This window comes from Anguilla rostrata, chromosome 1 (genome assembly GCF_018555375.3).
Source record: "Anguilla rostrata isolate EN2019 chromosome 1, ASM1855537v3, whole genome shotgun sequence".
In the NCBI taxonomy this organism is placed as follows: domain Eukaryota; kingdom Metazoa; phylum Chordata; class Actinopteri; order Anguilliformes; family Anguillidae; genus Anguilla; species Anguilla rostrata.
Genome location: NC_057933.1, coordinates 82,557,864 through 82,796,224, shown reverse-complemented (window position 1 = coordinate 82,796,224; position 238,361 = coordinate 82,557,864). Strand labels below are relative to the sequence as shown.

Genomic DNA, 238,361 nt, shown 5'->3' with positions numbered 1-238,361 from the left:
ACAAAACACAAGTAAATTAGTTAAGTTCAAAAGAATCTGACAACCCTCTCTGTCCCACAGGTAAATAACGAGGTACAGAACCTCCCCGTGGAAATGGGATCGAATCTGGTGACGGTGATCTACTCCAATAACATGGCGGTGCTGCAGACGAACTTCGGCCTGCGCGTTTCCTATGACTGGAACTCCAGGCTGCTCATCCAGCTTCCCAGCAGTTACTATGGCAGCGTGTGTGGGCTGTGCGGCGACTTCAATGGCAATTCCAAGGACGAGCTCCGCAACCCCGCCGGGAAAGCCGTCCCCTCCATCCTCGACTGGACCAAGAGCTGGAGGGTGCCGGACCCCCAGGACCCCAACTGCTCTGACGACTGTCAGGAGGGCTGCCCCACCTGCGATGGTAAACTCAGGAAGCAGTACGAGACGGAGGACTACTGCGGGGCCCTCACCAAGGCGGACAGCGTCTTCCAGCAGTGCCACGACAAGGTGGACCCAAAGGCCTTCATGGAGAATTGCGCCTATGACATGTGCCTCCTCAAGGGCGACAAGCAGATGCTGTGCCAGGCACTCAGCTCTTACAGCGAGATGTGCCTGAAGGAGGGCATCGTCCTGAAGGGCTGGAGGAACAAGTTTGGCTGCCGTAAGTGTTGGGGGGGGAGGGGGGGCGCATCTGATGAGATAAGTATTTATGTGGGAACTGCAGAAAGACTGTTGCACCTCCAGTTTGAATATTTATGATACAAATTCAACTGAAAGCTTCAGCATCAGAATGAGAACCGGTTGTTTTTATTGCTCGATTCAATGGAGAAGTCAAATGTAGGATGGCCATTTTCCTTTTTCATGTTTATTCATGAAATGGTACAATAAAACACCCAGAAATGGCCCAATGCCTTTATTTAGCCAAATGGTATAGGCCTAACTTTTAGTTACTCCTGATTTGGTGCTCAGGTGAAATATTATGAGATTTTGTTAATGTTCACATTTATCTCTGATCGGTGGCATGTATACCTCAGCTTTGACATGTCCTATCATAGTCAAGGGGTCAATTCCTCTTAATTTCATATGCCTATAATGATTTATTAGCATTTTTGGTTTTTATTTTTTTTCCTGAACTGGCAGAATTAAAGTGGAATTGACCCCACCCCAGGTCCTAATTCAGGCCTTTTCTTTGTCCCTGGTTCCCACAGCTATGAGTTGCCAGCCCCACAGTCATTACGAGGCCTGTGCCAGCCCCTGCCCCTTAACCTGCCCGATCACGGAGCAGGACCGTCCGGTCTGCTTGGCGGTATGCTCCGAGGGCTGTGTGTGCGACAAAGGCTACGCCCTGAGCGCTGGCAAGTGCGTGCCCGCCAAGGAGTGCGGCTGCTCCTACCAAGGGCGCTACTATGAACCCGGTCAGAGCTTCTGGGGCGATGAGGGCTGCCAACAGCTGTGCATGTGTGACCAGGACCTGGGCATGGTGGTGTGCCGCCCGGCGGGCTGCAAGGCCACCGAACGCTGCACGGTGGAGGACGGAGTTCGCGCCTGCCGCCCACTCAGCTACTCCACCTGCATTGCCTCCGGAGATCCCCATTACCGCACCTTCGATGGCCGACGCTTCAACTTCCAGGGCACCTGCGTCTACCAGCTGGTGGCGCTGTGCTCCAAAGACCCAAGCCTCACAGCCTTTGAGGTGACGGTGCAGAACGACCACCGGAAGAGCAAGGCAGTATCCTTCACCAAGGTGGTGACGGTGCAGGTGTACGGCATTACCATCACGATCAGCAGGGATTACCGTTTCCAGATCATGGTGAGGGCCAGGGAGCGGTGGCAGCGTTTGTGTGTCTGTGGTACCAATTAACCTCTTCTAATTGATCACAGATTTTTCCATTTGCTTCTAATTTGAAAACCGCTGTGGCTACACTTGCTTTCCAAGACTCCTTTGAAGGCACTCGAGGCTGAGTTTCTTTAGCTAATTATTTAAATGGGATCTTCGGGGGTCTGGCCAAATGGAAACAGCTGCTAAAACATTAAAATTATTAAATTGCACCTTTACGAGCAGAACTCCCTTCTGTGCTCTGTGCAGACTTTTGAAAAGAGAGTATTGAAACATTTAAACATTTTTAGCCCTATTTTATAGGTCTTTTTTAATCTGCCATCATCTCTTAATGCATCAACTCCAGCAGTTCTGCTTCCAAGTGAAGGATTGTGTTTTAGGGGGCGAAAGGCTGTCTGGTTTGTAAAGCATATAGTGACTAATGTAGTAGTCACTTAGTCTAGTACATATCATACAGTCCTGCAGATCCCTGAGAATTACGAACGATGTTGTTCACCAAACGTGCCTCACTTGAAAGGGGAATTTTGTTTGGACTGTTTGTGAGAATACAGTTTTTGTTTCCACCTGGCTGTAACGTTTTCTGGATTCAAAAAATGTGTTGTAGTGAGTCTAGCGATAGCTATTTTTCCCCTGATTGGTTCTCTCTCTCTCTCTCTCTCTCTCTGACCAGGTGGATGGCCAGTTCACCTCCATGCCATTCCAGTATGAAGACAAGTTGGTGGTGTTCCGCAGCTGCCGGACAGCTGTGGTGGAGACGGCGTTCGGCATGCGGGTGACCTTCAACTGGAACAGCGTGGTGACCGTCACCCTCCCCAACACCTACCAAGGTGCCGTCTGCGGCCTCTGTGGCAACTACAACCAGAACCCTAGCGACGATGGAATGCTGCGCGATGGGAAGGCAGCAGCGAGCGGGTCCCAGCTTGGGGAGAGCTGGAGGGTGGACGTGGTCCCTGGATGCACCTCCGGCTGCACGGGGCCCGAGTGCAAGGACTGCTCCGCCTCCCAAATCGACGCCTACCGGGCCCAACGCTACTGCGGAATCATCGCCGACAAGACTGGGCCCTTCCGTGACTGCCACGCTCGAGTGGACCCCGCCCCTTACCTGGAGGACTGCGCGTTCGACGCCTGCCATTTTGAGGAACGCGATGATGTTATCTGCGAGGCTGTTGCTGCTTACGTGTCCGCCTGTCAGAATGAGGGTGTGGCCATCCAGTCCTGGAGGAGTAGCTCTTTCTGCCGTGAGTCTTGTCTAACCCTCTGACCAGTAGGGCTTCTACACTGCAGAAAACCATTTTCTTTAAAGAAATTAGAAGAAGTTTCTTATACACAAGTAATAATGAATACGAGGAATATTCATTTGCTCATAGTGTTTTAAATAATTCTTATTGTGAGATAACCTTGTCAAAAGAATAGTTTTCCAGAGTGTATTTCCTATTTAAATTATCCCAAGTGGACACTTTTACATGTTTTCTAATGCTCAAGAGCTGTTGTAATGTCAGTGTTGAACATGCCAGAATGACCTTGACATGTGAAATTTCATTCACTTCAATGTCAATAATTTAAAAAAATGCAATGCAAAGGGTTAACATCAAGGGCAGTGCTGAACACAGAATGACCTTTGACCCTTTGTGTTGCTTCCCCCTCCCTCCTGTAGCGGTCTCCTGCCCCAAAAACAGCCACTACGAGCTCTGCTCCTCGGGCTGCCCCGCCACCTGCGCCAGCACGTCCGCGGCTGCCCGCTGCCACCTGCCCTGTCGGGAGGGCTGCCAGTGCGACGAGGGGCACCTGCTGAGCGGGGATGCCTGTGTTCCCGTGGCCGAGTGTGGCTGCTCATACGGCGGGCGCTATTACAAGAAGTGCGAGGTGTTCTACCCCCTCGGCCAGTGCCAGGAGCAGTGCAAGTGCGGCGAGAACGGGGCCATCGAATGCCAGAAGTTCAAGTGCGGCCCCGGTGAGGCCTGCAAGGTGGTGGGCGGAGTCAACGGGTGTCACCCAGTGAGTGAGAGAAAGTGCGTGGCCTCCGGTGACCCTCACTACATCTCATTTGACGGGCGGCGCTTCGACTTCCAGGTAGGGTTGGGGAGGTTTTCCTGCCTCATTACATTGGCTGCCAGTTACTTTGGGAATAGACTTCATTTATGACACTGAAAGCACTGTGTGGCCAAGCCTCTGAGCACATGTAGAACTGCTGACTCCTACTCCGCCTGATCAGAATCTCCAGTCCTCATATAAAAGACATTATTTTTGTACATCTGATATGAGCCATTTAAAAAGGAACGGTGACAAAGCCTTCGCTGTGCAGCCTCCTGCAATGTAGAGCTGCCTAAAACTGAACACGATCATCTGCTTCCTTTAAGTCTCGCAGATTGCATTATTATTGATTATTGACAGCATTTGCGATGCACAGTATCCATATTGAAACCTAATCGTGATTGGGTCACCTGCTTTGTTTTTTTAGTGTGTGTCCCAGTAATTAAGTGAAGGCAGAAAAAATGTAGGATGTTGCTTGGGAATTACGAGACAATGGCTGTTCTGTATGGGACACAAGCCATTATTTTAATTTGGTCCCCCTACTTCCAGGGCACCTGTGTCTACACTCTGGCCAAGGTGTGTGACATGGGTGAGAAGCGGCTGGTCTCCTTTACTGTGGAAGAGAGCAACGAGAAATACGGCAATGGCAAGGTTGCTGTTACCAAGGCGGTGGCGGTGGTGGTCTATGGCTATGTTATCACCATTGAGCAGGGCATGCGATGGAGAGTGATCGTGAGTTAACCGCCATTTTGTTTTGTTTGTTTATTTTAAATTAAAAATAAGAATTTTCGGTATGTTCTATCTTACCGGAAAATAAAGTAATGTGACCTGTAAGTTGTGTGTCAAAATCAACTTATAAGAAAAATATATTAATCTGTGTCTGCAGTAAGTAAATTGAACTGATGTTTCTGGATGCAACTCTTCCTCTTAATGCCGGCCATCTTATAAATTGGAGAATACTGTGTAATGGCAGCTAATCAATTTTGTTCCACAATGTTACTCTCTGTTGACTTTCTAATACAAAATTTGGTGATAGCGCGATTGACCAAATATTGTAAGTGACCAAAATTTACAGTCACTATCTTGTCAATGTATAGGCTAAAGTTTTACATGTGATACACATTAGAAATGAGAGAGAAAACACTTTAGGGTGAGGATCAACGTATGAATAACTGAAGTTCCCCTTAAACCAAATAATACACGAATATATTCACTTCTCAATTCAAGAAATGCAATTAATTTTTAATGAAACTAGTACAAGCCTAATTCGAGAAGAAAACGTGACTGTCATCAAATACAAATTGCTTTACACAAGAACCATCAGAACAGTTTTATGGTGATTGTAATGAATTTCCTTCTCAAATGAATTTTTGAAACCCTGTACACATCAGGCATATGCAAGATCTGACCATCAGATCAAAATAACTCCTCTGTATTTTTTTCCGTTTGTTAATTAAATGAATAATTAGTTCCCTACCATTGGCCAGACTTCTTCACACCTGAAATAATGATGAACCATCCATTCTGGACCCTCTGTCACACATTTGAGGGACCATAAATATGACATCCTTTCTGAGTGCATTCCTTTAATGGAATTGCAGACACCAGATCCCCGACTAAAAAATAAGTTTTAGCTACGACTTTCCATGTGAGAGATGAATTGACCAAGTGAGTGATATGTGAGATTAACCAAACATTTGCTTATGATACAAGTGATATGTGATTTTCACCTAACATTTGAACAACAGATACCGTTAGACCAACAGATCTTCACCAAAACACCATTAAATAATTTGACACCCTTACTCATATAATGGTACCTTTAGAGCTACAGACTACATTTCATGCACTGATGTTTCAATGACTGCCATGGCTTCTTTAGATTCAGGCTTGAACAGCTTTCCTCATTCTTAGTAGGATAGTCTTTATTTTCTGTTGAGTGTTATTTTTGTCTTGTAAATGATTGTCTTGTCTGTGCACTTAGCCATTCCAACAGCTAGGCTGAAGTGTCTATTGTAGAGTGGAGGCAGTGCTTCTATATGGATCTGCGTGCCTTATTGCATGCATTCAGACCCTTGTTGACCTGTCCGGTGTGCTGAATGACGCAGTGTCGCCTCTGTCAGTTTCCTCCGCGAGTCGTTACTTATTTATTTTCTCTTTTCGCGGACCAGGTCAATAACACGAAGAAGAGCCTGCCACTGTCTCTGGACGAGGGCCGCATCACCGTGAACAAGGACCGCAGCAACATCATCGTGAGCACAGACTTTGGGCTGCGGGTGCTGTACAACGCCATGTACTATGTGGAGGTGGTGGTGCCCTCCGCCTACGAAGGAAAGATGTGCGGCCTCTGCGGCAACTACAACGACGACCTCATGGACGACTTCCTGTTGCCGAGCGGCGAGGAGACGGGCGACGTGGACGATTTTGGCAATGCCTGGACCATTTCATCTGAATGCAGTCAAGCTGGAAAAAAGTGAGAAATATGAACATTCGATAGGCATTTTAACATCTTCATGCAGTACACATTTATTTAGTCAAAGCATACAGGAAAAAGATTAAAATGCTTGCCAATTTTATGTCAGACTCGTGACGAAAAGTGTGCCTAAAATATAGATACGTACCCAAATATGGATTCAGTAAACTTTTAAACTTTTTGCTGTGCTTCCCTTTGCACTTGCAAAACAAAATTATTTTTATCCTCATGAGCCAATCTGCTGCCTGTCTTAACCAGCTCAGCAAACACACCATTACATCCTCTCAATAGATGTGCAGTCCTTCCTCTGTCTTTCATCACTTGTGCAACACATCTCATGTACAGCAGCCTACAGCAGTGGCTCACAGACTCTGTCCTGGAAACCCAGTATGTGTTCTGTTTCCTGAGATTGGTTGCGGCAGACCTAGGCATGTCCACTGGACTGAGTTTCAGAACCACTACAGTACAGCTTACAGTATTGCACAGATGAGCACCATGCAAAAGGTCCCTTCAAAGCAAGCATATCGTGATCATCGTTATTCTTCTCCTTTGTTCCAGGGGCAAGTGAGACCAACATGGATAACCCGGCTTTCAGAACCACCCACATCTGACATCACCGACTAAGCCGCCTCCCCTTTATAATATTGCTTTCCTAATTAATTTTTTCTTGCAAAGCAGTAGCCTTGTCACCTTTTCAGTCTACTTTGGTCCCCCCCCACCCCCACCCCCACCCCCCCACACCCGAAACTTGTTTCAGAACTCTTCTCATTTATCACTATGTAAGGAGTGGGTAGGGCAGGGATTGGATGGAGTTTTATTGTACATCGTTTTTAACTAGGTTTTCTAATTGTATGGGGGTAGTGGACCTGAATTTTTCATTTTCTGTCTTCAGTTTATAGAAGTAGTAATTTCTTGTACTGTTTACTGGAACCAACAAATAAAGAGATACATGCCATTGAACCAGCTCCTTTTTTAAAGACATCACCGTTATAAAATCTGAACTTGTAGGTTTAAACAGGATTCCAGCATGTCAGATCTCCAGATGTGAGAAGTATGTTTGTGTTTTCATGTCTTTATAGCCTACTTCATTTAAAAAAATGATCTGGAATCAGAAATAAGCATGTTAACGACGATGTCTTTTACACACACTTATAAATTATTTTTTAAATGAAGACTGAACTTTTTATATACTGTACCTGTAGTTTGATCATGGCCTTGGGTAATATAGTCATAGATTTTTGTTTAACATAGATCTTCTATTTAAATTCCCATTCAACAGATTTTGTTACCCTAACAGAACAAACTGAAACGTGGATGATGCTTCCACCTAGTGGACATACTAACAATTACAACAACATATGAGACAACCACCAGACAAATCCGTGCTGTGTATTTGCTCTCAAGTTCCTAAAAACAGTTCACAAGTTGTATCAATCATTTCATTATAGCCGTACCACTTTTGAGCCATTATGAATGGTCTATTAACAGACTCTGAGGTGATTGTTTCATTCTGGGGAAGAAAAATGGGCCACCAGGCTCGGCCAGGACACTCAAACAGTCATGGAGACCAGGAGTCTCTGCTTTTTTGTGATTTCCTTCTGACCAGTAGCCAATTTATACCCTGGAAACAGCGTTAAATTTACTGAAGGTTAGTCATATTTAATCTCTGATCAGAGTGTTCATGCACATATTCCCTCAGCAACAATTTCTTGGGTTCAAGTTCTGTAAGGTTATGGAATTCCTTGTCTTGCGCTATAGGCAAGAAAACTGCAAACATTTATCATTTTATCTCTTAGAAAACATTGACCTACTTGCATATTTTCATTTCAAGACCTGACAGTGTAAATAAAGTCACGAAGGCTCAGCTCAGTCTTCGAAGGCAACTGGAAGATCTGAGCACCAACAGGAAGAGTCTGAGCTGACAGAAATTTCGCCATTTTTTTCCCCCTCTTGGAGGTCCGCCGGCCTTATCGCTTTAAAATCTCTCTAGAATGTTCCCCGGGGTCATTCTGGCATGACAGGACAACGGATTATTATCAAACACGATAACTGCAGACGTTTCACCACTGGACAGCCCCACACCCCCTTTCTCCCAGTTTGGGATGCCAATTCCAGATGAGTGTGCCAAGTCAAGTCAAGTCACTTTTATTTATATAGCACATCTAAAAACAACAGGAGTTGCACCAAAGTGCTTTCCAGTCACTACAATACAACACAACAAACCACAACAAAATTACATCACAACACAATACATGTATTAACAATACAACACAATAAAATAAATGGAATAAGGAGTAAGAGGATAAAAGTACAGGATAAAATCAATTTAAGAAAGACTGAATAAGACCAACAACAGATTAAAAACGCAGTGAGAGGATGTGAAAAACAACTAAATAAATTAAGAGTGGAGAAAACCGTAGGGAAACCTCAAACTGCACTAAAAGCAAGAGAAAAAAAGTGGGTCTTTAAATGTGATGATGGGACAGGACTTAATGTGGAACGGGAGACTGATCCAGAGCCTGATCCCCTTTATGTGTGTATGTACATATCCCCTTGCCTTAGAGGATTACATTTTATGCACAGCTTGCGCACACAGACTGCAGGCTCCCATTTGACCAGTAGGGGGTGCTGGTACACAATGAAAACCCCAGCGGTGACACTGTAACCCTCACCCTGTCCCTCAGGCATGGTTACTTTTGATTTCTTTATTTGAAGAGATTCTACAGCAGAATCTTAGGTTGTCCACAGACTACCATTATGAGGGTTTGTGGAGCCTTTTTTATGGACTTATACATGTATTTTGACCCAAAAAATGTCAGTTCTCCACAAGGTCATTTTGTAGATTTTATAAGAAAATGGTGAATTATGCATTTAAGCAGAATGAGCCACCCAGCAGCCCCTGGACCTTTCAAAGGCATTGGATTATAAATCATCTCCCACAAAGTTACAGGTCAGCAGGGCTTGCACACACTGTACTTAGGCACTTTACAGGATTACCTACAGAAATGATCGTGATGACTAATTTTACCCAATTTTATCACATCACCACCATAACCTGCTGTCAGTCCAGCAGTCCGCTTCATACTGCACCTCAAGGAGAACTCAAGGTCATGCACAAACAGCACCACAAATTCTGATTGCAGATTTCAGAGTCACACCCTCCTAACCATACAGAATCCCAAATAAAGGTGTAACTTGTTCCTCAAGAAGCTTTCTCCCGGTTCCTGCATCTCCACACACCCAGCCTTAGTGCAAAAATTGTTTTTTGCTACAGCTTATTTTCACTCACTTTCAGTTCATTCAGTTCAATCACTGCTTTAATTAAACATAAGCAGTGTATAATGCCCCCTCTGTAAGCTCACATACAGTGGCAATATGTACAGGCTACCTGTACAGCCAACACATGCTACAAGAGCAAAAAACTTACAAAATACATTACATTACATTACATTACATTACAGGCATTTAGCAGACGCTCTTATCCAGAGCGACTTACACAACTTTTGTACACATTGTTTACATTGTATCCATTTATACAGCTGGACATATACTGAAGCAATGCAGGTTAAGTACCTTGCTCAAGGGTACAACGGCAGTGTCCTTACCCGGGAATCGAACCTACGACCTTTCGGTTACAAGCGCAGTTCCTTACCCACTGTGCCACACTCCGTCCTGCTAACTGTAGATGTACAGGTAGTCTGCTTTTATTAAGAGACCATTTAAATATTTACTATGTAATCGGACTATGAATTATAGCCTCAATAACAAAAATAATTGCGAGTGTATCCTTGGCTGAAAATTCAATATTAAACCAGCCTAATCTGGTATAAACTGCGTTTTCGAAACTTTTAGCTGGTCAACCAGCTGACCAATGTATGTAGTCAGTTAGACCATCAGTTGACCACCATGTTACTCTACCATCTTTGACCAGCTATGACCAGCTATACAGTTGGTGTCGAAAACACAGCTTAAACCGTCTTAAACCATTGTAGAATTCCATCTGGTTTTAGCTGCAATTTTCAGCAGGATCTCTTGTCTATTAAAAACATTTTCAGTATAAAAACGAGCTTGCAGCTATACATTTTTTTCCTTCCCTTTTGGTTTTTTTTTTTTGTCCTCACCAGCACACCAAGCAAATAAATCTATGAACAGGGCACCTTTTCAAAGTGAGTAATGGCATCGCTGAACTGAATGGCCATTTCATCTATATGGGGACATTTCAAATGCACGGGGGAAGGCGCAGTGCACATGGGTGCACTTGCAAGGAACACAGTTCGGCCTGTTGAGAAGGTAATATACATTATAATTCTATTTGTATTGGTTTCATAGTGAGAGAGCAGGACAGGGCCCACTGGGGGCTAAAGCCTTTCTTAAGGTCAGCATTGGCTACTACTCACACATTGTCTGATTAAACTTACAGGTGTAACTGCACTAAGAGCTTAAAGCTTTTTATTCAAGAAATTGATTTTTGAAAGAAATATGTGATTATCGCAACTAAACAATCATTCTTTTTTCCCTTTTCCAATCCAAACTTTTGAGGACAAGGGCAAATTCTCACAGTATTTAGATTATTCCCTTTTTGTGGGCAGGGGTTTGTTTTAATTTTAATTATTAAATTATCCGAGTTTAAGTAGGTTTTAAAATGTGTGGCCTGTTTTGGTTCTGCCCTCCAACTTCAGAGACCAGTGCTCATTGACCCCCACCCCATTTTAAGACCTGTCTAACGATGGCAAAATTGCGGTATACCACTTCCATTTCACATAGTTTTTTCTATGGAACTTTTAAATTGTCCTATTTTGATTTTTGCATTGTCAAAGGGGAAAAAAGAATTATGTTTTACCTTAAATTGATAAATATATGTATCAATCTGATCAAAACATGTCAAAAGGCGCACATGCTAATGTTTAGTAAAAGCTCACTCCTTCTGGTCTGGTATCGAATCTAGACTATACATTCTGGCCTGGTGTTCTGTCAGGTGGTGCATGATTGGCGCTATCTCACTCACCGCACACCAGTGACCCCTGCTGGTTGATTGGGTGCTGGCAGTTTTCTGTGCTGCTCATGAAGCACCATCCTCCAGAAGAATAATGCTTTTTGAAGTGTGAGTTCACTCCAGGTGACTAATTCATGTTCTTCCAGAGCTTCCAGTTTATCCAGTACATGGGCGATAAGCCACTCAGCATGCAACAAGAGCCCATGCAAACTATATCCAAAACACATCATTATTTTATGAAAAACAATAATTTTATGATCATTGGTGCACTCTTGTAATTAGGTCATCACGGGTTCTCAGTGTACACTATTTTGTGCCACACACACACAAACACACACGTACACACGCACACACACAGACACACACACACACACACACACACACAACAGTGGATTTCAGAGGATTAGAATTTAGAGGTAACCATAGTTTAATTAGCTACATTCCTTGTACCCTACATCTGGGAACAATTGAGTGATTTTAATTTGGAGCCCCCGTTGGATTTCGGAAGGGATCAGTTGACCCCTCCCCCACCAATCACCCAAATGTTCAGTGCTCTGTGCGGGACTTGAACAGGCAGCTCTGGTGCTCCCGCCACCATGTCCTCTGATATCGCCCACAGAATTCAGGCACTTTCTTTCATTCATCATTATGTTTTTTTATTCTCTTTATTATACTTGCTCCTTTACTGAATCGCTTGAGACATCCATGCGGTCAATGAGCAAACACAGTATATGGCTCTCATGAAATGGGGCCTCTTCCGTTGCCTTTATTGGAAATGGAAGAAGTTGGCTAAAATGAGGACAGCAGACTACCATCGAATGTACACGGTCATTATATCCGTCATGTCGCCTCGAACTCTACTTGGAATGTTCAGTAACCTCAGTAACCTCCGTTGCCACCCAGCGTTCCTCAGGTGCGATATGTGGTCTAGAATCTTGCAGGGCAGTGTAACCGTGCACGGAAATGCGTGTAGACAGAACGCTCTTTCGGTTCAGTTAAGTCCACCCCTTCCAAGATTCTAAGAACCCCGATTGAAATAACAAGCAGAATTACACTTACATGGATCGTGTTTTGAAAACTGGCGGTGCTTAAAAATATCCCGAAATGGACCGAATTTGATCAGTTGTCATGTCCAGTCTTGTTTTTTTTTTTTTTGTTGTTGTTGTTTTTGTTTTCAAAATTTAGTGTAAACTGTTAATATTTGGGCATGGCAGTTGATCAAACTGTAAATACATTTGACTCGCCATATGGAAGCCCTCGCAATGATCTGCAACACTCCAATAATCAAGGAAATATAATTAAAAGCCAGCGGGGGATTGCCAAGGAAGTTCTCTCGTAAACAACTGCAGTTTATCAGCGACCGCGCAGGGGTAATCGAGGTGGGTCTGGAGATTTTTGACCATCCCCCTCGTTCCTCGTTCCCCTCCCCTCCCTTGGCAATACTTACCCCAGTCCCTAAACATCGTTGGAAGTTGGAAAGAGTCCATTTCAGAGGCGGGATTACAGTTAAGTTCAGCTGTCCGTGTGTTTCACGGGCGTACGCTCCCCTTGGATCTCAAAACCAGTCATTGCCCGTTTAAATGGTAGGCCTATAGTGACTGGGAATAAAGACGAGGAATACTACACCGGAATTTAACCGGTTTGTGTGAAAATCATCGGAGCTGAAGTACTTTTTTTTGTACTATATTTTCTAACCCCAATCTGTGAAACGTCGTACTGTTTCAGTTTTGAAAGACGCGCATTAATCAGGTACGTTTTAACTTTTTTAAGAAATAATTTCCGAAATATTTCCCAGCAGTGCCTTTGGTCATGTGAACATACTGTATTTTTCCTTTAATTGCGGCTACCTCTTGTACATTTATAGAGCAGACAATGCAGTTTATTTTAACAATGCCGTGTATGTATTCGGAACAGCGCAAAGATGCATTTTGCAATGCGATCAGCTCAGTTTCGTGCCAGAAATGAGTTCTGTATTTGCGATGCTGTATGATAAGAAAACTCGTACTGCGTTTATTTTCTTCCTCTGGAGCTGGTGGCTAGCTAACTTCGTTTTATCACAGAGCCGCTTTGAAAGACCGAGACACGTGACTGCCAATGCGCTCACTAAACCCCTGGGGCTTATTGCTGGAGTCCCGCTCCCCGTGTTCATTTTTTGATTATCTCCGAGTGCTTGTTTCGTTTAAACTCCATGCCTCGCGCACCTGTCGCTTAGGAAGATGCAAGTGCCTCCGAGTGTGAAGATATTGCACCATTTTGGCGTGTGTGGATTTAAATGCGCGGCGGCTGAGAAGAACATTTACTTGAAAGGTGTAAACTTTGGTAGAAACCATAGGACCCTACCCAACCAGAGCTTTAAAAGAAGAAATAATTGATAAAAGAAAATTCTGATTTTGGCCAAATTTTCTTCCTCCTCTTCACTAATATTAACAATTTATTTTAAAATGGTATTTATTCAAAATGGTAAATTTACAGTGTATCCGAATGTCGAGTGTTTCGTTCCTTGAATGGAGTTTTGTGGATATTTATTCTGTATTATTTTGGTATGTTAGTGCCATGGTGGGGGAGGGGACGGGTAAAGAAAACAAGTTTTTTGCGCCTGTGGAAACCACCCCTATTTGATGACGTATCTGAACGACGTCAGATGGACCAGTACCCAAACATAGGCCGTGCAGCAATTAATATTATAATTCATAATAAATTATGCGTCCATCTGCACGTTTTGGAAATGAAAAACGTACACACACACCTCGAACGTCAATGTGTAGTATTGAGTTTATTCAAGCCATAAATATGTTAATCTGCATAGTTTACCTAGCAAATATTTTCAAAAGAAAACAATGAATCCTTGCTTCCTTTTGCAATTTTGTTTTGATTTGTAACCGTTATATACGCCCCAAGGTCAGTCTTTTGAGTTTGCAAGCTCAGTCTACAGTCCATTGTTCTCTGGACCCACTGTGTCTGCTGGCTGAGTTTTTAACAGGGTTCATAAACCAGTACCAAATAAGCTGTCTGCTTAAGTGGTTTTGTGTTGTTGCTGGTGTTTGTGAAAGGGAAGACTGTGAATTAACTGAATGGCGTTTCGCAACTTTAGAATTAGAATTTTCAATATTGTGTTTTGTGTGTTAAAGGATTCTATGATACATATTCAAATTAAATCAAATTGTACAGTTCTGTTTCCAAGTGGCTGGTTTTTCAAGCTTCCAGAGAGCAGCAGTATATGCTGGCTTGTGTGGCCTCTTTCCAAACAGCCGAAAGTGTAGGCCTTGGAAAAGAGGCAAGTGGAGTTGTTAAATTAAGCATTTCAGTGCTGAAACACCCCAATGACCAGCAGATGCTGCAGCCCTCCAAGACTTTGAGGGCCTCGAAGTTTTGCTTTTTGGACCTGTTCCCACTTGTGGCCAGCAGGTGGCAGACGTCTGGGAAATGAGCGACAAATTAGATTGTTCAACACACACTAAAATGAACAAAATTTATTTTGAAACTGCATTGTGCGAAACAAGTGTTCGACTCTCTCGGAAGCAGAGGTCTGGCATCTGCGCGTAAACCACCGAGTTGCGTCTGTAACCTGCTGACCACACATCGGGCGGGGCCCATCTTCGGCCCACCCTGTCACCCTGCCCTGGGCGGACCTCTGCTCCCGGGTGCGAGGCCTGAAATAGCTCCTCGGTCCTTTCTGGGTGTCAGGAGTCATAGACCTCCTGATCCTTGCATAAGCCATCTGAACTGGATGATTCCAGATCCGACTGGGATCTTGGAAGCCGACCAGTGCTGACAGAAATGGCTGTCCCACTTGGCTTGGAGGTTCCCAAGCGCTGTGATGAGAGACGCGCTTAGCGTCCCTGGATTCGGAGGCTAACCTTTAAACGAGCGGTATTTTGGTTTGCGCCAGCGATAAATCTTATTAGCACCGTGAACTTCTCCTTCTTTTTGAGAACGGGGTCAATAGCTTGTCTTGATGTTGCTTGGCGTGTACAAATATGCCTGCCCGGCTTTCACCTGTGACTGCTTCCAGTTCAGAAAAACGTGTGCCCAGCAGTGTGTTGACTGTGTAACCCAGTAGTGCTCACTCTCGGTTTGGCACGCAGATTCTCTAAATCAGGGCTCCCCGGCCCAGTTCCTGGCGAGGCTGTGAATCTGCTGGGTTTTTCTTGTTTGGCTGAGTGAGTTTAGTTGATCGATTAAAGCAAGTGTTCACACACGTCACCGCAGATGGCTTATTTGGTCTGGCTGGACTGGACATTGATTTTTAAGCTGGAGACGAAAATAAAACGCACCCTCGAAAACACCGATTTTAATTTTAACATGCTAAAAACCAAAGTTGGTCCCTCGCTTGCCATTTGTGGTATGTCATTATGGGATGTCTTTGAGAGCCCTGCCCGATACTGAATGCCTTGTACTGCGGTGTAATGGAGTTGAGGTGGAGCAGTGAGGACCAGGTGGGTGAGTAAAGAGCTCTGTTTCTCTCGCTTCGTTTCCAGGGAGGATGTATTTTCCAGCAGTGTTGATGCTCTGTGCTCACGTGGCGCCAGCTTTGGGTGAGTGGTTCTACGTTCTCCTCCCTGCTTCTTTCATCTAATTGGCTGGTGCCATGGTTCCAAAACTTTTTTGGTCAGTCCCCCGAACCCCCCCCCCGCCCCCATTCACACACGCACACACACACACACCTGCTCTGTGCCTTTTTACTTCAACCGTCCCCCATCCCCCGTCCCCCCAATGGTCTCTCTGCTCCCCCCCCCCCCCCCCCCCCCCACGGTTTGGAACCACTGGGCTAACTCATGTTTTAAATGAGTGGAGTCATCTGGTGTGAGGAGCGTTTTCCTAAAACGCGGGCCACGAGGGAAAGGAAACGACTTTGATGCTGTCGATCGCGTTGCACGCGCTGCAGGAGCTGTTCTCTCTGCGATGAGAACGGCCGACCGATCAGTCAATCGATTTAATGAAAACTTAATTAAAAAAAAGATTTTTTAATAAGCGTGGCGCCTCTGTGGAGCGCCACTCAAACCGAACTAGCACCAAATGGTGGCGCGGATGTTAAAACCGCAAAGCACTTCGTCTTTCGGCGTGGGACACTGTTAGGGTTGCCAGATTTAGACCTTGTGAAAACCGGACGGCATGCGCAGCTGGAAGGGTAATCGCGAATGATGGGGGGGGGAGCTGTCGGAACTGACGACAGACGAGAGTAGGGGGTGCTGGGGGTTCTGTCGCCTTAGCTTTTGCCGTCGGGACCTTGTTGCGTGGAAGGGTCGGGGTGGGAGGGGGGTTGCTATCGGATCAAGGGCCAGGCTCGGGGGCGGTTGAGATGCGACTTCATTACAAACCAACTGTACATTTTTTTTCAAACAATTACCCTGGCTGGGCGTTATATTGTTTGTCTCGAGACGACAAACCAGACCAGTGCAAATAATGCAAAAACCAGGCTTCTGGCAGCCCTAGGCACTGTACTCAACAAAGGCTTGTGGTTTACCCCCTCCCTCAGTGTACGTACTGCGCCAGACTACTGACCCAAGCCCATTATTCAACTTTTTTATTTATTTATTTATTTATTTATTTATTTATTTATTTATTTATTTATTTATTTTTAATCCAAGAAGCGCGCTAAGTATGTGTGCAGAGGCTGTTTTGCGCTCCCTGTCACCAGCGGTCAGTTACAGCGGCGGCGCCGCCGCGTGTGTCTGTGTCCGCAGGGTCGGCTTTCGGCCGGGAGATGCCAGGTGAGTGGCCGCCGTGGCGGGCGTGGCGGGCGTGGCTGTGGCATGGCGGGCGTGGCGGGCGTGGGTGTGGTGTGGTGTGGTGGGGATGCGGAGGCGCTGCCTCGCCGAACGCCAGGCTGAACCCCCGGGGGGGGTGTGGGGGTGGGGGGGGGGGGGGGGGGCGGTCTGACCCAGTCTGGTCTGCCATTCTGACCAGTGTTTGTGCGGTCGTCCCGCTGGCGTGCGGTGCTTGAAACACGGCCTCTCTCTGCTGCTTGTGGTGCTGCTTGGAAAGCGAAACCCCTCATGCTCCTCCCCGCGGCCGATGCCCGCCCCTTTGCTCAAATGATCTGGAATGGATATGCCCCCCCCCCCCCCCCCCCACACACACGCACACACACACACACACCCAGCAATAACTTTGTGACTGCCACCCTGTTTATATTTTTGCTGCTCGGGAGGAGGGTGGAGGGTTTAAGTGGTGTTGTACTGCAGCATTCCGTCATTTTCAGCACCTGGAAGTTCAGTCTTAATGCGGACTCTAACTCCCAACGTGTGCTGAAAATGTTGCAGGATATGCTGCCCTCTCCTGGTTGTTTTGGAGTTGTTTCTTTCTTGTTTTCTTCTGAGATTTTTGACCTGCTTCCGAGCTTGGTTGATAACACCATTTTCTGGTTTCTTTTAACTAATGGAATGACTTGGAGCGTTTGTCTTGTCTTGCTGTGTTTGGGCACGTGCCACTTCTTGATCAGCACTCTCTCAGCGATTTTAGGAGTTAGCAGTTCCTCTGGGATGGAAACGGAGAGACATTTTTGAACAGGAAATAAGCCCTGTTGAGATAAGGTTGTGATCAACTGCAAAAGCAGAAACGTTTGTCAAGGAGGAGTATTATCTGCGGTGATATATTACAGTTCTGTTTCTGCAGTACATTTTTCAGAGGAAATAAAGGATCTGAATGAGGTGAAAGAAAGCCATGAATTTTAGCCCAATGATAAAAAATAGTGAGAGAAAGATTATTTATTTTACTGATAAAACAATATGCAATCTTTGGTTACACACAATCCCCCATTGGCAAAGTGACAAATAGAATATTGGTGAGAATGTAAGAATGTCTGATGTATTTTTCTTATATTTTATTTATTTATGTTTTCTAATTTTTCAACATACCTTCCACAATTTTAGTTTTTAGTGTATGGCCCTGGGAATATTATTGTGTGATGTATTCTTTTGCTGATACTCAACCTGCTGCTTACTGACTCAATTGCCTGCGAACACACACACACACACACACACACAAACACACAACCAGACACACACACACACAGGCACACACACACACGCTTGGGAGAGATGCAAGTTTTGCGCACTTTCTGTTCTTTCCTGCAAGTGTCTTAAATATCCCCATCAGATTTTAAACGGTTCCTGCAGTTCACTATAATGGTGAAAATACAGAGTGGGGTGTGACTGCCTGTTTGGATGCAGTGTGCAGTGTTAAAATGTTGTGTGTGTCTTAGTGAGACACAGTGTGTAGCGTGTCTCACTAAACTCACATGTGTGTGGCAGTGTAGTGTAATGGGTAAGGAGCTGGTCTTGTAACCTAAAGGTCACAGGTTTGAATCCCTCTGCCGTTGTACCCTTGAGCAAGGTACTTGCAGTGCTTTAGTATATATCCAGCTGTATAAATGGATTCCATATGGATACTTTATGCTACATGAAAGTTGTGTGAGTCACTCTGGCATTGTCTTCTAAATGCCTGTAATGTAATGTGTGCGTGTGTGTATCATAGTAAGACACAGTGTGTAGTGTTGTGGAGTGTGTGCGTGTGTGTATCATAGTAAGACACCGTGTGTAGTGTTGTGGAGTGTGTGTGTGTGTATCATAGTAAGACACCGTGTGTAGTGTTGTGGAGTGTGTGTGAGTGTGTGTTATAGTAAGTTACACTGCTGTACATGTGTGCTGTGGAGTGAACAGTTTGTGCATCTCTCTGTAGAAAGAACTATGGCCCCTCAAACGGGAAACATTTTTTTTCCAGATCATTCTTGCTATTATGTTTACTGCTGAAAGCTATTGCATTTTGCAAAATGTTTTCTACCAAAAAATATCTTATGGTAGAAAATACAGTTTTTTTCAGTTTGCTTCTTTCCTGTAATATTTACTAAAAATATGTATGTTTGTTTAAAATAAAGTTGTGCGTATTTTGTTTTATGGTAAATTTGGTTCTCTGTTTTTCTCCACAGCGTCCACTATTGATGACACGAAAGGTAATGTTCTTCATCCAGCTCATTATTCTCTTTCTGAATTTGAACAGTTGTTGGCCACTGGCAACAATAACATGCATTGGTTTGGTGCGCAACATGTGTAAATGCAATGCAAGCATGCATTTGCTCTGAAATTAGTGGACGAATAAGATTTGACACACACAGTATTACCAAAACATCTTCAAACATCCTGTCAGGTCAGCTGCTAGGGTTGAGCCATGCTTTGTGTTAGCATATGCAGTCCATTGTCCAGGGCTCTGAAATGGCCAAATAGGGAATGACTGAGGATTACAGTCAGAGCTTGCGTGGGGTGGGGTGGGGGGGTGGGGGGCGGGGGGAGGACTGCATGGTACGAGTCCTGTTCCTAATGGCTTTGGGTGCTTTTATGTTAGTGGGGCCTATTTAAAGGTTTTATTTTTATGCAAAGCACTTTCATTTGAATTTTGAGTAGTCTTCTGCAGGTCTCTATTTGGTTGCTCTAATTTTTCTTCTTCCAGATTTGACTTGTAAATGCCCCTTTCCCCCACTCTTATAGATGCAGACAGTCCGTTTCACTATGGTAAGTGGAAAAACTGAATTCCCTAACTCCCAGGAGCTCCTGGGTCTTGCTCTGCAAAAGCAGATTGGGGGGGGGGGGGGGGGGGGGGTCAGTCTGGGATGTTCATCCCTCCCCTCCCTGTGATCTTCAGCTGGTGGTAAATTCTGACCCCAGAGGCCAAGAAAAATTGGCTCACTTTAGCACTGTAAACAGAGTGCAGTCCCCTCCCATTCCATGGTTACGTGACCTAATTTGTCAGTCCATCCAGACATCCATCAATTGACCAATCAACTAACTGTCCAATCAATTAATAACATTTATTTACAAAGAGAATTTCGTTGCCATCAAGATTGTTGCAAAACATTGCCCCAGAGAATAAGTCCATACTAAGAAAATATTAGTTAAATGACCTATAATAAAATTATTTTGAAGTCAAGACTCCTGAATTCAAAATTACTGTAAATTATGTGACGCTTTGTTTTTGTGTCCTGTGCTCAAATGAGCATACATAAAGGATTATTAACGAGTTTGAGGAATATGTTTTTTTGAGAGCTGTATCGTCAGTCGTAGTCAGACTCTAAAGCTCTTAATCTTCTAATTCTTTACTGTGAACAGGTGATGTCATACCAGTGAGCTGGGTCTGAATGATCGCGTGACCTATGTTACCTTTACAGATTATGAGTCTCTTCGAATCGGAGGCCTGATCTTTGCCGTGGTGCTCTTCATCATGGGAATCCTGCTCGTCATCAGTGAGTCTATGTGCTGATGTTTTAGCCCTTAGACCATTTTTTTTTGGAACGTTATTATTTATTTTCATTTTTATTTCAAAATTTTTATTCACAGTTTTAGAACTATATAGCTTTCAATTAAATCAGCATTAGAATGTTTACTTCAAACTAGAAAATACACATATTTGTGATATTACATATTAAAGGTGCTAAAGGTTTTACAGCTCCCCAGTCAACCTGCTGAGTACTACAGTGGGGAGGTAGGGAAGGGGTGGGTTTGGGTGGGGGTGCTTCGACATATTCATAGGAGAGACGTATTTGAATTTTCCAAAACAAACTGAGATCCCCGTGTATGCTGGCTTTCAGTCCATCCATAACTGCAGCTGCTGAATTATAACAAGCTGCTAATAGTTCTTAATGAGGCCCTTTAAATGCCTGTTGAAGGATGACTTCGCCTCTTGAGGCCACGTTATGATTATGTATGGCTATGCATACCAATAAAAATGAACACTAAAACTGTTCTCAGACAAGTAAATGCTTTCATTTTCTGTAATCTGCTAAATGCAAAAGATTCCTTGCAAAGGAGGCTACATCTTTAAATGATTAAAATAATGGACTAAATGACACACATTTATAGGTCTTAAATGCTGAAAGTGTGGGCTTCTGTTATCTGAAACTGGACCATTTCTGGAGTTCAGACACAAGGTGCATGGCTTTGAGCTTAGCCTGCATTGTGTTAAAATAAGTTTAACCCTTTGAAGAGTAGGTTTTTTGGAATGTTTGTATTTATGTATTAGCGTTCTAGAACTTCATTGCTTTCAGTTACAGTAGTGATTGTTGCATTAGAATGTTCACTTAAGAACTGAACATTCAAGAAATCATTCCAAAAAAATATACTCTTCAAAGGGTAAAGGAATTTTAGAGGGACTCTTATAATAACTGGTCAACAATTACACGATGGTGTGAGATAAGTGTATTGCACGTGAGTGATAAATCGATAAATAGATCTATCTGAGGTTGACCTGTCCATTTAAGCAAAGCTAGCCTACTGCTGGCTATGCTTACATTCACTATCCTGCCAGCCAAAGTGAAGTGGAATCGTCAGTAGCTGTGAAACGATTTCACTCAAACTGCTACAATCTGAAGCGCAGTTCGTGTGATGCAGTCCTAGGATGTATGGGTGGAACATGTGGTGTTTACAAGCCCAGCGTCCTGGCTCTGCTAGCACGGTCGCCGTCTCTGGCCTGATTTACAGAGAGGAGGAAATGTGATTCCCAGCGCGCTAAAATAATCACAGAGGCTACGGGCCTGCGAAGTGATCGCCAGAGATCTGCTCGGGTTTCGTACGCCACCGGTCCGAATTTAATAAGCCGTTCATTATAAGCATTGGTCTGAAGTTTACCCCCCCCCCCTTGCCATTTCAACTAGGCAGAAAGGCATCTATTTACTCACCTAGCCTATAAAAAAAAGACAGTGAAAAAAAAAAAAAAAACCCCTGAGTATCCAAATCCACTCTGAAAGTAGGGAAAGCGAGGATCCGATTACCTTGTTCATTCTTTTTTTTTATCATCAGTACATATTCATCTGAGTTAAGAGTCTGCAGCCCTGACTTGGGGAGGACCACAGGGGGCTTCCGTTTCAAACGCAGTTCCACAAAAATAAACCGGTGATGCAAATGAACTTGTTTGTGCCGACAAACAAACAAGGAAAAAAAAAAAAAACGTTTCAAGAAGCAGCAGGAGGCCCTGAGGTTCTACGGGTCAGGGGCGGAGAATCCCGCTCTGCATCGCCACCCTGTGGTGGTAAAGCGGAACTGGAAGCTTCGCCAGGCCGAGCGCCGGCTGTGCTAATTCTGCTCTTTAAGAAACCCGATCCCCGCGTCTGCAGCGCTGTCCTCGCGGAGCTCAGGCAACGCTGCCCGAGGAATCTTTCTGACTCTCGCCCTGTCATCCACACCCGGCAATAAATTTGCGACAGGCTCCAGGCCTCCCGAAAAGAGAGAGGCTCGTCCCCCCAGGTCTCTGTTTCGGCCGAGCGTTCCGTACCCCCGAGACGTTCCTCCGTTCGTTCTCCTGGCGCGACTCCGTCCGCCGCGTCGGACGAGCTTCCGTCAACCGCCGTATTCCCGCCGTATTCACGCCATATTCCCGCGGTATTCCCGCCATATTCCCGCCGTATTCCCGCCGTATTCCCGCCATATTCCCGCCATATTCCCGCCGTATTCCCGCGGTATTCCCGCCATATTCCCGCCATATTCCCGCCGTATTCCCGCGGTCATCGTTGAGGCTGTTGAGGATTTCACGTGAGGCGCGCGTGTGTGACACGGGCGTGCGGATACTGCCGGGCGTGCACATGATACAGGCAGCCATGGCTCTGCCGGGCTCCATTTCCAAGTATGGGGATATTTCTGGTGCTCAAAAATTCAATATGTGCTGCTGAACACGTTGCGATGCACACACAGACACACACACACACACTCTCTCTCTCTCTCTCTCATGCACACACACACACACACACACACTCTCTCTCTCTCTCTCTCTCTCACATGCACACACACAAAATCACATACACACATAGATACTGTATCATTTCTTTCTCTTATGAAAAACACACACAAAACAAATAGACTTGCGTATCTCTTTCTCGCACACAAACCAAAATGCACTGGCATAGTATATTGCGCACACACGCACCACACATAGAAAAATATACAAATATAAAATAACTGACTTAAAATAAAATATGCGCACAAATACTGTACGTAAAAGTAATACCAGCATTACACACAAATATGCACACAAATACTGTACATAAAGTAATACCAGCATTACACACAAATATGCACACAAATACTGAACATAAAGTAATACCAGCATTACACACAAATATGCGCACAAATACTGTACGTAAAGTAATACCAGCATTACACACAAATATGCACACAAATACTGTACATAAAGTAATACCAGCATTACACACAAATATGCACACAAATACTGTACATAAAGTAATACCAGCATTACACACAAATATGCGCACAAATACTGTACGTAAAGTAATACCAGCATTACACACAAATATGCGCACAAATACTGAACATAAAGTAATACCAGCATTACACACAAATATGCACACAAATACTGTACATAAAGTAATACCAGCATTACACACAAATATGCACACAAATACTGTACATAAAGTAATACCAGCATTACACACAAATATGCGCACAAATACTGAACATAAGGTAATACCAGCATTACACACAAATATGCACACAAATACTGTACATAAAGTAATACCAGCATTACACACAAATATGCACACAAATACTGTACATAAAGTAATACCAGCATTACACACAAATATGCACACAAATACTGTACATAAAGTAATACCAGCATTACACACAAATATGCGCACAAATACTGTACATAAAGTAATACCAGCATTACACACAAATATGCACACAAATACTGTACATAAAGTAATACCAGCATTACACACAAATATGCACACAAATACTGTACATAAAGTAATACCAGCATTACACACAAATATGCACACAAATACTGTACATAAAGTAATACCAGCATTACACACAAATATGCACACAAATACTGTACATAAAGTAATACCAGCATTACACACAAATATGCGCACAAATACTGTACATAAAGTAATACCAGCATTACACACAAATATGCACACAAATACTGTACTCTGAAACCTCCCTGAGCGTTGAGCTGTGATTCAGTGTAATGAGAGCCCTTGTAAAGGAGGCCCGTGACAGTATTTCACAATAAGAAAAGGAAAAAGGGCCGATAGAGCAAGCTTGTAAAATCAGTACGAAAATAAAATTAAAAAATGGTCCAATTTGTCCAAAGCTGAAGATTTATATATGTGTGTCTTTCTTTTTTTAGAGGCATGTGTACAGATGAACTCACGAGCATGCATACATGTATATGTAATTCACACACATGCTCCCATGCATGCATGCACACACACACACACACACACACACACACACCCATACACACACACCCATACACACGCACACACACACACACACCACACACCAACACAAACACACACACACACACCACACACACACACACAACACCCATACACACACACACACCACACACACACACACACCACACACACACACACCACCATACACACACACAACACACACCCATACACACACACACCACCCCATCAACGCACACATCACACACACCACACCAGCACACACACCCATACACGCACACACACACACATACACACACACCCATACACGCGCACACACGCACACACGCACACACACACGCACACGCACACACACACGCACACACACACACTTATTTCCTGCTTGCTCTCTCTCTCTGCAGGTCGAAAGTGCCGCTGCAGGTTCAATCAGCAGCGGTGAGTCTGACACTGCCGCTCGCAAAGCGCCCTGCGAGGATCACAGAACATTTCTGCTTTTTTATTACTGCGTTGCTATTGCAGTTTTTGGCACAGAATTTGAATCTTTTGCTAGAGCTTTTAACAGCCACTCTCAACTGCCGTACCTTCCCCCTTAGGCCCAGGCCAGAGGGAGAGGCAGGATCCATCAGACGTGAGTGTCGTTCGTCGAACATGCTTTACGTTTCGATTCACGCTTTTCTGTTGTACACTGTGCAACCGGGTGAACCCCCATATCTTATACTGACATATACTGTACAGGACATGCCAAAAGTATTTGGCCACCTGTGGTTTTTATTTATTTATTTATTTATTTTTTTAAACTTTGGTTAGAGAACAATTTTGTTAATTTATGTGTATTTATTGAATAGCAAACCAAAGTACAGAATTTTGTTTTCAGTTTATACCCTCAATTTCTTAGACTACCTGTGGTTTTATAAAAAAAAAAAACCTTTTTTTTGGGTAGATAAGATTTCACTCAATTTTATTATACCCCCTCCACCTACCACTTTCCAAAATGATTGGATAGCCTTACACTAATTTCATTGTAATTAAAGCCAATGGAGGGTATTTCGAGGATGGTTTTTTATGTAAAACTAATCTTTTCGTGTTATTCTTGGTGTAAATTGAAAAAGTTTTTAATTTGGTTTGTTATTAAATTAATGTGCATATAATGTGCTACTTTTGATTCTTTTGTACCTTTTCAAAAACTGCATGCAGCCTGTATGTACAGTGCAGTCTGTAAGTATTTGGACAGTGACATAATTGTTGTTGTTTTGACTCTGTACTCCAGCACACTGGATTTGAACTGAAACAATGAATGTGGGGTTAACGTGCAAACTGCCAACTTTAATTTGATTAGTTAGTTTGTCAGCCCATTTTACGCTGAGCCCCCCATTTCAAAGGACCAGAAGAAACTGGGCAAATGGCTGCTTGGCTGTTTCTTGGCCAGCTGTGTATCGTCGCAGTATTAGTTAATGCGCAAGAAAGTTAGCAAAAGGTCTGGAGTTAATTTTAGGTGTGGCATTTGCATTTGGCATCTGTTGCTGCTGTCCGAACACGAGGACCAAAGAAGTGTCAAAGCAAAACACCAAGTCATCAAATGAAGACACAAACATAACAAAACAGCACATCAATGATCCTGCTGGCACGATCCCTGTAAGCCTGTGAATCCACCGGTTTAACCTATGTAGCTGGCTGGGTGCTGACCCATGGGTGTCAAGGTCCTTAGTCAGCACCCCACCAGCCAAAGACACCAAATTTTCCCCCATGACATCGGCTTTCAAACAATACAAAACACGGTTCCACTGTATTGTGGAGGTTCATCTCAGGCTCACATAATGCAGATCCAGTAGAATGTTTTGTAACTGAGCGCAGTCTCTTTATCGCACCCTGCTGACTCCCTGTCAGCACAGTAAACAGTTGGTTTCCCTTTGGGGGCACAGTTGTGTAAACCGACCTACACAGGGTTTTTTAAAACACATTTAGTTTTCATCATGTTGAAATGACAGCGCCAATGAAAGGCAAGGAAACCATTATGAGGCTGAGAAATAAGAAAAAAAAACAAACAAAAAAAAACAATCAGAAACAAAGGCCAAACCTTAGCCTTACTAAAATCAACTGTTTGGAACATCATTAAGTAGAAAGGGTGCACTGGTGAGCTCAGTAATCACAAAAGGCTCAGTAGGTCTAGGAAGACCTCTACAGTTGATGACTGAAGAATTCTCGTCATAATGAAGAAAAACCCCTAAACACCTGTCCGACAGATAGGAAACAATCTTCAGGAGGCAGGCGTGGATGTGCCAGTGACTACTGTCAACAGAAGACTTTAGGGCTACTACAGAGCCTCCACTGCAAGATGCAGATCACTAGTGAGATTCACTTGTATCAGAGTGATAACAAGAGCAAAGTGTGGAAGACAAAAGGAACTGCCCCAAGATCCAAAGCACCCCCCCCCCCCTCCCCTCGCCTCTTCTGTGAAACATGGTGATGGGGGTGTTATGGTTTGGGCCTGTATGGCTGCCACGGAGACTGGCAGCAGCAGCAGAATGATTTCTGAAATGTACGGAAGCATCTTATCTGCTCAAGTTCATCCAAGCGCCTCCAAAATCCTATAGCAAGACCATGATCCCAAACATACTGCTGAAGCAAGGAGTTTTTCAAAGCCAAAAACTGAAACGTTGTGTACTGGCCACGTCCTTCATTTCATATCAGAATCCAATTGAACATGCATTTCATTTGCTGAATAAAAAGTGCTGTAATTTATGCACAGTAAAACAAAATTCGATTAAAAAAAAAAAAAAAAAAAAACACTCTTTAATAGAAGCGGAGAATCTGCTCTTTAACCAGATGACCACGTGTGAATTGTTTGATTGCAAATCTAAAATTGTCGAGTACAGAGCCAAATCAAGAAAGAATATGTCTTTGTCCCAAATATCATGGAGCTCACTCTATATACATTCATGTGTGATATTTCGATTCTTGTTTTTGTTTCTATTTTTTATGGTGTTTTTAACATTCGATATGAATTTAATTTTGAACAAACGTTTTTAATAATTAAAAAAACAAAAGTTTAACAAAGAATATAAATTTTCACAATTGTTTTTTTACCGCAGGTCAGAAGTAAATGCAGCAGACGGGTATCTGGTGAGTTCAGAATAAATAAAAACAGTAACACTTTCAAAAGTTTGTTTAAGTTTGTTTAGTTTTGTAACAGTACTATGAGACATATTAAGCTACAGATCCTATAAACCCTTGGATGGTCTATTTTCCATTGTCTTATTTGACGTAACATCCGGTTCGCATAATAAATGCACATCAATTCTTGTCCGAATTCTTATTTCATCTCTGTCCTTGTCCTCCTGCAATCCCAGACCTTGCCATCAGGGGGCAGTCCGAGGCCAAAACCCGAGGAGGACTTCCCTGACGGAGATTAACCCTTCGGGCGCAGGAAGCTTCTGTAAATTCCTTCCTGTTCCAGCGTTCTCTCTCTATTTGTATATCGTATTCTATTTTTCTTCTTCCTTTTCTCCCTTTTTTCTATACGATTAACTATTTTGAAATGGTTTTGAGAAAGATGTTAATTGAATGTGTTGTCTTTTGAGAAAAACACCTTTCTGATGTTCCTAAGGTAATAAACTGGTTTAATTGTTAATTTTCTCTGTATATTATTGCAAAGATCTGATGTTTTTGCACTCCATAACTGAAATTCTACCTCTGGACGATTACATGCAATTCTATGACATAAGTGATATGCACTCACACTTCACACTTCCATGAAAAACATTTTTTTGTTGCTAGCCGAGACCTATATGACTGGTTTATCTACAGTACATGTCTTGATATAATTCTTATATTATTGTAATTGTATTCACAACAATCTTTTGTATAATTTTAGCGTTTTGGTCACGAACACATTTAGATAAGATAAGATATACTTTTTATTGAACCCCGTGGAGTAATTTGTCCTCTGCATTTGACCCATCCTTAGTTACCTAGGAGCAGTGGGCAGCCACAGTGCAGCACCCGGGGACCAACTCCAGTGGGCAACTGCAGGAGCGCACCTAACGTGCATGTCTTTGAGTGTGGGAGTACCCGGAGTAAACCCACGCGAACACGGGGGAGAACATGCAAACTCCACGCAGAGAGGATTCGGGCGGACTCGGGTTCTAACCACAAACCTCCTTCTTGCGAGCCAACAGTGCTAACCACTATGCCACCATGCCCGCCCATTTATACGATCTACAATTTTGCTGGAACTGAATGTGTGTTTTCAAATTACATCAGCATGTGTGATTATGTATTAGATACACTGAAATCATTTGGGTACTCGTAAGTTTTTCAAGCGAGAATGCACAAATAAATTATGTAGGCTATTGCTGGTTAGGGGCACGATTTTATGTACCTATAGGCTTCCTTCCGTGTGTCATACATTTGTACCGCTTTAGGCTCATTTACATACCCCCTTCTTTGAGAGTGTACGTACAGATTCTGTTTTTTTGTCACTGCATCTCGAGCCTGAGCGACATGGCAATGTGAGATGTACAACATTTGACTAATCGAATGCGGTAATCCCGCTGTCGCTGACGCGGCGTTTCTTTCCTTTGTACCGCTACACGCTGGGGACGCATCAAACTGCACAGTAAGCGATAACGCACTGAAACACGCGCAGTTGTTTCACGAGGATTGGGAAATAGTAACGGATCGTCTTCCATTTTTTTCTTCACCATTCAGGCGGACAGTAGCCTATTTTCGTATTATAGCATCTATTGTGAGTTGTAAACGCGTTCAGTTTAATTTCAGAGTAGAATCGACCAAAAAGCTACCCTCCTAGAAACTAGAGCAATGTGGAATGTGGGGTGTTGAAAACTAATAGTAAACACTGCTACTTGTATTGTACAAGTAGCACCCGGGTTGATTCCTGATAAAATGTGATACATCCATCTTTTTGTTCATCCGAAATGAACGCTTGTGTTTTAAAGTAGCAGTTATTAAATGCCTGGCCTGCTGTACCAAGCACTGCAATGTAGTTTGAATAGTGAAATCGCTTCCAATTAAAGAACGCAAGCACTGCAATCCCGAAACAGTGGTTTAAGTTACAAATATAGGCAGAAGCGGAATGTCGTCCCTAAAATCAATTAACGTGTGAAAAAAATACCTGAAACGACAGTTGAATAATTGGTAGCCTAATTAAACTGCTAAAGTCCAATCACATAAGTAAATCTTAAGTCAGTCGTTCTCCCCATCGCCGCACAACCGCAGTTTCTGGTTGCCTTGTTGCCAGGAGAGCAATGCAGCTGAAGAACTGCATTGGAGAACCGACAAACCGTGTTAACGGATGAAGCAAATAGAACCTGTTGTCGCAGCCCCGCTGGATTCAGCGCGGTCCGAAGTCAGCAAGTATGAAGAGCTTAAGCGGAGAAAGAAGTAGCCTATTGCATCCACCGCATTGGCTGGCACGCGCATCAAGGTACCCTGAGGGACTATCCTCTTCCATTGGTAAGGCGCCGGTAGCAATGGCGGCTCACCGCCACCGGGGGGCCACCTACACCTATCTATATTCGCTTCATAAAACTGCAGTTCTGCCTCCACCCCTTTCAACCGCTACACACCCTCCCTGTCAATTCTTCCAATTCACATTCTTGCAGCCCTGCAGCGGAGAACGAGCGAGATCGAAGTAGCCTAACCGACCTCCGAGAATACTGCAGTCATGGCAACTACTGGAGGTTAGTCATGCCATTTCACTATTTGAGTTAATAATGCACACCTTGGTTTTTCTGTCATCTTTATTTATCATGCCCTTTTCGTCCAGAAATATTTAGGGACTTTTTGTTGCACAAAAATTGTATCACCTCGCATTTTTTCAAAGGAACGGTATTCACTTTATTTCGCTCCCTCGTTGATTCATAAACTGTATCGTTTTTGAAAAACTAGCACTGCTGATGTTGTGGTAGGCTACCTGGAAATTAACTATTTATTTAATTTAATACACACTGTATTTCGTAAGAATGCAGTTCAACTATCTGAAGTTCTACTAATATAGGCGATTTGCCGGTTTGCTAGCTAAGATGTGTATTTCTCAGCTGTTGAACGGAATTATGTTCAACGATTTAAAACCGGTGAGGTGGCCGGTTTGTTGGGGGTGGGGTGGGGTGGGGGTGTGGGGTGGGTTGGGGTGGGGTGGGTCGGGTTGGGTAGAATCCAAAGCGCTAAATATTCCAGTGTAAAAAAAAAAAAAAAAAAAAAAAACTGAGTTCAGCATCATAAAGCCGCATTACCAGCGGCGCTCTCGTGCAGTCCCTGAACATCCAATCCATGTCTCCTGCTCTAGCACTTACCATATTTCTTTCTCTCTCCAAAAAAAGTTTTTTTTTTTTTTGTGGGAATCGGCTTCAGTCCTGCCTTAAATGCGGTAGTTTTATGCAAATCGCCCGTTCACAATCTCCTTGAATCCTTTAGCCGTAGCGGGGCATACTTGTGGTCTGTGGTGCCTATGCGTACACAGCAGCCGCTTACATCCAATCAGCAAGGATAACACGGCTACCGTGCATTCGCTCCGCCGAGGCGGTGAGCTCAGAAAGTGCCGAGCTGTGATTCTTGCCTCCCTTCTTATGTGCTGAGCTCAGATTCTCTGCATTGGGGCTCAGCATCAGTAGCCCGACGGATCATTTGAATTAATCTACAGCTAGGAGAAATCGGAACGAAAAGCGAAGAAAACGACACCTTCCCCTTTAAACGCTGACACAGATAGCAGCCCTGTTTCTGACAAGAATCTGGATCTACGGAGCAATCTTCGGTTTTATCCACCGCTCAATTCTGTATTTTTTTTTTTTTTTTTTTTGGAATTTGTGTCTTTCTGTGCGCGGATTGGGACGTTCAATAAAATAAAAAATTATGTGTATGCCTTTTCCCTTTAAGGAGAAGCTATTTCATATAAAGCCACAGTTAGTGTGGTTGGCAGTGGAAGTATTTACAAGCTGGAAGCATTCCAAAATTTAAAGGAATGAATTAATTCATAATTTAGACAGAAAAGTTCTAGAGACAGATATACCCAATTAAACGGTTTTCCTGGCGTGCTTCTGTCCGTGGTTACTGAAAGGATGGAAAAGAAGGTTATAAAAGCACGGAAGTCGTTTTTTTACCGTTTCAAGCACTTTTACTTTTCCAAACATTGTCTATATTGTTTAAATAAAGGCTTCTGTCGTGTTGTTGAAGTTACACGAGTTTAAAGCGGCAATCCGTGTTAATCTTTCTTGTGGTCAAACGTTTTTTCCCCTTCAGCACCAATGTTTGTGGATCAAAGTGACTTTGATTATGGTAAGTGTCCAACAACACCGTTTTAAGCCTTCAAGAATGTCGCTGTAATTTTTTTAAATTTAATTTAATTTTTTTCCAGCATAATGATTCGGTTCCAAGCACATTTTTTCTAAAACAACCAGGCCACATGACTTGCGTTCGGAGGCCAACTGCTTTGTATAGCTACTGTGCAAACAAGTAACGAGTAACAAATTAAATATTATCATTCCTCAAGCAGCTCAGAAATATAGAAAGCAAGGAGCTTAAAAATCTTTGCTATTTCCCTCAGACTACGAAACCCTCAGAACCACGGGGGTGATCCTGGCCGTGGTCATGTTTGTAAGCGGGATCCTGATTGCGTTGAGTGAGTACAGAGCGACCGCCAGGTTACTGTAAATCGATCAGATCAACCAACCGAATGTTCGTTTGGAATTGGTCGGGTTACTGACGAATTCAGAGGGCACCACGCCTACAATTCAATCAGTACGGTCCGTTTTGGACTCACACGGACTATGTTAGCGTTGCATTTACACTAGACACTCTACCGTGCCCCATTTTTAGCAACTTTACATCATATCCATTAACGCTTGCCTTCTTACTGGACCTGTTGTGTGTGTGTTTTTTTTTTTTTTATTCAACTGAAATGGCCTTATTCGACTAGCAGATGCTCTTATCATTAACGGCTCTCAATGTAACATGTTAAATTAAAATGTGACCGTGTCTTTTGAGCTAGCAGTAGATTTTAGCTGCCTTTCATACAACTAAATATATTACATCTGGTCTGCATCATAGTGTTCCTCTGGAAGTGAAGACATTCTTTGAAATTTTTTACCTAGAAACCTAACTCAAAAAGGGTCATACAGAGTGCTGTCAATTGAATATCTTTACTATTAACTCTAGGTTCATGTCTATCTCTTACTTTTTCACAATTGCCACTGAGAGTAGCATGTTGGACAGATTTTCTTTTTTTTTCTTTCTTTCTTTCTTTCTTTCTTTTTATTTTAAATTTGAATATCTGATCTGTATCAGCCTTCCTCTCTCCACACTTCTCCCCTCCTTTTCTATCTTCTTCCCTTACCTCCCATTACCTACATAATAACGATTTTTTCTGTCCAACAGGTAAAAAATTCAAATGTGCAAAATCGTCATCCAAGTAAGAGTCTGCACACGGCCTGGAAGTCGCCAGATGTGCATGTGGAATGTTCTGGACTTGAATATGAGGGGGGAAATCCAGTAATTAACAGAATGTAATGACGGATTGTGCGGGTTTGTTTCTGCCTCTCCCGCCTTTTGCCGTACTAATTTCTTCTCAGAATGCTGCCCCTGGAGGATGATATGAGAATTGCAGCCCAGCCCCCCCCCCACATCCAGTGGCGAGCAGTTATCCACTGGGGACACTGCCTACCCAAAAGCAAACTTGTTTCTTTTTCAGCCAATCACAACAGCGTGAATGCGTGAAAAGGAAAGCTATCACAGGGTCTAAGTGTCTCATTTACTGGCAACTGTAACACAGTTCACTCTGAGGCCAAATAGTTGTGTGCTTTTATGCAAGCCAAGCTAAATTCAAAACAAGGCCACATTAAATGTATCCTGTGGATAGTGGTGTGCAGGGTACTATAATGGTCAGGGAACCATTAACCCAAAGGTCATGGGTTCAATTCTCAGTTAGGGTGCTGCAGATCTGCCTTCAAACAATGTACTTAACCTGCATTGCTGCAGTAAAATATCCAGCTGTATAAATAAATCGTATGTAAAAGAAGAAAAAAAATGTATAAGTTACTCAGGATAGCCGTGCCTGCTAAGTACTGAAGTAAGTGGAAGTACGATTTGAAGAAAGAACCTTCAAATAGCATTTGTCTAGACATGAGAGATTGGACGGAGTGTAGCACAGTTGGTAAGGAACTGGACTTGTAACTAAAAGGTCGTAGGTTTGATTCCCGGGTAAGGACATTGCCGTTTTACCCTTGAGCAAGGTACTTAACCGAAATTTCTTCAGTATATATCCAGCTGCATAAATGGATACAATGTAAAATGCTATGTAAAAAAAGTTACGTAAGTCGCTCTGGATAAGAGTGTCTGCTAAATGCCTGTAATGTAATGGATTATCAGTGACCACCATTAAAAATAATTTTATGTACGCAAGTCCAAGCCCGGGCGCCCACTGTATATGTAAATGGACTGCATTTATATAGCGCTTTTATCCAAAGTGCTTTACAATTGATGCCTCTCATTCGCCAGAGCAGTTAGGAGTTAGGGGTTAGGTGTCTTGCTCAAGGACACTTCGACACACCCAGGGCGGGGTTTGAACCGGCAACCCTCCGACTGCCAGACAATCGGTCTTACCTCCTGAGCTATGTCACCCCCGTGGATTTATATTCCAGCCATAACTGTAGCCCATGAATTGAAATGAGCTATTAATGGGTCTTAGAGACACCCTTGATGTCTTCTGAGGGATAATATGCCCTTATAGCTCACCTCATATCAGAAACAGCCAAGCGTGCCACGAAGGATAAATTTGCACATATTCAAATCCCAGGCTTGTTGGATCACCTGCCTCTCATTCTCTAATTCAGTTGTGAGATGGCAGGTGAAGTCAGAGGGCCATGATCCCTGATAGTGTGAACACCCTGTGAGTGAAACTGGGCATGTGGTAGAGTGCACACTTTTCAGCAACCTTAATTGACCAAGAGATTGTAGGAAAGAGCCGGAGAATACAGCCGGCCCCCGGTGCTGAGTTTGGGCAGTACTGCTGTAGTCAAGGCCCTCAGCACTGGATGTATGTTATTTAAGAGGCACACAGGCTGCTCGTGGGCTATCCATTGTCAGCCTGTAACGTGGGTTTGGCAGCATTTAGGATGAGCACTTATGCAGAGCAATTTATGAGTACTGCACATTGCCGAGTGACGAATACTGAAGCAACTCAGGATCAAGCGCCTTGTTTAAGGGTGCGGTGGTCGTTGCCTGGGAGTTGAACTCGCAACCTCTGAGTTACTAATCCAGTTCCCTGACACACTCACGCCACATCGCTGCCTGTTGTGCTCGTCATTTGGGTAGGCAGTGTGCGGGAGCGGGTCCGCTGTGTCCGTCCAGCGTTGGCGGCATGCTGCTTTGCGTGGCACAGTGGCCCGTCAGTCTCCCGTCACCTACACCACCCCCCCCCCCACTTCCTGTTCCGGAACGCATCCTGGAGTTCCGGGGGCACAGCGGCCCCAAAGGACTTCTGCACACGGCGGTCTGCAGATAAATGAACGCGGAGGCTCAAAGCATTATGACCACGGCCTTTCACTCCCACAGAGTAAATATGTTCGGTGTTAAATTAACTCTTGCAGAGTGCATGTGGTCCCCATTGGGCTCTTACGCACTCCGTTAGACTTGAATTAACACTTGGCATTTTAGTGTGCGGAAAAAAAAGGCACCACAAGCACACAAAAATATTTTTATGGTACTCCCTGTAAAGCCGGTGTGGCCGAGGTTACCTAAAATGGTGTGAGTGCATAAAAAAACAGAATCGATTAATGCACCGCGGTCTTCAGTCCAAGCCTTTGATTTATTCAATAGAAAATGTGCACTGGGACAGGGAGAAGAATCTACACTCTCATTGGTCCCTTCTCACGTCAGTCTCAAATGGGCTAGCCGAGGACATAACATGAGAGGGCGTGGCCACAAAGCTTTGATCTCCTTGCACCGAGCGCCCCGTTCTCCTGCTTGACCCGCTGAAGAGCGGCGCTCCTGGCTCCCTCGCCGGTAACTGCCTAACGATGTGTTGCTTTCCAGCTCGAGTCCGGTCGAAGGCTCACAGCTACCAAAGACAGAAGGTGAGGCCCCGTCGTCGAAGGGCAGGGGCGGCTCATGGCCGGATTGAAAGCTCTGTGATGGACGATAAATAACCTGGGGGCCTGATTTACTAAAAACCCTTTGGCACTTACGAAACCGCTCAGCGCACGCAAAACCAACAACGTGACCAGTCATTGGTCACGGTGTTTGTTTCGCACCAGTCATTGGTTGTGCGTTATTAGCTTTACGCGTTGCTAAAAGGCTTTGCATGTGCTAATGGCCTTGGTAAATCAGGCCCCTCGTGTCTCGACTAACGTTTTCTGTCTCTCCTGTGTCACAGTGCCTCCACAGACTGTATAAGGAGACAGGCGCATGGGCGGGGGCGGGGGAGGGGGGGGTGGGGTGGTCGGCTGCCTGGCTGTTCTTGGATTCACACCTGAGAAAGCAGCCCCCCCCCCCCACCCCCCCACCCCCGCAGGCCCAATTCACAGACTGAGTGGCAAACCCACAAGATGCTGACCGGTGCTTTCTCTTTGTACGAGACGTCTGTTCCGCCCAAGCTGCTCTCTCCCTGCTGGTTGCGTCCGCCTGCTGGTGCTATGTGCAAGCATCCGATAATGCTCTCTAATGCATAACCCCACTTTATTACTACAGGGTAACTGATAAGTGACTTACGATTACATTTTGCAATAAATAGATCCATTTAAGCTGCACTGTATTGATCTGCGCAGTTGAAAGTAATCACATCACAACGTCCCACATTTAAACTAACTGTCAGGAACCATCCATGTCATATCTCTGGCCTGTGAGCACTGAGCATGTTTCCGATTCTCGCGAATCTCTATTTTCATTGATGGCAGCTTTCCTCTGGCGCCCTCATGTGGATGTGACAGGAACAGGACTGATAGCAGAGTTGTGATTGGATGAGAAGCTGTCTGCATTCTCTTCCTCAAATTTTACAGGGGTTCCTGCTGCAACCACTGCATGAACTAGCTTATTACAATCGCAATATCTTTAAACATACCAAATAAAATAAAGTATGTACTTATTTTAGTGAATATAGGGGAAGAATGTGGAATTTAATTTGGTGGAGTTAATAAGAGAGAGGAGGGAGACAACTAAGGTATCATAATATTAGCCTGCTAGTTTCTTTGACATTAGAGATATTTTTCCCTTTGCAGAAAATGCCTGAACCTGAGCCATTATGTAGCCAAACAACTAACAAGTGTTTTTCAGTGATGCATAAAACTTAGGCAATGTTGATGAGATAAATATGTATTTCAATAAACACATCCCTGCTTCTATTTTCTGCTTGAGTACGTGTATTCACATTAACCGATTTGAGGCTGATAGCTTTGTGGTCTGTGCCACATAATTATCAGCAGTGACTAATGTCTTGCTTTAGACCTTTTTGTGTGAGTGTATAAAGTGTGTATTCAAAGATGTTTCCTTCTCCATATCTTAAAGCACCCATTACCAGTGTGGGTATGTGTGGTGTTCCTGTATGTCAGTTGCAAAAATAAAATTTCTCTTAGTGTAACTGAAGATACAGTAACCTCTTGTATCTGATGTAGTGCTTATATTCACAGAACATTATGAAATGCATTTCATATGTATGAAAGATGTACTATATGTGTGGAACATCTGATAAGCATTGAAAAACACGAAATTAAAACCCGACCAATCGTACAGACTTAAATACTTACATCACATCCGTCAACCTAGACCTAGGAAGCTATGGTAATTTGTCATTCATGTATTATGGAAATATTTACTGGTCGTCTTAAAGAGATTTTGGTAAAAAATACTCAAAGACAAATGTAAGGTTACAGATCATAACTCTTTTTTTTTCACAACGAAGACTGCCCCATCTTCTTCATTACTAGTAAGAGGCCTCGTCCCCTTGCATGGAAAAAAATACTTTATATGTTACCTGATCAATGGTTACTTTTTTGGGCAATTGTTCCAATGGGTTCCAACGATAGCAAAAAAAAAAAAAAACATGAACATCACCAGACAGAGGACTATGGAAGAGTATTAGGGCCACATGTAAAAAAGTTCTGAGTTCTGACTTTAATCTCAGAATTCTGACTTTAAAGTCAGAACTCAAAATTTTTTTTCACATGTGGCCCTAATCCTCTTCCGTAGAGCACATGGCTGGCTATGCCAATGTAACACTGTAATGTAAGATGGACCCCCCCCCCCCCCCCAGGTGGCACCAATTAACCAGAGGAAGCAAAGCAGATAAAAACCAAACAATTTAAAGAACAGGTTTTATTGACAGAGACCGGGAGAAAGCAATGCAGCAACCCCATGTATTACATTCAGTATAAAAGAGCATTATGGCACATGTCCCTCTGACAAAGACAGCAAGTTTTGGTCATTCACTCCCCTGAAACGAAATAAAACCAACAGCACCTACATTCACGATTCCAGGGTTTAAAACGTACGTGCAGGCTTTCTCTGACCTTATGATTCAAAAGAAATCCCCATTAATGAAGCCAATCAAACAATTAGCAGCTGTTCTGCTAGTTTATTATTATTATTATTATTATTATTTATTAATAATAATAATAATAATAATAAACTTTATTTATATAGCACCTTTCATATCATAAAATGCAGCTCAACGTGCTTTACAAGAGAAATAATAGAAATCAGTACCACCGGTATTAAGATAAGATAAAAATAGAAATAAAATAAACTGATAATGATAATAGCAGAAATGATGTAAATAAAAAATAAAAAATAATAAAGAAAAAAAAATTATAATACTAATAAAAATAAATAAATAAAATAATCATAATAAAATAAATTGATAATGATAAAACAATCCTAAGATATAAAAAGCATAAAACAAGTATAAGAAATATAAAAGAAATATAAAATAATAACAATGGTGTTAAAATAAAAAGGTGAAATGAATTGAAAGCAAGATCATAAAAATGGGTTTTGAGCTGTTTCTTAAAACTATCAACAGAGGTTGCTTGTCTTATTTGTAATGGGAGTTTGTTCCAAACCTTGGGTGCATAAAAACAGAAAGCTGCTTCACCATATATTTGTATGTAATTCGATCTAAGGGAACGGTTAGGAACATCCTTAGATAAGCAACCACAGAGGTAAGAAGGTGCTAAACCATTTAGGGACCTATAAACAAGTAAAATAATTTAAAAATCAATCCTAAATGTTATAGGGAGCCAGTGCAATGAGGCTAGAACTGGTGTAATATGGTCTCTTTTTTCTGGTTTTTGTTAAAATTCTGGCTGCTGCATTTTGTACATTTAAACACAATGTTAAAACAAAGCAATAACAGTAATGCTTACACGTACCACAAAATACTTCAACGTTACATATCTACTGTAAATGTAGATAGGTACACTGTAAAGTAAATATGGCCCTTAAATAATTGTTTATACCTCTGTGCCCCCCCCCCCATTCATAACCAGTAAATTGTATTTTCCACATCAGGATAAAACTGATGCTTTCGATGCTTATTTGCCATGTGCCTCTATGGTTCACTACGTGACCAGTACATTCACTTCATTAATGATAATGCATGACTCAAAATATGACAAAATGTCACATGACACACACACTGCATTACAGCTAAATGGGAGGGCACCTTTGAGTCAAAAATATCCCAGTGTCTTTCTTCTCATATACATTCATGCATGTTAGAGGTAATTAACAAAGAGAACAACTATGCCATAACATTATAGAGTAACAGTTTTAGTCAAGGAAAAGAAAACTCATACAGAATATGAGTGACTGAAATTAAAACTTAAAAGTTAAGAATGATTGGCCTTCTGAGATGAAGGTTCAGCTCGCGGATCGCAAGCAGAGTAAATTGTTAATACGTCTTCTTTACACGGTAAAATGTTAGAGAACTTTCATTTCAGTTTTTGCACAATAAATAAAGTCTCAATGCAAGCGATGCACATTTGCTGTAAGTGGAACAGAGGTCAAAGGGCGAATAAATAATGATTAAGCGTTAAAAAATACAAAACACAAACGCACTGATGCAGTGCGATTCGTGCTTATTGAAATTGCAGCCACGTGTCAACGAACCAATATGGTTTCTGACAGAGGGGGGGAAGTTTCCTTCAGTAAGGGGGGGGGGGCTTAAGGGTCATGGGCTGTCCCTAGTTCACGATTTCACAGAAATCACATTTCTATAGAGCAGGAGAGAGAGAGAGAGAGAGAGACGGACAGAGAGAGAGAGAGAGAGTGAGAGAGAGAGAGGGAGAGAGACAGAGAGAGAGAGAGAGAGGGAGAGACAGAGAGAGAGAGGAGAGAACGAGAGAGATGAGAGACAGAGGAGAAGAGAGAGGGGGGGAGAGCAGGGAGAGACAGAGAATGAGATAGAGAGGAGAGAGAGAGAGAGAGAGAGAGAGAGAGAGAGAGAGAGAGAGAGAGAGGGAGAGAGAGAGAGAGAGAGAGAGAGAGAGAGAGAGAGAGAGAGGGAGAGAGAGTGAATGTGGGGAAACGGTCACTGGACCGAAACGTCAGCCCCTCGTTTAGCTTTAATCACGTCCAGTGCACTTCTCTGAGGCTGGGAAGGTGATGCAACGCCCACGTGCCAGAGGCACTGCGTTAGCTGAACCGCTGATGCTGCTAACCGGGTTTACATGTCACGCACACTAAGGTGCCCAACCTTATGAGCCTCATTTTTGAGTTATTTTTAATTGATCATTTTTGCCAAAATCTATGGACTCAGTAGCTCATGCTTGCTGCTTACTAACAGAGCAAGCACGTTGAAATATTTCGTTACACAGAATTTGTCTTCAACTTGTATAATTTGAACCTCTTGTGCTTGTCTGCTTTCGGCATGAGCATGAGTATCAGCATGAGTATTGCCCAGTATGGGCAATAAAATCTTTTCTAGTTAATGATATAAACCCCAGGATCTCCATATTGCATACCACCAAAATCTTTTAGATTATGTGGTGTATATAGAGCCTGTGAATAGACCCTGTTTTTTAGACACAAAATCTCTAAAGATGTTTCATATCCTTCAGTAGTCCTGCACTTGTCAATCGCACAGCGACACAAAACAGACAAACGATGACCAAAATGGTGAGATTCTGGTGAAAGGCAGCCTCATGCATGTCTCTAGTGCTTTTAAAGCTGGCTAATCTATATATATATATATATATATATATATATATAAAAATATATATATATATATATATATAGGTCCACAGTGTCTGCTATCAGAGGTCCACAGTGTCTGCCTGTTTCTGGGGTGTTTCCACACTTACGCCATTAAACTTAAGTCTCTGATTGGCTCAGAGTCGCACACCTTGTTCTCCGGTGTGTGCCCTGCTGACTTATGGGAAATGACGAAACTCTGCAGACACTACAGCCCTCTAGGATACAGTATGAGCCTGCCCACTGAAACGCTGGATGCCCACGTGCAACTAACTGCAGTCTTATTGGCCAAGGCGGGAGCCACTGGGCCTTATGCACCAATGGCCTTGGACAGCGGATATACTCATCCATCACAGAACTGTGCACATGTCCAACTGACTGAAAGTACAAAAACAACAATACAAAACTAATTTGCTTTGATTCCAAAAAAGGAATGTTAATAAATTATAGGATGTTCCCCCACAAAAGAAAACGTAATCCACGGGTAAAACGTGCGATCGATTAGACAGCGTGAAATAATCTGCTCTAGAATAAATTAGAGGTGCTTTTCTATGGCCACTTCCTCATAAGAAGATACGGTGGATGTCCCTCCCCGTGGAGGTGGAGGGATACGCTGGGACTAGAAAGTAGTCCAAGTCACTCTTGGTCCTGTAAGGATGTAATACGTCTACGAGAGGAAGCAGGTCGCTTTTTCAGGATGAGTTTGAGCTGATGGGGGAGAACAGGGAGGGAGAGAGGAGAAAGTGAGATCACGAAGGCCTTGGTTGGGAACAGGCTCTGAATGTCTAGCTTTAGGACATGAATGATGACTCACTGTACATTAGTCACTTTTGAACACTTTCAGTAAAACCCCTTTTTGGTTTTGCCATGCGAATTTGACGATGTAAAGGATGTAAAATGGGATGGAACGGAATGGATTTTGGAATGTGAATTGGATGGAATGGAATGGATTTTGGAATGGGAATTGGATGGAATGGAATGGATTTTGGAATGGGAATTGGATGGAATGGGGTGGAGCGGAAGGCAGTGCGCAGCGATCGATGCGGCCTCACCTGCTCTCCCCTCTCCCCGCTCTGCAGCAGGTGCGCCGGCTGGTCGTTCTCCAGGTTGCGGACGCTCGGGTCCGCCCCGCGGCTCAGGAGCAGGCGGATCATCTCCTCCTGGCAGCAGCTGCTGTGGAGGCCCGCCGCCATGTGCAGCGCAGTGTTGCCGTGTGCCTGCAGGGGGAGACAGAGAGCACGGTGACTACATTTAACCAACAACCAACTGGAAAAGTGTAATCACACCCCTGCTTGGTCTCGCTATAAGTGGTAAGTTGCTATGTGAAACACACTCACTGCTTTCGGTTTTGTTTCTGCTGGTGTGGAACTAGACGAAGTGGATGACTAATGCAGGCAGGGTTAGTCACTCACCTTCATGTTAACAAAGGCTTGCATGTCTGTCAGGGTCAGTCTCAGCAGGTAATGCACCAGCTGGATGTTCCCCTCCTTCACTGCCAGGTGTAGGACAGTCTTATTGCTCTTGATGTCCTGTGAACAGGAATTTTTTTGTCATCATTAGTCTAATTTGTAACGGTAGGACACGCAGACTTCATTCACCCCAAAATAGAAGAAGTTATCATACAGTATGTCATCAGTTACTCAGATTAGAACCAATCAACCAGCATTTTGCTCTGGAGGGCAGTGTTTTGTGATTGGTTTATATACTGCAAGTCAGCAATTCACTCACATTAGCACATATTAAATTTAACATATTATTATTATTATTATTATTATTATTATTATTATAGTCATAGCAGCACTAGCAGCAGCAGTAGTAGCAGTAGCAATAGCAGTAGCAGTACTAGCAGTAGTAGTAGCAGTAGCAGTAGCGGTAGCAGGAGCAACAGTAATAGCAGCAGCAGTACCACTAGCAGCAGTAGTAGCAGTAGCAGTAGTAGCAGCAGTAATAGTAGTACTAGCAGCAGCAGCAGTAGTAGCAGCAGCATTAGCACTAGCACTAGCAGCACTAGTAGCAGTAGCAGTAGTAGTAGCGGCAGTAGCAGTAGCAGCAGGAGTAGTAGTAGTAGTAGCAGCAGTAGCTGTAGCAGTAGCACTAGCAGCAGCAGTAGTAGCAGTAGCGATAGCAGTAGTAGCAGTAGCAGTAGCAGTACTAGCAGTAGTAGTAGCAGTAGTAGCAGTAGCGGTAGCAGCAGTAGCAGTAGTAGCAGCAGCAGTAGCAGTAGCACTAGCAGCAGCAGTAGTAGCAGTAGCACTAGCAGCAGCAGTAGTAGCAGTAGTGATAGCAGCATCAGTAGTAGCAGTAGCAGTAGTAGCAGCAGCAGTAGCAGTAGCACTAGCAGCAGCAGTAGTAGCAGTAGCAATAGCAGTAGCAGTACTAGCAGTAGCAGCAGCAGCAGTAGCAGTAGCGATAGCAGCAGTAGTAGCAGTAGCAGTAGCAGCAGTAGTAGCAGTAGCAGTAGTAGTAGCGATAGCAGCAGTAGTAGCAGTAGCGATAGCAGTAGCAGTAATAGCAGCAGTAATAGTAGTACTAGCAGCAGCAGCAGCAGTAGTAGCAGCAGCAGTAGCACTAGCACTAGCACTAGCAGCAGTAGTAGCAGTAGCAGTAGTAGTAGAGATAGTAGCGATAGCAGCAGTAGTAGCAGTAGCGATAGCAGTAGCAGTACTAGCAGTAGCAGCAGCAGCAGTAGCATTAGCAATAGCAGCAGTAGTAGCAGTAGCAGTAGTAGTACTAGCAGTAGTAGCAGCAGATGAATAAGAACAGAAAGTAACTGTGATGGTTAAGATGCGGTACCTGGCTGAGCAGAGAGGCCCCACAGCTGATGAGCAGCTGCAGGCAGGAGAGCTTGTCTTCGGCCTGGGCCTGCAGGACGGGGTCCCCCATGGCGGGCGGCGCGGAGCCCAGTGCCTTCACCGTGCCGCTGTGGGAGATGGCCGCGCAGTGTAGAGGAGTCTGCCCTGAGGAGGGAAACAACCGCACAACACACAGCGGCTTCAGCACGGATTTACCGCCACACTGTCACCTACAGAGACCCATTCAACACAGGCAGCATGGAAGAGGTATGTCTCTCTCTCTATCTCACTCTCTATCTCCCTCTCTCTCTCTGTCCCTCTTTCTCTCTCTCTATCTCTATCTGTCCCTCTCTCTCTCACTCTCTCTCTCTTTATCTGTCCCTCTCTCTCTCTCTCTCTCTCTATCTGTCCCTCTCTCTCACTCTCTCTCTATCTGTCCCTCTCTCTCTCACTCTCTCTCTGTCTATCTCTCTCTCTCTCTCTTTATCTGTCCCTCTCTCTCTCTCTCTCTCTCTCTCTCTATCTGTCCCTCTCTCTCTCTCCTCATCTGTCCCTCTCTCTCCTCCCCCCCCCCCCCTCCTCCTCTCTCTCTCTCTCTCTCTCACACACACACACATGCACACACATGCACAAATGTGGCAGAAAGTGAATCTCACCACTAGGGAAGTGAGTGAATGTCACTGACAGGGAAGGCAAGACTATGGTTATGTGTTTTTCTATTGTTAATATTATACATGGTTATGTGTTTTCTATTGTTAATATTATACATGGTCATGTGATTTTATTGTTAATATTATACATGGTCATGTGATTTTATTGTTAATATTATACATGGTTATGTATTTTCTATTGTTAATATTATACATGGTCATGTGATTTTATTGTTAATATTATACATGGTTATGTGTTTTCAATTGTTAATATTATACATGGTCATGTGTTTTCTATTGTTAATATTATACATGGTCATGTGTTTATTGATAATATTATACATAGTCATGTGTTTTTTTTATTGCTATTATTATACATGGTCGTGTGTTGAAGCACACCTTCAAAATTACGAGCCTCCAGATCCACAGGCCCAAACGACAGAACGGTCTGAAAGACACATTAAACAGAGTACATGCATTAACTAAAGCAAAGCCTTGTTTGTGAACACGTAGACATGTCAGTCTTGCAATCTAAATGCAAAATAGTTAAATCAGGAGATGAACATAAAGAAGAGCTCATAATTCAGGCGGCCATTTTGGAATGTGAACACCTTAGTCAAACCATTGTCAAAAGTTGTATATAAGTAAGACTGTCCTGGATATAAATGGCACGGTGATCCTTCCTTCTGCGATCAATCGAGGTAGCTGCTGTTGTATGTGACTTAACAAACTCTGAACTGAATGTAATAAACGTACACCTGTAACTTAACAAACTCTGAACTGAATGTAATTAAGTTATACCTGTGACTTAACGAACTCTGAACTGAATGTAATTAAGTTATACCTGTGACTTAACAAACCGTAAACTGAATGTAATTAAGCTATGCCTGTGACTTAAATTCTGAACTGAATGTAATTAAGTTATACCTGTGACTTAACGAACTCTGAACTGAATGTAATTAAGTTATACCTGTGACTTAACAAACCGTAAACTGAATGTAATTAAGTTATACCTGTGACTTAAACTCTGAACTGAATGTAATTAACTTACACCTGTAACTTAACAAACTCTGAACTGAATGTAATTAAGTTATACCTGTGACTTAACAAACTCTGAACTGAATGTAATTAAGTTATACCTGTGATTTAACAAACTCTGAACTGAATGTAATTAAGTTATACCTGTGACTTAAACTCTGAACTGAATGTAATTAAGTTATACCTGTGACTTAACAAACTCTGAACTGAATGTAATTAAGTTATTGTGACTTAAACTTGAATGATCATAGTTAACCTGTGACTTAACAAACTCTGAACTGAATGTAATTAAGTTATACCTGTGACTTAATGGACTCTGAGCTGAATGTAATTAAGTTATACCTGTGACTTAACAACTCTGAACTGTTGAACTGTGAATTAAGGACTCTGGACTTAAGACGCTGACGAAGTGTATTCCGTTCTTCACCTGCTACTTGAATCCGTGACGTCTAGCACGGCCAGGAGAGCTGTTCCCTTCTCACGCACAGGCTGTTGATCCGACGAGCACACAAAGGCAGAGGTCTGGGCAATTCTGACTGGTTGTGTCCGCGCAACAAAGGCAGTCATGGAAATTCGGGCGGCCACGGCAATAGAGGCAGTCGGGTAACGATGAAGTTTCATCTGAAGGAAATTTTACCTCCCAAAAGTCTAACTACCAAAGTCGTAAAGTGTGTTACTTCTGTTTGCTCATGGATAAATTAGTATGATTTTTCACAATACCAAACAAAAATACCATAATCTTCAGTTAGAGGAGTATGTGTTCAGAGTTTCCAGGGTGGAGCCCCAAATCAGCACACTTGCTACTATTGAGTATACACATCATATACATGTTGTTTACTAGCTGTACACAACTTACATACTTCATAGTAGGCAAGTGCACTGATTGGGACATGGCCCTGACATTTGTCAACTTGTCTTACTTAACTTGTTTCTCTGATTGAGTGCAATACACTTTCTATCATAGAGGGGGAGATGGACACCTATTTTAATTTCACACACATTTTTTTTCCCACTCAGTTTCAACCACCAAGTTTAGCCAGGCACTGGCCATTCTAAAAATAAAAACTACAAGCTATATAAACTACATAAAACCTACATTAACCTTACGTTTTTTTGTGTGAATAAAAGCTACTATCAACTTTGGAAATGCATTAACATTCGGCCAATAGGCAGATCACAAGAGGCCCTGACTGGACTAAATCTACCCACTTCCCCCTTGTGGTCCCCTACCTTCCCCTTGTGCTCCCCTACATTCCCCTTGTGCTCCCCTACCTTCCCCCTTGTGGTCCCCTACCTTCCCCTTGTGCTCCTTGGAATCCAGCCTCCCCAGTGCTTGGAGGTTCTCTGCAGCCGCTAGGGCGTACTCCCGCAGCCCCTTGGCGGTGTAGATGTGCAGGATCCTGCGTGACAACGTTTCATAGAGGGTCACAAATGCTACACGGAAAAATGTGCAGTGTTGAATTAACTCTTACAGGGTACATACTGGACTCATATAAAAACTCAGGAGCAGAACTGTTAAGGCTGAAGCAACACTGGACATTTTACTATGTACTATCCCCGCCCCCCCCAGTCTTCCCAGTATCTTTTTATGTCTTTTTATTTTTGTTTTTTGCTGAGTGCCTCAATGTTTTTCCCTGTGACCTCATTGACCTCATGCCGGCAGTTTCGCCTTACTTCCTGCTTGGTATTTTGAGCGGAGTTCACCACGTTCCATTTTTGGTGACAACATGATGCAATGCCACATGCAAAACCAGGGAGAGCTCAGAGATGGTGCGATCCCTTGGCTCAGAGACGAAAGGCATTCCACTTCTGGCATTAAGTCCACCAGAGTACACAGACCTTGGGTTTCTACCCCAGGACTTCCCAAGTTAGGCCCCAAGTTTCACCATTTTGGACTTTTGTAAAACTGACCATTTTAAATTAAACTTGGGGGGGGGGGGGGGGGGGACAGATTCGACAGATTTGAATTAACACCATGAACACTGTACTGCACAATGTGATTTTTCCAGTCAATAAACCAAACAGTCCACTAATCAATCATGTTTTTGTGATGTAGCCCCCTTTACAGACTACAACTGAATTACCAGCTCGTTGGCTGTTGGAAATGGCTATTTCAGCAGGAGTAAAAAGCAGCTTACACAGGGGTTCCTGCCACCAAGTTCATCTAACCCTGCTAACCCTCTGTGATTCTTACAGAGCACTCCAACTGAGTCTAGCTCAAAACATCCAGTCATCGGTCAGCATCCAACAATCCAGTCATCTGTCTGTCAGTTCCAGTGCTCTTTTCAATCCTATCTGAGAAGGGCCAGTTCTGGGCAATGAGGCTAAAATAAAACTGGCTTTGTTCTAGTTCACCACTTCAGCCAATCAGAGTCTTGCACAAAGGTCACGATTAGTTGATTTGGTTAATCGGGTGCTTATGTGCCACTCCTGAATAAAAGCTCCACTTGCACTCCGGGCATTTTTGGATAAGATCTAACAGCTCGGTTTTGACACAAATGCTAAACCTCTCTGGGCAGTGCAGTCCCTCTAAGAGTATCTCGTGCGGTCCCCTCTAAGGGTGTCCAGTGCGGTCTCCTTTAAGGATGTCCCATGCAGTCCCCTCTAAGGGTGTCCAGTGCGGTCTCCTCTAAGGATGTCCCATGCGGTCCCCTCTAAGGGTGTCCCATGCAGTCCCCTCTAAGGGTGTCCCATGAGGTCCCCTCTAAGGGTGTCCCATGCAGTCCCCTCTAAGGGTGTCCCATGCAGTCCCCTCTAAGGGTGTCCTGTGCGGTCTCCTTTAAGGGTGTCCCATGCAGTCCCCTCTAAGGGTGTCCCATGCGGTCCCCTCTAAGGGTGTCCCGTGGAGTCCCCTCTAAGGGTGTCCCGTGTGGTCCCCTCTAAGGGTGTCCCATGCGGTCCCCTCTAAGGGTGTCCCGTGCGGTCCCCTCTAAGGGTGTCCCGTGGAGTCCCCTCTAAGGGTGTCCCGTGCGGTCCCCTCTAAGGGTGTCCTGTGCGGTCCCCTCTAAGGGTGTCCCATGCAGTCCCCTCTAAGGGTGTCCCGTGCGGTCCCCTCTAAGGGTGTCCCGTGCGGTCCCCGCGACTCACGTGTCCCCGTCCTCGTCCTGCCAGGTCTTCTTGCTGTTGTCCATTCCCCGCAGGAACATCCTGGCCTCGTCCAGGGTCTCCAGGTTCAAGTGTCCCGCCGCGCCGGGGTTGGCCTGGGCCTGGAGGCCGCTTGCCAGGGCCCAGGAGTAAGCGGGCGGCTGCAGGGCAGGCGAGTGCACCGCGTCCGGCAGAGACGATGTCACCGCTCCGCCCGGCTGAGGGAAGATGACGTCAGGGCAAACCACCGACGTTACTACTGCGCGGAAGACTCGAGGGTCCAAAATACACTGCATTTGAGGTCTACACTGTGCGGATATATATATATATATATATATCATTTGATTAGTCATTAATTATTTTTGTCCAGGGACTTAAACGGATGTCTATAACCTCAGTAAATATGCAAACTCATGTCGATAACCTCAGACTGAAGACCCACTTCTTCAAAACTGCCATCTTGGCTCCTGTTGCATTCCCACTCCCAAGCATGTCTCATTTAATACAAAGAGTTCAGGTTTTTATGGTTATTGCACGTACCACTGCATGCACGTATGATTTGTGTCATGGTTCTACACCCTAACTTACACATAGCATCTTAGTGATGCTGAGCATATGCTAGCTGGTCTGGGAGTGTTGTTACAAACCTTCAGGTTGATTTGAATGACCCGTAAATCTTTTCAGTTGAGAAAACATTACAACATACTGTAGGTGTAACAAATTTAAGTAAAATCTTTCTGGTTCATCCAGTGAGGGATTCTTTTTCTGTGTAAGGTGACGTAACGTCGGTCGTCCGCGGGAGAAAGCGGTTCCTTACGTAGGCGTGGATGCTCATGGCGCCGCTGTAGTCCTGTGCGGGCTGCGTGGGGAAGCTGGAGGTGAGGGCCGGGCTGTAGGCCTGGCCCTGGGAGTTGTAGTCCTGCGCGCCGGACAGGGGGAAATAGCTCGTCGCCATGGGGGAGAAGGGGCAGTCCTGCTGCAGGGGCTGATGGGAGCCGGCCACGCTCCATCTGCTGTACCCCGAAGGCGGCAGGGGTGCCATCGCGCCCATGGTGTTGGAATAGCTGCCGGAGGCGTCTGGAGGTCGACAGGAAGAGGTTACGAAGGGGTCGCCGGGTTCGGGTCACGTGCTTTCATCAGCCAACACGCATCCATGTCCCTAACATGCATCTCTTTCCCCTTGCGGTATTTTTTTCAGTATGCAAGTATATATAACATGTTCTTTTAAAAGAGGAAATGCAAACTTTATTCTTATTGGTCATGTGGTCATTTTGGAGGCAAGTTGTAAGGTCAGACATTTTCTGCTGGTACTATTTTCACGCGACATCCAAAAGTACAACAGGATTTTCCAAAATTTCTATAGTTAGAGATCTTAACTACAGATGAACCAGACACTCTATAATAGACAGATGCTCTTTGCAGTCACCTGGTGTAGGGAACTAGATTTATTTGTTTGTTGTATGTGTGGAGACATAGCAGGATAAGTACTTTCGATGTCAATGATTTGAAAATGAATGAAATTAAATGAAAAACAAGGTTTTTGCGTCATGACATGGATTCATTTATGTTGCCAATTTTGAACACCGAGGTTTTACTTGCCTGTTACAGTAGCTTGGGGTGGTGTTGACACCTGCAATCAAAACACAGGACTGAGTAAGACACACAGTGGTGCTCCTCACGATACAATTTACAAAGCATCTACAACATGTGTATAGACAATTAATGAGCAATGGCTCATTAATTATCTAAACTTGATAACGTATGTCAGGGATCATCAACTCTGGCCCTCGAATCCAAATCCAGCCCTGGTTTTCTTTTCTCCCGGGTAATTAGTGCTACTGATTGGCCAGAATGTCTTCACATCTGACTCCCAGGCAAAGGGAGGGTGGAAAACCAGCAGTTCTCGGCCCTCGAGTTGCTGACCCCTGCTGTATGCCATAATGCAGATGTTACACTGTCGTAAGTGTGGCACAATGCCTGTCATAAGCCTGTCATGACAGTGTACCGCAGCTAGTGATATCACAGTCATCACACGTGATCACTTCTTAACAGATGGTTGTGAAATTTGCTCAGTAAAAATCCCTGCACACACTACGACAGTGGTGTGGCGACTGTTATGAGCTACAATATGCAAATGTAACTGGTTATGACATTCAGTAGCGTAAAATATAGGGTTTATGGCACACAGTTCCACACTGAGGGACTGTGACCTGGCTCACCGGGAGAGCTGAGGCACCCGCGCCGGTCTCTGCCGAAGAGGAGGAGGAGGAAGATGCAGATGAAGTGTCTCGCTTTCGCTTCTGCTCCAAGAGCTTCTTCACAGTGGGCAAGGAGTAACACGGCTTCTCCTTCGGCGCTGTGGAACACAGAGGATTTTCAAACCATTCAACCGTTTGAAAAAATAAAGCAGAGATCTGGCGGTCGGTGTTAAAAACGAAAGCTTTTCCCCGGTGTCATTTTCGTTTTCAGAACAGCACCATCAGACTTCATAAGATGCAGACACCACAGAAATCTCACCAGCACGGCTCTGGTTGCTTAATTGTGAATACCTGCTTGTTCTGTGGTGCAGAGGCACAGTGGTGGATAGCTTCTGGCTGATTTACGGCTTAATTCTGAAAAGGCTATTTGTGTCAAATTTACTAATTACCTTCACAGCGCAGATCATTTTGCCAGCGTTATCAAAGGAAAACAGTCATAAAGCTTCCTAGTAAAACAATGAACACAGACTTAAGTGCGCTGAAAAAACCTAACATATGTTAATAAAAACTGTGTCAAGAACTAAGAAATACCGGTAACTTCAACAATAAAAGGCGCACCAACAATGGTATCTCTCTCTGTTAAGTTCCTGATGGACTGTTCTTGATTAAACTTCCAGCTGCCAGCTAACACTCAGCTGTGATGTTTTTAGTCAACTGGTTGAGAGCTGCCCGCCCCATTTTTCCTTGCATCTCGCACCAACGTACGGACATCACGGTCGAGGAGTACGTGTTTTCAACCACAGTTACTTTCCCTGAGACGTCCATGCCAACACCACCGTAGCCATTGTTCCCAGTGAAACAGCAGCAGGTTCGGCAGTCGTTGTCACTAAAGATCCTGCCAAAAGTGCCTCAACAACCAGACTTCTTCCAAAGTCTCTGAGATCTCTTCGTCTAACCCTGGGAGGCAAAATAATGGCCAATGCGCTACCGTGTCAACACACAGTACTTCAGTACACTACCGTGAGCATGCTAGGACTTTAACTGCTTACCTAACTCTAACCTGTGCGAAAAAAACTGCTTTCAACATACGTTGTATCTCGTTTACAGTCGCCTGTAAGTACATCAACAGTTCTGTTAAACCATTCATAAACACTTAGCGTAGCGCAGAGACGTTGAAACACCAATCCGAAAAAGAAAGCTATCATAACTGAACAAAAAACGAAATAGCATACGCTCACCTGCCAGTCACACAACCCCGTCCCTTCAGAAGTGAAATGACACCTGTCACTGACTCTTTCTCAAATGTTCATCCCATTTCAAAAAAAACAAGAACCACCTGTTTCCCCAGGTCTGTGATTTCCCCTTATCCTTCTGATTCATTGTGTGTATGGTGTTTTCTTTTAATTTTGTTTCCACTCTGTGAAAAAAAACAAAAACACAACAGAAGCTCTGATACAAACAAGAGCTTCGGAGATTTCCAGACGCCGACCTGGCAAGGTTGCGCCGGCAAGGTAACATTTCTCTGAAAACTTGACCCCAGCGAAGGGAGATAAGAGAAATTTCCGCTGAAGATGAAACAACATGCTTGCGCAGAAACGTGTGAGGGATGTATTCCACTAGGGAAAGCAATGGAAAGGTCCACCTATACTTCAGAAGATAGTAAAACCTCGAACCCGTCACACCGTACGGAGAGTGTTCTAACTCACAGTTTCCTGTGACGCGGCCCCTGTCTCCTTTCGAGCCGTCGAGCTCCGTTACGCTGGTTGCGGTTTTGCGAACCGCAGTCGTCTTCCTGCCTGTTGCCGTGGTGACGGCGCATGCGCTGCGGCCCCGGGCGCCCCGACCCGACGCGGGGCCCCCTCTGAGCAGCTGGGGCGCTGTGCGCAGTCTCGCCCCGTCACGCTCGATTCGGCCGCCACGCTCCGCCGAAGCCTCGCCCACCTCCCCGGGCAGCCGTGGCAACGGAGAACCGAGCAAGGTGATTCCCACGCAGGGTGGAGCAAGACTTGTTCTTTTTTTTTTTTTTTTTTTTTTTTACCGCTCTCTGTTTCCCCTTTTGTTTGCTGTGACAGGTGGCGAGAATACCCCCTCGCTAACCAAATTCTCAAGGGGGTCCCTGCTCTCCGGTTTTTTAGTGTGAACCACTGTTTTTCGTTTTGTCAAAAAACTTCTTTCGTGTTACTAATACTCTCTTGTGTGAATGCACTCAGACTCTAAACAGGTGTGAATACGTGCCTCCCCAGCTAAATGCTAAACCAGCTAGCTGCCTTTGAAATCTAGGTGTTTTATTGGACGGGAACTGAAGCGGTCTCAGTCAAGGCTTGAGAGAGAGGTCTTTGTTTGTAAGCTGCAAAGGTCACTGTTGGGGAAAGTAATTTTGCTTTTGCTTTTATTTTCTCCTACCGTCTAATGTAAAGTCCAGTATTGCTTTGCTTCCTGAAGCTTTAAAAGAGGAAACAGGGTCTAGTTCTGCAAATAAGGAAATTTATAGCCCCAGGATGGTCTCCCAGACAACTTCCCTCTCCTGTTTTCTCTTTTTTTAAACCTAAATTTAACAAAATGTAATTTCTGCAACTGTCTGGATTTCCAAAAGTTTATTTCAACTGGCAGCCAATTTTGGTTACGAAAATGAGGCACAGGGGCTTTTTAACCAACCAGTAACTTAAATCAAGAAACACAAGGAAAACCAGTCAAATCTGTGGATATTCCAGTTTAAGATCCCTGGTTTTATATACCATATAACTAAATAACTATAACTATTTTAGGATACTTCTATTTGCTGGCTGTCCATTGAAAGCCAAAGTGTCCAGTCACTGGCCTCAAGGAATTGTGGGGCCACACACAGTTTAAAATTACGTCTCACACTCTCCCCTTCTGAAACACAGTCACACAGCAGATAGTTATTTTAATAGTGCTAATACGGCAATGAGACTCCGTAATAAGGTTGTGCGGGTTGTTTGGTGAACTACCGCAAAACTCAAACACTGCTGCCAGCCGTTCGAACAGGTGGAGACCTTCGGATTCAAAATCAGCGTTAAGTATGTTCAGTGACAAACGGCAGCTTAAGGTATTAGAAGAGCACATTGCTTTTTTATTGTTGACAAAGAATTTTCTTCCGCATCTTTCTCTGTCTGGAAGGTGCGCTTTGCACAGGGAAATCCTGAGGGACAGAGATTTACAGCAAATCAGATGTGTCCACCGGGTGCGCCTACTTGAAAGTTCTCTCGTGCAATTGTATGCACGGTAGGGCAGACGTGCTGAAGATGAGACTCACGGCTAGACAGAGTTAAAGTCCACATCAAGATGGCCTCCTTCTTTCTCTAGAGCTCCATCCTCAGTACTTACAGGAGGTGGAATTAAGCCGCTTCTCCACCGCACGGTACCGGCTCAACTCGACTCCACTCCACTCGACTTTTTTGGCTTTCCATCGGGCAAAAGTTGTGGATAGTACCTGGTACCTGCCACCTTTTTTGGTATCACCTCCCGTCGAGGTTCCAAGCAAGCTGAGGCGATACCAAAAGGTGACGTGAGAACACTGCAGACCACTGATTGGTCAGAGCAACGCGTTTCATGCGGCGTCTCTAATAGCGACCAGCTACATTGACGGGGGTACTATCTGCAGTGGGAAACGAGGTATCCTACCTGGTACCAAAAGCGAGCAGAGTCGAGTCGAGTCGAATTGAGCCGGTACCATGCGGTGGAAAAGCGGCTTTAGACTTCATCTACAGTGTAACATATAAAGGGCATGCGCACTGCTTCTCCCGGAGGTCAAAGCATGGATCCTTATGCAACCTGAAGTGCGCATGAGAATATTAATTTTTCAAACTGCAGCACCTACCCAACCTTCTAATCGTGTTTCTAGAATATACTTTTTGTATATATTTTTTAAAAATGCACACAAACATGAATAATGGCATATACACAGTCTCCGTTCCACAACTCATTGCTGAGAAAAACATGTATGTGTTTATGTGACCATAAATGTTAAAAGTTTATGAGAATTGAGATAGTCACATGGATGCTAACAAATGATTATACAATTGTAGGTGTATTAGGTGTATAGGTGATTATACAATATGATGTGCTGTATATGTAAATGGACAAAATCATAATTATGACACGGCTGGGTGTTCAGTAAATATATTATTGATTGTTATTATTATTAATTTAAAAAAGAATTTGCTGTGTAGGTCAAGGGGCAGGAAGTATCTGCTTTTTTTGTTTGTTCGTTAAACCACTTTTCAAAGAAGGCTTGATCAATCGATTCCCGCGTTAAAACAATTCATATGGAATTACGTGTGTATCTTGTTTATTTATTTATTTATTTTTAGCAGAAACTGTAAATCTCACCACAGGTTGACAAATTGGCACAGGCTTCATTTATACAATTTTCTTGTTAAATTTCACCCAAAGTGAGACAGCTTTTACATCACAAACAATGCCCCCATTAGTGATCACAAAGGATTCATGTTTCCCAAACAACTTTACATTTTTATGAAATATTAAACAATCTCTCTATACTTATATGTGAGAATTATGTTTTTTTATTGCGCATACCCTATGTAAATGTCGTTTTTGACCATATGTGCTTTAAGAAATGTAAATATAAAACGATAGTCTTTCAAATAGTTATGTAATTCTTTTGAAAAAATTTTTATGTATCTAAAAGCGCCACACCCCGGCTTCTGGGAACACTTGTTCAAAACAATAACACGATTTTACAATGAAGTGACCACGGCCCAGAACTTCGTGACATTTAGCCTCGGCTAAGTGCATAACCCTGTGGGTAGGCCCAGTTCTCTGAAGTGTTACGTGGGCGAGGCGGTCTGGGGATAGCCTGTCCACACGAAAAAGCGCTCTCTTTCTGTCGTTCTAATATTCAAACAATGACGGAAATCCCTGCGCACTGAGTCATACGAGAGTGGGTGGGTAGACAGGGGATTCCAGCGACAGACCTTCCAGCGCTTCTGATCGATTGCAGCAGATTACAAAAAGGGAACCTGTAGCGCGCATGCGCGCCTTGCTCGAGGAGAAAGACAGAGGGAGAGAGAGAGACGCCACAGCCCCCAACGAATGCTCACTTTTCTACGGATAGTTCAATTTAATTTAAAGGAGAACCGAAATTAAATATTTCTGTCAGAGGGGGAGAAGAACAGGAAGTGTTAAAGGGTTTCCCCAAAACGCTAATTTGTTTACGGACTCGTCATTTTGCTTTATAGGCATTGGAGACAAAACACCACAGATTAATGGGGTATTTACAAGAAACCAAAAGCGCAATTAATCGATGTATTCCCCGACAGCTCAACGCTAGTGAGTTACATCGAATAGGCCTACTTTTTCGATGTGTTCGACAAGAATATTAAATATATTTGATATTCGTGATAAACAGACAGACATTAGCCTACCTATGTTACTTTAACCCTTTAATGTGCAAGATCACAAATCTCTAATGTTGATGTAACAATCACCATTGGTAATTGAAAGCAGTGGAGTACTTGACCACTGACCTAGTCTTATATTGGTTGTCCTCAAATAAAATATCGTCTATGTATATTCCATACAGTGAACAATTATTAAGTTTGATTACACCGTCAACAGAAACGAGCGAAATGTGGGACAGGCTACTGCGCCGGAATGAGATGCACAAGCTTCTGTACCAAAGCCAATTGCGAAACTTGAGAACTTCAGGTCACTTATGACATAGCCTACTTCCAAGTCGCTCAACATTATACACTAAACACATTGTGTTATGTGCTTTTAAAACAGTTAATAGTCCATATACAAGATAATAATAATAGTACTCACATTTCGGCCAGTGCATGTCAAAATCCCGTTTGCGCTGTTGGTCTGTCGGACGGCTGTTCTTGTTAGTTATTTACAATATCTTTAAATTCTTGGATTTTTTCTTGCCCCTGTCCTTACAACAAGCTATTGAATTCACAGCGGGCTCCTGTCCTCGCCGTGCGCTCCCAAATTTAAATGACCTCACCGCGATGTTTCTGTCACGTTCTGCTACGCTGTCTCATATTCGCTTACTATGTACACAGACAACACGTTGGTTTAGGAGACGCCCATTCAACACGCCCACATTGCTCTAGCTTTCGGACACGCGCTTTACTCGCTCCTGTCAATAACCGCGCAGCACCGCGAACTATGTTTGCTTGCTTAAATCACCCGTTCATTGGAACATTTTTACACAATGGATAAAGAAGAAAGGGGATTCATTTGAACCGTGTAGTGCACTAGGAACGACGGATGCATTTAATCTTGGGCTATGAGTCAACACCTGGCCGTAGAACAAGATTGTTTACGGAGTGTGGACGGAGTGTAGCACAGTGGGTAAGGAACTGGGCTTGTAACCGAAAAGGTCGCAGGTTCGAGTTCCGGGTAGGACACTGCCGTTGTACCCTTGAGCAAGGTACTTAACCGAAATTGCTTCAGTATATATCCAGCTGTATAAATGGATACAATGTGAAATGCTATGTAAAAGTTGTGTAAGTCGCTCTGGATAAGAGCGTCTGCTAAATGCCTGTAATGTAAATGTAATGTTTACAGGGCGAGAGGAGACAAAGTAAAACACAGGAGTAACGATTTATGCAAGATCGTGTTTTGCATTGATATCACCATTAGACGTGTCGTTCTGCGTATAACGGCTCTTCGGATATCAGGCTCAACATTCACATTTTCGTTATTTCCAGTTCAGGTGTGTGGTCCCATTTGTAAAACACCATATATACGCTGTATATTTCGAAGATTTCCATCTCAAAACCATACCCGATATCCACAGAATGCGCTATATTTTTTTGGGTCAGGTTCCTATTTAAGATTCGGAACATAAGGTCCGTAGGAGGAACGCTAATATGCGTATAAGATAGTTTCTACTGGATGACAAAGGGATCCTCTAAGCGAACTGAACACAAGCAGCAACAGTCAGGATTGCAAACATAAACTGTGGATACAGTATGATTTTCTTAATTGAAGAAATTGATCGTCCTACTTTTATTTTTTTACGGTAGCTAGAAACCAACATTGCGGAAAATGCTCCCCTTTCAATTGCTGTAACGTTATGGCTATCGGTAATGTATTGCATTGCCTGCCTCACCATTAGTCAGATTTCTCTTATAAGTTCATGTTAAGAAAACAAAATATTTTGAGTAGAACGACGTTGTGTTCACTGCCAGGCAACAGAGGGCCCACACAATTTAGCCCCTTGTCGCAATATGTATTCCTAAATACATTTCGAAAAGGAAACTTCCAGTGCCTTCGCAGTACTTTCAAGATTTTCCTTCCGCAGCCGACAGCGGTGCGTCGTAGCAAGAGGCAGCTTTTCTTTCACATGGGTTGTTACGTTTGCGCGTAGCAGCCAATTAGGAGAGCGCAAATCGACATGCAGTTACCCTTTCTCTCCTTAGTAAGGTGGTACAGCTATCTGTCTTGCTCTTGAGAGAAGCACATGATAATGGAATAACATCGTTAAATCCTAATTCATTACAACTGCACACATTATTTTACTTAAGATACAGGAAATAGGGCTACAACGGTATTTCTGGTATTACATAGGAAGAGGTAAGTAAGAGCAAACGTGGTCATCCTGTTTTTCATTCTTTAAAGCAAAACTTTCCTCCACATCAAAGTCTCCAGTTTAGTCATAAAAGTGCATCCTATGCTATTCTATACATGTTCAATGCAGGATCATGGTTTAAAGACATCTTGGTCATGATTTTTATAATTTATATAATCAGATCTATAGAAATACTATAATTATAACTCCATTACTGTCTACTTTGTACCAGAAGATACATCGATTTCTCCACATACAATGAAGATACAGTACAATGTTCAGTGTTAAATCAACTCTTACAGAGTTCATATATCCACTATGACCAGAGTGGACTCTAATTTTACTGTGTATTCAATGCGCTAAACAGGAGATTTAAAAATAAATTATTATTAATAATAATAATAATAATAATAATAATAATAATAATAATAATAATTATTATAATTATTATTAATAATAATTTATTTTTTTGCAAAATGCAATTACTAGGCAGTACCATTTGCTGCTTGCATAATTAGCTGCAGCCTGAGTAAATAAGATGTTAGTTTCAGGCAGAAAGCGAAGGCACACATATACCCTTGTCAGTCAGCCCACAATTTGCACTATGAGTTTTATGTACATAAATCCGGCCGCGGGTATTATTACACAGTCACCTCTCGAAGCAGCTCCACTGCAGTTTGTTTTTAAGTTACTGGAACATTCCCAGGAGCAGAACATGTACACAATGCTGAAAGCCAGGTCACAGACACCCTCCTGCCTTTCTGAACATGTACACAATGCTGAAAGCCAGGTCACAGACACCCTCCTGCCTGTCTGAATATGAACGAGCCAGGGTTCGACAACTGAATGGTAAATGGACTGCATTTATATAGCGCTTTACAACTGATGCCTCTCATTCACCCATTCACACACACACTCACTCACACACACACACACACACACACACACACCAGCGGTGAGAGGCTGCCATGCAATGTACCAATCAGCTCGTTGGGAGCAATTAGGGGTTAGGTGTCTTGCTCAGGGACACTTCGACACGCCCAGGGCGGGGGATCGAACCGGCAACCCTCTGACTGCCAGACAAACGCTCTTACCCCTGAGCTATGTCGCCATTCTGAGCTAATGGACCACATGCTCGCTTTCATGAGCGACCGTAACCGTTTCCTATTAGGAGAGCTAAATGGTAAATGGACTGCATTTATATAGCGCTTTTATCCAAAGCGCTTTACAATTGATGCCTCTCATTCGCCAGAGCAGTTAGGGGTTAGGTGTCTTGCTCAAGGACACTTCGAGACGCCCAGGGCGAGGTTTGAACCGGCAACCCTCCGACTGCCAGACAATCGGTCTTACCTCCTGAGCTATGTCGCCCCATAGCATTCAACAGCACCCGTTAGCAGGTTAATCCCCGGCCAATTCTGTCATCGTCGATTTCCGCCAGCTGGCCAAAGGCTGATACATTTTTCTTAGCAGGAAGAAGATGCTTCACAGCCTTTAAGAACACCATTCTTAGTGGACCTGGTAGCCTCGGTGTCGGCAAGCTCTATCTTGACTGCCACTGTGGCCCAACAACGAAGCTGTAAGACCAGTTTTTCTGAAGTGGACCTGGTTTTGAGGCTACCACCCAGTGCCTGTTCAGCCTCAGGACATCCCCAAAATGATGAGGATCGCCCCGTTTGGGATGATAAAGCCATTTGGGCTCCAAAACACTGCAGCTTATGTACACTGCGCTGTCATTCCGGTTCATTTACCTGGATGACAGCCTTGTCACCTGCACGTCCGAGGCAGAGCTCCTGTCTCACCTCACATGGCTTCTCCTTGGCTGCCTCAGACAACATGGACTGGTCGTCATCCCAGCGAAAATGCCGATTTCACACTGCCTTCCATTGAATGAATTAATTTATTTGACAATTTAAAAGTGATTATTCACGGGACTGCATAGCAGGCGGTAATCCTAAAACAAATTGTCGAGAATAGAAACAGAAGAAAGCCAACAGGCTTATTTCCATTGTGGTTCTGATAACATTTAAACACAGACATAACAAAAATTTCAACACAATACAGTTAAGGCAAATTCCCTAATTGCTGTTTCTACCCTCTTCCCCACGCTGCCGGCGGGGCTCTTGCCCCAACCCTCGAGAGTACTTCGAGAGTCGTCTGGTCTCCCCCACCTCTGCAGTCCAGCCCCTCCTTCGTCATTGCCTCCACCCTGCCCACATCTGTCGCCACCCGCTGTTCCCCATCACCGCCACCCGGCCCCACCCATCATCTGAGCCACACCACATATCTTATAAAACTGGCTGACATGCTGGTCACCAGTCGGCACCCTCAGCCGACCAGAGGAGGATGGGTTTCCCCCTTGTTCCTTCCAAGGTTTCTTCCCATCTGCCACAGGGAGTTTTTCCTTGCCACTGTTGCCTTAGGCTTGCTCCTGTGGGGGTTTAGGCCAGGGTTGTCTGTAAAGCGTATTGTGACAACTGCTGTAAAATACGCTATACAAATAAAATTTGATTGATTGAATTTGATTAAGACGATACAGATGGATATGACAGGGCACCGCATTCGTCACAGAACAGACAGCATACTGGCAGATTGGCAGATTATATTTTTTAAAAACTGGGTTACTCAGTATTTAACATCCATCTTTTTAAGGATAATTTAAAAATCGTTCTCTTATACACATTATTTCAATACAGAGGGGAGTCTATTCCACTGGATCACAGCCTTGTGCAAAAAGATACTCTTCCCCATTAAGCTGTTGAATGTGCAGGGGACAAAATCAGTGAGACTACCTCTGGTTGCATAATTATGGCTGTCTCTTTGGCAAGTAAAATAATTTACCAAATAACTTTGAACAGAGTTTATTACAGTTTTGTATGTAAGCCTGATAGTAACAGTAGTTTTTCGACCAAGAAATGTAGTCTGATTTATTTTAGACACAGTTTTGTGAAACATTGACTACCTTAGACATCACATCACAAAAGATGGGGCAGTTCCACTGTCGTCAAAGGTAGAGACAGTCACAAATGTTTTGTGTGTGCAATGTAAACATTGTGGGCCCCCTTCCCCCCTCCTGTGGGTTCACCCACCTTCTCAATATGGCTGACAGGACCACCCATTGGCCAGAGGCCATTTTGTTTGGCATTGACAATGACTGCTGATGTTACCCACACGCTCATGAGCACATGGATTACCCAGTTTGGTTCTCCCTCCGATCTCTCCTCCACTCCTGGGCCTCAGAACTCCTTACTTCAAAGCTCAGGAATGCTGTTGCCCACAACCTCAGCATCAAACGCCAGGACACTGCCGCCTATCACCCACAAGCCAGTGGGCTGTGTGAAGGCTTCCATTGGTTCATGTAGGCCACCCTCAGGGCCAGTCCCCGAGAGACAACTGGGTCAACAGAGTCCCTTGGGTGTCAACAGAGTCCCTTGGGCGACAACAAAGTCCCTTGCGTGATGTTGGCCATCAGAACTGTCTCTGAGCAAGACCTCTCATCTTCTTCAGTTCAGCTGCTTTACAGCGGACTCCCTGCGATTTTGTCCCTGATTCCACAGCCCCTTGGTCCGCATCGGAACAGCAGAGCACTCTCCGGGACTGTGCCAGAGCTTTCATGCCCGTCCCTACCTCGCATCGCAGCACGGTTTGGTTTGCCCCGTGCCCAAAATATGTCTTCTTTCACCATGATGGCGATCGTGGCCCATTCTAGCCTCTGTACGATGGGACTTTCCACATTCTGAAGACCGGGACCGAGACTTCTGTCCGCGGTAAGGTGTTGCGATGTTTCTCTCCTTGCTGTTCATACAGTGTCCTGTTGGCGTACTTGGAGAGAGAGTGCCATTGTTTTTTTTTGTGTATCCTGTGTGGTGTAATTAGGGGTCCTATGAAGTAGGAACCCTATTATTTTTGTTGGTATTATTATTAGGGGTCCTACGAAGTAGGAACCTTATTGTTTTTGTTGGTACTATTATTATTATTATTATTATTATTATTATTATTATTATTATTATTTTCCTGGACTTGGTCAAATAACTCAAAAAGTCCTTGACCAAAAATGGTATAAATTAGCAGGTCAAAACTAGAGACCACGAGTAACTATGCCAGAAAGAATGACCATGATTCGTCCATAGGTGGTGCTACAGGGGCGACATAGCTCAGGAGGTAAGGAGGTAAGACCGATTGTCTGGCAGTCGGAGGGTTGCCGGTTCAAACCCCGCCCTGGGCTTGTCGAAGTGTCCTTGAGCAAGACACTTAACCCCTAACCCCTAACTGCTCTGGCGAATGAGAGGCATCAATTGTAAAGCGCTTTGGATAAAAGCGCTATATAAATGCAGTCCATTTACCATTTACCATTTACATAACTGATTCAAACTGCAAATTTCTAAATGCTGGCATTTCCACCCCATTTGATGAAAATTTATGAAACCAGGTGTACTTGTGTCATTCCTCATGAGGAACAAATATGCCTCAAGAACCCATAAAGTCCGCCATGATGGATTTTTCTGCAAATTGAAAATTTGGTAAAACCTATAAAAAGTTTTTTCTAATAAACCGTAAGTCAAATTGGTCCAAAATTGCCCATGTACGTGTATGGTGCATGTCTCCCTATAGGGTGTTAACAGCTAAGAGGTCCATTCCAAGATGGCGGAGAAACTGGTATTTAAAAAAAACAAAATTTGGTCACAAATTTCAAGTGCTTATAACTTTTTACAACAATAATCTAGGGACTTGAAACAGACTGGGCATGAAGAGAGCACTACCATGTTGTACCATGTCGGTGCAGTTGCGGGTATCTAAAAAAAACAAGGGAATTACAGGCACTTGAAATTTTGGCGGGAAGCTAATGCTAATATAATGCAAATTTCAAGTGCTCATAAATTTTTACAACAATAACCTAGGGACTTGAAACGGCCTGGGCTTGAAGAGGGCACTACCATGTTGTACTATGTTGGCACAGTTGCAGATATCTCAACAAACAATGAAATTACAGGCATTTGAAATTTTGGCGGGAAGCTAATGCTATTGCTAATATAACGTAAATTTCAAGTGCTTATAACTTTTTACAACAATTATCGAGGGACTTGAAACGGCCCGCGCATGAAGAGGGCACTACCATGTTGTACCATGTCGGCGAAGTTGCAGATATCTCAAAGAACAAGGAAATTACAGGCATTTGAATGTTTGGTGGGAAGCTAATGCTAATGCTAATCTAAAGCTTTAAAACTCATCTTCTCATGAATGCTTTACCTGATTCCGTCACCATCGCACATGTATACTCTTGGGTGTTCTCGCCATCAAGGGTGATAAGGACAAGTCGTTTCATTAAAAATTGCGTGATTTGTGGCGTGACAAAGTTAGCACTTCATGCTAATGCACGTTCATATTTCAAAGTAATGTTTCTCATGAACTGGAAGTTGAATCGTCTCACGCACAGGTATGTAGATTGTCCAAAATCCTGAAATCTATGCTGCATTTCTCCTTTGCCTAGTATTTACCCGGCTTGGACATGTTCGTAGGGCCCCGCATTGCTGCTTGCAGCTATATTTAAGTTTGTTTTTTGTTGTGGAATAAATTGAGGTTTTTCTTGCTCTCTGTGGTCTCATATCTCTCCACTTCCACAAAGCAGTTAATTTTAAAATCACCTTCACATGCCATTGTGGAATCTGCTAGGACAGTAAAGGAATAGTAATCTGTTTATATAATCAGACTGATAGAAATACAGTATACTTATAACTCCATTACTGTCTACAATTTTTTTTATCAGTGAGCTTTGTTAAAGTAAACCATTACTGTGCAAAAGCATGTCATCTCTCCATTACAGTTCATCAAGAAACTTTTTATAGATATATGACTGTCACATGAAACACATTAATGAGGTCCAGTCCCTGCTGTCCCATACTTTTTTCAGCAGCTGTGATCGTTCACTATCGGACTAACTGCTGTTTATCTCTGTGATGATAGCCTGCCACCTAGTGGCAATACAGAATGATAGCACTTAGAACAAGCATTAGTACCTAATTGTTAAGAATGTGCTAATTAATCAATCTATTACTTGCACCCATTTCTATTAACCCCAGTAAACTTATATCTTATAAAAAATACGTTTTCAACGTACAAAAATGCCAAGTTACTCACACATACAAGACATACACCGTCTATAACTCATTCATTCAGACTGCCAAAATCCAGGCCTGCCATTAAAAGTATTGATATCAAAATGACGTCAAATTACGGTACTACAAACAATATAGGCTATCTTGCCTCGCCAAAATTAAATAAAATGTATTCCAAAGCAATGCTACCCAATATTTCCTCCATTCTTTGAAATCTGTCTGTTGAAATGGGGTCAGAATGTACAGAACTTAATGTTTTTAAGGGCTGAGTGTCTGTGGCTGTTGTGGTTATTTCTGTGGGGAACCCTGAAAAGTGCCAAACTCTCGGTGCTGTATAGGTATGGGGCATGCCCCCGCCAAGGCGTAACTTGGCGGGATGGCATACCTGCCATCCCAACATGCCCCCGCCAAGACGTAACTTGGCGGGATGGCATACCTGCCATCCCAATTAATTATTTATTCTGAAACTTGGTAGCCAATGTAGGAACTGGGAGTGATGTGTGGTCTCTTTCTGGTTCATATAATATTTAATATTTTTTATTAATAAATTGAAATTGAGCTGTAACAATTCTAAAAGCTTGGAGAAAATGTTAATGCTTAATTTTCCTAGCAGTGAAAGAGAGGTGGCTTTTGATCTGCAACTCTCCAGCTGTCTCCACATAGCGACACAACTTGGCAGTTAGATTCCAAATTTGGCTGCAACATTAAAGTATGATGACAGTGTATTGTGAAGTGTGATTCATCCTTCCAGAGAACTGGTTTCCAGTGTCCAACGGCGGTGCGCTTTGTACCACTCCAGCTGAGACTTGGCACTTGTGCATGGTGATCTTAGGCTTGTGTACGGCTACACAACCATAGAAATCCATCTCATGAAGCTCTTAACGAGCAGTTCTTGTGCTGACCTTGTTTACAGAGCTCGTTTTGGAAGTGTGTAGTGAGGGTTGCGACTGAGGACAGATGATCTTTACGTGCTGCATGGCTCAGCGCTCGGCAGTCCCGTTCTGTGAGCTTATGTGGCCTACCGCTTCACAGCTGAGCTGCTGTTGCTCCTATACATTTCCACTGCACACTAACAGCACTTATTGTTGCCTGGGGCGGCTCTAGCAGGGCAGAAATTTGACAAACTGACCTGGAAAGGTGACATCCTATGAAGTCACCGAGCTCTTCAGCACAGCCCATTCTACTGCCAATGTTTGTCAGTGGAGATTGCAAGGCTGTACGCTTGATTTTGTGCAGGTGTTAGCAATAGACGTGGCTGAACTAGCTGAAGCCACTAATTAGAAGAGGTGACCACATACTTATGGAAATGTAGTGTACCTTTCATATACCATTTCTATAAAATAAACCTGAATAACCATCTGCAATGCAGATTTGTTGTAAACATGATTATTACATGAAAACATGGCATGAGTACACTTCTAAGACTTTTCCACCATTGTTCCTTTTAAAAAGTGATTTTAGCCTTCAAGTGACACCCAGTATACACACACACACACACACACACATATATATATATATATATATAAATATATATATAAATATAAACAGAATGCATGTATAACATTACATTACATTTATTTGGCAGACGCTTTTATCCAAAGCGACGTACAAAAAGTGCATTGTTAAACAGTGCAACTGCTAAACACAGGTTCAGTAAGGTACAATACTTATTTTGTACAGCTATTTCTAGCCAAGAACACAGTTTAGTTCACACAGTGAACACTATTCACACCTAACCTCTGCAAAGCCAACTAGGCAGAAGAATAAGCTACAGTATTAGGACAAATACAAATTACCAAAAAAACATACAAACATCCAATCGGTTAGTACTTGGTTACGCTCTGGGGAAACTAAGTTGATGCTTGCAGAGGTGTAGATTGGTCAGTAGGGGGCACTCTTCCCTCTGGAGTAAATATGAAACCCCCATGTCCCAGCGCTGCGATGGAGGCACTGTGGCGTTGAAGGCACCCTCCTTCAGACGAAATGTTAAACTAAGGTCTGGACTCACGCTGGTCATTAAAGACCTCGTGGTGGTCCTGGAGTGTTCCGGGAAAATTTCCACAGATGTTGGACTATCAAATCAACCCCTTCCTCTGATCTGCAACACAATCGCCTTCCCTACCCACACTGATTACTCCGGCCATCACTGTCTTCAGGTGATTTATCACTGGTTAAATGAAGATCCGACAAACAAACAAACAAACAAACAATAAATAAATAAATAAACGAATAAATAGCAGGTGCAGATAGGTACCTTATCAGGCTTTTAGAACCTTGAGTATGCACTCACCAGTAGACCACTTAACTGGCTTCAGCAATGCTAAAACTTTCTGAACTGAATTATTTTATTTTTTATTTTAAGCATGATGCGCTGTAGCGAGTGGCCCGGATCTTCCCATCGGATCCGGCCCACGCCCATGGACTGCCACTCATTTCCATATTCAGGCTGAGTGAAAGTGGGTTATGTGGGCCGGCACTGGGCCCGTTCAGGCTAGCTTTATGGGTGCGTGGTGCACCCATAAACCATAAGTCTCATTACCAAATTCAGTGCGAACAAATTGTCAGTTGGTGTTGCAGAGGGATGTTGCTGACAGATGGAAAGCATTTCTGAGTGAAATGTCTTGCCTGTAAAAAGCGGGGGAAATAAAGTGAGTCAGAGGCAAATTGCGTGTTATTGACAGCTGTTCAACTGATTCTGTTTCAGATTTTTCGCATTTATTCTGTTTATGGACATAATAGCTACTTCTTTGTGGTTTGTACCAAGAGGAACAGTGCAGTTGTTATCCCACATTCACCCTGCTCACCCTTCATTGAGCCTGCTTTTTGGTTTTGCTTCGCCTCACAGCCCAAGGAAGTTAAAAAGAGCGCATAACAACAACGTGAAGTTGAATGTCGTTGGTTAAAAAATAGGCTATAGCCATCGGGTCTCAGTTCTGTTTTTTTTTTCTCCTGGTTTTTCTGTGCTGCAGTAATCTAAAATCAATTAGAATCGTTCTAGAGAATAACTGGCTGGCTTCAAGATTTGAGTCCGGGTAACGGTTCAAAGTAGGTGTATGTGTGTAGGTGGAAGAACGTCACAGAGTTATAAGAGAGCTGTAGCTACAGAACGGGAAAACTGAGTCAGTGCCGCAATTTCTTTCGTACCGTTACTTGGCAGAAGTAAACTCGTAAGGTAATTTTCGCTACTTCATTTTAGGTTCATTTTCACCTGTCAGTTTTATTGGTACACTGCTCATGTAATAGACTATATTTCAATCTGAAAATGAATTACATCAGCGTAATATCGCATTGACAATTTGTCATTTGCCTACGGCATTGACCAGGCATCTCAACTGATTTCATATTCACTTTGTTATATCTCAAATAATCTTATTTGATTATAATATTAGTTTTATAATTTGTGGATTTGTCTATTTCTTGGCTGTGTAATCCAGCCTGCATGCCCTGCATCCATTTAGATTAAAATTTAAAAAAATATTTAGAGAAATATGATTTTGTTCCTCTGTAGACCAATATAACGACTGAATAGTGTGTGATAACCAGCGATTTAACTTTCTTGGTTGGTATTGACTATCTGTCATTCTTGTTTGACCTTTTTCTGTACTGCCACAGGAAACATAAAATTAGTTATAATTTCCGTTGACGCGATTGTAAATATGTTACATAAAATATATCTGAACAGATGAAGTTCAAGTTGAATGCTTTTTTTTCCTGGGACCTGGAGTGACGTTATAGCGGTATCGTTTTAAAATCGAATCTATATGCGAATTAATTTGATTGATTTTGTAAAATGATCTGCATAAGTACATATTTTGCACAATATATAAGTAGCACGCACGTATTTGTTCCAAAATTACTTTGGAACGAATAACTTTTGGGACCGCAAGTCCAGATTATTTACTGAACTGCTAATGATTTTTCAGAATTATTCTATAGCAGTTTGATCTGAAACCATTGTGACTTGCTGGATTTAGTTATGGAATTAGGATTGATACACACCGCTCTTAGAAGAGGAAAATATGAATTAACTTTACATTTAGTTTGATAGTGTAACACAAGATGGATATTTTCTTCTGGAGACAAAAACAACATCAAATGTAATAGTAGCCTACAAATAGTGCGATGTTTTCAGCCATCTGTTTGCTGTCATTAGTTCTGTGAATATTATTTTTCTCAAACACTTACACACCTACAGCAACGGAAATATTACCAGACAGATGGCATGGTGACCTTTTGTTTGAGGTGCTTTTTTGCCGAGTAAAAAAAAAAGAAAGAAAAAAAAGGCTCCCCAAATCTTCTAAATCTAAATCTAAAGTCCGATGTAGACTTTCACAGAAAAGCCAGAGCTGAAGAGTGCTTTTTTATTTATTTATTTATTTTTTTTGCATTTTACGGTCGTTCAACTAAAAGCTGGGGGGTGGTAAGACCATGTTCAGGCTACCCTTTGTTCTTTTTTTGTTCATTTATGTCACGATAATTTCCAAAAGCAGCTATTTCCTGTTACAGACAATGACACTATTTGTTATGCAGTGTAAGTTATTTTATATAGAAAGGAACCACTGTTTTTTTCATTCTGACAGATTGTGAAAACAGTTTCCACCATGCAATAATAATGTTACATAAGTATGAACAGTGGTATAGCACATTTTTAAAATTTCTGTTTCCTTTTGTTTGTTTTATGTTTGGCAGATTTCAATCAAGGATCTACACAGAAAATGGATGCCAGCACACTGTTGACATTTCTGTTCCTTTGTTTCTGTAGTAAGTCTGGTAACACCTACTTCCTACATTCACTCTTCTTACTCCATAGGAGAACCTCTGGGTCCTGTGTGTGGAAGGCACAAATTGATACATTTTGCTTATCTCTTCCAAACAGTTGTGCATGTGGTACCAAACATTAAATTGATGGAAGAGCATATATTTAAATATATTGATTTCCATGACCTGTTAATACCACAGTCTCAGAAATGTATTGACGTATAGTATTATGCTCTTAGGCTAAGCCATACAATGAATTACCATAGAGCTAAATGCAGGTGGGCCAGTAAATTTGAGCAGGTGGACCAGTAATTTATCCCATAAAATTAAGCTTTTGTCCTCGAATGTAATATGTGTACTACCACATTGTTAGACACCACTGAAGGGTAGGGGGCCTGTACGTAGTACAATGTTCAGTGTTAGATGAAGGCTGATATTTGAGAATTGTTTTAACACCTGATTCCTATAGTACCGTACTCATTTTGTCAGAGTGGAATGAACACAGGGCATTTTACTGTGTAGCCTGCTACAGAGTACCTCGAAACATGCACGCTTAGTGCACAGAAGATTACCTCTATATGAAGCTTTTTTCAAGTAAAACAATGGCACTTTTCTGTTTACAGATGTGTCACAAATCATAAAAAAAAATTAACGGTATCAGTCACGGAAGGTGATGCATAAATCTGTTGGCACGTTACATAAAACATATGCCATTTCGATGGGATTTAACATGAGAGAGTGATAAGAAAGCAAAATGTCAAATTGTCGAAAACAGAAAAGAAGGCAGTTGGGTGGGTTGAAGGTGTGAAAGCACAGGGCTAGGGGGAGAAGGAAGACATTGTTGTGTATAGGCGTTGTTTCAGAGGAAGTCTCCTTGTGTGTGTGCGAACATGTGGGGGGGGGGGGGGGTGGGAGGGGGGAGCTTGGGGGGTTTGTGGTGGGGTTGATTCTTCAGTGGTCCCACAAAGGAAAGACATGCTCACCGGAAACCAGCACAAAACTGCAACAACGAAATTGGCACTTGGGCCTCTGTGCAAACAGAGAACAAACTCGATTTGGATTGCGTCTTGCCACTGCTTAGAACCAACCTGGAATGCAACAGTAAAAAGTCATAGCCTGTCTGGTCTTTAGACTTCTATATCATATATGTTTGTATTTATATGCCTTGTGTGTCTGACTTGTCTAAACTGTGTTATTTGGAAGACTAGGAAGAGCAACATTCTTGGAGCTGGTTCCACTGATCCTGGAAGTATGCTTAGGAAAATGTTGGTAGCACAGCTATGAATAGAATTTGCACATAGGATTTTAATTAATTAATGATATACCGGGGTTCTGTGCATGGTTTGTGTGTGTATGTGTATGTGTTGGCATGGGGTCGGGGTGGGGGGGGGGATGTCAGGTTGGTGATGACGGGCAGTTGAGTTTTAATTTTTAATGATTATTTTTATTTGTAATGTTCATGCAATGCTTATGATTTAATGCTTGTTGTGTAAAATGGCTGTGATGTATTGACTGGGTCTCTCTCTCTCTTTCTCTCTCTTTTCCTATCTCTCTCAACACTCTCCTTGGCAGAAATGGTTTTAGCCACAGAAAACCATGGTATGTGTTCTATATATTCATCTTCTTCTTCTAATAATAATAATAATAATAATAATAATAACAATCACTTTCATGTCTATGTTATGATAAACATTTCACTTGAAAGAGAGTGCTTTTGCTGATGTACTGTATTCATTAATTTTCCGCCTTTCATCATTGTCTCCATTCCCCCATCTCTACCTTCATTTGTTCACCTCCCCCGCCCCCCGCCCCACCCCCCCCCTTCAGGGTCTGATTACTGCTACAAAATCGAACCGGCCACCATGACCGGCATCATCATTGGAGACGTTGCCCTGACTGTGCTGGTAGTCATTGTAGTGTACCACTGTGCCAGCCAACGGAGGAAACGAAGAGAGGAGGGTGGGTTACATTTGTGCTCAAGATGTACCGTGCAGGCGGTACATGCATGCTGGGATAGGCTCCAGCACCCCCCGCGACCCTGCTCAGGATAAACGGGTATAGATAATGGATGGACCCTGCTCAGGATAAACGGGTATAGATAATGGATGGACCCTGCTCAGGATAAACGGGTATAGATAATGGATGGACCCTGCTCAGGATAAACGGGTATAGATAATGGATGGACCCTGCTCAGGATAAACGGGTATAGATAATGGATGGACCCTGCTCAAGATAAGCGGGTATAGAGAATGGATGGACCCTGCTCAGGATAAACGGGTATAGATAATGGATGGACCCTGCTCAAGATAAGCGGGTATAGAGAATGGATGGACCCTGCTCAGGATAAACGGGTATAGATAATGGATGGACCCTGCTCAAGATAAGCGGGTATAGATAATGGATGGACCCTGCTCAAGATAAGTGGGTATAGATAATGGATGGATGTACCGGAAAGAGTTGGCCGTGGCGGACGCGCGGATATAAACGCTGTTAGAGTTGAATTAACACTGGACCTTTTTTTTTTTTTTTTTTTACTGTGATGGCGTCACGACGGTCTGGAGTCAAAATGTACAATGCAAGAGAGACGTAAGAAGTGCTGCCTTCCCCTGATTTGTTTGCCGACCTGGTGAACAACCTTCCCAGAAAATCGAGTGTGCCAGTGCAAATCAGCTATGCTAAGGAAGAACAAAAACACTAATCCCAAATTCAAAGAAATTACATCCATGACAACTCCTGAGAACAAAAACACAAAACCATAGAAATACACTGTGCGTGTGTGTGTGTGTGTGTGGGGGGGGGGGGTTTGTAGGATTTGAAGATTGAGACACTAGTCTGTCGCCACTGGTTATTTAGTCAACATTTGTCCTGTAACTTTAATTTACAAATGAACGTAACTGTTGCCTGTCTCTGATGATGCCCACAATTGCGAAACTGAGTTTGAAAAGAAAGTAACTCCGTTGAGATCTCCATTGATTTTAAGTTGTGCACCCAAACAACGCTGTTGTCTTAGCAGTTTTAGGAGTAAAAAACAACAAGAAAAAAAAAACACCATCTCTGGCACCTCAAAAAACAGAGAGTCTGCTTCACTGATATTGACTGTAATATTCATTCGGTGGCTTTCTTTGTAGTCAGAGCTGAAGAGAGCTGTTACCACTTCTGAAGCGATACCGACCGAATGTACCGTGATTGGTCCAGTTGTCAGTGGTGCCTTTGTTAGCGGAGTGAGTTCAGTGGCAGTGCAGCCTGCTCTTAGTTCCTTATGAGGAACTTTCATTTCTTTAGGGGGTTTTCTGGCATTAATTATAGGAAATACCTTGAATGGTACCGCATGTGTTCAACTTAATGTTGTTCCCTTGAAAACGAATCTGAAAACGTATGCTGCACAAGCCATTAAAAAAATGTAATTATTTATATTTTTAAAATGATCACAAGTAAATTAATTGTGCGGTTTTGACTTCAAGTGCATCAAGCTACATTTGTAGGGAATATTTTATAAAAATTTCATTTGCAAGGCATGGTGGGAAATGTGGTTTTGTGTGGGTTTGTTTATGAGGCCTTATGAGGATCTTTATGACTAAACCTATAAAGAATAACCATTGCTGCAGTGCCGCCTGTGACGTGTATCTGTATTGACCAATTACTGTTTGGCCTGTATTGTCCCTTTATTGCTCTCTCTTTTAAGAATACAGTGCTGATGCAATTATGATATGGTGATTCGGATTGTTATCTTTTGTGACCACTGCAATGACCAGGCACCAGTTCTTTGGTATGCTCATGTTTTTAATGGGTTATTTTCAGGCCTGTGTAAAAGCATGTTTTCCTCCTTCGCCGCTCACAAAGTCATGAGTGAACGTCCTAATTGATGTCTTTCTTTCTTCCTTCAGCTGAAAAAGTCTACATGAATGTTAGGGCCAATTGCAAGGCCTGAAAAACCATGATGTCTCTCACCTTGTGCACGCTCAACGCATATTTAACTGAAGAAACAGAATGAAAGAGCACCAGCACAACATTACGCCTTCAGAGATGAAAAGATAGGCCTCTTTGCTGAACGAAGTTTCCAGGTATTGGTGTGGAGTAGTGGTAAGGCTACTGGACGTGGTTACTGCAAAGCTTGAGACGAGATGTAATCAGAACCTGGTTGAAACTTTCCTGTGACACAAATAAAAACAAATGCTTCAACTAGCTTTGCAAACCTATCACTTGTGTCAGACTGTAAACTGTGTACATTGCTTGGGTCAGACTGTAAACTGTGTACATTGCTTGGGTCAGAATGTAAATTTACAGGTTGTTTCATTGACTGCTGTCATTGTAAATTGTATAAATTCACTGAATTCAAAGACTGTCTTTGGTTGCTTTGGTTGAATATTCTTATTGTGGAAATTTATCTGATGAAAATTATGAAATAAAATTTTATATTCTTACCAAAGTCTTCACCCACTTTAATAGACCACATCTACAATATACTGAACAAGAAGGGTAGTTCGAGCCACTGCTTACAGTATCTTAATGTGTGTGCACGCACGTGCACGTGTGTGTGTGTGTGTGTGTGTCTGTGTGAACTTGGCTTTGTGCTGGAAGATGTTTTCCAGTGGGAGCTTGGTGTCCTTGAAATTGAACACAGACCTGACTTGGATTTGCCTTGAGGGAAAATAGGCATTGGATCACTTTTCAATATCTTGAACTGTGACCCAATATTATTCCAGAAAGATGCATCACTGGCTGTGCTGTCTAATCAGTCTGAAGTAGACTGAGAGGCATCTGGCTGCAGGAGGGCAGGGCTTGATGTCAAGGGCAACTTGTAGACATCCTACACCCACGTCCAGTGGTTCAAAAGCTGGAATTGTTCTTAACCAATTGCGGGCATTGATTGGTGGGCTTGGACGTCAATCCTCACCCACTGACATCCAACTCTGGCCCTCCCAGATCCTGGAGTCAGATACACTTAGGTAAACCGGCTCCAACATGTAATGTAAACTTAAGAACTTGCTGTCATCCATCTATCAGATATTAGTTACAGCAGGGCAGCTCGACCCTGTTCCTGGTGATCTAGCATCCTGTAGGTTTTCACTCCAACCCTTACAAAGCACACCTCATTCAACAGGAAGAGATTGCCTTGAACTGCTAATTACTAGAATCAGGTGCATCAAATTAGTTGAAATGGAAAGCTACAGGACAGTAGGTCTCCAGGAACAGGGTTGGGCAGCCTTGCGTTGCAGTATTGACCAACCTGTAGCTTACTGTATCAGGCGTTGGATCTGAAAATCAGTGTTACCTGGTTGTGAATCACATCTGAAATTTAACCAAGCTAGTTGTGATTTTGTGAAATCCTTAATATTCCATATTCATATGTTTTGTTGGACTCGTTCAGCCTTGATCTGAGATTTTTTAAATTAAAGATTTATTTTTAAAATAAAAAACCTTGATTTCAGAAACCCAAAGGATGTTTGAAAGTTTTCATGTTTTCATCGTCTCCATTGCTCAGTTTTATCCAAGACAGCTAAAGTTTGAAGCAGGGTTTGAATTACAGGGGGGATTGGGGGGGGGTCTGACCCCCCTAATTAAGATTGGACCCCCCCAAAAGAGGTAAAAACAACAAGTCGGGGGTGTCGAAACATTTATATATCCTTCTTACAAATATTACTATATATTTCCCGTCAGTGGTGTCACTAGGGTTGCACGCAATGGCATCTAAAGTAAAAGGGAAATGTATCATATCGGCGCATACAGTGACTCTAATGAAAGAAAAAGCAAAGGATTTCACCCTTTTGTAAGCAGAGGAACACTGCCACCTTGAGGTTAACAGACAAGTATTTTGGAAACATAATTAGGTTTATACAATAAATTACTGATGCTCTATTGAGACACAGTCCAGACAGGTTAAACAGCTCGTGTAGCTGTTTTGACTCAAAACGTTTTTTTTTTTTTTGGATTTGACTCGAAATGTTTTGACTCGAAACGCTGAAAAGCGGAGGCAGGGTTTCTGCCGGTGATGGCAGATGATTATCAGCTGAATTACTGCCGCTGTGAAGGTTAAAGAGTGACAGAGATAAAAAAAAGAAAAAAAGTCCAGACAAAAAGACAGTCAGAGTACACCCACCTGCCTGCCGTGCACTGATCTGCCTTTCATACTTTGACGGGGTGACAATATCTTGTGCTGTGAAACTAACAAAACGATATGAGAAAGTTGCACCTGAACCACATGGGAAAGAGCTATTTTAGGTTTCACATGCGACATGTTTAAACTCTCTCGTTGTGCTTTTATACGAGATATACAAGACATTTCATTCTGCGATCCTCGGTAAAGGTCACTACGGAAGTTCCCCCAACTGGGAATTGAGCCGGCAACCCCTTGAGCGCTATGTGACAATGGCAAGCCTGCCGACGTGGCTCAGCGTTCTGAAACACAGCCCAGCAGCCCGGCCGCTGCGCCGCGCGTTGCTCTTGTGATGGGGTTAAAGATGGTGACTGGATGGCAGGGATGGACATAAGAGAATCAGGAACCTGGGCAATGTGTGTGTATAGAGGAAGGAAGCTTGGGCCGTCTGTGTATGAGTGTGCAGGCTTTGGAATCCCCCTGGTGGGTTTGAGGCTAAAATGAGAACAAGCCGCTTTTGGCCAATCCAGCTCAAATTTTTTTTTTTTTTTTTGCGCTGTCTGCACCTTTTTTTCATCAACCCCATTGTTAAATCTATTTGAAAGCAGCACTTCCCAGCTCTGATACATCCCTTCAGCCTCTGCCTCAACTTACACTAGCACTATCTGTCTCTGCAGGGCTATCTCGAGTCTCGTAGCATTCTCATGGAACTCCGGTATCTTGTATCTTTACCTCCTGGCGCTTTCATGTAGCACTTGTATTCTCACTTCGACATCGTAATTCTTTTATCGTATCTCTTGTAATCATGCCTCACTTCTAGCTTAAGACTTAGCCACACCTTTACTGGCTTAGCCTTAAAGCTTAGCCAAAGCTTTACTCTGTGAACGAGACTTGATGTTCATGGCTATAGATAACTGTTACTTAATGACAAGATTGTAATTTATCTGACCTGTGTTTGTGGTTGTTCCAATGAACATTCAGTATGCACTTATTGTACGTAGCTTTGGATAAAAGTGTCCACCTAATAAAATGTAATGTAATGATGCATCTTGTATCCAGACTGGTTGTTCCTTTGCTGTTCCTGGGGAGTGTAAGTCTCAGGAAACTGGCTTGTCTAACAGAGGTTGCAGGTTCAGATCACCGGAGGGGCACTGCCATAGTAACTTCGTTATTTCTTCGATAAACAATATCTATCAGTATAAATGGACGTTGTGTTAAAACAATCTAGCTCTGTACCTCCATAATAATGTCTGAAAAACAAGTCAATATTAAATTCCATCACATTTTGAAAATTAACAACTGAAACAAGCCACTCAGTCTGTGGGAAGGTCAGGTTTTTACCACACCTACATTGCCCATATTTTACAATATTATTGCTTTTGTATCTTAAGTACAGTCAATTTTGATTATGCTTAAGACACAAAAGCAATAATATTTTTTTCCCATTGCAGCACTTAAAGGAGGGCTAATGAGGACCATGGCTGAAAGATCACGTTTTCAGCGTGAGCAGAACAAAAATATTTTTCTCCTTGATTGTTAGTCCTCCTCTGACATCTCACACAGAGTTTGTGAAGCATCCCTTTTTCATTTGAATACACTTCCTACCTTCTAATAATGAGTGGCGGGTGAGAAGGTATCAAGGCTTAGGTGAGGGATTATTCCTCAAGCAACACTACAGTCAGTCATGGCAAAAAAAACCCCAAGCAAAATAAACAAAACACATGCTATGAAAGACAGTCCATGTTCATTGATGACAGAGAGACAGACAGCAGTACTCAAGTCAACTACTATTCCCTGAGGTCACACTGGCTGATGTGGTAGGAAATGATGTGAATTGAAAGACTTAAAGCTATGGTTCTTTGCTTTTTATACACGCAGCCAAAAAGGGTGCACTCCTTAAACAAGACCAGGTTAAAACCTAGTATATGGCTGGGCTGAACCGGCTGATGTCACAGACATGCGCGGTGTAACTTTATCACTCAGTCAGTCAGTCACAGACATTCACGTTTGTAGGGCTGGCCCCACTGTTGCAGTCCAGCCAAAAAAATGTAATAAAAAAATAAATAAATAAAAATTCTACTTTCAAAAGTGGATACCACCACACACAAACATTTCAATACAGTTTGCCTTCAGTGGGCTGCTGGAATGTACCGGTCACATGGTACAAGCTCTATCACCCATGGCTTCTTCCACCGTGTGATCCCTGGTAGAATCCACCATGGCACTGTGCTGTGCGTGCCTTCAGACACACTTTATGTGTATTGCTTTTCTTTTGATGTTATTTTTAAAATCACATTTCAGGAAAATTGATGGACAAGTTAACGTGTTCGTGCAACTTATCAGGAATATTTTTGGCCAGTTCTCGCTGACAATCTCCACTGTGGACCACTTCTTTTCTTTAGTTACAAGATTGTGAGATTGTGAGAAAAAATAATGGTAATAATAATAATAATAATAATAAAAGAAAAGAAAGCGTGTTTGGTCAGAGCACTGGAAAAGAGCTTTCTGATGCTTTGGTAACCACGATAACATCTAATCACAGGTAAATCAGCAGTTATACTTCACAGTTATATTCAAACATACCAGTGAAAATTGTGTGGGTGCTATTGTATCAAGACCTTTAGAATCCCCTGATAAGAAACATGTCTTCATAGCATAACTGCTTCAGTAATGTACATTTATGAAACGCAGTCTAGCCCCAGCTAAAAAAAAAAAAGTAACTATTAATAGTTTTAAAATATATATTGTATTTTTTAACTTGGGGAAAATAGCTTAGATATTTATATCTATAGATAGAATATAGAATATTCATCTTTTTAATATTTATTGTAAAAACGAACACTCTCCCAAACAGTTGACCTAATTTATGGTGGACTTAAATGTGTGCATGTGGGACTGGTCTATCAGGTGGTTTCCTTGTCTTTATTTCTAGTTCTGGCCACAGTATACAGGCCAACCTACTCACATAAACGGAAAACCACTGGGGTGAAAAAACTGGGGTGAAATTTTGATTAGACCCCCCAATGTATCATTACCATTCACTGGGACTTTACTGAGAAGGTTGGAAAAATTTTTATACTGCAGTATTCTTTTAAAAATGTATGCTTCTGTGGTGTCGTCCATACATCACCTATACCAGGGAAGGAAGTGCACTTATTACTGAGCGAGGTGGCTCTGACTCGTGAAAAGCAAGCCGCAGAGTGCCCATCTGAGTGTTTTTTTTTTAGAGAGCGAGAGAGAGAGAGAGAGAGAGCGAGCGTGCGTGCGTGTGTGTGTGTGTGTGCGGGGGGGGTGTGTGTGTGGGTGGGTCAGTGTGACAACACAATGAGGAAACAGAAACACACAGGCACACTTCCTCTGCCAGATTACTCTGTACCCTGGCAGACATCCCAGCAGTGCACAGCTGACCGGACCGGTGACTCTACCTGAGACAGAAGCAGCTAAGGACCCTGCGAAGAAGCTCCAGTTCTCCTCCGCACTCCCCTCAGGAAGAGGTCTGAAAACCGAGACCCGCCTCGTCGCGTCTCCCCCAGAGTGGAGAAGAGCCTTCCGCCTCCCTCCCTCCCTCTCGCCTCGCCGCTCGCGCTGGCAGAAGGATGACCAGGTCTCTGTGCATCGCCACTCCTTTTGCAGGGCTGTTCGGTGAGTGCACCACCAAGCCATATGAGCAAGCATGAGATGGTGTGTGTGTGTGTGTGTGTGTGCGCGCATGCATGTGTGTGTGTGCGAGCATGTTTACGTGTATGTGTGCTATGTGTACGTGCAGTGCTCTGGTTGCGCAAACATTTCATAAACATGTTCCATCTGCATGTGTGACATTTCAACTCAAATTACATACTGTGTGCGTGTTCAGTTGTGCAGTGAGACGAATACTTTTAAAAATGTAAATCAGTGCGTTTTTAATTTAACCTCTTCCGGGCCCATTTCAATACCAACACATGAGTGCAGCTGTGTTTTGTTGTAATCCAACTGTCAAAACATATGGCCAAGACCTATACACCATATTGACTGCAATATATATTTTTTTGTGATGCATTGAACTATGTTGACATTTACCAACACACGTTCAGCCCATACCACACAAAATGTTTTGTTGCCCTCCTCCGAGTTACCCACCAGTATTTGTGAATAATGTAAAGCAGTGGAACATTGGGGCTCGAGTTCCTTTTAACACTGACAGTCTCAAAAACAGTTAATTGTACATTAGCACTGCTGATTTCATGATGGCTCAAATTTAAAGTGTTAAAAAGGACAAAACAAACCCGTAACTGACCACTTACAACTCTGCTAAAACTCCGATATACGAATTGCTATATTTCTTAAAGGAAAATAAAATAACATGCGACTATCACACAGTTTTTATGAATTTTCTATATATTTTCCAAACCCATTTGCGTCATGAAAAGTGACAATTTCTTGTGTACCTTCCAGGCATTTTTTTTAAATATTTCTAATATACTTGTAATATATTTCTCCCCACACCCAAACACGCAGAGCTAAACAAAAAGGCCATTGCACACATGGCAAGCTCAACAGAACAGGACATCACATGCCCACTCAATCACCACCTTACCCTACTGCCCCCCGGGTGCAGGTACAGAGCACTGAGGTGCAGAAGGGCTCACTTTGGGAAAAGCCTGATCCCCACAACCATAGCCGCTTTGCACAATAGGCCTCGTTGATCAGGCCTAAGTGTGTACTGCTGTCTGTCATTGTATGTTGTTACTGTGTGCTGCTTGTATGTACTGTTGTCTGATGGGTACAGTGCTGTGGAAAGGAATTTCCCCTTGGGGACAATAAAGTCTAAAGTCTACTTCTTTTCCACATATTCTAGGTGAGTAATATATTTTGTTTACATTTTAAAAAAAATATGAAGTATAAGTTGTGTAAGTACCTGGCCAGGCTGTTAGCACAAGAAGAGAAGTGATCGGTCTCCTTTCGACACGTGTGGCTTTCAGTAGATTAAAAAACCCCCCAAAAAAACAACTGAATCCCTGTAAAAGAGGAAGTGAATGATTTAGATTCTCGTGTGAATGACTTCCCCATGGAACACCCAGTGATAAACACGTGCATTGGCAGGGGCCCAACATGGGGCCCAACATGTGCGTGGGCCCCCAGCTGACAAGAACCAAACCTCCCCATCCCAAAACTTTGGTCCCCACTCCCCATTTCCACAGATGCCTTGCCTGGACCAAACCCCGCCACCCCAAAACCTTTCTCCTCCCCGTTTCCACAGATACCTGGCCAGGCCAAACCCCGCCACCCCAAAACCTTTCTCCTCCCCGTTTCCACAGATACCTGGCCAGGCCAAACCCCGCCACCCCAAAACCTTTCTCCTCCCCATTTCCACAGATACCTGGCCAGGCCAAACCCCAACACCCCAAAACCTTGGTCCCCTCCCCCTGTTTTCACAGGTGCCCGGCTGTCTTGGCTGTTGGTCTGTGTGAACGATCTTAGTCTAAAATTCCAGCCTTCTCTAAAATGTGCCTTTTCTGTGACCCACCAATGGGCGGGCATGCTTGCCTCTGTCTGACTGACTGACCCAGGCAAAACTCATGTCCTAGGTGAGTGCATATCAGGGGTGTTCAGTCTCACCCGAAAAAGATCCGTGTGGGTGCAGGTTATTGCCTCAGCCCAACACTACCCCACCGGATTCAAATAATGAACTACACCCTGAGCCGACCAGAGGAGGATGGGTTTCCCCCTTGAGCCTGGTTCCTTCCGAGGTTTCTTCCCGTCTGCCACAGGGAGTTTTTCCTTGCCACTGTTGCCTTAGGCTTGCTCCTGTGGGGGCTTAGGCCAGGGTTGCCTGTGAAGCGTATTGTGACGACTGCTGTGAAATACGCTACACAAATAAAATTTGATTGATCGCTTGATTGATCTATTGATAATCACAGTCTTCAGTGATGAGCAGAATCAGGTGTCTTACTGTAGCACTGGGCTAATGCAACACCCTGTACCCACACCGGCCATTTTCCGATAGCACTGCACACCGGAGACAGGAAGAACACTGCGTAGGGAGTGCCGTTGGAAGGAACTATGCGTCAGATCTATATTCGTATCTGTTGAAGCAGAGGACGCACAGTCAAGTGTCCTCATGGAAAACATGCCGATTTACTCGGCTAGAAATAGCTGTACAAAATAAGTAATTGTACCTTACTGAACCCGTGTTCAGCAGTTGTCTACGACCGCGAAATGCACTTTTTTTGTACGTCGCTTTGGATAAAAGCATCTGCCAAATGAATGTAATGCAATGTAACATGCTGGATTATTTCATGGTCGTCGCGCTGGCACCCCGTGATTTTGTTCCTTATGAAGGAGGCGCGAAGCTCTCGCTCTGTGGTGAGGTTGGAACTCTGGCCCCTCACTGACCCGAAGGCTCCCGGAGGTGAAGGTCTCACCGGGCAAACTGGATGGACTGCATTTATATATATAGCGCTTTTATCCAAAGCGCTTTACAATTGATGCCTCTCATTCGCCAGAGCAGTTAGGGGTTAGGGGTCTTGCTCAAGGACACTTCGACACGCCGAGGGCGGGGTTTGAACCGGCAACCCTCCGACTGCCAGACAATCGGTCTTACCTCCTGAGCTATGTCGCCCCTAGCTGAGGGCATTTTGAGCCCGAGGGTAATTGTGTCAGAGAGTGTCGTCATGGTAACCCGCTAGAAGGCCCCTTCTCTCGCTTCACTGCCGCTCGCCGTGGCTGCTGGCGAAGTGGCCGAGCTGCACCCGCTACACTTACATACGCTAAAATCAAGACTCCACAATATATGCGAAAATAAACAAATTTCAAACCCATTTCTACTATATATATATAATATATATATATATATACACAGTATACAGTACTGTGCAAAAGTCTTAGGCATCCTAGATTTTTAAATATAATATATAGTATATATTTGGTCTTAGATTTAGTATTTTTTGTTCTTATTCATTAGTGTGTCAGTAGAAAAGGGCAAATTTGAGATTTCAAACCATGAATTTTCCAAAAAATGAAATTTTACAGATACATTTTTGTATTTTGTTAAATAAAGTAATATTTTAAGTAATAGACTACGTTTCAGATAAAAACTTGATCAAGGGTCTGTGGGATTACCTGGAGAGCCAGAAGCAAGCGAAACAGCCAAAATCTGCAGAAGAACTGTGGCAAGTTCTTCAAAATGTTTGGAACAACCTGACAGCCGATTTTCTTATAATACTGCCGGACAGTGTACCTAATAGAATTGATGTAGTTTTAAAGGGGAAGGGTGGTCACACCAAACATTTATTTTATTTAGTTTTTAACTATTTACTGCTCTTTATATTATTTTTTCGATATTTATAACCTTTCATTTCATTATTTTTGAAAGCATCTTAGCTGTACAGCATTTTTTTTTTTACAAGTGGCTTTTGCACAGTCCTGTATATAGGAATGACAGGAAATGCGCTGGACAAGCATTTACAGGTAAAACTTTTAATGGCCAAAGTCATGTGTTTCCTCAGGAACCAGACCAGAGCAAATGCTGCTTTGTGGTCTGCCATTCATCCGGTCCCCACCAAGCCATACCGCGAGCAAATGTCACTGTTAAGGAGGTTTATTTTAAGTTTCATTTTCATTTATGAACATCGGGTCGGCCTCAGCTTGCGCCAGTAAAGTAAAGGTAAAATAATGAGACATAGCCAGTTTATTTCCACTGCCTCCTATTGTTTGTGAGAGAGTTTGCTAGAGGTGTTCTGCCTGATTACAGTCAAATTTACCGTCTTGCTTTCTTCATATTTATTTCAAATCTTAATTTTTTTTCAGGTCCTGTGGTGGGGCAACAGGGTGCGTATGCATTTTTCTAAAAATGTTACAAAGATCATGCAACTTGCATGCCACATGGAAAATACTCAAGGAAATCGGTCCAATCACGTGTGAGGATCTTTGCCCTCAAACAGGGCTATTTACATGGTGATCCAGGAGTCAAAGGCAGCTTGATATGAACGCACTTCTGGCCATTTAATCATTGAGAAGAAAATAAGATGTATTCAGATTAATAAAAACCATCGAAGTCTGCTTATACCGTGTAAGGGTCTCTCTCACTCCAGCCACACCCCTTTGAAAAGCAGGTTTTTCTCAATGTTTTTATTTTTTTTTTTTAAATTCAGCAGTCAGTGTTCTAGAACTCCATTGCTTTCAATCACCAGTTGTGATTGTTACATCAACGTTAGAATGTTCAGTTAAGAACATTCTAATCACGTGTTTGTGATCTTAGACCTTAAAGGGTCAAGAGGGAATCTGTTACGTTTACACACAGCACATTTCATTGCTAATTCAATACAGTCAGACATCATAAAAATGTGAATTTATATCTCTAGATAGCATTTCTTTCTAAGCTTTATTCATTTATAAAAGATACTGCCATAGAGATAAGAAAACTGTGATGTCACTTTGCTAGTAGAAAACCTATAAGAGCTCCTCCAACCACAGAGTACATTTGTGACCATCAATAGAACAATAGCAACAGTGATTTGTGGATTCAACTGGCTGTATACATAGAGGGCTCCAAAACTGGTAGCCAGAAAACATCAACCAATCACAATTGACATTGGCCCTACTAACAATATAGTCTGAGATCGGTGGATTTCCTCTGGGTTTTCTTAAGATCATGCCATGATCGTCCCACTCCTATTGTAAGCCAAAATACTTCAATTTAAAAAAATGAATCGAATGGATGAGCAAGATGGCCTCCTACCCAACGTGAGGGTAGCCCTGAATGTTAGACATTACCTGGGAAAACCGATGAGAAATAGCGGAGAGTTTACCTGATGAAAGCTCTATGCTTGTGTCCCGGACTCCTGGTGCTTTTGTGTTAGTTAGTTTGTGTGCATATCACATTAGAGTGGGGTTTGTAATGTTTTATTTACGCCCGGTTCCCTCTCTTTCCACATTTTCTTTTTGCAGACTGCCGATCTTGCATACACCTGGAAATAGGCACGGTGGTGGGCATCATCGTGGCTGACGTTGTCCTAACCCTCCTCATTGCACTGTCTGTGTTTTTCTTTGTGTCCCGTCTGAGGAAGAGGACTCGTCTGGAAGCCCTGGAAAGTGAGTAACACAACACACACACGCACGCGTACGCACACACACACGCGTACGCACACAGACACATGCACACACGCGCGCGCACGCGCACACACACACGCGCGCACGCACACAGACACATGCACACACACGCGTACGCACACAGACACATGCACACACACGCGTACGCACACAGACACATGCACACACACGCGCGCGCACACACACACACACACACACACACGCGTACGCACACAGACACATGCACACACACGCGTACGCACACAGACACATGCACACACGCGGGCGCCTGCGCATACACACACACACATTGTTTTTTTTCCTCCGTAATTTTAAGCCCTTGGGCTCCCTGTTCTCTGCTCCTTGTGATCGTGCCCAATGTGTTCCAAGTAAGCCCAGCCGTCCTCATTTCTGAACCCATTACCTGCCAGTGTGTGTGTGTGTGTGTGTGAAACTAGCCCGGTGTGGACTCATTCAGATATTTGAACCTTTCGTCAAGAAAGAAACATTTATAATGATTCATGGGAGAGAAAATGCATGCATAGAACAAGCATGTCTTTTCAATGTGATTTGCTTCCGCGAGGTGATTTTTGCATGAGCCTGCACAGCCGTGTCTGGCGCGAAGATGAACCGGTTTTTAAAGCGAATGACGAGCAACGCCTGAATCAGCAAGCATTTACATGACCACTCCTCCTTCCTCTCTTGTCTCCCAACGCCTGTCTTTGCCAGTTAAAGGGAAAACGCAGACAGTGTCTATGAGAAAGAAGCCAGAAACAGAGTCTCCCTATCAGGTATAGTCACCTCCCTGATGACTTCACATCACAGATTTAACGGTTAACTTCCAGCATGCGTTTGCCTGGGGGGGGGGAGCAGATCATGCATTTTGGCTACAGGCACTCAGAGTTAAAAAGCCCTCCTTTTGACACGTGTGTGTTTTGTGTTTGTTTGCATGTTTGTTTTGTGTGTGTATTTGTGTGCACATCTGTGTGTGTTTTGTGTTGTGTGTGCGTTTGTGTTTATGTACGTGCGTTTTATGTGCGTATGTACATGTGTATTTTGTATGTGTGTGTGTGTGTGGTCGTGTGTGTGTGTGTGGTTGTGCCTAATAGGAGCTTCAGGGGGTGCAGGAGGATGTCTACAACGACCTGAGACAGTTCCAAAAATGAGGCACCCTTCAGACTGACAGTCACAGGACCCTGAAGCTCCCCTGATTGGCCCCTCCTCCACCCGGCATGGCTGCATGTGATGCACGCACACTCCAGCTGTCTGACACTGTCTGCCAACACTGGGCACGTGCAGCCTTCGCAAAGTATTGTAATATGTGTGCCGTGGTGAACCTATGAGCCTATAAGGTATGTTCTCAGACCAGATGTTTCATAAGCTCCAGTGAGGTCTGATTTAACCCCCGGAAGAGTAGGTCCTTTAGAATGTTTTTTTTCTTCTTCTGAATTCTAAGTCGATGTTCTAGAATGCAATTGCTTTCAATTGTCTGTAGTGATTGTTACATCAGCATTAGAACGTTCAGTACATATTTGTGATTTTCACCTTAAAGGGTTAAATATATAAAAATTAAACTTAGTGATTACTGTTCACTGTCATTGCATCAAACCTAATAAATTTAATAAGAGAAAAATTCTAATTAATTATCACAGGAAATGTAATATACTTATTTCATTATCTTGCAAAGTACTCATTACAATCTTTGTACTTTAATTCACATTTTTATATATGCTTATATGTTTCATTATAAAAGATAGCAATAATTTCTTTAAATTAAGTTTAATAGCTGTATAGATTTATATAAACTTATTACATGTTGTTTATTTATTGTCTCTTCATCTGATTGCATCAACTAATCTTGATGTAATAAATATAATAAAATATGTTCATGAAACCATTTTTCCTTGACATGTTTGGAGGCAAGTGTAAACCTGAGATCCTGAGATTTTTGCCTTAGTTCCTATTCCTTTGTGAAATGGTCTGATTTTCATGAACCGGGGGGGGGGGGGGGGGATGCACTAAGGGCCCATTCCTTCCTTGAGACACGCATAGGTGTAATGAGCCCAAGAGTATTCTGTCCCATGGACCGGCTGCCACTTGAAGGATGGATGCTTGTCATCAAATTGCTCTTCTTTAATGTCTTGGCAACGATAAGGGCACTGTTACTGCTGAAGCATTCATCTTCTTAGGATCATGGCCTGGCAGAACTTGTCAGTGGGTACAATACTCATGATAAAGGGGTCACATACAGAGCCATCACTAAATTTGCCACCAGTGCAGTAGTAGAGGACTTGAATGGGCTGTGTGGAAGAGATGACTAATGGTGTATCCTTACCCATTGGAAGCTCTTTCCACTGACCAGCACTGAGATCAATGACTTGAGCTTTGGCACCAAACTGGTAAGTGACATCAGTGGGCTTGGAAGCAAAGACATACACAGAGTCCTCCAGGACCTGATACTCTAGAGGTGGGACAGTGCAAGATGTGCCCCAATGCTCTACAGGCAACAGCTGTTCAAATGTATGGAGACCTCATATGCACAAGTAGTTCGATTCCCCACTAGGACACTGCCATCGTACCCTTGTGCAAGGTACCAAAGCTGCATTACTTCAGTGTAAATCCAGCTGCATAATTGGATAAGGTGTGAATGCAAAAAGTTGTATAAGTGCGTCTTCTAAAAATTCTAAACAACCGTTCTAAGTCATGGTTGCAAGATTTGTCTCTGATCGCAAAAAGTACGTCTCCAACTGTCCTTCATTCAGAGACAGATACCACTGCGTCGGGCTTTTCAGAGTCGTCATCTCTACACGTGAGTACATCTGTGAGGACAGCCATGACTGATGAATCCCGTAGCGCACTGGTTATCATGTCAGAAACAAAACGCACCTGGGATTGATCATAATTCTTGCACTCCTCACGCCATAAAAATTCTATGTGCTGGTGGAAATACACTTCTCTCTAATGCACGGCTATGGCTTGAATTTTGGTTTTGGGCTAAGAATAGGTGAATCATTCATGGTATGCTGTACTGATTTGTTTTGGCTAGAGCTAAACACAAAAGCCACAAACCCTGCCTCCTTTTAGATTCACCATTTTAAAAAAAATTCATATCTGCATTCCCAGCTTCCTCATCCAACAGAAAAAAAGGGGAAAAAATGAAATAGAAGAACATATCCTTCTGAGACTGGAACTGAACAGTCCAGGTTCAGGAAGGAAAAGTCTTCTCCAGGACTTTGTTCCAATCACCTGGATTTGCTAATTAGCACTTCAGCCGTGAGGTAGAGTTACTGCCATGAAACCAGTCGGTTTACGTCAAAAACATCTTTCAACATTGTATTTACAAATTTTAAGTAATTTTTCTAAACCATGAAACCATGTCCTATTAGGGCATTTCTTTACATATAGCTCATTTAGCAATCTCATAAAGCGGATCATTATGAAAATGTGAATAAAGCTAGCGGCTAGTTCAGCTATTCGTCTGTGGGCAAAATTTGGTTGTACGAAGCTACATCATTTGTCTTTTCTGAACCGAAATGGAAATATTTGCCAAGGGAAATGCAGTATGCTCTCTCAAAATGTCTAAGAGGTTTGGAAGTATGAAATGAAGCATAAAAATGTAGACGTGGTAAACATATACCTTCATCACATGGAAGAACAAAAGAACTTTATAAAAAATTGAGAAAAGAACAGATAATGGACGAGAAGATAGACTGTATACCTGCACTGAGGCCTATGGTGGATTGCAAATCCAGCTGCACTAGTTCAGCGAAGGGGGGTTCACTCTTAGATTAGGTCACAGTAAAATATTTAATATAGGGGCACAGTAACAGTCTTCCGCTGCCAGGAATGCTTTTCAAGAAATGTAGTTAAAATGTCATGCCTGTGTAGCCCACCTCTGCATTAGACTGAGTTAGCGCGGAGTAGCGCACATTCCTGTTACATGTGCTGTTATTTATGTGAAATGTTGTGAACAGCACACCTGCATTCTTGCACCTGCTTAAAATGAGCACAGGCAGTAATCATGCAAACAACGTGCCGTTGCGCCAACTCTGTTGCCACGCACGGTCTACTTAATGCAAAAGGTAAAATATGACGGTACCCCTTTAAATGCAACTAGGTTTGGTGGAGGGTGGAGTTCTGAGCGGAGGGACAGAAAACTAAAGGCTGAGTTTGAGTTCGATCAGATGTCAGACGGAGCTATTCCAAAATAGGATGTGTTCATGGTGCACTGTGATTAGCAGGCATAGAGACAGGAGACATCATTCATAGAGACGGGTGACATTTTTCCAGATGAGGAAGAGGGGGGGGAGTTAGGGGAAAGAAGGAGGGGACAATACATAGCTTGGGGTTGGAATATTTAAAGAATATTTTGCCCAGGTGAGGAACAAGAGTGTAAAGCAGGGAAGGCCAGGTGAGTGGTGGTCACGATGACTTCAGGGACATGGGACCAGAACAGATGCATTTGTGTAAATGTTTACAAATATTTACAGAATCTACTTAATAAATCTTGTTTCTCTCTGGTGATTTTTAATAGTGTTTCTTTTCTTTTAAGGCAAGTTTTACTTTATCAAATTAAAGCATTACCTTCACTGGCATACTTCTTTTTTTTTTTCTTACTTGTCAGCTTTGGACATTGCACAATATTGGAGATGAAATGACAGTATTTCATTACAATATGCACTTGCACTTGGAAATTGAGCTCTTGGACTCATTTTACCTGGATTACTTGAATCAAGTACTAATCATGCAAACCCTGTATTGTGAACCTGCTATGCATTTAAAGCACACACCAAAGAAAAATCTACAGTAGTTGATAAAATACGTGTGGAGTTGTACACTCAATGGTAGAGTTGTACACTGGATGTCAAATAAAGATCAAGCAAACATTTGTTCATCAATATACCTGATATCAAGCAACCATAGTAATCCTGAAACCACACTTATTCTGGACAGATACATTTGACATCTTGCAAGGTTCTGATATCCTAACCAATGACAAGCATTCACACTCTTCTTCCTCTCATTTATTCATAGAAAATGGCAAACAGTATATGGATATTTATTCTATTGGCAGTATTAGCTGGTAAGTAAAAATCTCTTTTTCGTCAGTGCATTTAACTGTCAGAAAGATTACTTGCACTGCTTTGATATCGAGATATATCTCTAAGGTTAAATAAATCTGTGGATATAAAATGGTGGGCTTGTCATAGAATGTGCATCAATAAAAAAGGTAGGCAAGCTCGAGTGTTGGTCATTCACTCAATTGTTCAAAATTTTTTCTGAGCTTGTACCGACCCAAACTTCATCTGCACTTTTATTATATTGAAAATGATTATGTTTTAAAAATCTTTTTTTCTTCTTTCTTTTTCCAGGGCCATATGAATGTTCTTCCAAAGGTATGTTACCACACATTTTTTACCTCATTACTGGTCAGTCTGCAGTCCATTCATGAATTTGGACAGATAAAATTGAGGCCTCATGCTTTTACAACTGAAGACTTGTATTGCATTCTTCACCAACATGATGACATGCAGACTGACAACTCAAGTGTACCTAGAAACTTCACTGGGAATTGTCGGAAGCCGTTCGCTGTTGTACTGTACGTTTTGAGCGCAGGGTACATCTGCATAAACAGTCAGCATGCTAAAGTGAATGTTTAACACCTGTACATCACATATTAAAAACCTTGACTTCCAATAGCAACGTTGCAGAGTAATCTGGCTGAGCACACCTGCACTATATGATGTAAGATGAACTGCAGTGCTGTTTCCATGGAGTCCATAGAGACGCTGCGCTGTTTTACACTGAAACGGTTTCTTTCTCACAGTGATGGTGTAATAACATGTCACGTAGTGTGTTTTGTGCTATTTATGTAGCATTCAAGTGGGAGACATCGGGTTGTGTCACGATGGCCTATAGCAGACACAGCATATTTTGTGCGTTTTATACACATAACTTACCGATACCTAGCAGACATGTTGGCTTTATCAATTTTAGGTGCAATTTATTGGTTAAAACAAATATGCATAAAATATATATCAGAATATATCTAAATATAACTGCCAATGCCACCACATCTAAGACAACATTTTGGTAAATGTATTGTGATCATATTTTATCATTATGGTACTTTTGAAGCATAACATAATGTTGCTATGCACTACTTTGAAGAAATTGCTGTTAGGGTTAAAGATAGAATTGTTTTATTCTGTTTTAAGGTATGAAACCCAAATGTGTGAGAGAATATACATATCATAGTCATATTAAATAAACGTGTCAATGTCCAGGCTGAATACAGAAGGTTACAATGAATTAACATCACTTGTATGGATATGCACAAATACCGGCCATGTACAATATAAGTATGCGGTTCATTTTTCTCTTCTAATACTGACATCTTGTGCCAGTTGTGTGTAACTGCATTGATTATGGAATATGTTTTCGCATGAAATTAACCCTAGTATGTTTATCATATTTTGTATTTACAGTGCATTTATTGTATTTATGCTACATTTCTGAAAAAATAATATTACAACACTGTAGCTTCAAATAAATAACTTAGATCTCAAAGAAACTAGTTCTAGTATGCTTTAAGATATTGATGACAAATCTGTGTACATTATTGTAATTGTGTATGGATATTACAGAAGTTAGCATACAATATTACTAGGTTATAGTCTGCATTTGGTTATTAGTCACACGGAACTCAGGTCACACGCATTGTGATTTTCTAACTGTATCTTTCACTTTTCACAAAAGTCAGACAGTGATCATCAGGAAGGGCCCAAATTTGACTATGTTTTCATTGTATATTTTTCAATCGGCAACTATAGCTACTTAAGCTAACTAAGGTTACAGTAATGCATATGAATGCAGTACACTGATGCATTTGTCGTACGCTGCTACCAACTGTGTGTTGATTATAACAATAAGTAGAGAGGATATATTAACAACTCAACTTTGAATAGAATGTTTCATTTTATCTGGAATGTTAGCCAGAATGCATTTCATAAAGAGTGAAATAATTACTTTTTGTAAATAATCATAAATAATTTAGTTTCCCTTTGTCTAATATTACAGTTTGTCAAAAGATCTGAAATCATTCAACGTGACAAATGTGCAATAAAAGAGGACATCAGGAAGGGCAACTACTTTTTCACAGCACTATTTATTTCCATATTTATTTATTTCTTGATGAATTCATTATTCACATTCAGGCATAGCAATCAAGCCCAGAGGGCTAGAGCAGGAGGTTGGCACAGGCAGGTGTGGAGCGAGATGCGCTGTTCCAAGATAAGATATCTGATCGACCACTACGATGGTTTGTGGCCCAAACTTGAGCTGTGCACCATAAAAGAGTAGCCAGTTAAGACGCACTCGTACATCTAAGCAAACTTTACTCGATGGATGAAGGCTTGCTTCCCTCCCTGAGATCTCAGACGCACCATGCCATGCTCTGCCATTCGACAGTGAGCTGTTCGACAAGCTGTTCTCTCAAGTGATCAATGGAACTAATAATAATAATAATAATACGGTATGCAGTATGGTGGTGTAGTGGGTAGCACTGTTGCCTCACAGCAAGAAAGTTGTGGGTTCGAATCCGGGCTTGGGGCCTTTCTGTGTGGAGTTTGCATGTTCTCCCCGTGTCCGCTTGGGTTTCCTCCAGGTACTTCGGTTTCCTCCCACAGTCCAAAGACATGCAGTTAGGCTAATTGGAGACCCTAAATTGCCCATAGGGATGAGTGTGTGAGTGAATGGTGTGTGTCCGTGCGATAGATCGGCAGCCTGTCCAGGGTGTATTCCTGCCTCTCGCCCAATGCACGGTGGGATAGGTTCCAGCACCCCCTGCGACCCTGCTCAGGATAAGCGGGTATAGATAACGGATGGATAATAATAACACCAGTGCGAGTATGACACGAAACCACCTTTTTCCTGGGTGGATTTAAAATAATACTGTGCCTGACAAGCAAATGACTGAGATCCAGTCACACCCATGCAAAGCGAGCAGAGAGGAATATAGCAGCCTTGACAGTAGCACACCTCCAGCACATTTACTCTTTTGGGGTCAAAAATAGAAATATTGAACTGTTAGTCATGTATTGTGTGCTACAAGTTCCATACGGGCAATTTTCTGCGCAAGGCCCGTTGTTCTGAACTTGACCCCACGGGCACAAGACAAGCATCTTTGTATTTTACCGGGAAAAATCTTTGGAGCTGACACATGAAAGCAGTTATGAAAACAGTTTCACGATGACAGGCCACACAAACGAGTGACGGCAATTTATAATGGTTAAGGATAAAAGCGCTCGTCAGTGACAGTATTAAGAATTAAACATTTTACATCAGAGAACGGTGCACAGTAATTAAAATTCAACTTCCAAGCCCAAGTTGGAGGGTGCAGGGAGGAGGTATTTTAAATTCCAGTGAAATAGATAACTCAAGCAAGAAGGAATGTTTCCGACGATAACTTTATAATTGAAGCAATACAAGTGAATAGACGTATGTGGATTTATTGAAGTTAAGCCACACTACTCATACAGAAGACATTGGTCGGTCAGTGATTTTACATTTTTGATGACAGGCAATGCACAATGATACACTCTGTCCAAGGCCTGTAAAGAAGCCAAGAGTGCGTATCTCCAATTGGTATTGGAGGGAAAAGAAAGAGAGGTGGTATTCGGACAAAGGTTTGGAAAAAAAATATTTTACGGCAAAAATTAGTTGGTAGTTCCTGTAGATATCTACACCACAAAATTATTATTATTTTTTAAGAAGAAAAAAAATCAATTACTACGGCCACTGCACAAAATTCAATGTATTTGAACTACCAGCAACATATGATGAATCTAAATGTAGTTAAACCAGTTCAGTTGGTGAAAGCTGACTCACTGACTTGCTTACCAGAGAACCAGCATAGACACCGGAGTTTACCCACGCGTACTAACTAGCTAGCTAACAAACCCGTGTAGGGGAACTGATTCTGTTTTTAACTCTCCGCCCCAAAGTTCGCGGTACGCCTAGAGGAAGCGAGGGAAATTAGTGTCTTTTTAGAAGCGTATATATTTCAAATGCGTATCTGTTTCCGGTGTGTTTGTTGGTTAAAGTTGTATGGGAAATCGTCAGTATACATCAAAACAAAAACAATCCATAATCTCTACAGGTTTACATTTTAAAAATGGAAACCTTACATTTGAATATTAATCATTGTGACGGGTTTATATGCATTTTAACGCGTGCACAAGTTAATTTGTTTCTCCAGTACGCTATGTTAAATCGGGGTTATACTCACGGCGAATCGTTTCTGCTGCATTTAGGCCAAGGGTGTTCTTCTTCTGTGGGATTAGTTGGCGGAGGGCAACAACGCGGGGGTTGCACTTTTTGTGCCTTGTGGGTAGTGTAGTTCACAGCGGCTAATTGCAGAGGGGGTTTTAATGTTCTATGTAATTGTGATGTATAACAATAACAGTGGGTTAAGCATATTTGCTGAATGTGTGTTTGTGTATTTTCACGTTTTATAGGCTACGTGGGATAGCAAATTACACGTTTTATGATTTCTGTTTCATTAATTGAGTTTAATGGTAAGAATGGTTCGGTCTGAGGGGGGTTAACTTATTTCAGGCCTCCATTTTGGATAAGTTGAGAGAGCTTGTGCTTGAGTGAGGAACCTACTTAATCCTACCAAAGGAAACATTTGGGTAGTGATGGCCTGGTTTCTTTATTTTGCTTATTTAGTTTTGTCATTATTTTGCTTGTTTTTTTTTTTTTCTTCTGCACTTTAAGAAAATAATTTTCACCATTCACCCTATTTCTCCTGTTTGACTGCTGGTCATCTTCACAAAACCTATCAACAGAAACCAAAGATTGGTAATGCTAACCCTAGCCAAACATGCCTTTGAATCCATAAGGAAAAAACTGTACTAGACACTCCAGAATGCAAAAAAAGAAAGAAAACAGTTTAGCACGCAATCAGTTCAGAGTGTTTTTTCACTCTTTCAGCTCTGTAAAATAAACATCTATAGTTAGCAGCTAATGTTAGCAGTTTTTTTTGCAAAGCAACACACAAAACATGTCCTTGCACTAGAAAAATATTAAAAGTACCTGACTAGCTAGCAACAATAACTCCAAATGAATTTTTAAAAGTGTGTGCCTAACTTAGGCAAAATGGGCAACACATGATAACGCTGATAAATTTGCTTAACCTTCTGTTTACTAAACTAGATTTTTCAAACACAGTTTAAAAGGGAGATAACAGGGCAAGTAAAATGGAAGTTGAATGTGACTTAGATGCATGCGTAGGCTGTGAGAGGACTGAAAATAGGCACTTTCAGATGTAAGTTGCCAAGGCGGTAAAACAGTTTGGGCTCAATGGCGAATTTTCTGAGACATCAAAGCGATGGACAATATTTGATGACAATTTCTTTTGTTTCTGTTCCCTTTTAGATACACTGCCCTTCAAATATGTTACAGTTTTCATGTTCAATTCAAATGCAAAGGAGACGGGCAAGAATCAGCTCTACATCACCTCTTATCTATCAGACACAAATGTGCTTGTCACTGTCAACAGGTCCCCATTCAAAAAAGCACTGTCCTTGAAAGGTGGAGAGTCTGTAACAGTGGAGGTACCTTCTGACACGGAATTGAGAGGCACCGGCAAATATTTCAAAACGGTCATGATACGTTCCAGCAAGTTCATCACCGTTGTGTCCTCCAATCAGAAGAAGAATTCAGTTGAAACCTCACTGGTGTACCCAGTGACTCAGTTGGGCCAAGAATACTATGTCTTCACCCCATCAGCCTCAGGGTACCCAAAAGAGTTGGCTGTTTTTGGCTTGCACCGGTCTACATCGGTGACTGTGGAGTTGAAGTGCACTGTCACCTTTGAAGGTAAAACTTATAAGCCAAATGAAAAGCTTACTGCTCGTATTTGTGCATCAGAGGTCCTCTATCTGGAGTCCAATGAAGACTGCACCGGGTCAAGAGTGGTGTCAGACAAGCCTGTAGGTATCATCTCAGGACATGCTTGTGCTTGGAAGAACTCCAAATGCCAGCACACCTTTGAACAGCTGTTACCTGTAGAGCATTGGGGCACATCCTACATTGTCCCACCTCTAGAGTATCAGGTCCTGGAGGACTCTGTGTATATATTTGCTTCAAAGCCCACTGATGTCACTTACCAGTTTGGTGCCAAATCTCAGGTCATTAATCTCAGTGCTGGTCAGTGGAAAGAGCTTCCAATGGGTAAGAATACACCATTAGTCATCTCTTCCACACAGCCCATTCAAGTCCTCTACTACTGCACTGGTGGCAAATTTAGTGATGGCTCTGTATTTGACCCCTTTATCATGAATATTGTACCCACTGACAAGTTCTGTGAATTGCACACCTTAGAGGGTATGGAAGACTTTAGTAACTATGCACTTATCATTGCCAAGACCACGGACATTAACAAAGTGCAATTTGATGACAAACGTCCATCCTTCAAGTGGCAGGAAGTTCATGGGACAGAATATTCTTGGGTTCATTACACCTATGAGAAAGGGAGAGGTCACCACACAGTGAAGAGTCCTTGTGCCCCCATTGGGGTTTATAGTGTTGGCACAGTGGATCAGAACAGCTACGGAGCTCCTGCAGCCTGTGGACGTGAGTAGAAAACAAATAACGTTGTAGATAATGTGCAACTTAATTCACTTTTAAGGATGACTGGGGAAAGACAGTTCAGTTCTTTGATTGTCCTGTTTCTTTTTCAGGACTGATGTGCACCCACAATGGTCAGTACCATCCTCCAGGGAAACCCTTCTGGGATGGTTCTGGTTGTACAGAGCTTTGCGAGTGCAACCCTTCCACAGGTTTAGTCACCTGTCAGAAATCTCAATGCGAACCCGAAGAAGAATGTAAAGTTGTAAAGGGTGTGAGTGAATGTGTGGCAAAAACCATTCCTGCACCTGTTAAACCACTGAATGGTAAGACATAATCATTGAAATAAATATTTTTCTGACAAAAACTCTCAAGAGAAATCTTACACTATACCAAGTGTCAGAAATGTTCTTATGATCGACCATTTTTGTTTTCAAAGTGGACATGAAACAAGTCTAAAACAGACATCTGTTCTAACATCTTAACAGAGATCATTGGGTCCATAACTGCAAATCATAAGTAACTTTCTGTGCATTGTGCTGTCTTTCTTTTTCAGTACTGCCTTGTACACACAAGGGTCAGTCCCATCCTCCAGGGAAACCCTTCTGGGATGGTTCTGGTTGTACAGAGCTTTGCGAGTGCAACCCTTCCACAGGTTTAGTCACCTGTCAGAAATCTCAATGCAAACCTGAAGAAGAATGTAAAGTTGTAAAGGGTGTGAGTGAATGTGTGGCAAAAACCATTCCTGCACCTGTTAAACCACTGAAAGGTAAGACATAATCATTGAAATAAATATTTTTCTGACAAAAACTCTCAAGAGAAATCTTATACCAAGTGTCAGAAATGTTCTTATGATCAACCAGTTTTATATTCAGAGTGGACATGATACAAGCCTAAAACAGACCTCTGTTTTAACATCTTAAAGTAATAATCTCGAAGATTTTCATTTAAATAAATGCCTGTTAAGTCACTATCTATCACCAAATTAGGTAAAACAATGGCGATTAAGCGTATTATTATATTGATTTATATTATTATTATTATTATTATTATTATAATTATAATTTATGATTAAAGAACTGGGTGTCTGTGGCGACATTCCCGGGAAAAAATCACAAGCGGCGCATAGTTAGTGATGCGTTTTCCATAACCCATCAGTGGTTGGCCCGCCAGAGAGGGTAGGCGGAGCTAACGCTACAGGCTCGCTCCTCAACTCACTTATGTGTGAGCGGCGTACTGTTTTTTCCAGTGTCTGCTAGGGTTACAATAACAGAAGGGGCGGGGGTTATGGAACCCTAAAAAGTTTTTGTGTAACATGAGAGGTCATATTATTTGTTGATGTAGATTTCGTATTACATTTGATGATAATGTAACGTTACTAAATTACATAGCTATTTGCACAGCTAACGCTAGCTACCGGACCATGTGAACAAAGGCAACATTAGTTTAGACAACGTTGCGCACAGTATCCATCTCTCATATCAGGTAACGTTGCGTTAGCTAGCTAGCTAATGTAAATAACACAATCTAATGTCAGCTAACAATAATAAAAAACGTTTGCTAACGCTACCGACCGGTACCGACCTCGCAAACCATCTCTCGAATGCAATGCTACCTTGTACAACATTGCAGTGTAGCTAACTACAGGCCAGTTCAGATCAATGATTTGCAACGAGACTGGATGCAACTTGAAAAATTCCAAGATGTCTGATTGTAAACGTTCTAAAACTGCACTTGGCGATTTGACAAGGTGGGTCTTTTGAGACCCCATGCAACAGCTTCAGATGCTCTGCAACTAACCAGTTCACACCGCTGCAATTTTCTCTGCAACATTCTGAAACCGTTTAGTCTCGTTGCGAATCATTGATATGAACTGGTCTTAACGTTACCATTATTTACATTGCCATCAAGTTCATCAATATATAAGCCGGGGTATAGTGGAGCAGAGCCGGGTCTGATTTCTGTGTAAAGATGTCAAGCCGGAGAAAACTAAATAAAAGAATACGGCAGTATGGATTAGCGTTGTTGTTATTTTATTACGCTTTCTCATATGTTCCTTCAGCCTTGATGCCCTTTTTTGATGAAATCTCCTTTGTTTTTGTTTCATTCTTCTTATTCCGACTGCTAATATAACACCCAGCTCAGCTTTATTCTCGAACAGTTTAGCTAGCAAAACCAGAAACAACAAGGCGGTTGTTTCAAAAATATCACACAACAATCATTCACGATGATGATGCACAAGATACATAACTGCACGGGCCACAGCGAATCCCGCAAATTGTTCTCTGCAGTGTAAAGATGTTCATACGGAGCAAAAGGTAGATAAAGAACGTTTGTGGAAATTGATCATCACAAATTCTACCCCAGGTCTGCTACAGCATTTTAACCCGGCTCGGCAGTGTAAAGACATCTTAAGTTAGCCTAATGTTAGACAATGAATGAGTATGTACATAACATTACTTTTATAACAACCATTTTTTATTCAGTAAATATTAAGTGTTATAGTTGGCGTGGCCCAGGTGCAAACTGACTGACGTCACACAGGTGACAATGGTTGGATCCGGTTGGATCTATGGGAAGTGAGGTCCAAAAGCACACCTGCAATTACCGCTTCTCGCCATTGGTACCGCCAAAGAGAACGAAACTGAAATCTTCGAGATTGTAACTTTAACAGAGATCATTGGGTCCATAACTGCAAATCATAAGTAACTTTCTCTGCATTGTGCTGTCTTTCTTTTTCAGTACTGCCTTGTACACACAAGGGTCAGTCCCATCCTCCTGGGAAACCCTTCTGGGATGGTTCTGGCTGTACAGAGCTTTGCAAGTGCAACCCTTCCACAGGTTTAGTCACCTGCCAGAAATCTCAGTGCAAACCTGAAGAAGAATGTAAAGTTGTAAAGGGTGAGAGTGAATGTGTGGCAAGAACCATTCCTCCTCCTGTCAAGCCACTGAAAGGTAACAAATAATCATTGAAATAAATATTTTTCTGACAAAATCTCTCAAGGGAAATGTTACACTACCGCATGTCAGAAATGTTCTGATGATCAACCAGTTTTATATTCAGAGTGAACATGATACAAGTCTAATATACACCTTTGGCGAAACACCTTATCCGAGATCATGGTTTTCACAACTGCAGATTATGAGTTAATTTATGTGCATTCTGCTGTCTTTCTTTTTCAGTACTGACATGTACCCACAAGGGAAAGACCCATCCTCTAGGGAAACCCTTCTGGGCTGATTCTGCCTGCACAGAACTCTGTGAGTGCAACCCATCCACTGGTGATGTCAGCTGCCAGAAATCTCAATGCAAACCTAAAGAAGAATGTAAAGTTGTAAAGGGTGTGAGTGAATGTGTGGCAAAAACCATTCCTGCACCTGTGAATCCAACGAAAGGTAAAGTATAAACACTGAGATGAATATTTTTCTGAGGAAATCTCTCAAGGGAAATGTTACACTACCGCATGTCAGAAATGCTCTCATGATCGACCATTTTTGTTTTCAGAATGGACATGATGCAAGTCTAAAACAGACCTCTGTTCAAACACCTTAACAGAGATCATTGGGTCCATAACTGAAAATCATAGGTAACTTTCTCTGCATTTTGCTGTCTTTCTTTTTCAGTACTGCCCTGCACACACAAGGGTCAGTCCCATCCTCCAGGGAAACCCTTCTGGGCTGATTCTGCCTGCACAGAGCTTTGCGAGTGCAACCCTTCGACAGGTTTAGTCACCTGCCAGAAATCTCAATGCAAACCTGAAGAAGAATGTAAAGTTGTAAAGGGTGTGAGTGAATGTGTGGCAAAAACCATTCCAAAACCAGTGATTCCACAAAAAGGTAACTTTTCAATATTAAAATTCATAGTCCTCTAAAAAACATTCAAGGAAAATCTTACACTTTTTGAATGCCTGAAATATTCTGAAATTCATCCATATTTGTATTCACTGTTAAAATTACACACTTGTAAGACTTACTTCTTCAAACAAAAACTCAACACAGTAACTTTTTCATAAGTATTATATCATGATTCAATAGTTTTGATTCTGTGGTACTTAATAGGGGGTGAAGCTGTCCAGTCGTATCATTAGTCTCACGAAAAAAACATAATTATGTAGGATATGCTTCCCCTCAATATCTGGGTTCCTCCAATTATTATTGTCTTCCGGAAAGTTATTTGTTGATATGACTTGAAGATGTTTCGTCCAAATTTTGGAGTTTCATTTTAGTTTTTTTTTTAAATCTTCAATTCAGGCTCCTCTTTCACATTGTTTAGTATGATCTGTCTTTTGGTAAGGTAATATTGTTATATTTTCCCTCAAGAAAAGCACGATACAGATGAAACTGCACAGGTTTGAACTTTCATGATTTAGATATATAATGATTCTATGAAAAGGCACCGATTCTTTTCAGTTCACTTCAACAGATATTTATCGTCATCAAGAGGCAAACTTTAGTCGGCCTAAAAAATCAACCAAATTCAAAAAGATGTTCAACTTCAAATGATACCAGATTCCCTGCACCAGCAAGCTGGGTCCTCACAATTGTATCCATTAGATATACGCTTGTGTGCGAGTACGTGTGTTTGGATGCTGCTATAGACGTGGGCTCGCTTGGTCGTCAATAGGGCTGCAAATAACTTTCTGGGGTTGTGTTCACTGAACGCGCTGCAGGGCTGCTGCGAAATGCAGATCATGTGTTCACTTCTGTGCACTGTGCTGCCTCTTTTAACAGTACTGACATGTACCCACAAGGGAAAGACCCATCCTCCAGGGAAACCCTTCTGGGCTGATTCTGCCTGCACAGAACTCTGTGAGTGCAACCCTTCCACTGGTGATGTCAGCTGCCAGAAATCTCAATGCAAACCTGAAGAAGAATGTAAAGTTGTAAAGGGTGTGAGTGAATGTGTGGCAAAAACCATTCCAAAACCAGTGATTCCACAAAAAGGTAACTTTTCAACATCAAAATGCATAGTCCTCTAAAAAGCACTCAAGGAAAATCTTACACTTTATAAATGTCTGAAATATTCTGATGGTCATCCATATTTGTATTCACAGTCAAAATTACGCAAGTGTAAGAATGACTTCTTCAAAAAGAAACCTCAACACAGACACTTGTTCATAAATATTAAATTATGATTCAATAGTTTTGATTCTGTGGTACTTAATAGGGGGTGAAGCTGTCCAGTCGTATCATTAGTCACACGAAAGAAACATATGTAGGATATGTTTCCCCTCAATATCTGGGTTCCTCCCATCATTATTGTCCTTGGTAGAGTTATTTGTCAATATGAATTGAATATGTTTCGTTCCAATTTGGGAGTTTTATTTTAGTTTTTTAAAAATCCTCAATTCAGGCTCCTCTTTCACATTGTTTAATATATTCTGTCTTTTGGTAAGGTAATATTGTTATATTTTCCCTCAAAAAAAGCACGATACAGATGAGACTGCATACGTTTGAACTTTCATGATTTAGATATATAATGATTTTATAAAAAGGCACTGATTCTTTTCAGTTCACTTCAACAGACATTTATTGTCATCAAGAGGCAAACTTTAGTCGGCCTAAAAAATCTACCAAATTCAAATGATGTTCAACTTCAAATGATACCAGATTCCCTGCACAAGCAAGCTGGGTCCTCACAATTGTATCCATTAGATATACGCTTGTGTGCGAGTACGTGTGTTTGGATGCTGCTATAGACGTGGGCTCGCTTGGTCGTCAATAGGGCTGCAAATGACTTTCTGGGGTCGTGTTCACTGAACGCGCTGCAGGGCTGCTGCGAAATGCAGATCATGTGTTCACTTCTGTGCACTGTGCTGCCTCTTTTAACAGTACTGACATGTACCCACAAGGGAAAGACCCATCCTCTAGGGAAACCCTTCTGGGCTGATTCTGCCTGCACAGAACTCTGTGAGTGCAACCCTTCCACTGGTGATGTCAGCTGCCAGAAATCTCAATGCAAACCTGGAGAGGAGTGCAAACTAGTCGGCACCATGAGCACATGCATTGCACTGTCTAAACGTATGTATAAGTTAATATGTTCTAATATTTTAATGCAACAACTGAATTATTACCTTTCTTTAAAGATACTGGTGGTCTTGTGCATACATGTATTTGGATACAGTTAATTATGAACTACGAGAAAAAAGCTTTCTTATTTTTAACTTTTGTGTTTCAGAAAAATATCACTACACATACATTACAGTCTTCATGTTCAATTCGAATGAAAAGGAGAAAGGCAAAAACCAGCTTTACATCACCTCCTATCTATCAGACACGAATGTGCTTGTCACTGTCAACAAGTCTCCATTCAAACATAAACTGACCATACAGGATGGAAAGTCTGTAACAGTGGAGGTACCTTCTGACACGGAATTGAGAGGCACCGGCAAATATTCCAAAACGGTCATGATACGTTCCAGCAAGTTCATCACCATTGTGTCCTCCAATCAGAAGACGAATTCAGTTGAAACCTCACTGGTGTACCCAGTCACTAAATTGGGCCAAGAATACTATGTCTTCACTCCATCAGCCTCAGGGTACCCAAAAGAGTTGGCTGTTTTTGGCTTGTACCGGTCTACATCGGTGACTGTGGAGTTGAAGTGCACTGTCACCTTTGAAGGTAAAACGTATAAGCCAAATGAAAAGCTTACTGCTCGTATTTGTGCATCTGTGGTCCTTTATCTGGAGTCCAATGAAGACTGCACCGGGTCAAGAGTGGTGTCAGACAAGCCTGTAGGTGTCATCTCAGGACATGCTTGTGCTTCAAAGAACTCTAAATGCCAGCACACCTTTGAACAGCTGTTACCTGTAGAGCATTGGGGTACATCCTACATTGTCCCACCTTTGGAGTATCAGAACTTGCAAGACTCTGTCTTTGTGTTTGCCTCTCAGCTCACCCGATTCACCTACACGTTTGGTCCCAAATCTCAGATTGCTGTCATCAAGGCCGGTCAGTGGAAAGAGATTCCAATGGGTAGGAATCCACCATTAGTCATCTCTTCCGACCAGCCCATTCAAGTCCTCTACTACTGCAATGGTGGAAAATTTAGTGATGGCTCTGAATTTGACCCTTTTATCATGAATATTGTACCCAATCAGCAGTTCTGTGAATACCACACCTTAGAGGGTATGGAGGACTTCTGGAACTATGCCCTTATCATTGCCATGACCAAGGACATTAACAAAGTGCAATTTGATGACACGCATCCATCCTTCAATTGGCAGCAAGTTCATGACACAGAATACTCTTGGGCTCATTACACCTATAAGAAAGGGAGAGGTCACCACACAATGAAGAGCCCTTGTGCCCCCATTGGGGTTTATAGTGTTGGGACAAAGGATCAAAACAGCTATGGAGCTCCTGCAGCCTGTGGACGTGAGTTGAGAACAAATGATGTTGTTAGGAGATAATGTATGACTTATTTCACTTTCAACTGTAAAGTCCAAATGAGAAAGACAGTTCAATCCTTTTATTGTCCCTTTTCTTATCCAGTCCTTACCTGCCACCACAATGGTCAGTACTATTCTCCTGGAAAGCCATTCTGGGAAGAATCTGGCTGTACAGAGCTTTGCGAGTGCAACCCTTCCACAGGTTTAGTCACCTGCCAGAAATCTCAGTGCAAACCTGAAGAAGAATGTAAAGTTGTAAAGGGCGTGAGTGAATGTGTGGCAAAAACCATTACTGCTCCTGTCAAGCCACTAAAAGGTTAGACATAATCTTTGAAATAAATATTTTTCTGACAAAAACCCAAGATAAATCTTACAGTATACCAAGTGTCAGAAATATTCTTATGATCAACCAGTTTTATATTCAGAGTGGATATGATACAAGTCTAAAACAGACCTCTGTTCAACACCTTAACAGAGATCATTGGGTCCATAACTGAAAATCATAGGTAACTTTCTCTGCATTTTGCTGTCTTTCTTTTTCAGTACTGCCCTGCACCCACAAGGGTCAGTCCCATCCTCCAGGGAAACCCTTCTGGGATGGTTCTGGTTGTACAGAGCTTTGCGAGTGCAACCCTTCCACAGGTTTAGTCACCTGCCAGAAATCTCAATGCAAACCTGAAGAAGAATGCAAAGTTGTAAAGGGTGTGACTGAATGTGTGGCAAAAACCATTCCTCCTCCTGTCAAGCCACTGAAAGGTAAGAAATAATAATTGAAATAAATATTTTTCTGAGAAAAACTCTCAAGAGATATTGTACACTATACCAAGTGTCAGAAATGTTCTTATGGTCAACCAGTTTTATATTCAGAGTGCACATAATACAAGTCTAAAACAGACCTTTGGCTAGACACCTTATCAGAGATCATGGTTTTCATAACTGCAGATTATGAGTTAATTAATGTGCATTGTGCTGTCTTTCTTTTTCAGTACTGCCCTGCACACACAAGGGTCAGTCCCATCCTCCAGGGAAACCCTTCTGGGATGGTTCTGGTTGTACAGAGCTTTGCGTGTGCAACCCTTCGACAGGTTTAGTCACCTGCCAGAAATCTCAATGCAAACCTGAAGAAGAATGTAAAGTTGTAAAGGGTGTGAGTGAATGTGTAGCAAAAACCATTCCTGCTCCTGTCAAGCCACTAAAAGGTAACAAATAATCATTGAAATAAATATTTTTCTGAGAAAAACTCTCAAGAGAAATCTTACACTATTCCTAGTGTCAGAAATGTTCTTATGATTAACCAGTTTTATATTCTGAGTGCACATAATACAAGTCTAAAACAGACCTTTGGCTAAACACCTTATCAGAGATCATGGTTTTTATAACTGCAGATTATGAGTTAATTTATGTGCATTGTTCTGTCTTTCTTTTTCAGTACTGCCTTGTACACACAAGGGTCAATCCCATCCTCCAGGGAAACCCTTCTGGGATGGTTCTGACTGCACAGAGCTTTGCGAGTGCAACCCTTCCACAGGTTTAGTCACCTGCCAGAAATCTCAATGCAAACCTGAAGAAGAATGTAAAGTCATGGAGGGCATTGGTGAATGTGTGGCAAAAACCATTCCTGCATCTGTGCATCAATCAGAAGGTAGTTTACATTAATGAAAATTAATATTCTTTCCATCAATTTTTCATGATAAATAGTAAATTTTATTAAGTCTTGGAAATTTTATGATCAATCATTTTTGTAATTGGCGTGAGCATGATACACAAATGCCTGTGTCAGAACTTCTTAGTGTAGGTACCTTCTGCAGAAAAGACAGATGCCATTTTATAGACTTTAATTTTTGTGGTAGTGAATATGGTAATGCTGACCAGTTTTGGCATTGACATTCCACCCCAGTATCATCAGCTTCACGGTTTCCTCTTGGACAATTGTTAGTGGAGGGGGAACTGTTTCAGAGTTTAAGCAGCTGCCAGCTATGTTAATTAGCTCACATTTATCGATTGGTTCAACATACGAGCATGGAGATCAGAGAGCCGGAGGTTATTTTGACTTTTCTATGACGTTTGTGGAGCCGCTCGTGAATTCAGCAGCGAGTGCAGTGCCTTCGCTATCAATACTTGGGAGAAAAATGTCAGATTTAATTTCAGAACACCAACAAGTGTCAGTCCTTACTTTTCTACATTATAATATGCCTTCGAATGGATGGTTTTTTTGTCGCAAGAGCATTTTTTTCCGCAGCAGGGGAAGTTGTTTCTAGTCAGTCAGTTGTCCCCATAAGAGAGAAGGCTGGTGTACCTATCTTTCCATTTGGTGAACTGTTTCAACCAAAGTTTTTATTAAATAATTGGATGATAATGGAAGAAAATAAATACATAAAATTAACATTACAGATATTTTTGTGGATACATTTATCTGCAGAAACATCAGATATCATCTGTCTAATCGATCATTAATTACTTTTGTGTTTCAGAAAAATATCCCTTCGTGTACATCACGGTTTACATGTTCAATTCAAAAAGAGAGGAGAAGAGCAAAAATGCCCTCAACATCATCTCCTATAAACCGCATACAAATGTGGTTGTCACCGTCAATAAATCTTCATTCAGGAAAGAGCTGGATTTGCAGGGCCCAAAATCTGTGACATTGCAAGTGCCTCCTGAAACTGAAATGCAAGGTACTGGTAAATATACCAAAATGACAATTGTTCGTTCCACCAAACTCATCACGATTGTGTCCTCCAATCAGAAGAAGAATTCAGTTGACACCTCACTGGTGTACCCAGTGACTGAATGGGGCAAGGAGTATTATGTCTTTACTCCATCAGCAAGAGGATACCCGAAAGAGTTTGCTGTCTTCAGTGGACAAGATGCCACCTCTGTGACTGTACAGTTGAAGTGCGCTGTGAAATTCCAGGGTAAAGCTTATAAACCACGTGATAAACTAACTGTAAATCTTGGTGCATCTGAAATTCTCTACCTGGAGTCCAATGAAGACTGCACCGGGTCAAGAGTGGTGTCAGAAAAGCCTGTAGGTGTCATCTCAGGACATGCTTGTGCTTGGAAGAACTCTAAATGTCAGCACACCTTTGAACAGCTGTTACCTGTAGAGCGGTGGGGTACATCTTTTATTGTTCCACCTTTGGAGTATCAGGTCCTGAAGGACTCTGTGTATATCTTTGCTTCAAAGCCCACTCATGTCACTTACCAGTTTGGTGCCAAATCTGAAGTCATTGATCTCAGCGCTGGTCAGTGGAAAGAGCTTCCAATGGGTAAGAGTACACCATTAGCCATCTCTTCCACACAGCCCATTCAAGTCCTCTACTACTGCAATGGTGGCAAATTTAGTGATGGATCTGTATTTGACCCTTTTATCATGAATATTGTACCTACTGACAAGTTCTGCCAGGCCCACTCCCTAGAAGGTATGGAGAGCTTCAGTAACTATGCCCTTATCATTGCCAAGACCAAGGACATTAAAGAAGTCCAATTTGATGACAAGCATCCATCCTTCAAGTGGGAGCAAGTTCATGGGACAGAATACTCTTGGGCTCCTTACACCTATGAGAAAGGAAGAGGTCACCACATTCTGATGCATCCTACTGCTCCTATTGGAGTCTACAGTGTGGGCACAGCAAATGAAAATGGTTATGGAGCTCCTGCTGCTTGTGCTCGTAAGTAGCCAGAAGTATTTTTCTCACAAAAAGTAAGCATTCGCAGGTTTAAAATTGCAGAGAGAAGATTAGAATCATGAGTACATTTTTAGTACTACACTATCCCTCTTTTTCAGTCTTGACCTGCACCCACAATGGTCAATACCATCCTCCTGGAAAGCCATTCTGGGAGGACTCTGCCTGCACAGAGCTTTGCGAGTGCAACCCTTCCACAGGTTTGGTCAGCTGTAAGGAGTCCAAATGCAAAGCTGGAGAGGAGTGTACAGTTGTAGAGGGCGTGAGCGAATGTGTGGCAAAAACCATTCCTGCATCTGTGAATCTGCCGAAAGGTAACACATAATCATTGAAATAAATATTTTTCTGACAAAAACTCTAAAGAGAAATCTTACACTATAACAAGTGTCAGAAACGTTCTTATGATCGACCATTTTTGTTTGCAGAGTGGACATGATACAAGTCTAAAACTGACCTCTGTTTAAACACCTTAACAGAGATCATTGGTTCCATAACTGCAAATCATGGGTAACTTTCTGTGCATTGTGCTGTGTTTCTTTTTCATCACTACCTTGTACACACAAGGGTCAGTCCCATCCTCCAGGGAAACCCTTCTGGGATGGTTCTGACTGCACAGAGCTCTGCGAGTGCAACCCTTCCACAGGTTTAGTCACCTGCCTGAAATCTCAGTGCAAATCTGAAGAAGAATGTAAAGTTGTAGAGGGTGTGAGTGAATGTGTGTTAAAAACCATTCCTGCACCTGTTAAACCACTGAAAGGTACCATTTTTGAGTGCACTTGCCAGCAGATATCCTCAGCAGATATAATAGAAAATTTCAACTTGTTTTAAGTCTAAAAAGACTAAAGGATTGGATTGGTATTTTTGAAACCAGGTTATATTTGCCGATAATCTTGAATAACTGTGAGTAGTGGAGAATAAAACTGAAACCTTTTTGTTGCATCCTCATACATGGCTCCCATTGGAATACAATACAAATTTAGCCATGTTCTAACACTGAAAAATCCATCGCAAACAGAGTATAGTATCAAAAGTTATGAGCTTGGGGAGTTGCATTCTTCTGGCTGTTATAATTGCTAGCTAAATCTGAGCAGGACTTTGCATGTAGGGGGAAATGGTTGCAATGGTGGCTTATTTGTTTACCAATCTGTAGCTTTAGACCAGCCAGTTGAGACCAATCTGCATTGACAAAATGTTCATGACAATTCAGCTTATCAACCCAAAGACATTAGCAGCCTAAACAGATATTCTTTTCGGGCAGCTAGCAGTAGCAACCTCTGCCAGTGTTTTATTTCTCCAGCAATCAATGCGAGCCAATTTACGGATACAAGTCCTTACAACGTTAGCTAGCAAAGTTGGTCATTTATCGACATTACAAATCCGGTGTCTGCTAGTGCTGCAGCAAGAATGCAGCCGGACATGGGAAAAACCTGAATGGTTCGAGAGATAGTGCCTTTGTGCTCATTTTCATTCCTTTGGTTGCATTACATTACATTACACGCATTTAGCAGACGCTCTTATCCAGAACGACTTACACAACATTTTACATAGCATTTACATTCCATCCATTTATACAGATGGACATATACTGAAGCAATTCTGGTTAAGTACCTTGCTCAAGGGTACAATGGCAGTGTCCTACCCGGAAATCAAACATGTGACCTTTAGGTTAAAAGACCAACCCCTTACCCATTATACTACACTGCTACCTTAATAATCAGTAATGTCAACATGTTCATTGCACACCCGATGGTCAGCAAAATGGAAATCATGGAGAGGTGCGTTGATATCTACCTGTATAACAAGCTTTCATTCTATTCCCACAATTGGGAGCAGTGCACTTGCAAACTATTTCACAGCATGTGCTTCATTTAGCAAGACTACTAAAACTATTAGCTTGTCTGTACACTGTTTAGTTTGTTCACGATGATGGCGGTGATGTGGTGCACCCACGTAGGTAAGGACTGCCCAGAGTACAGAAGTTTACAGTTGGCTGTGACCTAATACTTGGTTTGAGAATAAATAGTTCCAAATGAAATGGAACATTGCTGTTTTTCCGAAAGGATTTATAAATTTCTGAAAAATAAGTGGAGACCGCTATGAATATCCTCAGCATCCCATTTTTGAGAGAAATGTTTATCATGCTTTTTGAAGGCTGCAAACTTTTCCCCCACTGTATTCCTATCGGAGCCAAAAAAAGGGTTTAAAACTCAAGCAATCAGAAACATTTTTGTCTCCACTCCTCAGGATTATTCCAAAATATGGTCTGGGTTCATAGATACCAAGCCTAACCTTTAAGATTTATTTATTTATTTGGCTTTTGCAGTGCATGTCTTATTCAGAGTAAACATGATGATTTGTTTTGATATTCTTCATGTCAGATTGCTTTGCACTCTTTTCACAGTCGATGAGTGTCCAGTCAAGAACTGCTACTGTGATCATCAGGGGAAACAAATGAAGGTCAGCCTGCCTAATCCTAAACATCTTACATCACCTATTTCACAGGATACTCCACACAAATATACTCCCACACTCACACATATATACATGTATACGGCTTGTTTAAACATTTTTATCTACATTGTGCCCATTTTGGTATTAAAGTCACGATACAAATTTGACAGCAATGACAACTGCCTCATGGGATACCTGTGTTTGTGCCTCATGGGATACCTGTGTTTGTGCCTCATGGGATACCTGTGTTTGTGCCTCATGGGAGACCTGTGTTTGTGCCTCATGGCAGACCTGTGTTTGTGCCTCATGGCAGACCTGTGTTTGTGCCTCATGGGAGACCTGTTTGTGCCTCATGGGAGACCTGTTTGTGCTCATGGTAGCTACCTTGTGGCTCTCCAACCTGTGTTGTGCCTGCATGAGAAGGACCATTGTTTGTGCCTTTCACTTGGGAGTGAGGCCTGTGCTTGTGCCTCATGAGAGACCTGTGTTTGTGCCTCATGGGAAACCTGTGTTTGTGCCTCATGGGATACCTGTGTTTGTGCCTCATGGGATACCTGTGTTTGTGCCTCATGGGATACCTGTGTTTGTGCCTCATGGGATACCTGTGTTTGTGCCTCATGGGAGACCTGTTTGTGCTCAGTTAGCTTACCTCCCTGTGGCTTTCCAACACTGTTGAGTGTCACAAGACGACCGTAAAGCATGACGGAAGGGGCTGAAACACATTTGTCTCCCTGTCTCCTTCTCCACTTTGGGCAGTTTGGCGAGGCCTGGCTGATGGGTAACTGCTCCGAGCAGTGCGTCTGTCTCGCTGGGGGGGCGGTGCAGTGCGAGAAGGTTGGGGGGTGCGCCCCAGGAGAAAGCTGCGTGGAGCTGGATGGGGCGCAGGAGTGCTCCACGCCTGAGGCCACCTGCCACCTGCTCCCGTCCGGCGGGTTCCACAGCTTTGACGGGCTGGAGGACCGGCTGTGGATGGAGGGGACCTATTCTCTGGCAGTGCCTGGCCCCGATGCCCAGTTTGCATTCAGGATCACTGCCCACCTGAACCTCTTCGCCTGTGAGCCCGCGGTGACCTTCACCACCCTCTTCTACAAAGACCTGAAGGTTGAGGTGAAGAGAGACTTGACGACAGAGGTGAGCAACGCAGTTTTCTTTTGCTTTACTCTTTCGTTATTTTTTCATTTTTTTTTGAAGTTTTTTCAAAATGTATCGCTTGAAGAAATTTTATATTTGTCCTCAGCTGCAAAAGAGGCATTGGGGACTTGGAATACAACCCCATTTGTAGTCCTGTTAAGCCCTAAAAAATGCAATGGAGCAGAGTAGGATGGCTCTGGGTTAAAGTTCTGGCAGGGGAAATGTCAATATTCTGCTGATGCCACATCGGCCCGTTCTAAACATCCCAAACAAAATGCAGTTTTGCTAAGAAGGACAAATTAAAGACTGCTTGCCTAACTTTTAAAGCACCAATTAACACCGGTGCTCTTAGAACAAGTGGTTCAGTCATTTATGAAGTAAATATATGAGAACACTGTCTGACATTTGAGTGTTAAAATGTTTTTTTTTTTTTGGGGGGGGGGGGGGCAGGTGGATGGAAAAGCGGTGTCCCTTCCTTTCCGCACAAACAACGGCCTCAAAATTGAGGAGTCCCAGGACACCGTGGTGGTTCGGCACACCTCCGGGCTGACCTTACTCTACTGCGGCAGCGGGAGGGTCAGCGTGACCCTCACCGCAGCCTTCAGGGGCAAGATGGCGGGTCTGTGCGGCAACTTCAACGGCCAAGCCAAAGATGACCTGAGGCTCCGCGATGGCTCCGTTACCGAAGATTTTGATGAATTCTACAAGGATTTGAGGGTTTGACCAGGTGAGTTTAACAACATCTTTGCAGCTAGCCTAATTGGTAATTCAGTGTACACCACAGTGCAATGTATTCCAATGGACAAATCGATGTGTAATCTGGAACTGTTTTGATCATGTGGCAATGTCCTTCAGGATTTTAATCATGTGCCAGATTGAGGAGATACTCATCTTAATTTGAGATGGAGACCTAAAGCATTCCAGGACTCAAGAGATTTGCTGGAATGGAAACCATATCTCTGCTTTACCCTTGGTGGCTATGGAATCAAAGCAACATGAGAATTTGTATTATTTTCTATTGTGTTCTGTTCTTATTTTTACATTTAAACTTCATTCATTTATGAGGCTTTTTGCATTCAGAGCATACACATGTATCAGTTTAAGCCTGCATCAGTGCAGGGCATGATATAGATCTAGTCTCTGCAATCAGATTTAAGTTAAGTTTTTATGGATTTTTTTTCCATTTATGAAAAAGTGTTTTAGGGATTTAATTAAAACAACTTCATTTAAAAAGATGTGTTGCAGTCTTAATGTATTTGGGTTTTAGATTATATATTTTGGGCCTTGAACGAGAGAACTAGAAAGTGGCTGTCAAAAGGACCACGAAACAGAAGTCACCTTTCTTATACCCTTTTTTCTATTACGACAAGGACATCCAGTTTGTCTGCACTTCCTTTGTCGCATGGTACTTCAGTCCTCCTCCAGCTAGAGGTCACCATAGCCTCTTTGTCAAGCCCCTTCCCAATTACAATTATCTCATTTACACCACCTAAATAACCTACGTCGATAAAGTAATTGCAAATAATCTAGCGCAGGCAATGACTGACAGCAGGGCTTACAAGCGACACTCATGTTAAATTCTGTTAGATTACTTACAACTATAGACATGCTGTAGTACTTTTAAGTATTGTACAGGGGCATGATTGGTTTTGTTATAAGCAGTGGGAAATGCCCACATTAAAAATGAGAGCAGCCTTTAACTTGCACAAAACAATTGTCATGATTCAACTAATTAACTAATCATGGTCTTCAATCAGGAGAATCAGGTGTCTTAGCGCTGGGCTAAAACAAAAACCTGCACCCACACCAGCCCTCTTCGGAAAAGATTGGACACCCCTGCTTTGTATGGATTCATTTTTCTTTCTACTGCAGCGATACTCAGCCCTGGTCCTGGAGCGCTATCTGTAGCATTTAGTTTTTGCTTTAAGATCAGTGACCGATTCAGACTCAAGAAACCAGGTGACTCGAGTTAACTGTGGAATAAACTGCTTTCACAATTTCTGCACCACTTGATATATTGTAAAAAGGGTAGGTCAAATAAGCTAAGGCTTCTTCCTACACCTTTTCGGTCATTTTAATATTGGTTCTTTTTTTTTTATACACACCTTTTGGAAAAATGAGTTTACTTATTATTTACTGATATCCATGTACACTCATCTTTGTAAAGATAATGTTAAGGACCAAAATAAACTGTCTGTCTATCTACTCAAGTTCTAACAACAAAAGCCAGCACCCTGTGGCTGTCCTCGACCAGGAGTGAGGCTCACTGGCTCCAAGACATGCTTTTGGTATCATTTAAACTTCCATCCTTGTGCACTTTCATTTCTGACTCTCCCCATTTTAGATCAACTAATTGTTTTTTATTTATTATTATTATTATTATTATTATTATTATTATTATTATTAATAAAAATAAATGTCTCAATTAGAAACTCAATTGCGCAATTTGTCACTTGACTGTGCCACTGGGGAGCCCATAGGGAACCCTGAAGGATTGCCATTGAAATACTACATGCTAACTGCATGAAACTACTTCCATGTTAAAATATTAACGTTAAAAATCAAATAATACACTGGGACTTGTTTTTCTTTTTATGTAGATGCAGCATAACCTTTTTGTTTTGGTTTTTATATATATATATATAACGTTTATCTAATTAATGATCATAAGCACACACTGCTGTACGGAACTATCTTTTACAGCCAGAATGTTCGGGTTGACGAAAAGAAGGTCATAAATTTGTTGAAAAATACACACACACACACACAAACATTTTAATTTATGAAGTTGAAGACTATAAAGTTAATTTTAGGCAATAAAGAAAAGTCTACTTCGTGACAGCTAGACGATCAATATTGCAACACAGTCGTCAGTACAAATTTGCCTGACAGTAAGGTCCATTCTATTGCACGATGTAGCTATTCGCAAGCCAAATTCGTCCTCCCCAATAGACGGGGGCCAAACGTGCAAGTTGCATTCAGATCGTAAACACAAGGTAATGTGTCATTGACAAGAATTCCTACAGTAGCCTAAATTGACAGTGCAGTTCGCTGGAGCCGTGTCAAGTTTCAGTTTTCGCAGATGGTCTGAGCAGGAAATGTGGAGAGCTTCTCCACTTCCTCTGCCCTGTGTTTAGTCCGATGTTAAGCATCTTTTGCTCTCCACATCAGTCGCGGTCTATACTCGCGAACAATTAACCGGACAAGAGTTTAAGTCAATTTAGCGCGCCTTCCAGCAGCCCGTCATCAAAAGCGAAGACGCACAGTCGTTCGACTTCATTCTGAAGGGATTTTCGAGACTTCTTCACGGTTCCATCTATGTTCTTTCTGTTAATATACTGTAGTTTCATACCTGAAGGCAAATATGTTGGAAGCTGCGTTTGTGTTTAGCATCGTCTGCATGGCATTGCCAGGTAACCGTTTTATTTGGTTTATGCCTGACATGTTTCATTTGCTTGGGTCCTCTTGTGATTCCTATAAGTCACTTAGATGTCCTTGCATTGCACCGAGTTATTTATAATGTATTGATTGGCTATTATTTGCGGGTATCAGCCAAACGACTCGTGTCCCTTGTACTTGAGACAGGCATGCGTTACACGAGCCACTCATAATCATCACTGGCATTTCTACTTGTGTTCTCAGGAGTTTTGGGAAATGTGTGGTCGGTGTCTTTCCCCATCAAAGAGTCCTGCGTTTGGGCTGGAACGACAACTACGCTGCCATGTAGGTACGAGTATCCCAGCGGGTTCACGGTAACGAACGTGATGTGGTTCCGTCTCACTGTTGACGGCAAGAGGGAGTTTGTTATTCACACCGATCAGAACCTGGTGAGCCCCACCTACAAGGGCAGGACTCGGTACACGGGTAGCTACAAGACGTGCAATCTACAGATCACTAATATCAGGAGCACCGACAGCGGGCTGTACCACTTCAGGTTTGAGACAGACCGCTGGCAAGGCAAATGGACCTCAGCTGACGCAGCAACCCTTTCCATTACAGGTAAAGTCATTTTACCGTGTAGCGTAGCATTACGGATAATGAATTGGGCTTGCAACTCTGAGGTTGCAGGTTAGATTCCCAGCTGTGGCACTGGTATCAAGAAGTTGAACAAGGTAGCCTACTTAAACTGAGATGCTTAAGTGAAAATCCTGCTCTGCGAATATTAATATACATATGTTTGTATATACATATAAAAGAAATGGAAGCTTTGCAAATTGTTCTTGCTAAGAGTGTTTGTTAAATGTCTAGCTGTACCTGCTGTGTAAAATTGCTTAATATTAAACGGCATTATATTAAATTGAACTATTAATATATTATTATATATTATTAACTAGAGTACATTTTGTGTCATACAGTGTATGACAACATGGTACATGTATACATGTGCACTTGGTTAGTTGTTTGGCTTAATTGTGCTTGAATTGAATGACAATGTTGATATTTTCACCTTTAATGTTTTGAGCCACTACCTGTGCATCTGTTACAGAGCTTCAAGTAGAAGTCCATCCAGCTAGAACTGAAAACAGGTTTGCGTCCGGAGAGACTGTTTATCTGAGATGCATTGCGAGGGGATGTACAGCGTCGGGGAAGACATTTGCGCTCTACAGGAACGGAGTGAACTTGGGGCCGGCCAATAACTGGTTCACAATTTATAATTTTGACCAACAACACGCAGGCACGTTCACCTGCCGTATTCTCCCCCAGCGGATACAGTCCCCGGGCATCACGCTGGGTGTTGGCCGTAAGTAAAATCGACCGAAAACGGTGACATCATCATCATCATGCTATTTGCAAACCATCGAAACGGTGAATGTGAGACTCGACGCATATGACAGTTTTCATGGCAGTAATGCAGACCTATGTTTTACAGTAGCGTCGCTGTGAAAAGACAGACTTCTCTGACCGAATTAATTAATTACTCACATACATAAACCTAGATTTCCAGTAGCTTTTTTTCTGAAAATACGGACGGCCCTGACCTTTGCATAGCGTGGGAATTAATTATGTAATCATAAAATATCATAGTTCTTTTCCTGGTTGTTTCCTGAACTCGTCCCTGTGCTCGCAACAGATGCTCCGCGATCGACGTCGGTCACGGTAAGCCCGCCGGGCGCGATAATGGCGGGCAGCTCCGTGACCCTCTCTTGCCGCAGCAGCGGCGAGCCTCCGGTGGAGAGCTATGCCTGGTTCAGAGATCGCCAGAGCGGCAGCCTGCCCGACAGCTTCAAGCCCCAGCTTTACCTGAGGAAGACGAGGCCCTCTGACTTTGGGCTGTACTACTGCGTAGCCAGGAACTCCCTGGGCTTCGAGAGGTCCAGCCCCGCCCTGCTCAACATCACCTGTATGTACCCGCAACCTCGTCGGCTGTAGCTTCACCTGCCATAGCTTTTTTTTTTTTTTTACAGTCTGTAAAAAATTTGAACGTTAGAACATGAACATAAAAAGCCCATCTAGATTCGTCATTTACTTTACAAACTAGACAGCTTCAAGCACTGCATCAAGCCTGAACTTGAGTACCCCAAGTGTCCCTGCCTATATGACAGGACCTGGCAAACGGTTTGACATTTAAGTTTAAAAAAGTATTCTATTCAATCTTAATCAAGATTTTCCAGTTTATATTGTTGTCTCTCATACTGTATATTAAAGAAATACAGGTGCACCTAATTCCCACTGATGTCATATGAAATGGCAACACAGAAAAGAAAAAAATAACATACAATTTTTACTCAATTTACACAATACATTTATCATAGCTCAGCATTTTATCATGGGGCAGTCAGGGAGAGGTTGTTAAAAGTGGATGTTTCTGAAAGAATTTAAAAAACATGGCAGATCCATTTTATTTTGTGTGTAGCTCTAGATGCCAGGAGCAGATTGAACCATTCTTGAGTAGATACAGTAAGAGAACCTTCCTTAGAATTGGTCATTTATGTGAAAGTGTACTTTGAGTCATTCATTCTTGTGCAATAACTTATTTTATACTCAGACGAGACAGAACCAATGTCATAAGACTTCTGACCTTTGAGACTGGATGACAAATTTTCACTGACACAATTTCACCATGTCGGCCATAGCTTTGTCCCCCACTATTTTCAGCCATTGGAGTTGCTAGTTTTTGTTTTCACCCTTTACTGGAAAAGAAATAGAAATATTATCTCTCATTTGGTTCCTGTTTCAAAATTTTTTAATTATATATATTTTTTGTTTAAAAAGGCTGAGGCCTTTGTTTATAATATGTATTATGGGATGGATTACCAGCTCGCTGCTTTCGGTCTCCCTTTTTGCGATGGCAGCTAACTGCTGTTAGCCGCTAGGGGTCTAGTTTTAGCAGTCACTGATTTGATTATTTGAAACCAAGGCGTTCGGTTGAATGCAAATACAAACGGTGAAAACTATACCCTAATCGTAGTGGTTTTAAAAGGGGAAAATAAAAATGAACTTTTAAACAGTTGCGAGATGATTCTTATTACCTAATTTCAGCATGTTTTTTTTTTAATTTAGTTATTTTTTTTTAATAGTGGAGATTCCCTTTCATTTCTACAGCCAGTTCAGACTCAGTAGACCTGGTTTAGACAAGTGTGTACTTGTGTGTAAATGAAGAACCAGCACGCCCTGCGGCTCTCCAGGACCGCGAATGAGGACCACTGAATAGGCCTCTATTGACCCCGAGGGCCTCAGCAGTGCCCGCGGTCCGCGGCTTCCTGCGCCGTTTCCTCTTTCGGTCTTGGCCACGGCCCGTCTCGTCTCGTGATCTTTCAGACGCGCCGACGGGGACCGAGGCGCTGGTCAGCCCCGGTGGTGACATCACGGAGGGCTCGTCGGTGAACCTGACCTGCCGCAGCAGCGCCAACCCGCCGGTGGCGCGGTACGCCTGGCACCAGGTCTCCGGCGCCCGCTCCTGGGGCAGGGGGTCCCTGCAGAACCTCAGCTTCCCCAGCGTCCGAGCCCATCACGCCGGCCGGTACTACTGCACCGCGTGGAGCCCCCTCGGGCAGGAGACCTCCGTCCCCGTCGGCCTGCCCGTGCTGTGTGAGTGTCCGCTGCGCGCCCCGCTGGCGGCGCGGCGCGCCGGATTTCACCGGTCTGTGCCGCGTACGTTGTCGCAGCTTGCGAGTTTGAACTACGCGCCGCTGGCTTCGGTTCTCGAAAAGCTGGTTAAATTCAAGATCGCAGAAACTGTCACCTGGGCTGACCCTGAAGTGAAAGTAGGTGCTTCAGAACAGTGCTTCACAAGGCTTAATGCCAAATACATTGAGATATCAAAAACTGCCCCGTTGTCTGTAATTCCCTACATCAAAGTGCAATATTGTGTATTTGTGCGACTGCTATTCCCTTGCGATTCACTGTGCAACAACAGTGAAACAGATATGAAACTGTGGGTTAATTACGTTACATTTTAGCCATTTAGTAGATGCGACTTACAGGGATGTAAATATATAATGTACAGTCCATTTATACTGCTGGATATGTTACTGAAGCAACTATGAAGTACTTTGCTCACACACACAACCAGAGTGCACCAGCTGTGAATGAAACCTGGAACCTGGGAGCCTGAGCCCAGTTCCCTGCCCATTATGCTACATTGCCGTCCGGTAAAGGTGGGAGGAGCTCAGGTTAAGGGAATGCTCTCCGCCACGTTGGCGAGTTGTCCCGTCTCTCCCAGCTGTGTGAAACGTTTTTTTTTTTTCGACGTGTGTCTTTCAGACGCCCCCAAGAACACTTCGGTGTCAGCGCGGCCGTCCAGCGAAATCGACGCGGGCACCTCGGTCACCCTGACCTGCAGCAGCAACGCCAACCCCGCCGTGGAGAACTACACCTGGTTCAGGGTCGATGAAGCTGAGGCGTGGGTAACCCGATCGGGCCCCAGCTACACCATCGCTGAGGTCAGCCCCGGGGAGGGGGGGCGCTACTACTGCCAGGCCCGTAACCGGATCGGGGCACACAGCTCGCCCATCCTCACCGTCCGGGTGCGAGGTAGGTGGGGAGGGGGTGGATGGGTGGGGGAGGGGCAGGCCACCTGTGTTGTTTGTCCACTCTGCAGACCTGACATGGCGGGGGAAGGGAGGGGTGCGGGGTTGTTGGAGGGTGTTGGGAGTGGACACGGGGGTGCTGTGTCTCGTGACATTTTACAGGGGTTTTGTGAAAGTCCACCAAGAATAAAATTGTGCAGAATTTGGTTATTAAATTCACAATTAATTTTATGCACCATGTGTACAGACAATGTAAAAAATTCTGTGGGAAAAGTTGATGTAAAGTGGCAATGCTTTTCAACCTTTAGGGGCGCGTCCTATCCAGTGCTGTGCAAAATACAAATTTTACCAAAAGTTCCTGGCTTTTATATAAGTTAAAAAAAACCTTTACACTATGCATAATGTGCATTGTGAAAATAAATGTTATTGAAAAACAATTCAGAACTTCAGTCTGAATAAAACAGCATCTACTGAATGCCATGTAAATGCAAATGTACAGTTTAATGACTGTATTTTTGCTGGATTTTCGTGAGGTTGCATATCCTGGCCGCGCGTCCCAAACAAGAGATGTCCCTGTATTTATCCGATGAAGTGTAACATTCTACCAGAAAAAGGGGGAGGGGCTTGTTTCGAACGGATCACATGGGGAGGGAATCAAATGAGCAGTTCTATCGATCAGCTGATGAAGGTGAAATCCCTGTAAGGATTTTAGATGTACAGCCAACCCAAGAGTTACTGGCACCCTTCAAAAAAATGAGCAGCAATGATATGGAGAAAATAAATAATACACAAACTGATTCAAGTTTTCTGCTCAAACATTTCGGGAAACTTTTTACTTTCACTCTAATAAATATAATTCTTATTAAAAACATTTTTTTTTAGTGGTAGCATTTTAGGGGTCAGAACTATTGCTGCTGATTTTCGTGAAAGGTGCCATTAATTTGTGGTGCGTTTGGGAGTATGTCAGATTCTGTAGAAAAACATGCACGGTGTCAAGTGGTTAGCATTGTTTCCCCATTTTACAACATTGAAAGATTCCATCGGACTATGTCACGAAATAATTAAGTATTAAGTTCCAAATTAAAAATTCTGGAAAATAATCAGCAATCTCTAACGGTCTCTGGCTCCAAATTCCTTTATGCTTTCGGATAAGAAGCAAACTCTTTATCATATTTTATGACACTAAGCTTCATCATCTCCTGGTTGACCTGTGGCCAGTGTTCAGACAGACCGCACGTTTCTCTGGGGTCATCAAACTAATAATGACCTTATTTTCCATGACCTTTTAGTCTGGCTTGTGAACATTTATGAACTTTTACTGCTGTTGGGGGGTCATGACTAAAGCTGTGTGCAGGAAGCAGTCCTTGCCTTTCTAACCTTCCCCTTCAGCTTCGCTGTATTAGCTGTAGTGCACATGGAATCCACGAGGGGGCGGCAGAGGACTCATAAGAGCATAGTGTAGTGTGGCAGCTAGGAAGCTGGCCCTATAACGCTGGAGTTACACACTCTTATCTTGGGAGTTGAAAAACTTAAGAACATAGAAACATTTGATGAGAACAGCCCCATTTAGCCCCATCTTGGCTCATAATATTTCCTCCCAAGGATCTGCTTCTAGTACATGACCTTCTAATACAAGTCCTGTGCTGTCCCGTGCATTGTACACAATGTTAAGTGCTTATAATGACACAGAGAATACGTTGCCTTGGATGAGGGCATTTGCTTTGCATGCAAACGAGGTAATGTCATTTTCAGACTAATGGGCGTGTCTTGTTCCTGATTGACAGGCAGGCTGAAAGTGATCGCATTGGCTTCTGCTGTGGGCGTGTCCGCCGGTCTCATCACACTCACTGTGATGGTCATGATAAGGTAAGGAGACTGCCCAGCCTACAGCTGGCCTTCCCATAATGCTGTGCGTGCTGCCACTGTTTTACATTGATGTGACTGGCATTAGAATTAGCAAGGGTGGACATTTTGATGCACGTCACAGCATATAGCTCTTTCCCTCACATTACCTTAGTTGTATTGTTTTGCATTGGTTTGCTTGTTGATGATGTCAGCAGGAAACGATGTCACCACTAGATAGGGTGTATCAGGCATTGCATTTGGCAGGAGTACTGATGTCCGTCTGCAAAGTACAACTAAATTGAAATTGCTGACATGGGCGCTACATGCTGTCTTTATGTTTGTTTAATATTTATGTGTTACCATGTTTTTTGGCCAGTCTCTGGTACAGTAACCTTTTGGCCGAAAGTCTGGCTGTTCTAGCATTACCTCAGGTCTGCACAGACACTGACCCGCCTCCTGTTTCCTCCAGTAAGAACATGCACAGGGTTGACACTGAGTCTGCTGAAGAAGACAAGCAGGTGATGTAAACAGTACCTGTAATATCCTGTGTTAGCACTGTGATACTCCGGTAGTCGTGTGTCCGGGTTTTACTCAGCACGGTTATTCAGCTAACCCCCTGAGCATGCTTCATGACACAGGCCCCAGGAGGCAATTTTGGGGATGATTAGGTGGCCAGGTTTAGGGAACCAGTTCTGTGAGAATTTGATCTGGACACTAGGGTAAGCATCTCACGCTTCTCCTGGGGATTTTAACAGTGAATCAGATACTGACTTTAATGCCTCAGTCGAAGGACGCAGTTTTACCATGTCGTACATTGAAGCGTGGGCGTTTCTCATCGCTAATGAAATTGAAATTGTTTTTAGGTGGAGTTAATACAACGGACATCCTCGTCATCAGGGGACACAATGTTTCTTGAGACACTTCAAGAGACGTTTCAGGCGAGATCCACAAAGATGACAGACATACCAGTAAGGAAACACTTCCAAGTTCTGTCACAAGGGGTCGCCACACTGCTGCAATTTTTCAGATGCCCGTTGTACTGTATGTCCCATGACAAGCCTTGAATAGGGGAAAAATCTAAAGCTAAAAGCACCCTTTGGAATAACGTGCCGTTTGCAGAACGGCATGTTACGTGCATTTAAGCATTGTTGATATAAGAAATTATACAAAATTGGGAGGCCCAGCCAATAGTTTGGAATCTACTAAAGTAATCAAAGAAAATTTCAGTGAAATCCCAGAGTGGGCAGAAACCTGGCAGATTAAATTTAGTATAGCCAAATTTTAAGTTCTGCTTGTGGGAAATAAAAACATTTGGCAGGATTACTTTATGGGAGGAACTAAATTGGAATGTGCTGAATTTGAAAAAGACGTGGGAGTAATGGTTGATCAAAGCCTTTCAGGTTCTAGCCACTGTGCTGTGGCAGTAAAAAATGGCAACAGGATGCTGGGATATATAGCCAAAAGTATTGAGTTTAAATCCAAAGAAGTTATACTTATCTTATATAATACATTTGTCTGAACACACTTGAAGTATTGCGTGCAGTTCTGGGAACTGTACTACAAGAAAGATATAGAGGCTCTGGAAAAGGCTCTAAGAAGATTAGGTACAGATAATGGATGGACGGATGGATGGATAGATGGATATGATAGCTAAAAATAAGGTACACCGCCCAGCCTCCGTTTGAATACAGCTTTCATGCAGGCTTTGTTGGGAGGGTTCCTTCAGCTTGCGGTCTGTTTAACACCATGAGGCATAAAGACCCCCCATGCATGTTTGATGCAGGAGGAGCCGGAGGATGTGTATGAGAATGTGCACGAGAATGTGCATCCCTGCATCGTCCCCATAAAGGATGTGACTCAGAACCCAGAGGCAGACGGCCCTCTCAACTACATCACAGTTCATTTCTCCCAGAGGTTCAGGTAAGAGCAGGCAGACACGGCAGGAGGTACCTAACTGAAAAAAAAGTCAGTGGTAAATGATTGCTCATCATACATTTTTCAGTTTTTTTTTTTGATTTGAAAAAAAAATTCTGAAAAATACGGAAGTGGGATCCACTCTCTGCCACACCAGAAGCCTGCGTTATGTCCGTTGTGTCCTTTTGTGTGTTGGCTTGATATGGTAAAGTGTTCTCCCTCCACCTCACGTGGTGGAGCATGTTGCTCTGGCAGTCGAGTGTGTCTTTTATTGCAGATAACTGACGACACCTGCGGGGCCAGCGAAGGCCAGGATTTGCACTTTTAAATGGAGGCGACGCCCATCCATCTCTCTCTAATATCTGCTCTCTTGTAATCCACAGTGCTGCTGGCATTCTTGGACTCCGACTTTCTTTTTTTCTTAGTTGACGTTGTTATTTTATTTAATACATTTTCTTCATGAGTCAGCTATTTTGTGTGGGATATTTTATGTTCCAATTTTCCTGGGGCGAGTCGTAACATAATATGAAGTCAAAGAGCACCTCCATTTCCATGGGGTTTGTGTGTCTGAAAATGCAAATGCAATCACAAGTCTCGATTGCAGACTGTACTTAGTTCTACTAAAATATAGTAGAATAAGTACAGGTGTTGAGCAATAAACCAGCATGTGAAAATTGTGCAGATCTTCCCAATGGGTAGGTATCATTTAATATTATGGTAAAGGGGGAGGACAAAGCCAAATGCTACCACACAGTGCAAAGCCTGTCTGAATAAGGATATGACACCTCTCTTTCTTAAATTTCAGCCACGAGCAAATTCCTGCCACAAAAACACCATCAGATGGAGAAAAAGAGTCTAGGAACGCCTCTGATGTCATCTACACAGCTGTGGCCAGGCCCAGTCATTTGTAGAGGTAGAGTATACACACTAAATAAAGCAGTGCTCTTTGCAAAGTGCCCTAGAATCATCCATCAAATTGTGGAATTAGCCACATGGCCAAACTGAGGCCTGGGTTCAAAAAATCATTTGTCCTTTTCCCACAAAAACACAGTTTGGCGAGTTCCTTCTTGGTGATGGGTTGTGAAGAAGAAAGAAAAACACAAAAAATTCAGTTTAATGGTGAGGGAATTTAAGCCTGAGACTGGAGATTACTGAAAGCTTGGCACAAGCACTTTGGACAAAGAAATAAGCAAATGCTCAAACGGGGCTTTTATGTTTTACGTCTTTTTTTTTTTTTGGCATGTGACCTCCATCTGATTGATGCTTCAGAAATTTTATTTTTCTTTTATTCAAAGGGTTAGGATTGATTCAGAATGTGCACAGAGATGGTTATTCCTGCATTAAGGATGATTTGAATGGGGTGTGCTACTTCCATACAAAGAGTACATAGCCAAAAATATGTGGACATCCAACATCTCATTTTATTTGGGTCATATAGTGTATGTGTGTGGCCATTGTAGCCCTCTCTCTCTCTTTCTCCCTCCCTCTCCCTCTCCCTCCTCTCTCTCTCGTTAGATGCTGTATGTGTGGGTCCTGCTCAGATGAATGACTTTGTGTCCCCTGCCTACAATTCATCCTGCTCATCAGATGCATTGAAGGGCGTGGCATTTTAATTCAACTCACATCTTCACATGGACTTTCAGTTTTGACATTCTGTTGTCCCAATTCAATACCTAGCTGCTATTAATATACTTGGCCATGAAATATATGACTCGACTCACTTCACTATTAACAGACTAATTTAATAAATACTTTTGTTCATAGAAAATGTCTGATTTTGGAGTTTCTCTTTTGCTGGTGGTTTAAAGTGAGAGGCGTAGAACTGAACTCCACTTAACAGGCTATATTATGAGGTAGCGCTGAGAGGCAAGCACTGTGAAAAATATTTACATTTCAATGATTTATGGCCAGGTTATAACGGTTGTATGACAACAGGCGGTCTTTAAGTTGCATGCTATTTCCATGTTAAAAAGCTGTATGTAAATAAAGCGGAGGAAGGTTTGCATTCTTTCATACCCCCTTCATGAGAAAAGCTGGTTTATGTTTAATTCGCTCCCACACTGTGATAGAAACAAACTTGTGCCAGAAATAAAATGGTGTTTGTGTTTAAATATAACTGTAATAATGACTGTTATTTAACTACAGTGTCTAGTATTGCTATTTCAAAATGCAAAATGTATGCAATATAGTTGACTGCGAGAACACGAAGATCATAATGCATTGTTCCAAAGTAATATTAAATTACCCACAATTACCAACTGTACGTTTCAAAGTTATGATGTGGCGCCTTAACAACTACAAATCAGAACATGCAGTGTAATAGCATGACAATTAATGCAGACTAAGATTTGTAAAAGTAAACAGTGCATGATGTCAACAGGAACAAGAGAGGCCAAGAAAAAGGGGGGTGAGTGAGAAAGAGTGTAAAGGGTTGCCAGGCAACACACGGTAAGGACAGGTAAGGGCACCTGTTTGACGACTTGGGTGTTATGAAATGAGAGCCGCCTTTTTTTGTTGGCTGCAGCATAAGCAGGTGAACCAGTTTTTATGCATTAATATGGGAACAAACAAATTTCTGAGGAGTAAAATGTAAATGCAAATCAAGAAATTTATGGCTATGAACACTGTAAGCCAGATGTTGGCTGGGATAACTGAGCTACTTTGTTTTTTTCTAATCAAGAGAACATTAGATATCATCCAAAATCATTTGTGTTTAATAACCGATTCCAGACGAGAGATCTCTAGAACCTTCTTTGTGTATCACTATTCCCGTGTGATTTATATTCTGGGTCCAGAATGTCTGTTCAATTTGACACAAACTTGTTCGTAATGTTTTACATGCGAATGTTAAGTTAAACGTTAAGTTAAATGTTAAGTTTTGCATACTCTCTCATCATCAGTACATGTGCAGTATTCTTGCACAAATGCTTGTGGTTTACAGTGGTCATATTTACACAGAAGCAGAGGTCGCACCTCATAACCCTATACTATCAGATCATTTCCTTATTATGTTCAATATTAAGGCATCATATCCTCCTGTATCAGAGCCTAGACATTACTACAGCCGCTCAGTAAACCCTGAGGTTATTCCAAAGTTTTTAAATATGGTTTTGAGTCATTCCTCTCCACAGAAGAAAATGCTGATGAAGCCGCTCTGGACCAATTGACTAACCAGCTAACCCTTACCCTCAGGAACACTCTTGATGTTGTTGCCCCCCTTAAAAGAAGAAACCCTAGTCAGAAAAAGCACACTCCATGGTGTAACAATACCACCCGGGCCCTGAAGCAGTCTACTAGAAAATTAGAGCGAAAATGGCGGTCAACAAAGCTAGAAGTATTTCATCTTGCATGGAAAAACAGCTTTCTTCAGTATAAGCAAGCTCTTGCTTCTGCTAGATCTGCCTTTTTCTCAAAACTAAGTGAACAAAATAGACATAACCCAAAATTTCTATTTAGCACTGTGGATAAATTAACTAAAAAACATTTTAGTTGAGTTTTCATCTTATCCCTCCAATCTTAGCAGCAATGACTTCATGAACTTCTTCGATCAGAAAATTGAGGCTATTAGAGACCAGCTTTCCAAACTGTCTCCATCATGCACTATTTCTGTTCATGTTAATAAACAGCCTCGCACCTGGTTACAACAGGAAGATTTACAGACAGCAGTACTAAGCTGTTTTACGCCCATTAGCATGGTTGAGTTATCTGAATTAGGTATGTCTTCAAAACCGACGACCTGTATACTCGATCCTATTCCTTCAAACTGGAATAAAGAACTATTTCCAGTACTAGGCCAGCATATACTAAAAATCGTTAACACATCTCTAGTCACAGGATACGTACCTGAGTCACTAAAAGTGGCAGTCATTAAGCCATTATTGAAGAAACCAAACCTAGAACCCGATAAATTGGAAAATTATAGACCTATTTCAAACCTTCCATTTCTTTCAAAATTATTGGAGAAAATTGTTGCTAAGCAACTAAGTGCATACCTTAGTGTTACGGCCGGCTCGAAGGGTCGCAACAAACAAAGTCCAAATCACCAAAAACAAGACAGAAACTGATCTAAAAACACAAACTCTTATTTGACATGTATTTATCTAAAACACAACTAAAACAAACAAAAACTCTCAAGGTTCACAAAATAATGGGGCTTCACAAAAACCTACCAAACACAAACCACACAAAAGAAACCCCAAAGAAGAATTCTCCCCAGCTTCATACTGCAGGGCTTATATTGGGCCACAGACAGGTGGAGGCAATCAAGCAATTAAGCAATTGGGTATTACCTCCAACTGCACTACCCAGGCAAGCAGAGGCTGGGGACGTAACACTTAGCTCTAACGGTATCCATGAAGTATTCCAATCTGGGTTTAGACCCCACCACAGCACAGAAACCGCACTTATCAAGGTGACAAATGATTTACTACTGTCAGCCGCCGTAACTCTGTGTCGGTTCTTGTGCTCCTCGATCTGAGTGCAGCTTTTGATACAATTGACCATGAAATTCTTCTGGACAGACTCCAGGCCTGTGTTGGACTTCATGGACAGGCACTCGCATGGTTTGGATCATACCTATGTGACAGGAAACAGTTTGTCAAATTAAAAGAAGATGAGTCCAGCTCCTCAATAATGAAATACGGTATTCCACAAGGATCAGTACTAGGACCAGTACTCTTCTCGCTATATATGCTACCACTTGGCAATATTATCCGGGCGTAGAGTTCCACTGTTATGCGGACGATACCCAGATTTATATTTCAATGAAACCTGGCAAAGCACTGCCGCTTTCACGGTTAGAGGCCTGTATTGTAGATATCAAGGTTTGGATGCTTTCAAATTTTCTGCTCCTAAATTCAGACAAGACTGAAATGTTGGTTTTAGGTCCCAAAATATTAAGGGAGAAATTGTCTACTCTCACCTTAAACTGTGATGGTAGTTTGGCTGAACCTAATATGGTCGTTAAAGACCTTGGTGTCACCATTGATCCTGATCTATCTTTTGACACCCATATAAAAAACATATCCAGAATTGCCTTCTTTCAGCTGCGCAACATTGATAAAATTAGACATTTCATGTGAGTTGGGGATGCTGAAAAATTGATCCATGCGTTTATTACGTCTAGGTTAGACTACTGTAATGCCCTACTTTCTGGCTGCCCTAATAACTCGTTAAAGAGTCTCCAGCTTGTGCAGAATGCAGCTGCTCGTATCTTGACCAGAACGAAGAAGTATGAGCACATTACACCAGTACTCGCGTCGCTTCACTGGCTACCCATTAAGCATAGGATAGACTTCAAGGTTTTGCTCCTGACTTTTAAAGCTCTGCATGGACGTGCACCTGTGTACATATAGAACCTGCTCCTACCTTATAAGCCCACAAGGTCATTCCGATCTCAAGACGCAGGCTACTTGGTAGTCCCAAGAATTTCCAAGAACCTAAAAGGTGGTAGGGCTTTCTCCTACAGGGCCCCACTACTGTGGAACCAGCTTCCAAAATTTATGAAGGAGTCAGACACAGTCTGAATATTTAAATCTAGATTAAAAACGCACCTCTATGCTCAGGCTTACAATCAGTTGTAGTCTGGAGACAGGGTGCGAGAAGCCTGTAGTCATAGAGCTTTGTAGGTGGCAATCCTTTCCTTACTGTCACCTGTCAATCACCCGACTTTACATGGGCTGGCTCTTGATAGGCGGGTATGGTTGTCTACCCCTCATGACTGCATGGGCTCTCCATCCCTGTCCTAGTAGATATGCAGCCATATTCTACTCCTGGCGAGGTCCCCCCAATACATACCACTGGCACTTTACTCACTGTCTGCTATATTGCAAATTCCCTAATTGCCGTTTCCACCCTCTTCCCCACGCTGCCGACGGGGCTCTTGCCCCAACCCTGTTGTAAAATATGCTATATAAATAAAATTTGATTGATTGATTGAATTTGATTGATTGAGGTCTGGGTTCATGGGTTGTGACATTCATGGCATCATGTGTTGTAACGTTTCAAGTCTGCGTTCTCGGGGAAGTGCTTTTACACAGTGTACGTCCACAATTCCCCCAATTCCTGATTCCATTCTTGTGTTTGTCTTTTTTTTATTTTTTTGCCACAGTGGAAGCTCTGGGAAAGCTCTGGGGAAGCTTCTGGGGTAAATCCATGTAGTAGTGCTCTGAAGCAGTAATTCTGAAAGGCCAGATCTATAGGTATACCAGGACACATAATGTGTATCTGTGCCATTTTTAAAGGAAATTAAATTATGCACATACTATACCCTTAAAACTACTTTTAATTTTCAGATGATAGCGTTAAGGGAGAAATGTGCAGCAGAATGTAATTTTCTAAAACCATAAAAATGTTAGGACAATTGATTAGAGGGATCAGTGTAGTTGTTGTTTGATGGAACCACTACATCCCTGCCAACAGGCCAAATATGCCAGTCATGGTCAGAATTAGTGGACATAGGCTACTATGCCAGACATGGGTGGTGCCAGAAATATTTTGCTTAATTATTCAGTGGTGGTGCTCTGAAATTTGTGGTAATTACAGGCATGTGCAGGACTAGGTGTGGGTGTGCTGCATTCAGTAGTCAGTTTTCAAGCATTATATACCCACGACAAACAGTTCTCTTGGTTTACATGTACAGACAAGAGATGCATCTAATATAGACTTGGGGCCTGCATAATGAAACAGGCTAAGTGGGCTAGCTGGATAACTGCCTCTGTCTGACTAGAGCCAGGAGATACGGACCTCTCCATATCTGTTTCTGTACCCTGTACAAAAAAAAAAAAAAAAAAAAAAAAATCCAGCTGTTTAAATGTCACCCTGGGTAAGAGTGTCTTTTAAGCAAGTGAATGTTCTTTAGCAGTGTACAGCGAAGAAGTCAGTAATTTATTTGTGATTTGCTACATTTCTATTTACCTGCTCTTGCTGAACATGTAAAGAGGTAACTGGCTGCAGTGTACATTAGTAGTGATTTATTATATAAGGGAAAAAAATCATAATGCAGTCTAACAAATTATTGTGATAATGACTAGTGATATTAAACTTGCTGCCACTAGAAGAAAGAATAATGGGTGAGACATCCTCGGGGCAAAACTTTGGACTCCAATGATAATATAGTAACAAACTGATTGTAACTGTTTTCATGCTAATTGTGTTGGTAAATAACTGCGAGGTCTATATATCGAAATGGATTTTTAGAGAACGGAGTGGAAGAACTTGACTGGCCTGCACAGAGCCCTGACCTCAACCTCACCCAGTGCCTTTGGGATCAGTTGGAAAGCCAACTGCGAGCCAGGCCTAATTGCCCAATCAGTGCCCAACCTCACTAATGCTCTTCTGGCTGAATGAAAGCAAATCCCTGCAGCAATGCTCCAACATCTTGTATAAAGCCTTCCCACAAGACAATACATTTTTTAGACCACACTAGGAGCATTGTTTGCAGTTCTGGGGGCCGTACTACAAGAAAGAGGCTCTTGAAAAGGTCCAAAGGAGGGCAACCAAATTGATTCCTGATATGAAAGATAAAAGCTATGAGGACTAGAAATGTTTATATCTTCACATTTAGTAAAAGGAGACTATGGGGTGACTTGATTGAGGCGTTTTATTTCACAAACGGGATTAACAAAGTGAAAGACAGGCGATTCTTCAGATTGAGTTCTGTTAGTAGAATGAGATCGAAATTAGTAGAAGGGAAATTCTGATTTGGAAGATGTTTTTCACACAGAGAGTAGTCAATATGTGGAACAGCCTGCCAGGTCATGTAGTGGAGGCAGAAACACTGGATATTTCCTGGCTTGATATGGCGTTAGATACTATCTAGTCTGTTGGTAATCAGAGCACAAGGTACAATTTAGTTGGGAAAATGGTGAGCATTGTTGGGTTGAATTCTCGTCATTATGCAATGTCATGTTACTTGGGGCGTACATATGGAGGCAGAAGGGGTTTAAGATTGTGATAGTTTATGTGGGCTCACGTGTTTATAAGATGTTGGATTTAATACGGGTCTCACATGTATTTCACATGTAATCACAAGGGTGTTCATATGTATTTCACATGTAATCACAAGGGTGTTTATATGGATTTCACATGTAATCACATGGGTGTTTTTATGTATTTCACATGTAATCACATGGGTGTTTATATGGATTTCACATGTAATCACATGGCTTTTCACATGTTTATTACATGGGATTCACATGAGAATTAACATGGATTTAACCCATTAAACCATGATAAGGTCACAAATCCACATTTACCATATTGCCTGTGTGATTTTAACGTGTGATCATTACATGTAGTTTATTCCACATGGAAATGTCATGTGTTTTTTTTTCTTTTGTTTTTTTTCTGTAAGGGGTGTTCATGGTGAATTGTGATTAGCAGGCATAGAGATAGGTGACATCATTAATAGAGACAGGTGATGTTTTTTACTGATTAGTAGGAGGGGAGTAGGAGGGAAGGAAGGAGGGGACAATACACAGTTTGGGTTTGGATATTTAAAGAATGCTTTGCCCAGGTGAGGAACAAGAGTGAAAAGCAGGGAAGGCCAGGTGAGTGGTGGTCATGATGAGTCATGGAGCCTGATCAAATGTGTTTATGTAAATGTTTAAAAATAATAAAATAATAATTGCTGGAAATATGTACATTTTTACCTTATATATTATCAATAGCATTAACTTCACTTGCAGACGTATTTATTTTTTCTGACTTATCTGCTTTGGACATGGCATTAGAAAAAATGAAATGACAGTTTTACATTATGATATGCAGAAGTACTTGGCATGAAATGACTATGATACTAATCATGCAAATCCTGCACTGTGAACTTGTTGTGCATTTAAAGAACACACTAAAACCCTACAGTAAGGCTATAACATACAATATATACAGTGTGGACTGGACGTTCTACACCGAATATCGAGTTAAGATCAAGAAGCTCTCTGTTCATCAAGATACTTCACATCAAGCAAGCACAGTAATTTGGGACAGATACCGATGGCATGCATTTACTAATCTTCTTTTATTCATAGAAAATGGCAAACAATATGTGGATATTTGTTCTATTGGCAGTGTTTGCTGGTAAGTAACAATCTCTTATTAAACAGTGTACATTTACTTGTTGTTCACACAGCGAGCAATTCGGTTGATGGGTGCTCGAGATTACCAGGCTGAGGGAGGGGCAAGAGCTTCCTATTGTGTCATCTTTGTGGTCTTGTGCAGCTACACATTTTTGGATAGAAATAATGGCATTACACAGTGTATCAAAGACATATATTTGCCATATAGCCTACAGTATAATTTAGTTTTTACAGTTATATCATGACACTGATAATTACAATTTACTGCTATGTCCTTAGCTAGTTAGAGATATAGTCATAGCAATCTTTCTCTCTGTCCGACTAGCATGCTAGCTAGCAATCTCTCTAAATAGTTAATACTATCTGGCAAGCTAATAAGATAAGATAGATACAGGTGAAAGAAAAAGTTTGCGAACACTTTGGAATTACCTGGATTTCTGCATTAATTACTCCTTAAATGTGGTCTGACTGAAAAGCAAACAAATTCTGCTTAAACTAATAACACACAATCAATTTCACTGTTCATGTTTTTATTGAACACATGGTGTAAAGATTCATCATACAGGGTGGACAAAGTATGTGAGCCCTTGTATCTAGAAACTGGCAGGACCTCTTTAGCTGCAATAACCTCCACCAAATGTTTTCTATAGCTGCCGATCAGACTTGCACAATGGTTAGGAGGAATTTTAGACCATTCCTCCTTACAAATCTGTTTCCGTTCATTGACATTTTTTGAGTTTCTCACACAATCAGCCCTCTTCAGGTAAAATGGTAAATGGACTGCATTTATATAGCGCTTTTATCCAAAGCGCTTTACAATTGATGCCTCTCATTCGCCAGAGCAGTTAGGGGTTAGGTGTCTTGCTCAAGGACACTTCGACACGCCCAGAGCGAGGTTTGAACCGGCAACCTTCCGACTGCCAGACAATCGCTCTTACCTCCTGAGCTATGTCGCCCCCAAGTCATGCCACAACATCTGAATTGGGTCAAAGTCAGGACTGTGACTTGGACATTCCAAAACATGATTTTTTTTCTGTTTAAACTATTCTATTTTTCATTTACTCATGTGTTTTGGGCCATTGTCTTGTGGCATCGCCCAACTTCTATTAAACTTCAGTTTCACATTCCCCTGTAAAATTTCTTGTTTTTTTTGAATGTACAATTTTGAATTATTTGGTTAAATAAATCTCTTTGTATATAAGTGGTAGACATAATTAATTATTAATCCTGGGGGATGGATTCATAACCAGCAGAACTGGGTCAAATAAGTATTTGTTTTGGATTCAAATACTTTTCTATGCGGTACTGATCTTGTCTAGTGTATTGGAACCAATGAAATACTCTCAAAAAGTACAAACCTCACCTTGCGGTCATATTGGCAGACTCAATTACACCAGGCAAGATCAATAGAGCACAGAAAAGTATTTGAATCCAAAACAAATATGTTTTGGATATTAAATGTTGGGGTTGTCACAGACTGTCCATAGATAAATAAATAAAAAGTAAGCTACAGGGTAGATAATCACTCATCTATTCCACTTTTTTCTAAAATGTATACAGGGCCAAACTGAATTTGCACTAATAATCGTTATGATAACATTTAACATTTTTTTTAAAAATTTTGCTTTCCAGGGATACATGAATGTTCTACACAAGGTATGTTATGACACACTTCACACACTCCTTTCATGCGTTTGGAGAAATAAAGTTGGGGAATACTGCCTAACTAGTCCTTATAGCTGTGCATGCATGTGTAATGTATATGTGGGAACATAAATGCAGAATGTTTTTTCTGAAGACTGAAGACTTGTATTGCATTCTTCACTAATGGGATTACAGTACATGCACATTGACGATCCAAGTCTACCCAAAACTCTTGATGGGAACTGTAAGAAGGTTTGTTATTGTAGTTATTGCATTTATTCAAAATTGAATGTAAAATGAAAAAAGTGAAATTATGGGTCCTTGAGGCAAATTTTTTCTCTGTGAGAATAACGTCAGATGGAGCAGGATGGTTTTATTCTTATACATTCAGTTGCATCAAATATGATCAGCAGCAGTTGGGAGCTACCACCGATCAGTGAGCTATGTTTCAAGTGAATCAACTATATGAAAGTAAGGAATGCAGCATATGAAAAAACAAAATCGCAACAGGTCACCGATTCATTATGGTTTTAACTTAAACATGCATACACATATGCCTAATGAGCTAAATAGTCACTGTAGAAAGTTTAAAATGTCTACATGTCAAACAGTGAATTTTAGTGAATTGTTCCATTTTATATGTGTATATATATATATATATATACACTATATATTATATATATATATATATATATATATATATATATATATATATATATATATAGGGGGGATGAAATTTCTGGCACAGCGCCCAGCAACGGGCGTAAAAACGTTTTTTCAAGACCCATGGAGAGTCAATGGGTTTTTGTAAAATTTCAAAAATTTTTATGCAGTCTATACTCTGTCCTTGCAGACCCCCCCCCCCCCCCAAATTTCGAAAACTCATTGGACCTACAGGAATCACACAAATGACCTATTTTGGATTCTAAACGGCGATTTTCGCCGAAAGGTGACAAGTTTGCATCCCTGAAGAAAAACTGTTTAGTTTTGTGGTTGCTTTCCGGAAAGGAGGTTTTCTTGCAGGTTTATGGATTGCCTGGCTAAAGTTTAAAAAGTTAGTTGGGACGCAACAAACAGGCTTTACATTTCCTTGTACTGACCATATATTAAAAATACTTGCCAAGCTAGCAATCACTCGAAATTAATTTTTAAAAATGCTTGCCTTATCTTAAAAGTGGGAAATGCACATTAAAGCTGATAAATCTGCTCAACTGTATATTTAGTTAACTAAATTTGAGTAACATCCATGTTGACAGACACAAGTAGCTGTGTTTAGACACTTTCTAAGAGGCAATTTGCAGTATATTGGGTTTGAGTACATAGACATTGGAGAACTTAATGGACACACCACATGAAAATGAACTTTTACTGACATAACTAAATCACAGTTACACAGGTATCTACATGAGTGAGTTAAATAAAGTTGAATGCCAATTAGATGGATGTGTCAGGTATGAGAGGTCTAAAAATCAGCACCTTTATATGTGAGTTTCCCAAGAAACATGATGCAACTGATGAAGTTCCACAGAGGCCAAACAGTAGCCCACTTACAAATGCTCTGCATGAAGATTTTGATTATCATCAAAGCAATGGACATAATTTGACATCACCTCTTTTTGTTTCTCTTTTCTTTTAGCGGAACCATCCTTCAAATATATGACTGTTTTCATGTTCAATGCAAATGCAAAAGAGACAGCCAAAAATGAGCTCTACATCACATCCTATCTCTCAGATACGAACGTGGTTGTCACTGTCAACAGGTCTCCATTCAAGAAAGAGCTGTCAATGCAAGGTGGAGAGCGTGTAACAGTGGAGGTACCTTCTGACACAGAATTGATAGGCACCGGCAAATATTCAAAAACAGTCATGATTCAGTCCAACAAGTTCATCACCATTGTGTCCACCAATCGGAAGACAAATTCACTTGACACTTCACTGGTGTACCCGGTGACAGAATGGGGCCAGGAGTATTATATCTTCACTCCAGCAGCCAGGGGATACCCAAAAGAGTTTGCTGTTTTTGCCTTGCAGGATTCTACTTTTGTGACTGTAGAGTTGAAGTGCACTGTTACCTTTGAAGGTAAAACTTATAAGCCAAACGAAAAACTTACTACCCACATTTATGCATCTGAGGTTCTCTACCTGGAGTCCAATGGGGACAATGAAGACTGCACTGGGTCAAGTGTGGTGTCAGACAAGCCTGTAGGTGTCATCTCAGGACATGCTTGTGCTTGGAAGAACTCCAAATGTCAGCACGTTTTCGAACAGCTGTTACCTGTAGAGCGATGGGGTTCATACTTCATTGTCCCACCCCTAGAGTATCAGGTCCTGATGGACTCTGTGTTTATTTTTGCTTATAAGCCCACTCGTGTCACTTACAAACTTGGTGCCAAATCTGAGAACATTGATCTCAATGGTGGTCAGAGGAAAGAGATTCTAATGGACAGGAGTTCACCATTGATCATCTCTTCCACTCAGCCTGTTCAAGTCCTCTACTACTGCACTGGTGGTAAATTTAGTGATAACACTGTATTTGACCCCTTTATCATGAATATCTTACCAATTGATAAGTTCTGTGAATTCCACACCTTAGAGGGTATGGAGGGCTTTACTAACTATGCCCTTATCGTTGCCAAGACCAAGGACATTAAGGAAGTGCAATTCGATGACAAGCGTCCAACCTTCAAGTGGCTGCAAGTTGAAGGAACAGAATTCTCTTGGGCTCATTACACCTATGATAAAGGAAGAAGTCACCACACAATGAAGAGTCCCCGTGCCCCCATTGGGGTTTATAGTGTTGGCACAGTGGATCAGAACAGCTACGGAGCTCCTGCAGCCTGTGGATGTAAGTAGAAATAAATGATGTTGTAGATAATGTATAACTTCCTTTTTGCCTATAAAAGAGGACTGGAGAAAGACAGTTATTTCCTTTGATTGTGCCCTTTTTGTCAGATAGATAATTAGATAGATTATTGCCCTGTTCACCTTCACATTTGGTGCCAAAAAATGAACATATTGAATCATACACTAACAGCAAACATTCACATCGACATTGATAAAACAACACAGCACCATAGCAGAACAGTGAGTGCAGATATTGAACTGAAGTTACATCTAAACCACAGTGGTAGGTGAGAGTTTTTAAGTTTCTGTTTCGCAGAGAATACAAAGCTTTTTCTCAAGTGAGCTCTCCTCCACATGGGTGTCCTGTATCTGTGCCAGAGGGGTGGCATTTAAGTGACAGTGCAGTGAGTGTTCTGGGTCATGTGCAATTCTATCTGCCTTATATGCTGTGGGTGTGGAAATGAGATTAGATAGGTTGGGAATGGGAAGACCAATGATTTTGCTAACTGTTAATGCGATCGTGAACAGTTTATTCCAATTGGAGGCTGTTAGCATATTGAGAAAAAAACAGATGGCACCACGTACAAGAATTGGCTCAGTAATGCTGCGGTACTGGAAGAGGAGGAGGTGAGGTTGGACATGCAAGTCCTTACCTTTTTTCAGCCCTGACCTGCACCCACAATGGTCAGTACCATGCTCCTGGAAAGCCATTCTGGGGGGGCTCTGGCTGCACAGAGCTCTGCGAGTGCGACCCTTCTGCAGGTTTAGTCAGCTTTAAGGAGTTCAGTTTTTATCAAATGTCACAAATGTTTTATTGTTGGGCACAAAGCCTCTAAAGTCACTATAGAATGATTATTCTAAAGTATACTAGAGGCAAGGGTCTCTCTGTGTCCACCACAAGGTTCCCCATAAGACCAGAGCCCAGAATTACCTTAACAAGGACCTGGCATATAAAAATATTAAAGGAAATATCTTTATTTTTGTACTAAAGGACAATCCAGAAGAAAGACACCGGACTATGAACTATGTTTGTAAATAAATTTAAAAATACTGAAATGAATGGGCCCGCACGCACCCCATCTAGGCACTTCTGCACATACAGGAGTTTGCTGCTCACATTACACATACAAAATGCAATGAGAGCAGTGCCAGCTCTTGCTCTCCCCTTATCTTCTCCCATCTGCCCCTGGATGCCAATGCTATGCCTGTTACATCACAAGCAGCCATTTTTGTATTCATGTATTCAGTGAACATGATACAAATCAAATCAGTATCTCTGCCAAATCGATACTTCTTTCATTTAAAAATGTTACAATTCAAGAGCTTTGTTCTTATTGTAGTAAATATGGGGTAAAGCTTTCCAATTTTATCTTCACTCACACGAAAGAAACATTCCTGGGGCATCTGTCCTTTCCCCCCCACCCTTAGTTTATCTTGGGTCCGTTTGTGAGCATTGTGTTGTGTTTTTTTGACAGTACTGACCTGTGCCTACAAGGGCAAGTTCTATCCAGCTGGGAAACCCTTCTGGGCTGACTCTGCCTGCACAGAGCTCTGCGAGTGCAATCCTTCCACAGGTTCAGTCAACTGCCAGAAATCTCAGTGCCAAGTGGGGGAGGAGTGTAAAGTTGTAGCAGGTGTGAGTAGATGTGTGGCAACACCCACTGAAGGTATGTTACGCTCATGAAAATAAATCTTCCTTGCATTCATTTGTTGTCATGATAAATGGTATATTTTTTCAGATCTTGAAAATTTTATGATCAACCATTTTTGTAATTCCAGTGAATGCGAGGCACATATAACAAATGCCTTTGCCATGACATCTAAGTGTATATGGTTTTCGCAGAGAAAGAAAGTCATAGTTTTATAAACTTTAGTTCTTGTTGTGTTGAATAAGGTGTTGTTAATTAATTATGGCCTTGAAATTCCACAACAATATCATTAGATGCTGGGTTTCTCACACGATTCCAGTTTTGTGAAATAGTACACAGTGGTTCAACATAAGGTTATGAAGATTCGTGAGTCTGAGGTTTTACAGATTTTTTGACAATGGTTTGCGGAGTCACTCATGAATTCAGTGGAGACGCAGCACTTGTGCTATTAATAACTGGGGGACACCATGCCGCTGACTTGGTACTAGAAAACCTGCATGAACACAGCAGTCTACCCTTGCTTACCAACTAGCTAGATAGCTGCCAAACTCTAGACAGACATGCCATGAACCTGTAAGGAAAATATAAGACATCCATTCCAGAATGCAAACAAACAAAAAGACGAAACGGTTTATCATACATCCGAACCTAAGCACAACTTTTTCTTCTCTCTGTTTGGCCTGTAAAACAATAAGTAGCTATGTTTAGACACTTTCTAAGAGGCAATTTGCAGTATATTGGGTTTGAGTACATAGACATTGGAGAACTTAATGGACACACCACATGAAAATGAACTTTTACTGACGTACCTAAACCACAGTTACACAGGTTTAGTGAGCTAAATAAAGTTGCATGCCAATTAGATGGATGTGTCAGCTATGAGAGGCCTGATAATCAGCACCTTTATTTGTGAGTTTCCCAAGAAACATGATGTAACTGATGAAAATCCACAGAGGCCAAACAATAGCCCAGTTACAAATGTGCTGCATAAAGATTTTGATTAACATCAAAGCAATAGACACAATTTGACATCACCTCTTTTTGTTTCTCTTTCCTTATAGTGGAACCAGCCTTCAGATATATCACTGTTTACATGTTCAATGCAAATGCAAAGGAGAAGGCCACAAACGAGCTCTACATCACCTCCTATCTATCAGATACGAAAGTGGTTGTCACTGTCAACAGGTCTCCATTCAAGAAAGAGCTGTCAATGCAAGGTGGAGAGCGTGTAACAGTGGAGGTACCTTCTGACACAGAATTGATAGGCACCGGCAAATATTCAAAAACAGTCATAATTCAATCCAACAGGTACATCACTATCGTTTCCACCAATCGGAAGACAAATTCACTTGACACTACACTGGTGTACCCGGTGACCGAATTTGGCCAAGAGTATTATATCTTCACTCCAGCAGCATGGGGGTACCCAAAAGAGTTTGCTGTTTTTTGCTTTCAGGATACTACTTTAGTGACTGTAGAGTTGACATGCACTGTCACCTTTGAAGGTAAAACTTATAAGCCAAATCAAAAACTTTATGCCTACATTCATGGATTGGAGGTTCTCTACCTGGAGTCCAATCAGAACAATGAAGACTGCACTGGGTCAAGAGTGGTGTCAGACAAGCCAGTAGGGGTCATCTCAGGACATGCTTGTGCTTGGAAGAACTCCAAATGTCAACACGCTTTCGAACAGTTGTTACCTGTAGAGCGATGGGGTACATATTTCATTGTCCCACCTCTAGAGTATCAGGTCCTGATGGACTCTGTGTTTATTTTTGCTCATAAGCCCACTCATGTCATTTACCAATTTGGTGCCAAATCTCAGGAGATAGATCTCCGTTCTGGTCAGTGGAAAGAGATTCAAATGGACCGGAATTCACCGTTAGTCATCTCTTCCACTCTGCCCATTCAAGTCCTCTACTACTGCAATGGTGGTAAATTTAGTGATAACACTGTATTTGACCCATTTATCATGAACATTGAACCAACTGATAAGTTCTGTGAATCCCGCACCTTAGAGGGTATGCAGGACTTTACTAACTATGCCCTTGTTGTTGCCAAGACCAATGACATTAACAAAGTGATATTTGATGACAATCATCCATCTTTCAAGTGGCAGAAAGTTCAAGGAACAGAATACTCTTGGGCTCATTACACCTATGATAAAGGAAGAAGTCACCACACAATGAAGAGTCCCCGTGCCCCCATTGGGGTTTATAGTGTTGGCACAGTGGATCAGAACAGCTACGGAGCTCCTGCAGCCTGTGGACGTAAGTAGAAATAAAAGTGACTGTGATACATCCGACAAAACCACACAGGCACGGAGTGGTAAGATGCACACAATTTTATTTGATACAGCGCACAGTGGCACAGTTACTGAAGCTGTAGCTGTCGCTGTTGTGGTAGCATCACTGTCTCTGGTTTTCGTGCACATCTTTCGAACCCTGGTCTCACTGCAGGCAGTGCAGATGAAGGTTCGAATTTATCACATAACTGCCCACAGGTGCGGCTGCCTGCCGGCTAAATCACTCCCCCCATCTCTCCGCCTGCAGCTGGCACCACAACCACGCTGCCCCCTCACAATGATATTGTCAGAAGATAATACACGACTTAATTCCCATTTACCTGTGAAAGAAAGAAAGCAAGAAAATGGCAGTTTATTCCTTTGATTATGCTCTTTCGTTTAGATAGACTAGCTAGCTAGATAGATAGGTAGATAGATGGGTAGATAGATAGATTATTGTTCTCAGTGAAGAAATTCTTCACATTCGGCGCGAAAATATGAACATATTGAATCAAACACTGACAGCAAACATTCACATCGACATTGACATAACAGCACAGCACCATAGCAGAACAGTGAGTGCAGATATTGAACTGAAATTACACCTAAACCACAGTGGTAGGTGAAAGTTGTTAAGTTTCTTTTTCGCAGAGGATACAAAGCTTTTGATGAACTGAGCTCTCCTCCACATGGGTGTCCTGTATCTGTGACCAGAAGGGTGGCATTTAAATGACAGTGCAGTGAGTGTTCTGGGTCATGTGCAATTCTATCTGCCTTACATGTTGAATGCAATGAGAGCAGTGCCAACTCTCCCTCTCCCCTTATCCTCTCCCATCTGTCCCTGGGTGCTAATGCTGTGCCTGTTGCATCATGAGCAGCCATTTTTGTATTCGTTGAACATGATGCAAGTTTTAGAGACACCTCTGACAAGCAGCATTTTTATCATAAAAAAAGTTATTATTGAGGAGTTTCTTTTTTGTTTAAGAGGTTTGGTGAAGCGTTTTATCTTTACTCACAAGAAAAAAACATTTCTGGGTCATCCGCCCCTTTTCTCCCACCCTGAGTTCAAATAATTTTTGAGCATTGTGTTGTCTGTTTTTACAGTATTGACCTGCACCTACAAGGGTAAGTCCTATCTCCCTGAGAAACGCTTCTGGGAGGATTCTGCCTGCACACAACTCTGCGAGTGCAACCCTTCAACAGGTTTTGTCGATTGCCAGAAATCTCAGTGCAAAGCTGGAGAGGAGTGTAAAGTCATAGAGGGCCATAATGAATGTGTGGAAAAAGGCATTACTGCACATGCATATGCAGGAGAAGGTATGTTACATGCATGAAAATAAATCCTCCTGCTTTCAATGTTTATTCATGATAAAAATGACATCTTCTGAAATCTTGGAAATTTCGTGAGCAGCCATTTTGGTAATTGTGGGGAACATGATGCACATAGTACATGTGAATGCCTTTGCCGAAACATCTCAGTGTACATTTTTTGCAGAAAATGAAAGTCATAATTTTATGGACTTAAGTTCTTGTTGTGGTGAATAAGATGATGTTGATTAGTTTAGGCATTGAAATTCCACAACACTATCATCAGATGCTGGGTTTCCCCCACAATGTCAATTTTGTTAAATAGCACACATTCATTGAATGGTTCAACAAGATTATGGAGATCAGTGAGTCTAAGTCTGAGGTTTTTTCTCTGCCGTTTGCGGAGGCACTCAAGAATTCAGCAGATTTTCTGACTTAATATAGCTAATAACAGTCTTAGTGTAATATATCTGTTAAGAACATTTTTAAAAATGATCCTTGCAAACCATCTGTGGAGTAATCGTAGAAGTGAATGTTTCTCACCTTGACAGAGACATCACCTGTCCTAATTTAACTGAGAACTAGGTCATTTGTGTAAGCTAAATTCTTGGAAATTCCTTTGCAACAAGATAATGTCCAACAAGCAATTTATGTGGAAAGAGAAAATGCTTTCTGATATGGCTTCTGCTTGTTTTCAGGAAAGAAAACTCAAACAAATGTGGTTGTGACTATCTACAAGTATCCAGTGAACAAAGAGGTGGACACGCAAGGTTCAAAATCTGTGACGGTGGAAAAAGGGACCCCTGAAATTGAAATTCATGGTGCTGGCAAATATCCGAAAACGACAGATGTTCAGACCAACAAGGTCATCACCATTACGCCCGAGAGTCAGGTGATGAATTCAGTTGACCTATCACTGGAGTACCCAGTGAGTGAATGGGGCCGAGACTATTATGTCTTCACTCCACCAGCAAGAGGATACAAAAAACAATTAGCTGTCTTCAGTGGACCGGATGCCTCTTCAGTATCTGTAGATTTGAGCTGTACTGTTAGCTTCAGAGGTAAAACTTATAATCCACGTGACAAACTAAATGTAAATCTTGGTGCATCTGAAATTGTCTACCTGCAGTCCGATGAAGACTGCACTGGGTCAAGAGTGGTGTCAGACAAGCCTATAGGCGTCATCTCAGGACATGCTTGTGATTTGATAAACTCCAAATGCCAGCACACCTTAAAACAGCTGTTACCTGTAAATCATTGGGGCACATCCTACATTATCCCACCTCTAGAGTATCAGGTCCTGGAGGACTCTGTGTATATCTTTACTTCCAAGCCCACTGATGTCACTTACCAGTTTGGTGCCAAATCTCAGGTCATTAATCTCAGTGCTGGTCAGTGGAAAGCGCTTCCAATGGGTAAGAATACACCATTAGTCATCTCTTCCACACAGCCCATTCAAGTCCTCTACTACTGCAATGGTGGCAGATTTAGTGATGGCTCTGTATTTGACCCCTTTATCATGAATATTGTACCCACTGATAAGTTCTGTCAGGCCAACGTCCTAGAAGATATGGACGGCTTGAATAACTATGCCCTTATTGTTGCCAAGACCAAGGACATTAACGAAGTGCAATTTGATAACAAGCGTCCATCCTTCAAGTGGCAGCAAGTCCAAGGAACAGAATACTCTTGGGCTCCTTACACCTATGAGAAAGGAAACGGTCACCACATTGTGCTGCATCCCTCTGCTCCCATCAGGGTCTACAGTGTGGGCACAGCAAAACAAAATGGTTATGGAGCTCCTGCCTCTTGTGCTCGTAAGTAAAAAAAAGGTTTTCTGTCACACTTAAAATAAGCATCACTCTTAAAGTAAGCATCACACTTCAAGTAAGGATCATGCTGAAAGTAAGCACCACACTTAAAGTAAGCATCACACTTAAAGTAAGCACTGTTCTTGCAAAGGTAACTTTTTTTGAGTACACTTGCCAACATAATTGGTGTGGGCTTTACAACATCTTTGCAGCACGTAATTCACTGCACATGGCAGAAATTATTCTAATAGACAAATCAACATTTAATCTATAACTGTTTTGTTGATATTTTAATATTTTTGCAGAATTTTCAGGATTTCGTGTGCAAAATTGAGGAGATCGGCTAATGAACGGAATATTGATCTTACTCATCTTGAGTTGAGTTGGAGGTCTGAGGAATTCTGGACTCAAGAGACGTGCTGGAATGGAAACCATATCTCTGCTTTACCTTTGGTGGCTATGGAATCAAATGAACATGGGAATGGTGCCTTTAGTGTCTATTCTTTTCTACTGTATTCCTTTCTTATTTTTACATTTAAAAAGAGAAGTCAGCTTTAATTCTTCGTGTTACCATATCAACTTATGTTAAAGGGTTCAGTGCATATTGTCGAAAATTGATTAGGTGTGTACATTCAATTTTCCCTGTGCAAAATGGACATCACTTCTAGCCCTAGAAATGTGACAAAAGGGAAAAAAGGTTCACAAGAACATACTATAAGCAGTTATAATCAGTTTTAAGTGTGACATTTTTAAAAATGAATTTAGCTTTTACTTAGATATTCAGATTGTAGGTCTACAAGTGTTGTTTCGGGAGGGTGCTTTGGGATTTCATTAAAATAGCATTAAAAATGTGGTTCTCTCTTCGTTGCTTGTGTTTTAGACTGATGGACACTGTCTTGCATCCCCACATGCCAATTAGCTTGTTGAGTTAAGCGCAGGTAGTGCGTTTACCTGAATGAGTTACAGAAGTGGTTGAGCCACTCAAAGGTGGGATTTTAGAATTCGTATCTTCTCAGGAGGGTCAGTGCCAGACACCATACAGGCCCTAGATTTGGCAGTGTTGCCAGAGGTAGAACAGGTGAAAGTAAGATCTTTACAAATGCAGATCGGTTTTCTCTGTTCACAAAGGGGATTTGGGTTGCATCAAACTTACCTTACACAACATCCCTTTGCTCAAAGACGTACCAGTCTGTCAAAGGTTTAGTAGAATCCCTCGCTCACATTAGGATGCAGTTAAGGCCCACATTTATGGATAAGCTGCTGGATAGCCAGGCTATCCGGGAGAGTAGTAGCCCCTATGCCTTTCCCATCATCCTGGTTAAGACATTCTGAAAATGTCTTGATAATGATCACCAATCACTAATGGTCTCTTGCTCCAAATTTATTAAAACCTGCTGATAAGGAGCAACCTTTTATTTTTCTAACATTACAAAAAAAGAAGAAAAAAAAAAAAACACTTAAATCTTCACCTGGTTGATTTGCAGCTTATATTCAGACAGACCTGAGGTTATTCTGTAGTCATATGTAAGTCAAACTAATATTCACCTTATTTTCTAAGACGTTTTCATCTTTGGGAACGTTAATGAGTTTTTACTGCTGATGGGTGGTCATGGCTGAAGCTCTGTAACGGAAGCAGTCCTTGCTTTTCTAACCCTTCCTTTCCAATCTACTTCTGCTTTTTTGTGTGCAGACAGTCATCTGCACTCAGCCAACGGGTTCAGGTAGCTGTACTGCACAGGGAATCCACAAGGGGGCTAGAGAGAGCACAGTGTTGCGTTGCAGCAAGTAAGCTGGCCCTATAACACTTGAGTTACACATTCTTATCTTGGGTGTTGAAAAACATTAGAACATAGAAATATTTGATGATGAGAACAGGTCATTTTGCCCCATATTGGCTCATCTCACTTCCTAAGGCGCTAATGCATTACCTGCAAACAGCTGTTCTGTGTATTGGACAAAATGTTTAGGAGATGAATAGGTGGCAATATTTAGGAAACCACATCTGTGGGAATTAGACCAGGATACTAGGGTAAACATCCCTACTCTTTTTGAAAGTGCTTGAGGATTTTAGTGGCCACAGTGAATCAGAAACAGGATCAGCCTCAGTCAAAGGATGATGTTAACTCAAGTTTTCTCATGTCGTTTCTCATTTCCACCGAAATTACTGTTTTGGACAGCCTCATCATCATCAACGTACACAATGTTTCTTGAGATACTTAAAGAGACGTTTCAGGCGAGATCCACAAAGAAGACAGACATTCCAGTAAAGAAACACTTCCAAGTTCTGCCACAAGGGGTCACCACACTGCTGCCTATCAATTTTTCAGATGCCTGTTGTATTGTATGTCCCATAAAAAGCCTTGAATGAAGGAAAAAAAACTTAAGGTAAAAGCAACCATTACCTCAGTTGTTACTTGATATAACTTCAGTCAAAACAGACAATTCACCTTAAGTTCGTCACAAATTCTTTTTATCAATTTTTGATATTCATTGGATGAAAAACATGAAAATACTGTATTGCAAAAGTGCGTACCAGTGTGTGAATTCAAAGTAAGGTTTATTGCCCAGCCCTAGTTTGAATACAGCTTTCATGCAGGCTTTGTGGGGAGGGTTCCTTCAGCTTGCGGTCTGTTTAACACCATGAGGCATAAAGACCCCCCATGCATGTTTGATGCAGGAGGAGCCGGAGGATGTGTATGAGAATGTGCACGAGAATGTGCATCCCTGCATCGTCCCCATAAAGGATGTGACTCAGAACCCAGAGGCAGACATCCCTCTCAACTACATCACAGTTCATTTCTCCCGGGGGTTCAGGTAAGAGCAGGCAGACCGGGTAGACACGGCAGGATGTACCTAACTGAAAAAAAACATCAGTGGTAAATGATTGTTCATCATACTGTTTTTTTTTTGGTTTGAAAAAATAAGCTGAAAAATAAGGAAGTGGGATCCACTCTCTGCCACACCAGAAGCCTGCGTTATGTCCGTTGTGTCCTTTTGTGTGTTGGCTTGATATGGTAAAGTGTTCTCCCTCCACCTCACGTGGTGAAGCATGTTGCTCTGGCAGTCGAGTGTGTCTTTTATTGCAGATAACTGACGACACCCGCGGGGCCAGGATTTGCACTTTTAAATGGAGGCGACACCCATCCATCTCTCTCTGCTATCTGCTCTCTTGTAATCCACAGTGCTGCTGGCATTCTTGGACTTTCTTAGTTAACGTTCTTATTTTATTTGATACAATTTCTTCCTGAGTCAGCTATTTTGTGTGGAATATTTCATGTTCCAATTTTCCAGGGGCGAATCTTAATATAATATGAAGTCAAAGAGCACCTCCATTTCCATGGGGTTTGTGTGTCTGAAAAGACCATGCAAATGCAATCACAAGTCTCTACTGCAGACTGTACTTAGTTCTACTAAAATATAGTAGAATAAGTAAAGGTGTTGAGCAATAAACCAGCATGTGAAAATTGTGCAGATCTTCTCAATGAGTAGCTCAAAAATAAGCAAATGCTCAAACTGGGCTTTTGTGTTTTATGTTTTATGTCATTTTTTTTTTTTTTGGCATGTGACCTCCATCTGATTGATGCTTCAGAAATTTTATTTTTCTTTTATTCAAAGGGTGAGGATTGATTCAGAATGTGCACAGAAATGGTTATTCCTGCATTAAGGATGATTTGAATGGGGTGTGCTACTTCCATACAAAGAGTACATAGCCAAAAATATGTGGACATCCAACATCTCATTTTATTTGGGTCATATAGTGTATGTGTGCGGACATTGTAGCGCTCTCTCTCTCTCTTTCTCCCTCCCTCTCCCTCTCCCTCCTCTCTCTCTCATTAGATGCTGTATGTGTGGGTCCTGCTCAGATGAATGACTTTATGTCCCCTGCCTGCAAATTCGTCCTGCTCATCAGATGCATTGAAGGGTGTGGCATTTTAATTCAACTCACATCTTTGCACGGACTTTCAGTTTTGACATTCTGTACCAATTCAATACTTAGCTGCTATTAATATACTTGGTTATGAAATATATGACTCAACTCACTTCACTATTAACAGACTAATTTAATAAATACTTCTGTTCATAGAAAATGTCCGATTTTGGAGTTTCTCTTTTGCTGGTGGTTTAAAGTGAGAGGCGTAGAACTGAACTCCACTTAACAGGCTATATTATGAGGTAGCGCTGAGAGGCAAGCACTGTGAAAAATATTTACATTTCAATGATTTATGGCCAGGTTATAACGATTTTATGATAACAGGCAGTTTTTAAGTTGTGTTGTATTTCCATGTTAAAAAGGTGTATGTAAATAAAGCGGAGGAAGGTTTGCATTCTTTCATACTCCTTTAATGGGAAAAGCTGGTTTATGTTTAATTTGCTCCCACACTGTGATAGAAATAAACTTGTGCCTGAAATAAAATGGTGTTTGTGTTTAAATATAGCTGTAATAATGACTGTTGTTTAACTACAGTGTCTAGTATTGCTATTTCAAAATGCAAAATGTATGCAATATGGTTGACTGCGAGAACACGAAGATCATAATGCATTGTTCCAAAATAATATTAAATTACCCACAATTACCAACTGTATGTTTCAAAGTTAGGATGTGGCGCTTTAACAACTACAAAAAAAGAACATGCAGTGTAATAGCATGACAATTAATGCAGACTGACATTCGTAAAAGTAAACAGTGCATGATGTCAACAGGAACAAGAGAGGCCAAGAAAAAGGGGTCAGTGGGAAAGAGTGTAAAGTGTTGCCAGGAAACACACAGTGAAGACACCTGCCTGAACCTGTGTTTGGCGACTTGGGGGTTATGAAACTAAAGAGCCGCTTTTTTTTGTGTTGGCTATAGCATAAGCAGGTGAACCAGTTTTTCTGCATTAATATGGGAACATAAAGAAATTTTTCAGGATTAAAACGTAAATGCAAATTGAAGGAAATTGTTAAAATTTTGACTTACGTGAAGAATTATATAACCAATTATATAAAATGTAATGACTTGATAAATTTAGTTAACTAAGTGCTGGATGTTTACACTTAATAGCCAATGTATCAAATATACTATTTCACCTCATACAATGTATTTGTTGGAATGCAAGTAAAAGGATATGGACAGCAGCTGCATTAATTAAGTACATTAAAGGATTAAAGAACCTCTATTTCTGTTTAACTGGCCCCCATGGTCAGTCTTAGAATGGACTCCATAACCTACACTTGCCTATAATTGGAAGTTTTCCATATGACGACTGAATGAATTTAGACTTAATATCTTTGAAGACTGTACTTGTACCTCTTCCCAACTGGTCGTATTATTAAATTATATAAAGGAGCTCCTGACTCTCTCGTTTGTTATCTTTATCTTCAATACCATAATTTTTGTTAAGAAATTCCTACAAAATCAAGAAATCTCTGGCTATGAACACCGTAAGCAAGAGATTGGCTGGGGTAACTGAGCTACTTTGTTTTTTGTAATCAAGAGAACATTAGATATCATCAAAAATCATTTAAAAAACTAATTCCAGACGAGAGATCTCTAGAACCTTCTTTGTGTATCACTATTCCTGTGTGATTTATATTCTGGGTCCAGAATGTCTGTTCAATTTGACACAAACTTGCTCGTAATGTTTTACATGCAAATGTTAAGTTAAACGTTAAGTTTAATGTTAAGTTTTGCATAATCTGTCTCATCATCAGTACATTCTGTGCAGTATTCTTGCACAAATGCTTGTGGTTTATAGTGGTCATATTTACACAGAAGCAGAGGTCTGTGTTCATGGGTTGTGACATTCATGGCATCTGTTGTAACGTTTGAAGTCTGCGTTCCCGGGGAAGTGCTTTTACACAGTGTACGTCCACAATCTCCCCAATTCCTGATTCCATTCTCGTGTTTTTTTTTTTGTTTTTCTTTGCCACAGTAGAAGCTCTTCTGGGATAGGCAAATCGTAAATCCATGTAGTATTCCTCTGGGTTATGAAGCAGTCAATTCTGAAAGGCCAGATTTATAGGTATATCATATACAGGTATATCATATATCATCAGTAGTGATTTATTATATAAAGGAAAAAAATCATAATGCAGTCTAACAAATTATTGTGATAATGAATAGTGATATTGAACTTGCTGCCACTGGAAGAAAGAATAATGGGTGAGACATCCTCGGGGCAAAACTTTGGACCCCAATGATAATATAGTAACAGACTGATTGTAACTCTTTTCATGCTAATTGTGTTGGTAAATAACTGCGAGGTCTATATCGAAATGGATTTTGAGTGGAAGAACTTGACCGGCCTGCACAGAGCCCTGACCTCAACCTCACCCAGTGCCTTTGGGATCAGTTGGAAAGCCAACTGTGAGCCAGGCCTAATTGCCCAATCAGTGCTCAACCTCACTAATGCTCTTCTGGCTGAATGAAAGCAAATCCCTGCAGCAATGCTCCAACATCTCGCATAAAGCCTTCCCAGAAGACAATACATTTGTAGGACCACACTTGGAGCATTGTTTGCAGTTCTGGGGACTATACTACAAGAAAGATATCGAGGCTCTAGAAAAGGTCCAAAGGAGGGCAACCAAATTGATGTCTGATATTAAAGATAAAAGCTATGAGGACTAGAAATGCTTAATCTCTTCACATTTAGTAAAAGGGGACTATTGAATGATTTGATTGAGCCTTTTTTTTTCACAAACGGGATTAACAAGGTGAATGACAGGAGATTCTTCAGGTTGAGTTTTGTTAGTAGAATGAGATTGAAATTAGTAGAAGGGAAATTCTGAACAGATATTTGGAACATTTTTTTCACACAGAGAGTAGTCAAAATGTGGAACAGCCTGCCAGATCATGTAGTAGAGGCAGAAACATTGTGGATTTCCAGGCTTGAAATGATGTTAGACACTATCTAGTCTGTTGGTAATCAGAGCACAAGGTACAATTTAGTTGGGAAAATGGTGAGCATTGTTGGGTTGAATTCTCGTCATTATGCAATGTCATGTTACTTGGGGCGTACATATGGAGGCAGAAGGGGTTTAAGATTGTGATAGTTTATGTGGGCTTACGTGTTTATACCTTGTTGGATTTAATACAGGTCTCACATGGATTTCACATGTAATCACAAGGGTGTTCATATGTATTTCACATGTAATCACATGGGTGTTTTTATGTATTTCACATGTAATCACATGGGTGTTTATATGCATTTCACATGTAATCACATGGGTGTTTTTATGTATTTCACATGTAATCACATGGGTGTTTATATGGATTTCACATGTAATCACATGGCTTTTCACATGTTTATTACATGGGATTCACATGAGAATTAACATGGATTTAACCCATTAAACCATGCTAAGGTCACAAATCCACATTTACCATATTGCCTGTGTGATTTTAACGTGTGATCATTACATGTAGTTTATTCCACATGGAAATGTCATGTGTTTTTTTTTCTTTTCTTTTTTTTCTGTAAGGGGTGTTCATGGTGAATTGTGATTAGCAGGCATAGAGATAGGTGACATCATTAATAGAGACAGGTGATGTTTTTTACTGATTAGTAGGAGGGGAGTAGGAGGGAAGGAAGGAGGGGACAATACACAGTTTGGGTTTGGATATTTAAAGAATGCTTTGCCCAGGTGAGGAACAAGAGTGAAAAGCAGGGAAGGCCAGGTGAGTGGTGGTCATGATGAGTCATGGAGCCTGATCAAATGTGTTTATGTAAATGTTTAAAAATAATTGCTGGAAATATGTACATTTTTACCTTATATATTATCAATAGCATTAACTTCACTTGCAGACGTATTTATTTTTTCTGACTTATCTGCTTTGGACATGGCATTAGAAAAAATGAAATGACAGTTTTACATTATGATATGCAGAAGTACTTGGCATGAAATGACTATGATACTAATCATGCAAATCCTGCACTGTGAACTTGTTGTGCATTTAAAGAACACACTAAAACCCTACAGTAAGGCTATAACATACAATATATACAGTGTGGACTGGACGTTCTACACCGAATATCGAGTTAAGATCAAGAAGCTCTCTGTTCATCAAGATACTTCACATCAAGCAAGCACAGTAATTTGGGACAGATACCGATGGCATGCATTTACTAATCTTCTTTTATTCATAGAAAATGGCAAACAATATGTGGATATTTGTTCTATTGGCAGTGTTTGCTGGTAAGTAACAATCTCTTATTAAACAGTGTACATTTACTTGTTGTTCACACAGCGAGCAATTCGGTTGATGGGTGCTCGAGATTACCAGGCTGAGGGAGGGGCAAGAGCTTCCTATTGTGTCATCTTTGTGGTCTTGTGCAGCTACACATTTTTGGATAGAAATAATGGCATTACACAGTGTATCAAAGACATATATTTGCCATATAGCCTACAGTATAATTTAGTTTTTACAGTTATATCATGACACTGATAATTACAATTTACTGCTATGTCCTTAGCTAGTTAGGGATATAGTCATAGCAATCTTTCTATCTGTCCGACTAGCATGCTAGCTAGCAATCTCTCTAAATAGTTAATACTATCTGGCAAGCTAATAAGATAAGATAGATACAGGTGAAAGAAAAAGTTTGCGAACCCTTTGGAATTACCTGGATTTCTGCATTAATTACTCCTTAAATGTGGTCTGACTGAAAAGCAAACAAATTCTGCTTAAACTAATAACACACAATCAATTTCACTGTTCATGTTTTTATTGAACACATGGTGTAAAGATTCATCATACAGGGTGGACAAAGTATGTGAGCCCTTGTATCTAGAAACTGGCAGGACCTCTTTAGCTGCAATAACCTCCACCAAATGTTTTCTATAGCTGCCGATCAGACTTGCACAATGGTTAGGAGGAATTTTAGACCATTCCTCCTTACAAATCTGTTTCCGTTCATTGACATTTTTTGAGTTTCTCACACAATCAGGCCTCTTCAGGTCATGCCACTACATCTGAATTAGGTTAAAGTCGGGACTGTGACTTGGACATTCCAAAACATGATTTTTTTTCTGTTTAAACTATTCTATTTTTGATTTACTCATGTGTTTTGGGCCATTGTCTTGTGGCATCGCCCAACTTCTATTAAACTTCAGTTTCACATTCCCCTGTAAAACTTCTTGTTTTTTTTTGAATGTACAATTTTGAATTATTTGGTTAAATAAATCTCTTTGTATATAAGTGGTAGACATAATTAATTATTTATCCTGGGGGATGGATTCATAACCAGCAGACCTGGGTCAAATAAGTATTTGTTTTGGATTCAAATACTTTTCTATGCGGTACTGATCTTGTCTAGTGTATTGGAACCAATGAAATACTCTCAAAAAGTACAAACCTCACCTTGCGGTCATATTGGCAGACTCAATTACACCAGGCAAGATCAATAGAGCACAGACAAGTATTTGAATCCAAAACAAATATGTTTTGGATATTAAATGTTGGGGTTGTCACAGACTGTCCATAGATAAATAAATAAAAAGGAAGCTACAGGGTAGATAATCACTCATCTATTCCACTTTTTTCTAAAATGTATACAGGTTCAAACTGAATTTTCACTAATAATCGTTTGAAAATGATAACATTTAACTTTTTTAAAAAATTTTGCTTTCCAGGGATACATGAATGTTCTACACAAGGTATGTTATGACACACTTCACACACTCCTTTCATGCGTTTTGTCATGGTTCTGTGTTTTCCTGTCTGTGTTTCCCTTGTTGGGCCGCCAGATGGCGGCACTTCTGTTTTGTATCCTGCTCCCCCGTTAATTGTATCATTGTTGTCTCGTTATTCTATCATTGTAAATGGTAAATGGTAAATGGACTGCATTTATATAGCGCTTTTATCCAAAGCGCTTTACAATTGATGCCTCTCATTCGCCAGAGCAGTTAGGGGTTAGGGGTTAGGTGTCTTGCTCAAGGACACTTCGACATGCCCAGGGCAGGGTTTGAACCGGCAACCCTCCGACTGCCAGACAATCGGTCTTACCTCCTGAGCTATGTCGCCCCTGTTCCTACCTGTGTCTTGTTATCCCCTCCTTTTCTGGGTTGATTGTTTTTTGAGTTCACCTGTGTCTTGTTACCCCCTGTCTATTTAAGTTCTTTGTTCCCTTGACTCGGGTGCTGGTTCCTTGTGTTTGTTCCCGACTTGTGTTTGTTTGACTTACATATATCTGCCTGCCTCTGCTTTGACCTGTGTGTGTGTGTGACTGTATTTCCGCTTGTGTGTTTCTGCCTGTTAGTTCCTGCCTGGTTTCTGTCCTACCTGTGTTCTGCTCTGTGTGCTTTTTTGAATTTTGAGTTTTCTTTTTTGTGTTTTTTGGTAGTGCCCTGCGTGGCCTTTTGGTTTCCTGTTTTTTTGTCCCCTGTCATGTAAGTAAAGTCTTTGTTAATTTTCCCTTTTTGAGTTTGTGTTTTTTTCCCCTCTGCGTTTGGGTCCCCCCAACCCGTTACGTGACAGAAGGTACCAGCCAGCGCTGGACCCAGCAGAGTTTTTTTTTTTTTTTTTTGTGTGTGTTTGTGTTTTTTGTTTATCATGCCGGGGTGGTGGGAGCTCGACCCAGTTTTCGCCCTTGAGCCTCCCAGTGCCCGGGGCGGGCGGTCACGGAGGCGCCGTGGTCGGGCTGCCTCCCGGTCGGCCAGACCTCCAGCTGATCAGCCAGCGGATCCTGACCCTTTTGAAGGGTCTCGGCTGGTCATTTTTCCAGGGTCCGGCCCGCGGGGGTGCCGCCGGTCCCGTCCGGCTGCCCAGCCGGGTTCCCTATGGCTGGGGTCCATGTTCCTGTCTCCTGCTCAGTCGGGTTCCCTACAGCTGGGGTCCGTGTTCCAGTCCCCTGCCCAGCCCAGACTGCAGGGGGTCCGCCTGCTCCGCCCGTTGTTCCGCAGGTGCCACTACCGCCTGCTCCACCCACTGTTCGTGCTTCGCCCACGCCTCGAGCCCCGGAGAGGCCTCCAGAGCCGCCTCGAGCCCCGGAGAGGCCTCCAGAGCTGCCTCGAGCCCCGGAGAGGCCTCCAGAGCCGCCTCGAGCCCCAGAGAGGCCTCCAGAGCCGCCTCAATCCCCGGGGAGGCCTCCAGAGCCGCCTCGAGCCCCGGAGAGGCCTCCAGAGTCGCCTCGAGCCCCGGAGGGGCCGCCTGCACTGACCCTTGTTCCGCGGGGGCCGCCTGCTCTGACCCTCGTTCCGCAGGGGCCACTGCCGCCTGCTACACCCAAATTTCGTGCTTCGCTTGCGCCTCGAGCCCCGGGAGGGCCTCCAGAGCCGCCTCGAGCCCCGGGGGGGCCTCCGCAGCCGCCTCGAGTCCCGGGGGGTCCTCCGGAGCCGTCCAGAGCCCCGGAGAGGCCTCCGGAGCCGTCCATAGCCCCGGAGAGGCCTCCAGAGCCGTCCAGAGCCCCGGAGAGTCCGCCTGCTCCGTCTGTTGTCCCGCAGGGGCCGCCATGGCCTGCTCTGGCCGCTGTTCCGCTGGAGAAGCCACCTGCCTTTCCCCCTAGTGTTCGTGCTCCCCCTAGCGTTTGTGCTCCCACTAGCGTTCGTGCTCCCACTAGCGTTTTCGCGCCCCCTAGTGTGTCCAAGCCATCGCTGCCCCTACCCAGTGCCCCGAGTCCTGTTCCCCCTGTCCGAGTCCTGTCCCGAGTCCTGTTCCCCCCGTCCGAGTCCTGTCCCGAGTCCTGTTCCCCCCGTCCGAGTCCTGTCCCGAGTCCTGTTCCCCCCGTCCGAGTCCTGTCCCGAGTCCTGTTCCCCCCGTCCGAGTCCAGTCCCGAGTCCTGTTCCCCCCGTCCGAGTCCAGTCCCGAGTCCTGTGTCCAGTCCTGTTTCTGCCCTGAGTCCTATGTCCAGTCCTGTTTCTGTCCTGAGTCCTGTCTCCAGCTCCCACTCTCTGTTCACTCCCTCCCCGGGTCGGCCTCCTGGGACGTCAGGAGCCATCCCTTGGGGGGGGGGGGGGGGGTGCTGTCATGGTTGTGTGTTTTCCTGTCTGTGTTTCCCTTGTTGGGCCGCCAGATGGCAGCACTTCTGTTTTGTGTCCTGCTCCCCCCTGTTAATTGTATCATTGTTGTCTCGTTATTCTATCATTGTTCCCACCTGTGTCTTGTTATCCCCTCCTTTTCTGGGTTGATTGTTTTTTGAGTTCACCTGTGTCTTGTTACCCCCTGTCTATTTAAGTTCTTTGTTCCCTTGACTCGGGTGCTGGTTCCTTGTGTTTGTTCCCGACTTGTGTTTGTTTGACTTACATATATCTGCCTGCCTCTGCTTTGACCTGTGTGTGTGTGTGACTGTGTTTCCGCCTGTGTGTTACTGCCTGTTAGTTCCTGCCTGGTTTCTGTCCTACCTGTGTTCTGCTCTGTGTGTTTTTTTGAATTTTGAGTTTTCTGTTTTGTGTTTTTTGGTAGTGCCCTGTGTGGCCTTTTGGTTTCCTGTTTTTTTGTCCCCTGTCATGTAAGTAAAGTCTTTGTTAATTTTCCCTTTTTGAGTTTGTGTTTTTTTTTCCCTCTGCGTTTGGGTCCCCCCTACCCGTTACGTGACACGTTTGGAGAAATAAAGTTGGGGAATACTGCCTAACTAGTCTTTATAGCTGTGCATGCATGTGTAATGTATATGTGGGAACATAAATGCAGAATGTTTTTTCTGAAGACTGAAGACTTGTATTGCATTCTTCACTAATGAGATTATAGTACATGCACATTGACGATCCAAGTCTACCCAAAACTCTTGATGGGAACTGTAAGAAGGTTTGTTATTGTAGTTATTGCATTTATTCAAAATTGAATGTAAAATGAAAAAGTGAAATTATGGGTCCTTGAGGCAAATTTGTTCTCTGTGAGAATAAAGTCAGATGGTGCAGGATGGTTTTATTCTTATACATTCAGTTGACCAGAAGTGGGTAGAGTAGCCAAAAACTGTACTCAAGTAAAAGTATTGCTACTTTAAAATAATAATGACTCAAGTAGAAGTAAAAGTAGTCATCCAAATAATTACTTGAGTAAGAGTAAGAAAGTATCTTGTGAAAAGACTACTCAAGTACTCAGTTACTTCGTATAATCTGATTTAATGTTGAAATAAGCAGAGCAAGATGAACGTAAAAATCCAAATGTCCAAAATATAAAATTGTAAATGCTTGTCCAATAGAAATAAACAAAATATAAAATAGCCATGTGCAAATTCAAATATGGCCTAAATCATATCCCTTTAAATAAAACAATACACAGGAGGTTCATCAGAAGAGGAGGGTTTTCGCTTTCTGTTGTACTCTATTAAGTCTGTATACCTCATCAGTTTGTTGGGGTGAACCCTCCGTTGACAGAAAAAATATCAATGAGGCTACAGGGGATTTATCCATTAAAATAGACTCATCATCACAACAAAGAGGAGCCTGCTCAAATTCAAACAGAAACTTTATATGTGGAAAACATAATGCTTTGTCGCACCATTATTGTACCTTATGATGCACTTATCCACAATATTCCAAAGTCCCATGATGCCTTGCGCGGAAAATGTGCAGAACTTCCGGTTTAGCGTAAACAAACTTTATGTATGCTATGCAATGCTATGCAATGTTCCAGCGCTCACGTCATGACTGTTGCATGCTTCACAAAAACTATTACACTACTAACTAACGCTTACATTACAGTGTGAAATATCCACATTAATACCAGTAACCTATTTAGACACACTCAATTTCAAAAATAACGTATATAACCGAAGTATTTTGAGCAATAATAGCGTACTTACATAGCAATGATGAAATCTTATCTGTGTTCAGTAGATGGAGACAGAGACAGTAAATCAACAATACAGTTCAACCCGCTTCTGTTTTGCTCCAAAAAACGATGTCAGCTAGGTCTATCAGCAAACATGTGGCTTAGCTATGCCCAGAAGTCCTCAATAATAATAGTATTTCCCAAGAAATTACAAATAATAGTTGACCACGTTTCGTGCTGCGTCTTTTACTGCCACCACAGAGTGAATGCATAAGTGAATGCGATGATAAGAAAACTTTCGGTTACGCTGACCTAAAAAACGCTATTCCAAAAGCAAAATTAGACATGTTATACATCGTTAGAAAGCTTATACTCTCACCTACTGAATAAATGAATTGTCAATCAAGCCAGACTGTACTAAAAAGGGCGACAACGCCGTAAACAAGGCGTGTGGTATTAGGCACAGCTATTTTGGAAGGTACCGAGGCATCACAAATGTGCGTATGTTTCACAAACGGATTGTCCAAGACAATAAATGACCACTCAGTCAAATAGTTAGCTATCCACAGCCAAAACTAACCTACAACTTACCGCCACATATTTTCTCAAGTTCAAAGTTGAGTTCTTGAAGGCTGAAATGTCCACATTTCTAGGCAGACAAAGAAGGCAGCGAATAATTTAACTACTGTTTTTGGTAGTCTGTATGTAAAACATAGTTTCAACGTGAGGCCAGGGCTGTTCTGCCTCCTACGAATCACCCGCCGTTGTTTCAGCCATTGTTGTCGCCCACTCATCCTTCTGTGTGCTGTGACTGGCTACGTTTGATTGGCGAAACGGAGTCATTTGGGGCTGTGACAGAGCCAAAGCAAAGACCAGTCAGCCTCTTTGGCTGAAGTCTCTCTGAGAGAATGAAACAAACAGAATGTGCATTGAATAAAAAATGGGTAAAAAATAAAAGTAACGAGCGGAATGTAGCCGAATATAATGGAGTAAAAGTAACATTTTTTCTTCGCAAATATACGCGAGTAAAAGTGAAAAGTATGTTGCATTAAAATAACTCTTACAAGTACAATTTATTCAAAAAGTTACTTAAGTAAATGTAACGGAGTAAATATAACGCGTTATTACCCACCTCTGCAATTGACTGCTGTAGTGCCACCATGTTGCATCAAATAAGATCAGCAGCAGTTTGGAGCTACCACCGATCAGTGAGCTAAGTTTCAAGCGAATCAATTATATGAAAGTGAGAAATGCAGCATATGAAAAAACAAACAGGCCACCGATTCAATATGGTTTTAACTTAAACATGCATACATATATTCCTAATAAGCTGATTAGTCACTGTAGAAAGTTTTAAAAGTCTACATGTCAAACAGTGAACTTTAGTGAATGGTTCCATTAAAAAAACATTCCAGAGTCATAAAGCGCCACATTGTGGTTTAATCTGGCCAAATCTTTAGGGCTGTCCTCAAGTGTCATCAACAGACACAACAAGTTTCATCACTTTATGCCAGACAGATGGTATTTATTAGCATTTGTAAAATAGCCCACAAGAAAATTGATTGGATTCCTGCGGGCACATTCTTGAACATAGCAACATCTTATTTAAAGATCTTCGTGAGTAAATGCTCTAACTCAGGTTCCGTGCAAATGGGTCAAGCCAGGAGAGGGGTGTCCAGTCTTATCAGAAAAAGGCCAGTGTGGATGCAGGTGTTTGTTTTAGTCCAGAACTACAACACCTGATTCAACTAATTATCTAATCATGGTCTTCAATCAAGACCTTGACAAGTAGAATCACGTGTCCCAGTGCTGGTCTAAAACAAAAACCTGCACCTACAGTAGCCCTTTTTGGATAGTACTGGGCACACCTAACGAAGGAGAAAGTGCAAAAAAAAAAATGAAAGTCTTACCTTACAAACAAGTTTGAAATACCGGTGCCAGTACCATTTCTATCCTGGGGGATTTTTAAGACCATTAAAATACTACTGCACTCCACCTGCAAGCAAATGACAGAGCTCCTGAATTTAATACTTGAATTTAATGAAGTTGGGGGATCATAAATAACTTTGCATTGCATAACATTTGAAGAGGAGCTCTTTTGAATCAGAGAAGAGACATGACAGAGAACAGATTCTGCAGCTGATAGGAGACACTGACTTGGAGCTAGAAAAACAGAATAAATGCAGAAGTCTGCCCTTTCCTTACCGACTATCAAAACATATGGAGGAAAAACGAGTGCTCAGTTCTGGTTGTAAGATAAACCATTTAGTTTTGTGGTTGCTTTCTGGGAAGGAGGGTTTCTTGCACGTTCATGGATTGCCTGGCTAGGGTTTAAAAAGTTAGTTAGGATGCAACAAACAAAAACAGGCTTTCATTTCCTTGTACTGACCATATATTAAAAGTACTTGCCAAGCTAGCAATCACTCGAAATTCATTTTAAAAAATGCTTGCCTTATCTTAAAAGTGTGAAATGCACATTAAAGCTGATAAATCTGCTCAACTGTATATTTAGTTAACTAAATTTGAGTAACATCCATGTTGACAGACACAAGTAGCTGTGTTTAGACACTTTCTAAGAGGCACTTTGCAGTATATCGGGTGCAGGTACATAGATGTTGAGAACTTAATGGACACACCACATGAAAAATAACTTTCACTGACATAACTAAGTCACAGTTACACAGGTATCTACATGATTGAGTCAAATAAAGTTGAATGCCAATTAGATGGTCAGGTATAAGAGGTCTAAAAATCAGCACCTTTATTTGTGAGTTTCCCAAGAAACATGATGCAACTGATGAAGTTCCACAGAGGCCAAACAGTAGCCCACTTACAAATGCGCTGCATAAAGATTTTGATTAACAACACAGCAGTGGACATAATTTGACATCACCTCTTTTTGTTTCTCTTTCCTTTTAGCGGAACCAGCCTTCAGATATATCACTGTTTACATGTTAAATTACAATGCAAAGGAGAAGGCCACAAACGAGCTCTACATCACCTCCTATCTATCAGATACGAAAGTGGTTGTCACTGTCAACAGGTCTCCATTCAAGAAAGAGCTGTCAATGCAAGGTGGAGAGCGTGTAACAGTGGAGGTACCTTCTGACACAGAATTAATAGGCACCGGCAAATATTCAAAAACAGTCCTAATTCAATCCAACAGGTACATCACTATCGTTTCCACCAATCGGAAGACAAATTCACTTGACACTACACTGGTGTACCCATTGACCGAATTTGGCCAAGAGTATTATATCTTCACTCCATTGGCCAAGAGTTTGTACCCAAAAGAGTTTGCTGTTTTTGGCTTGCAGGATACTACTTTAGTTACTGTAGAGTTGAAGTGCACTGTCACCTTTGAAGGTAAAACTTATAAGCCAAATGAAAAACTTTACGCCTACATTAATGGATTGGAGGTTCTCTACCTGGAGTCAAATCAGAAAAATGAAGACTGCACTGGGTCAAGAGTGGTGTCAGACAAGCCAGTAGGGGTCATCTCAGGAAATGCTTGTGCTTGGAAGAACTCCAAATGTCAGCACGCTTTCGAACAGTTGTTACCTGTAGAGCGATGGGGTACATATTTCATTGTCCCACCTCTAGAGTATCAGGTCCTGATGGACTCTGTGTTTATTTTTGCTTATAAGCCCACTCATGTCATTTACCAATTTGGTGCCAAATCTCAGGAGATTGATCTCCGTTCTGGTCAGTGGAAAGAGATTCAAATGGACAGGAGTTCACCGTTAGTCATCTCTTCCACTCTGCCCATTCAAGTCCTCTACTACTGCACTGGTGGTAAATTTAGTGATAACACTGTATTTGACCCATTTATCATGAACATTGAACCAACTGATAAGTTCTGTGAATCCCGCACCTTAGAGGGTATGGAGGACTTTACTAACTATGCCCTTATTGTTGCCAAGACCAGTGACATTAACAAAGTGATATTTGATGACAAGCATCCATCTTTCAAGTGGCTGAAAGTTGAAGGAACAGAATACTCTTGGGCTCATTACACCTATGATAAAGGAAGAAGTCACCACACAATGAAGAGTCCCCATGCCCCCATTGGGGTTTATAGTGTTGGCACAGTGGATAGGAACAGCTACGGAGCTCCTGCAGCCTGTGGACGTAAGTAGAAATAAAGTGACTGCGATACATACGACAAAACCACACAGGCACGGAGTGGTAAGATGCGCACAATTTTATTTGATACAGCGGCACAGTGGCACAGTTGCTGTAGCTGTAGCTGTCGCTGTTGTGGTAGCGTCACTGTCTCTGGTTATCGTGCACATCTTTCGAACCCCGGGCTCACTGCAGGCAGTGCAGATAAAGGTTCAAATTTATCACATAACTGCCCACAGGTGCAGCTGCCTGCCGGCTAAATCACTCCCCCCATATCTCCGCCTGCAGCTGGCACCACAACCACGCTGCCCCCTCACAATGATATCGTCAGACGATAATGCATAACTTAATTCCCATTTACCTGTGAAAGACGACAAGAGAATGGCAGTTTATTCCTTTGATTATGCTCTTTCTTTTAGTTAGATAGATGGGTAGATAGATAGATTATTGTTCTCAGTGAAGAAATTCTTCACATTTAGCGCCAAAATATGAACATGTTGTCATATCAAACACTGACAGCAAACATTCCTCAGCTCTGGGCACCTGCCCGGAGCTCTAGCCCAAGTTTGCTGAGCATCACCCCCCCCCCCCCTTCCCGGCCCGGAGCTCCAGCCCTAGACCAGCTAGACCAGCTGGGCACCCCCGCCTCCTGCCACTATTGATTCAGCTGTAGCACCAAGCCTGTCCCCCTGTCTGACCCTGCTACCCATTGGTGTTCCTGCCCATCTCTCTATTTGACAGGAGTCACCCTTTGCAAATAAAATTGATTGAATTGATTGATTCACATCGACATTGACATAACAACACAGCACCATAGCAGAACAGTGAGTGCAGATATTGAACTGAAATTACACCTAAACCACAGTGGTAGGTGAGAGTTGTTAAGTTTCTTTTTCGCAGAGATTACAAAGCTTTTGATGAAGTGAGCTCTCCTCCACATGGATGTCCTGTATCTGCGACCAGAGGGGTGGCATTTAAGTGACAGTGCAGTGAGTGTTCTGGGTCATGTGCAATTCTATCTGCCTTACATGTTGAATGCAACGAGAGGAGTGCCAACTCTCCCTCTCCCCTTATTCTCTCCTATCTGCCCCTGGGTGCTAATGCGGTGCCTGTTGCATCATGAGCAGCCATTTTTGCATTCAGTGAACATGATGCAAGTCTCAAGAGTTTCGTTTTTGTTTAAGAGTTTTGGTAAAGCGTTTTATCTTTACTCACGAGAAAGAAACATTTCTGGGTCATCCGCCCCTTTTCTCCCACCCTGAGTTTAATCCATTTTTGAGCATTGTATTGTCTGTTTTTACAGTGCTGACCTGCACCTACAAGGGTAAGTCCTATCTCCCTGATGAACGCTTCTGGGAGGACTCTGCCTGCACACAACTCTGCGAGTGCAACCCTTCCACAGGTTTTGTCGATTGCCAGAAATCTGAGTGCAAAGCTGGAGAGGAGTGTAAAGTCATAGAGGGCCATAATGAATGTGTGGCAAAAGGCATTACTGCACCTGCATATGCAGGAGAAGGTATGTTACATGCATGAAAATAAATCCTCCTGCCTGCAATGTTTATTCATGATAAAAATGACATCTTCTGAAATCTTGGAAATTTCATGAGCAGCCATTTTGGTAATTGTGGAGAACATGATGCACATAGTACATGTGAATGCCTTTGCCGAAACATCTCAGTGTACATTTTTTGCAGAAAATGAAAGTCATAATTTTATGGACTTTAGTTCTTGTTGTGGTGAATAAGATGATGTTGATTAGTTTGGGCATTGAAATTCCACAACACTATCATCAGATGCTGGGTTTCCCCCACAATGTCAATTTTGTTAAATAGCACACATTTATTGAATGGTTCAACAAGATTATGGAGATCAGTGAATCTGAGTCTGAGGTTTTAGATTTTTCTCTGGTGTTTGCAGAGTCACTCAATAATTCAACAGATTGTCTGACTTAATACAGTTAATAACAGTCTTAGTGTAATATATCTGTTAAGAACAATCGTACATTCTAAAAAACGATCCTTGCAAACCATCTGTGGAGTAATCGTAGAAGTGATTGTTTCTCACCTTGACAGAGACATTACCTGTCCTAATTTAAATGAGAACTAGGTAGTTTGTGTAAGCTAAATTCTTGGAAATTCTTTTGCAACAAAATAATGTCCAACAAGCAATTCATGGGGAAAGAGAAAATGCTTGCTGATATGGCTTCTGCTTGTTTTCAGGAAAGAAAACTCAGACAAATGTGATTGTGAATATCTACAAGTTTCCAATGAACAAAAAGGTGGACACGCAAGGTTCAAAATCTGTGACGGTGGAAAAAGGGACCCCTGAAATTGAAATTCATGGTGCTGGCAAATATCCGAAAACGACAGATGTTCAGACCAACAAGGTCATCACCATTACGGGCGAGAGTCAAGTGAAGAATTCAGTTGACCTATCACTGGAGTACCCAGTGAGTGAATGGGGCCAAGACTATTATGTCTTCACTCCACCAGCAAGAGGATACCAAAAACAACTAGCTGTCTTCAGTGGACCGGATGCCTCTTCAGTATCAGTAGATTTGAGCTGTACTGTTAGCTTCAGAGGTGAAACTTATAATCCACATGACAAACTAACTGTAAATCTTGGCGCATCTGAGATTGTCTACCTGCAGTCCGATGAAGACTGCACTGGGTCAAGAGTGGTGTCAGACAAGCCTATAGGCGTCATCTCAGGACATGCTTGTGATTTGAACTCCAAATGCCAGCACACCTTAAAACAGCTGTTACCTGTAAATCAATGGGGCACATCCTACATTATCCCACCTCTAGAGTATCAGGTCCTGGTGGACTCTGTGTATATCTTTGCTTCAAAGCCCACTGATGTCACTTATCAGTTTGGTGACAAATCTCAGGTCATTAATCTCAGCGCTGGTCAGTGGAAAGCACTTCCAATGGGTAAGAATACACCATTAGTCATCTCTTCCACACAGCCCATTCAAGTCCTCTACTACTGCAATGGTGGCAGATTTAGTGATGGCTCTGTATTTGACCCCTTTATCATGAATATTGTACCCACTGACAAGTTCTGTCAGGCCAACGTCCTAGGAGATATGGACGGCTTGAATAACTATGCCCTTATTGTTGCCAATACCAAGGACATTAATGAAGTGCAATTTGATAACAAGCGTCCATCCTTCAAGTGGCAGCAAGTCCAAGGGACAGAATACTCTTGGGCTCCTTACACCTATGAGAAAGGAAAAGGTCACCACATTGTGCTGCATCCCTCTGCTCCCATCAAGGTCTACAGTGTGGGCACAGCAAAACAAAATGGTTATGGAGCTCCTGCCTCTTGTGCTCGTAAGTAAAAAAAGTTTTTTCTGTCACAATTAAAGTAAGCATCACACTTTAAGTAAGCATTACATTTATAGTAAGAACCACACTTAAAGTAAGCATCACACTAAAAGTAAGAACCACAATTAAAGTAAGCATCACACTTTAAGTAAGCATTACATTTATAGTAAGAACCACACTTAAAGTAAGCATCACACTAAAAGTAAAAACCACACTTAAAGTAAGCATCACACTAAAAGTAAGAACCACACTTAAAGTAAGCATCACTATTCGAGTAAGCATCACACTTAAAGTAAGCGCTGCTCTTACAAAGCTGACTTTTTTTGGGTACACTTGCCAACATAATTTGTGTAGGCTTTACAACATCTTTGCAGCACGTAATTCACTGCACATGGCAGAAATTATTCTAATAGACAAATCAACATTTAATCTATAACTGTTTTGTTGATATTTTAATATTTTTGCAGGATTTTCAGGATTTCGTCTGAAAAATTGAGGAGATAGGCTAATGAACGGAATATTGATCTTACTCATCTTGAGTTGACTTGGAAGTCTTAGGAATTCTGGACTCAAGAGATTTGCTGGAATGGAAACCATATCTCTGCTTTACCTTTGGTGGCTATAGAATCAAATGAACATGGGAATGGTGCCTTTAGTGTCTATTCTTTTCTACTGTATTACTTTCTTAATTTTACATTTAAAAAGGGAAGTTAGCTTTAATTCTTCGTGTTACCATATCAACTTATGTTAAAGGGTTCAGTGCGTATTGTCCAAAATTGATTAGGTGTGTACATTCGATTTTCCGTGTACAAAATGGACATCACTTCTAGCCCTAGAAATGTGACAAAAGGGAAAAAAGGTTCACAAGAACTTGCTATAAGCAGTTAAAAACAGTTTTAAGTGTGACATTTTTTTAAACTTTCCTCCAGTGTTCAGATCAAATCTGACCGATTTACAACTTTCCTAAATCATAAATATAGTGTTTTTCATCTGATTGCCTCAAGACCTTATATTTTCCTCCACACTAGGCATTTCCTCCACACTAGGCATCCCCATACACACACCCACTCACCCACACATCCACATCCACAACCCCTTCACCCCTCACCCATCTGCCCCCCACCCTTTCATCCATCCCCCCCTTGGTGTTAGTGACGGGAACCTGTCTCTTTCTCGTGCTTATGTGCCCATCCCCCACATGAACCACACCTTCCAGACAAACAATGTATCATATCTTCTCACAGACCCATATATAAAGCTTTCTTTGGGCCTTGCTCTCATTTTACTCTGTGAACACAATGAATAGGCAACTGAGTAGGCAATTGTCTGTCAGAGAGGCTCTGGACCATATTTTTTAACCAAATGATGATGGAGAGGAGATTGAAATTGAACCAGAGATAGAGGAAGATGTCTCAGAAATGGAAGACAACAAAATTTGGTGATGATTTATGGTTTTTGTAATAATATAAGAGCAGTTAAAACAGACTGGCCAAATTTGGCCGCAAACACTATAATAAGTGGGGGAGCAACGAACACTGGAGAAAGGTTAAATAAATTTAGCTTTTACTTAGACATTCAGATTGTACAAGTGTTGTTTCGGGAGGGTGTTTTGGGATTTCATTAAAACAGCATTAAAAATGTGTTTCTCTCTTTGTTGCTTGTGTTTTAGATTATATGTTTTTGGTTATGAATGTAAGAACTGGAAAATGTCTGAAACAAGGACCATGAAATGGGAGTCACCGTGTTTACACCCTTTTCCCCCTTTATCCTTATCGCATGTCCAATCATAGCTCCAAGCCCATACCATAGCTAACATACCCTCCTTCATTTTGGGAGGGTAAAGGCTGTCAGGCATGTTCTCTGAGACCGAGAGCTGCTAGCAGCCAATGTTTTTTCTTCGGTGGTTCTCCAGCTGAGTTGTGCTGCCAAAGTGTTGGAGGACCACTCTTTGTGCATCATCACTGGCGCAGGTAAACCACAGGTGTCTGATCATGCAGGTAAATGGTAAATGGTAAACAGACTGCATTTATATAGCGCTTTTATCCAATGTGCTTTACAATTGATGCCTCTCATTCACCCATTCACACACACACACACACACACACACACCAACGGTGAAAGGCTGCCATGCAAATGACCAATCAGCTCGTTGGGAGCAATTGGGGGTTAGGTGTCTTGCTCAGGGACACTTCGACATGCCCAGGGTGGGGGGATCGAACCGGCAACCCTCCGACTGCCAGACAAACCGCTCTTACCCCCTGAGCTATGTCTCCCCTGTGGGATAACCTTCCCTCCGCGGTCTCCCCCCTCCCTGTGTAAGGCGACTCCCCTCCGCGGTCTCCTCCCTCCCTGTGTAAGGCGACTCCCCTCCGCGGTCTCCTCCCTCCCTGTGTAAGGCGACTCCCCTCCGCGGTCTCCCCCTCCCTGTGTAAGGCGACTCCCCTCCGCGGTCTCCCCCTCCCTGTGTAAGGCGACTCCCCTCCGCGGTCTCCCCCCTCCCTGTGTAATGAGACTCCCCTCCGCGGTCTCCTCCCTCCCTGTGTAATGCGACTCCCCTCCGCGGTCTCCCCCTCCCTGTGTAAGGCGACTCCCCTCCGCGGTCTCCCCCTCCCTGTGTAAGGCGACTCCCTCCGCGGTCTCCTCCCTCCCTGTGTAAGGCGACTCCCTCCGCGGTCTCCCCCTCCCTGTGTAATGAGACTCCCCTCCGCGGTCTCCCCCCTCCCTGTGTAATGAGACTCCCCTCCGCGGTCTCCCCCCTCCCTGTGTAAGGCGACTCCCCTCCGCGGTCTCCTCCGTCACGGTCGGGGTCAGATTCCGGAATGTGGAGCGCGCCACATGCTTTTTTTTTTTTCTCAAATGAATGCGGATCCCAAGAGCCGGCGGACAATTTGGCAAAATAACGGGTCCCCTTTAAAAAACTGTGCTAATGAAGAACGGCAAGGCTGGGGTTATTTTAAATGTTACCTATACCATCTATTATATGACTAATATTGATATAAGGCTGCCAAAGGATCTTGCCAGGCACAGATTATGTATGGTGGTTAGAAATTCTCGTTCTACCCCAGGAAATGAAAAAATGAAGACAATTTGAAATTTTGAATACTTGAACAAATACCAAAGTAGGAAAATGAAAATCCATAAATCTCCACACACCTATACTGAATGAAGTTCACTTAAGACTATAAAGAAACTTACTTCATGATACCTATTTTGACAAGGCTTCCTGTAATACATTCCTCTTAATCAGATTATCCTGATTGAATAATTACCACTTGGCCTGTCAGAGCCTGAAATCCCTGGTGTGTTCAGCATTAACATTACACGTGAGTGTTATGACGGCCTCTTTAGACACCATGGTGCTGCCCTGTTTGGCCATCCCTCAGAGAAGCAAGCTGCCTGACCACTGCGGCAGGGCCTCCAGCACTGTAATCAAGCTGAACACCAGGCCCCCCAGGTCAGAGCCAGTATGGCCAAGGCATAAGGTAAGAAGACAGTACATGTTCCTTGGAGCACCACGAAGATGGTGGCAACAACTTGCCCTCAGACTAATTTTGAACCCCTTGGTGCTCGGTTCTTTGATCCCTTTCACAAGAGCCATTTGCTCCCAGTTTTATTAGTTTCTCCCTGCATGGTTCGAGTGGTCAGAGGTACAGCCTGTATTCCAGTAGGTAGTTTTGGGCTGATGGACGCTGTCTTGCATCCTCGCGTGCCAATTAGCTTGTTGAGTTAAGCACAGGTAGTGAATTTATCTGAAGGAGTTACAGAAGTGGTTCAGCCACTCAAAGGTGGGATTTTAGCATTCGTATCTTCTCAGGAGGGTCAATGCCAGACACCATACTGGCCCTAGATTTGGCAGTGTTGCCAGAGGTAGAACAGGTGAAAGTAAGATCTTTACAAATGCAGGTCGGTTTTCTCTGTTCACAAAGGGGATTTGGGTTGCATCAACCTTATCTCACACAACATCCCTTTGCTCAAAGACGTACCAGTCTGTCAAATGTTTAGTAGAATCCATCCCTCACATTAGGATGCAGTTAAGGCCCACATTTATCAGCTGCTGGATAGCCAGGCTATCCGGGAGTGTAGTAGCCCCTATGCCTCTCCCATCATCCTGGTTAAGACATTCTGAAAATGTCTTATATGTCTTCTGATAATGATCACCAATCACTAATGGTCTCTTGCTCCAAATTAATTAAAACCTGCTGATAAGGAGCAACCTTTTAGTTTTCTAACATTACAAAAAAAGAAGAAGAAAAAAAACACTTAAATCTTCACCTGGTTGATTTGCAGCTTATGTTCAGACTGACCAGAGGTTACTCTGTGGTCATGTGTAAGTCAAGCTAATATTCACCTTATTTTCTATGACCTTTTCATCTGCCTTGGGAACGTTAATGAGCTTTTACTGCTGATGGGTGGTCATGGCTGAAGCTCTGTAACGGAAGCAGTCCTTGCTTTTATAACCCTTCCTTTCCAATCTACTTCTACTTTTTTGTGTGCAGACAGTCATCTGCACTCAGCCAACGGGTTCAGGTAGCTGTACTGCACAGGGAATCCACAAGGGGGCTAGAGAGAGCACAGTGTGGCGTTGCAGCTAGTAAGCTGGCCCTATAACACTTGAGTTACACATTCTTATCTTGGGTGTTGAAAAACATTAGAAAATAGAAATATTTGATGATGAGAACAGGTCATTTTGCCCCATATTGGCTCATCTCACTTCCCAAGGCACTAATGATTTACCTGCAAACAGCTGTTCTGTGTATTGGACAAAATGCTTAGGAGATGAATAGGTGGCAATATTTAGGAAACCACGTTTATGGGAATTAGACCAGGATACTAGGGTAAACATCCCTACTCTTTTTGAAAGTGCTTGAGGATTTTAATGGCCACAGTGAATCAGAAACAGGATCAGCCTCAGTCAAAGGATGATGTTAACTCAAGTTTTCTCATGTCGTTTCTCATTTCCACTGAAATTGCTGTTTTGGACAGCCTCATCATCATCAGCGTACACAATGTTTCTTGAGATACTTAAAGAGACGTTTCAGGCGAGATCCACAAAGAAGACAGACATTCCAGTAAAGAAACACTTGCAAGTTCTGCCACAAGGGGTCACCACACTGCTGCCTATCAATTTTTCAGATGCCTGTTGTATTGTATGTCCCATAAAAAGCCTTGAATGAAGGAAAAAAACTTAAGCTAAAAGCAACCATCACCTCAGTTGTTACTTGATATAACTTCAGTCAAAACAGACAATTCACCTTAAGTTCGTCACAAATTCTTTTTTATCAATTTTTGATATTCATTGAAAGAAAAACAAGAAAATACTGTATTGCAAAAGTGCGTACCAGTGTGTGAATTCAAAGTAAGGTTTATTGCCCAGCCCTAGTTTGAATACAGCTTTCATGCAGGCTTTGTTGGGAGGGTTCCTTCAGCTTGCGGTCTGTTTAACACCATGAGGCATAAAGACCCCCCATGCATGTTTGATGCAGGAGGAGCCGGAGGATGTGTATGAGAATGTGCACGAGAATGTGCATCCCTGCATCGTCCCCATAAAGGATGTGACTCAGAACCCAGAGGCAGACGGACCTCCCAACTGCAATTAAACTGTTCTCTCCTCTGTCCGACTGTCAGTCACACACAGATAGCAGCTCTTCTCATGTTTTATGTCTCTTTTTTTCAGATGTCCCAGACTCAGCTCAGAGTGACCTCCATCTTTAATGATCGATGCTTATTTTTCATTTATTCAAAAGGTCAGGATTCATTCTGAATGTGCACAGAGACGATTATTTCTCCACCAAAGTTGACTTGAATGGCGTGTGCTACCTACATATGTACATATGTTTGTGTGCAGCTCTCTCTCTCTCTCTCTCTCACTGGGAGAATACAAAGGGTAGCACATGCTTATTGGCAAGGACATTTACCTGAGCCTGTGTGTGGTGGCTTGAGCATTAAGAAACTGATACATGTGGGTCACGATATAAAAGAGCCTACTTTTTTGTTGGCTGTAGCATACAGACAATTTTAACCCGTGAACCAGTATTTCTGCATTTTTATTATGTGCAAAATGAAAATGCAAATCAAGAGATTTTATTTATTTTTATGCAAAAAAGGTTGCCTGGAGTCCCTGAGCTGCCTTTCTTTCTGTATTCAAGAGAAAAACATTTGATATCATCCAAAATCATTTGTGTTTAATAACTGATTCCAGACGAGAGATCTCTAGAACCTTCTTTGTGTATCACTATTCCCGTGTGATTTATATTCTGGCTCCAGAATGTCTGTTCAATTTGACACAAACTTGTTTGTAATGTTTTAAATGCGAATGTTAAGTTAAACGTTAAGTTAAATGTTTAGTTTTGCATACTCTGTCTCATCATCAGTACATGTTATCTGCAGTGGACAACTCATTAATGTAATTAATGTAATTAATAGATTCTCATTTCATTTCGATATTTGAGTGTTCTGAACACATACTGTAAGCCTACCGTATATCACTTGGAAATAAGCAAAGGAATCCTAAAATCAGAAAGAATTTTGACAGAACAGACAGGTGTTTGCACCACCGTAATCTTTCATTTGATCTTTTCAATTCCAAAACAGGAAGCTTGACTGAAAGGACCCAGACAATGACTGAGACAATGCACGCACAAGCACGCACAAACACGCACACACACACACACACACACACATACACAGCCCTTTGTATTATTATCCTTGTGAGGACTCGCCAAAGACTACATTCACCTGCTAGCCCTTAAACCTAACCTTAACTGTTTTAACTGCATGCTTAACCCTCCCCAATTTTAACTCTGACTCGAAACTTAACCTTTAAAAAAAGTGTGCACCAGCAAAATGTCCTCAGTTCATGGCATTTTCCTCATTTTGAATTCAGTTTGAGGAGAACTGGTCCTTACATTGATAGAAAATAAAGTACACGCACATAATCTGTTGAAAGTGTCTTGTCTAAAGTTTCTTTGTACATCAGTGTGTTTAATAAATAGATTTCAGTAGAAAACTGAAGTTGTAACGTACTGACATGATTCCAGTTCTAGTAAACAACATTTTTGACAAATTCCAGTCTGGTTTTAGAGCTCTGCATAGTACAGAATCCGCTCTGTTGAAGGTATATAATGATATCCTTCTCTCTGTCGATTCTGGTTCCTGTGCCATCTTAGTCCTGGTCGACCTCAGCGCAGCATTTGATACAATCGACCATGGCATTCTCTTAAGATGCCTGGAGGGTGAAGTTGGTCTGCAGGGCTCAGTGTTACAATGGTTTACCTCCTACCTGAAAGAAAGAACCTTTTCCGTTAAAGTAGGAAACTGTTCTTCATCCCCTGCGTCCATTAAATGTGGCATTCCCCAAGGTTCTATTTTAGGGCCTCTTTTATTCTCACTCTACATCTCCTTGGCTCTATTTTTGAGAAACATAATATTGTGTATGTATTGCTCATTAAATAACCTTTTTAACTGTCTAGATGACATTAAATGCTGGATGGAATTTGAAATTTTACTATTTGTTTTTAAAGCCCTAAATGGATTAGCTCCACAGTACATCACTGATCTACTGACTCCATATTCTGCTCCCAGGTCACTTAGGTCATCAGCTAAACAACTCCTCTCAGTCCCCCACTCACGTCTTAAAACTAAAGGGGATCGGGCTTTTTCTGTTGCTGCCCCCAGGCAAAAAACAGAAAAATGCATTAACAAAGGTGATCAAGGTCTGTAGCAGTATCACAGGTACGCAACAGAAAAGTCTGTCTGATTTGTATAACAAACAGTTGTTGAAGAAAGCAGAATCCATCCTGTCCAATAGCACAAACCACCTGCACCTAGAGTTTCAGACCAGATACAAAAACTCCTTCATACTCTCAGCCATTTCACTGCTAAACTCCAATAGAAAAAGGTAATACCAGCAATTGAGTTAATTGCCTTGGTACTGTTTTCACTGCTGCACAGCCAATTGCCCCTCTGGGGACAAATAAAGTTCTACTTGACTTGGATTTCACATGTAATCACTTGGGTTTTCACATGTAATTACATGGGAATTCCTGTGGGAATTTACATGGACTTCACCCATTAAACAATGAATATGTTTCAAAACCACATTTCCCAAATGCACATGTTCTACATATTGCCCATGTGATTTTACCATGATATATTTCACATGTGATGATCACATGTGGTTCTTTTTCACACAAGAATCACATGGGTTTTTTCATGTGGGAATTTAATGCGTTTGTTTTTTTTGCTGTTCATGGTACATTGTGATTAGCAGGCATAGAGATAGGTGACATCATTCATAGAGACAGGTGATGTTTTTACTGATGAGGAGGGGAGTAGGAGGGAAGGAAGGAGGGGACAATACACAGCTTGGGGTTGGACATTTAAAGAATATTTTGCCCAGGTGAGGAACAAGAGTGAAAAGCAGGGAAGGCCAGGTGAGTGGTGGTCGTGATGACTTCAGGGACATGGGGCCTGATTAGATGCATTTGTGTGACTATTTATAAGTATTGACTGGAAATATGTACATTTTTACCTTATCAACTCAAAGCATTAACTTCACTTTCAGAGCTATTTAATTTTTCTGACTTTGACTTTCTGACTTTTTCCAGTTTTGGACATAGCACAATGTTGGAAATTAAATGTTTTACATTATGATGAGCACAAGTACTTGGCATAAAATATCTACAATACTAATCATGCAAGTATTGCATTGTGAAACTGCTATGCATTTAATGAACACACTAAAATAAAATCCCACAGTCGTCTATAAAATACAATAAATACAGTGTGAAGTTTTATACTGGATATTTGTTCTACTGGCAGTATTAGCAGGTAGGTATGTCTTATTCAACAGCGTACATTTAGATGTCAGAAAGATTACTTGTGCTGCTATGCAATCAAGATTTATCTCTAAGGATGAATAAATCTGTTCAGATATAAGCAGTAGACTTCATTTACTATTTATCCCGGGGGATGGATTCATAATCAGAATAAAATGTTGGGGTTGTCACAAACTGTGCATAGATAAAAAGGTAAGCCCCAGTGTAGACCATCACTCCACCATTCCACATTTTAAAAAATTGTAAACTGGCCCACACCTCAATTACAATAATAGCTCTTTGAAAATGATTACTTTTTAATTTATTTTTATTTTGTTTTCTAGGGACGTATGAATGTTCTACAGAAGGTATGTTATCACAAATTTTTAAAAAAGTAATTTCTGGTCAATTTCCACTCCATTCACGCATTTTGATAAATAAAGTTGAGGACTATATGCTTGCATGCATGTGCAATGTATATGTGTGAGCAGAATGCAGAATGTTTTTGCAGCTGAAAAATTGTATCACATGCTTCACTAATGGGACTCCAGTGGGGCTCTCTTGGTAAAATCCTTTTTACATTACATTGTTATACAATATTCTGTTGCCATTCCATTTTAAATTTATCGCGCTAATTCTGCGATAGGGGATGAATATCATAATTACGAAAATAACGTTATTTAGTTCCGTGCAAGGTTGAGGAATTAAAAAAAAAAAAAAAATTAAAAAAGCTAACAGTTACTCGTATTCCAGATTAGTGGACCAGCAAAGTAAGAAGGGTGCTTTCCTAGGATGGGTTTATAAATGAATAGACGCAGCATGTGTCAATAGACATATGTCAATTTCATAAAGCTTCAATTTTGACGGTTCAAACTGTGAAGCTGCTGGAGCCCTATTGTTTTTGTTCCATTTATTTATTTATTTATTTATTTATTCTCTAAAAAATTATGTTTAGAGAGAAGCACGTTGAAACCATAGAAGCCTGTTTCCGAGAACAAGAAAAAAATGAGCTATTTACGACTTTTTTTCTCTTATTTCTCACAGTTGCTGAATTCTGACTTTTTTTCTCGCGATTGCGGGCTCATTTCTTAGAATTCTGACTTTATTTCTTTAAATAGGGAGTTTTTATTTCTCACAATTCTGACCGCAAGTAAACAATTGTAGTGTATATTAAATAAATTTGCAATTGCGAGGAAAAAAAGCATATTACGGGAAACACCATAAAAAATGACTTTAACTGACATAACTAAATCACAGTTACACAGGAATCTACATGGGTGTGTCAAATAAAGTTGAATGCCATTTAGATAGATGTGTCAATTATGAAAGGGCTGAATATCAGCACTTTTATATGTGAGTTTCCAAGGCAACGTGAAACAAAGAGGCCAAACAATAGCCCAGAGCAAATGCTCTGCGTGAAGATTTTGACTAACATCAAAGCAATGGGCATAATATGGCAGTGCCTCTTTTGTTTCTCTCCCTTTTTAGTTGAACTATCCTTCAAATATCTGACTGTTTTCAACACAAATGCAAAAGAGAGAGGGAGAAACCAGCTCTACATCACATCCTATCTACCGAATATGAACGTGGTTGTCACTGTCAACAAGACTCCACACAAGAAAGAGCTGTCAATGCAAGGTGGAGAGCGTGTAACAGTGGAGGTACCTTCTGAGACAGAATTGATAGGCACTGGCAAAAATTCAAAAACAGTCATGATTCAGTCCAACAAATTCATAACCATCGTCTAAAATCTGAAGTAGAATTCAGTTGACACTTCACTGGTGTACCCAGTGACTGAATGGGGCCAAAGGTACTCTTCACTCCATCAGCTAAGGACCACCTGAAAGAGTTTGCTGTTTTTAGCTTGCAGGATTCTACTATCATGACTGTAAAGTTGAAGTGCGCTGTCAAATTTAAAGGTCAAACTTACCAGCGAAATGAAGATCTTACTGCCCGCATTCATGCATCTGAGATTGTCTACCTGGAGTCCGATGAAGACTGCACCGGTTCAAGAGTGGTGTCAGACAAGCCTATAGGCGTCATCTCAGGACATGCGTTTGCTTGGAACCACCCTGGGCTCACATGCCAGCATACTTTCAAACAGAAGTTACCTGTAGAAAAATGGGGTACATCCGTCATTGTCCTTCCACTAGAGTATCAGATCCTGAAGGACTACGTGTATGTCTTTGCTTCTATGTCCCCTCAATGTCACTTACCAAATTGGTGCCAAATCTCAGGACATTAATCTCAATGCTGGTCAGTGGAAAGCGCTTCCAATGGATAAGAATACACCATTAGTCATTGTGGTGTGGGGATGGCTGGTTTAAGCAGCCACACCTGCCCTGGGTCAAGCTAATTAGACCTGGCCAATTGGATAATTGGTTAAGAATTAGATAATTGGCCAGGCTAATTAGACCCAGGAACAGGAGTGGCTGCACCTGTGCGTAGTGAGGTAATCACTGCGCACAGGTTAAATCTGCCATCCCCACCCACATCAGGAGCTCTCTGTCATGACAGGGTTTAACATCTGCTCATTTGGCTATACCATCTTGCCAAACCCTCGTGGAATAAATGTGGACTGTTTTAACATCATCTCCCTGTGTCTCTGTGCTGGAGGGCCCCAAGGAAAGCCACTTCGGTGGCCTGTGGCAGGCGTGTTTGCCACAGTCATCTCTTCCACACAGCCCATTCAAGTCCTCTACTACTGCAATGGTGGCAGAATTAGTGATGGCTCTGTATTTGACTCCTTCATCATGAATATTGTACCCAGTGACAAGTTCTGTCATGCCAACGTCCTAGAAGATATGGACGGCTTGAGTAACTATGCCCTTATTGTTGCCAAGACCAAGACATTAATGAAGTGCAATTTGATAACAATCGTCCAACCTTCAAGCAGCAGCAAGTCCAAGGAACAGAATACTCTTGGGGTCCTTACACCTATGAGAAAGGAAAATGTCACCACATTCTGCTGCATCACTCAGCTCCCATTGGAGTCTACAGTGTGGGCACAGCAAAACAAAATGGTTATGGAGCTCCTGCCTCTTGTGCTCATGAATAAAAAAAGTTTTTCCATCACACTTAAAGTAAGCATCGCACTTAAAGTAAGAATCACACTTAAAGAATCAGCATAAGTAAATGTTTATATTCTGAATCCAGCAGTTTTAACCAGTTTAACACCCTCGTTTTAACGTCCAGGACTCTGAATACTGAAAACAAGCGTATCAACAGTTAAAAGTTGTTCTCACTTACAAATTCAACAGATAAAATATATTTATTTGATTTAATTTGGCAATTATTATTAAAGATAGTGATTGTGAATTAAAAATCACTGAATTATGCAATAGGCAGAAAAATCTGTTGGGTCAAACTTTAAACACCCTAAATCCTGGGTATGTCACAGAGGGTCAGGCACGGACTGTGTTATCTGAAATTTTACAAATCAACATTAAAGTTGCCTCATGTGGTTTTAGGCAGGGCTAAACACTATGAAATTCTTCTTATTATTAAAAGGATTCCTGGATTTAAGCCCATCATAAGGACACCAAACATGAATATGTCAGTAGGCAATCCATCCAGTTACTGCATACCTCTTTAGAATGGAAAAATGGAAGTTTGCACCTACGTATTTCTAATGAAGGAGTGAAGGAGTTTATTTAAACAGGTTGGTCAACTGACAACTGAGTGTCATGGTCCTGTTTTCCTGTCTGTGTTTCCCCTGTTGGGCCGCCAGATGGCGGCACTTCTGTTTTGTGTCCTGCTCCCCCCCTGTTAATTGTATGATTGTTTCATTGTCTCGTTATCCCATCATTGTTCCCACCTGTGTCTTATCCCCTCCTTCTGGTTTGATTGTTTTTTGAGTTCACCTGTGTCTTGTTACCCCTGTCTATTTAAGTTTTCTGTTCCCTTGACTCGGGTGCTGGTTCCTTGTGTTTGTTCTGACTTATGTTTTGTTTCAGACTGAATATACCTGCCTGTGTTTTGTTTGACTTGTCCTTGTGCTCTGTTTGACCTGCCCTTGTCCTCTACCTGCCTCTGTTCTGCCCTGCCCATGTTTGTGAGTTCCTCTTGTTTTCTGTTTTATTTAGATATTTTTTGAGTTGGTGTTTTTGCCCTTCGTGTCCTTTTCTGTTCCCTGTTTGTTTGCCCTGTAAGTAAAGTCTTTGTTAATTTTCCCCTTTTTGAGTTTCGTGTTTTTTTCCACTCTGCGCCTGGGTCCCAGCACCCGTACCGTTACACTGAGTTCTTTCTAGTGATGGCAGTGATGACAGGGAGATAAAAGTGGCCAGGGAATGCAAGGGATTTTGTAGCCAGTCAGATGAGGGGGATGATTGGGTGATTCCTGATTTAGGGAACCAGGTCTGTAGCAGTTTGACCAGGACACTGGGGTAAACATCCCTACTCTTTTGAAACACACAAGAACATGCATTCCTGCATCGTCCCCATGAAGGACTTGACTCAGAACTCAACTACATCACAGTTCATTTCTCCCGGAGGTCCAGGTAGATCCAGGCAGACAGGGTAGGTAGGCTAGATTCCACCTAACTAAAAAAAAAATGATCGTTCATTATCTTCTGTTTTGCAGTACATGGAAAAAAAAGAAGAAGAAGGAAGTAGGCTCTAGGGTACTGAGAGGCAATGTTTTCCTTCGTGTGGTTCCTTTATGGTAAAACCAACGAGCACATTCATTTGCATGTGCTTTGCATGTCTGAAAAGACCACACAAATGCTAACACAAGTCTCTATTGACATTGTTTCTAGCGAAATACAGTTACATAAGTGCGGATGATGAGCAATAAACCACCAATAAATGTGAAAATTGTGCAGATCTTCCCATGGGTAGCTACCATTTAATATTATTGTAAAGTGGAGGAGAAAGCCAAATTCTACCACACAATTCAAAGCCTGTCTGAATAATGATATGACTCATAAAAGGCACTTATTTCTTTCATATCTTTCAGCTATGACAAATGCCTGCCAGAAACACAGCACTGGTGAGAAAACACCTCAGATGTAATTTACATGGCTGTGGCCAGGCCTAGTCATTTGTGGAGATAAAGTATGAAGAGTATGGGCACCAAATAAAGCAGTGCTCTTTGTAATGTAATGCCAATTCATTCATTAAAGGCATGCTATGCAGGATTTTCACCTTGAAAATATTATAAAACAACCAGAGGTGGACATTCCAGGGGTCAGAAAGTAAAAGTCCTGCCGTGTATTTCATCCACCCCTGAACTCAGCCAGCTGATTTAGCTCTACCTCCTGGCTGAAGAATGATGCTCATTAGCAAATCCAGGTGACTGGAACAAAATCCTGGGATGAACATTTACTTTCTGAACCTAGATTGTCCACCTCTGAAAACAACCATGATCAGTCTCATCGGATTGCTATGATGCATTGAAAATCAATGTCTGTGTTCACTTCTGCCCAGTCCTTGCTTCTCTGGCTATATTTGTTATTCATTCCATTTGGAATGGTCCTGGGTGTGACCCTTCTTTCTTTGTGGGGTGTATCTGAAAAGCATGTGGCTAATAGAGGAAGAGGAAGAAGAAGAAGAAGAAAAAGAAAAAGAAGAAACATGGTGTGTTTTAGCCAGGTTGGTGCTGGAGTGGTTAGCCTTGGTGGTTAACCAGCGCTAACCAAGTGTCTGGTCCGCAGCCAGCAAAGTTGGGCAGCTGCCGTTATTAGCCAACCTCAGTTATGTTCGGCAGCGATAGCCGCTGTAAGACTCGCTGTAACCGAAAGTCGTAGGTTCGAATCCGGTGGACACTGCGTCCTGAGCAGTACTTAACCGCATTGCTCATATTTCCAGCTGTATAATGATAATGTAAAGTGCTAAGTAAGTTGTAATCTGCTCTGGAAAGCTCTGCATAGCTAATGTAATGTAAAGGTCACAATGTAGAGTTTGACCTTTTAACCTCTCCCGTATATCCAACCAGTCACACACAGACCCACACTCACAGACACACACACACACACAAAGACCCACACTCACAGACACTCACACGAACACACACACACAGATCCACACTCACAGACACACACAAATGTAGACCCACACTTACACAGACACACACAAACGTAGACCCACTCTCACACACAGACACACACGGACCCACACTCACACACACACACACACACTCACACAAAGATCCACACTCACAGACACACACAAATGCAGACCCACACTCACACACAGACACACACAAATGTAGACCCACACTTACACACAGACACACACACTCACACACGGACCCACACTCACACACTGACACACACATTCACACCTCAAATGACAACCCCCGAACAGTTCCTGCTTCCATGTCCTGGCTATCCTGGCCGAGTGCTTTGAAGCTTGGTGAAATGGCCGAATTATTAAGTCTGACAATGGACATTAAAAATAATGCCGTAACTTAACAACAGACTTAACAAACTTTTCTTTTTGATTGAGTAACTTTTCTTCATTGAAGGCTCTGTGCTTATTGTGCTCAGCCCAGGAATTTCTGCTCCCCCGGTTTCCATTTCCTCTCATTCAGAGCTCTGAGTGATGGAAGTGAAGAGGTTCCCTTCTTGGTCACTCTCAGCCAACTTCAATTTTTTTTTGTCTTGAAGAAGCTCTTTGATTCCACTAATTCCAAGTAACAGCCTCTTTTCTGTGACAACGATTATGGACTTGATTACATCAAAAAGTGAGTGATTGTCAGTCGCACTGGTTAGTGGCAAAGGTATAAAATGGGTTATAAATACCTGATGGCTGCAGCCTGTCTGTAAGTCGCTTGGTATTTCCATGTTAAGAATAAATAACATAAACAAAGGCAGACAAAGGGTTGTTCTTTCGTTCCATCATCATGAAAAAAAGAGAGCTGCTTTATGATTAATCTGCTCCCACTCCAGAATAAAAACAATGTTCTCCTGAAAATGTACTACTGTGCACTCAAGGCAAGAGTAAACACAAGGTATTGATAACGGAGCTGGCAGTTGTTATTAAATATACCTGTACTAATGACTGTTATCTACTATTATCTACTATTATTTCGATTGTTTTGTGTGTTGCCGTTTACTTACGGATCAGAACACGCAGTGCGGTAGCATGACAGTTAAGGCAGGCTAACATTTGTAAAAGTAAACAGTGCGTGATGTCAACAGGAACAACAAGAGAGGCCAATAAAAAGGGGGATGAATGAGAAAGAGTGTAAAGGGTTGCCAGGCAACACACATTTATTGGCAAGGACACCTACCTGAGCCTGTGTTTGGCGGCTTGAGCGTTATGAATGATAATTAGATTAATTGAAATTAATTAAAATAGTTGGTTTTCTACCCTGCTGTGATCCATGAAACGAAACGGCACGTTTTTTCCGATGATCTCTTCCACTGTTTGCGTGAACTTCTGTGACGTAATATACAGCGGGCCGAGTTCTGTTCCAAACCCAAGAACGCGAGGGGGCGAAAGGCCAGTCTAAGGAGAGGCTCCTGCACAGCCTCTCACCAATCAGAGGGTGTTTCTTAACACCAACCCACACACAAAAGTAATACATTTATATATATAAAAAAGCAGGAAATTCAAAAATATATCTCAATATATTTTCACAATGTATTTGATATGTATGTAAATATATGATGTAAACTGTTTATGCTTTGAGGTATTTATTACACATATAAGGGCACATATGGATGCAGTATGCCATCCCGCAAGTTAGCTTGGCGGCATGCCATACCCATACAGCACCGAGAGTTTGGCACTTTTCAGGGTTCCCCACATTAAATATATGCTATACATGTAGTTCCCATACATATCCATATGTCATTATTCCATACGGAAAGAAAGAGTCGAATGAGTCTACCCTTCACATGCTTGCACGCTGACGAATATATATTGCTGTGAAATGATATTGAAAAGGCACGCACGTGGAGCTTCTCTCAGCTTTGTCGCATTTCAATAAGGAGAAGTTAATGACTGAAATTAGCGAACAATGTAACGTTGTAAGTGAGGTCTTGGCTCACTTCATGAGTTGTACCATTTCCAATTTGAGTTGTCAAAGAAGTGTTTTTACATACCGTAGTATTCTGTACTTCCACCATTTCCCCAGTTCCTGATTCAATTCTCATTTTTTTCTTTTCCTTTTTTTCACTTAATGGGTGGACACCTTGTAAATCCACGTAGCCGTCTCCTGGGTTAAGAAGCAGGAAAAGGCCAAATTTTATCAGTACACCTTGTATGATGTACACACAGTGTAGCATTTGCAAAGAGACATTACATTACACACCTAATACATCCTTAAAACTATATTTTATTTTTGGATCATAGCATTAAACGAGAAAACCATAACAATATTGTGAGTTAAATGAATTAGAACAAGTGGCTAGAGTAGTCCTTTTTTTTTTTCCGATGGGACCAGTACTTCCCTGCCAACAGTAACCATCCGTCCTCAGGCCAATTATACCAGCCACAGTCAGAATTAGTACACATAGGATATCATAGCAGATGACGGGGTGCGTCACCCATGCTTTTCATTCGAGGTTGCTCGTCATTGAGCAATCTGTTGCTAGGGGATGTAACAATGCAAAATATGAGGATGTAAAGTCATTTTGTGAAGACATACACTGCCAGTTTAGACAGGGCACAGCACAGTTATTATAGACTAAAGAGAAGTAAATGCAACTTTATCATAAATTACGTCAATCTAGCGGCCAAGTTCCTAAGAGGGGGAGTGTATGAAACGGTACTGTACTGAACATGTTTTTAGCAGATCTAGTAGCCTGACAGCCCCTACGTATGCACATACTGACTACTGCTGCCCAATGTTGTTTTTAAAATAAAGGCCTCAATGCTCACAAATAAGCATACATTTGCAAAGCAAATTTGCAATATAATGGAGCCTTATTGATAGCCTTTTGTGACCTTTCCCTGTGATTCGTTTAGTTGTTTCCTTTTTTCCTTTTTGGAAGCTTGTGGAACGCATTAGGCTATTTGTTCGGTGTATAATGCAACCATTGTAATATGTTTCAAATGTCCTCCCGTCCCCCTTCCTCAGTTAAGGTACTGTAAACCTCCGTAATGTTCCCTGGAATCTGGGCTGTGTTTCCAGCCACAGTGCAGGGAAGCAACACACAGATATTCAAATTCATTTTTTTATTTTTTCATGTCATTGGAGCAACAGCTGAATCCTCAGTTTAAACCCTCTACAGGTAAGTATTTCAGGTAAGTAACCCAGTGATTGCTTCCCCCCCCCCCCCTTTTCCTGCTGAATAGTTCCAGCAGTCCTTCTTTGTGCCAGCTAAACTACTTGGACTGTTTATTGACGGTGGTGCTGGCAGGATTGTCTTTGCAAGGCAAGTATGCAAAGACAAGCAGTCATGCCTTCTTTTCCAAGATCATTGATCACTGCATTATCAAGCGTTGTTAATTCTACTACTCCAATGTTCTTCCATTTTTATACTTCCACTAGACATGTTTCACATGGTGATTTAAAGAAAATAATAGAACAAATTATGCTTTTATGATGAAAACTGGCTGTTGGACCAGTTAGAATTGAGAGCCTAGGTCCACTGCTGTGCCAGACTTGAGTGCACTCCATGAATCTCCGGAGAGGGATTCAATGAATATCAAAAAAAAGTCCAAAAAAGAAAATTCTACAAATAATGTTGTCATTTAAAATGAATGAGAAATGTGCATTTAAATTATTTTTTTTTATTACCTGTGCCCTCTCCCTATCATCCACATCTATTACTCTGTTTAGAATCACACTGCAAATCATTTACATACAGTTAAACAGGAAGCTGGGTCTTTCATTCTGCAACCTTTTTTTTGCCGTTGTCGGACTCATTATTACTAGCCAGACTCCTTTAACTGCTGTCAGGATCCATTTTGCGATTGATTATCAGCAAAGATATCTTTTACACGGTAAGTTCACTATTTTTAATTATTTCTTTTCAGTAGTAAAGGTCCCAACAAAAAATTATATATATATATATATATATATATATATATATATATATATATATTACCATGCAATCCCATTATTGAGCTCAGATTAAGTCTATCATTGTGTTCCAGTGAAATAAAGTACATCTTTTCTCAAATGCATCTTTGTGCATCTCAAATATATGAAAAACATGTTTGTATGATTTGCTTAGAAAATGAAGGACCTTAAAATGTTTTCATTGTGTAAAATTCTTTAGATCAGTGCAATGACGTGAATGTATGTGTTGCAGACGCGTTCAAGGATGCTTTTGAAAAAATCTGGGAGCTTAGTTGTGGTCCTCCTGCTAACTGGCAGCGGTGAGTGTAATGTGTTTCTAAAATTCAGTTAACCTCAAAGGTGATCAATTATTTCATCAACAGTTCCTGGTACCGTAATTCCCTAATCTAGCTGGCGGTTTACTGTAAATTCTGTATGTAAACAGGCCGTTAACATTACAGTTTTTTACAATTGCTAACAAGCTTTTACCTATACTTAAGGTACTTTTTCTAAACTCTTAACACAGCAACACACCTACATCACACAATTAGCCAAATAGTTAATTTTCTGCTCAAAACCACATTTTGTTCAGTAAATACCAACTATACATTTCAAAATGCAAAACAACTTTATCTACATACACTAACTCTATCAAAACACGGCAAACCCGACTCAATATCGAATCATTCTGTCAAAACACTAGCACATGGCTTCTATTACATTACATTACATTACAGGCATTTAGCAGACGCTCTTATCCAGAGCGACTTACAGAACTTTTTTACATAGCATTTTACATTGTATCCATTTATACAGCTGGATATATACTGAAGCAATTTAGGTTAAGTACCTTGCTCAAGGGTACAACGGCAGTGTCCTACCCAGGAATCGAACCTGCGACCTTTCGGTTACAAGTCTAGTTCCTTACCCACTGTGCTACACTCCGTTCCTTCTATCCAAGAGGAACATCTAGTCAATCATTGCACAGCGACTTTCAAAATGCTAACAGTTGATGGCATTACAAAGACTGCATTACTTTTCATGTTTCAGTTCTACCTTTGATATTGACAATATGAAATCCATTTTTTTTTATAATTCAGTTTCCTTTTACTGTGAACCACTCTACATTTTTTGGTTGAGTGTTGAATGTGTGCATTTTTGGCAACATACTATCTCTAAAAGTAAATGAGTCATCTTTACTTTATAGAATGTAGTAGAAAAGCAGTAAAAGCTTTATTAGCAACATGAAATTGCTGCCAGTGATCAACAAAAAATCCAACATACATAGCTTTTGGTTCCAAATGAGTAAAAATAAAATACACAAATACAGTAAATCAGCTATTTCTGAAAGTTTCAATGATCTATTGACAACTTGTCACAGGCATCATTGTTATTCAAGGGAGGGGTGTGACTAAGGCTGCATAAATTAATTCAAAGTCTGAGTGGGTGTGCACAAGAGGCAGTGAGGATCCCAACTCCTGCTTTCAACCTACATTAAAGTTGATTTCTAAGCAGTTTAAATATTTTTATTCCATGCATTCAACATCAGATATGTAGAATATACCACCACAATGCATTATGTGTAATTTGGTGTAACTGGTATCTATTTAAACACATGGTTGCTAACGAAATGTGTCACAAATGTGTGGGAATCCCTTGTTAATCTTTGGCAGTGAAAATCTCTGGTTTTCTGGCAGCCCATTCAGCATAAATATCGAACTTCAAAACAGCCCAACTTCCTCAGTAATTGTCCAATCTCCATGTATGATACACCTATTTGAAGCTCCGTTTCTCAGCTTACTATAATATGCTATATGCTATAAAAACTCAACTCAAAATCAACTTTCCTGCACTTAAGCCTGGTTTTCTGGCTCCTGTCACAAATGCTATCACCCTATATTTTGTGGTAACTGGAGGGTATTTAAACCGTGTCAAACTGGAATGACTGGAAGTATATATTGTACAAATTTCACAAATAAAACAGAATTGGAATAATCCATATCAACACTACATCGTATGACTTCAGGAATGTATGCAGGATGTGACATGGAACTTGTTAAAAAGTGAAAAGGATTTATTGTGTGGAATAAATTCAATATAATGTATGCATTTTCTTCAGTTGGTCAGAGTGTAATATTCAGCCAAGCTATGTGTGTGTGTTTTGCGTGTGTGTATGTGCATGTGTGTGTTTTTGTGCCTTTTTTTGTTGTGTGTGTGTGTATATGTGTGTTTTGTGTGTGCTTGTGTGCATGTGTGTTTTTGCACGTGTGTATATGTGTGTTTTGTTTATGTGTGTTTTGTGTGAGCGTGTGTGCATGTGTGTGTTTTTTTGCATGTGTGTATTTATGCGCATGTGTGTGCATGTGTGTGTTTTTGAGCATTTGCATGTGTTTTGTGTGTGTGGGTGTGTGTGCGTACATGTATGTGTTTTTGTGTTTTTGTGTGTGTGTGTGCATGGATGTGTTTTTGTGTTTGTGTGTGTGTGTTTGTGTGGGTGTGTGGATACGTCTATGTGTTTGTGTGCATGTGTGTGTGTGTTTGTGTGTGTGTGTGTACATGTATGTGTTTTTGTGTTTGTGTGTTTGTGTGGGGGGGTGTGTGTGCATATGTCTATGTGTTTGTGTGCGCGTGTGTGTGTGTGTTTTTGTGTATGTGTACATGTATGTGTTTTTGTGATTGTGTGTGGGTGTGTGTGCATATGTCTGTGTGCTTGTGTGTGTGTTCGTGTGCATGTGTGTGTATGTGTTTGTGTGTGTGTGTGTGTGTGTGTGTGTGTGTGTGTGTTTGTGTGCGTGGGTGTGTGTGTGTGCGTGTGTGTGTGTGTGTGTTTGTGTGCATGTGTGTTTCAGGTGTTCTGGGCCAGGCTGGATGGAGTGTGGCTCACAGCCCTGGGACAGTCTGTGCATTACAGGGAGCTTCAGTGGTCTTGCCCTGCACCTACACATATCCAAGTCCTTATCAAGTCATGAAAACTATCTGGTTCAGAGTTATCAAAAACCAAGAGACGAACCTGGAATTGCTTTCTGAGTACAGCGGTCATTGGACTTACATTGGAAATCGGATGAATAACTGCTCCCTTAGAATCACTGATCTGAAAAATAGTTATGCATTAGAATATCGCTTCCGATTTGAGACAGACATTTCAGGGGGGAGATTCACTGGTAAACCAGGAGTGCAACTGTTAGTCACAGGTAAATCTCCCCATGCCACCTACCCTCACACCAAAAACACACAGTATCTCTGTAGAGCCAGCTAGTTGAATTACCCTCACCCACCATGAGTACTGGCAAATCTGACACCTGGAGGCTACATTTGTCCATAAGCTCAATGCCGTTGTGCTGCCCAATGTTATATATAATCACAGAGAATCCCTCCAGTGGTCCCAGGGGCTGGTGGATATAAAATTATTCTCTTTTCAATAAATTAAATTATGTATTCATATGTATATATATACATGCGAGTTCATATATTTGGCCCAAACTTCATTTGAAAATACTGGCTATTATATAACATTTTTCATATATGAGCTTTATAATTAAAATACATTTCCAAATGTGATAAAAATATGAATGAAATATTAATGAAAACCCATGGGGTCAAAACAAATTTTTTAGATCCTTCTTTCTTTTAATAAAAAAAGTATATATTTAAAAATATATGTATGCAGGTCAAGGAGGATTGAAACTTTTCAGCTCAATATTTTTCAATGTTCATACCTAGATCTACGGGTGATGGTGAATCCTGACACAGTGACAGACGGACAGAGTGTGATACTGACCTGTAACACCACCTGCACTCTGACTGGCAGCCCAGCCTTCATCTGGTACAGGGACGGATCTCCTCTGTCCTTCACCAGTCAGGAACACCAGTTCACAGCCAGCAGGGAAGACCGTGGCAGCTACACCTGTGCTGTGAAAGGCTATGAGCTTCTTCCTTCCTCACCAGTGATTCTTAGCGTGACATGTGAGCGTGCGACCCCAGAACAGCGCTGTGCAAAGGCAACGCTATCTGTAGCTACCCGACAAAAATGACTTGTGTGTGTTGAAAATACGTCGCAGAATTTGGGGGAAATGCATTAAAGCCCACGTCTAACCTTATTTTTTTCTTCTTCATTTTTTCCGCTAATGAACACGCCACTCTGTCTGCTCTGATTCTGGTGTGAACCATGCATTGCATGTGTAGCACGTATTAAATCAGAGTTTCATTTCAGATGGCCCAAAGGACACTTCCCTATCAGTGAGCCCCTCTGGTGAAATAGTGGAGGGCAGTTCAGTGACTCTGACCTGCAGCAGCGATGCCAACCCACCAGTGCAGAGATACACCTGGTTTAAGAATAATAGAGCTGTAGCTTCATGGACAGGATCAGGATTGAATCACACCATCACTAAAATCCTCTCTGAGGACAGTGGACAGTACTACTGTGAGGCACGAAACCAAAATGGAGCTGAGAATTCTGCTGCTGTGACCATAGATGTCCAGTGTGAGTACATCCTTTTATCAATAATGTTGTTTTTTTTTACTATAAACCAGTATGCAGAAGAAATTATGACATCTTTGGTTATAAATATCGCACATTTTTTCTGGCGTATTCCTGGTACAACTGAGGTGCATAGCATGAAAACTGCATCACTACAGTGAGGCAAACACACACTATGGTGATGCATATTAGCCATGCCGCTATAGCTGTGGTACATTAGCATCGCTGAGAAAAAGCTTTTCAAGTCAGGACAACTCGCATTTTTAAATATTTACATGGATTTTTGTTTGGCGGTCAATGGATCTGCTTCAGGTATTAGTGCTCGCACCAGTGTGCACTACCCTATCTAACAGGGAGTACTATACATCTACCCTACTAAACAGGAGGAATACCAGTAAACCCCCCCAGTATCTAGGAGCAGATCCAAACAGTAGGTGGTGCTGGGGTGGTGGAGGGTGAGCGTAATTCTGAGCAGAAGCAGTGAAGCATGCAAAAGCAGTGCAGGCAAGCTGCAGCATTGAAAAAAAAAAAAATCTGATTGTTGGTTTAAAAAGGCGTTCCATTGGTGATGTGTGCCTGCGATTGGATGGGTAAGAGAAGAGTGTTGTGTGTATGCAATTGGATGATTATGGAAAAGTGTGAGTGTGTGGTTAATGGGGCCGACCGATTGGTTGGCTGCGATTTTTGAGTTTCCTGACAGAACTTGATTTGCGCGTTCCTTATGCTCTGCTCATGAATCAAATCTCTTTCTATATCAAAGCTCTACAGAGGTGCACATTTTGTGCAGAGGTTCCGTCCCCAGATAAAATGGCTTCCATGAAGATAAACATATTGGCATCGTCATAAATAACACAACACATGGTGCAATTCAACAAGAACATGTTTTTTCATGCTATTGCCTATACACTAAATGGCCTCTAATTTACAGGATTCACACTGCAGACCTGATGTGTATGTACCCAGTTAGCTACTGTATCCTTAATTCTCTGTTTCAGATCCTCCCAGGAACACCTCAGTATCAGTGAGCCCCTCTGGTGAAATAATGGCGGGCAGTTCAGTGACTCTGACCTGCAGCAGTGATGCCAACCCACCAGTGCAGAGATACACCTGGTTTAAGAATAATAGAGCTGTAGCTTCATGGACAGGATCAGGACTGAATCACACCATCACTAAAATCCTCTCTGAGGACAGTGGACAGTACTACTGTGAGACACAGAACCAACGTGGAACTCAAAATTCTTCTGCTGTGACCATAGATGTCCAGTGTGAGTACATCCTTTTCTCAATAATGTATTTGTTTACTAGAAACCAGTATGCAGAAGAAATTATGACGTCTGTGGTTGTAAACATCGCACATTCTTATTCAGGTATTTTCTTGGAACAACTGAGGTGCATAGCATGAAGCCTGCATCACTACTGTGACACAAACACACACTATGGTGATGTATTAGCCATGCCACTATAGCTGTGGAACATTAGCATCCACAGCGTATGGGCATCGCTGAGAAATAAACTTTTAAACCAAATCTCTTTCTATATCAAAGCTCTACAGAGGTGCACATTGTCTGCAGAGGTTCCATCCCCAGATAAAATGGCTTCCATGAAGATAAACATATTGGCATCATCATAAATAACACTACACATGGTGCATTTCAACAAGAACATGTTTTTTGATGCTATTTCCTATGTTCCAAAGGGCCTCTAATTTACAGGATTCAAACTGCAGTCCTGAGGTCTATGTACCCAGTTAGCTACTGTATCTTTAATTTTCTGTTTTAGATGCTCCAAAGAACACCTCAATATCAGTGAGCCCCTCTGGTGAAATAATGGCGGGCAGTTCAGTGACTCTGACCTGCAGCAGTGATGCCAACCCACCAGTGCAGAGATACACCTGGTTTAAGAATAATAGAGCTGTAGCTTCATGGACAGGATCAGGATTGAATCACACCATCACTAACATCGTCTCTGAGGACAGTGGACAGTACTACTGTGAGACACGGAACCAACATGGAACTCAAAATTCTTCTGCTGCCGTGACCGTAGATGTCCAGTGTGAGTACAGTCTGTTGTCTGTGGTGTGTGTGCTTATAAACACCAACATATCCACACCATTATCCACAGCTCTAACAGCTGGACCTCTTGCAGCTGGTTTGCAACAATTAGAAATGGAAGAAATCCAGAGAGAAGGGTCTTGATGGGACTTTTAAGGAAAGAGGATACCTTTGGTTTAAAGGGCATGTAATCAGTTACAGTTGTGTCACGCCGCATTCAAACACAAAGTTTTAGATCTAGAGTCCATCGTTTCATCTATCTTCTTTCACTTTGTGTTGAGTAAGTATAACTCAGTGCACACTAAGACGGCAGTAAATGGGAGCAGTGGTTCTCAGGTTTGGCCCTGGGGGACACCTATGTATGCATGTATGCTGTTTTTCGTTACAACCATTCTTTTGCTCAGTTGAGGTTGCTGAACACATGTTTAAGTTCTTCTATAATGTGTTCCTTAAACTTGTTCACACAATGCAGGCTTGGCTCCTTACCCTTTGCTTTGCCTTTGAATTCTTCATTATCTTCAAGAAAAGGTTTATCAAAAATTTAACGTGGATATGATCACATCTCTACCTAAGTTTACGCTAAATGTAAGTTAATTACATGCTGGTTGTGTGGAGGCGGTGGCCGAGCGTGAATCCACAAAGTGCTCACTTTAAGAATAACATTTAATTGATGACCAGTTTTAGGCATGAATGGTGCAGGAATCATGATCAAACCCAGTTGTATGTTACTTGAGACATGCTAAAATATAATAAACAGCATGCTACGCGAGAAAAGTATTACTTAATCATGGCTGCACTCGCATTAGTGGGGATTATATATATAAATATTTTATTATATTTTCATTTTTATGATTTATATATTACAGACACAACGTTTTACGCCACAACCAATGTAGAGTAAGCAAGTTTTTTCAGTCGTACTTATTTTTATATGTCAAGCCTAAGCACAAATTGGGCTTTAAGATGACATTTACGTTTAAATCCAAGAATTTTTTTTTATAAACGAGACCCCTGATTTACTTTTAAATGCATGACTCTGCAACCACTATTGAGTAAGACCGAGCATGTTATTCCTCCAGCACATTTTCTGTTTCTTCAGATAATATTAAGAAAATATGATTAAATGGTTCTGCGGCTGTTCGAGATACAAAACGAGTGAGGATTTGAGTGAGGATTTATGTGGAATTGAACACGTTGTTCTTTTCATTTTAGTCGCTCCGAAGGACACCTCAGTGTCAGTGAGCCCCTCTGGTGAAATAGTGGAGGGCAGGTCAGTGAATCTTACCTGCAGCAGTGATGCCAACCCATCAGTGCAGAACTACACCTGGTATAAGAAGAATGAAACTGGAGTCTGGCAGGCAGGATCTGCACCGAATTTGAACTTTCCTAACTTTAGATCCTGGAACAGAGGACAGTACTACTGTGAGGCACAGAACAGACATGGAGCTCAGAACTCTACAGGTTTGACTGTCAGCTATGCTGCTGTGGCTAATTATAAACACGGTAAGAGCTGATGTACTGTGTAACGGTTTCTAATTGGTAACAATATAAGGGATCTGTATCATAAGATTATAGAAAATATATGCCCTTGGAAGGGAATGTTCCCTTTGTTGATATGCTTTTCCCCTTTAGGGGGCAGTATTTGACAATGTAACATGATATTCTGATGCGCCCAGACGGAGCAACATTTCAGATGACATTTTAAACAGAGGTTTTTTAATACAGATCAACCATTATTTTCCAGGATACTGTGACTTCACTGATACACAGTATAAGCCCCAATAATTTTGCACAAGATACTCAAATCTCGTATGTAACATCTTTCTCGTGTCATTTCATAGATTTAGCATATATCATTACTGGAACATGTGCCCTGGCTGCTCTTCTGATTGTTATTGTGTTGGCTGTGTGCAGGTAAGCCTATTAGAGCACCCCGTCTGTTTCAAACGCAAACTCATAGCCTCAGCTGCAGCTTCCCATGAATCAGTCAATGGCTGCGGCTTAACAGGTTTCTCTTGTAAAGGAGATTTTGATCTTAACGAGACAGCCCGTGTACATCAAAGATAAAAATTTAAATAAAAATTAGACTCTTTTGGTGATAAAAAATGACAGTTAGAATTTTTTTTTTTTTTTTTTTGTGCTTTTTTTTGTGGTGCTTTGTGAACTTCACGTGCTGAAACGTTTTTCATGGTACACAAAAGCCAAATTTGCTAATGAGATGTTCTTCACCAGGAGGTGCCACTCAGTGAAGGAGGCTAAATTAAATACAGAGGTAACATTTTGTTCTTGTTGCTGAAGACAGGACCATATGAATGCAGTGTCAAGGATTTTACAAAAAAAAGGGCAGAATTACCAGATCATAGTAGTTCAAGTTAATTATCACCTTTCGTATGAAATATTATTGAGAACTCAGTTAATTAGCATTTGGTTATGCTGTAAACATTTGAAGTCAGTTTCAGGAGCTTAGAGTCTAAAGTTAATGAGCAGCACAGCCTGTCTGATGCTGCCTAAGCTAAATACATACATCACCAGACGTGGCTTCAGCCTTTTCATCCCCCTTGGTGAGACACAATTTGGGACTACAGTCATGGACCATTAAACAGGGTCTGCCTTGGTCTACACAGAGAGAAATGGCTGCAACTGGCCTGTATTAGTTTGCATGTCTCATAGTTTTATTTATTTATTTATTTAAAAAATAAAATAAAATAAAACGAACTCTATTTCGACAAATGAATAACATTCCCAGTTTTTTTTTTTTTGCTATAGATCCTCCAGGACGCCGCTTGTGCTGTGTACGCCAACGTGCCCGGGAGGACCGCCAGCACAGCGCCGCCGGGGAAGACAGTCCCGGGGACAGTGGAGGCTGAACATTCAAACGCTCAGCGACCGCACTCCCAGGACCAGGAAGAGGTGCAGTACGCCTCCGTTCAGAAACCAGCCCCCCCGGGTGAGGAAGACGTCCAGTACGCCAGCATCCGGTTCTCACGCTCCGGTGCTGCCCCCAGGTGGGAAAACCCCCCCATTACACCTGTGCCTACTGTTGCTGTATTATAACCTAGCATTCATATTGTATATAGTTGTATCCATTGTAACCATTGCTTTGGCAACAGAAGTGCCTATGTTTGTCATGCCAATAAAGCACTTTGAAATTGAAAATGGATAGTTCTCTCCCTCTGACTGGAGCTGGTAGAAATGGACCCCCCCCCCCCCCCGTCTGTTTCCGTGCTCTTGAACTAGGTGCTTACCTGTATTTCTCCAGAAAAAAACTTCCAGCTGTATAAGAGCATCTGTTAAGCAAATACATGATGCTAAGAAATGTACAGTAAAGCAGCCTGTAATTAATTTGTGATTTCCTACACATTTATTTACCTCCTCTTGCTGATCATGTTCAGAGGTAACTGACTGTTCATCAGTAGTCATTTATTGCATAAAGAAAACTGATCATATTCTGTAATCACATTCCCTACAGATCAACTGTGCCAACTTCCGAGGCTGTGATCTACAGCACAGTTGCTAAAGGAAACACTTAAATATGAGGTATGTAAAAAAAAAAAAATCTCCTCTTATACTCTCAACCATAACACCCGCACCTCTGGGTAGGGGAGAGAATGGCTCACGTGATTGGTTCCTGCTAAAAAACTCTGCAATCAGAATGGTTCGGGCTAATTTCAGCCCGCGTTGAGATTCGGTAAGTGGCTTTACGATGTCAGAGAATTCATTGACCCTAGTTGGAAGCCGACCAACATAAGATTTGTTACAGGAGGCAGCTCACCATCGGTTTGTTGACAAACCACATTCCCAGAAGTTTGACGGAATTTTCTCAAATCAGGACGCCAACCTGGTCAAGCTTGTTGTGCCATAACGTTCAGTTCAACTCAGTTTCATTCCTTAACGTAATTTTCACACTGGTGCTGTTGTAAAGGCGTCTTGTATGATTATGAGCGATCAGATCACAAGGTTACGAGCCTGTCCAGATAGTCTACCCCCTCTAATACGATAATAAGAATAATCCCACAAAATATTGTGTATAATCATAATCCCCATGAACAATTCAAGGTTATTAACACCTGATTAACTGCAGACTCACTTTCAATAGTCAGACACCATTGTGCATGTTATTGTGGCAATAATAAGTCATAATGCACACATACAGGACAGTGCGATTTCAGCAGTTAGTTCTGTGGATGTGATGTCCTTGAAGGACGTGTGCACACAGAGCGCAATATACAGCGTAGCTGTTGTGAGAATATAACCAGAAATTTTCTGATGAAATGTACGCTATGCATAATAAGAAAGCTGTTAATTTGTTTCTAGAGCAACTTTGGAGATGCGAGTCATATTGGAACAGCGGAGATATTTTCCTTCATGAGAGTGATGGACACGGCAACGAACCGTAGAAGTCTTCACGCTGAATCTGAGACACAAAGAGGACTCTGTACGGAAGATGAGATTCATGTTCATATTTAGTTAGCAACATTAGCATTGCACTGTCTGTACTTTAAATGAAAAATGGAATACTTCATGTTTTAACCAATCAGCGTCTTGATTAATTTGTTCGTTACCTGTGTCATATATGACTGCGCTAGAACAGAAGTCTGCTCCCACATGCCCGTTCTCCAATAAGGTTGGACTCCCTTCTGCAAACTGAATTACTGTTTTAGATGATTTAAGGTGCCACAACATGTTGATTGCTTAATATTTGGTTTCAAAAGCCCTCTATCAACCTCACAGAGCATGAACAGCACCTAATTACCAAGAAATAACTGCTTGTTAAAATTTGGGGATTGCAGCTGGGGGGGGGGGTGGCAGGACTTTGGGTGCATTCCAACTGCTTATTTAGGCACCTTATGGCAGGCCAAACAGGTAAAAATAAATAAATAAATAAAAAAACGTGACACTGACATCTGGAATCACACGTTGTCAATGTGGGTGCATTCCAATCTTTCCAAGCATTATTTTATACTGACATCCACTGGGTGTGTATCAGATTTGCCACAAGAAGTCTCAACCCTTGGGAGACCTTGAAGGTAGAAGGTACTGTAGGGGGGGTCCCTGGCTAGCTGCATATGTGCCGATAGAAGACCCCCCCCCACCCCGCAGTCCATCATCACAGTCGATCCTTTATCTGCTCTTCCATGTCATTAGACTGAGTATTTACACTCCCCAGTCTTTCTGTTCCTAATACTTACAGGCTTTAATTAATGTGTAAAAAAATGAAAAAAAAAATATATATATATATTTTTAAAGTTTTAAAGTGCTCATTCTTTAGTGTGCAGCAGAGTTTTTTTTTTTCCATTGGCGAAAGAAAGCACAGCGAGTCCTTGTCAATGGCTTGCTACTGCGCACAGCAAACCAGGCCCTGGGTCTCAGCGGGAAAATCCCAAGAAGCCGAGACTGAAAGCACATGATAGCAATTCACCACCAGCACTCGTGCGCATGTAAGCAGCAGGTGTGAGCTAGCCTGCGTGCTAGTTGCTCGCTGCAGGCCAGCTGTGCCGATTTGCTCTAATGGTGTGTGACAACCTGATCTCTGAAGCTGGGGCAGCGGGTTTCCCCCCGAGGAGCTGAAGTGTAAAGGACATTTCCAGTAGCACAGATGCCGGGGCTTACAGAAAATGAAACAGAGCCAAGATGGCTGACCCAGCGGAGGGCTGAAAAGGGGAAGGGGTGGGGGTTGTAAACTTTCCTTTTGTCTTCGCATATGTTAATGATTCTATATTTACTGTGACGTTTACTGGAAATGAACAATTTCCCCATCCTTCGTGTACTGCAGGCCTCTTTCAGTTCCGTGCTGTCTGTGTTAAATTGTTTCATAATACATTTTCTGAGGTTATTTTTTATTTATATATTTTTTTGTTCTACTGTGAATACAAGCAATAAATGAGAAAAAAAGTGATCATACTACTGCACACAGTAAGCATTTTCAGATAAATTAAAATATGTTAACTAACAGGTGGCAGCAAGCTAGGTCATTAAAATAGCTGACCAGAAAGTAACCAGCCAACCAACCAGCTACCAAAAACATTAGCTACAACAATAAACAAATAAATAAAAACTATACAAAAAATATATTTAATTACTATATAATATAAATATGCACTCCACATTCACTCAATTCTACTGTAAATTTCCATGAAAATATTTTTTACTGTGCATGTTACGGTATCAAGGACAGCTTAAGATCATGTTGAAAACTCCCAGAACCAATACCAGTGCAACCAGAAATCAACTGTCCTGCGCACACAATCAAGTATCCAGTGCAGTCCTAAGCAACGGTACAAAGAGACCAAAAGAGGTTCAAAAACATCAGGTGAGAGCTGGAACTGAAGAGTCGGGCATATACAGTAGCAAGGTAACCACCTTTAAAATTCATGACTGCAGAGAATATGTAACACTACTTAGTTTGTTATAGTTTATTAAAAAAATAAATGCGTGAGTTAAGTCTCTTGTCTTATCCTTGGTAGGTAGATTTTTACAGCAGGAACTTCAGCTGCGGCACTGCAGACCACAGCAAGACAGCAAAGAAAATTTTGTTCAGGTATTACAATTGGAAACTGTGCTGTATATAACGCATGAATCCTCTGCTCCTTGCACTTTTGATCTGTGGAGAGAAATAATTTTTTTTTTTTTAGCTCAAGTGTCTTTTTTCATGTAATTCTGAACTTGTGCATATGTATGTAGTTTAAATTACTTAAAGACATACTATGCAGGATTCTTTACTTGAAAATATTACAAAATAACCATGGTAAGACATAACTATAATGCACTTGCAATCTCTGTCTTTACACACTTTCATCGGGTTTCCTGCACCTTTACCTGTATTTGTTATTCTAAAATGTGTTTGGGAAGCGTCTGGGCGTGGTGCTCTTTTCTGTGTGGGGTGGGGTGGCTTATAGGGCCTGTGGTTTGGGATCAGATTTCAACTGAGCGTTTGTTGCAATAGCAAGCTAGCTGCTGTAATGGTCCAGAGACGGAGATGCAGAAAGACAAGCTGGCAGAACTCGTTCAGGAACTAGAGTTACCATAACCTCAGAATGACTGGTGGCATCGCCAAGTGTGTGAAAAGAGCTGGCTTGTCTTTCTGTTGGACTTGTAAGTAACGTTGCTGTAAAATTTCTTCTTGCCATGAAGAATACCTGACTAGTTTACATTCTGGACATTCTAGTACCACGGTGGCACAATAATATCGAGAAATACCATTTCGGAAAAAAAAGAGGTTATATGCTGTTACACTATTTAAATCAAACCTTTAAGTCACAGATTTTTCATGGTAAAAATAAATTTTACAACAGTGTTACCTCTATCTAGGGTTGCCATACGTACTGTTTTTGACCGTAATTACCAGTTTTAGAATTTGTACACCTCCGGTTCATGGTCCTGACTGAACAATGCAGTCTAATGTCCAGTCTGAGTAATTGATGGGAGAAATGTACGGGGTAGTTTCTAATAAATTTGCATGTCTGCGACTCGGTTGCGTACTGGAGGGTGAGTGGGTGGAGTTGAAGACGGAGGAGGAGACTTCTTTGATCGTAAACGCAGGCTAAAAAAATCCTGCATAGTATGCCTTTATGCACTGAAAACGCAGGAAAATTTAAGTGAGAGCAATATGGCACTCTCAGGCTACTTACATCATGAGATTTGTAACAAGGCCTTTCCTACACACTTTGAACGTTACATGGTGACTGCACAACTCACAAAAAATGCGCTCACAACTCCCACAGTCTGTATTGCCTTCAGGAAAGTTCTGGACGTGCGGAGTCAATCTGCTTGTAAACCATAATACTTCTCCACTTTAAGCCAAATCGATTTCTGGATTTAAAATTCTTATTAATTAATCTAATAATCAGTCAACTTGTGTAACCATGAAGCCTTTACTCTAGGTTCACATGTACAATACACATTGCCTTAAACATATCACCAGTGTATCACCATTCTCAATCCATGAAGATAACTGTGTATTGCGATCCGTGCATTTTGCTGACCTGGGGGCAGCACTGGAGGGGCGGAACTGGATGCTGGCGTACTGAACACCCTCCTCATACTCGGTGAGCGGATTCTGGACAGTGGAGTACAGAACCTGCTCCTGGTTGCAGATGTTAGCGGGCTGAACAGAGGAGTAGAGGGGAACTTCACTGTCGTCTCTGTCCGTACCCTGTGTTCCAGTGTGACTCATTGCCATCCCTGAGACGTTGCCATAAATGGGGCTTTTATTCCCCTGCAGGGTAAAGAAAAGAGGCAGGAGAAGGATGGGAAAGTTCCACAGAAAGGTCCTGTTCATTTCAGTGAGCTCCTCAGAGCTGGAGTGAGCTATTCAACCCCATTAGAGCAGCACAGTTCCTCTCCACCTTCACTCTGTTCTGAAGACTCCTCCCTTCTCAATCTGCACTATTACAGCTGTATCCAGCACAGTGAAAGTCAAAATACTTGATATTTCACCCTAAAATATTTATTTATTTATTTATTTATTATCATTATTACTATAAAACCAGCTAATGTGAGAATGTTCTGCCATCAAGGCTACTCTATCAGCAGTTAAATACCAGCTTTGCTACTGCATGTGAAATACAGAGGTAATAAATTAAATACTATTTCGGGTCTCTAACTTAACCAGTTTTACAGTGGGTTTTGATAATATCATGGGAAAGCCTGTGCCTCGAGATACTCCTGTGATTCTAAAGCATATGATATATTTTCTTCAACCAAATGCAGTCAAACATTACCACCACAACAATATCAGTGTATTTATTCATTGGAAAATAGTAATTACACCACGTACTGTACACCTTGTTCTCCCTCTATATGTATCTGTATGTACAGATTATTACATATACATAAACAGGGTTGTACTGTGTTGTACAGTATGTTACTGTCACATCCACACAACCCATTATATTCTTCGAGTAAATGAAACTGCCCTTCACAGGGAAAAACACATAATTAACCACTGAAATATTTTTATGAAGTATGCCAACACACTAGGAAATCACCCAGAGAACACCATGACCTCATACTGTAAATCTGTACATAATCTGATAAACCAAATGGCACACGATGCTTTGCCTTCTACTTATTTATAAGGTTGGTCCAATATAAAATAAATAAATAATGTGTTATGATTATTGTTATAAAGCATTAAGTATTCATGAATGCTTGTAATGCTAATTATACTGTATTATGAGCAGATTACAGTGCATTATGGACATAGAAGACATAATAGAAAGGGTTACCAAATGTAACTTTTTGCTTAAAAAATGTACAATTAAAATGAGATTGTACACATTACATGAATGGTGAATGAACTGCATTTATATAGCGCCTTTATCCAAAGCGCTTTACAATTGATGCCTCTCATTCACCCATTCACACACACACACTCACATACCAACGGTGAAAGGCTGCCATGCAAGGCACCAATCAGCTCGTTGGGAGAAATTAGGGGTTAGGTGTCTTGCTCAGGGACACTTTGACACGCCCAGGGCAGGGGGATCAAACTGGCAACCCTCCGACTGCCAAACAACCGCTCTTACCTCCTGAGCTTTGTCGCCCCCATGAGATCCATAAATATTTGTATGCAAATACATACACAACAAAGAAAAATGATATATCGATTAATTTTGTATTTGATTTAGATTTTCTCACCTCCCTGTCCCCTTCTGTGTGCCCAGTCTCATTTGTTGATTTTCTCCTCCTGCTCATTTAGAGAAAAAAAAATAGATAAAGGAATTTTATCTTAAGACAAAGAGCATTTTGTGTTCAAAGAGAATTTTTTTTGGTCACAGGAAATGAGCCTGTGTTTTGAGAGGCTTCTTCCTGCCCAGTAAATGTAGTTCTGCTTTATTCAAACCAACACTGACTGAAGCTCAAGGGCAAATGGATATGTTTTAATTGTCTTCGTTACGGCCTGCAACTGTCCACATGATTCACATCAAAAACAAGCTTTAAGGGGTTTCTGTTATGCACCTTTCACTGTTGGTCCATCATACAGGTTTGATATTAAACTTATTGGTACACTAAAACCCATCAGTCATAGTGTATGAAAATCGACATTGCAATAAAACAAAATGACTAATAATGTAATGGTCTAAGCACTAATCAGACATTAGAGGGGGGGATATGGCATCAGCATGATATAATGTAGTCAGTGCATGACAAAAAGATTCTACAGAAATGTACACTTGTTTAGATTGTGAGACTAAATAAGACAAAATTCACACTTCACAAACCGACTCATTTTCAGCCACGTACCTCAGGCACACAACACCCAGAAACACAAGAGCCAAAATGGCAGCCACTCCCACAGCTGCAGCCGCGATCAGTGACCGACCTCCTAAGCAAAGTCAAAGAGATGTACCCGTGTCAGTTATGATATAGCAGTGTTCATTTCACAACACATGTCACGAATATACCTCTCTCTCTGCCTACCTTTACTGGAACTTACCACAAATCTTAATTTTAAGCAACGTTGGCATAGTCATTCTGCTTTATCATTGTCTATCGTGATCCGGTTCAGATTGTAGCATCAATATCATGATCAGCATTGCTTTGTAGCCTCACAATCATGATCAGTATCGTCATATCATTTCAAATACATTATATGAGTAAAAGCATCTGGGCACCCCTTAGTCTGGGGATGTTTTTCATGGTTCGGCTAGGCCCCTTTGTTCCAGCGAAGGCAAATCTTAATGCCACATCATACAATCACATTCTAGATGATTCTGTGCTTCTCCTACAGTTTGGGGAAGGCCCTCGCCTGTTTCTGTTTCAGCATGACAATGCCCCCGGGCACACAGCAAAGTCTATGTAGGAATGGTTTTTGTTGAGAACGATGTGAAAGAACTTGACTGGCCTGCACAGAGCCCTGACCTCAACCCCATCCAACCTCTTTGGAATCAATTGGAAAGCCAACTGCGAGCCAGGCCTAATCGCCCAATCAGCGTCCAACCTCACTAATGCTCTTTTGGCTGAATGGAAGCAAATCCCTGCAGCTATGCTCCAACAACTAGTATAAAGCCTTCCCAGAAGAGTGCAGGTTGTTATTGCAGCATAGGGTGGACCAACTCCATAGTAATGCCCGTAACTTTGGATGAGATGTTGGATGTCAGGTGTCCACATACTTTTGGCCATGCACTGTATATTTTGGCCATACCTTGCACTGTGACGAATAGAGCAGAAGCATTCTGAGCTCCAAGTCTGTTCTGTGCCTCACAGTAGTACTGTCCTCTGTTCCAGGATCTAAAGTTAGAAAAGTTCAAACTCTGTCCAGATCCTGCCTGCCAGACTCCAGTGTCATTCTTTTTAAACCAGGTGTAGTTCTGCACTGGTGGGTTGGCATCACTGCTGCAGGTAAGATTCATTGACCTGCCCTCTACTATTTCACCAGAGGGGCTCACTGACACTGAGGTGTTCTTGGGAAGATCTAAAAGTAAAAGAAAAATGTGTTCAATTCCACCTAAATTCTCACTCGTGGTATCTCAAACAGCTACAGAGGCATTTGATCATGTTATCCCCATATAACAGTAATACCATGCACAGTCTTATGCAATATTGTCCATCATATATTATGGTTGCAGTGGCTCTCAAATTTGGTCCTGGCGACCCCTGTGTATGCTGTGTTCAACCACAATCCCGGAATTTTAAAAAGCTGTTAGTTTTTCTTAACGTTTTGAGGGATTATTAAAGCCATCTTATGTCAGACATAGCTATGCATGCCATGAAGAATAAAAGGTGAAAGTGTGGACTCATGGCCCTTAAAATTGACCTTTTTCAAAGATAACAAAGAATTCAAAGGCAAAGCAAAGTGTAATGAGCCAAACCTGCATTGTGTGAATAAGTTCAGGGAAAAAATTATGACAGAACTTAAACATGAGTTCAACACCCTTAACTAAGCAAAAAACCAGCATACATAGGGGTCCCCCAAGGTCAAACCTGAGAACCACTGCTCTAATACACTGCAGATTTACTTTGTATTGAGTTAGATTTACTCAGCACAATGTGAAAGAAGATACAACCCGTAACAATGGAGATTTAAAAGTTTGTGTCTGAATGCAGTGTGACACAACTGTAACTGATTACATGCCCTTAAAACCAAAGGTATCCTCTTTCCTTAAAAGTCCCATCAAGTCCTTTCTCTATGGATTCCTTCCATTTCCAATTGTTGCAAACCAGCTGCAAGAGGTCTAACTGTTAGAGCTGTGGATAATGGTGTGGATATGTTGGTGTTTATAAGCAAACACGCACCACAGACAACAGACTGTACTCACACTGGACATCTATGGTCACAGCAGCAGAAGAATTTTGAGTTCCATGTTGGTTCCGTGTCTCACAGTAGTACTGTCCACTGTCCTCAGAGACAATGTTACTGATGGTGTGATTCAGTCCTGATCCTGTCCATGAAGCTAAAGCAATATTATTCTTAAACCAGGTGTATCTCTGCACTGGTGGGTTGGCATCACTGCTGCAGGTCAGAGTCACTGAACTGCCCGCCATTATTTCACCAGAGGGGCTCACTGATACTGAGGTGTTCTTAGGAGCATCTAAAACAGAGTTAGTAGTTTTGTGTGAAATGTGATCTTACATGACACAAGCAATCCCTTAATGTGTACATATCATAACAACATGGTTATTATTTCAGATATTGGAATGTTTTTATTTAATGTTAATATACTCCAGTATTAGAATGTGCCTGGGACCTGTACATTTACATGCTGTAGAAGACTACAGAATCTACATCAGGCTAAATTCAGGCTAGAACCTTCAAAACCTATATATCCTCTACTTTGCTTTGAATAAATGCTACACTTACTGTCCAAATTAATAAAAAAAATTCCTGTGTCTCCACAATCAGGGTAGTGTCATAAATGGTAAGAGAATGGGACAGCATGCATATGAATGAACTACTGGGCTGGGGATGAGGGTTTTTGATGGATAGGAATGGTCAAAACACCTGCTCGCTAATCTAAATCCTCAACATTAGGACTGTAGTTAGAGCACTGCACTCCTCTTCAAAACATATAATCAGATATCATTCATATGCCAATACTGTTGCTGTTTAAAGTACATAAATCTTGATTTTGTTTCAGTCTTGGTACTCTATAAGGCTACGTTAACTTGGTACTCTATAAGGCCTGGTAAAAGTTACACAATTCAGAGTTCTTGCTCACATGCGGTAAAAATCAGATATGTACTGTGATCTGGTAAACTGGAGAAAAGCTCATGGAATCAGATATTTTCAGATCTGTTTTGGGCCACAGTGGAAATAAATCTGATGTCGGCTAATGCGACCCTCGTCTAAACGCACCGATCGGAGCGTCATTCAAAATGTGATTTTCTCATTCTTTTTTTGCATTTGAATGGTGCATTCATTACATTACAGGCATTTAGCAGATGCTCTTATCCAGAGTGACTTACACAACTTTTACATCGCATTTTACATTGTATCCATTTATACAGCTGGATATATACTGAAGCGATTTCGGTTAAGTACCTTGCTCAAGGGTACAACGGCAATGTCCTACCCGGGAATCGAACCTGCGACCTTTCGGTTACAAGTCCAGTTCCTTACCCACTGTGCCACACTCCCACATCAATGTGGACTTGACATGAATAATTGTAACTACTCGCGTAAGTATGTGAATCAGGTAAGGATGATGGCTCAGGCTTGTGTATGAATACAGAGGTTACATGCCTTTAAAGCCGGTGTGAGTCAGAAGAGACCCCCGTAACGCAGGGTGTGTTCGTTGCAGAACTAGAATTGCAGAACCCGTCGCCTACACTGCTGCCAACAGGACAGCCCCCATCTGCTTGCAGGACATGACTCGATACTATGTGCCTGCTCGACCACTCCGCTCTGCGGCATCCCACCCGCCCAAAGGGATCACAGAGCTTCTCCACCCTAGCTCCCCAGTGGTGGAACCACATGACACTTTACGTTACATGTTGCCCCATCCCAGCACTTTTTGGTAATTTGTATTTGTCCTAATACTGTAGCTTATTCTTCTGCCTAGTTAGCTTTGCAGAGGTTAGGTCTGAATAGTGTTCACTGTGTGAACTAAACTGTGTTCTTGGCTAGAAATAGCTGTACAAAATAAGTATTGTACCTTACTGAAACTGTGTTTAGCAGTTGTCTATGACCATGAAATGCACTTTTGTACATCACTTTGGATAAAAGCGTCTGCCAAATAAATGTAATGTAATGTAATGAATGCTTCGAAATGGGAAGCAATATTAACAGTGTCCATTAAGCAAATTATAGTTTAAATAAAGTAATTACAGCCAACCTTCAAAGCTACAGCGGCGTCGTTCTGAGCTTGAAGTGTGTTGTTTGGCTCATAGTTGTACTGTCCACTGTTCCAGGATGTCATGCCAGAAAAGCTAATACTGAGTCCTGTTCCTGCCAGCCATTTGTGTGAAGTTGAAACACGGTGATATACTCACACTGCACATTAACACGTTTAGGAGGAGACCTGTTTGTCCCAATGTCATTCTCTGCCACACAGTAGTATTCTCCTGCATCCTGCAGTGTGATGCTTGTAAAGGTGTAACTGGATCGTCTCCATGGGGATACAGTTCTATTATTCTTAAACCAGGTGTATCTCTGCACTGGTGGGCTGGCATCACTGCTGCAGGTCAGAGTCACTGAACTGCCCTCCACTATTTCACCAGGGGAGCTCACTGACATTGAGGTGTTCCTGGGAGAATCTAAAATCAATACAGAAATGTGTTAAATTTAATCTAAATCCTCACTGTGTTCTGTCTCAGTCAGTGGTAGAGCCATTTATTTCAAAGGACAGATTATAATGGAGCTGAAATCTCACCCTGCAAAGTTCCCAGTGTGTCACCCTTTGAGTTAAAATTAATTGAATATACGTTTAGCTTTTTTATGAGTGTGCCTGAAACTGAGACACACTGATATACTCACATTGCACATCAAGATGTTTAGGAGGAGATCTGTTGGTCCCAATCCCATTCTCTGCCTCACAGTAGTAGTCTCCTGCATCCTGCAGTGTGATGCCTTTAATGGTGTATCTGTCCTCTGGTCCTCCTGTCTCTGAGGATACAGCTCTATTATTCTTAAACCAGGTGTATCTCTGCACTGGTGGGTTGGCATCGCTGCTGCAGGTCAGAGTCACTGAACTGCCCTCCACTATTTCATCAGATACTGATACTGAGATGCTCTTAGGAGGATCTGAAAGAGAAAATAACAGGTCCTGCAGTTTTATATCGATGCCACACTTACTCAGCTCAGTTAAAGGAAACCCTCAGTGGATACACAACATCAGTGCTTCCACAATCATAGGCTTGAAGTATAGAAATTAGTCCAGTGATTAGTAAAGTAATTGATTGGTCCAGTGTGTTCAATTGCTTCCTTAGTGTAGGTATAAAAGAGCTTCCAGTATCTAGTCTTGATTCTTGCCCGAAGACCAGAGTTTTGCCGATTAAAGCTAAGGAAGCTATTGTGAGAATGCAAATAAATAATAATAAAAATAAAAAAAACAGTCAGAGACATAAGCCAAACCTTAGGTTTACCAAAATCAACTGTTTGCAACATGATTAAGAAGAAATAAAACACTAGTGAGCTCAGTAATCACAAAGGGCCTGGTAGGACAAGGAAGACCTCTATAGTTGATGACAAAATAATGCTCACCATAATGAAGAAAAACCTTCAAACACCTTTCTGACAGATCAGAAACACTCTTCAGGAGGCAGGCACGTTCTCCTTCCATCAGCTTACTTACACCAGACCTGGGTCAAATATGTATTTGTTTCGGATTCAAATACTTTTCTGTGCTCCATTGATCTTGCCTGGTGTAATTGAGCCTGCCAGTGTGACCAGAACTTTTTGAGGGTATTTCATTTGTTCCAATACACCAGACAAGATCAGTAAAGCGTAGAAAAGTATTTGAATCCAAAACATATACGTTTATCCAGGTCTGACTTACACCTCTCCCTTTAATTTTGCTGCATTTATTTATAGGTTTATTTATTTGTTTGTTCTCCAGAGTATCCATAAAAATTAATTTGGAACGTTTCCTTCTTCAGTAATGCTTTGTCTTATTTAGCTATTTTGAGCTGTTACTTTGATCTTGCCCAAATGGTTATTGGACTTGCTATTTAAACCAGACAACTCCAATGTAATACTAATATGCAAATATACATGAGTATGTGCCATGTTTATGTTTCTAAATATGCACAAACTACCATTTCTTCACATCTACAATTTCCCATCTCATTTTTCAGGCTTTTGTTCAGGCGGTTGTTCCCTGCACTTGGACCGGTACTTCTCTCTAGGGTTATCGTCATACTTGTTCCTGGTTATGGTTATACACTTTGTGGTACGTCGCTCTGGATAAGAGCGTCTGCCAAATGCCTGTAATGTAATGTAATGTAACGCTTTATTGACCTCTATTCACATGCGTTTTGACTTCAATTAGATTAGAAGTCATACAATTACCTGAAACATTGTTTTTTTGCATTTACGAAGAAAGCAAAATGCAAGAGCTTGACCTCATTTACTCACATTTCACTCTGAGAATGACTGTATTGGAATAGAAAAAATTATTGTACAGTGCACGACAGGAGTAGTTGCCCGCATTGTCACTCCTGGCTGTAAACTGGTTGCGGACAATGTTAGATAGACGTTGTCCATTCCTGTAGAACTGAAAGGTGCTTGCGCGAGTGCAGGTGTTTTTACAGGTTAGTGTCACCATCTCTCCCTCTCTCGCTGAGTCAGGATATATTTCAACCTTCAAACCTGAGTGGGTAAAAAAGCAAAGGAAATGGAACTCAACAATCTTCAATACTAGAATGTGCTGCTAGATCAAACCAGGTATGTGTCTTGTTAAAACTGACACAATTTGTCGTAATAATATCAATAACAAAAGGACACATGAGCAGAAAATTGATAGCCACAAAGAGGATCTTTTTGTTACCAGTACATTATATGCTATTTTAAATACAGTAAATGACAAAATTATGGAACAATTACATCACACTATTTTTTTTTTGCTTCATTCATTATATATCAGAATCTTGTGCAGTGTAGCTGTATTACAATAACGGGAATGGAGGTATACATGCTAGCAAAACAGAAAAGAGAGGTCTTTGGAAAAAGCACAGTGATCCCACTGTATGTTAAGCATCTTCTTAGCTTAATACATGCTGCAGCATTCAGAAAAAACACAATATGACCAAAAGTATTTGGACACCTGTTGGTCTGGGGTTGTTTTTGTTGTTTGGGCAAGGCTCCTTAGTTCCACTGAAGAGAAATCAAGACAAGCTACAACAAACGGTCATATTCTAGCTGATTATGTGCTTCCCCCAACAGTTTGGGGAAGGCCCTTTCCTGTGTCAGCATGACGATGCCTCAGAGCATACAGCAAGGTCAATACAGAAATAGTCCTGACCTCAACTGCATCCAATACCTTTGGGACCAATTGGAAAGGCGATTGCAAGCCAGGCCTAATCGCCCAATTAGTGTCTGACCCTGCTAATGCTCTTCTGGCTGAATGGAAACAAATCCCTGCATCAATGCTTCAACATCTAGTATAAAGCCTTCTCAGAAGAGTAGAGGTTGTTATAGCAGCAAAGGATGGACCAACTCCATATTAATGCCCATAATTTTGGATGAGATGTTGGATACCAGGTGTCCACATTCATTTGGCCGTGCAGTGTAGATGTATTAGCAGTTTTCACTGAAGATGCTGCCCATCCACACCATTCTAAATCACAGTACAGAACTAGAAGAGTGTACTCAGTAGAGTGCAGATCTCCGGCAGGCATGTTATGGGGCGACATAGCTCAGGAGGTAAGACCGATTGTCTGGCAGTCGGAGGATTGCCGGTTCAAACCCCGCCCGGGGAGTGTCGAAGTGTCCTTGAGCAAGACACCTAACCCCTAACTGCTCTGGCGAATGAGAGGCATACATTGTAAAGCGCTTTGGATAAAAGCGCTATATAAATGCAGTCCATTTACCATGTTAGCTTTGCTGATGCAACAATAGAGGCTACACAATCAATGCAACCAGACCAACACAATATTACAAGTTTTTACCATGTGCCATTGAAAATCCCAAAATCTCCAATTCAGTGAAGTATTGCTAAAGGTGGTGACATGTTAGCTAATTTCATTCATATCAGCCACGATGTGTTAGACGGAGCTAACGTTGACGTTATGGTCTGGCACTTTAATTTCAAATCCGGACAGGAACAATCTGGACGGAAACAATTCCATAAGACCAGCGATGTAAAACATCAATTTCAATGTGAAAATGCCAACAAAATAATTACCACTGATTCAAACATTAACGTACCTTGTTAGTTGGCAGATTTTTTTGTTGGCATTTTAATGTTGAAATTGACATTTTACATCGCCGGTCTTTCATTCCAAATGGAAGCAGTTGTTGATCACTTGCAGCCAAGGGTTAAATTGGGATTTGGGAGGTGGGTGGACCCTGAGATTGGGTGGGAGGTGGGTGAAAAAAGGTATGAACCAATGAATGTCTCAGCTCAAAATAGTTATATGTTTAATGTATTGTGCACATAATTGTTATTAAGGAAAACAATGTTTTAAAAAGAATGTAGGCCTATACAATTCACGCAAGCTTTTATGTAAAATATTTCAAGTTTATTGAGTGTCATTAATGCTGAGAATTTTTTTTACCCACGAAAATAATCGGTCATCCTCCTCTTTTGTCCTTCCTTTCTTCCTCCTTTATCCATCTTAGCGGCGACTGGTGAGCTGAAAATTGGCGGGGCGCAAAACTTTCCTTTTTAACTTATCATTGATCTCAAACTGTTTTAATTAATTTTCAGTGATTAATCATGCAAACGATCTGACTAATCAAATGGAAAGGGACACAGCTTCGCATTGTGTTAGGGAGATTAAATGATAAATGCGATTTAGAAAAATCAGTTTTAAATACTAAGCAGTGGTGGAATCTTCCCCTGATTTTCCTTGAGTATCAATACAATTAATCCACGAAATAGGCTACTCAATACTATCATATATAGCCAGCTCTCCCCAAATAGGCAGTTTTAGCCTAGGCCTTATAGCCTACATTTATTTTAATTTGCAGTTCGAAATTGTGCACATTTTTAATCAACATTATTTGTGGATACATGCACTTCTTTCTCCGCACTCGTATTCATGGAAAATATCTGCAATGTGTAGATTGTAAACAAAATTGAAGTGCAGGTTTTGTTTTTGCTGGTTATTCTGAAAGCTAACACGGTAGATAACAGACTGGTGCATCTTGTTTGCTGTGTTAGGCTACTTGCCATTTGATTAGCCCGATCATTGGCCTGCTTGATGATAAAGGAAAATTATTAATGAAAACAGGTTGAGATCAATGATTAGTTTAAAGGAAAGTTTTGCGCCCCACCAATTTTCGGCTCACCAGTCACCGCTGACTAGCTTAGCTGCTGACCAGCAACCTGCTGATTTTGCTCAAGCAATCAAAGTTGCTGTTAATAATAGCCGGCATTCGTGGGGGCTGTTTAGTCATCTCTCTTTAAAATGTTGCATAGATGAAATTACATGTTAATGAAATTACCTACCACATCCGCTTCCAAACAATCAAGGCAATCAACGATATTTTTCTTTCCGTGCCTGTCTATACAAACGACTGTTCCTCCTGAGTTTTTTTCTTCGGATTTTTGATTGGTTGAGCGAGTAACTGGCTAGAGGGAACACGTGGACTGGAGCACACAAACAATGGACTGGATTGTCATAGTTATTTGTAAAACTGCCGGTCCAAATTATTTATTTATTTACCAAAGGTGGGTGGACTCTGTCCACCCGTGTCCACCCCCAATTAAACCCCTGCTTGCGGCCCCTACTGGCCAGTTAAGAGGAGTGAGGAGTTAGCACTCAATGTATTTCAATGGACAATGATGGAAATTAATTCAAATAAAATACTTGTTGTTGACCGATTTGCGAAATATTCAGGTCCTCGGCCTGCTGTCAGCATGCACAACAAGTATTAGGCTGATCGGCCCAGCAGTATGCGAGATTAGCTGTGGACAGATCACACACGCATACACGCGACCAAACGCATAATCCCCTCCAGGCTCTCCCCTGGCAGAGATAATTACTCACACATCACTTTGAGATTTACATGAGGAGATCTGTCTGTTCCAATCACATTCTGTGCCTCACAGTAGAATTCTCCAGCATCCCCGAATTGGATTTTTTCAATGGTGTACCTCGATCCATATTTAATCCATGAGAAAGAAGATCTTGCATTCTTTTTATACCAGCTGTAATTCTGCACTGCTGGGTTGGCATCACTGCTGCAGGTCAGAGTCACTGAACTGCCCACCACAATTTCACCAGAGGGACTCACTGATACTGAGGTGCTCTTGGGAGAATCTGTAAGAGGAAACAATGGTTAGTAGTTTCATGTGAAATGTAAACTTGAGTAATCTGCACAGTTTAACTGTACATTAATGATGAAACCTTTCAAACCTGAGGGAATGGAAAAACTCTCATTTCAACAGTGATGATGGCATCACAAATAGTGTGGAACACACAATTTTGGCCCCTTGTACTCACATCTCACATTTAGAGTCACTGCAGGGGAATGAAGCTCATAGCCTTTTACAGCACAGGAGTAGCGGCTTCGGTCTTCACTGCTGGCTCTGAACAGGTGACTCTGACCAGTGAAGGACAGAGGAGATCCATCCCTGTACCAGATGAAGGCTGGGCTGCCAGTCAGAGTGCAGGTGGTGCTACAGGTCAGTCTCACACTCTGTCCCTCTGTGACTGTGTCAGGATACACCATCACCTGTAGATCTGCAAATAGCAAATTAAACCTGTAAAAAGGCATCTCTCCTATCCTCACTCTTCCATTTGTACTTGTAGGAGGATAATCCTCTGAGTTTATAGCATAGAATAATTACCAGTGATTGTCAATGTGACACCAGGTTCTCCAGTATATTTACCACGGTCAGTCAGGACCCTGAATCGGTATGTTTTTGAATCAGTTTTTCTCAGCTGGTTTATTCTAAAAGTGCAGTCACTGTTCTTATTCCCCAGGTACTCCACACGGTCAGAGTACTCTGAGTCCTTGGACAGGTCTTGAGGGTCCCATACCCTGCGCCAGGCATAAATAAACCAGAATGTACTCTGCACTTTGTGATATGGGGGATGTGAGTAAGTGCAGCGCATGTCTACTGAAGACCCCTTTAAGGCACAGATTCCCTCAGGAGTGTAAGTCACTCTCCATCCGCTCTGGCTCAGAACACCTGAAAACACACACACACACACACACACACACACACACACATGCACACACACACATACACACCCACACACACACGCACACACACGCATGCACACACACACACACACACACGTGTTGGCAACATTACAGACCATGGATTCAGTTCATGAAAATGAACTTTAAAACAACTGCGCCTAATATTTCCTCCAAAAATATGGAATGTCAGTAATTGTACACAGTCGACAGCTCTGGTATTTTAGTAAAACCAGAGATATTTCCGTCATGTCTGTCTCAGTTTCAAAGCCAGGTGTGAAGAGAAACTTCAGAGGAACCTCTCTTCTGGTGTAAAAGAGCAGTTGGATTGCTCAAAGCTAATGCCAGTGCTGTAGTACATCATGTTATGGAAACTATATGCATTCCTCCGCCAATTAAGGGTTAAGGGATTTGAAATTTTTCACATTTGCCACTGATTCAGATAATGATTTTCACAAGGCAAGGACAATAATAATTACTGAAATCTTTTTGTAGACGGAAACATTAGAACTACTTTTGGAGAAAAAAAAAATGTTTTTACACAGATTACCTGACACAGACAGGAGGGTGAGGGTTACCAACAAGGTTTTGGAGAGCATGGCTGGATCCGACTGAAAATAGCAACCCAAATACACATATACAGCCCTTGAATATGTAAAAATGAATGGCGGAAACACTGTCAGAGTATTCTATTTATTCACATAAATACACAAGACTAACAAATACTACACAAGCGCATACAGTGAGTTAATGTGCTGCTAATGTCCCTAAATGCTCAGGTTTTTATGAAGAGCTCACACAGACCAGACAGAGACTCAAACAGGCTGTGACTTGATGCCTGATATTTGTATGGAAGAAACAGCAATCATTTCTAGCCAAAAAAAAAAACATTTTATTTTATTATTGATTCCAGTTTAATCTTCTTTCACTACAAAATATTGTGACATAGTTTAGACTAAATGAAATGATGTAATAATGCACTTACCAGGAGAGAGTTCTGATGTGGCCTCAGTGGTTTGCTAATGAGCCATTAGTATTAAACAGCCTTGCAGACAGAGCAGTGTGGCTGAATGTGACCCCGAAGAAAGTGCTTCACACTAAATATAAAGCAGAATGTACTGTTGCAGATCTGACTCACTTCCCCTTTTTCAAGTCAAGCATATTTTAAAATTTAACAGAGAAAAATGGCTGAATTAACTCAGGCATTCGCTTTGCGTCTGATCAGGACTAACTGTACATTTTTAGCTGCGACCGCGGCTCTATAGCTCTGTCTGTCGGTTGGTCGGTCGGTCGGTCCGTCCACAAAAACTGTCCCACCCCGTAGCGGCCACAGTTTTTGCCCCAGGAGGCTGAAATTTGGCATGGACGTTGGTCATGACCGAAGGTAGAGCTGAGTAACTTTCAAGGCCGATTGACCAAGAGGGGCCGTGGCGATGGCCGTGGCCTATCACAAAAAGGTGCATAACTCCCGAATAGATACACAGATTTGCACAAGATTTTGTGGAAAGGTTGGTCATGAGCCAAAGAAGAGGTCAGATATTCGTGTGAGGGTGTGTGGCGATGGGCATGGCCTATCACAAAAAGGCGCATTACTCCCGAATGGATTCACGGATTTGCACAAGATTTTGTGGAAAGGTTGGTCATCAGCCAAAGAAGAGTTCACATTTTTGTGTGAGGGTGTGTGAGGGGGTGTAAGGCCCACGGGAACAGGCATAGAGTGGAATTTCCTCTCTGACTGTCGTAAAGCAATTCGCCAGGTGCAGAGTCTGATATTGTCGGGACAGAGTGGCCCGTAAGACCTTGGCATCTGGTTTTGCGACAGTTAACAGGTGACACCTAAAATTATCCCAACGTCCTGGAGGTTTCAGATGGCAAGTAATAAAATCACATGATGGAAATGGGGCAAATTGCTCAGGACAGTTGAGGGACAGCCACAGTGCCCTCACCTGGTGTCACTGGGTAACTTGTCTCCCAACCTTCATAAGGAGAGAAATTTACTCACGCACACTTTTTGTTAGGAAATAAATCCAGATTTGGGTCGAATACATTGATACACTACACTATGCAATCTTGATACACTGTGGAGAGACAGTGAGAGTTGACAGTTGGTTCATGTAAAAGATTGTACAGTTATTTCATGTTTTTCAGAGTTTTCATGACAATCACGAGAACAAATATTCATATTTGGTATGGTTTTTATGGTCTCTGTGCGAGTGATGCTCTGGTTTAGGTTTTAAAACCAGCAAACCTAGAGAAAATCTATTTTTGGAAGTAAACTGTATTTTTGGGACACTCCTCCTGGTAAATCCATCTGTCTGATCCTGTCTGAACCAAATTCCAATCTTCCCCCTCCAACTAAATTTATGGTTTTATGAGCCTTTTGTGGCGACATCCACCTGCCTGCGCTGGGTTCTTATAGGAGAGGAACAGGGCCCTCAGGGAGTCTGCAATCAGACTTCCCACACAAGACTCTTTCTGTGTGTAGACTGCTGTCAGGTATGCTCATCTTTATCTTTGATTGTTAGACTATTTTCTAAATTCTGTAACTACAAATTGACTATTTTAAGTGTATAACCTACCTGACATTAAAACTGTTAATGACTTGATTTGTGTGGTCTTGGTCAATGTTTCGTTCTTGTAACAGCCCTCTAAGTCGGTTTCCCCCAATTATGACTAGGGAACTGCCCGTTGGACTTGTTTGATCACCAAGTTTTCAGTTAAGGCGGGACCGTCAGCAGAACCAAGTTGATCCTGGGATGACCAATATTGGCCCTTTCGGAGTCCCTGAACCCTAATTAGGTTATACTCCCCATGAGGGAAATCTCACAACCGCTGTGTCGTCTGCAAACAGCTAGTTAAATTGTCGTTACGGGCGCATCCGCGGTGCGTACCGGGTGAAACTGCGTTGACCCTCGGTGTAGAACTTCAGACGAACTAAGTTCCATTCTAAATCAAGCCTAAATTCTAATTTGGAACATAACTTATTAATTAATATGGAGTCAGATTATCACGAGGATAAAACATAGTAACTGTTACGCTTTCTTGTTGTGGTCATGGATATATCTGTTGTGTTGTTCCGCGCATTTGTGAATTTTCTGATGCTCCCATTAGGATATTGACAGTCCGGCGACAGATCGGATATATCTCTGATGACAGCATAGCCCCGTTTACGAACGGAGAGTAACCTGAATGCTACTGATCCGTTTCAGGCCAGTTTCAAGCGGGATATGAAGCAGCGCCTTCATATCTAACCCGTGGCAACGGAACCAGTGCATTCTTAATTATAATTGTGCCCTGTTCTTACGAACAGAGGAAAATAACTAACATCTCTGGTTTTGAATCACACCAGCCAAGGGAGAACACGCGATACCTTCCCCTCCAGCTACAAACCCTCATTGGTCTAGCTGTGAGGTGTTTACAGGGGCGTGGCGATGGGCGTGGCATATCACAAAAAGGTGCATAACCCCCGAATGGATTTACAGATTTGCAAAAGATTTTGTGGAAAGGTTAGTCATGAGCCAAAGCAGAGGTCAAATATTTGTGTGAGGGTGTGTGAGGGGGCGTGGCGATGGGCGTGGCCTATCACAAAAAGGCGCATAACTCCCAAATGGATTCACAGATTTGCACAAGATTTTTGGAAAGGTTGGTCATGAACCAAAGGAGGTCACGTGTTTCTGTGAGGGTGTATGCATGGCTGCATGCACACATGGATGCATGCGCGTGTGCGGTCGCAGCTATTACGGATTGACGCTTGTTAAAAGGCTGGGTAACTCCCACTTCCCTTTCTCTTATTGAGATTCTGATTGCAATATGAATATGCAATATGCAATGACAACAGCTGCTCTTAATCCCAATAATTTGCAATTATGTTTATTTTAGATATTATACAGTAAATTTTATTTATACAGGGAAATCACATTGAGACACTGGGTCTCTTTTTCAATGGAGCCCTGATGACAAAAGAAAAACAGTCTAACAGACAAAAGCTAAAGGTGTCAGGACTAGTGGGGGGTACGGACCCAAAAGCAGAGGGACAAAACTCACAACTCCAAAATGGGAGGGGAACAAAAGACTTTACTAACAAAAAGGCAAACAAGCAGGGAACAGAAAAGGCCACGATGGGCAAAAACACAAACTCAAAAAATATCTAATAAAACAGAAAACAAGAGGAACTCAAACACACGGGCAGGGCAGAACACAGGCAGGCAGAGTACAAGGGCAGGTACAAATGGTCAGAGCAAACATACGTAGGAAACAAACACAAGGAACCAGCACCCGAGTCAAGGGGACAAAGAACTTAAATAGACAGGGGGGAACAAGACACAGGTGAACTCAAAAAACAATCAAACCAGAAAAGGAGGGGATAACAAGACACAGGTGGGAACAATGATAGAATAACGAGACAACAATAATACAATTAACAGGGGGGAGCAGGACACAAAACAGAAGTGCCGCCATCTGGCAGGCTCAACAAGGGAAACACAGACAGGAAAACACAGAACCATGACAAAAGGTTCTAATACATAAAATGAATATATGAAAATAACTTTTAAAAATGTAAAATAAATAAATCAATAATAAAATAAAATAAAATACAATGAATAAAAACAATTAAACAGTTCAATTCAGTCAGAACATTTACATTCAAAGGTAGCCAGTTTCTTAATCAGGGTCCTGAATTAGCCCATGGTAATCAAAGAGTTCAGCTTTAATGCACACTGTAACTCATTCCAGGCATGAGGAGCACTATATCTAAATGCACTTTTACCCAGTTCAGAGTAGACCCGTGGCACCTGGAGAATCAACCAGTCCTGAGAACGAGTCTGATAGGCTCCAACTCTCCATTCAATAAGAGATAAAATATAAGGAGGTAGCATTTTGAGAAGTGCTTTATATAAAAACAGGAACCAATTTTGGTCTCTTCTCTGAGATAGGGAGGGCCAGCCCACCTTCTTATACAGCACACAATGGTGAGTACCAGGGCTGCCCCCTGAAAGTCGACGATTCGAATCATCTGTCAGAGACGACAGATTCTCTGAGTCGAGCAGTTGTTTTTTTTTTGTTTTTTTAGACAGTCAATGTGTATTACAATACTGGAATACATCATTATAGAATCCTACAAAAATGGAGAGTGGTTATATTACAATATTTTCAATTATAAATAAAATAAAGGGAATTATAAATTTAAGTGTTTATATTCTTGCAACCTGCGCATGCTAGAAGAATTCCACGTGACAACATGTGCGGTGAACTGGAGGGAGAAGCCGAAACCTGAAGAACACTGCGTAACTCCCGTTAAATCATTTATTTTATAGGCCTATTATTTATTTTGTTGTGTAGGAAAAGCCTGAATACAAACGTTTGCTTTTTCATCTTATATAATTATAGGCTAATCCTAATTTGTGTTTAATTTGATTATTTATTTAGGCTCTTACACTTTCTTACACTACGCTTAGATTTATTCATTATTTTTTAGGCTGTGTTTAAAGCGAAATAGCCTATAGAAATAGAATATCCTTTGGAAGACAAGAGGTCAGTTATTATTTCAAAGCAGACAATGCCGTGAATTTATTTAAACCGTTTGCACTTATTTTCATCTAAAATAAATCTAATCTTAAATTGTTTAATTTGTTAATTTATTATTTTTTAGATTTATTTAGATTTATATAGCCTATTAGGCTACTTTTTTGTATTTAAGTGAAACAAAAAGGGTCTCGTTGAAGATGAGACGTCAGTTATTTCAAGGCTGACAATACCGTTTATTTCAACTGTTGTTTACAAAGGCATTATTTCAACTAAAATAATTAAAATCTTAAATTGCTTCATTTGTTAGTTTATTATTTTACATGTTTGTTTAGATTTATAGACCTATTTTAGGCTTCTTATACTTAAAGAGAAATAAAGAAGTAGCCTAGGCCCCTATCCTGTTCATTTTTAATGTTTAAAGCAAAATAAAGAAGTTATAAGGGTTTATATAGGTTTAACCAGAAAGCTTATAGACCTTAAAGTCTTATAAAATCTTAAAGTCTTATAGACCTTTATATATAAAACGAGTTGTCGAATCGTCATATTGAACTGCCGAATCCGATTCGACTAAGAAAATTCTGAGTCGGGTACAGCCCTAGTGAATAGGGTACCAATCTCCAGTGATGTAACAAAGAATCTTTCAAATTTATACGGGTAGGAACAGTAATTAATTGGCTTAAACCCAGATAAATACAGGTAGACTTTAAACAATCGGAGGATGGGGACAACCAGTTAAGGTTAAGATCTCCTAAAATAACCACCTCAGAGGATAGGAAGGGAGCTAGCAGTTATGCTATAGCATTCATGACATTAGCAGCTGCAGAAGGTGGGAGATAGACTGTTACCACATAGAGGCTAACGTTAGGACTTAGTTCTATTTTAGTGACTCGCAGTTCAAACAGCTTGGGAACAGAAAGACTTAGTGATTTAGTTGTATGTAGGTTATGTTTAATACAAGTTGCTACCCCACCGCCTTTTTTAGGCCTGTCACATCTAAAAACATAATATTCCTTTAGCACAATAGAATCATCTTCAATAGAACTGTTTAGCCATGTTTCAGAGAAAACAAAAACATCAGGATTAGTATCGTTGACCAACATGTCCACTAAATCCATTTTGGGAAGAATGCTGTGAATATTAAGGTGCATCAGCCCAAGCCCCTTCCTTTTTTTTTAGTCTAAGGGTGCATGCAAGGAGAGGGCCGGTTAACTGAACTAATTGGTCTAAGATTTGGGAGTAGAATAATTGAAATGAGACTGCTATGTCTAACACCACTTGATCTGTACACACACTGAAGGTGTGACGAGGCCTAGAAACAGTATATAAAATAACCTGGGGTCTTTGGGTAAATTATTTGTCCAGGGAAGTTGTTGAGTCAGGGGTACATGCAAAGGGGAAAGAACCCTGGCGTCAATAACAGTCATAGTTCAATCCATGATTGATATTTCTGGACAGGAAGTAGGATCCATCAGGGCTGGGATGAAGACCATTTTGCTTCAATAGCTCAGGTTGTCTCCAGAAAGAAGACCAGTTATATAAAGCCCCTGAGAAGCACACCAATTTGAGAGCCATTCGTTTAAAGAAAGGAGCCTGCTGTACATCTCATCACCTTTACGCACAGGGAGGAGCCCAGAAAAGATCACCTCTTGGCATTTTACGTGCTTGCTTGAAGGCAGAGACAATGCTCATTTTTGTAATCTCTGATTGTCTAAGGCGTACATCATTTGTTCCAACATGTATGACTAATTTGAGTAGGCTGATGAGTTTTGTGATAATAGCTTCAAGTTTGATTTGATGTCGTTAGCCCTGGCACCAGGGATGGGTAGGACAAAGGTTGGTCCAGCAGTCTCAACACTCACATCATGAATGATGGAGTCTCCAATAATGAGGGCTATAGGAGAGGGAGTTTGGCCAAAGGAGGAAGAAGCAGGGGAGAAGGTTTCCTGGTGAGGTGATAGTGGAGGAGGTGAAGTGGGAACACTGTGGGAGAGAGAATCTGATTGTTGTATGAACAGGCATGGAATGACATTGTAGCGTCTGAGGGGGGGCAGCTGTGTTTGTGATGAACAGGAATAAAGTCTGAGTCAGGGATGATTGTGGGTGCTGGGAAGAAGTGAGTGAGACGCATGAATCAGGACATCACGATATGTGGCAGTTTGAGGTTTGGATTGTCGGCGTTGAGGGTCAAGCCTTCGAGGTGAGGGGGGAAGATTACGTTGCAGAAAATGTGGCTTCAGGTGAGAGTGCTGGGAGTTTTGGGGCCTACCAGAGTGAGGTTTGTCCTGCCGTCTGTGGGAGGAGGATTTTTCATTAGTAGAGGCTGTTGGATGAGAAGGCTGGGGTTGTGCCGCTCTGTGTAAAGGTGTGGATGGATGATGGGATCCTTGCATGGTGCTGTGCTGCTTTGTTGTGGCAGGAGGGAATTCTGGAACGGTGAGTTCTGGGGGTGGTATGGCACTAATATTTAAAGATGTCAGGGTATCATCTATAAACCTTTCAGCCTCTTGAATATAGTGAAGGTTCTTAATGCATTCTTCAAGCTCAAGTATTTCTGATGCTTGATCTGATTGGCACCTACAGCAGAGACCATCACTATTTAATTGGATGGTGGTTTTAAACCCAACCATGTTGCAGTCTTTACAGGGGGATACCAAAGGAGACATAATTAAAACAGGAAGCCAATAAAATAAAATAAAATTAATTAATTAAAAACAATAAATAAATAAATACAAAATTAAAAAATAAAATAAATCTAAGCTCTGTAGAAATAAGTATTAGAAATGGATTTTAAAAGAAAACTAAAAAATGAAAACTAAAAAATGCCAGTTTGCACTCCCTGCAAACTGGCATTTTGTCATCAACTTTTAAGATCACCATGGTTAAGCCCCTTCTTAAAAGGAGCACCCTTGACCCGTCCATTCTCAAAAATTTCAGGCCTATTTCAAATCTCATGTTTTCGAGCAAAATCCTTTAAAAACTTGTTTTCTGGCAACTATCAGAATACTTTCTGCAATTAAACCAAGACAAAACAGAAGTCATGGTCATGGGTGATAAGACTAAGAGGGAAATGGTTGTCACTCACCTTAAAAGCGGAGGTCTCAATGTCACCTCTCAGGCTAAAAATTTGGGTATCATATTTGACAGCAATTTGGACTTCGATGCACACATTAGAAACGTAACCAAAACAGCTTTCTACCACCTGAAACATATTACCAAAGTTAAGCCCTTCCTTTCCCCAGAAGATGCAGAAAAGTTAACACGCGTTTATAACTTGTCGTCTGGATTATTGCAATGCGTTACTCACTGGCCTTCCCAAAAAAAGTTATTAATAAACTGAGGCTGGTTCAAAATGCCACAGCCAGGGTCCTCACAAACACTAAGAAATTTGAATTTTACATGTAGGTTAAGTGAGGGGTTCCAGCATGAAATATCACTTGGTTCAGTATTCAGAGTGCTGAACATTTTAACAAGGGCATTGACTATTGGAACCGCTGGATTCAGAAAATAAATATTTTTAATTAATCCTTGCTTGTCCGACAACATGTTCTATTCCATCAGCAGAACCCAGGGGGTAACACCTACAGTACATGGTCTACTTACAAAATTCTTCAAGCATAGGTTAATTTTGTTTGTTTCATTGAATGATTGTTTAAAATCGCATCAAATTTAAAACATTGGTCCTAGCATACCAGGCAGTCAAGCGATCAGCCCCAGCATACCTCCACAAGATATTCAAACCCTACATGCCAGCCAGATCCCTCCGTTCTGCTACCTCAGGACGCCTGGCACCTCCCCCTCTTCGCACCTGCACTTCCAGAACACGTCTCCTGTCTGTTCTGGCCCCACGATGGTGGAATGACCTCCCCGTGGAGGTCAGAACAGCTGAGACACTGACCCATTTCAAGCGACGACTGAAGACTCACCTCTTCAGGCTGCTCCTCTCCCCATCCCTCCCTACCTCCCTGTAATCTCTTAAATGACTGTGAGCTTAGGGTTGTAACTAGGTAGCTGTTTCGTAGGTGACTTAGTTAATGCACCTGTCTTAACTACTGCTTGTATTTTTTCCATAGACTGCGTTGTTGCCGTTCTCGTTTGTGTTAGTGTTAATCAGTTAAACCTTCAGGGTCCAAGTTGAACTATGCAGTTGTTCCCTGCACTTGGACCTCTCTAGGGTTTACATCATACTTGTTCCTGATTATGGTTATACACTTTGTTGTACATCGCTCTGGATAAAAGCGTCTGCCAAATGCCTGTAATGTAATGTAATGCAAAAAATTCAAGGTATACTCTGAATTCTAACGTTTGGTAATACAAAAAATAAACATTAAGAATGTGTAAAACAAATTCACATTATGTGAATTTATACTCGATATGGGATCAGTTCAGTAATAAGCACAATATAATCACAAAATGTGCACAAGAATGTCTGTAATAGTAAATGTTATACAAGTATTAATAAAAGTATTAATATATTTACATATAAAGCCCAATTCTCCAGTATATTTGGCCAACGAATACAATCAGCAATGATAATGGCTATCAGGCACCAACATCTTGATAATACTTTGTGTACACAATGAATACATGAGCTGTTATGCATGTAAATGTTGATAAAATGCCAAAGGAATGATCCATTCTGAGCACATCTTTGCTGACTCCAATAACCACAGTCATCCTGGTCATGTGACAAAGGCACAGTCATGTGACCTGAGTTCATGAGGAGAGTTTAAGTTCACTGGTTTTAATAAATACTCTTAAATGTATCATCCAGTGAAGGATATGTTTGGTTCTTACCGCTTGATGATTACTTTGCAGACAATCTGCTCTTTAAAGTTAAAGCAAAAACACAGAAAATGATCACACATTAAAAGAAATGTCCAAATTTACACTGAATAACCAGCATTGGCCCACAGTTTATAAAGCAAGATATCTTCCTGGTTTATTTTCACATGTCCAGTTTTCGAAGTGTGCTGTAGAGAACACAGTCTTCCTTTACGGATGGAGCTGGTGGCCTGCATGGAGAAAACAGCGCATTTAGTCTCTATTAAAGTCACAGACATTCTCATTCTCATTTAAGTCAATCCTGCCTGAGCCTTTATCACATTTAGACACACTACATGAAGCACAAGCAGAAGCTTTAGCCACAGAACAGTTATCTGGAATTTTGGAAAACATTACATCACTGTGATGTCATAGGCTGAGGTCACACAGCAGGGAGATGAAAAGAGAAGAAAGTTGACAAGCAGAACAAACCAAATGATGAATCTAGATCAGCGGAACATCCAGTCCTCGTGTTACCACGTTCTTCTTTTGACCAGGCAGAGAAGTTCTTAACAAAGCAGCAGCGAGAGATTGCAACATTTTAAAATACTTGAACTCGGCTTTGGGGCTGCAACAAACAAACAACCAAAATATAGAAATAGTGTGCATCAAGGCAACACCCAGTCCTACGAACACATAAATATATGAACTGTTACAGATGTACTGAGAAGTACTGGAATCTCAGAAATGCTCATTTGCATTTCTCTCTGAAATACTCATTTGTATTTTGTTTCCAGGGTTTGGTTTGTACATGCTTACATGACCAAGTGTTATGGATGGACATTTTTTGGCTATCATTAATTTCTAATATTGTACACGCTGACATAAATGTCACACATCTACTATGGTTAGAATCTAAATACTTCTTTTTATTTTTTTCCCAATATAAATCACAGCACACCCATCTCAGCTCTCCCCAGTGATTCACTCTGGTCTATCCAGTGAGACACTCTGGTCTATCTAGTGAGACACTCTGGTCTATCCAGTGAGACACTCTGGTCTATCTAGTGAGACACTCTGGTCTATCCAGTGAAACCCTCTGGTCTGTCCAGTGAGACACTCTGGTCTGTCCAGTGAGACACTCTGGTCTGTCCAGTGAGACACTCTGGTCTGTCCAGTGAGACACTCTGGTCTATCCAGTGAGACACTCTGGTTTATCCAGTGAGACGCTCTGGTCTGTCCAGTGAGGGTCGTTCTCCTGCTGACTCCATAGAGGCCTCGTCTGGCTCCAGTCAGAGAGAGCAGAGCCCTCTAAAAGCTGCTGGAGAGAGATAATAGACCTGACACAGCGACAGTCAGCACAGGTAGTATAAAGGTGGGATGTTCTCACCTGGGGGCAGCACTGGAGGGGCGGAATGGATGCTGGTGTACTGAACACCCTCCTCACACTGGGGGAGTGACTTTTGAACAGTGGAGTACAGAACCTGCTCCTGGTTGCGGGTGTTAGCGGGCTGAAAAGAGGAGTAGAGGGGAACTTCACTGTCGTCTCTGTCCATATCCTGTGTTCCAGTGTGACTCATTGCCATCCCTGAGACGTTGCCAAAAATGGGGCTTTTATTCCCCTGCAGGGTAAAGAAAAGAGGCAGGAGAAGGTTGGGAAAGTTCCACAGAAAGTCCTGTTCATTTCAGTGAGCTCCTCAGAGCTGGAGTGAGCTACTCGCCCCCATTAACGACAAAACATGCATTTAACCTGATATAAAAAAATCAGCTAATGAATCAATGTTTCATTTTAAAATACATGCCATCAGCAGTTAAATATCAGCTGAACCAGACATTCAGATGTAATACACTTAATACGATTTATTTTGACTCTAACATGACCAATTTTACAGTGGGTTTTCTTAAAATCTTGGAAAGATTGCATTCTGAAGAACTTCTTTCATTCCAAAGCATATATTTGCAATAACCAATAGCAATAAACCACCATCACAACAATAATCTGTGTGTATTTATTCACTGGAAACAGGTGAATACAACACATACAGTAAAAGTCACTCTCCCTGGCTCTCTATGTAATGCACAGATAATTACATGCACATAAGCAGTATTGTACTGTGTAACGTTACTGTCACATACTGCAACCCCTTTTGAGAAAATGAAACTGTCCTTAACAGGGGAATACACATAATTAACTCTGGAAATATTTCCATTAAGCATGTCAACACACTGAAAAATGACACAGAGAAGATCGTAACCTCCGTACATAATCTAATAAACCTTCAAAGCCATACGGCACACACTGTTATGCTTTCTACCTATTTGAAAGAAAGGTGCTATATAAATAAATAAATCATGTCTTATGATTACTTTTATGAAGCATTATGAGTGTTAAACAGTCTTCATAACTCTAATTACACTGTATTATGAGCAGACTATAAGGCATTATAAGTTGTATATAATGCATTATAGACAGGCATCATAGAAAGTGTTATTGAATTTCAGTTTTTGCTTAAACAATGTATATAAATAAAATTATATTACATCCATAGATAAATACATGTATGCACATATGCAGATTGATTTCATTGACTCACCTGCCTGTCCCCTTCTGTCTCATTTGTTGATTTTCTCTTCCTGATTATTCAGAAAGAAAATAATGAAAATAAAAAGTAAATCTACTTTCAGACAAATCTTTAAAGAGCCCCCTGTTGTGCAAACAACAATTTGCATTTGTTTGAATGATGTCTATTGCTGAGGCAATAGTGTCCATGTATATTTTTTTATTATTCAGATGTTAGGTTACAGGAAATGAGCCTGAGTTATGAGAGGCTTCTTCCTGCCCAGTAAATGTAGTTCTGCTTTATTCAAACCAACACTGGAGCTCAAGGGAAAATTGATGCGTTTGTCAGGACTTCATTATGGCCTGTAACTGTCCACATGATTCATATTAAGAACAAGCTTATCATACAGGTTTGTAAAACTTATTGAGACACTAAAATGCATCAGTCAGGGTTTATGAAAAGTTACATCACAATAAAACAAAATGACTAATAATGCAGTGGTCTAAGCACTAATCAGACATTAGAGGGGGGGATATGGCATCATCATGATGTAATGTAGTTAGTGCACGGCAACAACATTTTACAGAAATGTACGCTTGTTTAAAACTGTGAGTCTAATCAGAAATTATTTACAGTTGAGTGACTGTGATCCGACTCATTTTCAGCCACGTACCTCACGCACACAACACCCAGAATCACAAGAGCCAAAATGGCAGCCCACTCCCACTGCTGCAGCCACGATCAGTGACTGACCTCCTAAGCAAAGTCAGAGAGATGTACCCGTGTCAGTTATGCTATAGTAGTGTTCATTTCACAACAAGCCTCACCAATGTCTGTAAGGTGAAAGTTTATAAATGCATTAATATACCCATCTGTGCTTATCTTTACTAGAACTTATTATACATCTGAATTTTAAACAACATGGGCATGGTAACACTTTTGTGACACTGCTCTATCATCTATTGTGATCCATTTCAGATCGTAGCCTCTGTATCATGATCAGCATTGCTTTGTAGCCTCTGGATCATAATCAGTATCACATAAAATATTAAATCAAATATGTTCTGTTCCTACCTTGCACTGTGACCTGTAGAGCAGTAGCATTCTGAGCTCCAAGACTGTTCTGTGCCTCACAGTAGTACTGTCCTCTGTTCCAATATCTAAAGTTAGAAAAGTTCAAACTCTGTCCAGATCCTGCATGCCAGACTCCAGTGTCATTCTTCTTAAACCAGGTGTAGTTCTGCACTGGTGGGTTGGCATCACTGCTGCAGGTCAGAGTCACTGAACTGCCCTCCACTATTTCACCAGAGGGGCTCACTGCTACTGAGGTGCTCTTGGGAGAATCTGAAAGAGGGAACAATAATTTGTAGTTTCATGTGAAATTTAAACCTGTCTCAGGCATACGTCATGTTTTCAAATCATTGCATCATGGCATTTTTTCAGATATTGAAGATTAATCGAATGCTTTAATGTCAGTACATTTACATGCAGCATGGTATAATCTGTACAATTTAGTTGAAAATGAAGGCTGAGAACTTTCAAAACTGTGAGATTTGAAGAATTTTGAAAATAACAAATAAGGTGAAACACACAAGTTTGGCCCCTTGTACTCACATGTCATATTTATAGCCACTGGAGGGGAATGAAGCTCATAGCCTTTCACAGCACAGGTGTAGCTGCCTCGGTCTTCACTGCTGGCTGTGAACTGGTGACTCTGATCAGTGAAGGACAGAGGAAATCCGTCCCTGTACCAGATGAAGGCTGGGCTGCCAGTCAGAATGCAAGTGGTCCAGCAGGTCAGTATCACACTCTGTCCCTCTGTCACTGTGTCAGGATTCACCATCACCTGTAGATCTGCAAATAGCAAATTAAACCTGTAATAAAGCTTCCAGTCATACTTGTGTGTAGAGAATCCTCTGAGTTCATAGCATAAAATAATTACCAGTGACTTCCAACGCGACACCAGGTTCTCCAGTATATCGATCACATTCATTTAGGAACCTGAATCGGTATGTTTTTGAATCAGTTTCTCTCAGTTGGTTTATTCTGAAAGTGCAGTCACTGCTCTGATTCCCCAGATACTCCACACGGTGAGAGTACTTTGGGTCCTGGGACAGGTCCTCAGGCTCCTGTGGCTTGTTCCAGTGAATAAACCAGAATGTTTTCTGCACTGTGTGAGATGTGGGATTTGAGTAAGAGCAGCTCATGTCTACTGAAGACCCCTTCAAGGCACAGATTCCCTCAGGGGTGTAAGTCACTCCCCATCCCGTCTGGCTAAGAACACCTGAAAAATACAAACACATACACGCGCACACACACACACACATGCAGACACACATACAGGCACATACACACACAAACACAGGCGCGCGCACACACGTACACACGAACACATGTATACATACACATACATACACGCACACGTGCACACATACGCAAATGCACGCACACACACATACACACACACACACAAATGCACGCACGCACACACACAAACACACTGCTCAGAAATCCTTTAAAACACATGTGTTGGCAACATGACAGATAAGGGATTCAATTAACTTTAAAACAATTGCACCTAATTTCTCCAAAACTATGGAACATCAAAAATTGTACTTGTATTTCAATACTAACTGATGTCAGTAGATGGCAGTAGCCCCGATCAATGTGAGTTTCACAGGTACAGGAAGTCTTGCTTAGTAGCTAGCTTTGCTAGAATGTAGTAGCGGGGCTTGAACCTAGGACCCCATGTTCCCAAGACTGTAACATTGCCCACTAGGCCACAGGCAGGCTAACTGTTTAAACTGGAAATGTTTCAGAATAAAAAGGTATGGGTATTTTGCGTGTGTATGCGAGTTTTTGATTGGGTCGTGTAGGTGAAGATTTGGCTGGTGTCTGTAAAATGTCCAATGGGGAGACATGTTGTTAGTGGGATAGGCGGCAAGAAAAATAAGAATGAGAAGAAGAAGAAGAAGGAGAAAACGCAAAATCCCCTTAGTTTGGGGCTTTATTGTGTGGACATGTGAAGTTGTTTATGAAATCTGTCTGTTGAAATGTACAGAATTAGATGTTTTTAAGGGCTGTGTGTCTGTGGCTGTTGTGGTTATTTCTGTGGGGAACCCTGAAAAGTGCCAAACTCTCGGTGCTGTATAGGTATGGGGCATGGCCCCACCAAGGCGTAACTTGGCAGGATGGCATATCTGCCATCCCAATAATGGAACTGAAATCTCACAACGTGATGTGGAGGAGTGGTGTGGTTAGGGCGCCATCTGCAGGCAGAGTGGGAGCAGTATAGCTGGCTAACAACCACGCCTGTTTGCATTTACAATTGATTGCTAATAGTTTATATGCTCTGCCTGCAGTGAGGTAGGGGTGCTGAATCAAGTTTTCAAAAGTGACAGCAGTATTTAGATATGTCTTTTTAGCATCTTCATTAATAATGATAACTTCATTTTTAAAAGTTGAGCAGCTGCATGTGGTACCTTTTTTGCCCTTTTCAAACTCAAAATGCCTACACGTTTTACCTAAGACATGTCAGTATGATCAGACTCATCACTGTATGATAATGTAATTATATCTTATTTCTCTCCACTGGCCAGTGTGACTGCTTTACTCAGTGTCTTACTGCTGTGAAGTTACCCAAAGACACTCAGGAGATACTGACTCTCTGCTCTGTGTGTATGAAGCTGAGATGCACTGATATACTCACACTGCACATCAAGAAGTTTAGGAGAAGATCTCTTCCTCCCAATCCCATTCCCTGCCGCGCAGTAGTATTCTCCTGCATCCTGCAGTGTGATGCTTTTAATGGTGTAACTGGATCCTCCCCATGGGGATATAGTTCTATTATTCTTATACCAGGTGTAGTTCTGCACTGGTGGGTTGGCATCACTGCTGCTGCAGGTCAGAGTCACTGAACTGCCCTCCACTATTTCACCAGATGGGCTCACTGATACTGAGACGTTCTTCGGAGGATCTGACAGAGAAAATAACAGGTACTGCAGTTTTAAAGAAAAGTCACACTGAGGTATTCTTGGGAACATCTAAAATCATTAGAAAAATGTGTTAAATTCCATAAAATTTCTTACACACTGTGTTGCGTCTCAAAACACTAGCAGAGACATTTATTTCAAAGTAATGTTTATAATGGAGCTGAAATCTCACAATGTGATGTGGAGGAGTGGTGTGGTTAGGGTGCCATCTGCAGGCTGAGTGGGAGCAGTATAGCTGGCTTACAACCACGCCTGTTTGCAGTTACAATTGATTCGTAATAGATTATATGCTCTGCCTGCAGTCAGACCGGGGTGCTTGAATGAGAGACGCACGCGGGAGAGGCATGCCATCTAATCCTCGTCCTCATCGTGTGTGTTTTGTTTTGTTTTTTTCTGTGTTTTTGGTATCGAGCGCACAATAAAGCCTTGATGCCTCTAACAACGACGGATTGTGTGGTTTGTGGGGAAAAGGACTGCAGAACCTGTTACAGTAAATATCCCAGTATGTCATGCTTTGTTACAAAGTGAACTGGATATACTGTAGCTTTTTATGGTACCTGGAAAATGACACAGCAGAATCAAGTTTTCAAAAGTGACAGAAGTATTTAGATACGTCTTTTTAGCATCTTCATTAATAATGATAACTTCATTTTTTAAAGTTGAACAGCTGCACGTGGTACCTTTTTTGCCCTTTGCAAACTCAAAATGACTACACGTTTTACCTAAGACATGTCAGTATGATCAGACTCATCACTGTATGATAATGTAATTATTTCTGATTTCTCCTCTACTAGTCAGGGTGACTCCTTTACTCAGTGTCTTACTACTGTGAAGTTACCCAAAGACACTCAGGAGATATTGACTCTCTGCTCTGTGTGTCTGAAGCTGAGATGCACTGAAATACTCACACTGCACATCAAGACGTTTAGGAGGTGAGATGTCTGTCCCAATCCCATTCCCTGTCAGACAGGTGTATTCTCCTGCATCCTGCTGTGTGATGCTTTTAATGGTGTAAATGGATCCTCTCCATGAGGATTCAGCTCTATTATTCTTATACCAGGTGTATCTGTGCACTGGTGGGCTGGCATCGCTGCTGCAGGTCAGAGTCACTGAATTGTTCTCCACTATTTCATCAGAGGGGGTCACTGATACTAAGGTGCCCTTAGGAGGATCTGAAAGAGAAAATAACAGGTATTGCAGTTTTACATAAAGACACACAGAGGTATTCTTGGGAGCATCTAAAATCATCAGAAAAATGTGGTCAATTCCATATAATTTCTCACTCACTATGTCCCATCTCAAAACACTAGCAGAGACATTTATTTCAAAGTAATGTTTATAAAGGAGCTGAAATCTCACAATGTGATGTGGAGAGGTCTTGTGGATAGGGCGCCATCTGCAGGCGGAGTGGGAGCAGTATAGCTGGCATACAACCAGGCCAGTTTGCAGTTACAATTGATTGGTAATAGTTTATATGCTCTGCCTGCAGTGAGACCGGGGTGCTGGAATGAGAGACGCACGCGGGAGCGGCATGCCATCTAATCCCCGTCCTTATCCTGTGTGTTTTGTTTTGTTTTTGTTTCCGTGTTTTTGGTATCGAGTGCACAATAAAGCCTTGGTGCCTCTAACAACGACGGATTGTGTGGTTTGAGGGGAAAAGGACTGCAGAACCTGTTACAGTAAATATCCCAGTATATCATGCTTTGTTACAAAATGAACTGGATATACTGTAGCTTTTTATGGTAGTTGGAAAATGACATAGCAGAATCAAGTTTTCAAAAGTGACAGAAGTATTTAGATATGTCTTTTTAGCATCTTCATTAATAAAGATAACTACATTTTTTAATGTTGAACAGCTGCATCTGGTACCTTTTTGCCCTTTGCAAACTCAAAATGACTACACGTTTTACCTAAGACATGTCAGTATGATCAGACTCATCACTGTATGATAATGTAATTATATCTGATTTCTCCTCCACTGGCCAGTGTGACTGCTTTACTCAGTGTCTTACTACTGTGAAGAAATCCAAATACACTCACGAGATGCTGACTCTCTGCTCTGTGTGTTTGAAGCTGAGATGCACTGATATACTCACACTGCACATCAAGACGTTTAGGAGATCTTTTTGTCCCAATCACATTCTCTGCCTCACAGAAGTATTCTCCAGCATCCCCAGATTTTATTTTATGAATGGTGTATCTCCATTCTGATCCTCTCTTCAAGAATACAGATCCAATCTTCTTATACCAGGTGTACTTTTGCACTGGTGGGTTGGCATCACTGCTGCAGGTCAGAATCACTGAACTGCCCTCCACTATTTGACCAGAGGGGCGCACTGATACTGAGACGCTCTTAGGAGGATCTGAAATATAGAATAACAGGTCCTGCTGTTTTATATAGATGTCACACTGAGGGGTGACATCTATAGAAATATACTGATATGCTGATAGTGAGATGCTTTTGGTAGAATCTGGAAGAGGGAACAATGATTTGTAGTTTCATGTGAAATTTAAACCTGACTCAATCATACTGTATGTTGTGTTTTCCCATCATTGCATTATGGCATGTTTTCAGGTATTGAAGTTTCATGCAATGCTATAATGACAGAACATTTGCATGCAGCATAGTATAATCTGTACAATTTAGCTGAAAAGTATAGTTAAGTATAGTAACTGTGAGATTTTAAGAAGTTTGGCCTCTGGTACTCACATCTCACATTAAGAGCCACTGCAGGGGAATGAAGCTCATAGCCTTTCACAGCACAGGTGTAGCTGCCTCGGTCTTCACTGCTGGCTCTGAACTGGTGACTCTGACCAGTGAAGGGCAGAGGAGCTCCGTCCCTGTACCAGATGAAGGCTGGGCTGCCAGTCAGAGTGCAGGTGGTGCTACAGGTCAGTATCACACTCCGTCCCTCTGTGACTGTGTCAGGATTCAGCATCACCTGTAGATCTGCAAATAGCAAATTAAACCTGTAATAAAGCTACCAGTCATACTTGTGGGTAGAGAATCCTCTGAGTTTATAGCATAAAATAATTACCAGTGACTTCCAACGCGACACCAGTTTCTCCAGTATATCGATCACATTCATTCAGGAACCTGAATCTGTATGTTTTTGAATCAGTTTCTCTCAGTTGGTTTATTCTGAAAGTGCAGTCATTGTTCTGATTCCCCAGGTACTCCACACGGTGAGAATACTCTGGGTCCTTGGACAGGTCCTCAGGCTCCTGTGGCTTGTTCCAGTGAATAAACCAGAATGTTTTCTGCACTGTGTGAGATGTGGGATTTGAGTAAGAGCAGCTCATGTCTACTGAAGACCCCTTTAAGGCACAGATTCCCTCAGGGGTGTAAGTCACTCCCCATCCCGTCTGGCTCAGAACACCTGAAAAATACAAAAACACACACACACACACACACACACACACACAAACACACGCACACACACGCAGACACACATACACACGCACACACACACACACACATGCAGACACACATACACGCACATACACACACTCACACAGGCGCGCACACACACACATGCGCACACGTACACACGAACACATGTATACATACACATACATACACACACACATGCGCACACATACACAAATGCACGCACACACACATACACACACACACACACACACACACACACACAAAATGCACGCACGCACACACACAAACACACTGCTCAGAAATCCTTTAAAACACAGATGTGTTGACAACATGACAGATAAGGGATTCAATTAACAAAACTTTAAAACAATTGCACCTAACTTCTCCAAAACTATGGAACATCAAAAATTGTACTTGTATTTCAATACTAACTGATGTCAGTAGATGGCAGAGGCCCGATCAATGTGAGTTTCACAGGTACAGGAAGTCTTGCTTAGTAGCTCAAAATGACTACATGTTTTAGTTAAGACATGTCAGTATGATCAGACTCATCACTGTATGATAATGTAATTATATCTGTTTTCTCCTCCACTGGCCAGTGTGACTGCATTACTCAGTGTCTTACTGCTGTGAAGTTACCCAAAGACACTCAGGAGATACTGACACTCTGCTCTGTGTGTCTGAAGCTGAGATGCACTGATATACTCACACTGCACATCAAGGTGTTTAGTAGGAGATGTTTTTCTCCCAATCCCATTCCCTGCCTCACAGTAGTATTCTCCTGCATCCTGCCGTGTGATGCTTTCAATGGTGTAACTGGATCCTCCCCATGAGAGTTCAGCTCTATTCTTAACCCAGGTGTGTCTATGCGCTGATGGGTTGGCATCGCTGCTGCAGGTCAGAGTCACTGAACTTCCCTCCACTATTTCACCAGAGGGGCTCACTGATACTGAGACGCTCTTCGGAGGATCTGAAAGAGAAAATAACAGGTCCTGCAGTTTTAAAAAAAAGTCACACTCATCACTGTATGATAATGTAATTATAACTGATTTCTCCTCCACTCTCCTCCTCCAGTGTGACTGCTTTACTCAGTGTCTTACTATTGCATTGTTTCCTAAAGATACTCAGGAGATACTGACTCTCTGCTCTGTATGTCTGAAGCTGAGATACACTGATATACTCACACTGCTCATCAAGATGTTTAGGAGGAGAGGTGTCTGTCCCAATCCCATTCTCTGCCTCACAGTAGTATTCTCCTGCACATACACACACACGCACACACAAGCACATACAGACACACAAACACATACGCACACACACATACGCAAATACACGCATACACACACACACACCCACAAACACACTGCTCAGAAATCTTTCAAAACACAGTTGTGTTGGCAACATGACAAATAAGGGATTCAATTAACAAAACTTTAAAACAAGTGCACCTAACTTCTCCAAAACTATGAAACATCAATAATTGTACTTGAATTTCAATACTAACTGATGTCAGTAGATGGCAGTAGCCAACCATCAATGTGAGATTCGCAGGTACAGGAAGTCGTGCTTAGTAGCTAGCTTTGCTAGAATGCAGTAGCAAACCAAGTAAGTTAAGAGCAATTGTCTGCATATACCTTCAGCCGAAAACTGTTATGTTTTGCTTGCAGTAAAAACAAACTGCATTCATTAAAACGTGGCACCGGAATACTTGCGTCGTCATTCTAAGAATGCAACATGCACAATCAACAGCTCCGATCATTTAGTACAGCCACAGATATTTACATCATGCCTCTGTCTCAGTTTTAAAGCTGAGTGTGAAGAGAAACTTCATCTTAAAGGTTCTCTCTATTTATTGTCTCTTCAGATGAGCGATGTTGCACTACTCTAAATTAATGTACTGTAGAACATTATTTTATATAAATTATATACATTCCTTAAAGCAATTTAAATGTATTCACTTTGGCTTCTGATTGAGATAATGAAGAGAGACTAATAAATAGGAACACACGCTGATAAATACTTTATATGTAGACTGAAAAATCAGAACTACATTTGGAAAAAAAACAAAACAATTTACCTGACACAGAGAGGACGATTACCAACAAGGTATTGAGGAGCATGGCTGCATCAGATTGAAAATATTTATCCAAATACACATATACAGGCCTTGATTATTATTAAAACTGTGAAAATGAACAGCACAAAGAAAGACTGTCAGAGTATTCTATTAACAATTACTACTCAAGCACACACAGTGAGGTAATGTGCTGCTGATGCCTAATAATGCTTTGTGTTTCATGAAGAGCTCACACAGATTCCAGAAAGCAGAGATTCAAACAGCATTTTACTTGATGAATGTTATTTGTATGGAAAAAGCAGCAATCATTTCTAGTCAGAAAATACATTTTATTTAATATTTGATTCCAGTTTAATCTTCGTGCACCACAAAATACTGTAACACAATTTAGACTAAATGAAATAATATGATAACACACTTACCAAGAGAGAATTCTGATTTGGCCTCAGTGGTTTGCTAATGAGCCATTAGTATAAAACAGCCTTACAGACAGAGCAGTGTGGCTGAATGTGACCGTGAAGAAAGTACTTCAAACTAAATATAAAACAATGTGTTACAGATCTGACTCACTTCCTGAAGGTCATACACGTTTTAGATTTTATCGGATACAAACGTTTGAATAAAATATACAGAGTCTTTGCTTTGTGTCTGGACTGGACCAGTAGTGCCTTTTCAAAAAGACTGGGTAATTCTCATTTCTTTGCCCCCACTGTATTATTGAAATTCAGATGTCAATATTTATGTTCATTTTGGCATATTATGCTTATAAAATAAACATAACTACTATCTTCACAAAAATGATTCCTGATTACAACACAAACTGTTGCTAAGATCTGAGGCTTTGCCAATTCCAATACATCCATCAATCCATCCATTATCTATACCCTCTTATCCTAAGCTGGAGCTGGTGCTGGAGCCTATCCAAGCATGCTTTGGGCGAGAGGCAGGAATACACTCTGGACAGGTTGCCAATCTATCGCAGGGAACACACACCATTCACTCTCACATTCATACCTATGGGCAATTTAGAGTCTCCAATTGGCCTATTTGTATGTTATTGGACCGTGGGAGGCAACCGGAGTACCCGGAGGTACATGCAAACTCCAGACAGAAAGGCCCCAACCCGAGATTCGAACCCAGTGCCTTCTTGCTGTGAGGCGACAGTGCTACCCACTGCACCACCGTGCCACCCCTATTCCAATACATGTACAGTAGAGGTTAATATAAAAGTGACTGTAAAAGGTGTGATAGGCATCAGGCACAGGTAATCACTGATACATTCAGGAGCCCTATACAAAATCCATTACCTAAACCAGATTATTTAATTCAGTTTAGTAAAAGATCGTCCAAGAAATTGATCTGAAATGTACATACAGGACTCATCTATTTTAATAATTGCCCCATCTACAGGTAGATTGAATGTATTGCATCCATCTATCCCTCCTTGGTAAATTTTACTGCCACAAACAGCATGCTTTACCATTGCTACCATACGTAGCTCAGTCGTGTTTATGTTTCATGCATCGGATTTTTGACATGAAGCCGAAACATCAACAAAACGCTGCTGTAGCTTAGCCTATAATCCGCTTATTAACATAAAGATTGCACACACTGTACTTTCACAGAAGATGAAAGTACAGTGTGTGCAGCTCCAGCTTAACATTAATAATATTGTTTCCCCACTAAATGATTGTCAAGTCCATCTATACGCAGACGATACTATTGTATATTGTATTGCTGATTCTGCTCAGCTTGCCATTGAGAAACTGCAGCTTGCTTTTAATGCCCTTCAGGAGGCTCTTGTTAAGCTTAAGCTGGTTCTTAATGCAAGCAAAACAAAATTCATGTTGTTTGCTAGGGCCAGAAGCACTGATTATGATAGCATATTTATATCCACTGCAAATAGTTCTAAAATTGAGAGAGTTTCTGAATATAAATATCTTGGCATCTGGCTTGATGAGAAATTCTCATTTAAATTCCATATAGATAATCTTGTCAGCAAACTGAGACAAAAATTGGCTTCCTTTATAGAAACAGATCTTGCTTCCCTATGATCAGTAGAAAAAGAATTGTTGAAGCAGTTTTCCTTTCAGTATTAGACTATGGTGACATTATTTATAGAATTGCTGCTCCTTCTTCCCTTAAGCGCTTGGACACAGTCTATCACTCTGCCCTCAGATTTATCACTGGCGATAGTTATGGTACCCACCACTGTGTCCTCTATGCCAAGGTGGGTCTGTCTTCTCTGGCAGTGAGGCGTGATAAACACTGGTTTTTGTTTATCTTTAAGGCCATTGTCGGAATGCTTCCACCTTATATTACAAGGTTGTTAGAGTGGCGCTCTGGACCCTATCAAACCCGATCAAATGGCTTGCTTATGCTTAAGGTCCCTCGGGCTCGATCAGAAATTGGGAAGTCAGCATTCCATTTTAGTGCCCCATCCTCCTGGAATGAGCTCCAACAATTGCTGAAAATCAGCTCTCTACCTACTTATGGGCAGTTTAGATCGCTGGTTTTGAACATTCCTGTCTCTGAGTGCATCTGTTTTTGATCATATCTGTGCTGATTTTATTTATTTTATTATTTTATTTTATTTTTATTTTTTATCATATTTTACTGTATTTTATTACTGTTATTTTATTATTTACTATGTTAGTTGCTGTTGCTATATTCTATGATCTTTTATTACACCTATTGTGTTTTAATTGTGTTTGTAATCTCGGCTACATTGAAAATGAGGGCCTGGCCCTCAATTGTACCTCCGAGAATTTAAATAAAGGTTCTGGAAAGGAGTGGACAGGCGTAGTTTTCGTATCTTTGTGTATGGCAGCAGTGCAGTATGGTGGTTTGGGGGACCAGAGTGTGGCTCTGGGAGCTCTGAGGTTGCAGTTTCCATCCCCACCTGGAGCACTGCTCTGGGGCCCCGAAGCAGGTACTGTGAGGTGCCCCTGCTTGGCTCTTTTGTGCAGAGGAGCAGCGGGCGCGGCTTTGGGTGAAGCTGCCTAATTTCAGGCGAGAGCCACCCTGACCACAGACAGTTAAAGCGCTGCTCACTTCCTGCAGCCTGTTCTATTCTTTATTTCATTTCACATCTCTGTTCAGTTCTGGTGCTGCAGCACTGTTTCTGTGGTTGATGTTCATGCGACCTTTTAGAACTTTGGTTTGGCTTTGCCTGTTATACGGTCCATCATGCACATAATTAGTTGCAATTTCAATGCTTATATTTCATAAAAATGATGTTTACTACATACAGCCGACTGGATTATTGTACAGAGATGAAATAGATGCCCACACATGAATAAAATGGAATTAATATAAAAATCATTTTATTTAATTTGTTTTTTTGGCGGGGGGGGGGGGGGTTTGCAGGCAAAACATGATGGCCATATAAAGAAAATAATAATAATCTTTATCAAAACAGAGGTTCAAGGTTCACAGTGCTTTACAATGCTCAATTAAATCATAATATATTGATAGACATAATAAAACAATGTATGTAAAGAAAACAAATAAAAAGATGCATTATTTAAAATAGCTAAACAGACAGAAAGTAAAAATGGGGTCAATATGACAAGGCAATGTAAAATGTCAAACTAAAACACTGTTTTAAAGGATTTTGGACCTTGCCTTTAAAAGTGACTTGAGATTGGAGACTATAATCTACATTAATCTGCATTATATTCTTCCCATTTAATGTAACAGAGTACATGCGCATGTACATGAGTTATGAACGTGTGTGTAACTAGGTTATATAAACATGTAATGGTGTCACTGGAGCATGTATGCAGCAGGGTTACAGTACTTTGGCAAAAATCCTCCACCACAGCTCTTTATAAAATGGAGAATCTAGCAGAAACAGACAGCAGTTCTGTAATGTTAAAGACAAAAAGAGACTCTTTCACCCTGATCTCCATCATTTCTCATTCTCTGCAGATTCTCTCCTCTGTGTGTTTTAATCCCACACTGAGGCCTCGTCAGCTCTCTGAAGCACAGAGTTTGTGTCGCTGGCTGCGTTTGTCACTCTCTGAAGGCTGTGAGACACAGGAAGAGACTCAGTCACACATAAGTGCGCCTCCAGTTGCACTGTTAAAAGGGAACCAGAGTGGCCACACAGTGCTGTAAATAAACAGACATAGCATTTCAAATAAGTGCATGCATAAAGGTAGGAATGTCAATGCAACACTTAGAAAATCACTTAAATCACAGTTAAATATAAGTTAGGTGTGTAGACCAGCAAAATAACTAGATACGGGCATGCATACGCTTATTCCCCAAAATATATAAACTACAATCAAAATGGTTGAGATGTACTGTAGGTGATATAAACCAAAAATAAGCAAATAGCGTGCATTGTATATGAAATCTCATAAAAAACACGTTTTCAACGTACAAAAATGCCAAGTTACTAAAAAGTATTGATATCAAAATGACGCCAAGTTACGATACTACAAACAATATAGGCTATCTTGTCTCACCGAAATGACATAAAATGTATCTCAAAGCAATGCTACCCAATATTTCCTCAGTTCTTTCAAGTCACTTGGCCCTGTGTTTTCTAATCTCATAAAAAACACGTTTTCAACGTACAAAAATGCCAAGTTACTAAAAAGTATTGATATCAAAATGACGCCAAGTTACGATACTACAAACAATATAGGCTATCTTGTCTCACCGAAATGACATAAAATGTATCTCAAAGCAATGCTACCCAATATTTCCTCAGTTCTTTCAAGTCACTTGGCCCTGTGTTTTCTAATCTTACCATTTCACAATGTCATGCAAACTTTCTGTCAGATCAAAGAGACAAATATTTCGAAATTGCCTCATGGAACACATTGAACATTGTACATTGAAATTAATGTATAAATTCATTAATGTACAGAACTGCTGCTGAGCAACGACAGGAAGCACATTTCTCCAGAAAACATGTTTATACTTGCTTCTGAACTGAATTTGAGTACATGTGCAAGTTATTGTATATTTGCTACGTACAATAAATACTGCATGTAAAACACATATTGTACATACATACATAGAGAACTTCTTTATCCGCATGGGGACATTTCCCTGGCAGCATCTTACATTCACATTCACGAACACACTTGTACCAAGAAACATACTATCATTCACGCAACAGAAAGCCTGGGCAGCGAAATACATAGGCCTACATACCAATACAAATTGGACATACACACACCTATTCAATCAATCTTGACTGTGAGAGAGCCATCCACACATATATTTGGCCTGTTCATGTAGTGCATGCTTATACACAGGGCCAAGTGACTTGAAAGAACTGAGGAAATATTGGGTAGCATTGCTTTGAGATACATTTTATGTCATTTCGGTGAGACAAGATAGCCTATATTGTTTGTAGTATCGTAACTTGGCGTCATTTTGATATCAATACTTTTTAGTAACTTGGCATTTTTGTACGTTGAAAACGTGTTTTTTATGAGATATCAGTTCTTTTTGCAAAGCGTTTTATTATGAGAGTGAGAAATGCGACCCTGCAAGAAACGGTTGTGGATTATGGCTATCGTTGTGTGAATGTGCACAGTCTGATGAGCGTGTACCGTTCAGCAGTTTCGGTTTGCTATATATGTAAAACAGTGGCTGTGAGAAAGGATGCAATGGCGTAAGCGTAAACGCATCAGA

The 238,361-nt window shown here is 41.7% G+C and overlaps 16 protein-coding genes and 2 long non-coding RNA genes across 28 annotated transcripts in view; 12 read left to right on the top strand and 6 right to left on the bottom strand.

The window, feature by feature from the left end:
• Positions 1-7,274, top strand: part of LOC135248502 (IgGFc-binding protein-like) — a 62,334-nt gene extending 55,060 nt beyond the window's left edge. Inside the window, exons 45-51 of the mRNA XM_064323265.1 lie at positions 61-634; positions 1,182-1,783; positions 2,481-3,048; positions 3,465-3,880; positions 4,391-4,573; positions 6,013-6,314; positions 6,873-7,274. Of these exons, the coding sequence (XP_064179335.1) occupies positions 61-634; positions 1,182-1,783; positions 2,481-3,048; positions 3,465-3,880; positions 4,391-4,573; positions 6,013-6,314; positions 6,873-6,882 (2,655 nt within the window). The 3' untranslated portion in view covers positions 6,883-7,274. The remainder of the gene's footprint in view (positions 1-60; positions 635-1,181; positions 1,784-2,480; positions 3,049-3,464; positions 3,881-4,390; positions 4,574-6,012; positions 6,315-6,872) is intronic.
• A 5,234-nt stretch (positions 7,275-12,508) lies between these two features.
• Positions 12,509-28,142, top strand: LOC135238347 (FXYD domain-containing ion transport regulator 6-like). 2 transcript variants are annotated; one of them, XM_064306137.1, is made up of 10 exons: positions 12,509-13,056; positions 15,786-15,842; positions 16,992-17,018; positions 19,235-19,258; positions 19,791-19,814; positions 20,468-20,542; positions 24,916-24,949; positions 25,108-25,142; positions 27,604-27,634; positions 27,862-28,142. In XM_064306137.1, the coding sequence occupies exons 2-9, from the start codon at positions 15,791-15,793 to the stop codon at positions 27,612-27,614; spliced, it is 282 nt and encodes a 93-aa protein (XP_064162207.1). In that variant the 5' UTR covers positions 12,509-13,056; positions 15,786-15,790; the 3' UTR covers positions 27,615-27,634; positions 27,862-28,142. The 2 variants fall into 2 exon arrangements, with proteins under 2 accessions (XP_064162207.1, XP_064162216.1); XM_064306146.1 differs by lacking the exon at positions 16,992-17,018 and having other exon boundaries at positions 12,521-13,056.
• Positions 28,143-28,352: 210 nt separating this feature from the next.
• Positions 28,353-36,251, top strand: LOC135238332 (sodium/potassium-transporting ATPase subunit gamma-like). 2 transcript variants are annotated; one of them, XM_064306117.1, is made up of 5 exons: positions 28,353-30,213; positions 31,769-31,804; positions 32,073-32,147; positions 35,558-35,598; positions 35,898-36,251. In XM_064306117.1, exons 1-5 carry the CDS (start codon positions 30,198-30,200, stop codon positions 36,051-36,053), a joined length of 324 nt encoding a protein of 107 aa, XP_064162187.1. In that variant the 5' UTR covers positions 28,353-30,197; the 3' UTR covers positions 36,054-36,251. The 2 variants fall into 2 exon arrangements, with proteins under 2 accessions (XP_064162187.1, XP_064162196.1); XM_064306126.1 differs by lacking the exon at positions 35,898-36,251 and adding an exon at positions 32,903-32,936 and having other exon boundaries at positions 28,356-30,213; positions 35,558-35,891.
• A 3,679-nt stretch (positions 36,252-39,930) lies between these two features.
• Positions 39,931-56,850, bottom strand: LOC135248442 (NF-kappa-B inhibitor delta). The gene is made up of 11 exons (XM_064323135.1): positions 56,276-56,850; positions 50,492-50,628; positions 49,872-49,902; positions 49,090-49,349; positions 48,276-48,490; positions 46,398-46,588; positions 44,550-44,612; positions 43,502-43,665; positions 42,121-42,237; positions 41,761-41,925; positions 39,931-41,416 (listed from the first exon to the last, which is right to left on the bottom strand). Exons 1-11 carry the CDS (start codon positions 56,289-56,291, stop codon positions 41,345-41,347), a joined length of 1,431 nt encoding a protein of 476 aa, XP_064179205.1. The 5' UTR covers positions 56,292-56,850; the 3' UTR covers positions 39,931-41,344.
• A 10,235-nt stretch (positions 56,851-67,085) lies between these two features.
• hcst (hematopoietic cell signal transducer) lies at positions 67,086-73,239 on the top strand. 2 transcript variants are annotated; one of them, XM_064306108.1, is made up of 5 exons: positions 67,086-67,308; positions 68,831-68,902; positions 70,472-70,498; positions 70,727-70,858; positions 72,784-73,239. In XM_064306108.1, exons 2-5 carry the CDS (start codon positions 68,857-68,859, stop codon positions 72,825-72,827), a joined length of 249 nt encoding a protein of 82 aa, XP_064162178.1. In that variant the 5' UTR covers positions 67,086-67,308; positions 68,831-68,856; the 3' UTR covers positions 72,828-73,239. The 2 variants fall into 2 exon arrangements, with proteins under 2 accessions (XP_064162178.1, XP_064162170.1); XM_064306100.1 differs by having other exon boundaries at positions 67,094-67,313.
• A 5,099-nt stretch (positions 73,240-78,338) lies between these two features.
• Positions 78,339-85,403, top strand: tyrobp (transmembrane immune signaling adaptor TYROBP). Of its 2 annotated transcripts, XM_064306085.1 has the most exons (5): positions 78,340-78,635; positions 82,779-82,799; positions 83,919-84,062; positions 84,789-84,850; positions 85,169-85,403. In XM_064306085.1, the coding sequence occupies exons 1-5, from the start codon at positions 78,590-78,592 to the stop codon at positions 85,223-85,225; spliced, it is 330 nt and encodes a 109-aa protein (XP_064162155.1). In that variant the 5' UTR covers positions 78,340-78,589; the 3' UTR covers positions 85,226-85,403. The 2 variants fall into 2 exon arrangements, with proteins under 2 accessions (XP_064162160.1, XP_064162155.1); XM_064306090.1 differs by lacking the exon at positions 82,779-82,799 and having other exon boundaries at positions 78,339-78,635.
• A 3,028-nt stretch (positions 85,404-88,431) lies between these two features.
• LOC135238257 (uncharacterized) lies at positions 88,432-143,550 on the top strand. Of its 2 annotated transcripts, none has more exons than XM_064306033.1 (9): positions 88,432-88,470; positions 89,094-89,142; positions 132,792-132,815; positions 134,440-135,648; positions 137,123-137,314; positions 138,358-139,566; positions 140,685-140,897; positions 141,587-142,705; positions 143,005-143,550. In XM_064306033.1, the coding sequence occupies exons 2-9, from the start codon at positions 89,097-89,099 to the stop codon at positions 143,031-143,033; spliced, it is 4,041 nt and encodes a 1,346-aa protein (XP_064162103.1). In that variant the 5' UTR covers positions 88,432-88,470; positions 89,094-89,096; the 3' UTR covers positions 143,034-143,550. The 2 variants fall into 2 exon arrangements, with proteins under 2 accessions (XP_064162103.1, XP_064162098.1); XM_064306028.1 differs by lacking the exons at positions 88,432-88,470; positions 89,094-89,142 and adding exons at positions 130,271-130,631; positions 131,112-131,160.
• Positions 95,813-98,642, top strand: LOC135242086 (uncharacterized). Its single transcript, XR_010326216.1, has 3 exons — positions 95,813-96,019; positions 96,250-96,462; positions 98,436-98,642. It is a non-coding gene; the product is annotated as an uncharacterized LOC135242086 (long non-coding RNA).
• On the top strand, positions 98,881-111,586 carry LOC135238247 (IgGFc-binding protein-like). Its single transcript, XM_064306019.1, has 15 exons — positions 98,881-99,089; positions 99,318-99,530; positions 100,425-100,637; positions 101,526-101,714; positions 101,872-103,071; positions 103,189-103,401; positions 103,629-103,841; positions 104,072-104,284; positions 104,515-104,727; positions 105,557-106,756; positions 106,873-107,085; positions 109,173-109,228; positions 109,979-110,353; positions 110,804-111,080; positions 111,209-111,586. Exons 4-14 carry the CDS (start codon positions 101,687-101,689, stop codon positions 111,074-111,076), a joined length of 4,197 nt encoding a protein of 1,398 aa, XP_064162089.1. The 5' UTR covers positions 98,881-99,089; positions 99,318-99,530; positions 100,425-100,637; positions 101,526-101,686; the 3' UTR covers positions 111,077-111,080; positions 111,209-111,586.
• On the top strand, positions 113,426-124,950 carry si:dkey-33i11.1 (B-cell receptor CD22). 3 transcript variants are annotated; one of them, XM_064306074.1, is made up of 12 exons: positions 113,426-113,766; positions 113,996-114,352; positions 114,840-115,094; positions 115,425-115,694; positions 117,113-117,382; positions 118,058-118,327; positions 120,108-120,189; positions 120,638-120,686; positions 121,032-121,136; positions 121,964-122,088; positions 122,888-122,995; positions 123,598-124,950. In XM_064306074.1, the coding sequence occupies exons 1-11, from the start codon at positions 113,718-113,720 to the stop codon at positions 122,991-122,993; spliced, it is 1,938 nt and encodes a 645-aa protein (XP_064162144.1). In that variant the 5' UTR covers positions 113,426-113,717; the 3' UTR covers positions 122,994-122,995; positions 123,598-124,950. The 3 variants fall into 3 exon arrangements, with proteins under 3 accessions (XP_064162144.1, XP_064162131.1, XP_064162135.1); XM_064306061.1 differs by having other exon boundaries at positions 121,952-122,088; XM_064306065.1 differs by lacking the exon at positions 123,598-124,950 and having other exon boundaries at positions 121,952-122,088; positions 122,888-123,591.
• A 6,482-nt stretch (positions 143,551-150,032) lies between the features above and the next one.
• On the top strand, positions 150,033-164,967 carry LOC135238267 (IgGFc-binding protein-like). Of its 2 annotated transcripts, XM_064306052.1 has the most exons (7): positions 150,033-150,356; positions 150,826-150,874; positions 152,312-152,335; positions 159,306-160,517; positions 161,815-162,027; positions 162,731-163,846; positions 164,308-164,967. In XM_064306052.1, the coding sequence occupies exons 2-7, from the start codon at positions 150,829-150,831 to the stop codon at positions 164,334-164,336; spliced, it is 2,640 nt and encodes an 879-aa protein (XP_064162122.1). In that variant the 5' UTR covers positions 150,033-150,356; positions 150,826-150,828; the 3' UTR covers positions 164,337-164,967. The 2 variants fall into 2 exon arrangements, with proteins under 2 accessions (XP_064162122.1, XP_064162113.1); XM_064306043.1 differs by having other exon boundaries at positions 150,033-150,874.
• On the top strand, positions 152,907-154,182 carry LOC135239235 (neurofilament heavy polypeptide-like). The gene is made up of 2 exons (XM_064307769.1): positions 152,907-153,490; positions 153,549-154,182. The coding sequence occupies exons 1-2, from the start codon at positions 153,231-153,233 to the stop codon at positions 154,180-154,182; spliced, it is 894 nt and encodes a 297-aa protein (XP_064163839.1). The 5' UTR covers positions 152,907-153,230.
• Positions 164,968-174,351: 9,384 nt separating the features above from the next.
• On the bottom strand, positions 174,352-174,968 carry LOC135242082 (uncharacterized). The gene is made up of 3 exons (XR_010326214.1): positions 174,873-174,968; positions 174,587-174,767; positions 174,352-174,496 (listed from the first exon to the last, which is right to left on the bottom strand). It is a non-coding gene; the product is annotated as an uncharacterized LOC135242082 (long non-coding RNA).
• Positions 174,969-182,391: 7,423 nt separating this feature from the next.
• Positions 182,392-193,923, top strand: LOC135238236 (B-cell receptor CD22-like). Of its 2 annotated transcripts, XM_064306010.1 has the most exons (13): positions 182,392-182,553; positions 182,865-182,931; positions 185,461-185,802; positions 186,332-186,574; positions 186,822-187,091; positions 188,084-188,353; positions 188,868-189,140; positions 190,352-190,642; positions 190,981-191,053; positions 191,372-191,411; positions 191,906-192,144; positions 192,609-192,676; positions 193,454-193,923. In XM_064306010.1, exons 2-12 carry the CDS (start codon positions 182,877-182,879, stop codon positions 192,667-192,669), a joined length of 2,157 nt encoding a protein of 718 aa, XP_064162080.1. In that variant the 5' UTR covers positions 182,392-182,553; positions 182,865-182,876; the 3' UTR covers positions 192,670-192,676; positions 193,454-193,923. The 2 variants fall into 2 exon arrangements, with proteins under 2 accessions (XP_064162080.1, XP_064162071.1); XM_064306001.1 differs by lacking the exons at positions 182,392-182,553; positions 182,865-182,931 and having other exon boundaries at positions 184,777-185,802.
• A 1,046-nt stretch (positions 193,924-194,969) lies between these two features.
• On the bottom strand, positions 194,970-212,073 carry LOC135237971 (B-cell receptor CD22-like). Of its 2 annotated transcripts, XM_064305575.1 has the most exons (14): positions 211,378-212,073; positions 210,943-211,003; positions 210,037-210,381; positions 209,690-209,929; positions 209,234-209,506; positions 205,656-205,889; positions 204,057-204,323; positions 203,573-203,836; positions 201,400-201,672; positions 200,286-200,555; positions 199,385-199,466; positions 198,779-198,827; positions 197,122-197,354; positions 194,970-195,740 (listed from the first exon to the last, which is right to left on the bottom strand). In XM_064305575.1, the coding sequence occupies exons 2-14, from the start codon at positions 210,989-210,991 to the stop codon at positions 195,674-195,676; spliced, it is 2,646 nt and encodes an 881-aa protein (XP_064161645.1). In that variant the 5' UTR covers positions 210,992-211,003; positions 211,378-212,073; the 3' UTR covers positions 194,970-195,673. The 2 variants fall into 2 exon arrangements, with proteins under 2 accessions (XP_064161645.1, XP_064161651.1); XM_064305581.1 differs by lacking the exon at positions 211,378-212,073 and having other exon boundaries at positions 210,943-211,352.
• Positions 212,074-222,184: 10,111 nt separating this feature from the next.
• LOC135238116 (B-cell receptor CD22-like) lies at positions 222,185-225,518 on the bottom strand. Its single transcript, XM_064305805.1, has 6 exons — positions 225,183-225,518; positions 224,855-225,094; positions 224,315-224,584; positions 223,914-223,996; positions 223,274-223,313; positions 222,185-222,301 (listed from the first exon to the last, which is right to left on the bottom strand). The coding sequence occupies exons 1-5, from the start codon at positions 225,445-225,447 to the stop codon at positions 223,293-223,295; spliced, it is 879 nt and encodes a 292-aa protein (XP_064161875.1). The 5' UTR covers positions 225,448-225,518; the 3' UTR covers positions 222,185-222,301; positions 223,274-223,292.
• Positions 225,519-226,843: 1,325 nt separating this feature from the next.
• On the bottom strand, positions 226,844-231,081 carry LOC135238126 (B-cell receptor CD22-like). Its single transcript, XM_064305833.1, has 3 exons — positions 229,943-231,081; positions 228,141-228,404; positions 226,844-227,216 (listed from the first exon to the last, which is right to left on the bottom strand). The coding sequence occupies exons 1-3, from the start codon at positions 230,169-230,171 to the stop codon at positions 226,876-226,878; spliced, it is 834 nt and encodes a 277-aa protein (XP_064161903.1). The 5' UTR covers positions 230,172-231,081; the 3' UTR covers positions 226,844-226,875.
• A 5,639-nt stretch (positions 231,082-236,720) lies between these two features.
• Positions 236,721-238,361, bottom strand: part of LOC135239228 (B-cell receptor CD22-like) — a 37,538-nt gene continuing 35,897 nt past the window's right edge. Inside the window, exon 13 of the mRNA XM_064307758.1 lies at positions 236,721-236,734. Within this exon, the coding sequence (XP_064163828.1) occupies positions 236,721-236,734 (14 nt within the window). The remainder of the gene's footprint in view (positions 236,735-238,361) is intronic.

Coding starts and splice junctions, on each gene's coding strand:
- LOC135248442 (XM_064323135.1), bottom strand. Junction 49,350..49,871: donor ACCCCAAGCTACTGTAACAG/GCAAGTAAAACC, acceptor GTCGACCTCCAG/ACGCCTCCGGCAGCTATTCC. Junction 43,666..44,549: donor GGAGGCTCGTAATTTTGAAG/GTGTGCTTCAAC, acceptor TTCCCTCCTCAG/GGCAGACTCCTCTACACTGC.
- LOC135238267 (XM_064306052.1), top strand. CDS start 150,829: ATGGCAAACAATATGTGGATATTTGTTCTATTGGCAGTGTTTGCTG. Junction 150,875..152,311: donor TCTATTGGCAGTGTTTGCTG/GTAAGTAACAAT, acceptor TTTGCTTTCCAG/GGATACATGAATGTTCTACA. Junction 160,518..161,814: donor AGCTCCTGCAGCCTGTGGAC/GTAAGTAGAAAT, acceptor CTGTTTTTACAG/TGCTGACCTGCACCTACAAG.
- LOC135238236 (XM_064306001.1), top strand. CDS start 185,034: ATGTGTTTTTGTGTTTTTGTGTGTGTGTGTGCATGGATGTGTTTTTGT. Junction 186,575..186,821: donor AGTGATTCTTAGCGTGACAT/GTGAGCGTGCGA, acceptor GTTTCATTTCAG/ATGGCCCAAAGGACACTTCC. Junction 191,412..191,905: donor AGGCTAAATTAAATACAGAG/GTAACATTTTGT, acceptor TTTTTGCTATAG/ATCCTCCAGGACGCCGCTTG.
- LOC135238257 (XM_064306033.1), top strand. CDS start 89,097: ATGGCAAACAGTATATGGATATTTATTCTATTGGCAGTATTAGCTG. Junction 140,898..141,586: donor ACATGCATATGCAGGAGAAG/GTATGTTACATG, acceptor GCTTGTTTTCAG/GAAAGAAAACTCAAACAAAT. Junction 142,706..143,004: donor AGCTCCTGCCTCTTGTGCTC/GTAAGTAAAAAA, acceptor ATATTTTTGCAG/AATTTTCAGGATTTCGTGTG.
- LOC135238347 (XM_064306137.1), top strand. CDS start 15,791: ATGTATTTTCCAGCAGTGTTGATGCTCTGTGCTCACGTGGCGCCAGCT. Junction 15,843..16,991: donor TCACGTGGCGCCAGCTTTGG/GTGAGTGGTTCT, acceptor CTGTGTCCGCAG/GGTCGGCTTTCGGCCGGGAG. Junction 19,815..20,467: donor AGACAGTCCGTTTCACTATG/GTAAGTGGAAAA, acceptor TTACCTTTACAG/ATTATGAGTCTCTTCGAATC.
- si:dkey-33i11.1 (XM_064306061.1), top strand. CDS start 113,718: ATGTTGGAAGCTGCGTTTGTGTTTAGCATCGTCTGCATGGCATTGCCA. Junction 117,383..118,057: donor CGTCGGCCTGCCCGTGCTGT/GTGAGTGTCCGC, acceptor TGTGTCTTTCAG/ACGCCCCCAAGAACACTTCG. Junction 120,687..121,031: donor CTGCTGAAGAAGACAAGCAG/GTGATGTAAACA, acceptor AATTGTTTTTAG/GTGGAGTTAATACAACGGAC.
- LOC135238126 (XM_064305833.1), bottom strand. CDS start 230,171: ATGCTGAATCCTGACACAGTCACAGAGGGACGGAGTGTGATACTGACC. Junction 228,405..229,942: donor AGTGGCTCTTAATGTGAGAT/GTGAGTACCAGA, acceptor TTTCTCTTTCAG/ATCCTCCTAAGGGCACCTTA. Junction 227,217..228,140: donor TAAACGTCTTGATGTGCAGT/GTGAGTATTTCA, acceptor TTTCTCTGTCAG/ATCCTCCGAAGAACGTCTCA.
- tyrobp (XM_064306085.1), top strand. CDS start 78,590: ATGACCAGGTCTCTGTGCATCGCCACTCCTTTTGCAGGGCTGTTCG. Junction 78,636..82,778: donor TCCTTTTGCAGGGCTGTTCG/GTGAGTGCACCA, acceptor ATTTTTTTTCAG/GTCCTGTGGTGGGGCAACAG. Junction 84,851..85,168: donor AAACAGAGTCTCCCTATCAG/GTATAGTCACCT, acceptor TGTGCCTAATAG/GAGCTTCAGGGGGTGCAGGA.
- hcst (XM_064306108.1), top strand. CDS start 68,857: ATGGATGCCAGCACACTGTTGACATTTCTGTTCCTTTGTTTCTGTA. Junction 68,903..70,471: donor TCTGTTCCTTTGTTTCTGTA/GTAAGTCTGGTA, acceptor TCTCCTTGGCAG/AAATGGTTTTAGCCACAGAA. Junction 70,499..70,726: donor TTTAGCCACAGAAAACCATG/GTATGTGTTCTA, acceptor CCCCCCCTTCAG/GGTCTGATTACTGCTACAAA.
- LOC135238116 (XM_064305805.1), bottom strand. CDS start 225,447: ATGAGCTGCTCTTACTCAAATCCCACATCTCACACAGTGCAGAAAACA. Junction 225,095..225,182: donor TGTCGCGTTGGAAGTCACTG/GTAATTATTTTA, acceptor TGCTATTTGCAG/ATCTACAGGTGATGGTGAAT. Junction 224,585..224,854: donor AGTGGCTATAAATATGACAT/GTGAGTACAAGG, acceptor TCCCTCTTTCAG/ATTCTCCCAAGAGCACCTCA.
- LOC135239235 (XM_064307769.1), top strand. CDS start 153,231: ATGCCGGGGTGGTGGGAGCTCGACCCAGTTTTCGCCCTTGAGCCTCCC. Junction 153,491..153,548: donor ATGTTCCTGTCTCCTGCTCA/GTCGGGTTCCCT, acceptor CCCAGACTGCAG/GGGGTCCGCCTGCTCCGCCC.
- LOC135238332 (XM_064306117.1), top strand. Junction 31,805..32,072: donor TCAAAGTGACTTTGATTATG/GTAAGTGTCCAA, acceptor TATTTCCCTCAG/ACTACGAAACCCTCAGAACC. Junction 32,148..35,557: donor CGGGATCCTGATTGCGTTGA/GTGAGTACAGAG, acceptor GTTGCTTTCCAG/CTCGAGTCCGGTCGAAGGCT.
- LOC135237971 (XM_064305575.1), bottom strand. CDS start 210,991: ATGCTCTCCAAAACCTTGTTGGTAACCCTCACCCTCCTGTCTGTGTCA. Junction 203,837..204,056: donor TAAACATCTTGATGTGCAAT/GTGAGTATATCA, acceptor TATTGATTTTAG/ATTCTCCCAGGAACACCTCA. Junction 199,467..200,285: donor TCTATTCGTCACAGTGCAAG/GTATGGCCAAAA, acceptor GACTTTGCTTAG/GAGGTCGGTCACTGATCGCG.
- LOC135238247 (XM_064306019.1), top strand. CDS start 101,687: ATGAGCACATGCATTGCACTGTCTAAAC. Junction 103,072..103,188: donor AGCTCCTGCAGCCTGTGGAC/GTGAGTTGAGAA, acceptor TTTCTTATCCAG/TCCTTACCTGCCACCACAAT. Junction 107,086..109,172: donor ATCTGTGAATCTGCCGAAAG/GTAACACATAAT, acceptor CTCTTTTCACAG/TCGATGAGTGTCCAGTCAAG.